The sequence below is a fragment of the Labeo rohita genome, chromosome 5, assembly GCF_022985175.1.
Source record: "Labeo rohita strain BAU-BD-2019 chromosome 5, IGBB_LRoh.1.0, whole genome shotgun sequence".
Taxonomy (NCBI): Eukaryota; Metazoa; Chordata; class Actinopteri; order Cypriniformes; family Cyprinidae; genus Labeo; species Labeo rohita.
Window position 1 is genome coordinate 33,764,939 of NC_066873.1, and position 204,230 is coordinate 33,969,168.

The window sequence follows — 204,230 nt, forward strand, 5'->3', positions numbered from 1 at the left end:
TGGGCAGACCTGATTGTGTCAAGCTATTAAGAGAGATTAGTCCTCACACAAAAGACAGTAAATTGCCATTGTCTAAGAACTAACACATTAGCATCAGGTCAACAAAGCCTGTCTCCTGAGGGTGTGACAGGCTTGGTTTATTGAATATGACTGAGTCATTAACCTTAACTAGGTGCTAAAGAATTGCATACATCTCAGAGACTGAGACCAGGAGTAACGTGTGTGTGTGTGTGTGTGTGTGTGTGCATGCACGCATGTGCGTGTGTGCAAGCTCCAGATGGTAAATGTGTTTCTGAAAAACAAAATAACCGGTAATGTGACACCATTTGGTGGTAGGATTACAGAAACTGCGAAGGGAGACTAGAGAGACAATAAGAAACAGTGGAAGTGAGAGAAAAAGAGACAGTTGGAAGGAGAGAAAGTGAGAGGAACTGAAAGAGAGACTGAAAGGAATAGACAGGAAATTGGAGCTAGTTTGAAGTTATCATTCACACTTAAAATCCTAAAAAATAAAACTTGGTGCTCAAGAAACATTTGTATGCATTTTTGTAGGAATTTAAGTAATGGCTGCTGAAAATTCAGCTTTGCTATCACAGAAATAAAATTATATTTTGATCAGATAAATGTACCTTTTTAAGCATAAGATTCTAAGTAACTAATGTATTCTTTATTTGATACATTCTAAATGTATTTATGCTACTTTTCATGACATTTATGATACATTTAGGTACTTTTGTAGGCTACCTGTTAGTCAAAATCAGACAAACATATCTGTACTTTCTAGCTGAGCCCTGTTGACATGCCTGAACCTGGTAGTGCTCACACTGAAAGTGCAGGAATGAGATACATGAAATGATACTGCTCAGATGGAGCTGAGTTAAGTGTTAGACAGCATTCAAAACTGTGTAAAGATGCATCTGCAGATTTTATCATTATCCTGAAGGGTTTGATTCATGTCTGTTTTGTTTATCTGATTCTCTAGGTTGAGATTCCTAAAAGCACATTAGCTTCTCTAGCACCCGAAAGCCTATCCTTCAGGAATGTAGTTTTAACAAACTCCTGGGCCGCATCCAAAATAGCATACTCTCTAAGGTACTTATTTTGAATAAGTACCTACTTTACAACCTTTAAAAATGTTTGTTTTTAACATAAGAGTGGGTGCAGCCATTTGTAACTGTGTGAATATGCACATTAGCTTCCACTTACTTTAGCTGTGCAAAAACAGTTCATTTTGCAGCAAAATTGTATTTGTTGTCATATAATTTTATAATATATTACTGTAATCATAAACACTCCGGTTTGTAGCACAAACAGTTTTACTGTTTACTACGCTTTGTTATTCTAGTGGCTAATGAAACTTATTTACAAAAAACAGATTTACAGAAAAAATTGCAAATACGGTGGATACACTATGAAAATGTTTATATAATCCAGACATACTATCTGTTATGTTGATGTTTTCATGTGACCTACAGTTAAGGGTCAAAAGTTTACATATACCTTGCAGAATCTGCAAAATGTTTCACATAAAGATTTGAACCCTTTCCAACAATGACTATGATTTTGAGATCCATCTCTCTATGCAACTATTACAGAAGGTTTTAAATGCTCACTGACGTTTCAGAAGGAAACACGTGGCATTAAGAGCCAGGGTGAAAACTTTTGGAATTTGAAGATCAGGGTAAATTTAACTTACTTTGTCTTCTGGGAAACATGTAAGTATCTTCTGTCGAGTCTGAAGAGCAGTTCTAAATTAAGAAAAATACAATATTTAGGCAAAATAAGAAAAATGTACACATCTTCATTAATTTCAAAAGTTTACACCCCTGGCTCTTAATGCATCTTTTTTCCATTTGGAGTCTCGGTGAGTGTTTGAACCTTTTGTAATAGTCACATATGAGTCCCTCAGTTGTCCGTCAATGTGAAAAGATGAATTTCAAAATCATACAGTCATTGTTGGAAAGGGTTCAAATACACAAAAATGCTGAAAAACCAAAGAATTTGTGGGACCTGAAGTTTTTTTCTGAAGAACAGTGGGCAGTTTAACTGTTTAGGACAAACTAGGGACTCATGAACAACTATCACTAAACAACAACAAAACACAGCCGTGGATCATTCAGGTAACAACACAGTATTAAGAATCAAGTGCATGTAAATTTTTGAACAGGGTCATTTTTATACATTTAAGTATTATTTTCTCTCATGGACTATATGTAAACATCTTTTATGTGGAATGTCATATTCAGGTCAGTCCTAAAAAAAAAATCATGCATTTTGTATGATCCTTCTTATTTCGATTCTGCAAGGTGTATGTATGACCTCAACTGTACATCATCAAGTATGTCACCTCAATGTGATTCGCAGCACCTATTCTGTGGCCTCATGGGATAGTAAATCTCACCAGAAACAGAATAATGTGAATGCAGCCATGCTTCTCTTTTCACATACTAAATACTATGCCTACTAAATAGTAGGGAATTATGCAAATTTAGATGAAGTAACAACTGTATTTCTTGAGTAAACTCTGCCTCGATTTGAATAAAACTCACCTTCGCTCTTAATTGCAGTCGACAATTGTTGTCTCACATTCTACAGCATGTGTATTTTGTGCTTTTGTGTTTACAGGACATTGGCAGGTATTTGAGAGGGAATTTGGCTTAAGCCGAGTGAGCTGTATGTTAATGTTCTTCATTAGTGTGCTGTTATCAGATAACTGAGCCTAAGGGTCGGGAGGTCGTTATGGTGACAATGGGTCAAGCGATGGGGGTCCTCCCCAGTAATTAGGCAAATCTGCTTGGGCCACCCTGCAGGAGCAACCCCCCGTGCTGCATGTGTCTGGGTGCAGGTAAGTCTTAATGAAGTTTCCAGATACGTTTAGGCTTGTCTAGAACAAGGGTTTTCAATCTTCTAGATGCCACAGATACCCAAAAAATGACCATTCTTGTGTGATGGACAGCTATCTTAAAATTTCAAAGGCAGATATACATTTTAATGTTATAAAGACCCAATTAATACTACGAAAAGATAATATTATAAATATTTGTAAAATATTATTAGGAAAACATTTCATTTCTATTATGTTACATTGTGTTTTTTGTTCACTATTACTATACTAAAAGATACCAAAATCATTTTATTTATATATATTTAATCCTATTTATTTATTTAAAACAATGTATTTTTAAAATAATGTATTTATTTATTTATTTTAACATTTTTACACCCACTTTCAGCCCTCTGGGGTCCCCAGTTTGAAAACCTCTGGTCTAGAGTCAACTTTAATCAATGAACAAAATGCCAACTTTAATGTCTGCCTTGTATTTTCACGTTTTATGTATAGGCTACTTGTATTTTAAATGTAGAGAGGAAAGTTAGGTATACTTTTATTCTAACTTTTACCTTTAACATTGTGTTACTAAGGAAATTTGTATTATTTATTTTGAATTGATATGCTATTGTTGATATATGGACCGTAGTGGGTTAAATTATAACAGCATCCATCAGCGAAGAACTGCTGAAGACCCAAACAACAAGTGGGCGACTGAAATCACATGGCGCTTCGAATTATCGCGATATCTTCTCCCGTCAGCTGACATGATTGTAGTCCTCCTCATGTCAGGGAGGAACGCAGCGATAATACGAGTTCCTGAAACAAACATGATAACCGCTAAACACATAAACCTCGAAATTTTAACGCGAACAGTTGAATGATAAACCACATAAACCACTGAAAATATGGAGCACATTATAACGCCAAAGGTAAGTTAGAATCAACAGGTGTGCTCGTGTAAAGTTGGCAGCTCTCGTGTTTTTATGTCTCGTGTCAGACTCAATACTCTAAACTCTTGATAACTTAGATGTAAAAACATACCGAAGGAAGCGTTTAAATGGGTTCGTCAACAGAACACAGAGTTGTTAGGTTTTACTTAGTCTGCTGTTGAGTCCTTCCAGTGCATTTTAATGTTGGTTACGAAATGTAACATGTAATATGTGAATGAACTTGAAGGAGTGTTCAGTTCTCACTTCATTACTGCATGTGGAGGAGTATTTCTTCCAAAATTTAGATGTAACCTGAACCTGCAGGTTAGGAAAATCATCTATCATCTATCATTATCTTTGCCTTTCAGATGTCACAAACCCCTAAATATGGTCCTTGTGCAAAGGGACCCCATCCTAAAATATAGAAGACGTCTATATAGTTTCTTATATGGTTTATAAAGACCCATTTTAAACAGTGAACATATATATATATATATATATATATATATATATATATATATATATATATATATATATTTTTTTTTTTTTTTACTCATTTTACTACTGTGTACAGTAGTACTGTATTTATTTATTTGTTGGTTGGTTTTACTTTCTTTACTTAAATATAATATGTTACATTTTTATTATTTATTTAATGTTTTATTTTAATTTACTTTTTTTTTTGGTTCTGTAAAGTTTTCCACATACCCCAAATTTGAAGTTTTTATTGGATGCAAATTTGAAAATACCTGAGCTAAAATATGACAAGGGCTGTAACACATTATATTTGCATTATGCCTGTTTTAGATGATCTTATTTAACACACTTGATTAACATTATATTAGAAGAGACTCCCAACACCTGAACTAGACAGAGGGGCTTTAAAAATGTGCAGTTCTGGGACGCTTTTGTTGCATAACATTATATGATCATATGATCGTTGTAAACAGTATAAAAGGATGAATGCTGCAGCTTTTGGTCTTTTTGGATGGGCATGAAGGGGCCAGCTCGAAGGATGTCACATGTTGAATCAGCAGTACTACAGGAAGTCTCTATATTAGGAGCTGACACCTTTGGTTATATCTACTCTGGCTGTTAATAGAGAATTATAGATTTGAATCATGATCAAAATCCGATACAATCTAAGTTGGAGCTACTGTGGCTTACCTTGAGTTTCATGTCATGCAAGAACGATTTCATCTTCATTTTATAGAGAACGTTAGCTTGCTTTTGCTGTCCTAAGGACCTGAAGGGATTGTTGTAATCATTTACTGAAAAGATTAGCTCTCATCTAGTATATCAAGTATAACGAGCAGAATACATTAAACTTTGACTCGAGAGAAAATATTACTTAGTGCTGAATTGGCATCTTGTGGTGTTTCATTGCTTGTTACTCAGTAACCAAAATGACAAGAGATGGAGGAACAGGATGTGCTGACAGTAGTCTTAAGAGGTTCTGTAGGATTTCCTCTCTATTGTGTTAAACACAGGCTGGATGATGGGTTCTGTTCCCTGAGGGGCACATCCAAAACCATGACTTGATTATGTCATTAACCCCTGTGGTTGCTGGCTATTTCTGCACTAATGCTTTTTACTTATTTATTTTTTTGCAGGTGGAGTATGTGAAACTACTGAACAGGTATCCTGAAAAGACATCAGTCCTGGGCACTCTTTACTTGACCGCTACTCATCTTATCTATGTGGAGCAAACCAATGACACACGCAACGAAACATGGGTAATGTAGGCTATTGGGAGCAGAATATGTAATGGTCTTTCACTTATCTGTTTTGTTTGGATTTTTTTTTTTTAGAAATGCACATTTAGATAAGTCTGATAACAGTGGATGTATCAATCTCATGTGTTTGAAGGTGCTGCATCATCACATCACGTCGGTAGAGAAGCTTCCATTAAGTGCATCCGGTTGTCCGCTGCTGATCCGCTGTAAAACCTTCCAGCTGCTTCATCTGCTGTTCCAAAGAGAGAGAGATTGTCAGGATGTCTATCAGTCACTTCTGCGCCTGTCTCAACCAGGTGCACACCATACGCACACAGAGGATTTATGATTATGTTTAGGATTTAGGAGATTTCATTTTTGTTTGCATTAGATTACCAACAGAAAAAACAATGTTTGAGTATGAAAGGCAGAAAAACACATGTACATGATAGTATTAATTCAGTATTATTTATATACTGTTACAGTGCTATGTATTGTCAGTTTTTGTTTTAATTTTAGTTTTGGTGATTTTATTTAGGTGCTTTAGATTTATATTTCTATTTAGCTGTAATTCATTTTTATTTCAGTTATTTTGTTTTAGTAATTCTTGTATTCAAGTTAAATTTTATTTCAGTTAATTGCCAAAGGAACATGTATGATTTATCTAATCTAATATTTATACTTTATTTAATTTCAAGGTTATTTCAGTGACCTAAAATTATTTCTAATTAAAAATATAAACGCTGGTATGATTATTGAACAAAGTGACAGTGCAGTATTGGGCAAGCAACACTTTGGTTTCCTTTTTTATTCCAGTTTATTCTTATTGGATGTTTAGTCCAGTAATCTTCCAGATTATGTTTATTTGTCTTGCAGACTGACTCGACCGCACACCTGTTTGCTCTCAGTCTTACTGTGCTTTTGTATCATTTCAGTCAAAGAGGAGGAGCTGTATGCCTTTCTCTATAATCCACATCAAAACGAGGAAGAAAGGAGACAGGGTTGGGAATTTATCAATGTGGCAAATGACTTCAGCAGGATGGGTCTCTCTAATGAATACTGGGAAATCAGCGACCTCAACAAGAACTATGAGGTAGCATCTTCCTGTTACTCGACAACCTAGTATTCGTGCTTCCTGTTTAGGACCATTTCACAATAACCAGCCTAGCTGTTTTTAATCAGCTGCTGACCACAATGATTAATATATTTTAGGTACAAATATTTTGAACCGAACACTTTCAGAAGTTTAGGGTAAATTATGTTTTTATTTAAAGAAATTAATAATTGCATTTAGCAAGACTGCAATAATTTGATTAAAAGTGACAGTAAATGCATTTATATTATTACAAAAAATTGTACTGTATTTAAAAAAAAACCTTCCCTTTTATCAAAGAATCCTGAAAAAATGTTTCCACAAAAATATTAAGCAGCACAACTGTTTTCAACATTGATAATAAGAAATGTTTCTTGAGCAAAACATCAGCATATTAGAATAATAAAATATATTGAAATAGAAAACTTTACTTGTAACAATCAGTAAACAATCAAAAAACTTTAATTGTAACAATCATTAAAATTACTGCATAAAAGTAGCTAATTGCCTTAGTTACTTTTTATGAAAAGTAATTCATTATGTTACTTTGGGTTAGTTTTTGTCACTTGAGCTGGGCTTGCTTATTTATTTTTAATAACAAAAAACAAAAAAACTATATATTTGGCAACTGTAAAGACCCTTTCACATCAAAAATGAAATGAGTAAGCCTTAGGCTGAAAGAAGCACCTCTGCCTCCCCACCTCACTCCCAATTTCTCTCAACACAGGGACAGGAGAAGTATTAGTGCATAAATGGGAAAGCTTGCGTTACTCATTTAAAAAAAAGTAACCCAGATGTTTTCTTGTAAATTTAAAAGTAATGCATTACTTTGAATAAAGTAATCTTATTACGTAGCTCATGTTACTTTTGTTGTGTTAAACTCAATAATGCTAAATATATATCACAGTATTACTGTTCTACTGTATCATGTACTTACTCATGTAATAATCTGATGAACGTTTATAATTAAACTTTATTTAATTAATGGTTTATACATTGTTACAATTATAATTCACATTTTTATATATTTTTTTTCTGTCTCATGGATCTTTCAATGTATCCCTCTGTCTCTCATTCACACAGATCTGTAGCACTTATCCATCTGTCCTAGGACTCCCTAAAAATGCCAGTGTTGCTACGGTAACAGGCAGTGCCAAGTTTAGGAGCCGAGGACGATTGCCTGCTCTGTCTTACTATCACAAAGACAGTAAGGTATAAAAGCACATGCACGTCATAAATACACATAATGGCTCTGTTCCACAACCAAGTGAGGACTCTACCTAGACAGCATCTTAAGGCATCATAAGCAAAACTAATAACATGTAGGATGTTTCAAACAGTAGACATAATAATTATACTGCCTTTGTGACCCTGGACCACAAAACCAATCATAAGGGTCAGTTGTTTGAAATTGAGATTCATACATCATCTGAAATCTGAATAAATAAGCTTTCCATTGATGTATGGTTTGTTAGGATAGGATATTTGGCCGAGATACAATTATTTGAAAATTCTGGAATCTGAGGGTGCAAAAATTGGCTTTAAAGTTGTCCAAATGAAGTTCTTAGCAATGCATATTACTATTCAAAAATTAAGTTATGATATATTTAAGGTAGAAAATGTACAAAATATCTTCATGGAACATGATCTTTAATTAATATCGTAATGATTTTTGGCTTAAAAGAAAAATATTGACCCATAAAATGCATTTTTGGCTATTGCTACAAATAAATCTTTGCTACTAAAGACTGGTTTTGTGGTCCAGGGCCACATTTGGTCAGATTCTAAAGCAGCACTGTATGTACTCTTCACATATAACAGAATTCCAAAATAGAATTCGAATCCGAATTAGCTTTATTCATCAGGTGTGCGCAAACACACAAGAAATTTGTTGTGGTTTTTTAAGGTGCTCCTGGTACATACATGCATACATGCATACATGCATTAAAATAAATAATATTGTGTATGAATCTGGAACAGAAGATTTATGTACAGATTTGTGCATTATTTACACAGCAAAAAAAAGTCAAAATATTCAAAGATAGCCAGCAGAGTTGAGAGAAAAGCTAATTACCATATTTTGTTCCGGACAGGAAAATATTGAATAAAAGTAGTCAAATTTAAAACTAGATGAAACCTAGATAATATGCAGCAAAATGGCTTACTAGTTTCGTTTAGTCATACTATTAATTGTATTTTTACATTTTGTACAGTTTGGGGACATACAAATGCACCAGTTGGTTTAAACATGAATGGCAAAACGTTGTGCCACTAACAACATCATTATCTTTTCATTACATTTTGTGTTACTGTCTTGCAGGCTGCGATCTGTCGCTGCAGTCAACCTTTGTCGGGTTTGACCTCTCGCTGTGTGGAAGACGAGCAGATGCTTCAGGCCATCAGCCAAGCGAACCCCAACTGCCCTTTCATATATGTAGTGGACACACGGCCTAAGGTGTGACCTTTAACCTTAACCTTTCTATATACATAAGAGGGCAGGTCCAGAATGGATCTTGTAAATGTTTATCTTTAAACTTTCAATCCCAGCTGCTCTGGTGTAAATGTAAGTGACACATAAGAGAATGTGTAATCTTTCACCCTCTGACCCCAACTACTCATCTATTTTATGCAGTGCAGTAATAATTAATGAATCTAACTAGTTAGCCCTTAAATTCTAGTGTTTTCAGAGTGAGGTTATACAATGCATTTTATTTTTGTATCTATTGCAAATATTGAGTATGCTGTTCTATTTACTGTTGCCTATCTCATGTTTCACCAGTATAACTGGAGAAACAATTCATTCCTTTCCCTATTATTTAGGAGACCATAAACCTTGACCTGACCCTCTGTGTGCAGCTAGGTGTGCATACATTTGTACATGTCTTTGTCTTTGTCTTTGTCAGTTGAACGCAATGGCGAACCGCGCAGCTGGTAAAGGCTATGAGAATGAGGACAACTACTCCAATATAAGGTTCCAGTTTCAAGGAATTGAAAACATCCACGTCATGAGAAACAGCCTACAAAAATTGCTGGAGGGTGAGAGAATGCACTTTTCTATTAGTACTGGTATATGCATGAGCTGATTAGGTTGTACCTTTTAAATCAGTAGTAGATAAAATTATGCTTGGTTGTACCTTTGTTCTTTTAGTGTGCACTATGAAGTCCCCTTCTATGAGTGACTATCTGACAGGTCTGGAGAATTCAGGCTGGCTGAGGCACATCAAATCTGTGATGGATGCAGGCGTGTTCCTCGCCAAGGTACCGACCTCCATAATATTACTGCATAGAGAGACACCAAAACAAGTATTTCAAGAATGTCAAAAATTATAAACTCAGTATTTTTGTTTGTGTTCTAGGCTGTCAGTGAAGAGAGGGCGAGTGTGTTAGTACATTGTTCTGATGGTTGGGACAGAACGGCTCAGGTGTGCTCTTTGGCTTGTATACTGCTGGACCCTTACTACAGAACCATTAAAGGCCTCATGGTAATGACCCAGTAACCTATAACTTCTCCCTCAACACAGGATGCATGTGAACTTAAAGTGCACACTTATATTTATATCACACTGTTGGGCAGGTCATGGCTTCTCCTCATGTCGTTCCAAACCCTTAAGACCTTTGTTTGTCTTCAGAACACAAATTAAGATAATTTTGATGAAATCCAAGAGCTTTCTGACTCTGCATAGACGGCAACGCAACTACCACATTGAAGGTCCTGAAAGGTAGTAAGGACATCAAAAAATATCTGCGGTTCAACCTGAATTTTATAAAGTTACAAGAATACTTTTTGTGCCATGGTACTCTGGTGAATGGCGGCGGGGAAATAACAAGGAAGAGAATAATGGTTGAATAAAGTTGTTATTTTTTTATAGTCGTTGCTCTCGCATTTCAACAAAAATACCTTAAAGGTGCAGTGTGTAATTTTTAGTGGCATCTAGCAGTGAGGATTCGAATTTCAACCAACGGCTAAGTCCCCCGCTCACCCCGCCCTTTCGAAACGCATACAGAAGCTACGGAACACAACTTTCTTTCCGAACACGGCATTGGGATGCGGTGGCTTGCGGGAGGGGAAAGGGAGGAGGGGGTGCGAAGGGATCACGATGCCGGTAGAACAACGTACTGACGAAACACGCTCTGTAGAAGTTTGTCCGTTTAGGGCTACTATAGAAACATGGCGGCACTAAATGGCGACTTCCATGTAAGGGGACCCGCGGTGTATGTAGATGTAAATTGCTCGTTCTAAGGTTATAAAATCATAACGGCTTATGTAAGGTCTTTACACACCTCTGAAAACAGTTTTGTATGTTATATTGCATTTCTGCCAATAAATTCTCCTAAATATTACACACTGCACCTTTAATTTGTGTCATTTTTGGGTGAACTATCCCTTTATTATATTTTCCCTTATTTTTTTTATGCAATTTATGTAATGGCAAAGCTGAATTTTCAGCATCCATTACAGTGTTCAGTGTCATGATGATTCTTCAGAAATCATTGTAATATGCTGATTTGGTGCTATAAAGGAGAAGTTCACTTCCAGAACAAAAATGTACAAATAATTTACTCACCCCCTTGTCATCCAAGATGTTCATATCTTTCTTTATTCAGTCATGAATTATGGTTTTTGAGGAAAACATTTCAGGATTTCTCTCCATATAGTGGACTTCAATGGTGCACCTGAGTTTGAAGTTTCAGTGCAGCTTCTAAGGGCTCTAAATGATCTCAGCCAAGGAATAATGGTTTTATCTGGAGAAATGACCAGTCATTTTTGAAAATAAATTGACTATTTATGTACTTTTTAACCTCAAATGCTCGTCTTGTCTAGCTCTGCATGAACTCTGTGTATTCCAGTTCAGTAAAGTTAGGGTAGGCTGAAAAACATCTCAATTTCTCCTTCAACTTCAAAATTGTCCTACATCGCTGCAGAAGTACCGACCCAGTGTTTACAAAGTGAACATGCAAAGAAGATCAAACGCCCTTTACAAAAAAGGTAAAACAGTGATGTAGGACGATTTTGAAGTTGGAGAAAAAAATTAGATGGGAGTTTTCGACCTACCAAACTGTCAAAACGACCATTTAAGGTTAAGTGTTTAAGTGTAAAGTATTTAAATTGTAATTTTTTTTTTTTTTAGAAAATGACCAGTCGTTTTGCTAGATAAGACCCTTCTTCCTTGGCTGGGATCATTTAGAACCCTTTGAAGCTGCATTGCAACTGCATTTTGGAAGTTCAAACTCGCGCACCATATGAACTATATGAAGAGAAATCCTGAAATGTTTTCCTCAAAAAACATAATTTCTTTACGACTGAAGAAAAAAAGGCTGAGTAAATTTTTCTTCTGGAAGTGAACTACTACTTTAAGAACATTTCTTATTATTATCAGTGTTAAAAAATTGTGCTACTTAATATTTTTGTGGAAACTGATCATTCTTTTCAGGATTCTTTGAATAGAATGTTCAAACAAACAGCATTTATTTGATATAGAAAACTTATTTAACAATATATAAGTCTTTTCTGTCACTTTTGATCAATTTAATGCATTTATATTGCATTTTCTTTAACAGGTTTTAATAGAAAAGGAATGGATCTCTTTTGGTCATAAATTCAGTCACAGGTAAAAAAAAAAAAAAAAAAAAAAACAACTTTCACTTTTGTAATGTGTACGCTTCACAGCTTGTAATAACTGCAAATATATAAATATTAAATATCAATAGTATTAAAAAGGTTACATATTTGAATAATAATATTATTGTTTGAAATATTAAAATATAAACACAGTATTGCTAAAACATTACAGTTACTGTTTGTATACTATAAAATGGCTAACTTCATTAATAATAATCCTTTAATTGTACTCCATTATTGTCAATTCCAAGTCAGTTTTTGTGACGTGTTCATTTGTATACGTGTGCTATAGGTGTGGCCATCTGGACACTGACCCAAAAGAAGTGTCTCCGGTCTTCACCCAGTTCCTGGAATGCGTGTGGCAGCTGTCAGAACAATTCCCCTCCGTGTTTGAGTTTAATGAACGTTACCTAATAGAAATACACAATCAAGTCTATGCTTGCCAGTATGGAAACTTCATCGGCAACTGCCAGAAAGAGAGGCTGGAAATGAGGTGAGGAAATAATGCACATACACACAAACATGTATTTATCATAAAAATGGTGCAGTCGGCATTAAATGTGTATGCTTCAAAATGAAAAGCAAATATTCTTTATTAAAAGTGAAATCAAACATACATGCTTGATTCCAAGCCTTGAATGTTTTTAAAACTTACTGTTCCATGTGGGATTTTCATAGGTTGCATGAAAAGACGTTTTCATTGTGGCCACATCTTCTGAAGAACCAGGAACTGTATCGAAACCCCTTGTACCGGCGTTCAGTACAGTGCACCGTTCTCAGACCCAGCACTTTACCCCTGCACTTCAAGTAAGGGATAGTTCACTCTGAAAATAAAATTCTGTCATTAATTACTCACCCTCATGTTGTTCCAAACCTGCAAGACCTTTGTTCATCTTCAGAACACAAATTAAGATATTTTTGAAGAAATCCGAAAGCTTTCTGACCCTCCATAGACCGCATAGACCATAATAGCTTTGCCTGATGTTTATTGAATAGTTTTTTGGAACACATTTGTATTTGTGTATGTGTTTCCAAGGTTCTGGTGTGGGATGTATAACCACTATGACAGAGGCATGCACCCAAAACAATCTGTTTTAGACCAGCTGCTGTCCCTGACACAGAAGCAGGTAGAAGGAGAGAGAACCATGACTGAATTACAGCGAGTAAGTGGGTTTGTGGGAGCTGTAGTTTTTATAAGGGTGGCGAGGTGTTTGATTGACATGACGTTGTCTCTCTCTTCCCCATTTACAGCAGCTGGCTGTTGCAGACGGAGTTCTCTCTGATCCGTCTGGACCAATCAACACACCTGTGGAACAGGACAGTCCCTCTGCTCCTGTCGTCCAATCAAATGGAAGCTGCGCTCCTTTGATTAATGGAGACGCAGAGGAGGTGGGTCCAGGAGTTAAAAAGTGCAACGAGAAAGAAGAGGCGGAGCCAGCAGCCCCCGAACACGATCTGACCTCCTCTAAGGACAAAACTGTTTCTGTGGAAACAGAACATTCCAAAGAGGAGGTACAAGAATCCTCTTGAGTCTCCATAGTAACAGAACGGACATTTTGACTGAGACCCCCAAGAACAAATGTGCGGATTATTGAAAAGATTACAGTACTGTTACCACAACTGAAGCTGTGTAATACAAAAAAAACTAAATGTTCTGCCACACACTAGTCTGTGATATTGTTGTTTATTAGATTTTTTGAGCACTGGGTGGCCGTGTTATATCTGTTCTATATGTTTTTGTCTTCAGTGTTTGTTGGCCTTCAGACCATGAGGATTGAAGCCGTTCTGATCAATTTTGCCCTTTTTTTGTACAGTAGACTGTTTTTAATGTCTTTCTTTTAGTAACACCTTCTGTGCCATATGTTGTACATTTCAAAAAAAAACTCAAACTGATTTATTCAGACACATCAGCTGATGTGAAATTCAGGTTGATAAAGGGAACACATTGTTAAAAATGGATCAATTCATGATTAGTTTTTTCCATTAAGGGCTTAGTATTATTTTTGTGGTGAAACACAATACAGTGTGAACATGTGAACAACACGCATACTGCTGAAACACTGCTGATTGATTGCAATAGGATGCCACATTGCTCTAATGGCAAAAAAATAATTTGATGCACATAAAATATTTGAGGAATTTTATATCCTTTCAGACAAGTCTTTTGAGTTGCATATAGTTTCGCAAAGCAATATTGTTTTTAATAATGTCTACCGGATGTTTATTGCTAATGGATGTGGAAAAGTTTTGACAGCTTCTTGAACCCTGGCTGCTATGGAGCTCCAGACAAGTTTTTATTGTTATGTGAAATGCAACCGATGTTTAAAAAATGCTTCCTTTATTAAGAAGCATTTGTTTACATTATTATTTTTTGATTCAATCAGAAAATAAAAAATTCTATTGATTAAATTTACAGCAATAGCCAAAAGGGAATTTTGAGGAGGGATACCACTGAAAATGGTCACATTACATATTGTTTTTTTTTAACTGAGAAGAGTTTTGCTCTGTGTAATAATCATGTCAGCTCATTTTATACACGCTTATTTTGATCATTGCACTGTTTTGTACCTCTTTTGTACACCATTAAATTTGGATGGATGTTTTCTTTAAATAAATATAGATTGTAGTAAAAAAGTGAGTTATGTCATCTTTAACTTCATCTGCATTAGCTTAAATGACAACTAGCAAGCATACACAGTCAGTTAGCCGGCTAAAAAACAAGATAAACCTCATAAATACAAGTAGAACTAGATTTGTAAAAGGTTTTATGTGCGAATAAACTCAACTGAGAGTAATACTGATCCCATTCAGAAGAAAAATTATTCCCCAGTTCTAGGGAAAAAAAGTGAGTTGTGTTATGCGATTGTACCATTTCCATTATGTTTGTGGACAACGTCAAACCAAAAATTATTCAGACACCATATATAATTTTTTATATTTTTTTTACTAGTGGGTGCAGGACATTTTAGTTCATTTATGTAAGTGAGGATACCAAAATAAAGTAAATTATGACCCTGGACCAGTCATAAGGGTCAATTTTTTGAACCTGAGATTTATACATCATCTGAAAGCTGAATAAATAAGCTTCCCAGTGATTCAAAAGTGAATATTTTGCTGAGATGCAACTATTTGAAAATCTGAAACCTGAGGGTGCAGAAAAAAAAAAATATTGAGAAAATGGCTGTTGTCCAAATGTGGTTCTTAGCAATGCATAATTAAGTTTTGAGATATTTACTGTAAGAAATTTACAAAATATCTGCACAGACCATGATCAAATATCCTAATGATTTTTGTTATAAAAGAAAAATCTATCATTTTGACCCATACAATGTATTTTTGCCTACTGCTACAAATATACCAGTGCTACTTAAGACTGGTTTTGTGGTCAAGGTTCACATATTATACCCCAAAAAAAATTTCATACAGTAGAAAACTGATAAATTTGGGACCAAAAATTTTATTTCACACTTTGATTTATCCATGTTTTGTTACATACCTTTCTATCAAAGTTATCTAACTTTATCAAAATTGAATTGTTCTTACACAGTTTAACTCTTGAGTTTCTAAACTGTAGCATAAGCTAGCATAAACTCTGATAATGTGAGAAACTTTGAAGGTGTCTGAATAAATTTCGGTTTGACTGCAATCCATTTGTGATTATCAAGATTAATTTGTTTTGACACAGTTTTTAAAACTCCGAGTTCTTGCCATATTTTATAACCATTTCCTAAACTATACCGTATAAACTGTGATAATGTGAAAAATGCTTAAAGTGTCTGAATACATTTTGGTTTGACTGTATATATCTATGGCTAAACCCCCTCATGCAAAACAGGTATGACTGAACCCCAGTGGCGGTGTGTGCGGGCACAGCGCCCCCTCTGGCCGCCCACCGAGCAGCTTCCGCTGTTTACGGCTCGTCAGTGTTTGGCATATTATTAGCTCGGTGAGTGTCCTTGAGACGAAAACACACTTAAAATATCTACTAAATGCTCATGTTGTGTGTGTAGTAGTAGTAGTTTATACCTTAATGATGCGTGTTTGTTTGACAGCGGGTCAGAGAGAGCGAGTCAAACTCGCGTTATTTACAATTACTGGAGTTAAATCCATCGAGCTCCTACAGACGGGGAATTAATTTCCTTCTGGATGGGATCAGTATTACTCATAGCTGAATGTATTCGCATATAAAAGTATTTAAACATCTAGTTCTGCTTGTGTTTATAAGGTTTGCCGTTTGCTAGCCGGCTAACTGACCGTGTATGTTGCTAGTAACGTTAGTGGTTAAAGCTAATGGAGATAACGTAAATAAAGTTCATCATGACAAAGCGTTCCAATGTTTTAAAGCTTGCCTAAACGCTGTCAAAGATATTAGTGTAATATAATCATAATTTACTCAATAATATCTCAATATAAAGGTTTGTTGTTATGCAAAAGTAACTGAAAGTGCAACACTTCAAGTAATTATTAAGTGAATGCTGTTCAGACGGCATTTTTGGGCATTGTCCCACTAATTTGCATGCAGGGGCACTCATATGCATAAACTTTTTTTTTTTTTCTCTGCAGTTCTCTATGCTCCAGCTGCGGCCAGTGGAGGAGGATGAATCAGCTGTTGAGAATCTGGAGCTGAATCGAGCCGTGGCTGACAATGACCATATCCTGCTGGCCGAGCTACTGTCACAAGAACGCTACAGGAAGTGCATTAATCAGCAGAGCGGTTGGGGGATCCCAGGTACCCCGTTACGCATGGCTGCATCCAAAGGTACGTGCGTCACCCTTCCATGCACTCTCTGAGTTTGTTGTCCACCACGACCACAACGCAGCAGTTTTTTTCCCTGTAGGTCACCTGAGGTGCCTGCAGTTGCTCCTAGCCCATGGGGCAGAGGTAGACCCCCTTGATGTTAAAGCCCAAACCCCTCTTTTCACCGCTGTGTGCGGGCGTTACTTGAGCTGTGTGCTCGCGCTGCTCCGTGCCGGAGCTAATCCGAATGGAAGTCACCTGAACAACAGCTCACCCGTTCTCACCGCCGCTCGAGAGGGCGACCCGGAGATCCTCCGCCAGCTGCTACAGCACGGGGCGGAGGTCAATGCCAGGTCAAAGGTGACGCTGTGGGCCTCAGGGGTTGCTGTGTGCAGCGGGCCGCTTTACCTGTCAGCCATATATGGACACCTGGATTGTTTCAAAATCTTGCTGTTATATGGGGCAGATCCGAACTATAACAGTCCGGAAGAGAAGGTGATCGGCAGGGCCACGCAGCAGAAGACGGTCCTAGAATTGTGTTTGAGACACGGCTGTGGAGTCGAATACATTCAGCTGCTCATTGACTTTGGGGCAAACGTCTACCTGCCGACCCTCATTATAGAGAAGAGCACCAAACAGAATGAAGCTGTTGAGCTGTTGCTGAAAGAGCGAGGTAAGAGAAGCAGTATTGTAGCTTTTTTTTTTTTTTTTTTTGATTGGTCTTGATGGGGAAAAAAAATGAAAAAGGTGATTTTTATTTTTATTTTTTTTGTTCCTCACAATTCAGAGAAAAATTCCAAAGTCAAAATTGCAAAGTATAAGCTCAGAATTGTGACACATAAACCCAGAAATCCAAAATATAAACTCACAGTTCTGATGAAAAAAGGTATCTTTTTTTTTTTTCTCACATTGTGAGTTAATATTTTACAAATCTGACTTTATACCTTGCAATTTTGAGAGCATGTCTCACAATCCAAAATTGTGAGGAAAAAGTCAGGATTTAGAGACATTTTTTTAGGGATGCATAATATTATCGGAACAATATTGTAATCGACCGATTAAAGATGTAAACTTAAACTTAAATGTAAACATTGGCATCGGCATCGGTACTGTTGGCCTACTTGTAATAAAATTAAAGTAAAATACACAAATAACATAAGATACTTGTGTTTCTGAATAAATAAAGCAATAATTGAGAAAAAACACAAGTCTGTTTTGATTTAAAGGTCAGAAGCTATAGCTTTCTGTAAATATCTAACTTGTAAATATAATAAATGTATACAGATTTATTTGTTAATGTCATTTAAAAAAAAAAAAAATCAGCAATTTTACAGCTCTTTTGCTTTAGACCATCTATTTATATCAAATCCACAAATAAAATGTTAAGGTTTCAACTGCATTTGCCTGAAAAGAAAAAAAACACAACAGAGATTGATGTTATTATAGTTATTTTCAAAGCGTTCAATGTAGTTTTATTTAAAAAAAAAAAAAAAAAAATGTTTAAAAGTTTTCGCTCATAACTAACCAACATGAAAAAAAAAAAATTGTTAATAATTGTTTGCACATGAGAGATTTAGTGTTGTTTCAAACAAAAAGAAATATATATTGGTATTGGTATCGGCATTAGCTATTGGCAATTTTTTTTTTTAATATCGGCAAAAATTTAATATCACGCATCCCTAATATTTTTATTTTGTTGTGGAAACAAGCTATTTTTTTTTAAATAAAAAAAAAAATCTGAAAATAAAATAATAAAATATAAATATACAATGAAAAAATAAATGTTAAACATAAACAAAAAGTAGAAATTTTGCCTTGGCAACTAACTGAAATAAGTATATTTAAGTACTAAAATTACTTAAACTGAAATGAAAATGAATTAAAGCTGAATAAAAAAAAAAAATAAAAAACCCCAGAAACTAATAAAATGACAAAAGCACAAAATTACTCAACTAATTACTTAACTAAAATTAAATATTATGAATATTGAATAATGAATATTATATTAGTATATGTGACCCTTACCCACAAAACCAGTTCTTTCTTTGAGATTTAATTGAGATTTATACATCATTTATACAGCTTTCCATTGATGTATGGTTTGTTAAGACAATATTTGGCCAAGATACAACTATTTGAAAATCTGAGGGTGCAAAAAAAAATCTAAATATAGAGAAAATCGCCTTTATAGTTGTCCAAATGAAGTCCTTAGCAATGCATATTACTCATCAAAAATTAAGTATATATATATACGGTAGAAAATTTACTAAATATCTTCGTGAAACATGATCTTTACTCAATATCCTAATGATTTTTGGCCTAAAAGGAAAAATCAATAATTTTAACTCATACAGTGTACTTTTGGCTATTGCTACAAATATACACTTGCTACTTAAGGTCCAGGGTCACATATAAATAATAATAAATTAATACTGATTGTCATGAAATTGTTAAATGACCTTTTTTATTCTGCCTTTTTCACAGGGTCTCCAAAGACTCTTGCATCCCAGTGTAGATTGGCCATTCGCAAACACCTGATACAGGTGAACAAGATTCATTGTTTGGACTCTCTGGAGATTCCACCCAGGCTCATCGACTATCTCAAACACAAGCCTATGAACAGTGCACTGGTTTACTGACAAAACAGAGTACACTCCACTGTGCCTTTACTAAAGGACAGACTCATCCATTCACACCCAGACGGGACAGGTAGACCGTACAGACAGAAGATCAAGACTAATGATGTGGATTTAGTCGTATGCACTCGCACAGATGGACTGATAGATACACTGCTAACAACCCTCGTTTACATATATAAAGTGTGTTAAATGTGAACATCCTCATAAATTAATTTTCTTTAATGTCCTTCAAATTAGACAGTGTGATATTACCAGAAGTGTTGTTGTAAATGCTCTTGAACTATGCATTGTCATACAGTCTGTTCTGCCTTTTCAAGATCATCTGGAGTTTATTTTTTCTCATACTAAATTGAGCAGTGATTTTTACTGAAGCATTAGTGTTTTGTTAATCAGTAACAGCTTGATGAAGGATGTAAAAATGTTGGTAACTAGCTTATAAATCTTAATATGATGTATAAAATCCATTGTGATGTACTTGTAGCAATGAATCCCTTGTTTAGAGCAGATGGACTCTTCCAACAGATGCCGTATAACTTCCATTGTGCAGGTAGCATGTAATGGAGGTCATTCTGTTTCTGTCAGGTTAAAGACTTCAAAAGAACATCAGTTCCAGAACGTGTCCTCAGAGAGATTTATAGCACAGGTATTAAAGAATCTTGCTTGAGAATGTGCTAAATGGGATATGCAGTACAGGTGTATTTTAAAAACATAATTATACATCTGGCCTGTTAATGTGTTCATAAAATTGAACTGCTGAACATCAGAATGTTTATTTGTGTTGTTTCTTCTATATTTACATTTATGGGGTAATTTGTGGTGAGTTTCCGTAGAGAGATTTTTTTCCCACTTCATAAAATAGGATTATTGCACTGATGTGGGAAAACTCAAAGTGTTAACATTTACCTGAAAGGAGCTGAGACACAAAACCTTACTGAATACAGACTAGACCAGTGTCATTTTAGTGTTTTTATATGCTGTTATAGTATGAATTCATATTTTGAATATTTTAGCATTTATTTTCAGTTTTAATTTTAACTTTTTAGTTTTGTTTTTATTTCAGTTTTGGTATGTTTTTCCATGTAATTTATTTAAATAAAGTTTTAGTTTTAACAATAACACTGTTTAAACTTAAACTTTTTGATACCAAGGATCCCCCACCCATGCCTTTCTTAGCTGAAAATACATTGTATGGGTCAAAATTATTTATTTTTTATTTATGCCAAAAATCATTAGGATATTAAGTAAAGATCATGTTCCATTAAGATATTTTGTAAATTTCTTACTGTAAATATATCAAAACGTAATTTTTGATTAGTAATATGCATTGCTAAGAACTTCATTTGGACAACTTTAAATGCAATTTTTTTTTGGCATTTTTATACCTTTATTTAGACAGGACAGTGTAGGCAAGACAGGAAGCTAAGTGGGAGAGAGAAAAGGGGGCAGGATCGTGAAAGGTCAGTGAGTTGTGATTCGAACTCGGGACGCCCGCAGCGCAAGTGCGCTATTTGTCAGCGCGCTAACCACGAGTCTATTGGCGCCGACAATATTTAGATTTTTGTACCCTGGTTTTTGTAAGAACGGGCACGGCCATTTGTAACTTTTATGGGTCAGACTTCCAGTCTCATCCGCCTCTAGTTATGTTTAGTTGTACAAAATAGCTCATTTTGCTGCTTGGATATTGCAAACTTATTTTAATGCATTATCTTGATTATGAAAACACTGGTTTGTAGTGCAAACCGTGTTTACTGCAGTGGAAGTCTCACCCATAGGCTTACTTCTGTGTTAAAGGAAAAGCGGATATTGTTCTAATTTTCTCAACAAATACAGTTCAAGTAGTTTTATTTCAGTGGCAAAGACTAACTTAAGTTAACACATTAAATTTGACAAACCCTAAACACATTTAGAGAAACTGTATTTTTTCCCCTCACTAATTTGCAGATATTATTATTACTTTTACTTTTACTACTCTCCTTTTTTCCCCTACGACTGGCTTTTTATAGTGCATGCCAGGACAGTACATTTAGGTAGACATACGGTTGCACTACACTTCCCAAAATGCACAGAGCACGGAAACGCCGCCAGCCGCTCCAGCAGCGCTCAATGAACAAAGTGAATCACAGCGGTGAGCTCCTGCAGCGCTACGCGAGGACAGAGCACATCACTGCACGCCCGGGCGGAAAAGATGGAAAAATAAGGCGAGTATCGCTAATGTTTCAATCTCTGTGTATTATTCCCTCTTTGACTGTGAATGCACGTGAGTGTACAAGCAGAAACAGCTGTTTGCGTGTGAAGGTTATCTGTATTTCAGTGAAGCGGTTGCGAGCTGGTTAGCGTCTGGGCTAGCGCGTTCATTCGCAGTGATGGTGTCCAGCTGGGGACACTGTGTGCAGTCGTTTGATAGCTGAAGTTCTTTTTGGTGCTAATATCATTTGCAGTGCAATAATTATTGAGATTGGTCTAAGGGGTGTAGTTCTTTGGACTGTATGCTATCTGTATGTGTTTCTCCTTTGTTAATGATGTACATACAGTGAGTGTTCAGGCCCGTTGGCTGCAGTCAGCTTTTGTTTTGATTGTAGGTTGAACCCAGCATAACTTCACTCACGTTATGTGTTGCATTACAAGACTCATTAAGGTTGCAACCCTTTAATTTCATCCATTTCGTTTTCGTATTGTTGTAGCTTGTAGGTTAGCCTGTCTTAACGCATTTTATTCGAATTATTTCCACCTAAATGAGCAAAATGTAATTTACTCATCTCCTAGCCCGTGACGAACTGCATGATAGTACATTTTATTCTTGTTGTAACCACTGGGGAAACAACAGTGCAAATAATGTTTAATTGCTCTAAAGTAACACATAAGATATGATATGTGATCCTGGACCACAAAAGCAGTCATGAGGGTGTGTTTTTTTTTTTTTTTTTTTTTTTTTTTTTAAATTGAGATTTATACATTGTCTGAAAGCTAAATAAATAAGCTTTCCATTGATGTATGGTTTGTTGGAATATAACAATAATTGGCCATGATACAACTTTTGAAAATCTGGAATCTGAGGGTGCAAAAACCTACATATTGAGAAAATTGTCTTTAAAGTTGTCAAAATGAAGTTCTTAGCAATGGTTTTTACTAATCAAAAAGTTTTGATATATTTACAGTAGGGAATTTACACAAAATCTTCATGGAACATTATCTTTACTTAATAATAACCTAATGTTTTTTGGCATAAAAGAAAAGTCGATAATTTTGACCCGTACAATGTATTGTTTGCTATTGCTACAAATATACCCAGGCTACTTATGATTAGTTTTGTGGTCCAGGGACACACATATGGTGTTGTTTTACAAATATAATTGTGGGGGGGACAGCGAGAGGGGGGCAGGATCAGGAAAGGTCCTCGAGCCAGGATTCGAACTCGGGACGCCCGTAGTGCAACGGCACTGTAAGTCGGCGCACTTGCACACTAGGCTATCCGTACCAATGTGTTTTATCACTTGTCCAGCCCCATTGAAACACACCTGAACAAGCTAATTAAAGTCTTACTAGTCATACTAGAAACTTGCAGGCAAATGTGTTGAGGCAATTTGGAACTCAGGGCTGCATGTGAAAACCTAGGCAGCTGACTTGTTGCCTCGCTGCCTTATCCGGCAATGGTTTCGCAGGTAGGGGTTGGGCACGAAGGCACCTCGTGAAACTGATTTCGGACATCCTCCTGAGGCAGCATAACAATTTAATGATCTACAACAACATAGAATGAGCTTTGGTCATGCTTAAGTGAATATTTAATTACAATAATACTAATGTCTTGTTATAAATAATATCATAAGTGCAAAAAGTTGGCCAAAAATATACATTAACACACTGACCACCAAATGCAACTTTCAGATGCCATCTTTATTTTTTTGCTCAACCATCATGGAATGGAACGCACAGGATTGTGGGATAACAAAGGAAAGGCAGCGAAGGATACATCTATGTTGCCTCCAAAAATCAGATGAAGGTATCTCAGTAGGCTGGAAGTGAAGCTATCATTGTATTCAAATGTGCCTTGATACCTTTTGACCTTAAAATTTGTCCACCGAAGGCAGCATTTTCCAGTTTTCGAATGCAGCCCGGGACTGAGTTTGGACACCCATGTAATAGACCCTTTAAATATTTTTATTTACCAAATATAGTAGTTAATTTTGAAATTGGTTTGGTTTTACTTGTTTCTTTGTATGGAGCTTTGACGCAGACTTAATCTTTCACAGGGACAATTTTTGATTAAACCAGTTTGGCAGTGCCTGTTTAGAAAATGTTTCCAATATAAAAATGCTTACATCAAACCAAGACAGCCTGCATTTTCGCTCGAATTCGACAATACTAAAACAGTTCAGCAACTTAAACTAAATTTTGGTAACAAGTGTTACTGGCTTAAATCAGCTGGAACGTTCTAATATGCTTTGAGCAGCAAGACTGAGTGCGTTAAAGCATGGTAACTGTTTTATGACAAGAAAACACAAAACTGCATATTGTCTTCAGTTTCTGAGCTCTTTTCCTTGCCTGTATATAGTATGCATTGTCAATAACATGTATGAATGAATTTCTCAGTAGGTATGTTAAACCATATCCCAATAAGGAATGTTTGCTGTAACTTCACAGCTCAGAAGTCAGAGTTTTATTTTTGCACCCAGGACGAACCCAGAAAGAGCTGTGCAAATGGGCATCTCAAACATAGATGTACAGATACAACTTTCAGTGACTGAATAAATTATTATAAATGTTTCTTAATAAATATTTACCTAGTCCTGTTTTTTCTTATTTTGACTGTTTCTAATGATGTGTCTTAATTTCTGTTTCTCTCACAGGTATAACATGTCTGATAAACACAGTCCCTATCCATTCCAGCCTGCCTCTCAGGGTGGAGTAATTACTACAGACATGCTCCATTAGCCACAGTCATCTGTGTCACCATGGAGACCGCCACAGGAAGTGAGGTTGTTGGTGCAATAGGGGGTCCACAGTCAGACTCCGTTTCCCATGACACCACTCAACCTCAGTCCCCCCCGTCTGTGAAAACACGGAAGACGGCCTTCAGGTTTTTTGGTGGTCGGAAGAGCATCTGTGTTCTGCCTAGCTTTTTCGGTGGCCGTGGCAGAAGTCAAAGAAAGGGGTCATCAAAAACAGGTGTTACGAAGAGCCAAACATATGATGGGGTGAGCAGAGCATGCTGGGAAGATTTGGGCAGAGGAAGCAGTGAAGCGGCCTCAGGGGACTTTGAGTTTTGCACCTCCAGTGACCCTCAGAAATCACAGGAGGGTCATGGGAAGTCTCAGTCTCTACCACGACAGCGCAGAGGTCTCCGAGGTCTTTTCAGCAGCATTAGGAGACACAGGAAAAACAAAAATGTTGAACTAGAAAAACGCGAGGCACTTGAAATGTCTTCAAACTTCCATGCCGAAACAGTGCCTGGTGCCCTGTCGAGCGTCAGTGACCGTAGCGATAACAATGGCGACAGTCAGGGCGATGAGTTGGTGCCAGATGTGCCTAATCAAACCGCAGGCAGTGAATGTGAACTGCCATTGGCTGCCACTGAATGTACGAAAGATGTAACGCTAGTGCCTGAGAAAAGGAGGAGCAGAGTGGAGGTGGATAAGTGGAAGAGAGCAAAAGAAGAAGAGAACAAGGGAGAGGAGAAGCAAAACGCGAGACGGGAAGGACTGACGACATATCATCAACCCTTGAGTGCCGAGTCAGAACTAGACCGTTTGGCTGAGCAGAATGTGGGTGTTCCCGACGGGGAGCCTCCTGCTGTATCCTGCTCTTCTGAAAACTTAGTCTTCGGTGATGTTTCATCACTGAAAAGCTTTGATTCGCTGACAGGTTGCGGAGATATCATCGCAGACCAAGATGATGTCAGTGTCGCCGAGAGCTCAGTGTCCGCTGAGAGAGGCAGCCGAAATGCAGGAAAGCGAAGCTCGTGTTTTGTCACGTATCAAGGTGGAGGGGAAGAGATGGCCACGCCCGATGAGATAGACGCAGATTACTTGCAGAGCTTGTGGGAATCTGAAACTAGTAATGAAGTCTGCTACGTCCCCTCAGACGGAGGCTCGGATAGCCCTTCTCTCACTCCCGATCAGCAAATCAGCTCCATCCGTGCCACCTCCACCAGCAGCCCATTGGGAATTACAGAAACGGCCCTCACTCCCGTTGACCTCCTAAGCCCGCAGAGCGATCGGCAAGAGTCGGTTCCCAACAGTGATGAGGGATACTATGACTCCACTACACCAGGTATGGAAGAGGAGAGTAGAGAACGTCCACACCAGGAAAGGCTTCCACGGGACAGTTATAGTGGTGATGCCCTTTATGAACTTTTTGAGCCTGACGATCGTCTACTCAGCCCTGCTCTTCCTCCCAAGGATGGCCACCCATTTGTTGGTGCAGCCCTGCAGGGTGATAAGAGTCAAGCAAACCCTCTGTATGCCTTGGCATCCTCTGCCTTAGAGACAGGAACCATGGAGACGGAGGAGGAGCGTCTGAGCAAGATCCAGCATGCCCTTCTGTGCTGTGAGCTCCAGAATCTCAGAAGCCCATCCAAAGATCAGCATCTGTTCCATGCCGACTGCTTCTACGAGGATTCGAGCCTTCCCGCAGGCAACGGTAAAATGGTTTTGGAAGAAGTTATCAGTCAGTGCTATCCCCAGTCACCACCGAGATCCCAAGCTTTAAAAGAGCCAGTGCCTCTCAGCAGGGGGCAGGTCCAGGGGACGCCATTGTTTGGACCCCATGCCGATTCTGGGTTTAGTCTGCAAGTCACAGAGACAACCAGGCGCCAGCCTCAATCTGAGGATCAGAGCCTGATACTACCCACCAGAGCCTGCAGCCAATCCCAAGAAGAGCTGATGGTCTGTTTCTCCCAAGCGCTTGTAGATTTCACAAAGAACACCCGGCTTTACCGCAACTCAACTGAGAGTCTTGATGGCTCAGAGTCAAGTTCTCCTTTCGGGCCGAGTTTGAGTGCCCTGCCCGCCATTGTCACATTTGATGTGGTCGACATGGAGAATGAGGGTGAATGTGAGCAGCAGACTGAGCTTGTTGAAGAGGAGGAAGAGTTAGCGTCTCCTTACGAACCCTTCGAGGATGATGGGTGTTATCTTCAGCAAGATGCCTTTGCTGAGTGTGACCAACGTACTTTCGATGCCTACGAACAAAGTCTATTGCTGAGTAACGCTTGGGGCATTGCGAGCCTTCCTCGCCACCTTAGCTTGGGTCGACCTTGTCCTCCTGTCCCCGCCCCATTAGCACTAAACCGTCGCAGTCGCTCTCTTGACACGGACAGTCTGGAGTTTCAGACAAGTGAGATTTACACATCCATCACCACTTATGACTCAAAGGGGGCTGCGTTTTCGCAGCGTAGGACTGCTGATTGTAGCGATATAGCATTACCGCGACAACCCTGCAGGGTTACCGTTGATAGTTGGAGGCGGGACTATGGGCGGGGTTTTGACTCCTCCAGCTCTTCTCAGCAAGAACCGAAGATGCCACATGTGGGCCAATCAACTGTAAGACCTTCACACCTCCCCCTAAAGAACAACTGCCGCAATCGTAACCTCCTCAGTGCCGCTAGAGCCGACGGTGACGGGGAGATTTTATTGGGCGGAGGTGATGCGCTCTATCCCTGTAGTTACCCCCCTACAGGCGTGCAGTGGAAGAATCGACCTGTCGGGGTCACTCAGGGTGTGCCCCATCTTCGCTCTGAGCAGTTGGCGGACCATCGAGAAATTCCAATGAAGAACCGGAGGGGGGAACTCGAGGGTGGCTTCACTCCTGCACCACCCTAATTATAAACAACGTGTTTCTCTCAATAATACAAATAGACAAGTCTCGTCACCAAAGACGATGCTGGATGTTTACTGACACTCTTGAATTGTATCACACTTACACACACTGTAGTTGCTGTTACTGCCGGATAAGCTATTGTATTCTTTTGTGACGTACTGTGTAGTTTTTTGAGCTATGTTTTAGTTTCTGTGAGTTTAAGAGGACGTGTATTTGTACCTGTATTTGTTACAGCATTACTCAGCAGGTGCTGTCTATATATATAGATGCCATATTGCTTCGCATTTATGTAGCCAGGTGTTGCTATTGAAATTGATCCATTTTGTTTGGATGTTTTGAATATGTTTTAAGTACATACAAGACCACAATGCTATAAATGACTTATTTTAGCATAAGAATGAAAACCTTCATTAGCACATTGAAACCAATATCATCTTAGAACTTTGTTCTTACTTTTTTAATAGAACACTTTTTTTGAATTTGAAAATATGCTGTGTGTTTCAAGGTTTTAATGTTTACATCTTGGAACGTTTTAAACGTCTTGTTTAGCTAGTCACACATTTGTTTTATATGGTAATTTTTGGCATAGCACACGCTACATTCATAGTACAAATGCCTAAATCAGTGGCATTTTGGCCAACATCCCTTATACACTTCTGTACATTGTTTACTGAAGACTTACGGATCCGAGAGTAGAATCTGGTTTATTTCCTTTTTTGCTGCTAAACAGTATGTGATTGTTTGGGATTACATAATGTATTGTATTAACTGTATGGGTATCTGCATATTTGAGTATTCTCTGCATACATTCAAGTCAGATCTGGCCTGAAGTCTTCAGTAAATATAGTTGATAATCAAAGGGTACTATCTTGAATCATTTGTGACAGAATGTCAGTAAAGCCTTTAATGACGTTATGTGATTGTTCTGTGCTGTTGTACTACAGTCACGATCATCTACCCTCATCAGAATGCCAAAGTCAGCTTAATGCACTTACCATTTTTAACCAGTGCTTATGTTCAGCTCTTAAGAATGAATCAGCCTTTGTGTTTCCCTGCAGATGAATCTAGTGCTGTTCTATAATTAATGTTTTGTTCATTTTTCATGCATTTGGTACATTTGTGAGATAGAAAATGATTGTCCATACCCCATTTTTTTTTAGTCAGAAAACCAAAATCATTTTTTCTGTTTTGTATTTTAATACACAAGGATGTACATACACAGACTAAGAATGTTAGAACATCTTCATAAAACTTGACATTCATTAGCCTCAATGTTGTCATTTTCAAAAGGTTTAAACATGTCCACCACATTACACCCTTGACACAATCTCTCTCCACACAGGAATCAAAAATGACTGGAAATAAACCCTTGAGACATCACTACAAGTTTGTGAATGTTTTTAGTACCATCCGAAGTGCTGTAGTTTGCTATAGCAGTTGATTTGTTAGTAGTATAGCTTTATATCCTTATTTGCCTTGTTGCATGCAGTATCAGTAAACTCTCAAATAGTTTTGAGCATGCTTAAATGGAGGGAAATACATATTTGGGTTTTCTTTTTTGTACTAGTGTTGGAATCAAATCTGGTAAATTGAACTCTTTTTGACCTATTAAGACTAATATCAGTTGTAATTACAAAAATGAGGAATGGAAAGTTATAACTTTACCCAATCTGTGTGAGAACTCATCATGTGTGTAATTTGCTTGTGTAGAGAAACAGTAATTGGGCAAATGTATTGCACTTATAGGTGAAACAGCATTGGTGCCTTATTTTCTGAGATATTAACCATCGCCTGATTAGCAGTGCTGATGCTGTATTTGATTGACAGGTGGTCTCTGTTCTAAAGTCAAGGAGGCTCCAGTTGTCATGGAAACTGGTTGAAGCTGTCGTGCACGTCTTACCGTTATGAGCTGAGGGAAACAAAATAAATGTAGGCAATTCGTGACTGACAGCAATTGATGTGTCATATTGTCTTTCCCAGCCTCCCCTCTCACTTTTCTGTTTTTTCTATACGTGTCAGTATGTGCATTATAAATACAAGAGAATGAATCAGCGATCACTTGAGCATCACAGCAAGTTTTGGCTCCCTCTACTGGTTAGGTTGTGTCTAACCGGTATGTTTTGAATCTAAAGGAAACACTTTGTGCTGATGTCATAGTAAATAGTTTTAATAATTATTTGACACTATCAAACATCTACTTTTTTCCTTCCGTCCGCCTCATAACGGAAAGATGCTTTACATTAACATTCTCTGGTGTTTCTAGTCAACGCACAGCTTGAGCCTGCGCACATATTTAAAAAGTTTCAGTTTAATTTATTCAGTCGATCTTTTATCCAATTTTAACATGGATTTCTATGGAGAACCGAACACAAAGCATCCTAACGGAAGTTAGAATCCATAATGGCGGCGCTCATCATTTCCACTCATGAAAAAGGTAAATAAAGAGCGCTTAATTATATCTAAACAATCTGAATGTTAAATTAATCTTAAATTTATCCGTCTGCGGGCCTTGCTATGTATACATCATCAAAAGTTAGTGTATTTGCACACTGTGTTCAAAACCTCTCAACCAAGTTTGTTAATGTCTTCCATTTTACCCTGTCACTCAGTTTATTCTGTACAAAATTGACCAGATTAACGCATTTACATTTATTTAGTATTTGCTTTTACACAAAGCGACTTAGATTCATGAAAGAACCTTTATAAAAATCTTAATATTTAAAAACTGTTAAAAGATATTTTATTAAAAGGTTTGCACTTACATCATGATTTGGTCATTTACCCAGATGCACGGCCATATTGGCGATACTCGGATATAAACAACAGCATGGATTAGACGGTTAATGTACTACTGAATATGTTGCTTTGCTAATTTATGCTTATAAATTACGCTTACGCTTATGTCTAAACCTCAGAAAAAATGTGTGGAGGCTGCTAAATCACATAGAGAAGGACTTAATAAGAAGAAAGGGGTGCAATATTTTGACAAGCTAAAATTAATAGGTGGTAAAGATACATGCTAGCAGTATTAATTAAGATATTAGCCTAATATTTCACCTACCTGACCAGAAATGATAAGAACAAACACAAATGTTGTCAAGATTCTTGCCCTGGAAATCCTGGTTCAGTTTGGCCAAACACAAACACCTTTGGTTCCAATTTTTTTGCACTCTTCTCCTTGATTTGTTATAAATTTTGGCAGTCTATAATGCTTCAAATGTTTTTCCTGGTTTGACCGATTAGTGCAGCCCAAAACATGACAATAACTGATTATTTTCAGCAGCAATAATCAGCCAAATATGCGAGTTTCGTTCATTTCAGTGGCACTGTATACGTTCCGTGCCGCCAATATGGCCGACTGATGACGTGTGTTGTGAAAACTCTATACGTAACAGTCTTCCAAACAAGATGTAATATATTTCGTGTGCTAGTCCACCACTCCTTTAGGGGGCACTCTCACCATAACACACAGCTAAAACAACAGGACTTCACTGATATTGTGTGTAATTCTGGTGATTAAAGAACGTACAAGCTTAACCATGCAGGTGAGTAACAGTGCACAACTTGCTGATGTAGATTTATGGAAACAACACCATTTGAAGCACACAAATTAACTATAGATGAGCTTGTCTGTTTACTTCCTCTGTGCTGACCTCAGCCAATCAGCATGCAGCATTCCATCGCATCACTGCAGGATGCACACCCAGGGTTGCTATGCAACGGCAATATTTTATTACGAAGGGTAAAACCACATTATTCAGAGTTTGTTTATTGCTCTCTCTGCACTTTGAAATGGTTTTCTCGACTCTGCTGAGAGGGGAACGACTGTCATGTTGACATTATCATCTGTTTGTCTGAATCGAAACAGATGGCTGGTTTACTGAACTCGTGTTACAAGTGCACACATTGTAAGGTTGTTTAAAGAAAGGTGTATTCCACAAGATCCACACTAGTTTTGGCCTACAACCAGAACCGTACAGTGGCCAGATTTCAGTATGACCTATTTCTACGTGGTTTGTGTGAGCATGTTGATGATTCCTCCATTGGCACGGAGCTGTGTGATGAGTCTCTTTCTCAGGAGAAAGTATATTACATAAGCCTTCAGTCTCTTTCTCTCACTCCCTTAACAACCTTGGCATTCATCCCAGATGTCATACACACACATGGGAGTATTGGAGAGTTTGTATAGACAAGCTTGTACTGGTGTTATTTTTGCGCGATTAATAACAAGGTTTTGGACATGGTGCCAGTATCATGTTTTTGGACAATAGTACTATTATGGTAACACCATGGTATTGTTTGAAGTACTTTGGAGCCATGTGAATAAGCAGTGTATGATTATGGAGATCATTTAGTACTATTACATAAATCAAAGTGCCATTGTACTACTGATGTACCATTTGTGTACTGCTTTATTTTTTTTATATCTAATATTTAATGTTTTTTCCCACTTTATATTAGGTGGCCTTAACTACTAATTACAAAGTAAATATTGTGTTCATATTGTATTGCACAACACTTTTGCTGCAATTGAGGTGGGATACGAGTAAGTTTAGGGACAGGTTTGGTGGTATGGGTATGTGTAATTTGTGTGTGATGGGTTATAAATGTAATTACAGATGTAATTTCATTCAGGCATTTTTAAAATATACGAACAATGTACAAACGTATGTACACAATAAGCGCATTGTATCAAATGATTAAACATTGTATCAATAGTTATTTAAACATAACTACATAGTAGCTAAGGCCACCTAATATTAAGTGGAACCCATTTTAATAGTAATTTAATAGTCATTTTTAGATTTTAGGTTTAAGCTAAAATTTTACTACTTTTTTAAAACAACTTGGAGAACCAAGTAAATAAGCAGTGTATAAATATGGAAATCATTTTACTACAGAATCTCATTTGTCTACTAATTTGCACTATGTTTGAAAAGTAATTTGAGTTTTAAACAGTAAATTGTTGCTAATTGTTAAATATTTGGTTTAAGATAAAATTTGTATCATATTTTTAGACAACATGTGAATAAACAGTGTATGGATATGGTGCAGTTGTACAGCAGAAGTTCATTTTGTGTAGTGTTTAATAGTAATTTAATAGTATTTTTAGATTTTCGATTTAAGCTATCATTTTAACAGTATTTTTAGAAATTTTTTTAGAAAAGAATCCTGTAAATAAGCGATGCACGAATATGGAGATCATTTAGTGCCATTATACATTACATCAAAGTACCTGTATTTTAAAATTTTGTATTTTAAATTTAAAATTAATTCTGGATTCTTAATAGCAATTTTAATAGTATTTTTTAGATTATATATATATATTTTAGTATTTTTAGAAATATAAAAGAAGTAAAAATCACTAATTATTCATACCTGTGTAAATGTCATTAGCCTGGAGCTCAAGACTTCAAAACCTCCTTTTATCTACAGATATAGAGCAGGACGTCACTTATATATTCCACATAATAATAGCAAGTATAGCACCATGTTTTATTTATGAAACTTTGAGCTCTCTTCTCAGCTGATTTATTCATGACACACACATATGCCACAAAAACACTATTCTAAATAGTGCCTTGGGAACGAGGTAAAGCTTATGAGGACTATATGTGTGTGTGTATATATACATATATATATATAAAAGATGCCTAAAGGTTAAAACTGCATGAGCTGGAGAGGACATATTGTCTCCAAAAGCTTTTATATACACGTACACACCCACTCCCTCACTCTTATACACACACATATGCCCCAAAACATTGAGTCCATTAGTGACATCCCAACTCACACACTGTCCTGCCATGGTTTAAAGCTATGAATACACTGTTACGTATGCAAGAGCTACATCACAGAAAACCTCGGGACACACAGAGGGAAGTCTGGGGGGAGGGGGATCTTGTGATCCCCAGAATGCTTGTTACATCATCTCTCCTGCTTCATTACATAATGTAACGAAAATATATATATGTGAAAGTCAGCTAAACAGCACCACTGGATTGGTGTTTGTTGTGTCTTTTTGTCGTTTTCTGTCTCAGGAGAGAAATGAGATTAGTTCTTTCTTGCAGGGTTCATTTCCCTTCTAATTATTTTAAAAACGGTGATGGAGACAGTGATTGAATAGTTGTTTTGGCATTTCAAATTCTACAACAAGGAATTTACATGGAAAGTTTACACAGTGTGTGAAGTAACAAACATCATCTGAGCCTGTACTAAACAGACACTTTTATGCATAATGACTGTATTTAAGGCATATACTTATATCAGTGTGTGACTGATTCCTGGGAATCAAACCCATGTATGACCTTATTGTTAGTTTATTAATGCTTATATAATTACGCAACCTTTATGACCTCATATTGACAGACTACATGGAATATTAAAAAAAGCATTTTAGTTAACTATAATTATTTAAAAACTTAAAAATGAAATGTTGCAAACATAATTTAGTAAAGTTATAATTTATGTTAAGCAACATAAGACTGCACAGTCATCTAATAACTAAACTATCTACCACTACTGTTCAAAAGTTTGGGGTCAGTAAGATTTTTTTTTGAAGAAATTAACACTTAATCAGCAAGGGTGCATTAATTTGATCAAAAATGACAGTAAAGGCTTTGAAAACTCTATTAATCAGTGTTCCCTGAAAAAATTGATCACATTTTCCTCAGTTAAGCGTCACAACAGTATGTAACATTAATAATAGGAAGTGTTTCTTGAGGACCAAATCAGCATATTAAAATTATTTATAGGGAATAATGTGACACCGAAGACTGCTGAAAATAATTCAGCTTTGCCAACACATGAATAAATTACATTTGAAAATACACTGAAAGTCAACAGTTTTTGGACAGTAAGATTTATTTTAATTTTAATTTAATTTTATTTATTTCTTATTTTAGGGAAAGAAATTATAGAAATGAATACTTTTATTAAGTAAGGATGCTTTAAATTGACGCTGACATTTATAATGTTACAAAAGATTTCTATTTCAGATAAATGCTGTGCTTCTGAACTTTCTGTTCATCAGAGAAATCTGAAAAATTCTACTCTGCTGTTTTCAACATAATAATAATGAATAAATGTTTTTTGAGCAGCAAATCAGAATATTAGAATGATTTCTGAAGGATCATGTGACTGGAGTAATGATGCTAAAAATTCAGCGTTGAAATCCCAGGAATAAATTCATTTTAAAATATATTCAAACAGAAAAGCGTTATTTTAAATAGTAAAAATATTTCTAAACTTTACTGTTTATGCTGTACTTTCGATCAGATAAATGCAGACTTGGTGAGTAGAAGAGACTTCTTTAAAAACATTAAAAATCTTAATGTCAAAAAAAATGTTTTACTGGTAGTGTATGTAAAATAGATACTTTAAACTTTAATAATATTTCACAATATTTCTGTTTAACTGCAGTTTTGTAAGCTAGGTGAGCATGAGAGACCTGACCCCGAACTTTTAAACAGTCACTCCTGTGTATATTCATGGCCATCAAGATCATCCTATAGAAATGAATCGTTAATTCAAACATCACATTAGCTTCTCGTCTCTTCTCATGTCTGTGTACGTGTCTGTTGTCTATGTGATTTCAAACACACACTGTATATAATTATGCCTGATGGCAGAGGGTAATCTGCTACAGCACATCTCCTCTCACCCATGAGATCAATGTTTTCAGTATCATATTACATTAAGCCTCCCTATGATGGTTAAATAATAATAAACTATTTAAAAATGAATGGTGTCCCTTTAAAAAAATATCAAATGATGGAAATCAGAGAAAGCAGTACAGGACTGTACTTGTCTGCATGTTGCATAATTAAACACATCTGAAGTGCTGAGATTCATATTCAAAAAAACACCTGCATGTTGAATGTATTCTGATTTGGCCAAAAATAAACATAGCTCTATTCAGTCATATTCCATTGAAGTGTTTGTTAACAACAAATTAGTTTACTTTAAAAAAGCATGGAAACTGATCTAACAAAAAATAAATCATAGGGGTGAAATATGATAACTTGATTAAAACGGTAACACTTTACAATAAGGTTCCATTAGTTAATGGAATGAACAATACATTTATTACAGTATTTATTAATCTTTAATGTTAATGTTAGTTAATGAAAATACAGTCTGTCCTTGTTAGTCAATGTTAATTCAGTGCATTAACTAATGCACAATCTGTGATTGTATTTGTAATAATGCATTAGTAAAAGTTGAAATTAAAAGATAAGTTCAATTCCAGAACAAAAATTTACAGATAATGTACTCACCCCCTTGCCATCCAAGGTGTTCATGTCTTTCTTTCTTCAGTCGTAAAGAAATTATGTTTTTTGAGGAAAACAGTTTAGAATTTCTCTCCATATAGTGGACTTTTATGGTGCCCCCAAATTTGAACTTCCAAAATGCAGTTTAAATGCAGCTTCAAAGGGCTGTAAACGAAGAATAAGGGTCTTATCTATAGAAACGATCGGCTACTTTCTTTAAAAAAATTACAGTTTATATACTTTTTAAGCCCAAACGCTTGTCTTATCTAGCTCTGTGTGAGCTGTTTTTTTTTTTTTTTCGGTCATGACAGTTAGGGTACGTCTAAAAACTCCCGCCTCGTTTTTCCTCCAAATTCAAAATCGTCTTACATCGCTGTTTTTACCTTTTTTTTTCTAAAGGGTGTTTGATCTTCTTTTGCATGTTCACTTTGTAAACTCTGGGTAGGTACTTCTGCAGCGATGTAGGACGATTTCGAAGTTGGAGGAGAACATGAAATGGGAGTTTTTAGACATACCCTAACTGTAATGACAGAAAAAATGGCCGAGTTCACACAGAGCTGGACAAGACAAGCATTTGAGGTTAAAAAGTATATAAATTGTAGTTAAAAAATAAAAAAAAACTGGATAAGACCGTTTTTCCTCATCTGGGATCATTTAGAGCCCTTTGAAGCTGCATTTAAACTGTATTTTGGAAGTTCAAATTTGGGGACAACATAGAAGCCCACTATATGGAGAGAAATTCTAAACTGTTTTCCTCAAAAAACATAATTTTTTTACGACTAAAGAAAGAAAGACATGAACACCTTGGATGACAAGGGAGTGAGTACATTATCTAAAAAAAAATTTCTGGAATTGAGCTAACCCTGTGAACTAAGATTAATAAATGCTGTAGAAGTATTGTTCATTCTTAGTTTGTGTTAACTAAAGTATTCAGCGTTAACTATTGAACCTTATTGTAAAGTGTTACTGTTAAAGCTGGTATATCAAATATTAAGCTAAAGTTAAGTCATCAAATTTAAGTTGAGAGTTAGTAGTTTTTACAGTAGTTAGGATTGTTTTGCATGTGATGTTTTGAGATGGGAAGATCATATTGGAAGCTTTTTAGCGCTCGCTCTATCTTACGCATGTCCCTGGACACATTGCAGGGGTTGTATGTTTTGTCAGGCTGTGTTAAATAGATATATAGATGCTGCCTGCTTGCCTCTCTGAATGATGTAAAACAGCATGTAGTTTTGTCCCTGTTTTTTCTTTGTTTTTGCTTATTGGACATTTTCTTTTCTGCACTGAGATGATGATGATGTGAGTTCCCAAAAGCCAGTAGTTCAGCATTATTTTGTATCCTTTTTTCCTTTTGATTATGTAATGTTTGTAGCCTCCTCAATAGCAGAGTGAAGCACCCCTTCTTTTGACTGATGGTTGGCTCCTGAGTGTGTGTGTGTGTGTGTGTGTGTATGTATGTGTATATGTGTGTGCAGTGTGCACAAGCACCGCCCATACTTCAGCTCTATTCATAGAGAGAGAGAGAGAGAGAGAGAGAGAGAGAGAGACGCAGACTCCCACCTCGCCGTGAGAACAGAACAGTCTCTAACCGGACGTGCGTTTCTCTTCCATACACCGCGCGTTGCTCACGGGGCGCGGATACAGGGTTGCAGCTGGCGTCGGGGGCTCGAACCTGCGGAAAGGACACGGATCCAGGACCGGGACTGACCCTGAGGATGATGAAGGTGAGGCTGACTGTGATGCTCCCGTGAGCGCCATTCCTCTGGCTTACCGACGGATACGGAAAAAAGGAGGTTGGGGGGAGAGGAGGTGGTGGTGGTGGCGAGGGGGGTCTTTTTTGCGATGGTGGATATACGCGAGCTGAATAGAGGTCGCGAAAACGCGAGGTGACATCGTGAAGTATCCTTCGTTTTATTCACCTGGGAGGCTGCGAGTTAATGGACGCTCCCCCTCACGCCGCTATCCGTCCGCCCGCGCGGAGAGACTCGTACCGTTCCACTGCTATGGAAACGGGAGAGATGGAGCAAACGCGCTACAGAGGGGGATACCCAGCACCTCAGCGCCGCCTCGGGCATGTCAATGACGTTGGTATATTTTGCGCTCTCCTAAATGTGTCACGGTGTCCGTTAGAAGCTGCTCACCTTTAATTCAAACGCGACGTAGCACTATGTGCGTGCGCAAAACCCGTTCGGTTTTCTGCGTCCGTCGCTTCGTCGCGGTTAATTGTGAGTCCGCGTTTTCTCGTTTATTGATTATGAGCGACCGGCATTCTGTAGTCAAGTGCACGCAAGCACGCGTGCGTCGGCTTCGTTTATTTTTACAGACATGTTCGCTGGTGCGCAGTTTATCGGTGTCAACGCGAATTTCGCGGTCGAGGGCGAAGCTTGCGAGCTAGGCCGGCGATGACGCGGCTCTGGCCTCCGTCAAACGTTTGAGAGGATAAAAGCCGTGAGGGGTTGCGACGGAGGCCAACGTTTCGTTTGGGATGTCGGTACTACTGAGGTGTGTCCGTGAGCTGATCACAATGATCACAGGTGCCTGACGTCCATGTCCTGTTGCCTCTCACATCTTTAATTTCCTATGCACCATCCTACATCATCTTTGTTAAATAGTTTGGGTCTATTGTAGAGACGCCACTTATAATCTATTGACCTATAATCACACTACACTTATTAGCTATTGAGGGAGCTGGAAGAGAATTTGTTTGTGCAGGGATGTATTGTGCGATCAAACAATGTATCCAGGCAATTGCACCTGAATGGTCATATATTGAGGCCATGCCTTATTGCACACCCCATTCATCCAAGGTTCAGGCTATAAACACAAGATAAGTTGACATTAAACTGGTGAGGTTCCTTTGCATGGTTTGTTTGAATCAGATTTCACATGCTTATTGTGCAGGTGGATGCTAAACTGTAGAATTTCATGTTTTTTTGGCCTTTTTCATGCTTTTTAACAGACAGGACAGTAGAAATGACAGGAAAGTGGGGGGTGGTGAGTGAGTTGGGAACGGGATCAGCAAAGGACCACAAGTCGGGACTCAAACTCGGGTTGCCAGAAGCACTGTATGTCAGTGCTCTAACCGCTAGGATATCTGCACTGACTAGAATTTAGTTTTAAAGCCTTTAACTCAGTGTTTTTGCAGAACAGTTTGTCCCTAAACTGTGTAAAATACACTAATGTGTAAAAAAACACATGGACATTTTAGATTTTGTTCATAGATTTTTTTGATAAACAAATATACTTGTTTAAAATGATGATGCCAACGTTCTAAACTGCAGACCATAATGTCAACAAATGAAGACTCAGTTTTTTGTTTTTAATTTTCAAAAATCGTCTTTTTTTTTAATGATGTTATCATGTTTTCATTGTTTTATTGTTACCTATATATTTTTTTAGTTATTTCTACTTAAAAAATATGATTTTTGAAAATTAAAAACTGAGTTATCTGTTTTTGCAAATGAACTCTTCAAATATAGAAGTACATGAAACGCAGACTAACAATTCATAACTGATTCTGTTTGTCTGTGTTCATGTGTATCGCCACAAACGTGGCTTGCACTGCAATCTTTGTTGGTCAAGTGAAAGTTGGAAAGTGTTACATCCCCCCTTTTCTAGTCAGACAGGATTCTTTTGTTTTTAAATGTAGATGAAACTTTTGTGTGGATGTTATACATAAAATGAAACAAGAGACCCAGCTTCAGGTGACACCAGTTTTGTCTTTTAACATAATTTCAGTGCAAATTATAAATCAGATGTGTACAATTTCTATGCAGAGATTTGCTCTTTTTTCACCTCAGGACAGTGATGCTCATGTACGCCAAAGATTTCACCATTTCTAATTGTCTAAACTGATGGTGTTCCAACATGCGTATCCTTAACCTGACCCCTTCTAGAGGACAGACAGTCGTTTGGCCATTCTCATTAAAGATGATTACGGAATCACTGCCATCAGCTAAAACATGAATCAGCTGAATCATTCCCTTGAACTCATGTTGCTCAAACCATCAGTCTTAGTGTTTCGCGTGTTCACGCTGCAAGCACATATTTGCAGACTGGGGTTTTGTTGTGCGTTGGAGCATAATGGTTCGGATGCATCCCACTGAAGTGCTGAAACCGTTGACTCACTGTCTCTACGGAGAAACAATATTGCTCCCGAAAACTTCACTGGCGGCGTGCTGCATCAAACTCCTTCTGTTGGACACTCAAAACCACAATTCGTTCTCTATACATACTGTATACACTCCTAGAAAAAAGGTACAAAGGCTGTGATTGCTTCTTTTAGTGGTAAATAAGGTACAAAAGGTATACCTTTTGACAGTTTTTCTAACTTTTTTTCTGACCTGTTTTAATTTGAAAACAGACTTTAATGAGTGAAAACAAGGTTTTGAATCAATAGTGCTATAAATGCTTTATTACAGAGGTGCTCAACCCCATTCCTGGAGATCTGCCTTCTTGCAGAGTTCAGCTCCAACCCGGATCAAACACACCTGAACCAACTAATTAGGATCTGAAGGAGCACTTGATAAGTGTTTGATCAGGGTTGGAACTAAACTCTGCAGGAAGGTAGATCTCCAGGAATAGGGTTGGGCACCTCTGCTTTATTAGCTGCAGCTTTTCCTTTAAAGCAAAGTAAACATTGCATAGACCATAGCTGTAACTGCCACGCGATGTGAAGCCACTGACACAACATATTAAGCAATACGTTTATGTTCTGTCATATAATATTAGAAACACCAGACAGGAAATTTTAGCATATTGTCACATGTAAAGCGTTTGTACGCACACATTGCAATTATGCATTGAGACATCAGTTAGCACCGGTGTGGGATGTTGAATGCTGACTGTCATTCTGCATTGCCAGGGTACGGTAGGATGTTTCCCGTTTGCATTAGCATGCAGTCCTTCTTTCTTAACAGGTTTGATGCACCTGTTAACAGTGATGGGAAGTCTGGGACTTGGACTTGAATGTTGCAAATGACATCATATAGTTTGCGTTATATATGCACTAGAGACAGATCCTCTGCCTTCTTTTAGTGCGAAGTGTATATGCGCATGTTGGCGTGTTCGTTAAAACAGAAGCTTACGGATTCACTTTACATCCTACTCTCGAGACGCCAGCAGCCTTTAATCCTGTCCTCTGTAGCCATCTTAAAATGCGCTAGATTCAGCTCGGAAACTCTTACGTAAAAGGTGATTGCAGAACAACCGATGTATGGAGGTTTTCTAGATAGTATGGTGCTTGTGACCTCACGGTGCACGTTTTAGGGGTGCGTTTTGGCCTCTCAAATCAGCGGGTTGAGGTTTCAGGACCGCTCCACCGAGCTGGTGTACGACATTCACATGGAGAGGCATGTGCATCCAAAAATATGACTACGTAAGTGCGGGAAAGAGCGGGAAAACCAAGAGAATGGCCAGATTTAGAAACATCTGCACTGGGAGCGTAGGCTGGGAATCCACCCACCCACACACACACATGCACACACACAGCTTCATGTGAGCTGTATCACACACACGTATCTTTTGCATCTTTCATGGCTGAAAGGCTTTTGTGCATTTTCTCTGCTTGTGTTTGTTTTAGGATCCGTGTGGGCAGGCAATGCTGCATGAGTTTAAAGCGTTTATAATCTAAATTTAGACCTCAAGAAAAGTGCAAAATGTTTTATCTGGATGATTCATATCAACGTGGAGGGAATAACAGGCTTAAGCAGCATCATACGGCTAAGCGGCTCAGACTCGAGTAGTTCCTTAAAACATTCGGTTCATAATGTGACTTCGCTGTCTGCACATTTCATTTCTTTTATTATCTCTCCCCGCAAGATATGATGAGAATTAATGGCTATATGAGTTTGTTTGTGTGTGTGTGTATGCAGTTATAAGAGCTTAATCCGTAGCGTAGCAGTCTATTTTAATGCAATCTCTCTCTCTTCTGCTCTTTTCCCCTCTCTCTCCACGTGCTTTCTCCAGTTCTCTCTCCTAGACTCGGAGCCCACTGTACTCCGATTACATAATCGTCCTCCCCAGTCAGGTGTGTGTGCGTGTGTGTCTATGGTGAGGCAGCATCCTCTGGTCTCTTAGATGTTCCGTTTTCCTTTTTTCCCCTCTCAATGGAGAAGGATGCCGTGCTATAGTCCTCTGAATTATAGGGCTGTTCTGTCTGTAGTGCAGAAATAATGATACTGAATGAACGAGGCACTTTATTTTCTGTTTAGACACCCAGAGCCCTTTATTTCGTCGAAGGGAACTCAGGTGGCGGCACCTGGATGGAGCGATGGCAGTCACTGAGAACTGAAGTGCTGACCTACGCCAGCTGTTCTGCTGGAGGGGTGGAGATATTCGATTATTATAATGTTGTTGGAGGGTCTAATGGGTCATTTGGACCAGCTGTTGAGGTAGACACCCTGTTGACGGTTTTTAGCCCCTGCTATGCCATTTGTCCAAAGAACCGCAGATTTCTCAGAGCAGAGGGCATTGACATCTGTGCTAGTGAGCTAGTGAGGGGTCATTTACTTGTGAATTACTGAATTATGAGGTTGATGATTGGCTAGCTATCTCTGGTTTTACTCGTCCCCACTCCAGGCAGGATTCAAAATGGCTTTTCTGATGTGGGATGTGGGAATGCTTACAAGGAGGAAAGCTAAAGGCCCCAGCCTCTAGCATCAGTCGCTAGAGATCACGGGAGCGAGGTTTACCTCCACAGCACTTACTAGCTGGCCTCCGTTACACATCCATCCACCCCTCACTGTTTGATATCCTTAATGCCGCTCTGTCTATTGTTAAAAATGAAAATTCTGTCATTAATTACCCTCATTTCATTCCAAACCCGTAAGACCTTTGTTCATCTTGGGACACAAATTAAGATAATTTTGATGAAATCCAAGAGCTTTCTGACCCTGCATAGACAGCAATGCAACTGACATGTTCAAGACCCAGAAAGGTAGTAGGGACATTGTTAAAATAGTCCATGTGACATCAGTGGTTCAACCGTAATATTATGAAGCTACGATAAAACTTTTTGTGCGCAAAGAAAACAAAAATAATGACTTTATTCACAGAAGAGAAGAAATTATTGAATAAAGTTGTCAATAAACTTCAAGCTCCAAAATCTAAGGGTGCAAAAAAAAAAAAAAAAATCTAAATATTGAGAAAATCACCTTTAAAGTTGTCCAAATGAAGTTCTTAGCAATGCATATTACTAATCAAAAAATATTTGATATATTTACAGTAGGTAATTTACAAAATATCTTCTTAGAACATGACTTAATATCTAAATGATTTTTTGGCATAAAAGAGAAATCTGCTATTTTGAACCAATACAATGTATTGTTGGCTATTGCTACAAATATACCCGTGCTACTCATGACTGGTTTTGTGGTCCAGGGTCACATTTTTTGTTTTCTTTGCACTAGGGCTAGACGATATGGCAAAAAAATTAAATCTTGATTTTTTCAAAACGTTTGAGATTTACGATTTTTAAGCCAACTTTTTATTTATTAACCCTCTAGTTAAAGAAAATTCTATTCCAAGTGCACCACACATGAAGTTGTCAACATGATGTAAATGTTGAACAAATCACTTGTTAAATATATTTGCAGAAAAGATGCATGAGCTACTACATCTTGTACAAATTTGTCTTATATATGTTAAGAAATAATACAAGAAAAATGCTTCAATCTCAAAAAATCTCAAAAAATCTCAAAATCAAGGTAATTTAAATTCAAAACGACTGAAGTTAGAATCCAAGTAGACTATTATTAACTATAAATGTTCTGTAAAAACAATAAACAGCAGCTTTTGAGCCTGTCACCATGATGCAAACATTAAATATCAAACATACAGTAGTAGTTCTTCACAGGTTTTTTTTTAAAATGTTTGCACTGCTTTTCCATTGTTTTTCTATGTAAACATGGAAGCGTTTGACTGTTGCACTCTCTCGCAGCGTCTCATGCATGAAACAACATTCTAAAAATGTGGTGCTTAAGTAAAAAAAAGTTCACTCCCATCTTCCTGCATGTTTTTCCTATTCCACTGCCCGCGTTGCATCTTTGTCAACACAAAAGTGCATTCTGTGTGTATGGCGCCTATAGCGATATTAGCACGTCACACATGAGCGGTTAATCACGTGCGCTGACATGCAATTCTACCCTTTGGTAATATTTCTATTAAAAAAATCTTAATTTCTCGATTTCCAAAAAATAAAAGCGTGGCAAAACATTACATTCGAATTAATCGATAAAATCGGAATAATCGCTCAGCCCCACTTTGCACACAAAAAGTATTCTCATAGCTTCATAACAGTTTGGTTGAACCACTGATGTTCTATCGTTCTGTCAATATGACTAAAAACTCTTTCAAAATTTTTTAAACAAAGCTACATTCAAAGTTTGTCTGGACAAAATTGTCATTTCAGTCAAAAAATACAGTGAAATTAAAGATACAATATGTAACATTTCTATTGTTCAAAATGTACAAGCTTTATAATGAGCAAGTACATAAGTCTATTTTTTCAAACCGTGTTTTTGTCTTATCCTTAATCACTACGGTACGCCTGTAGTAAGTGTTTATATTCAAACTATTTTAGATCTGTCGGGACGGCAACGACTGCAGAGTAACTCAGTATCTATGTGACTCATCATATCCCTAAAAAAACGAAAGAAGTAGCTCCAACTACAATATTGTCCTGCAAGATGCATACAGTTTTGTTTATTAACCGCAAACCAAAAGTTACATAGAGTACCTTTACATTCATTTTAATGAGTTGCAGTTCTGATTCCACCTTATATCATGATTCAAAATCAGAAATTGTAATTGTAATTGCATTTTTAGTTCACTTTTGAACTCTGAGGCATGTTAGATTTATCTAAAGCCAGAAGCTAGAGAAAACAGAATGGTCTAAAACAGCAATTTAAGATCAGCTCTTGTCAGCTGTCAGTTTAAGAGAAAGCTCAGTGGTTTGGGTCAAAAGTTTAACCGATGCCCATTCAATTAACCTGTAATCCATAATCAATTTAATATGTGTGAGGCTGTTGACTGAAGTATAGCAGTTTTGTAGATGTGTGCACAAAGGCATTCACACAGAGAAAGAGCGACTGAGCAAGACATTGAGAAAGAAGAATGTTCCTGAGTACAGTTCATTCATGCAGGAATAAAGGCAGGAGGAATGAAGAGACGACAGATAACACACACACACAAAGTCATGGCCCTCTAATGCTAGTGTTACTGTACTGCTGTATTCTCAGTGTTTATGAACAGATTGCCTGGGTCTGGCTCTTATAGACACAATTTCATCCCGCTAAATTCATCACCATCCAATCTGATAATCTCAGGGGCTGTTACATCATGTTATCGTGTGTGCGGTGTAATATTTCAGTGTGTGGTTGATAGCCTACAGCTCTGATACACGCAGTGCCACATAATAATATCTCACATGAGATTAAGCTGCAGATGAATTGGGATGTTTAAGGGTTGTACATGATCCTCATCAGCTGTTCTCTTTTTCTGTTCTAGTGTGATCTGATGCTAGCTGGGACAGGAACACAGCTTTTCCACTGCAGTTTTTCTGACTGATTTGCATAATCCTACTGCCTACTGTTCCCTTTAGAGAGAGAAAAAAAAGCACGTTGCAACGTTATTGAGACTGCACACAGAGACGTTTCTTAACTTCTTATACATCTTAATATTTTGTTTTAACTTCATAAATCAAACACATTCATTCATTTCCTGATTTTAGTGATGAATCGGTTGAACTGAAGTATGAATGATTCACTGACTCGTTAAACGTTGAACTTAATCGTTAATCTTTTTCCTAATGAGCCAAGAACTGATGAGTGAGATCCCAGTAAAAACATTTGGAGAGAATTGAGGAAATATGTTATGACTTTACTGTATGACAGTTGGTAAATAGTAATTTATTAAAACATTTTAAAATTCAGTTAAGAGTTTTATATCAACTTAACTATCATGGATTGTGTAACTGAATATTACAATTCCTTTATGTTGTTTTATGAGTTGAATCATAAAACAAACAACAATAAATATACTAAAGGTGACATATAAACATGTGACTTTTTCCGTGTTTAAAGGGGTCATCGGATGCAAGATAATATCCCCTTTTTCAGATCGAGCCATTCTCAGATGCCTGTCGGTGTGGCGTCACACCCACAGAGGCCGCTCCCACAATAGTTGATTGACAGGAGCGTCTTACCTCAGACCAGCTGTCACAGTCCGTCCTCCATTATTTCGATGCCGGAGCAGGGATTTAAGTTAGACAAAAATATCTCCGATTGAGCAATTGAGGTGTTGTGTTGCTGGATGTAATAATGAACATAGTGGTCGTCATTTACTCCCGACATCTGAGCCGCTGAAGATGCAGTGGATTACGTTTGTTTGTGAAGGGAATGCGCCTCCTGATCTATATAAATGCGTCTATGTTCGCGCAAATCATTCGTGATCCAGCTTCAGTTACAGGAGAAGTGAGTATAAGGGTTTTTTTTATGAACCTCTGCAATCACCTTTCCTAATAATGTGCTCGTTAGCACAATCTCTCCGAGCAGCTCGTCACTCCACAGAGAGAAGAAAGGGGCGGGGTGAGCAGAGCTCATTTGCATTTAAAGGAACAATCCCTCAGAATGGGGTAATTTTTGCAGAGCTCATTTTGACAAGGTAAAAAGGGTGTTGTTTTACACAACCATTGAGAATTTTTGACCAAGGTATATTATAGACGTTTAATTAAGACCCTAAAGAATCATATCAACTTGTGTAAAATGGGCATCCGATGACCCCTTTAAGTGCTATAAATGGATCTCTGGTGCATCTAACAACCCAGAAAATGTGAAAAAGAACAACCCAGTAACTTTGTTTTGGTAAGCCTTTCTATGCAAGCATGTGAAAACACAAGCCACTCAGATATCGCTCCTCCGGTGACGTTAGAAGTAGATCTTATTATAATATTACCACCCCTTAATCGGCACATTTCCACCCACTGCGTCATCATTTTGTTTTTGCAAGCGACAGCGGTGTACCAGTTATAACGCCATGATAAAAGTGCGAGCAAAGCATGCTAACTGTTCTGTCTTTGGCTGCACAGATGAGCACTGAACACTATTTAGAGTCCCAGCCTTAGAGGAGACGAGAGCAGTGGATTTATTGATTTATTTACTGTATATAACACTGCTGCCACACAGATCTACTATAAACATGTGATTTCTTTCCCAGTTGTTTACCTTCAGAGACATAACTGACTTTTTGTAACTCGTGTGTTTTTTAACATAAACTTGAGTGTATTTGAGAGTTTAAGTGCAATAAGACATGAAGGAGAACTCAGTTTAGTACTCACGTGACGTGGAACAGCTGCTTTGGATGTGTGCGTTCAGAAACCCATATATCAGAAAGTTTAAACTAATATGGTTTAAAATGTATGATTTCAATGCCATAGACATGATAATCAAAACCATAATTGTAACATTATAAATGTCTTTATCATTTCTTTTGATCAATTTAAGGCATCCTAGCTAAATAAAAGTACCCCTGAAGGATCATCCGACACTGAAGACTGGCGTAATTATGCTGAAAATTTAGCTTTGATCACAGAAATAAATTACAAAATATATTAATTAAATAAAATGCTTATTCAATTTTACAATGTATTCAAATAGAAAGCACTTATTTTAAATAATAAAAATATTTCACAATATTACAGTTTTCTTACTGTTCAAAAACATTCGACTGGTACTGTTCATTTTAGACACACTTTCACCAATAATTTAGTCAGTTTTTGCTTTGCTAATTGAAATAGTTTCAAACAAACAACAGAATTAACAACAGCAAAGTCTCAGTTAGAACACAATAATGGCGTTTCATTGCTGAATGAATTGGTTGAGTGAATCATTCAATGATTCACTTACATAAACAAACTGTTGTTTCTTTCCAGCATGAATCAGAGCATTTGAACAAATGGGTTTAATGAATAATTGAGTGATTTATACATGGGGTTTGAGCCTACATTGAGGACAGCAAGCCAAGTTTATTTACCATTAACCATCAAGACTGAATGGGCAGGTGAACTCATGAAATAGTCTTTGAAAGATCCCGATCACTAATGCAAGACTTTAACCCAGTAATGGTTAAAATTTCAGATCTGTGCACAAAGCTGCCAAGCATGTAATGCAGATAGAGTCACCGTAACCAATTAGAAACACATACGAGACACAAGTAATGCATTTACACATACACAGATACATATCGCCTCTGGAGAAGATTCTGTGCAGTGGATAAAAGGAATATTGATGGTGGAACGATAATTCAACCCTTAAAGGCTGTGTGTATCTGTATATAATCACCCACATGCGTGTGTGTGTGTGTTTATGTTGGGTAATTCAGTGCCCTCTACGCCTGAACAACAGTAATGGAGTTTAGATATCAGATCAGCGGAGAACTCTCGCATTTACCCACAGTATGTTGTGACACCGAGATAACAACTGCCATGATGTGTATCAAATGCAGTTGCTTTATACAAATCAAACAGATTTTACTCTTTCTGCTGACAACATAACATTTTTTTCTCTTTAAATGTGCAAAAGAGAATTTTTTACAGCCTGGCTGCCTCTGAGACTGAGAGAGAGGAAAAGAGCCTGGAGTTGTGGGGGTGAAATCTTGGAGCTGATTATGTATGAGTGTTTCTGTGTAGAGAATTACCCAGCCATCATCTCAAGTCGCTGTCATGGGCTTGTATATGTGAAAGTCAGCAGGAAGCAGTACTATACTGCATTTCATCTTTACTCGAGCATGGAAGCTATGGTTACTCGAGCACAGCTTCTCTATAGCTCTGTGACCTTGTGCGTTGCCACTTCCTTCCTTTATGAACACAAAAGAAACGTGAGATCCAGTGCATTTCAGATCTGATTTGGAGCCAGTTTAAAGAGACTTTGGTGACAATCGCATTCTGTATGTTTCGTTAAATTAACAGTCAGTATCTAGTTGTCTGTCATTATTACACTCAAAACAATGCTGGGTTAAATAAAACCCAGCACTGGGTGAAATATGGAAAAACCCAGCGAGTGGGTTGTTTTGACCCAGTAGTTGGCTTAAATGTTTAACCCAGCCTTCTGGGTAGTTTTATTAAACTCAACTATTGCTTAAAAATGACTACAGTTGTGCTCATAAGTTTACATACCCTTGCAGTACATATGCAAAATGCACAGCAGCACAACTGTTTTTCAACATTGATAATCACAAGATCAGCCTAATAGAATAATTTCTGAAGGATCATGTGACACTGAAGACTGCCAAAATTTCAGCTTTGCCATTAAAATTGGATTTTAAAATATATCCAAAACTATAAAACATATTTCATAATATTTGAAGAGTGTAAAACCCCCTAAAAGCCATCTCGGTCAAAAATGAGATAATGATACTGAGTGAATGCTCTCGACACATATTATACGTCCATCAAATACTTTTACTTCAAACTCACTAAAATCCCAGCCTTAGCCCAATAAGAATTACTGGTACTTAGGTAGAAACCTATACATCGGAGCCTGATAAAAATGCATTTTTTAAAAAAAGACGTCATATGGATTTAGAGGCTTTTGCATCTGAACTCTACATTTATTTATTTATTCATTTATTTTTGCTGTTGATACTAATAAGGCCATCAACTTTCAGCAGAAAATAGGGGTATTGGGTCTATCGTAGCAACCTCATCTCCACATTTAGTTTCAAAACTGAGCCAAAGCAGTTGAAAAAAACAGGGCAAACCCAAATGGGATGCAGCGTTATATATCTCAACACCCCTGTCAGTTTTGTTTCCAGAGAGCTGAGTGTGGAGTGGAAGCCAGCATGTGACTGTTTGATGCTAATCCAAAATGTTTCTGATGTTATGTAACTGTTGTCCTCCTGTAGCTTATCCTGCATCTCCTCCATCTATCTTTCCGTAGCTGGTCAGCGGGGGCTCTGTAGTGAATGCCGAGGCAGTATGGGACCATGTGACCATGGCTGACCGGGAGCTGGCCTTTAAGGCTGGCGATGTCATCAAGGTGTTGGACGCCTCGAATAAGGACTGGTGGTGGGGTCAAATTGACGAGGAGGAGGGCTGGTTTCCCGCCAGCTTCGTCAGGGTGAGCCCATCTCCGACTTTCCTAACACTTTACGATCTGATGGCCACCTGTCAGAACCACATCTGTTTAACACATCCATATCCAATATCGTTTCTAACTGAATAGAAGTCAGATAAAGCTGTTTCAAAGAGATGCAACACACAGGCCTGTCGAGAAATAACCAGTATAACACATTTTGAGGTAAAGATTAAAGACATGCAGTCACACCTCAGTCAGAAGAGGTCACATTCTTCCCTTTAACCTCCATCTTGAAGCCAAACTCTTGTTTGTGTTGCTGTTGTTGTTTCTCTAAGGTGGAGTCCCACCCCCCTCAAACCAAACAGCTTTTTTATATCAGCCCTGTCGCTGCATCACGCCTCACAAACGCCACGGCTAAGGTGCGTTTTTTTCAAAACCACTGCTTACCGTTTGACCGTTGAATGCATCCCATCGCTTTCTGCTCACATGCTGTCGCTGTGTTCCAACGTTTCGTTTCCGCCACAGTCGTTGCGCTTCGCTTCCATGGCAACTTATCTTCATGCCGGTGACAGTCTGGGTCTGTCAGAAAATACTGAAATGGGAAAAGGATTTTGTTAATGTAATGCTGACTCAATTATGACATTTCACGATGACTACTATCAATATTTCCCTCTTTTCTGACAGTGTTTGGTGACATCTTGTTTTTTTTTCTTTTTTACTGTGACTTGAACAGATGTTGGTTTTAATTTGAGCCTCTCTAACTGTTAAAGATCTATTTTTAATCACATATATATATAAAGAGAGCTACAGAGAAAGAAAACTCAAAAATAGATTTTTAAACAAACCCTTTTCGCTGAAGGACTGATACAGTTGTGTTGTGATTAAAGGAGAAGTTCAATTCCAGAATAAAAATTTACAGATAGTTTACTCACCCCCTTGTCGTCCAAGGTGGTCATGCCTTTCTTTCTTCAGTCGATAAGAAATTATGTTTTTTGAGGAGAACATTTCAGGATTCTCTCCATATAGTGGACTTCAATAGTGCCCCCAAGTTTGAACTTCCAAAATGCAGTTTAAATGCAGCTTCAAAGGGCTCTAATCTGTCCCAGCCGAGGACGACGGGTGTTATCTAACAAAACAATCTATATTTTTCTAAACAAATTGACAACTTACATTTTTTTTAACCTCAAACGCTTGTCTATTCTCTTCGATTTGCATGCAAACTCTGTGTAATCCGGGTCAGTACAGTTAGGGTATGTTGAAAAACTCCCATCTCATTTTCTTCTTCAACTTTAAAATCATGCTACATCGCTGCAGATGTACCGACCCAGTGAACATGCAAAGAAGATCAAATGCCCTTTACAAAGAAAGGCAATGTAGGACGATTTTGAAGTTGTAGGAGAAAATGAGATGGGAGTTTTTTAACCTACCCTAACTGTATTGACCCGGATTACACAGAGTTCGCCTCCGCATCGCAGACAACAGACAAGATGTGTGTTTGAGGTTAAAAAGTATGTAAATTGTCAATTTGTTTAGAAAATGACCGATCATAGCCTTGTGGTTTAATGCGTTGACATATAGTGCAACTGCGCTCACGGTGACCCAAGTTCAATTCCCGTCTCGAGGTCCTTTGCTGATCCCACTCCCCTCTCTCCTTCCTGTCATCTCTCTACTGTCCTATCACAATAAAAAGCCCCCCAAAAATAAGAAAAGGACAGATCGTTTCGCTAGACTAGACACTTCTTGCTCGGCTAGGATCGTTTAGAGCCCTTTGAAACTGCATTTAAATTGCATTTTGTTACTTCAAACTTGGGGGCACCATTGAAGTCCACGATATGGAGATAATTCCTGAAATGTTTTCTTCAAAAAACTATTTTTTTACAACTGAAGAGGGAAGACATGAACATCTCGGATGACAAGGGGGTGAGTAAATTATCTGTAAATTTTTGTTCTGGAAGCGAACTTCTCCTTTAATCACAACACCAACTGTATCAGTCCCTTCAGCGATTCTTCCAGCATCTCTCCTCCACCTCTAAACAAGTCTTCAAATTGTGTCAGCGGTCTCAGTGGGGTCCCATTTCAAAAAATTCCTCCAACTCTACCTTTTCTCTCTCTCAACAGTGGGCTCACTGTTTGTTTTGTTTTATGCATGAACCCCTCCAAACTCTAGTAAAACAGAGAGAAGTCTGTTGTATTTTCAGTGCTAGTTTGTCACTGATCATATAAAACTCAGATCCAATATCATGAGTTAAGTGCATTGAAATGTTCTGAATAAAACTAAAGCAGGCGTTATGAACATGTTGCACAGTAAAACTGAAATATTAATGGTGTGCGAGCACAGTCAGGCTTGATAATATGCATATAGATGCAGATTCGCCGCTAGCTATCCGGGGGGGTGATGTCCCTGCATATAACTAAAGATTAACCCTCTATTACACAACATTCCCTTTGGGTAACAAACTTGTTCTCTTCATACTTCAAGCACATGATGGCAGTAAAATTGAAATAAATGTGATTTTTCCATTGCATTTTTATTAATTAACTTACTTGACTTATGAAACGTGACTTGACTTATATAACTTATATGCGTTATCATGTTATGTTTTATTTCAATGTTATCTTTTTTAGTATTATTTCATATTGTAAATTATTACATGTTATATAGAATGTATACAATACCATTAATTTGAAGTTTGTAATTTTTTTTTGGAATTATTACTTTTATTCAGCAAGGAGGATGCATTAAATTAACCAGATGTGACAGTAAAGACATTTATAATGTGACAAACAAATATATACTGTGTTCAAATAAATACTGTTGTTTTGAACTTTCTATTCATCGAAGTGTAATGGTTTCCACAAAAACATAAAGCAGAAAAACTCTTTTCAGTATTGATAATAATAAGTAAGGTTTCTTGAGGACCAAATCAGAATATTAGAATGATTTCTGAAAGATCATGTGACACTGAAGACTGGAGTAATGATGCTGAAATTTCAGCTTTGCCATCACAGGAATAAATTACATTTTGAAGTACACTACCAGTCGAAAGTTTTTTTAATGTTTTTAAATAAGTCTCTTCTGCTTACCAAGCCTGCCATTATTTGATCCAAAGTACAGCAAAAACAGTACAATTTTGAAATATTTTTACTATTTCAAATAACCATTGTCTATTTGAATATATTTTAAAATGTAATTTATTTCTGCGATTCTGAAGCTGATTTTTTAGCATCATTACTGCAGTCACATGATCCTTCAGAAATCATTTTTAATATTCTGATTTGCTGAAAACATTTATTATTATTATTATGTTGAAAACAGCTGAGTATAATTTTTTCAGCTTTCTTTGATTAATAGAAAGTTCAGAAGAACGACATTAATCTGAAATAGGAATCTTTTGTAACATTATAAATGTCCTTATCACTTTTGAACAGTTTAAAGCATCCTTGCTAAATAAAAGGATTAATTTATATAAATATATATATATATTTTCTGATAAATGCTGATCTTTGGATCTTTCTATTCATCAAAGAGTCCTGAAAAATTGTTTTAAATATTGATAATAATTAATAATAATAATAATAATAATAATAACAATAAATGTTTCTTGAACAGCAAATCAGCATATTAGAATGATTTCTGAAGGATCAAGTGGCACTGACAGCTGGAGTAATGATGCTGAAAATGTATATAATTATTCATATATTCAAATAAAAAGTAGTTATTTCAAATAGTAAAAATATTTCACAATATTACTGTTTTTGCTGTTTTCTTTAGATCAAATAAATACAGGCTTGGTGAGCAGAAGATAATTCTTACTTAATTCTTAAGAGAATTTTTACTGACGTCAAACATTTATTCAGTAGTGTATATGGATAATTATATTTACGCTAAATATATTTACATTTATATTATACTTATTCATAGTTATTTATTTAGATTTAATATTTATAAATTTTTATATAATGCCATTTAAATACATTTTTTAGAATCCTTATGAGCTTAGAAGTAAATTGTTTTAAATTTTAGAATGTTTTATTTTTTGAATATTTTGACATCATCGAATTTCTTTCCATTGCATCACAGTGTTGCCTCCATACAACATACCTAAATAAGACACCCAAAATATTGTCCATTAAAATGTGCTTTTGATTTTAAAAACAGGAATTTTAGTGCCATTTTGTGCAAATCAGTTTTTAATGCATGCAATAGAGTGTAAAATAATGCTATCATGTTGTTATAGAGATAAATCACCCAAAAATGAAAATTCTGTCATTATTCACCCTTATGTCGTTCCAAACCCGCAAGACCTTCGTTCATCTTCAGAACACAAATTAAGATATTTTTAGATATTTTTTATTTTAATTAAGATATTTGAATTTTTATGAAATATAAAAGCTTTATGACCCTGCCTAGTCAGTAACGGAATTGCTGCAGTCAAGGCCAAGAAAAGGTAGTAAGGTCATCGTTAAAACGGTCCATGTGACATCAGAGGTTCAACAATAAATTTATGAAGCTACGAAAATGCATATGACGCAGGAGCTGGCGTTCTGGCGTAGAACCTGGATGCGCTGTGCCTTGTTTGCAAGTAGAGGAATGAACATGCATGTGTTGTGGTACCCCCATGAACGCGCACCAAAATCTGACAGGGAAGAGAAGAAATTGTTGAATAAAGTTTTTTTCCTCTTTGGGTACAGAAATAATTCTCGTAGCTTCATAACATTAAATTTGAACCACTGATGTCACATAAACTATTTTAACGATGTCCTTACTACCTTTCTGGGCCTTGAACATGTCAGTTGCGTTGCTGTCTATGCAGGGTCAGAAAGTTTTTTTCATCAAAAATTTCTTAATTTGTGTTCTGAAGATGAACAGTGTTTGGAACGACACGAGGGTGAGTGAACTAACCCTTTAATTATGCATCTGGATTGTAAGTCCACAGCAGTTGTGGCCAGAAGCTCAAACAAACCTTGTGAGATCCATTGCTTTGCTTTCTTTAAGAAATCCCAAGCTTAGCACTGAAATATGAACATAAACCCTTTTAGTGGGGATCATGGGTGAAAGGATAAAAGGAGGTGTAGGATAGAGATGTGCTTATGAAAGAGGAGTGTGTTGGTAAAGGTGGAGCGCTCTTTAATGGGACTTTTATGTAACTTGGTCTTAACTTTGGCTACATACGTCCAGCTTCCTAAGTGCATTTCTCAGTTCCCCTTTTTGCTTTCTTCCTATCTGTCTCTTCCCTCTCTTTTCTAACAGTCATCTATCCCCCCCTTCCTCCCCTAACACACACTCACGCAGATGGCAGGTTGTGTAAGCCACTCTCTCGGGCATGACAGGTGTGAGAAAATCTCTCCGTTGTACAGAGAATATCACCTGTGTCCACACAGACAGATACATTTTTAATACAAACACAGACAGACACACAGACACACACACTATATCAATCTGTACAGCACGGTCTTTATTCTGACCCTTTGGGCATCTCTTATGCAACACTGAGAAAGGACAAGGAGAAACAGACAGGAAGAGAATGAGTGTGAGAGAGATGGAAGCCGTAGAGTCTGAAAGCATTATGTCACACCAGTTGGTGGCGCTGGCCTGCAGGTTTGGTGTCTCTCTCCTGCTGAGACCTGGAGCTCTCGTGTCATCAGAAATCATTGCTCACTGTTTACTCACAGTCCACACGCACAACACAAACTGTGCCCGCATACGAGAATCAGCAGCGTACGCTGGAGCTAATAGCGTTTTTAATAATGAAATGTTACATATAGAAAAACAAACACAGCTTAAATGTGATCTGTGCTTTTTATTATTATAAAATGCTGTCTTTTATCCCAGTTGCAGTGTGTAATTTCTGCACCATTAGCAGCACAAAATGCAGTTCCTATAATAATGACTGTTTGCAGTTATGTGGCACTTACTATAATTTTTCTTTTTTTGAACAGTCTGACATATGAGCTTCTTGCTCAGTCAATAATGTCAATTGTTGGCAGGACTACTTGTTTTTTTAATTATTATATTTCCAATCATGTTTGGCACAGCTAGTAACACAAAAGCTACACACTTTAACTTGTAATTTGGAGTTTAACACAACAACATTCAAATATTCCACATTATTACTATTGAAATTGGCAATGTATGTTCAGTCCCATGTGGAGCTTAATGTTAGAATATGAACTTGCTAAAATTAAAACTAATTAAAACTAATTAAAAATTATATATATATATATATATATGTATATATATATATATATTTATATTTATATTTATATATTTATATATATATATATATATTTATTTTTATAGTAATTTATATTTAACAATAATAATGTTTTTTTTTCATTATCCAGTGGCAATGCATGCATTTTGTCACACATTTTTACACATTTATTTACTGAAGTTCCCTGTGAAGTTCTGGATCACCAAAACTTGATGTTAATATATAGAGTATTTGAAAATGAATTAATTTTAAGAAGAAAAAAGAATCTAAAACAACATTCATTTTAAATAATTATAATTACAAATAATTAAAAATGTAAAATTGTAATTTAAAAATAATTATTTTTTTTCCAGTGGCAAAAAACAAAACAAAACATGACAACATTCAAACATTAATATAAAGAGTATTTGAAAATGAATTAATTTTAAAAAGAAAAAAGAATCTAAAACAACATTAACAACATAACATAACATAACATAAAAATAATGATTTTTTTACACATTTTGTCACACATTTTTACACATTTATTTACTGAAGTCACATGTGACATTCTGGATCAACAAAGCTTGATGTTATATATAATATAACATATATATATAATATATGGAATATATAGAATATTTGAAAATAATGATTTTAAAAAGAAAAAATAATCTAAAACAATATTCATTTTAAATAATTATAATTAAAACTAATAAAAAAAAAAAAAATATATATATATATATATATATATATATATATAATTTTTTTTTCCAGTGGCAAAGTTTAATATTACAACATTCAAATATTTTACATTATTGTTATTCAAATGGAAATATATGCATTTTGTCACGCATTTTTACACATTTATTTACTGAAGTCCCTTGTAAAAATCATCAAAGCTTCATGTTAATATATAGAAAATTTGAAAATGAATTAGTTTTAAAAAGAAAAATAATAATAAAAAATTCAATTATTAAATTATAATTGAAAAATAATGAAAAATTAATTACCTCTAGATACATTCTTTTGCAGTGGCAGAGCCCTTTTTTAATTTCGTTGGAGTAATTTAATTTCATAAATCATTTTTGACTGATTCCTTTTGCATTTTGTGATTTGTGACTCAGATTACACTGGTCATGCTTTGTGTTTGTCTTTATATCTCAAGCAATTCAGACTGAACTTGGGTAAAGTTACTGTACAGTGTGATTTACTTTGCAAACCGATGCAGTAAATTTAGTAGCAGTGCAGCAAACTGAAACCAAAAAAATCCAATTTGAGCTTGTGGTCCTTCACGAATGAACCCTGTTTGCAAACAAATAAATTTAGGTAACATTTAATTGTAAACGTAGTTCAGATCCTTTAATGGCACATCTAAGTGTGAATGTAATCATTCTAAGTACCCTACAAAAAGAGACTGATAAATATTGCATTATCGTCACTTACAAGGGTTAGTTTTTGGTCTTTGGTGTAAGATGCTGACACCTTTACACTGTATCCTCTGTTCTGCTGTGTCTTGTGTTTCTCTTCACTGTTCAGTGAGGTTGAGTCATGAAGCATAAAATGAGACGTCACTTTTCATTAGAGGACAGGAGAGAAGAACAGACCAAAAAAAAAAAACCCTAGATTGCTCTGGGAGGAGAGGGTGAGAGAGAAAGAGAGGGAGGCTAAAATAGATTGGACACTGAGAGGAAGGAAAGAGAAGATTGAAGTTTGTATGTGTGTGTGTGTGCGTGCAGGTGTGCGTGTGCATCATCTGCGTCATCAGTGTTCTTCTGATTCCTCCGTTTCTTGAAACAGACAACCGTAGCAACACACGCGTTGTGTAGCCGGGCAGTAGGATCACTAAACTAAGCCTTTCGCTTGATGAGGATGAGGACGGACAGCTAGCAAGGCTAATGCACTGGAAAGTTGCGCTGAGGCAGAGATTTTTAGGTATACAAGTATAATTTGAGATTTTAATGAGATCTTAATCCGAGAAACATCCTTCCAAGAGATTAGGCATCGTATTCCATGACTCGGTGTAGAAACAGAGCATGTGAGACAGAAAGAGAGAGAGAGAAACAGAGGGCGAGGGAGTTATGCAGGACATGGTTTCAGGGTGAACAGAATCTGTGACAGGCTTGTGTATTTATGAAAATCTATTTTTAATTTGGTCTTTTTTGTATTTTTCCAGTGTTTGTGACACGAGATCAGGTCAGCAGTGTTTGTGTGTGCGTATGTGTGGGTCAGATTTTGCTATCGTTGTGCTATCCCAGTGTCCCTACAAGGATAACAAAACCTGAAATCACCTGCACTGTGGCGACCAGCCAACAGTTTCCATGAAGAATACGTCTTAAAGGAGAAGTTCACTTCCAGAACAAAAATTTGTAGATAATTTACCACTGTAAAAAATGACAGTGAATTTAATGATAAAGAACTGTAAAAATGCTACAGTAAAAACCTGTTAAATGTTTAATGGTAAAAGTCCATAAAATTTACAGTAAATAACTGTATATTGACATTCCCAGAATTCCCTGTGTTACATTTTTTTTTTAAATTTGATGTAACACTGTGCACCTTCTATATATGTTAATATTTAAAAGCTGTTTGTGATGAGCTTTTGTTCATCATGTGACTTTCTCATCATCAGCTGCTTTTGGCGGTTATCGGTGTATTACAAAGGTACAAAACAGATTTCAGTACTTCAGTACATTACATTATATCAGTTAAAGGAGAAGTCCACTTCCAGAACAGCAATTTACAAATAATTTACTCACCCCCTTGTCATCCACGATGTTCATGTCTTTCTTTCTTCAGTCGTAAAGAAATTATGTTTTTTGAGGAAAACATTTCAGCATTTTTCTCCATATAATGGACTGATATGGTGCCCCGATTTTAGCATCCAAAATGCAGTTTAAATGTGGCTTCAAACGATCCCAAATTCGGTTGTAAATGATCCCAGCCGAGGAAGAAGGGTTAAAAATTGGGGCACCGTATCAGTCCATTATATGGAGAAAAATGCTGAAATGTTTTCCTCAATAAACATAATTTCTTTACAACTGAAAAAAGAAAGACATGAACATCTTGGATGACAAGGGGGTGAGTAAATTATTTGTAAATTGTTGTTCTGGAAGTGGACTTCTCCTTTAATGAAATAACGGTATTTACCTGAAACCACTGCTACTGTATTTTTTACGGTAAAATACCGGCAACCACAGCTGCTGTTTTTTTAATCAATTTTACAGATTTTTTTTACAGTGTACTCACCACTTTGTCATCCAAGATGTTTGTGTCTTTCTTTCTTCGGTCGTAAAGAAATTATATTTCTTGAGGAAAGCATCCAGGATTTCTCTCCATATAGTGGACTTCTATGGTGCCCATGAGTTTGAACTTCCAAAATGCAGTTTTAATGCAGCTTCAGAAGGGGTCTAAATGATCTCAGCCAAGGAAGAAGGGTCTTATCTAGCAAACAATCGGTTATTTTCTAAAAAAATGTATGATTAATATACTTTTAACCTCAAATTCACATCCTGTCTAGCTCTGCGATGCGCATGCGTAGTCTGTGTAATCCGGGTCAATACAGTTAGGGTATAACGAAAAACTCCCACCTCATTTTCTCCTCCAACTTCAAAATCATCCTACATTGCTGTTTTACCTTTTTTGTATAGGGTGTTTGACCCTCCTTTGCATGTTTACTTTGTAAACACTGGGTTGGTACTTCTGCAGTGATGTAGGATGATTTTGAAGTTGGAGGAGAAAATGAAATGGGAGTTTTTTAACATACCCTAACTGTATTGACCCGGTTTACACAGAGTGCGCAGGTGAATCGCAGAGACAAGACAAACATTCAAGTTCAAAAAGTATAGAAGTTGTGCATTTTCTTAGAAAATAACTGATCGTTACGCTATATAAGATCCTTCTTCCTCGGCTGGGATCGGTTTGGCTGACTTTGCAGCCCTTTGAAGCTGCATTGAAACTGGAAGTTCAAACTCGGGGCACCATTGAAGTCCATTATATGGAGAAAAATCCTGATTTTTTTTCCTCAAAAAACATAATTTCTTTACGACTGAAGAAAGAAAGACACAAACATTTTGGATGACAAGGGGGTGTGTAAATTATCTGTAAATTTTTGTTCTGGAAGTGAACTTCTTCTTTAAAGGGACAGTTCAGCTGAAATGAAACTTCTGTCATTTACTTATTCTCGTGTCATTCCAAACATGTATGTTGTTTTTACTATAAAAATATTGGAAAACCCTTCTATAGTAATGTTCATTTTTCAGAGTTGAATCAGTTGATCCACTTCACAAAATAGGTCGGAATGATTCATTCGCTAAAAAGACTGATCTGGTTCTCTTTGACTCAGTGATTTGGCCACAAAGCGGTTAACAGCTCACTTGAGAGACCGATTATCAGTGAGTAATAATGTAAATGTCAATCTGTTTGTTACATTAGCTATTGTATGACTTTAGAAAACTTGTATCAAAGTCATATGCTAATTGTATAATACTTTTATGATTTTTAAAGCTTGAATGCTCAAGTCACCATTCATTGTACATTCAACCAATATTTTTGTGACCAATACTTTCTTCAAAACTTCACCTTTAGTCTTCCACAAAAGAAAGTAATCCAGGTTTGTAACAACCTGAAAGTGAGTAAATGAGGACTGAATTTTAATTTTTGTGTGGAATATCCTCAAAAAAAGGGATTAAAGTAATGTTCACAATTATTTTTGTGATATATTGTGTATATTGCTTTTATTAGGCTACTGATATGACTGTCTACCAGTCAAAAGTTTTTGAACAGTAAGGTTCTTTTTTTTTTTTTTTAAAGAAGTGTCTTCTGCTTACCAAGCCTGCATTTATTTGATCGAAAGTACAGCAAAAACAGTAAAAATGTGAAATATTTTTACTATTTAAAATAATTGCATTCTTTTTGAAAATATTTTAAAATGTAATTTATTCCTGTGATTTCAAATCTGAATTTTCAGCATCATTACTCCAATCTTCAGTGTCACGTCCTTAAGAAATCATTCTAATATGCTGATTTGCTGTTTAATAAACATTTATTAATATTATTATTATAAATATTTAAAACAGTTGAGTACATTTTTTTCAGGATTCTTTGATAAACAGAAAGATCCAGTGATCAGCATTATATATTTATATATATGATTTATAGAATGATTTCTCAAGGATCATTTGACCGGAGTAATGATGCTAAAAATGCAGCTTTGAAATCACAAGAATAAATTAGATTTTAAAATATATTCAAATAGAAAAGTTATTTTAAATAGTAAAAAAAATTGTACTTTGGATCAAATAAATGCAGGCTTGGTGAGCAGAAGAGACTTTTTTAAAAAACATTAAAAATCTTACTGTTCAAAAACTTTTGACTGGTAGTGTAAGTGTACTTGATTATTATTTTTTTAAAGGGACAGTTCATCTAAAAATTAAAATTCTGTTATTATTTACTTATATTGTTCCAAACCGTATTTCACAGAAGACAATAAGTCATATAGGTTTGGATCATCATGAGGGTAAATTATATGAGTAAATTACAACAAAATTATCACTGTTATGTCAAATATTGCTTTAATTCTTACTAAAAAAATAACCATGGATTTCTTATAGAACTTTAAATACTACAAATACCATAGTTGGCAACTATGGTTGGCACAGCAAAACCATGGTTAATTTGTGGTTATTATGTTTTAACTATCATCATGTTTTTTAACTTGCCTTATGAAAATTTAAATATGGTTTTACTACAACTTACAATTTTCATAAGGCAAGTTATACCTTTAGTACACATTCAAAATCTAAAAAGTTTTCTGTGTTTTAAGAGTAGAGTATATAATTATAACTAGCTCTCTATGCAAAATGTATGCATATTCATAGTTTTTTTTATTGTGCTTGTGTGAGAAAGAGTTTGTGAGTGTGCTCGCATGTGTGTTCACATCAGTTGGCTCACCTGGGAAAGCAAATGATAGGTTACATAATCAGGGCAAATAAAATCACATCAGATTCTTTCAACCAAACACACATACACACACATATACTGTGTTCCCAACTGTGCGTATCTGTATCTCCCTCCTTCTCTTCCCTTCTCCTGGCTTATGTGTGTGTATCTTGGCAGCTGTGTAACAGGTCCAAATGCAGATTCATTTACGTGCTTGTGAAAACAGATTTTGTAAGTGTTTACTGCAATGCCTCTAATGTGGTAAAATGCAATTGGGACTGGTGCCACCAGAGGGCACACTCTGACTCTTTTTATTTCACGTCAATATAACGTTAACCCCTGAAGCTTTAAAAGCCCTATCTAGACCTTTTATGAATGCAATCACGCAGGCCGTTAACTTCGGATGCTCTGAGCCGGATGCTAATCGAATGTGAGCACAATTATCGTGATTACTTTAATTGATAATAACAGGGCTTGAAGATCAAGTCACGTCTCTCTTAATGTGTGTGTTCTAGTTATGGGTAAATCAGGAGGAAAACACCGTGGTTGAGGCTGCCGAAAGCTCAAGCGAGGTGCAGAACGGTCATGCGGAGGCCAGTCCGAACCCCAGTACCGACTGCCTGTGTCTGGGCCAGCCCACTCAGAACCGGGACCAGATGAGGGCCAATGTCATCAACGAGATCATGAGCACAGAAAGACATTACATCAAACACCTGAAAGACATCTGTGAGGTAAAAAAAAAAAAACTCATACCAGCTCTTTCAAAGCTTAGAAGACTTCCAGTTCACTTCCAGATTAAAACTGATAATTTACTCACCCCTGTGTCAGTCAAGATATTCATGTCTTTATTCTTCAGTCGAAGAGAAATGAAGGTTTTTGAGGAAAACATTCCAGGATTTTTCTCCATATAGTGGACCTCAATGGGAGCCAATGGGTTGAAGGTCCAAATTGCAGTTTGTCAAAGGGCTCTACACAATCCCAGCTGAGAAATAAGGGTCTTATCTAGCAAAACAACTGGTCTTTTTAGATTAATAGATATATACATATACATATATATATAAAACATATATACTTTTTAACCACAAATGATCATCTTGCACTACCTTGTCCTCACGCATTACATAATCAGAAGGCGAAGGCGCCTTTACAAAAAATGCACTTTACAAAGTTGGAGAAGAAAATGAGATGGAGTTTTTCACCCTACCCTACCTTTCTGAACAGGAGTACCAGACAAAGAACTAACTGCGCCTGACTTTTCCAACGTGTTTATATAATGCGTAAAGATGTGCATTTGCATCGCAGATCTAGTGCAAGATGACCATTTGTGTTTAAAAAGTATATACAATTTTTTTTTTTTTTTTTTTAAGAAAATGACAGATAAGATACGACTAGATAATCTACACAAGACCCTTATTCCTCATCTGGGATCGTGTAGAGCCCTTTGAAGCTGCATTAAAACTGCAATTTGGAACAAAAACAGTGAATCTTTGTTTTGGAAGTGGACTTCTCCTTTAAGAAAGAAAGACATGAATATCTTGGATGACATTGAGGTGATCAGGAAATGTTTATTCTGGAAGTAAGCCAGTCCTTTAATTGAGTTCTCTTTTAAGTATCATCTGTCTCAGATGTTTCTCCTAAAATTTACGAGGAGAAATATACATAAACTCAACTGAGACAAATGTTAACACAGTAAAAGTATAGAACTATGAACTACTATGAAGCGTGAAATATGATGTTTATGTAGATAGCATGGCTCAGATAAAAATTAGAAATGTTTCTTGAGCACCAAATCAGTATATTAGAATGATTTCAGATGGATCATGTGACACTAAAGACTGGAGTAATGACTGCTGAAAATTCAGCTTTGCCATCACAGGAATAAATTACATGTTAAAATGTATTTAAACAAAAAACAGTTAATAAATGCAGCCTTGATGAGCAAAAGTTTCAAAAAAATTTTTTAAGACTTGTTTCAAAAACATTATAAAAATCTAAAAAACAAACCCCGATAGCACACATACATCACGGAGACACCTATTTGACAGCTGCATTTACATGCAGACGTATTTTTTAGATTGTTTGCGCATCTGCAAAACGTCTATAGGACGTTTCCTATCAGATGTCAAATAGATGTCTATTAGATGTCTTTAAGATGTTTATGATTTAGAATGTATGTAAAACTGACATCTTACAAATGTCTGTCAGATGTTTGTACACAGCAGATGCTTTCCAGATCAAGTGATTTTTAACAGATATCTTGCAGACGTACGTGTCCTATCTGAGAAATATTGAATGGTAGTGTAAATTTGTGTATGTTTTTGCATTTTAGGGGTATCTCCGTCAGTGTAAAAAGAGAAGAGACATGTTTAACGACGATCAGCTGAAAGTGATCTTTGGAAATATCGAAGACATTTACAGATTCCAGTTGAGCTTTGTCAGAGACCTGGAGAAACAGTTTAACACGGAAGAACCTCATCTCAGCGAGATCGGACCTTGCTTTTTGGAACACGTCTGTATTGAAACATAGAAAATCACATATATGTATGCAGTGAGTCATGGGGATAGTGATTTTTAATGTTTATATATATATTTTTACAGCAAGATGGATTCTGGATCTACTCGGAATACTGCAACAACCATGTTGACGCCTGCATGGAACTCACACGTCTCATGCGAGACGCACGATACCAGCACTTCTTTGAAGCTTGCCGATTGGTTCAGCAGATGATCGACATCGCCATCGACGGCTACCTGCTCACACCAGTCCAGAAAATCTGCAAATACCCTCTACAGCTGGCAGAGTTACTGAAATACACAGTACAAGAACACAGGTACACAGAGATGCGCTAACTCCAGGTGCATCGTGCAGATAGTGGCAGTTGGGTCCACAAAATATATGGCTGTGTAAATGACAATTTTAAACTGACATATCTGGTTTCCACTTATCATTTTGACATCCCTCGTTTTCGCTCTTCTCTTTCACTCATTCTTTTCCCTTTCTCTCCCAGTGATTATCGGTACGTGGCTGCTGCGCTAGCTGTAATGAGAAATGTCACTCAGCAAATCAACGAACGCAAACGAAGGCTTGAGAACATTGACAAAATCGCCCAATGGCAGGCCTCTGTACTGGATTGGGAGGTGTGTGGCTAAAGCTTTTCGGACAGACTTAATTAGTGGGATATAAAAGAGAGCAAAGCAATAGTTGAACATGAAAATATATAGTTGATTCTTAATAATGTGTTGTTACTTGAATGATCCACAGCTGTGTGTGTTTTTTGTTTGTTTGTTTAGTGATAGTTGTTCATGAGTCCCTTGTTTGTTCTGAACAGTTAAACGGCACGCTGTTCTTCAGAAAAAGGTCCCACAAATTCTTTGGTTTTTCAGCATTTTTGTGTATTTGAACCCCTTCCAACAATGACTGTATGATTTTGAGATCCATCTTTTCACGCTGAGGACAACTGAGGGACTCATATGCAACTATTACTGAAGGTTCAACCGCTCACTGATGCTCCAGAATGAAAAATGATGCATTAAGAGCCGGGGGTGTAAACTTTTAAACAGAATGAAGTTGTGTACATTTTTCTTATTTTGTCTGAATATCATTTTTTTTATTCAGTACTGCCCTTCAGAAGCTACAAAATATACTTACATGTTTCCCAGAAGACAAAATAAGTTAAATGTACCCTGATCTTTAAATTAAAAAACGTTTTCACCCCGCGGTTTCCTTCTGGAGCATCGGTAAGCGTCTGAACCTTCTTTAATAATTGCATATGAGTCCCTCATACAGTTATAAATCATACAGTTGATAAATTCAACTATAATTTTTTCTTGTGGACTATATGTAAACATCTTTTATGCAAGTTTGCATAAAAAGGCATTTTATGCAAACTTTTGACCTCAATTGTGTGTGTATATATGCATATATATATATATACACACACACACACACAAATATATATAGTTTGGTATAATTAATTTTGGAAAAATCTAAAAAAAAAAAAAAGCAGCATTGATTTCGAAAAGGAAATCTTTTGTAACATTTTTAAATATCTTTACTGTCACTTTTGATCTGTTTAATGGATCCTTGCTAAATGAAAGTGTCAATAATTATTAGAATTATTATTATTTTTAAAAATCATTATCCCAAATTTTCAGTTTCCACAAAAATATTAAGCAACAAAAACTGTTTTCAACATTAATAATAATGTTTCTTGAGCACCTGATCAGCATATTACAATGATTTCTGAAGAATCTTGTGACAACAAAGACTAGAATTATTGCTGCTGAAAATGACATAAATAGAAATGACATATTAAAATATATTTACAATATATAGATATTGTAATAAGAATTTCACAATATTTCTGTTTTACTATATTTTAGACAAAATAAATGCTGCCTTGGTGAGCATAAGAGATATTCACTGAATTTTGAGCAGTAGTGTATTTAATATTTACTCACTCTAATGTTATTTTCCTTTCTCAAAAGGAGAATTTTCTATACAAATTCCAATGAAAGATGCATGTTGTATTGATGTATTTGAGAACTTCATATAGGGACGTGAACACATCAGAGCCTCAGTGGTGTCAGATGTAATGATTAATTTGTTATTGTGTGTGTGTGTGTGTGTGTGTGTGTGTGTGCAGGGTGAGGATATTCTGGACAGGAGCTCAGAGCTTGTGTACACTGGGGAGATGTCCTGGATATATCAACCATACGGGCGCAGCCAAACCAGAATCTTCTTCCTATTCGATCATCAGATGGTCCTCTGCAAGAAGGTGAGAAAGAGAAAGGAAGATGGCAAGAATAACACAGTAAAAAAGATAATACACTTGATAGATAGATAGATAGATAGATAGATAGATAGATGTTTTTCATTCTTAAAGAATAGGGATCTTTGAAGGAAGTTAGCAGGCAGCTGATGATATTCTCAGCACATTACACTCCGTAACTTTCACTTTGAGAGCAAAGATGCAGAACCGAACCAGACAGGCATGCAGAAGCAAATAACTGATTAAATTATGGTAGTGCAGCACAACTGAGGGTTTGTGATTTGGATTCGAGCTGGAGGTAGAAGCCTTTTCTGTTTTAACTGTCCTCCAAATACCCTTAAGCTCAAAGCACATGGCCCATTTTTAGTCTCTAAAACAGCTCTCTTCAGCACCATCTGAGATACACAGACAATTCAGCAACACAAAAACAGGGAAATCAGCACCTGTTTCTCACAAGACTAATATGGCATTACCCAGGCCAGCCATTTATTAGCTAATCAGTCAAATCAACACAGCATTTTGTAAAAACAGCAAGAAGTCTTTCTGTTTATATCCATTTACTAATTATTTAAAAAGTATTTTAAAGGAGAAGTCCACTTCCAGAACAAAAATTTACAGATCATGTACTTACCCCCTTGTTATCCAAGATGTTCATGTCTTTCTTTCTTCAGTCGTAAAGAAATTAATTTTTTGAGGAAAACGTTTCTGCATTTTTCTCCATATAATGGACTGCTATGGTGCCCCGAATTTGAACTTTCAAAATTTCAGTTTGAATGTGGCTTCAAACGATCCCAAATGCGGTTGTAAACGATCCCAGCAGAGAAAGAAGGGTCTTATCTAGGCGAAACGATCGGTTATTTTGCTAAAAATAAACATGCTAAACAGACTGGAGTGTTCTCTACAACTAAAAAGTCACTAAATCACTATAATCTCAGAATCTCTCTAAAAAATAGGTAACATATATCATATAATTTCCCATATATGTGAACCTGGACCACAAAACCAATCGTAAGTAGCACAGGTGTATTTGTAGCAATAGCCAATAATACATTGTGTGAGTCAAAATGATCGATTTTTCTTTTATGCCAAAAATCATTAGGATGTTAAGTAAAGATCGTGTTCCATAAAGATATTTTGTACATTTCCTACTGTAAATATATCAAAACTTCGTTTTTGATAAGTAATATGCATTGCTAAGAACTTAATTTGAACAACTTTAAAGGTGATTTTTGTTTAGATTTTTGTTCAGATTCCAAATTTCCAAATAGTTGTATCTCGGCCAAATATTGTCTTATCCTAACAAACCATACATCAATAGAATCTCAATTTCGAAAAACTGACCCTTATGACTGGTTTTGTGGTCCAGGGTCACATTTATTGTTTCACTAGTATGCATCGTGTGTATATCGTTTTATCAGGACCCATTCAGAGTTGCTGTCACATTGAATACAACCTCTTGGTGTAACAAGTACCTTGATGTGTGTGGGGAGGAAGGGAGGGGAGGACAAGAATGATGCATTTGATGTTTCATGCTGGAACAGAATAATCAATCAATCCAGTTTCATTCTATCAGTAATCTGTCTGAATTACAGACATACCCATAAAGTCTCTCCGCCTTCCACAGGATCTCATTCGGCGTGATATTCTCTACTATAAGGGTCGGATTGACATGGATCGATACGAGGTCATTGATGCAATCGATGGCAGAGATGATGATTTTAACGTTAGCGTGAAGAACGCCTTCAAACTGGCCAACAGAGACACAGACGAGATCCATCTGTTCCTGCCCAAAAAGCTGGAGGAAAAAATCCGCTGGCTTCGGGCGTTTCAAGAGGAAAGAAAGATGGTTCAGGAAGATGAGAAGATTGGTAAGAATTTTCACACTATTGACAATTGACAACAGTTGAACTGTATGCTTTAAATTTTTACATCGAACACAAAATAAGTATTTTGAAGAATATTTAGGCCAGTCTTTTTGAGACTATGGCCATACAAGTTCATAGTCACCACTCTCATAGTGATTTAAACTTTGTTCAGTCCGTCAAAGCTATGAAACCTTTACGCTGAATATTGTCTTTTTTGTCCCTTAGGGTTTGAAATCTCAGAGTATCAGAAGAGGCAAGCCGCCTTAACTGTTAGGAGAGTCACCAAACAGAAAGGTATGAAATCTTGAAGCCTGTTGTTTAAGTGTGTTCCTCATGGAATTTAGATGTTCTTAGATGTTGTTGTGTCTCACATCTTGGTTTTACGACTGCTGCTTTAGGCAGGAAAATATTTTTGCACAACACAATTTCCATGCTAATGGCCAATAAATTAAACTGTGTTTTATTGTATTGCTGTTACCATGGTGAAAAAGTGCCTGCTGAGAAAATATAAGTTAATTGACACAAATTGGAATTGCAGTAAATTGTTGTTTTGCCTTGCAGTAAATTATAATTAATGCAGTAAGAAGTGCATTACTAATAAGTGATGTTAAACACAGAAAAATGTTGAGTTTTGAAAATTCTGATAATTTACTCACCCCCATGTCATCTAAGATATTCATGTCTTTCTTTCTTCAAAAAGAAATGAAGGTTTTTGTGTAAAACACTCCAGGATTTTTCTCCATATAATGGACTTCAATGGGACCCAACGAGTTAAAGGTTCAAATTGCAGTTTCAGTGCAGCTTCAAAAGGCTCTACACAATCCTAGCTGAGGAATAAGGGTCTTATTTAGTGAAACTAAAAAAAATAAACATTTATATTAGGGATGCACGATATTATCGGACTGATATCGGAATCGGCCGATAATGACTTCAAATGTAAATATCGGCATCGGCCCGATATGAAACATTATGCCGATATGTTTTGCCGATAAGATGAATATGTTAACTCACATGTGCTAAGGGTGTGCTAGGGATTAGATCATGTCAGCAGTGTGGCTCATTCTTGAAGCAAAGTTTTGACTGAATGAGGAGTAGATTCACTGTTTTGGATCGCTGCATTTAAACTGAGAATACACATATAGAATGATGCATAGCAATAGCACGTGCAGTGGCAGCAGCGGCTATAGGAGAAAACGCGCCGTTGTTCCATTTGGGATAATTTACTGTTGCCTGTTTCATATCCAGTCACTAGATCGCTAAATGCACATTTTAAATGGTTTTATGGTGCTCTTTGTTGTATTTTGAAACCCAATGGCTGTGTTTGCACATGACATGATCTGCATTTAAAATAAAAAGTAATTACGGCGCGCGGTCAGTGAATTCTCTTTCTTCGGCGGCGCGACGGCAAAACACACTGTTGCTCATATGAAACATTTTTCGTGAATATGACACAAGTGAGGTACAAAGCATTCTTTATAAGTTAAATAATTGGTTAGCAGGCAAATGTTAGTAGCGACCATACTTTTGGATTCATGCCGTTCGAGCCAATACATTTAAAGCCATAAGCGGCTGTGTGTCCTGTTTTCCCGGTTGGTCACGAATTGCCACAAACTTAATAATATTTATGGTTTCTTTTCTTCACAAATCATCACCGTCTCACCCTTTAATTTCGCAGGTTTGTTTTCTTGTCATTTACTTTTAATCCATGTTGTCGGATCATTTATGCGGGTAAACTGCGTGTGGGAAATAAAAGATTTCGTGGCAATAAATTAAGAATTCGTTAATACGACTTTTTAATTCGTTCCCTTATTTTACAAATTAATAAATTAATAAAACGTAGGAACGAATTAACAAGTTGTAGGAAATAATTATGTTCGTGTCCCGCAGCCCTGTCAGAGCGAAGTGCACCATATAAAATAATTAGAAATTATAATTAAACATGACTTAGTGACTACATTTCTATTACTTTCTTTCCATGTTGAATGCCTTTGTATTGCAGGGCTCTAGACTGATCAAAACTGTCACATTTTTTTTTTTTTTTAAATGTGCAAGTTAAAATTTGACATGGTCGCACTGCTCCATACAGCGCGGGTTACAGAGTTACAAAGCCGTGGCATATTCAGGATTTCACTGATCACGCGAAGAGTAGTTTTCGTTGTGAGCGCTTCGGGTGTAGAGCCTGGTTTGTATTTGTAGTGTCAGCACGAGCCAGGCGGTGACGGCAAAAAGGACGCGACTATTCTGGAAAGATTGCGGACGGAGGATTTGGTTTTCGAGTAGGGTAAAAGACCGCTTGTTAAACCAGAGAAGGTAAACATGTTGGTATTCTTGTGCAAAAAAGGTGTACTGTTTTGCCAGTTGGTCACGAATTGCGACATAACTTAATATTTTTATTTTCCCAAATCCTCACCGTCTCACCCTTTAATTTCTTAGGTTTATTTTCTTGTCATTCACTTTTAATCCATGTTTTCGTATCTCTTACTGTGATAAATTGCGGGTGGGAAATAAAATATTTTGTGGGAATAAATTAACAATTCGTTAATACTACATATTAATTCGTTCCCTCATTTTACAAATTAATAAATTAATAAATCATAGGAACGAATTAAGAAATTGTAGCAATGAATTATGTCCTGTTCATGTCCCGCAAAGCACCCTCACAGTCACCCAGTTTAGTTCTACTTTTCTGTTTTCGTTTTGAAATGTTGTATTCAGATTGCAAAATCGAAAGTGAAAGCATCCGAAGTTCGGCTTATAACATAGCAAAAGTGAACTTAATTTACAAAATTCAGATCATAAATAATGCTAGTCTACTGATGAAAAAGAAGGGATTGCATGTAAACCACTCATTACTATTTATTTAATCCTAACAAATAAGTTATTGTTAAAAACTAACTTTCCAAATAAAATGATATATATCGGTATCGGTATCGGTATCGGCCAAAATGAGATGAAAAAATATCGGCATATCGGATATCGGCAAAAATCCAATATCGTGCATCTCTAATTTATATACATTTTAACCACAAATGCTCGTCTTGCACTAGCTCAACTTCATGCATTACGTAGTCACATTGGAAAGGTAACCTTCGACTCGCTGACTCCCATCGAGGTCCACTATATGGAGAAAAATCCAGGGATGTGATTTTTCCCATGTGACCTATGTGATTTATGTAGATCTGAGGTTTTTCTTTTTTTCCGATGGCAAATGGCCTTAACTACATAAACTGCGAAACTACGTCTACGTCTATTGGACATTTCCTCTCAGATGTCAAATAGATGTCTATTAGATGTCTTTAAAATGTTTATGATTTAGAATGTACGTAAAACTGACATCTGAAAGACGTCTGTCAGACATTTATACACGCAGATGCTTTCCAGATCAAGAGATCGTTAACAGACATCTTGCAGGTGTACGTGTGCTATCTGGGTGTGCTGATTTGATTATTATAAATGTTAAAAACAGTTTTGCTGCTTAATATATTTTGTGGAAATAATGATACCACAATGAATCTTGTATAAGATTTTAAAAAAGAGAGAGAAATTAATAATTTTATTCATCATGCATAAAAGTGATAAAAAGTAAAGATATTTAAAATTATTTATATTTAGTAAAAAAATTAGCAAATTTAATTAACATATTTGATACATGCAAATAAATGCCGTTCATTAAACTTTCTATTTATCACCATTTCCACACAAAATATGAAGCAGCAAAATTGTTTTCAACATTGATAATAATCAGAAATGTTTCTTGAGAGTCAAATAAATTGTAATGATGTCTAAAAGATCGTGTGACACTGACATCTGGAGTAATGCTGAAGAAAATTCTGCTTTGCATCACAGGAATAACATTACATTTTATAATATATTATAATTATAATATTATAATATATTATAATTAATTTGTACTAATATTTCACAGTATTGCTGTTTTTTTACTTTATTTTGGTCAAATAAATTCAGCCTTGATGAGCAGAAGATAATTAATCAAAAATCATTCAAAATCATTAATAATTGTAATGTTTCCAAACTTTTGGCAGCTACTTTAATAATAATAACTATTCTATTAACACTTTTTCATAATATATTATATTATTATCATGATTATTAAATGCTGCTTTTTATTTTTTACAGGACAATAGTATGTATTATTACAATATAAGATATATCTTTTAATGTGCTAAAATATATATTTTTAATAACGAGTGCTGGGGGCGTGGCTTGTGGGCGTGGTCAGAATGTCCTGCTTTTTTGTCGCTAGCTGATTACATGCCTAAAAATCTTGGAATGTTTTCCTCAAAAACCTTCATTTCTTTTTTGACTGAAGAAAAAAGACATGAACGTCATGGATGACATGGGGGTGAGGAATTTTTTATTATGGAAATGAACTAATCTTTGTGTATTCCTGTGTGTCTGTCTTCTCAGGTGTTGGCCGGTCGGGTCCCCCAGCGTACCCACCTCCATTGGACCCCATGAACCCCGGGCAGTACCTTCTCCCAGACGGCTACGGGCAGGCGGACGGATACGAATACGAGCCCAAACGCAGCACATCTCCCTTCTGGCAGAACTTCAGTCGGTTAGCTCCCTTTAAAAAATAGAACACACATCCACCAGGGGTCGGATACACCAGCCTCTGTATACTTGGAAAAGCACTATTCTACTTAAGATACATCTGCGGGACTTGAGGAGGACGGACACACACACAAACTACAGGAGAGAGGACGGACCTCGCTTTACTGGGGTTTACCAGGCGTATTTCTTTTACTGGGGTTACGGGGACACCTTGCTGGGCTGGCTGCACTGAATACTGCACACGACATGTTGTAATTCACAGAAAAGAAAAAATATCACGCAAACACGCACACACAAAAAATACATTTTATCCCTCAGCACTCTCTTTTTAGAGAGGTTTTAAATTCCGAAATATGGAAAATCATTTACGGTTTCTTCTTCTCTATACAAATCGAAAAAGCGAATTTTCACCGTTTGAAGCACTAAATCGCCGTAATGACTTTTGCTCTCTAGCGCCGCCCTGGTGTTCCTCCGTGCACTGTGACTATTCGGGGCATTCTCTCTCACCCAATCTCTCTTTTTCTCTCTCGATCTCATACTCCACATTATCACGTGTTTTTCCAACAGTCTGGTCAAAGCTGAAGATTTTTGTTTTCCTGGACAATTTCTCCTTGGATGGAACCTGCTGCACTCTTTAGTTCGTTTTGCATGAAATTCAGTTCATTGCAGGTATTTTTATTTGTGTAATTCTATTCGTACGGGTCTCAAAGAACAGTGGATCACGATCTGCAAATTTGTCACGCGAGTTGCTTACACCGATCACGGTCTACTGCAACTTTGACATTCAGAGAAATCTACAATCAATCAAGCCTAAAAGTCATTTTGGTTTGCCGCAGTCTTTAGGAACCCTGATTAAACCACAGACCAGAGAAACCCGAAGGAGGAACTGTTTCGCCCTGAACAGTGGACCTCTGTAGCGTGTTTACGTCAGAGCCTTGTTTATCCTAAGGTCTCGGTCTTGGCTTCACCATTGTTTCCTCTCTCCCATCATAAGTGCAATCCGTCAGAAGACCGGAGAACCTACAAAAAAAAGAGTAATAATGCCACTTCTGAGCCCTGTCTTCATTTTATGGGGAATGATACCTGGACCAGGACGACTTCAATCCTGCTGATCAACCTCGTAATGACGTGCCAATTCATCTCTAACATGCCAAAATAGTCTGGTTGCCAAATTTTCCTCTAACAGGTGCATTGGCATGTGCGAATGCCAACCCCATGAGCTGGTACCCCGCCATGTGACTTCTCAGGCGAAAATTAAGTCAGTGAAATTTGGTTATCGCTGCTAGGATTAGCATGACATAGCGTTTCAGTTATTTTTTTCTTTTTTTTTTGGGTTGTTTTTGGTTCTCTCTCTCTATATATACAATATATATATATATTTATTTTTTCCCAAATTAAAGGGACTTGTGCAAAATTTAATTTATGGTATATTCGCGTTTTGTCTGATAACTTTCAAAGGATAGTATTTAGTCCAATCACAATATTTAAAGTATTGCTATAAAACATTATTTATTCTATTAAAGTGTGATTTTCTTTTTTTCCATCTGGATCCTCTTTCTATATTTTAGAGCTTCTGCTGGAGTGTTAAAGACCCTTTTAGGGCATAAAAAAATGCAAGAGGACAGTATGGAAGAAATATGTCACACATGTGTACTAAGTGCCACATGAAACTATTATTATGTTACAAAGGAAAATATCAGTTTAATATTTTTGATTCGGTGATCTGATTGAAATAACATGATATCATTATTTCATAATAAACTTCATTATGGAGAAAACAGAGTTGAAATTAGTATGTTTCCTCTGGTCTCGTTTTATTATTCATTTTATCATCTGTTTGCTAAACACAGTGATGCTGGTTTCATTCTGAACATTTTTAGAGGGTAATTCAAATTAACTACAACAAAAATGGGAAAAGAAGGTTTCAAATATATAACGCATATACACTACCATGACCAAAAACAAATTTTTATATCAGTATGAAATATTTCAACATTTCAACAGGATCATGTGACACTGAAGACTGGAGTAATGGATGCTAAAAATCAGCTTTGACATCACAGGAATTAGAGATTACATTTTAAAATATATCCAAATAGAACATTCAGTTAAGGTCAAAAGTTTACATACACCTTGCAGAATCTGCAAAATGTTAATTATTTTACCAAAATAAGAGGAATCATACAAAATGCATGTAGGTTTTTTTATTTAGTACTGACCTGAATAAGATATTTCACAAAAAAAGACGTTTACATAGTCCACAAGAGAAAATAATAGTTGAATTTATAAAAATGAACCAGTTCAAAAGTTTACATACACTTGATTCTTAATACTGTGTTGTTACCTGAGTGATCCACAGCTGTTTTCATTCTTTGGTTTTTCAGCATTTTTGTGTATTTGAACCCTTTCCAACAATGACTGTATGATTTTGAGATTCATCTTTTCACACTGAGGACAACTGAGGGACTCAGATGCAACTGTTAAAGAAGGTTCAAACACTCACTGATGCTACAGAAGGAAAAGAATGCATTAAGAGCCAGGGGTGAAAACTTTTGAACATAATGAAGATGTGTACGTTTTTCTTATTTTGCCTATATATCATATTTTTTTTTCATTTAGTATTCCCCTTCAGATGCTACAGAAGATACTTGCATGTTTCCCAGAAGACTTTTTTTTTCTCAGAAGTTAAATTTACCTTGATCTTCAAACTCAAAAAGTTTCACCTCCTGGCTCTTAATGCATTATGTTTCCTTCCGGAGCATCAGTGAGTGTTTGAACCTTCTTTAATAGTTGCATATGAGTCCCTCAGTTGTCCTCAGTGTAAAAAGATGGATGTGAAAACCATACAGTCAGTGTTGGAAAGGGTTCAAATACACAGAAATGTTAAAAAAACAAAGAATTTGTGGCACTTGAAAGATTTTTCTGTTTGAACGAGGTCATTTTTATATCAACTATTACTTTCTCTTGTAGACTATATGTAAATGTATTTTATGTGAAATATCTTATTCAGGTCAGTACTAAATAAAAAAATAACATGCATTTTGTATGATCCCTCTTATTTTGGTCAAATAATTAAAATTTTGCAGATTCTGCAAGGTGTATGTAAACTTTTGACCTCTAAACTTTTGATTACAATATTTGTGTTTACAGAACTTTTTTCCAAAAAATTGTGTAGGTACTAATTTAATATGTATCTTCTATATTTAAAATAAACAGAAAAAAGTATAGTCTGAGTTTTTTTTTTTTGTTTTTGTTTTCAGTTTATTGAGCTGAATTGTTTTAAAGTGATTTTATTGTGTTCAATATGCATCACAATAATTTACCTGCTGATGGATAAACATCCATTGATTCACACAGGTTAGTAAGGTCTCTAAATTTCAGCAAAACACACAAACACACACATTCTCTCTCTGTCTCTCAATCACTCACTCTTTCTCTCTCTCACTCATGTATTACATTTCTTCATAAGACATAAAGCATACACTGAAGAATATCAGGATTGGCAGGAAACTGTTGATGTCACAGTGATAGTTTCCCATGAGATTTTTTGTGCTCTTGTCAGTACAGCAAAATCTGACCACCATAAAAGAACAGTGTCATAAGCACAGCATGACATGGCACTAAAATTCTACAACCCAAGACAGAAATACATTCTTAATGCCTCATAATCGTGATTCGGCCAAGGTCGATGGGGAAAATACATTCTGTAAATGTTGACAGACCTTCTTAACCCTGTCAGGGCAATAATTTGACAGTAGTCTAACATGTTCAACATTCAATAATCAATTTCCCTTCTTCAAAACCTTCAGTTCCTTCATTGTTTTGTTCCAGCATCCAATCACAGTGTGTGGTTCGAGTGGTTTACAGTGGTCTGACTCTCATGAAACACATTGTAGTATGCCAAGTCCATTTTAAACAGGTGTTTCTAAACCAGTGCAAGAAAAACATTCATTGGCGTATTCGTTTTCTGTGATACTTCAGTGATTGTACAAGTAATAAATATGTGATATATTCATAATATTCACTTAAAGGGTTACTCCACCCCAAAATGAAAATTTTGTCATTAATCATTTACCCCCATGTCGTTCCAAACCAGTAAAAGCTTCGTTCGTCTTCGGAACACAATTTACGATATTTTGGATGAAAAATATCTGTCCCATTGACTGCCAGGTAAATACAACTCTCAAGACCCAAAAAAGTATCAAAGGCATCATCAAAATAGTCCATCTGCCATCCGTTGTTCAATCTGAATTTTATGAAGCGACAAGAATATTTTTAGTGTGTAAAGAAAATAAAAAAAATTGACTTTATTCAACAATTCGTCTCATCTGGATCACCTGTACGCAAACAGCGTACGCTGTTCCCTGTCAGCGTTTGTTTACGCTTTGACTCGAACGAAAACAGCATATCCGTACAGGGGATACTCTTCAAAATGGCGCTACGGTGACGCGGAGGAGACGAATTGTTGAATAAAAGTAGTTATTTTTGTTGTCTTTGCAAAGACATTAATGGCAAAAATTTCATTTTGGGGTGGAGTAACTCTTTAAAGACTTTGTGACACCTTTGAAAACATTTTTTCAGCATTCACAAACAGGCAGTGTGGCATCTGAGTTTCAAACATCAGCGATGTAAAACAGTGTGCTGTTATTCAGGGAATTATTTCAAAATAACATCCCAGGGAGTGCAACAAAAAAGTCACTCAGTACTTTTTCCAAATAAGTGAATGATCAAGAATTCATGTTAATTTTATAAATAATTTCTGTTATAAAAAGTTGTTAATTTGTGCTCTAGTAGACGAATTCCTATTCTGTACACGTTCAAGCTTTGGTGACAAATGCTTTCAGATGAGATTCATGCTGTTAGCATTGTTTGGATTTCATTACACATTTAGTTTAGAACAAATTTCAATAGAGCTTTTCAGTCACGATGTGAATTTGTAAATTAAGTGGTTAACGTTATATGAATAGAATTGCTATTAAACTACAGTTCAAAAGTTTGGGGTCAGTAAGATTTTTTTTTTAAAAGAAATGAATGCTTTCATTCAGCAAAGATATATTAAATTACTCAAAAGTAAAGACATTTATAATGTTTCAAATAAATGCTGTTTTCCATTCAAGAAACCTTGAAAATACTGATTTCTAAAGGATCATGTCACACATTTTAAAATATATTTAGACAGAAAACATTTACTTTAAACTGTAATAATATTTTACAATATTTGCTCTGTATTTTAATTGCATTTCTTGTAAAACATACAATTTCAACCCCAAACTTTCGAAAAGTAGTTTATGTAGCTAACAAGTTAGCACAAGCTGGGTAGAACCTTCATTATTCACATGAACTCACATCCTTCTGGAATATTTTGTACTTATTTAATATTTACTTATTATTATTCACATTTGAGGCATGACTGTGCATAATTTATGCTGTAGATCAAATGAGTGTCATATTTTACTTTACTCATAAACTGAAAAACATAATTCTAAAAAAATTGTCTGAAATGCTAATTCTCTTCCTGGTGTGTAAGCTACAAAACAAAGCTTTATTCTTGAATCAATGTATTGGAGGTCTTTTATTCTGGAATAATTTCCTGAATAATCTGCCATTTTATTTCTGAAGGCTTCCTATCCAGCTCTGTACTGGCTCCTTTCACAGCAGTGTAAAAAAACCCCAACATGTACCTGAAATTGTAGGAGATGAAAACAAGTCAAGTTTTGAACCATGTAATAATTTAAATGGATTATTATTTTTTTTCTCTCCCAGAAGGCTTTAGGCTTTTGACTGACGGACATCCTTCCACTCCATCTTGGTGCTTTGTAAAGCCTGTGTCTTCTTCTCGTCTACCTGCACGTAATCCACCCTGTACTCATCTGCCAGCAGCGGTTTCTGAAAACACCAATAACACAATACCAATCAAAACACTCATCAGCATGGCTGAAATGTATCAATCCGGCAGGCAGATTTATGCCATGTCATGTTTAGAGCTGAGGGGTTGCAAAGCAACAGTAACCGGGACAGGAAATGCTAAGTCACTGTTATCACCGCCTGAAAGATACATTTTATAAAGCCACAAAAAAGATTACTACAAGAGATAGCAGTACCCACTAAAACCCCACAGACACCCAGCAAATGTTTCAGTTATAAACACCCATAAATGATTCCATTATGAATGCTCATTAAATTATTCCATTATGAACGAACAGTAAATCATCTTTTTTTTAATGGAATTATTGTTTTTTTTCCTTTTTTTAGTATTTCTTCAGATGCATGTAAGACATTTGGTTCTTAAACACTACAGGTCTACTACTGACCTTCTGGACAGGTGAGGGGGAGGCAGAATTGAAGTCAAGTGACAAGTAATCCAGCTGAGACCGGTTCATCCACGGGGCAGAATCGCAAGCTGGGAACAACATCTGCCGAGACTCCTGAACAAAGGAAAACACGTATGAATATAACCATAATACATATAGTACTGACACACATTTTATCTTTTATTATAACAGTAATATTATCATTTTATCCATACATTTATAAATAAATACATGAGTTTATTTATATATATCTGTGTTAAGATATAAGCGTTCAGGATCCTAGGATTTATTTATTTATTTGTATATTTTTCTTAAGTCTCTTAAGTTAACCAAGACTGCATTTGCAGTACAACAGCATTGTGAATATTGTGAAATATTATTATTATTTAAAATAACAGTTTTCTATTTTAATATATTTAAAAATGTAATTTATTTCTGTGATGGCAAAGATGAATTTTCAGCAGCCAGTCATTCAGATATGCTGATTTGGTGCTCATGAAACATTATTATTATCATTGTTGAAAACTGCTGCTTAATATTTTTGTGGATTCTTTGATTAATAAAAGTACAAAATAATAGTATTTATTTAAAATAGAAATCTTTTGTAACACTATATGTCCCGAGTGACACTTTTGATCAATTTAATACATCCTTCCTGAATAAAAGTATTATTTTTTTCAAATGATAGTTATTATATGGAATTAATGCATAAACTGCCAGTCAACCAAGATTTTTAATGTTTTCTCTCTGCTCATTTTCTCTCTGCTCATCAAGCCTGCATTTATTTGATCCAAAGTGCTGCAAAAACAGTACAATTTTGAACTATTTTTTTACTATTTAAAGTAACTATTTTCTATTTTAATATATTTTGAAATGTAATTTATTCCTGTGATTTCAAAGCTGAATTTTTAGCATCATTACTCCAGTCGCATGATCCTGCAGAAATCATTCTAATATTCTGATTTGCTGCTCAAAAAACATTTATTATTATGTTGAAAACAGCTGAGTAGAATTTTTTTTCAGGTTTCTTTGATGAATAAAATGTTCAGAAGAACAGCATTTAGATCTTTGGATCTTTCTATTCATCAAAGAATCCTGAAAAAATTTACTCAACTGTTTTAAATACTGAAAATATAATAATAATAATAATAGTAATAATATATGTTTCTTGAACAGCAAATTGGCATATTAGAATGATTTCTGAAAGATCATGTGATACTGAAGATTGTAGTAATAATGCTGAAATTTTAGCTTTGATCACAGAAATAAATGACATTTTAAAATATATTCAAATACAACAGTTATTTTAAACAAAAATATTTCATTTATTATTAAATATATTTTTATGAATAATTTACACTGTCTGCTAAACTCTCCAGTTTGCCTAACTTTCTACTATTTCTGTTGATTTACTGTTGTTTTCTTGTCTTGTTTAAACATTCTTTTGTTTCATTTTCTCCCTCTGTTGCCCTCTTGCTCTTTCTAATTTCAAGGAGAAACAGAGCAATAAATTATTAATGAGAGAGGATGGGTTAAACAGGAAATCACGTTACCATTGGCGTGATGCTCCCTTCCTGTTCGGAGTTGTTGAAGCCCCATCCCCGCCGCCTGTCCAAAGGAACACACTGAAGTGATGTGCTAGAGACAAAACAAACGGACACAAAACACATCAACATTTAAATACAGCTATAGGAATACAAAACAATATCTTACAATTACCAAATAACATAAACATCACAAACATGAAAATGAAAAGACAGTTGTGCAGATGGGGGGTCGCAAAGACAGGAAATAGAGATTAGGTGACATGAGGAAGAGCAGTGTTAAGACAAACACAATGTCTTTGTTGAAGATATAGGACACAGAAGTGGTTGAGAAGAAGAACAGAGAATCAGTTTTGGGTCAGTTTGATCTCTAACTATGAGTTTGTCAAAATTCTCACCTGGGTTCTGTCATGGTGCGTGTGAGAGGAACGTGAAGAGGACATTCAGAAATTGTGGACAGACCCCGTAGGTCTAAAGGTGGCGGTCGAGCTGTGGAAGCAAGCACAATGCAGAAAACTCAAACACTCCTTATCTTTTTCTCTCATGCACACAACCACACGCAAACAAACACTTTCACTTTTAATGAGGCATTTCCTTTGTGCAAAGGTGCATGACCTGTAGGAACTCTGCGCCTCCACTCAAGACACAATGCTGTCTGAGGTTCCTGTTTTGTGTCTCTGACAGTATCGTGCACTTCCTCTTTTGTGCTTTTGTCTTGGCAAATGATCAGTTTAAAAAGAATGTAAATTTAAATGTCACGAAGAATCTCTTAAAGAAGTATGCGCCTATTCAGAATGAAATATGCCTTGGAATGCCTGAGAAGTGACGTACTTATATCATATGAGAGACTTTTGCAATATGTCACATGAGCAAAAGGGCTGTTTTCTGCATGGAATTTATACAACAGTTCAGAAAACAAGACGTTCTTGTGTTATTTTAGACAAAATATTGTCAGTGTTCTGTTTTTCTCAATTTCACCAATAAAAACCATTTCAAACAAAACCACAGCAGAACTCTTCGACCTTTCTAAAGTAAACCACCTTCATTACCCAGATAGCACATGTGTACGTCAGGACGATGTCTGTTAAAGATAACTTAATTCCTGAAAGCATCTGCTGTGTACAAACATCTGACAGACGTCTGTAAGATGTCAGTTTTACATACATTTTAAATCATAAACATCTTAAAGACATCTAATGGACATCTATTTGACATCTGAGAGGAAACGTCCTATAGATGTACTGCAGATGAGCAAACACTCTAAAAAATACGTCTTGCAGATGTAAATGCAGATGTTAAATAGATGTCGAGATGTATGTGTGCTAACCCTGATATAGGACATTTCCTATCAGATGTCAAATGGACGTCTAATAGATGTCTTTAAGATGTTTAAGATGTCTTTTAGAAAGTCTGTAAAACTGACATCTTACAGATGTCTGTCAGATGTTTGTACACAGCAGATGCTTTCCAGATCAAGTGCTCTTTAACAGACATCTTGCAGATGTATGCGCACTATCTAGGATCAGGGTAATGTATCGAGTGAGCCAATGATACAGTAAGACAATCACTCGATTTGTCTCTGAATGAATCAGTCATTTGAATGAATCAGTCATTTGAATGAATCGGTTAAATGAATGACTGAATTACTAAGACAGTGGGTTTCCATCCAAAGTTGTGAATTTAACTTATGCCCAAAATTAGCTTGCCTTCTAGTGGCTTTGGTAAGTTCCCATCTCATAGTGCAAACTCATTACTCATTTTTTGATGCGCATGGAGGAATTTATTCGCAAAATGCATTTTCACCTCCCATTGTTTACCTTAGCAAAACTATCTCAAGCGAGTGTAAATTATTTTCGAAATTTGACGTTTCCATCACTCATTTCTAATGCCATAGGGCTACTTCAAAATGCCCCTGCTGAAAAAAACCCAGCTGGACGGCTGGTCTTAGATGGTTTAAAATGGAAGTAGCTGATTTTAGCTGGTCTCCCAGCCTTACCAGCTAAGACCAGCCTGACAAGTTAAGGAAGTAGCCAAAACTCCTCTAAAACCAGCCTGCTGACCAGCTATGAACAACTAAGACCAGGCTGGATGACTAGTTAAAACACACTTTTTTTAGGAGGGTGTGTGTAAAAACAGGGTGATGGAAACATGTACTGACTTGCTGCCACCAACTGGTGGATCTACACTCTTACAAATAAAGGTGCTTCACGAAGCCATAGAAGAACCTTTTTTTGTTTAAATGGTTCCATGAAGAACCATTAACATCTGAAGAACCTTTCTGTACCAAACGGTACTTTGTGATGAAAAAAGGTTCTTCAGATTATAAAAAGGTAAGAAAGAGATGGTTCTTTAAAGAACCTTTGACTGAATGGTTCTTTGTTGAACCAAAAATGGTTCTTCTATAGCAGGGGTGGCAAACGTTGGTCCTGGAGAGCCGCAGCCCTGCAGGGCTCAGCTCCAACCCTTATTAAAACTCACCTGCCTGTTGCTTTCTAGTAACCCTTCAGACCTTGATTAGCTTGTTCAGGTGCGTTTGATTAGGGTTGAAGCTAAATTATGCAGGGCTGTGGCTCTCCAGGACCGACGTTTGCCACCCCTGTTCTATAGCATCCCTGCTGAAAAAAAACCCCAGATAAAACCAACCTAAGCTGGTTGGCTGGTTTTAAGATGGTCATCCAGCCTGGTTTTAGAAGGGTTTTGGCCAGTTCCTTAGGTGGCCAGGGTGGGAGACCAGCTGGAACAACCAGCTAAAACCAGCCTGACCAGCCTAGCTGGAAGACCAGCTAAAACCAGCTTAAACCAGTTTTAAACCGGTTTGTTTTGTCTCTGTTTTTTAACAGGTTAGCTGGTTGTTCCAGCTGGTCTCTCAGCCTGACCAGTCTGACCAGTTAAGGAACTAGCCAAAACCCCTCTAAAATCAGCCTTCTGACCAGCTAAAACCAGCCAATCAGGGTGCGCATAAAAACAGGGTGATGGAAGCACCAACTGGCGGATCTAGTTTCATATTTAGAGTGTAATTTTAAAAATCATTTGATTTCAATTTATTAAAAAAAAAAAAAAAAAAAACGCACATTATGCCCATATAAAATTTTTATTATTTCTGTTACTCTATTTCATGTTACCTCTGAGCAGTCTGTGAAAATATACCTTAAAGTCCAGATGCGGCTTAGGACTAAAACTATAATTTATAACAGAAAAACTGTGTTATGGCCACACCGTAGCCTTAAATGTTAATGGGTAATAAATTATATTTTGAATCAAAATAGTTCTTTCTAAGGCTACATTCTGTAATCGAATCAATTTTCAAATTTCTCAGCCCAGATGTCTGCCGGTTACACGTAAAAACATGAATTTTACGAGCGAGTCATTGAGTCAGAATCAACTAATTCGTTCAAACACGCTGATTCATTTAGCAACGAAACAACGAATGAGCTCCCTCAAGAAGCTAATCGTAAAAACAAAATGATTCATTCAAGAACGGCGCTACTGTGTCATTCCTGGAGACGCTCAACGATCGAAGGTGAGGTAACATTACAACTGCTGATTTTTTTTTCCAAAGGCGAAGATATTATAATCCACGCGATGGGATCTTCGCGCGAGTGTCTGCAAAGCACGTACTAACATAAAACGTTAAACTAAATGATTTGATTTTCTTTTTAATTTACACCGTCCCTGTCAAATCATGTTAAAATACGACATTTAATTTTCTCTACAATTTAGAGGCAAGACAGCCAACAAGCGTTAGTAAAACATCTCCTGAATTTAGAGCTTAAAAAAGAATTGTGGTTTTTATGTGACACATAGATCATAATCATAAGCTCTGCTGCATCTCATCTTCCTCATATTCATTTTCAACATGCGTCATACTTCTGTACCTCTTTGCATGAGATCGTAATTTCCATGTTTCTGTTTTTGTTTTCTGACGTAGCTAACAACTCTTTCTTCCTAACAGCATTTGTTACTAGCACAGCTCACCACCTGCTCTTTTGTGCAAATACTGCTTTCTTGTTTTGTGCAAATACTGCTCTCTTGTTAAAAAAACAAACAAACAAACAACTGAAATAGCATGGTTCCTAAAACTATGGCATCACATCCTGTCTTTGAGCTGGACATTAGTCATTGGCACAGTATATTCAACGTGTTAAAATGCAATGGAAATAGATGTATCTCAAAGAGCCAAATGTGAATTAGATTAGCTTTGTAGCATAACCCAGTAACATTTACCCCGTCTTCTTGGTTTAAGGTTTCGGTTGACTGGAGGAGGCTCAAGGTCGGGAGGCGAAGGCAGCTCTGATTTGCCGTTGGTGAGTAGGGAGACGGGCAGGGTGGAGGGGCTCATGGGTATGTAGCCGTCTGAAGTCACATCAGAGCAATTGATCGGTGGGGAGGCCATGGGCACATATGAATCCTCAGAGTGGTTTTCAGTATTCAGATTTATTGGCTAGAAATAGAGATGAAGAGAGAAACACGCTATGGCACATCTGGTTTCTGGCAGCGAATATTCAAATTGATGCGTATTTACAGTGTCTGTTTAACTTTCTCCAGGCTCATTTGACTATTTCATATTTGAATATTTCTTTACCAGGTTGAGGCTTAGTCGTTTGTTCCAGTTTCTTCCAGCATTGTCAAACTCTCCTGAAAACATGAAAGTACAATATTAAAATATATAGCACATATTATGTAATTTTTTTAGTGAGAAGAAAGGGGGGATATTTGCTGAATTAAAACCAATACTTATTTCTTACTAAGTTTAGGGTGCTGATTCCAAAAATAGTGCCTGATTTGCTTTAGTATGTCACACTTTCTCACAAAATGTGACCCTGGACCACAAAACCAGTCTTAGGTAGCACGGGTATATTTGTAGCAGTAGCCAAAAATACATTGTATGGGTCACAATGATATTTTGTAAATTTCCTACCATAAATATATCAATTATATTAATGTTTGATTAGTAATATGCATTGCTAAGAACTTTAAATGCAATTTTCTCAATATTTTTTGCACCCTCAGATTCCAGATTTTCGAATAGTTGTATCTCGGCCGAATATTGTCCTATCCTAATAAGCCATACATCAATGGAAAGCTTATTTCCGCTCCACAAATATTATGGTATTTGTAGCATTTTTGCTTTGTACAACCATTTTTTAAGGTCAAGAAGTTTTATATTATCTCCTAATCACCTGCAAAATCCCCAAAAAGGTATTATTCACCTTCCTCTGAATCAGGTCACAAATATTTGTTAAATTTTCAGCTGTTTTTACAATTATGACATTATTTTATGCCCGATACTGATTTTAAGGTAAGAATAATGGCCACTGACAGACGTCCCAGGTGTTTTCCGCTATACTCTATCTGTGGGACTTTTACTGCATCAAACGGCGACAAAAAATTACAGATTTTTTTGAAAAAATAATTTATTTATAAACTTAGGTTTATGTAAAGATCTTTGACATTAACTGGTGTATCTGAACTTATTTGAATACTTCTTTTTGTAAAGACAGAAACCAAAAAAATAGGTCTGTTTTTTGCAAATCTAGGCTGTGTAATATTTTTTGTGTGTATTCTCACCTCTCCTAAAGTGGTCTATTCCTGAAAGTGACGTCCTGCGAGGTAGGAGAGCAGGTTGCGTCTGATTACGGCCGGTATCATCAATACTGTGGTGATCGGACAGGTGTGTTGGTTTGGGTGGGAGGGGAGGAGGCGTCTGTGGGTCTGATGTTCCGTAGAAGGGTCTGTCGAATCTGAAAATGTCTGGTGGACGGCGTAGAGAGATGGGAGATGAGAGGCAGGACGAAAGGGAGGAGGACAGAGACAGCGGGCCACAGGGGGCGCTAAACGGGGGCTCGGACACCCCACCCAAAAGGAAAGGGGAAGGGGAGGAGTCAATGCGTGGGGTGGGGCTAAACACATCTTCTGTGTACTCAGACGAGCTCTGCTCAAAGGAGCGTTCGGAGTTGGAGATGCTGTCACACCTAGGGAGGGACAAAGACACAGATATAAGCATATACGCACAAAAACAATACTGACTGATGTCAACTAAATAATGTTATTCAGAATAAGTTCAAACTCTTCTATGGAAAAGAAATGTTCAGAGAAAGCAAATGGAAAATGTGTGGCGTGATGTGTCATAATGAAACAATTTTTTTAACACAGGCTTCCTCTGCCAAATGAGTGCTGAATGATTTAGAAATCAAATATTTGCATAGCAAATGTAAAATTTGCTTTCTTATGAAACTTCTTAGGAAGACAAAAAATGAAAATAAACAAGTGAAATGTCACATATTAAAAATTAAAAAAAATAAACATTTGTTTAAGTCTCTGAGACACAAGCCAACATGAAATAAAAATGTACACTACCAGTCAAAAGTTTTTGAACAGTAAGATTTTTAATGTTTTTCAAAGAAGTCTCTACTGCTCACCAAGCCTGTATTTTTTTTTTATCCAAAATACAGCAAAAGCAGTAATATTGTGAAATACAGGGGTCCCTAATACAGGTTTTTTGAGCAGCAAATCAGAATATTAGAATGATTTCTGAAGGATCATGTGACGTGTAATGATGCTAAAATTTCAGCTTCAAAATCACAGGAATAAATTACATTTTAAAATATATTCAAATAGAAAACAGTTATTTTAAATAGTAAAAATATTTTACAATTTTACTGTTTTTGTTGTATTTGGATCAAATAAATGCAGGCTTGGTGAGCAGAAGAGACTTATTAAAAAACATTAAAAATCTTACTGTTCAAAAGCTTTTGACTGGTAATGTACCCTTTTTAGAATTTTCCTGGTCTTATTGTGAATTATTATTTTTGCCTCTTCTATTCTTATAAAGAAAATAAATTATGCATTTATAATTAGAAACAATAATAATCATTTCTAATTCCAATTCATGTAATAAATTCATCAAATGTAATTCAATTCAGTTTGAAAACAAATTTCCAGGAACATGTACAGTACCGTTTAAAAATGTGTATAAATTTATATATATAAAAATATATGTATTCTTATTGACCCCAAATTTTTTAACGGTAGTGTATATGTTCCTGGAAATTTGTGTTATTATTCTGTTTTATATAAATATATATACATATATATAAATTTAAATATATATATTCAGGAAGGATGAATTGATCAAAAAAGAAAGTAGAATAAATTAAAAGAATTTTTTTTTTTTTTGACGTTTTTATGCCTTTATTTAGATAGGACAGGGTAGTTGGACAGGAAGCGAAGTGGGAGAGAGTGAAGGGGGTGGGATCGGGAAAGGTCCACAAGCTGGGATTCGAACTCGGGATGCACTTTAAAATATATTAAAATAAAAAACAGTTTTTTAAAAACTGTAATAATATTTCACAGTATTACTGTTTTTACTGTGTTTGATTAAATAAATGCAGTTGAATTTATGCAAAATTTGACCAACCCCAAATGATGCCTCAGTATTCAACACAGAACTGCATTACAGAAATCATTGTGCGTTTTTATAAAACCATTAAGTCCCTGGTTTGCATGCAGATACCTGAAGATTTTATTTGAATCTAATCACATTGCGTTATGCTGCAGTGACCAAGATCAAAAGATTTCACTGAAGCGAAAAGCGTGAGAGATATACTATTCTCATTTATTCTCTCAGTCACCTTTATTAAATCAGATTAAAAGAAAAGCCGATAGTCTGGCGCTACATGGAATGAATCTCATTTCCGTATTGAGATTAACATATAATTATTATTTCTGCAACGTGTGATCATAAGAAACGGGGTGGGCCTTGCCTGACGATGCTCTTTGTGCCGGTTTCACATTGAGAGAGGAAGAGGTAGTCAAGTGGAGGGCTGATCTCTGATTCGCTGGGCCTGTCTAGGATATCGTGGTTTTCGACGGTAACTGTGTCCTGATTGGCCACAAGAGAAACATGAGGAGAGAGTGCTGGAGAGGGCTGCTGGGAAGAGGGAGTGCGATTAAGACTGTCCATTGATTCTGTCAAAAAGAAAAAGAGAGAAAGAAAGAGAGAGAGAGAGAGATTTGCTTTATACATTATCAATACGTTTCATTTTACATGTCAAAAAAGTGCAGTAACCACACTTATTCAATTTCTGAAGTACCTTTGCTTTTATTCCAGAAGGTGGCAGGCCAAATCAACCCCTTCCAGCCCCCCACGCACCACAACCCACCCACACACACATCTCTCTCTTTCTCTTCCTGTTTAGACTCAACAGTGTGTTAGTAGTGGGCAGACATTTCTAAACCACTTAGTCCCACAGATGAACACGTGATGCTCACGCCTGTTTCACGCACTGGAAGCACATGACGCATTTGGGGTGTAAACATTTCTCTTTTTAATAGTAAGCAAAAATATTTTTGGAAGATGGAACTTAGTTGAAATAAAGCAGAAAAAGGACACTGTGGAAAATTTTGTGCCGTTTCCTTGACCATATCTATGTTTGCTTGTGAGAAAGAGATTTGAGTGACACATCTCTCATTTTGGGAATTACTGTTGAGCAGATTAATTAAATAGGCAATTTTAAATAATCCAGATCGTTTTAATTGTGCATAAACAGAGGTGTCCAGTGGTGATTCAGAGTTTGGACGTCTGATATAACACTCAACCTGCTGGTGCTTGAAAGGCATTGTGAGTAATGCTGAGGTAATGTTGTGGGTAAACAGTCGTAGATAACTGACTTCAGATCACTTTGCAGCTAGCGTGCTAATCTGAGGGGGATTGTGTGGGCTCATGTAAACATTGCTTCTTTGGCAAAGCCAACTATTGGGTATCCAACATTTGAATAACCGACAATGACTCACAACTTTTCTGCCAGAGGAGAAATCTGAGAGGCACCAGGCGTGGGGTTGTACTCATTTTTGTGATCCTTTATTTACTGTAAACATCTAAAGGATTTTACCCAAATGTATAAGCCCATAACGATTTTAAATAGTATTTGTGTAGTAGGTTTAAGATTTTTTTGAACCACTTCTTTTATAAAGCTGCAGTGAGACACTGATAATTATGTGGAGCTGTTTTTACACCTGCAGTCCAACGTTGCTATGGTAAAGGGATTCAAGAGAACAGAGCAGTAGTTAGCAGTTGTCATGGTGATGAGGTCAAAGGGACAGTAGAGTTACAATAAGTAGTTGTCATGATGACAGGTCAGAGTGAGAGTAGAGATACAGTTAGCGGTTGTCATGGCGATGGGTCAGTGAGAGTAGAGATACAGTGAGCGGTTGTCATGGTGATGGGTCAGTGAGAGTAGAGATACAGTGAGCGGTTGTCATGGTGATGGGTCAGTGAGAGCAGAGATACAGCGAGCGGATGTCATGGTGATGGGTCAGTGAGAGCAGAGATGCAGCGAGCGGTTGTCATGGTGATGGGTCAGTGTCAGTACAGATACAGTGGGCGGTTGTCATGGTGATGGGTCAGTGAGAGTACAGATACAGTGAAAGATTGTCATGGTGATGGGTCAGTGAGAGCAGAGATACAGCGAGCGGATGTCATGGTGATGGGTCAAAGGGACAGTGAAGATACAGTTAGAAGGCATTGAGAAGTTGTTATAGTAGGGGGGAGAGTACATATACCGTAAGTGGCTGTCATGTTGACAGGTCAGAGCGACGGAAGAGATATAACAGTGTTCTTTAACCCGTGGCCCTGGCAGAAATCAACATCTGAGTTTACAAAAGTTGGCATAAGCTCTGGTGTAACGGGACCCCACACTGCTTTTATCCAGCGTGTGTTCTGATCATCTTGACACCTGGCCTGAAGCAGGATCTGAAACTGCGGCTCTCCAGGTGTGACTACAATCTCTGATGTGTTCTCCTCTCACCCTGCTGTCCGTCTGCCTGACTGCAGAAGAGTCTGTCTGTAAATAAAGAGCTGAGATCCTGTTCACAGCTGGACTCCTGCTGGGGTTTGTAATGAGGTTAGTGGCTAAGCAGCGACTGAGACTCTGTGTCTCCAAAATTACACTCGCTATTTCAACATTACGTCTAATAGTCACCTCTGGCCTCCATCTGAGACATAAACAACATGCCAAAAGATGATGAATTAAGCCTTTTCATCTGTGCATGTGTGTGGAGAAAAGGGCACAGACGTGGCTGTTGTTCTGTATATACTGGCTTTATCTTTCACAATCGGCCTTTGCCAGTTTAGGGGCGTGTACAACCGTCCAGCGTGTTGTGTATTAAACAGTAACCATGTGCATGTGTGTCTGAAACCCTCCCGACTGCTGTATCACTCATCTTTTTGTTATCTTTCCAAGTAATGTGTAACTTGTGGTTTCTCTCACTCTCTGAGTTTGGTATATCACATTAGCCACGCTAACTGCTAACATTTTCCCACATGTCTTGACAAAAACACATTTTCTCGCTATAATGGCAGTCATATGCGCTGTGGATACAGATCGTGACACTGGCTGTGTGCTTGGTTAAATATATGGGATGCTACGTACTTGTGAGCTGTCTGTTATGACAGACGTGTGTGTGTCTGAACGCTCCTCTGTGACGCAGCTGTTGCTCTGCAGACTATTCGAAAGAGAGGAAGAGAGATGGAGGAATGGAACAGAATATTAAAATAAGACCTCGCCTAGATTACAGCGTCATTCTCTCACGGATTCTGTCTGCATCTCTCAGTCTCTGCATCTCTCTCTGGAGAAACGTCTTGTGGTTAATTATTTCCCTGGCTAGGTTTATTCATTTTAAAATTGCAGTTAGAGGAATGTGAATCTTTAGGTTAACGCAGGGATCTGATGTGGTAAAAGGGGTGATCGCAGGCAGTTTTTAGGGTTTTTCCTGTTATAGCACTTTCCTTTCTCATAAACCTACGCACATACACAGTATGTTTTTATTAACGTTATGTCTGCTGCAGAGGAAGGTTAAGTAATTTTAGTTTTAAGAATTACGTTAGACTGTACCTTATAATATATACATTATGTATTTTTCTGTATTCCAGTTTGCCACACCTGATCCTGTCCCATCATCTGTCACTTGCTGTGGTACTAATAATTATTATTTATTTATGAAATGCATATGTAGAATATATGTTCAAATGTTTGGGACCAGTAAGATGAAAAAAAAAAAAAGAAATTGATGCTTTTATTTAGAATCAATGCATTCAATTGATCAAAAGTGAGAGTAAAGACTTTTTGTTTTCCAATAGTTTTTATTTCAAAGAAATTATGTTCTTTTGAATTGTATTTTTATCAGAGGATTCCGAGAAAAATGTATCACAGTTTCCACAAAAATTTTAAGCAGTATACTATAAACACATAAACACTGATAATAATAAGAAATGTTTCCTAAACACTAAATCAGCATGTCAGAATGATTTCTGAAAGATCATGTGACACTGAAGCTTTCACATCACAGAAATACATTACATTTTAAAGTATCATATTTAATAAAATACAGTTATTTTAAATTGTAATAATATTTCACAATATTGTTTTTGCTGTATTTTGATGAAATAAACGTACCCTTGGTTAAAATAAATTATTTAATTTATTAACAAGATAATAATTTATTCATTTATTCATTTATTTATTTATTATAATTGACCTGACAGTCTGCATTCAATCTCTCATTCTCAAAATATGATTTCAAAACAAGCCATTGTGCTATAGTGTAGTGTTTTGCATTGACGTTCTCATAATCCCACGCACATACACGGTATGTGAGGCATGTTTACTACAGAGAAAGGTTAAATAATATTAGTTTTTAAGAATTTTAATTTTGAGGTGCTTTAGTTTTTCATATTCAAGATTGTTAGTGCCACATCTGATCCTGTCCCATCACCTGGCAACTGCTGAGGTGCAAATAATAATTATTTATTTTAGAAAATCCATATATAGAATACTGTTCAAATGTTTGGACTCTAAAATAAAATAAATTGATGCTCAGAAGTGACAGTAAAGACTTTTTATTTTACCAACATTTTTATTTCAAAGAAATGCTATGCTTTTGAATTTTATATTTATCAAAGGATCCCGAGAAAAATGCATCATAGTTTCCACAAAAATATTAAGCAGTATACTATAAACATATAAACACTGATAGTGATAATAAATGTTTTTTGAACACAAGCATATTAGAATGATTTCTGAAGGATCATGTGACACTAAAGACTGGTGTAATGATGCTGAAAATTCAGCTTTCACATCACAGGAATATATTACATTTTAAAATATAATAAAATAAAAACGTTATTTTAAATTGTAACAATATTTTACAATATTACTGCTTTTGCATCAAATAAATGCAGCCTTGGTTGTTTATTTTTTAAAAATTGACAGGACAGTCTGCATTCATCATTTCAATCATTTTCACAAATTATTTCAAAGCAAGCTCTTGTGCTAATGTTAATGTGTAGTGTTTTGCATTGACAAAAAGGGGAGCCATTCTATTGCACGTTGCTTTAAATGCTAATGAGCTCTGCTCACCCCGCCCCTCTCTTCTGTGGGGTGACCAGCCGGTCTGCTTACATTAGCCACATTTAGCTGCTAAACTTGCTAACTAGCACATTATTAAGAAAAGCCGTTTTGCAAAGATGCATAAAAACCCTACTCACTTCTGTTGTAGGTGAAGCTGCATCACTAATGATTTGCGCAAACATAGAACTGCCCCATGAATGTTGTATCTTATGCTCAAATAGCATTTTAAAAGCTTATTTTTCAAGCTAGACCAGCCAATGTGCATATTACTGCGCATAGGCCAGTCCAGCCTCAGGTCAGCAATGGGCGAGACTATTCCGCCATACTGCGTGTTGCAGTTTCTTCAATTCATAAGTACAGGAGTGAACTGTCTTTGTATTTCTATAGTCTTACAGCTCAGTCAGGGCGGGTCTAAGGTAAGACGGTCGTGTCACTCAATTATCGTGGGAGCCTGAGAATGGATTGATTTGAAAAAGGGGATATTTCTTATAAAGATTACAAAAATACCACTGGGTGGATTTTTTATCATAATAGGGTGTTTGTGTACACACACTGCCAACACACATTTATGTTCAAACAACATGTAAAAGGGAGTTTTGCATCCGATGACCCCTTTAATCCGAAGCTGCAGTTTATCAACTGTTGAGCGTGTCATCAACTAGTCCAAGACTTAAAAACAAAATCACAGTTTTATAATAAACCTCCTCACCTGAATGTCTGTTCAGTCCTCCAAACGTACAAATCTGTCCTATGCTCTGTACCCAGATGTTCATCTCTTCTGCTGTTTTGGCCAGCAGGTAAAAGATGCGCGTGGCAGTTTTGACCACAAACAGGTGCTGATTCTGATACTGCCGTTTAGTGGGTCGCACCTCTGCCTCGATGGTGACCTCGCACTCCTGGAGGTCGATGGTTCTGATTGGTTTCCGAGAGCTCTTGCTACGGTAATATTCCAAAACGTCAGGATTCCCGCTCATCCGACCCCTCCGCAAAACAAACCATCGCTTTCGCCATGACTGAGAGAGAAAGGGACAGAGAGCGAGAGAGAGACGGGAACAGAATTAGATTAGCATTGTTCTGCTGAACACACTCACACAGGTTAGCAATCAAGTCAAGTCTCCTTTGATGTGGAGATCTTGTCTTGTTTTTAGACTGCAAGCAATCACTCTTGCTGAAAGCAGCATTTGATTTATATCTTAAAACATGTTGGTTTTGATTGGTGTTATTTTGAATAATTCATCTGTGCACGTTAGTCCAAAGAAAATAAATATTTGTCTTTATGAACTTAATTCAAAATCTGTTTTGTTAAGTAAAACGATTAAAATTGCTATTATTCATTGAAATAAAGCTGAAAATGAAAATTAGAAATGTTGCCGTGGCATTAGCAAATGAAAGCTTAATAGAAATATTAAAAAAAATAAATAAATTGAAAGTCAGAAAGAAAACTGAATATAGAAAAATAACATATAATTCAACATAATGTTAACGAATATGTAAACGGGCAGGATTGGATAATTATTACAAATTATATATAATTACAAAAGAATATATAATTACAAATTAGACTATTTTTCACAGCATGCGGTATTGGTGTTCAGCCAATTTTATTGCGCAAGTATAGTCTACACACAGTAATAAAAACAGCTTGAATTATTTTAAAAGTGAAAATGAAATTCAAAGAGCATTAATGTCTGTTTGTTTTTTTTGTTTTTGTTTTTTTGAAAATTTGTAAGTAAATTGTGTTGTGAAAATGTTATAAATAAATCATTAAAAGAAGAGCATTATATAAAATTGCAATAAGAGTAAACATTAATCATTAAAAGAGTTCATTCAGTTCAGAAGTGGTCTTAGAATGGGTCTAGATAAATACATTTGTGGTGTTTGTATGAGTTTCATTTATCTAATTTCCCTTATTTATACTCGATATAAAATTTCACACCGGTGTCGCCCCTTACTGAGGCTAGTGTTAATGCGAGAAACTTACAGATAAACTTCTTTCTAAACTGGGCAGGGTGTGGTCTGCAGTCAGAGATGACTTACAAACTAACTTCTCAAGAAACACACACAGATTAATCTCTCAGAGCAGAAATGGGTTGCACATATGGTTAAAAGAAGTAAATAATCAACACTTAAACACCATGTCAATCAGTATAAATCTCCTGGCTTTACCAGTAACTAGAAATCCAGTTTGTGCACTGTAATCGGTTCCAAAAACATGGTTATTAGATGTATTAAGCTGTTATTCCATTAGGTTATTATGTCATCATGAGGTAATTAGGTTAATATTAGCTTATGAGGTAAATGCATATACTTAGGTTATTAGGTCATTATGCCTGATTATGATACAGTGTATTACGTTTTATTTAAAAAAAAAATTCAGTTCTGTTTTATTAAGTCCAAGCAGTACCTGCCTCAGGTGAAATCTTGAAATCTTTCTTTCAGAGAATTCTTCTACACATGTGACTTTCCATTTTCAATGATGTAACAGAAACTACCACGGAAATACTTTTCTCAGGAAAGATGGGAAGAATGATAAGGAAAAAAGAGAAAATGGTAGTTCCTTTGCAGTCCCTCAGTTTTCTCAGTTATCTTTTTCTTATAAGAACATATATATAAGTATATATATTATCTTTGATAAACTGATTTTACAGAAATGTTCAGTTTAATGCCAGTGTCAAACATGTTATTAAATGGTGTGAAATAATCAGTCTGAACTTTTGAGCACAATTTAGGAATTAATTTATGACAGTAAGGTGAGCTACAGTTAGAAAGTCAAACTGACCAACAGATGTGGCACCAAAAACCCACCTAAAACCAAAACCAAACAAGTTTTGGAAACAAACACCATCAGTCATTGCCAGTTGGGCTGGATCCTTATTCCCATTCTTAAGAATGTTATTCCAGTGAAAGAAGAGAAAGTTCAGCATTTTTGTGTGGCCTTAAAGGGATAGTTTACCCAAAAAAGAAAATTCTTTCATTAATTGCTCACCCTCATATATATATATATATATATATATATATATATTTTTTTTTTGATAATTGCAAAAGACGGTGACTTGGAAGAGAAGAATTGTTGAATAAAATGGTTATTTTTGTTTTTTTCCACTCAAAAAGTATTCTTGTAGCTTCACAACCAGTGGTGGATAGTAACAAAGTATTTGCACATTTCTTTCATTTATCAAGTACATTTTTCAAGTTTCTGTACTTTACTGGAGCAGTTTTATTTTTAGTAACTTTCACTTTCACTTCACTATATTCCAAAGCATAAGATCGTACTTTTTACTTAACTCCTTTTCATAAAACATATCGTTACTCCTTATAATATATCACGTGATCTGAGATGCAGAAACGGTGTCTGCCTCATGAAGAAACTGATTCTTTTCAATGAACCTGTTAAATCAATTCGCAAACCGCACCGCATGATTCATTCACGAATTGGAATGATACGATTGCAGCTGTTATTCTAGAGTCGACAACTCGTTGATTCAAATGATCCGTTTAAAGCGAGTCTCCAGTCAACTGAATTCACAAGTAAGAACCGGGAGATCTTGTGAGCGCACGCGACTGATGCTGTGAAAAGTAAGTTACTAATGTCAAATTTTAAGATTAATTATTGTAACTGTCAAAACTGGGTCTGTTGTTTGTGAATGAAAATCTGCTGTAAAGTGTGATCTGTTTAAGCCCACTGAAATGCTTGAATTCAGACACATCAACATCAGTTTTAGGTCAAAAAACAAAAAATTAAAATAACACAGATTAAATAAAATAACTCATGCACGTTCATATTCCCTGCTGCTGTAACATTAGCAGTTTATTAAAATGCTACGCATTTAGCCCTACATGACGTCTGTCAAGTATAATTTTTTATATTGCTTGGAACAACTAGCCGAGTAAACAGATATGAATGAATTCAAAACCATACTGAAAATAAGTAAATATCGTTAGCTGATGCTAACTGTCTTGCTAACAAGCTTGCTGGTGCTAAGTTGAGGTAATTTTTAGATATGTCCAAAATATTTTTATTCAACCACCTAGATAGATTACATCTGAGGGAAAAAGAAAGGATGTGATGTTCAGAACATGGTAACTACAGTAATTATTAAAGTAGGAAGTGATGTCCTCTGGGGGCATTTGGCCAGGGGTGTTTTTACACCACAGAAAGTTTGAGAGGAAAAAACATTAAAATATAAGTATATTTTCCTTTAAAATGTTCTTGCTAACTTCAGGCCTTATTCTCGTGTCATGTATATCTGTGACATTCTGCAAAACAACAAGCTTTAAAACACTTTTTTTCTTACTGGTGAAAATTAGATGGTACCTGAAGGAAATCAAATCTGATTTCCTACAGGTACATGGCAGTGTAAGCTTCACAGTTAACATTACTACATCACTCTCATCAAAATAGTCCATATCAACAACAAAAATGTTTTTTTTTTTTTTTTTTTTTTTTTTACTCCATATAAAAATAATACATTTTGGGAAAATCCCAGGTATTTTGAGCAGTGGGATTATAAAAAATATGTGCTAATATAAAGTAGCCTATATAAAATTGCAAAATAAATATATCAGTACTTTCCTACTTAAGTAGATAAAACATCGGGTACTTTCACTCGAGTAAAAATGAAAAAGGAGCACTTTTACTTTTACTGGAGTAATATTTTATTATACGTATCTGTACTTTTACTCAAGTACTTGACTTGTGTACTTCGTCCACCACTGTTCATAACATTACGGTTGAAATAACAATAATATGGTTTAGTAATTATGATGTCACATGGACTGTTTTACAGATGTCCTTACCGTTGTTGGGCATGTTACTTTTAAAAAGTAATTACTTATAGTTACTAGTTACTTCTCAAAAACACTGAGTTAGTAACTAAGTTTCGTCATTTTAAAAGTAACTAATTATTAATTAACTATTGTGTTACTTTAAAAAAAGTTAAAGTATGTCAAATAAACCTGGATGCCCCCAATATTAAATATGGTAAATGATGTTGTTCTGGGCATGCTCAGAACGGCAGGGTCAGGCCATGGCCTTGATTTACCTCTGTTGCAAACAAAGACCTTCTCTCTATTCTTTCTTTTGCACACGTATTTTAGACAAAGAGAAGAACTAGAGCTACGTGCTACGTATACATATATATATATATATATATATATATATATATATATATATATATATATATATCGCTTAATGGCATAGTTTTTTTTAAATGCCTGACACGTAGCATCAGTCAGTCAAGCATTATAATATGATATTATGATAATTTACCATTAAACTTAAGTAATTGGAAGTTTAGTAATTAAAATAACCATGTTTGAATGCATATTTGTCATGTTGACTGAACTAGTGGTGGTGCTTATGATATGTAATTTAGTTTTTCTATAAAAAAGGGAAAAAAATAAAAACAATACTGATAAGATAACAAAACTACTATGATTATTCTACTAATAACAATATAAAACACACCAAGGATTAATGAGCTGTTTGGTTCATGAATATTAATCACGTTGTCTACATTCGGTCAAACTGATTTGCTGATTTGCGCATTAGTTCCACCTACTACCGGAGAAACCGGCAGTTCTTAAAAGCTGAAGAATTCCAAAGGAACTCCGTTATTTTGACGGGAAAATACAGCAAGGAATATTGTTTACATGTAGCGCGCCATTTTTTCATGGTATATAAGACTCTCTCGCTCTGTATCTTTCTTTGCATGTGTGTAAGACAAAGCGACGGCTAGTCGTGTGCCTTCACACTAGGGTTTATGTGGTAGGGTTTACCCATACCACCAAACCTGTCACTAACCTTACCTGTATCACACCTCAATAGCAGCAAAAGTGTTTTGCAATACAATATGAACAAATTTTTAGATGTAAGTACATATTAGTTAAGGCCACCTAATATAAAGTAGGACTGAATTTTCATTTTTGGGTGAACTATCCCTTTAAGGTTGCACACATGCTTTTAACATAACAGCCTTGATCCTGCATTTTCTGGAACCATCAGCAGCTTGTTCTGTTTTGCTTCTGTCTGGCATCACTCAGTTCTCTGTTATGTCAGGCTAAAGCGTCTTTGTTCACTTAGTTGCTGTTTTCTTTCTGTAACCAAGATTTCACCACAGCAGTCAGCTGTTACACAACACCTGACGGTAAAGATGTCTCACACAGGCCTCTTAAGAATCTAAATAATCTAATTAACACCAGCAGGGGAGTGTCATTAAGATCTCTTGAGAAACAAAACCAGTTTTCTGAGCGTTTCTCTATTTATGTTTAATTCATTTTAAAAAATAAGCTTCTTTCTTACAGTGATATTAAAAAAAGGCCACAGTCTCACACTTGTATCATCAGGAAAACCCTGACTTCCTCCCTTGAGGTCTTTTTTTATGTCCAGTATGATCTAAACAAATGCATGATGGGTAAGAAAGCCGCAGAGCTGCAGGATTTCTATCCCTCTAGCGTCACAAGACAAACTCTCTTCCTCTATCCAGATCCAGACTAAGTGCTGACATGAGTCCTGAGAGCCAGATTAAGCAAGAAGAGGCCAGAAAAGACTTCTCCATTTACTTGGGTTTTACTGCCCAACTTTTTATCCAAAGTGACATTTAGTACACTTACAGTACATCCAGAAGTGTCATGCCTGTTAAAATACAGGGGGCTTGGGCACCTCAGATTTTTGAGACAAGAAGATTTCGAATGCAACATCAAAAAAGAAAGAAATTATTTAGTGGGTCTGATGGGAGTCACAGCTTCTATAGATCATTTGCTTTAATCTGAAAATCAAATTGGTCCAAACATAACTTTTTACTATGGAACACTAAAGGAGTTATTTAAAAAAATGTCAAAGATGTTCTTTTCTATAAAGCAGAATGACAAAAATATACAGTGATCACTGGCTGGCAAGTTCAGTGGCTGTTGTTCAAAAGGAGTTTTGCTCTATTTAAAAAAAGAGATAACAATAAAATAATAACCTCTCAATTTAAATTTATGACAATTATATTGAAATATTGTTTGCATTCTATTCCATCAGATTTTTAAAATTCAAAAAAATATTTATTTGACATTTTCTTTATACATTATAAATCTTTATGTAAAAAAAATGTGTCCCACATTTTCATGTCACTACCAAAAAGTGTATGTTTTAGTCCATTGACTGAGACTGATTTTAACTACACCCCTACATTTATCATTTTAAAAGCTTAATTAAATTTGGGAGTTATTCCGTTACATTTAGTTTTTATATGTGTACCATTGTTCAGAACTGTGCTAGCTAACCATTTGCTGATTAACATCTTTGAGCTAGGTTCAAAAGTACTAGATTTCAAATTGTCACTACTGAAAGAGTCGCTACCGAAACATTTGATGGAGTTTCGGTAGTGACATTGGTTTTTTTATTTTTTTATTTTTTTGGGTGTTATCCCATAAAATGGTCACGACCAAAACATGACATCATTGTTTCAGTAGTGACTAAAAGGTAGCACATAACCTTTTATTTGGGGGAAATAAAGAAAATGTTAGTACATTTTTAGTATTTTAATATGTTTTAGTTATGTATTAGTTATTTAGTTTTTTAGTATGTGGGTTAAAATTCTGTAATGTGATGTGGTCACTACCAAAACATTACTGTCACTAACGAAAATGTCCAGTCACAACTGAAACATAGGATGTTTTGTCAAATTATAAATAAAGTATACTGAATTATCAACTAAGATGTTATGATAGTTTTTGGTTTAATGTATATTCAAACTAATGAATCCTTAACTTTGAAATCAGTATGATCAACTTTTTGACATTTTACAAAGAAAACTTGGATTCAAAATACAACAAATCTCACTTGAAATATAGTTGAAATTGTAATGGTTATTGACTTTGAAAACTTTTTAATAAAATAGAAAAAATATATTTACAAGGATGTAAGCAAAATCTTAATAGGTCAATATAACCCTTCTTAGTAAATTGAATATTTTTGTGTTTCGGTAGTGACAAATTTGGGGAGAAGACAAATATTACAAAACTCCCTGAAAATACAACATGAGAATTAACGGCACAATTACTAGAAATGTGTGCCTTGGATATTATACAAACTTTTTGGGATTTTTTGTTCAAGATGTTTCCAGGTCTGACTTTACACCAATTCTGTAGAATGGCCCATATACTGTAACTGTTTTTGTGTCACTCTGAAAAAATTTGACACTTCAGGTCACATAAAAAAATGGACTTTACAGTAAAGGGGGGGGAATGACCACAAACACTTCCTTTAAAAGTAATCACACCTCATTAATGTTGCACACAACGCATACACAGAAGAATTACAGTAAATATAGAACAGTTTTTGTTTCAATGCTGCTGACAAGGCAAAAGTCTCCATCCTTATAGTCTTTATGATACAGAAAGCTGACAAAGGGTGAAGTGGGTATATATTACTCTGAAACCTAAGCAATTTCTCAGTTATTAAACATTTTAAAAAAGAAAACAATTTGATTACTGCTGTGCTGTCAGAAACTGAAATCGAAAACAGCCTTGAATGTATATGGAAAGTTACAAAGCATAAACCACCAGGCGCTGATAAAAATATGGTTACCTTGAACAATTCTTTCATCTTGAGTCACTAATGTGAGAATGTGTATGTGGATTTTACTGAACCACATACGTTACCCTTCCAGTGTCTGAACTGTTTTTCTACAGAATTTGTCAGAGACCACACGTTGTTCTGGGCATGCTCAGAACGGCAGGGTCAGGCCATGGCCTTGATTTACCTCTGTCGCAAACAAAGACCTTCTCTCTATTCTTTCTTTTGGAATGGTTATATTTTCTTCCCCTTATGTACGCGTGTTTTAGTCAAAGAGAGGAACTAGAGCTACGTTTTCCCAGAACCCTTCACAGAAGGGAAGTCTGAAACTGGCCTAAACGTTTGTCTGCGACATTTGCATGTGTGTGTTTTTAGGTATGTTTATTCGAACAGGGAAATGGAGTTGGTGTGACTTTCTCTACAGTGGTTTGCAGCATGTATCTGTGGTTTGATCTATGTAGTTCATTTTAGATGGAGATGTTAAGTAAATGTGAATCTAAACTAACATTAAACAACATGCTTTGTTTTTTTCCTGAGGTTAACAACGAAGAGTAAATGTTTTCCCTTAATGTTTTGCGCAAATAAGAAACGGTAGTCTTGATGAAGTCTTTGTATTTAAGTATAAGCTGTTTTCTTTGAATTCACGAGACTTTCGAATGACCTTTAAGTAAATAGCTAGAAGAATAACAGTGCAGTGTACAGTCAAACTATTTGGGTTTCAAACCAGTGTGTTTATGATTATAATAATATTAATAGTATGATAACAGAAACTAGTATGAAGTATAAACTAGCATACAGACTCACATTCAAGCTATAAATGGCCACAACTGCTCTTACATACACAGAAACATAGCTAAAAGTAAATTTATCACTAGCTATGTCTGTATAATGCATCATTACACCAGAAGGTGTCAACAAGTCACTGTTTTAGTTGAATCATTGAATCATTCATTAAACAGATTTGTTCAAAAACATGAACGAAATAAGTGACTGCCTTTATAAGCGAGTCACTGAATCATTCACTCACATGATTTTTTCAAAATCATTGATTCGTGCAGGAAGGAAACACCACCTGCTCTGTGTTGCTGTGAGACATGTAGCAGTTCTGCTGCTTTGCTTGGAACTATTTATGTTGTCAGAGCAAAAACAATTGGGAAAGCATATTGTGTCTTTGTAAGTTACTCAATACTAACTTGTTTATTGAAATGTTTGGGGACGGAAAGAAAAGAATTGTGATAATGTGACGATTAAGGTTATGATTTCATTGAATAAATATGAGCGCTGCACGCGACGCGGGTGTTTTTACATGAATCTCTGAAGGAAAAAGACTGTCTTCTGAAGCGTTTCGATGGCATTTTCATTTCATCTATCTTATAATGTCTGACAAAGTAGCATTAATGACTGCAGCACTGCTTTGTGTACAGCCATTACAGGGGAAACCACTATATTTCTACTGTTTCAAAAGCCCCACCTAGTGGCAGAGAATGAATTTGCATTTTAAAATAGCCTCCAGGGAATATCAATGTTTTTACACAGCAAACAGGTAGAGTTTGCCTTCTAAATGCCTTCTAAAAATCGAAACAAGTAAGACAATAATATTTATGTTTTAAATAGATATACAAATGTATACGTTTGAAAAGGACTTCACGATTTTAATTGTCGATTATTCCCTTGAAATTGTAATTGCGATTATTAATTACGATTATCACAATTTACATTAAATGATGTTTTGAATAGCTTTATACCTTTGTTTGAAGCAACTGCATGGTACATTTTTATATATAGTTTCTTCTTTAAATATAAAAATAGTAAAAATGTAAAATTTAAAACAATGAGAAAAATACACACAGTCTCTCACCCCCACACACACCCACATCTTAAAGCAGAATAATGTAAGTGGATTTTTTTATTTTTTTGGTAATTGTGCCTTTGAACGATTACATAGTTGTGGTATCTGTAATTGTAATCACGATTATAAATTAGATTAATTGTGCAGCCCTACGTTTGACTCATCCCTTTTCTTAAAAACGGTTCAAACCCTGCAATGCGATGTTTATCATTTTATAACACTTCTAGTTTTTGTGCAAACCTGTATCTGAACTCTAATTCATGTAATTTTACAGTTTGATATGTTACCATAGACATTGCTCCACCCTACTCATATGATATTTTTGTTTGTGCAGCTCTCAAAAACTGTCATAAAAATCCTTAATTTTTAAAAAAGTTTTAAAAATTCTGCAGTTACTCTGTAAATAGTAAAATAAAATTCCTCGATAATTGTTGATTTTTGTGTTTTGAAAATATTTTTGACATTTCAACTATAAAATATATATATAAGTATAAATATTCTGTGTTAAAAAAAACATTTTTTAATTTGGGCTAGTTAAATTAATTTCGGACTACCAATTACACTCTAACAAAAGTCCATTAAATGTGTATGAAGGAATTTTCTGTAATGATTTTTCACAGGTGTTTTACCTGTATTTCAAATGACTTTTTTTTTACATAACTTTTTTAATGGTTAAAGAAAATTCTTTGTTTTTCTAAAGATCTTTATCTTACTGTGCACCTCAGAATTATGTGGTATTATACAGTTATTATAATTAATATACAATTATAAGACTAAAATGTTAATTCTTAGTTATATAAAGGTTATTAAGATTATTATTTCTCAATTAAAGTGTATAAATATGTATAATTATCGTGCATGCAATTTTATAACATCATATAGACTAAAATACTATATGGAATATTTTTTAAATAAAACAAATGTTAAAATGTTATATTTAAGCTCAAGGATGATTAAAAATGGAGAAACATTTCAAAGAAATAGTGACCTGTCACAGCTCCCTAAATAATATTTTTCAACTTAAAATTATGAAAAATGTTCACAGATATGCTATTTGTGGCTTACCTATACTGAAGCTGACAATTTACAATTTATGTTCATTTTTAAAAAAGCATTTTGTGTCTAAATCTGTGCATGTGTATACGTGTCTACATCTCCAATTCTCAAAAAAATAAAAACCAACAAAAGAAGAATAAAAGAGAGAGGGTGAGAGAATGCATTGAAAGAAAGAAAGAAAAAAAGAAAAAGAGATGACATACTGGTAGCACGCAAGAAAAACTTCTTCCCATTTTACTATCAGATGAAGCCACAAAACCAGAGAAAGAGAGAGAGCGAGAGAGGAAGATTGAGCGAGTGAGCAAGAGAAAGTGTTCGCTTGCAATTCGTGCAATGCCTAAAACTATTTACTATGACACGCACATAAGCACAAACACAGACTACAGGCGCACTTGTTTATACATGTGCACTCACTATTTGTCAGTCACCGGGTTACACCTCCTAACTAATAGCAGTCGAGCCACTTTTGCCTGTGTGGTCTCTGATAGCACAGCTAATTTCTGAATGCAGGGTCATTTTCAACTGCCTGGCACCCTACACTTCCCATGTTTTGCAACACACCCAAATTTCACAGAAACAGAGCGAAACAGAGAGAGAGCGGGGTGAGAGAGAATGTGTTTGCGGTGTCAGACTGACACTTTGAACACACATCTTATGACTGGTGGTCCTCCCTTCCTCTTCTCAACCAAACAACTGAGACCTCCACTTCCAAGGAGAGGACTAAATCAACAATTTCTCTGAATGGCTAACCAAGTTATAATTAGAATAAACAGTATTCTGCAGTGTGTACATCAACGTTTGAATAACGTTGTGCACCTGCTTTTGAAAAAGCGGTTTTATGATTGCGAATTACATGTATTAACAAGCAAAATATGAACTCAGTGATGTATTTAGCCAAACTAGAAACATAGGAAGCTTAAAAGATTAGTAAATGGGTAGTGACAGCAGTGCACTTAAGTTTGGCGTGCTAATTTTCATCTAAAACTTTGTTTTTTGGAGTAATCCTTGTATACATTCACTAAAAAAATGCTGGGTTAAAAACAACCCAGCACTGGGTGAAATATAAACAAACCTAGCGATTGGGTTGTTTTGACCCTGTTTTGACTTCTAGGTAGTTTCATTTAACTCAACTATTGCTTAATAATGACTATATTTCTTGCTTAAAATGATCCCAAAATAGGTCCCAAAATAGATCCCAAAACATTTTTAAAATTGCTTATTGAGTACCAATAAGCAAATTATGTTCATCTTTTGATTAGTGCTGATGCCTCTGTTAATTGTGTCTTATTTTTGATTTACAACCTATTTTTACAACGTTTTTGAAGTTAATATAGTGATTTTTAAACAATAGTTGAGTCAAAACAAACCACTGGTTTTGTCCATAATTCATCCATCGCTGGGTTGGTTTTAACCCAGCATTTTTTAGAGTGTAGTTCATATTTTCTCCAATTAAGAGACTACATGCAAAACTATATGTGCTTTTGTCATACCAAAGGGCTATTCAAGTAAACTACAAAAAAGCTAAAAGGTGATTAAAAATGGTAAACAGCTTAAAAGAAACGGTGATCACAGCACCTTAAATATCTCCTGTATTTATTCATATACATTTTAAACTTTTTTTAACCTAAATGTTCATATCTAAGTTATTAGGGTCATTATAGTTAACTAAAACTAAAACCGTAAGTAAAGCATGTAAATAACTTAAATATATAAAACTTAAAACTGAAATAGAAAAGAATAAAAATTATATAGACATTAAGAAAAACTAAAATTAAATAAAACAGTATTACTAAACCTTTAACTAAAAATAAAATGAAAACAAAAATCAAAATATTAATAAAATAAAATAAAGCTATATTTTCATGATGCTGTGATAACTATAACTGTAAAGTTTTAACAGCCATTCTAATTCTATTAGAAAAGGGAAGTCCACATCACAGTTAAGGCTTGTTCACACCACGGACTATAACTATATGTGATCCTGGACCACAAAAGTGATCACGGTCACAGGTTTGTTAGGATAGGACAATATTTGGCCAAAATCTAAATTCTGGGGGTGCAAAAAAATCGAAATACTGAGAAAATCGCCTTTAAAGTTGTCCAAAATGAAGATGTTAATCAATCAAAAATGAAGTTTTGATATACTTAAGGTAGGAAATGTACAAAATCTCTTAATGTAACATGATCTTTACTTAATATCCTAATGATTTTTGGCATAAAAGAAAAATAGATCATTTTGACCCATGTAATGCATTGTTGGCTATTGCTACAAATATTCCTGTGCTACTTAAGACTGGTTTTGTGGTCCAGGGTCACATATGATAACTATATTACTGTCCACACTAGCAAACGATAAAGTAAAGTTGATTAAAAGTGCATTCTGCAGTTGTACATCATGTCGGAGCTGTCAAAGTGTATCCTTTATCAGGTTAAAAAACGCTCTGAAGGAGATTCCAGTGATGTAGTTCCACAGTGTTGTATTGTTATTGTTACTGTGGTGTGGACTTCCCTATTCCCACAAAACTAGAGCGAAAATTAAAACTTCACAGTTGTAGCCAGGTTAAACGTATCATCCTGTGAACAGGACTTCATAATGACAGAGAGGAACAATAGCACTATCATACATTTTGTCGGGTTGAAATCAGAATACAGCCAACGTTAATGAGCTTAATGCTTTGAAGATGACATAAACGACTCTTATAATAAATAGAGTCTGGACAGCTAATATAGTTATAGTTATAGTTATTTCTGGTGTTAACAGATGTGTATACTGTTAATAGGAATTACTGTCTGTGACATACTGCTCATCCTGTATGTGTTTATAGGTCAACACATTAAACAACAGCATTTAACACAGTGAAAAGAGAACACAGGCTGTTTCAGTTTTAAACTCTTCCAGTTTTACTTTAATAGTTCCTGTTTTAAACTGTTTCCTGTTTACATGTATAGCAATGACATTATCAATACAAGTAGCATTTGTTCAGACGCAGGTGAAATGTACGTTATATAGCTTCTGTTTTGACAGATCACAGCTGAGCACAGTAAAACACTCGCACAATTGAGTACAGTAAACATAAACAGACTGCAGATACATGCTAAGAAACGAGGAAGGAAGATCAAACGCAGGGAGTGCAAAGGACAACAAAATATGTGCTCTGCATATTTCTGGAATAGACAAATAACGAACAGACTGCAGTTACATGACAAAGCACAAAGCTCTGTCACTTAGATACTAAAATGAACTGCAAGAAGCATTGAATCTGAAATGCATTCCATGACAGAGTAACTTATGGAGGAGATACAGCACAGGTAAACTACTTTGTCACAAAGCACAGCACTGAATTTGACACAGACAAGAAGCAATGCAAAGCAGCACAGCCACGTGCATGAAGGCACACAAACGCTGCACAAACACAGCTGAGAATTAGCATGTGTAAAGCATCACATAACAGCGATCTAAAGTCCACAAGCAGCAGAAATTAAAATGCAGCCAGGCAGAGCCTTCGGCACAGCACAGTTAAATAGTATAAAACACTGACAGTGATGGAAAGCACAAGTAAGCAAGAGTTACAAGGCACTTAGTATGTATTAAAATGCATAGAGAAACACAGCTGTGATCTAAAAACACAGACAACGTGAACTAACAGTGGATCATTATACTGCAGTACCCGCTTCTAATGCAGAATACATCACACTAGCACACGCAAGCATAGACACAGGACTTTTACTCACAAATCTTTTTAGCTTCTTCTCCGGAGGGGATTTTATGAGCCATCCTGTGCACACCACATCGCCTGCGCTCATAGCTGCTGCGTCTGTCTGTGTGTGTGTGTGTGTGTCCGTTGCCGATTGCAGACTGAGAGGAAGGCAGAGAGAATCCTGTGTTCAACCCCCCCAAACACGGAGAGGAGGAACTCGCAGCATCGACCAGGGACGGAGTGAGAGAGAAAGAGCGAGAGCGAGAGAGAGAGGAGGAACAAACAGAGGGTGGGAGGAGAGAGCGTGTGTGTTTTTGTATTTGTATGTGATATTTGAGAGGACATGTATGTACAAGCGAACCGTCTGCATGTGTGTGTGTGTGTATTCTGGGTGGAGGAAGAAAAAGATGTTCCTCCCTCCAGTGTCTTGTAACAAACCGGCACATGACCTTGTGTGTGTGTGTATGTGAGAAAACCCAAGGTCAGTTTGGAAAATGCTGTGAGGGGAATTTTAACTGGTTTACTAGGCCATCTGTTCTTGGAGCCTTGGAGAAAGAAAAAGGGAGGGAGGGAGATGGAAAATTAAAAAAATGGTGAATTATTTCAAAGTTTTGATTATTTTAACATTGATTTGTTATGCATGCCACTGTAATCTGTCCTACAAATATTTTTCAGGTGAAACCATTATTTTTTCCATATCTGCACAGTATGGGAAGTAGCAGGTTGGGCCACATGAGGAAATGCTGTGGTTTCTGGCTGCCATCTAGTGACTAATATCTAAATCAAAATAATACTTTTTTGGCATAAAAAATATTACCATCTTTTATGCTTGTGTATACACAATCAACTTAACATCTTAACATCTTAACATCATCATAGCACAAATCATAAAGAAATATATATAATAACTTTTGAAAAATTAATAAAGTTGTAATTACTATATACAGCAGTGGTTCTCAACCAGAGGGCCGGGGCCAAATAAGGGGTCTCAGCACACTTAAGGGGGCCTTAGAAGATGGCATAAAATGAAGATAAAAAGAAATGAAAAATTAAGAAGAAAAATAAGCCAATAAGCCTGGATATATGAAAATATATTTTATTTCCCCCCCCTCAAATAGTTTTTTTTTTTTCCTCCTTACAAGAACCAAGCTTTCATAATGTTTTAAAAATATATGAAACTGTATACTACTTATATTTTAGAGCTGTCAAATGATTGCGATTAATCGCATCCAAAATAAAAGTTTGTTTACACACTATGTGTGTTTACGTTGTATATATATTATGTATATATAAATGCAAACACATACGTGAATATATTTGAAAAAAAAAAAAAAAAAAAATATATATATATATATATATATATATATAAATATTTTATATATAAGTCTGAAATATTGTTCTTTAATATATACATGCATGTGTGTGTGTATTTATACATACATAATAAATATACACAGTACACACAGATATAGTATGTAAACAAACTTTTATTTTGGATGCGAGTAATCGTTTGACAGCCCTAATAAATATATTTAATATATAAACATAACATTTTTCTCAAATATATACATGCATGTGTGTGTGTATTTATATACATAATAAATATACACAATACACATGCAAATATTATGTACACAAAAACTTTTATTTTGGATGCAATTAATCGCGATTAAAAAAAAGTATCTAATTATTAAATACAATTAGAAGTGTTTTTTTTAAAGGTTAAATATACTTTTATTTTATTCAGGGTTTTTGGTTAACTGTATTATAACCAGTTAGGGTCAGACCCGAAACATCATAATAATCATTAATTATAATAATAGTTTATGGAAACTACATACAAAATGTATTGTCTCCGTTTTTTATTAAACAGATAATATCAATAACAATCTGGTCACCTTACAATATTATGCCATTTTGTTTAAACTGAGACATTATTTAAAACCAAAACAACGTGATATATTTGATCTTTCTGCTTTGTGTCTCAGTGGTTGCTGTTTGACAGTTGCCCATTTTTGAGCATTCGATAATATCGCGAGATCTAGAGTACAGCTTTGAAAGAAGCTAGGGATTACTCTGTCCTCGCGAGATTTGGTATGAAGCTCTGAAAGGGGCGTGTGCGCGCGCCGTGACTGTACGGTCCTGTCATGACGCATACACCAAAATTATGCTTTATAACTTACTGTCTGGTCACCAATAACTCATGAAAAGCTTCGTACATTGAGCAACATGTCGGACGAAGAGCTACCGTCTACTTCTCGGGAGGCGCACACGGAGGCGGAAGAGGTAAAGAGAAAGAAGTACAGAATGTGTTTGCAGACGGACATGAAAAGCAGGATGCAGAAGTTTCCAGTTCATCTGCGTTTGGGGGGAACGGAACATGGCGGGAAGGCGGAGTTCAGTTCACATCTGCAGAGCTTTAGATGTTTATTACTCAGTGTTTCAGAGCATGTTTTGCGGCTTTGACAGATTTGCATGCGTTCCGTCTGCGGTCGGAGCAGAGTTGCGCCACTCTTCGTGTAGCCACAGACGGAACGCATGCAAATCTGTCTGAACAACATCAACAACAACATGCAGACATGCGAAAGTAAACACTCACATACACACTGTTGCTGTGAGCTGAAATCACTCTGATGCCATTCTGGATTAATTTCAGCTCAGATAAGCCTGGGTCAGTGAGAGTACTGATCTTTTGTCACTGTAAGCAGTTCAAGACTGAGGTTCAACTTTTAGCTGTCAAACAGAGTCGTTTTAATAAGAGATTTAAACACTTTCTTTTACCTGACTTCGGTCACTATTCTGCAATTGCAGCGTTTACGTAAATCGCATGTTATCAGTGTATATATCAGTGTATGACTGTTACTTGTTGTCATACTGTAGTGGTTTTGATGAAAGATTTGTAACACACCCCCTAGAAAAAAGTGGTAACCATAGCTTATGCTAAAATGCAGTAACTAGTACAGATACTGTTACTAGAATAAAATTGTGGTAACCCAGATGCCACCACTGGCATATTCTACTAATGCTAATAATAATAATATAACAAATGATCTCAGTAATAATAATTATAGCAACTACCATGACAACCTGTTGTAACGCATGGTTGCTGTAACTTGTTACTGTGACTTTATGCTGAAGTTACAGGTGAATTAAGGCTGCAGCTTTGATTAACTGGATGAAAATAGCCAATCTATATTTGTATTTTTTTTTTTTTTTTTAAAAAATAAAACAATCAGCAGGTTATAAAAGTAAGTGTAGTAAATGGGTCTGTCTGTGAAAAAAAAAAAAATATATATAAAATTAATAAAATTAATATAATTGATAATAATATATTATGTAATTTAATATAATATAATTTATATTTTAATATAATTGTAATAAAGATAAACACATTTATTCCTCTGGAAAAAGTAACACATTACTGTTCTTAAGTGGTTTTTCATGAGAGGCTGATATTTAGATAAATTAATATTAATTGAACCAAATAATTTTTGCAGCATGTTTGATGTGTATATATTTACCATTAATTATGCTTGTGTATGTATATATATATATATATATATATATATATATATACACACATATATATATATATATACACACATATATATATACATAAACGTATGCACTTTACATTTATTTCTCTGGATATAGTAATACATTATTGTTTTTAAGTGGTGTTTTTTTGAAAAAAAAAAAAAAAACAATCTGCAGGTTATTGAAGTAAATTATAGTAAATGCGTCTATATGTGAAAGGTTTAAATTTGTCCCCGTTGTATTATAAATCAAAAACACCTGTTTACGTACAGCTGTAAAGCAGAATTTCTTAAAAAAAAAAAACCCAAAAAAAACAATTATATATATATATGTATATGTATATGTATATGCATTTTACATTTATTTCTCTGGATATAGTAACACATTATTGTTCTTAAGTGGTGTTTTTAAAAAAAAAAAAAAAAAAAAAAAAAAAAAAAATCTGCAGGTTATTGAAGTAAATTATAGTAAATGCGTCTATATGTGAAAGGTTTAAATTTGTCCCCGTTGTATTATAAATCAAAAACACCTGTTTACGTACAGCTGTAAAGCAGAATTTCTTAAAAAAAAAAAAAAAAAAACAATTATCTATATATATATATATATATATATATATATATATATATATATATATATATGTATATGTATATGCATTTTACATTTATTTCTCTGGATATAGTAACACATTATTGTTCTTAAGTGGTGTTTTTTGAAAAAAAAAACAAAAACAAAACAATCTGCAGGTTATTAAAGTAAATTATAGTGAATGCGTCTATATGTGAAAGGTTTAAATTTGTCCCCGTTATATTATAAATCAAAAACACCTGTTTACATACAGCTGTAAAGCAGAATTTCTTCAAAAATATATATATATATATATATACATAAACCATTAAATGTTTCTGTACTAAAATTATATTGATATTTATCTAATAGTCCTGATAATTAATCGTGCATTATAATCTCTCCAATCACAAGCACAATAACAGGACAAATCTTTCCATAATTTAGAAACATAAACAGTGACCATTATTTAACAATTTATACACTCTTTGATTATGAAAAATGTAAATATTAACCTGTCATTCATTCTTGCTTGTTTTTAGATCTTTCATTAACTTGATTTTTACTCATAAAAGTTTTTCTTCATCTGTTGTCTTCCCACAAATGGGTTTGGTGACACTGAAGTGATACTGAAAGTTGATGGGTTTGAATTGTTACCTCTTGATTAGTCATAGATTGGAGGTCAGATCGTATGTATCTATGTTAATTGAATGAAATAGAAGGACTGCCACTGTTTGTAAATGTATTATACATTTATATCCATTAATTTTTTTTTTTTAGCTAAATTTAAAGTCCATCAACAAATACAGCAAAACTATAATCCTTTTCCAAAGAGCTCAGTCTGTTGTATATGCATATGTGCAGGTGTCTATTCATTGCAGACTGTAGAAGTAGTTTAACAGATTCGCTTGCTGTCAAGATGAGGACAAAATAGAAATATTTGTTTAAATTACTAACACAGATAAAGATATACCATAAAATGAAATTTATTATTTGTGGAGGAGAACATGTCTAACACATTAAACAGCACACGCATCTGTCACAGCACCTGACACTGAATAGTTGTTACAATATATATTGTCTGTATGTACTGGTATCTAATATGTCTTTGATTTGTTTCTAGGAAGACCCACCATTTCTCCTCGACCCTCCTCCTAAAGCAGCTGTGAAGGAGAGCTTGGTTGACCCTGAGTATGAAGAAAAAAGAGTGAGTTTTCATTACACTTTTAATGCACACTGTTAATGTAGTGCCGACAGGTTTTTAAAGGGGTCATGTATTTTTTTTTAATTATTTTAATATGTTCCTAGAGGCTTACTAATAATGCTAATAAAGTTTTTTTGCACCACAAAAAAACAAATAAATATGTGAAACAAATATTATTTTCAAACCCTCATTCTGACCCTGAAACATCCTGTTTTTAAGGGGTAGGTCCTTTAACAAATTTTAACAAATGTTTCTTCGTCAACGTAAAACTGTGCCTTGATTACAAAACAACATGCTCTGAAGTCTGCACAATCCTCAGACACAATCTGGGATACCATTAAAAATAATCTGCAAATAAACAAATTTGATTTCTCATGTCATGAGCTCTTTAAGTACATTGAGGTGTTTGTCAGTGTTAACCACAGGTGAGAATGAGGTTTGTAGAACCAACCCTCAAGACCAAACAGAGACGAAGGTGAAACCAGCCAGATGAAGGAATGTACTAGATTTTTAGGTCACAACTGGCAGAATACAAATAATGTAAAATCAATCTTTTTTTTTTATATCTCATACAATTAAATGTGGAAAAAATCATGAAAATCATAATTTACTCAAACATCTTTGTCTCTCCCTTGGCTGTAGAAAACAGACCGTGCAAACAGATTCGAGTTCCTGCTGAAGCAGACTGAGCTGTTCGCTCATTTCATTCAGCCTGCCAGTCAAAAATCCCCCACCTCACCTCTGAAGGTGAAGGTGGGGAGACCTCGAATCAAACAGGATGAGAAACAGAACCTGCTGTCTGTCGGAGAGTGAGTCAGACACACATACACAGACATGCATGCTCACACATTCAGATGCATGAGGTTAGCAATTATTTCCAAAGCTCTTGGTCAGGCATGTGTCGTCATGGTGATTTGGTTTGATTCATTTCTGGCCCTTGTTCGTGTGTTTCAGTAACCGCCATCGTCGAACAGAGCAGGAGGAGGATGAGGAACTCTTATCTGAGAGCAGGAAGGCAGCTAATGTTCTTGTTCGTTTTGAGGAGTCACCATCATGTATGAATCAATGTTTTTAATTAACAGTCAGTCTGTTTCTGTTCATTAATAAGTCTCACACTGTTTTAAATATTAATTACTATTTGGGTACTTTAATATATTGGTTATTTAAAAACAAAAAGACTGTAATTATTAGCTCAACCCGTGTCATTCCACACCCATATGCTGGTATTTTTTCCATGGAATACAGAAATACAGATACAGATCTCGAAGAGCCTTTTATATTGTTAAAGTTATTTGATATGACGTTTAGTTACTAGACAAACAAGAATTACTGTTGCTAGGTGTTGCATTAAAACAAACAAACAAAAAAATGTTAATGATGACATGATTTTGGCCTGTTCCCTGCATAAAGCAAGAATGTAGCACACAAGTAGATTTAATTTTATTTTTTTCTTTTTTTTTTTTTTTTTTTTTTTTTTTTTTTTTTACAGTACATGCGCTTAACTTTACTTACAATGTAAGGGATTTACCTGGGTTATGTTAGGATTAGGGTTAGGATTAGGGTTAGTAACCAGTTATTACCTAGTTATTGTAATTACTAAAATAAGCACATAGTATATATATTTGGGAATAGGACTGTAATATAAAGTACTACCCACAAGTCATATGGGCTACTTCTATGGTACTTTCATATGGTCTTTCTATGATAAAGATTCTTCAAAAAATTGTATTCCATTGGAAAAATAACAGCATACAGGTATAAAACCACTTGAGAGTGAGTAAAGTTCTTAACTAGCAGTGGTTCTTAACCAGGGGGACTGGTTATATGGGATAGCCATTAATACGATCTGGAAAAGTCATATAAATGAATAAAATATTATTTGTAACAAACTTTCATTTTTCTAGTTATGACAAGCTCAAACATGTTTTATCAGGTAGAAACTGAATAAAAATAGTCTTTAAAATTTTTACCCTGAGTCCTTGTTGCAAGCAGCTGGGGACCGTGGAGTCAAAAATATTGAGAACCACTGCTTTAAAAGTGAAGTGTGAAATTTCTCCAACACTAACAACCCCAAATAAAATAGCGAAAATAATGGTTGTTTCCAAGCACAAAGCCCACAGAGGCCTTGCATCATTATTATTTTTCTTATTTTCTTTGGAATTTTATGGCATGTTTTCTTACTTTATGGCCTCTTTGCACTTTTCGATGTTTGGAAACAACGGTTCTTTTTTGCAGTTTTGAAATTACACACTGCACCTTTAATAACACACACGATGACAAATTCACCAAAAAACTGTGATGACAAGCTTTTCAGTACAACAGACACCTGTAATGATGTATAACATTTTTAACATTTAAAGGGATAGTTCACCCCAAAGTTGAAATTACCCTATTATTTACTCACCCTCAAGCCATCCTAGGTGTATATGACTTTCTTCTTTCAGACAAGTACAGTCAGGGTAACGTAAAAATTTCCTGGCTCTTCCAAGCTTTGAATGAAAGCAGTGAATGGCTGTTGAGCATTTGAAGTCCAATAAAGTGCATCCATCCATTATAAAAAGTACTCCACATGGCTCCGAGGGGTAATAAAGGCCTTCTGTAGGAAAACAATGTGTTTTTGTAAGAAAGATATGCATATTTAAAACTTTATAAACTGTAATCTTTAGCTTCCACTAACTGTTGTATGTGCGTTCACAAGAGAGTAGCGTTCCAGCGGATGATGTGGGACGTAGGTGTAGTGTAAGCTCTGGTGAGAATATGCTAGTATGCTATGCTAGTCTCCTCTTGGCTTATTTTGAAATGCTGTGACATTTTTATTTACAACTTCTCGTTTTGTACTTCTAATTCATGACAGGTGTTTTTTTTTCCTGCATCTTGCATCATCCGTTGGAGTGTCGCTGTCTCGTGTATATGTGACATTGACGACAGTTAGCGGAGGCTAGAGATTACAGTTCATGAAGCTTTAAATATGAATATTTTTCTTACAAAAACACATGATTTGCTTCAGAAGGCCTTTGGTGAGCACTATTTATGGCATTATAAAGCTTGGAAGAGCCAGGACATTTTTTAATATAACTGATTGTATTTGTCTGAGTAAAAATAAAAGTCATATACACCTAGGATAACTTGAGGGTGAGTAAATCAAGCGGTAATTTTAATTTTTAATTAAGCACCTCTTCCAGTACTATATTCCTTGAGATGATGTATTATAGTTCACTCACCTGTGATTAGATATAATGCTCACTGATTATTAATTTTTGATTCATTGACAGATGTTAAGAATGGAGCTTTGAGAGATTATCAAATCCGAGGCCTAAACTGGATGATTTCTCTGTATGAGAACGGCATCAATGGCATCCTGGCTGATGAGATGGTAAAAACCCAAATCTGTCTCTTTGTAATGTTTTAAAATAAAGCTCAACACATTGAAATGCAGCATGTTTCTAGTGGGAGGTCTACTTAAGAGCAACTATGTGATTTAGTTTTTAGTTGAACGCCTACATTTTCAGAAATAGTCTGAAAATGCGTCATTGTGGAACCACACAGATTCATGACAATGAAAATACGGCTCCGGCATCTTTCAGTAAGACTGTGATTTTTCTGGGTCTGTCTGTTGATGTCATAGACTGTGACTCACTGGATTTCTGTGTTCTGATTGGTTCAGGGTCTGGGTAAGACCCTGCAGACAATCGCGTTGCTAGGCTACCTGAAGCACTACAGGAACATTCCTGGCCCCCACATGGTCCTAGTGCCCAAATCTACTCTGCATAACTGGATGAATGAATTCAAGCGCTGGGTGCCCACCCTGAAGGCCGTCTGTCTCATTGGGGATAAAGATGAAAGAGTAAGGCTGCTCAAGTCCGGTTTTTCTTATGCTTTAATTTGTTCTTTTCCCTTTCTACCCACTTACATCCTGCCAGCAGGTTCTTCAAAATGCTTGTGTAATAATTAATCAGTTCTAATGAGTAAGTGCATGGTTTTAGGCAGCGTTCATACGTGACGTGATGATGCCCGGCGAATGGGACGTGTGCGTGACATCATACGAGATGGTGATTCGGGAGAAGTCTGTCTTTAAGAAGTTTAACTGGCGCTATCTGGTTATCGACGAGGCCCATCGCATCAAAAACGAAAAATCTAAGGTATTTGAGTCCAGATAAACAACTGATGAGAACCAATTAATGCAAGAGTGACTAAAAAGCAGAGCAATATGTCTCATAACACTTCTGAGATGATTTAATGATCTGATGCAGAGAAAAAAGACTTCAGAGTCATCTTTCTTCTCTTTTTCTTTCTTGCTGTCTGTGTCTCTTTTATCTCCGGCTCACAGTTGTCAGAGATTGTGCGTGAGTTTAAGACGACCAATCGTCTGTTGTTGACTGGTACCCCACTGCAGAATAATCTACATGAGCTCTGGTCGCTTTTGAACTTTCTGCTGCCTGATGTGTTCAACTCTGCCAGTGTGAGTCATACTTTTTTAAATATCGCAGCCTGTTTTATCTCCTCCCACAGGTTATGTTGCTGTATCCGTCACAGTTGTGTTAGAAGTTTGTATACAAATGTGTTGTGTGTTTAAAGAAGTCTTCACTTTAGATTATAAAACAAAGTTTAAAATCAGATCAGTAAAGAGACTGTGAAAAAATGGCTTCAGAGCCAAAGTTCAGGCCAGTAATATATATTTTTTAAGAAATAAATACTTTTATTCAGCAAGGATGCTGTAAATTGATCAAAAGTGACAGTAAAGATGCACAATATTGGATTTTTGGATATTTTTCAACTCATTTTGCCAGATGGCTGATAGCCAATGCTGATACCGATATATTTCGTTTTGTTTGGAAACAACACCAAGTTTCTCCTTTGCAAAAATTATTAGCAAATTCTTTTTCATTTTGGTTAGTTTTTAACAAGAACTTATTTGTTAGAATAATAAAACGGTAGTGAAGTTCTTTTATAATGACAGTACATTGAAACTATAAATAAACTATATATCAATATTATATTATGACTTCAGTTACTGCTTTATTTAATGAGAAACACAGTCTGAATGTTATTTGTGTATTTTAATTTCATTTTATTTGAAGTAGGCCAACAGCGCCCCCTATGGAATTAAAACTCCTTACTGAACGTGCAATGTAGGACCTGGGGGAGGCTGTTGCTGCTGCCACCGCGCATGCTATTACTGTTTACTCTATTACATATACTTACTATCACACCGAACATGTCATTCTGTATTTGCATTCTTATATTAAATGCAGTTTAAATGCCTCTTATCAGCAAGACACATTGGCATAATTTGGCCGATGCCGATATTTATGATATAAATTCTGATATCGTTCTGATAATATTGTGCATTTCTAGTTTTCACACAAATAATAAGCCCCGCCAATATTTATGATATCAGTTCTGATATTGGTCCGATAATATTGTGCATTTCTAGTTTTCACACAGATATTAAGCCCCACCACTCTTTTCAACTATGATGATAATAAGACACTTTTCTTAAGGACCAAATCAGCATATCAGAATGATTTCTGATTAATCATGTGGCTCTAAAAAAAACTGGAGAAATGCCAGAAAAATTAAAAATTATATTTTAAGATGTATTAAATGAAAAAAAAAAAAAAAAATTAAGTTAGTGTATATAACAGATCATAGTCTAAGAGGCACAGCTATGATTGTAACTTGATCGCAACAGGTCCCAAGAGAAAAATAGATGAATAAACATAGAAATTAATTTCTTAATGAAAACATAAAAATGCAAAAAATGCTTTTGTCAAGGTTAGGTTTAGAGGTAGAGGACAACATTTTTTACTAGCTCACCATAAAGACAGTAAACGTCAATTCAGTCCTAACTGTTAAAAAAATATCTGTGTGTGTTTCTAAAATTTCAGGATTTTGATTCGTGGTTTGACACAAATAACTGTCTGGGTGACCAGAAGCTGGTTGAAAGACTTCATGCAGTGAGTCTATTGATATATCAGTGTTTTTTTTAGTATTGTTCAGCACTGAAGTACTTTTTGTTGTTGTTGTTGTTGCTGATGATTGGGACACTCAGGCTATTGAGTGCTTGTTTTCAGGTTCTGCGTCCATTCCTGCTGCGTCGTATCAAAGCGGAGGTGGAGAAGAGTCTTCCTCCTAAGAAAGAGGTGAAGATTTACCTGGGGCTCAGTAAAATGCAGAGAGAATGGTAAGTTCACATACACAATTTCCTTAAAAACAAAAATGAATTAAAGGGATAAAACATAAAGCTCCCTTTCAGATACTAGATCACAGTCGTATAGTACTTAACCACATTTAAAGTCAAGTGTAAGTTTACCAGATGCATTGTAATGCATCACTGAAGCAACATTCAGTGGGCAGGAACAGCTTCTAACCGCATCCGACAAAGATGTAAATGCTCATTTGCTTTTGTTATTTGCATAAGATTAAAGGTGACATCGGATGCCCACAAGTTGGTTTTAATTCTTTAGGGTCTTTATGTTCTGTCTGCAACATACTTTGGTTTAAATTCCTAATTGTTCATGTAAAACAACACCCTTTTTACCTTGTCAAAAACAGCTCTGTTCAAGGGCTGCACGATAAATCACATGTGATTTCATGCGCGTCTCTTCAGTAAAGCCGTCAGCAGGGCTTGAAATTCCAACCGTTTTGGTCGCATATGCTCCCAAAATTTAATCTGCGCGGCCTCAAAATATATTTGGAAGCATTTGTGCAAGAAATTGTTGTGGTGCGACTTGTTTTCATTTCTTTACAAAACCTTCGCTAGCCTAACTACTGCCCAGACTGCTGTGAGCTGATACAGTGACAGTTTCGCCATTTTCTCCAACATTACATAACTAATTAAACTCGATCTGTACATTCTTAACTTTATTGCAGAATTTAGATATTAGCCGTCGATCACTCCCTGTCACTGACACTGCGCACCGCTGAAACTCGGAACTGGACGTTTTTTTTCTCACTCTCAACCAACCTCTGTTCCTGATTTGTACAAACTACATTGCAATTAGGGGTGTGTGATATGACAATTTTTGATTGTGGACAAATAAAATGTCTCCACAATCTGCTTTTGAAGAAATATACTACAATTAGTGCTACAGCACACATTCTATCAGACGCAATTCTGGCGCCTCCGTCTCAATATACTGTACAACGTGGCATACATTCACATCAAATGATAACTCAGCTTCAGAGTTTCACTCACGCAGGGGCGTAATTTCCACTGGGGACACAATTTTTTAAAATCCCCCCACTTTCAAATTGTTTTGTTAAATTAATGTCTTGTATTGTAGAATGCACGCTCAGCACCGCCAAAAGTTTAGCGCCATCGTTAAAACGAAACTGAAAGTAAAACGCGTGCACGCATTCAAAAGGAATTTTAATACCCCACGTTTAGAGAGCGACTCCCCAATGTGCGCAAATTAGGCTACATAACATATCTAGGCTGTAGGCTATAGGTTGTGTAGTTGTATTTAATGCAACCTTAATATTCATTTTGTGCTCCTAAATTTTTTTTGGTGCTCCTAACTTTTTGAAGTTGGGAGCACCAGTGCTACCAAGTAAAAAAGTTAATTTCGATCCCTGCGTCAGTAAATCTCCATCATGTGCTTTCAGATGGCGCCATAGTTTGCTGACAAGCTACGCAATATCATGTTCATAATCAAATGAGATTAATTTGCAATTGTGAACAGGATGTTGCGTAGCTTGTCAGTGATCCACGGCTCTGTGTATTAAGTGCCGCTCCATCTGAAAGCATGTGATGGAGATTTACTACTAATCAGCTTTACTGACGAGATGCACATGACAATCGCGTGCAATTTATTGTGCAGCCCTACTCTGTTCACAGTGACCTGTTTTGTTGCATGTCCCTTTAAATGATAATGAGGTACTGCTCACTCCACCCCTCTCTTTTGGTTTTTGCGTATTTGGTGATGCGTTACCATCAAAAATAAAACGAGTCCTTAGTCGCTTTGACGTCAAAATAAAATGAAGACTCTTATATTCACTTAATCATCCAACTAAAAAAAACCCCGCATTGCTTACGAGACGTCGCTACAGCTGCTCAAACACTGAAAAAATTGCAAACAGCATACAACTGGCTGAGAACGATTGGGGGCATGGCATAAGCTGTATGACATCATACTGCTCAGAAAATCAAAATGGCTTGATAATTGAGACTTTTAGGTTTTTTTGGGAATTAGGAAGAAGTGAATAGATTTTTAGAATTGTAGGGTGGTTGGGTGCACACACTGCTATGATGATTTATATGCAAATTCCACATAAAAGCAAATTTTGCATCTGATATCCCCTTTAGGACTGTAAATATTAACAGATTGTGATGCAAAGTATCTAAAACTTTGATGGACGGAGTCCACAATTTTCATCATTCTCATTTTTTCCATCAGTAAAATATTGAGTCATTAATCTTTAATGTGACACTGATATCACAAGACCTTGTGTGGTAAAAACCCTTTTAGTTTTACCAAGGGTTATGTCTTTTTATTCTGTTCTCATCATGTAAAAAAGACAAAAAAGAGGCTGGGATCTTGTGTTGGGGTCAGTCAGTTTAACGATCAATATCATTTGAATTATTCTGCAGAACTAGAATGGGATCTCTTATTTATTTCTGCAAATCATCTCTCACATCTCTCTTCATTTTTCACAGGGGCGCTTTAAAATGCCATATGGTTTGATAAACACTTTGGGTGATTATTTATAGTGTTGTGTGTGCTGCGTACTAGTGAAATCAAAATATACTGTAAACAAAAACACTGTTGCTTATCAGCCAGATTTTTAATCATTTTAACTCATCTCATCAGTGGGTTGTCTGAATGACTTCAGTATAAGACATCCCTGTATAATTAGACTAGTTTATGGTAATAACTGCTTACTAGACGTGTTTCTTACGAGGATGCTTATCTCAGTCATGACAGATAATTATAAAAGATAAATAACTAAAGCAGAGACCTAAGGATTATGCTTTTTTTTACTGCAAGCAATTTATCCAACAGTAACCTTGAAATGTATTGAAGGCAGTGGATTTGTTTGTACAGCGCTGCTTTGATTGATGTGGTTGTCGTGCTTTATACTGTAGATGAATTTAGTGATGTAACTTCTCAAAGAGGGTTAACTGTTAAATGTCAGCATGCTGAAATCCTCTCTGAGAAGCCACAGTTTTAAATCTGTTAATGTACCATTGGTAAAAATCTAAAAAACATCTTGATTAACTCACTAGTCAACCATTTAGTCAGCTGTTGGGAGACTTATCAACCATCCTGCCCAGTTGCTATTATAGAGAAGTACTTGGCAATGAAAACTACTCAACAAGCACTAGATCCAAAAATCAATTAAAAAACAATTAGCAGTTATTATCATGTTGGAATAATAAGAAATCACACACTAACACAGTGTTTATTTCTTTAATTAAACCAGGTACACACGTATCCTGATGAAGGATATTGACATCCTGAACTCTGCCGGAAAGATGGATAAAATGCGGCTTTTGAATATTCTGATGCAGCTGCGGAAATGCTGCAACCATCCGTACCTGTTTGACGGGGCGGAGCCTGGTCCCCCGTACACCACAGACACACACTTAGCCACCAACAGCGGCAAGATGGTTGTACTGGATAAACTCCTGCCTAAAGTGCAAGAGCAAGGTAAGCAGTGTGTGTGTTTACTAACTTTTAATTGGCAGATATTTTGTCATGTTTTTGGTTAGAATGCAGATGATTTTTTTTCATGTGCTTGTGTGTGCAGGATCCAGAGTGTTAATATTCAGCCAGATGACACGTATGTTGGATATTCTGGAAGATTATTGCATGTGGAGAGGGTTCGAGTACTGCAGATTGGATGGGAATACACCTCATGAGGCCAGAGAGGTACACAAATTCACACTTACCCACACACATACATACATACATACATACATTAAAGGGATAGTTCAGCCAAAAATGAAAATTCTGTCATTAATTACTCACCCTCACATCGTTCCAAACCTGTAAGATTTTTGTTCATCTTCAGAACACAAATTAAGATATTTTTGATGAAATCCGAGAGCTTTCTGACCCTGCAAACAGCATTGCAGCTGATATGTTCAAGGCCCAGAAGGGTAGTAAGGACATTGTTAAAATAGTCCATGTGACATCAGTGGTTCGACCAAAATGTTATGGTGATGTTACTAGAAAACCTTTTGTGCACAAAGAAAACCAAAATAACTTTGATGCACATTCACGAGTGTATCATGATGCATGCGTGTGGTGCTACTGATGCAAGAGCCAGCGGTCAGTTAAGACACACATTTTGAGTTTTGTCAGTAGCAAAAAAATAAAAAATAAATGGATGAATAAATGAATAGTAATATTACTGCAATATATTTATTTGCTTGTTTAACATTTATAATAGAATAAAAAAAAAAGTTTAAGAATTATTATTATTGTATAGTCATATTGAATGAACTCCACAAAAGCTATATAGACGATATAGTTTTTTCCCTTTCTATAGTAGAATGTTGTCTTTAACCTGTAATTTTTTATTTTTTTTGTAACCTTTTTTTAGGGCTGTCAGTCGATTATTATTTTTTTTAATCTAATTAATTATATGATGTTTTGATTAATTAATCTAATTAATTGCAAAATAAATTTGACTGTGAAATACCCACAAACGATTATTTAAAGCTATTTTTCTTTTAAATGAGAAAGTACTAAGTAGGCATTACAGATTGTAGCTTTAAAAATAAATATTTTGTTTGATTCAACAAAATTTATTACACATAAACATTAAGGCAACAACGGCCTAATGTAAACTATGGAACATAAGATAATTTGAAAAACATCTCAGTATTTTTTGTTCATACAATGAAAGTCATTTGTAACCAAAACAGCTTTGTTACCAACAGTCTTCAAAATACCTTCTTTTATGTTCAACAAAAGAAAGGTTTGAAACAACATGAGGCTGAGTAAACGATGACAGTATTTTTTTGTAATTATCCATTTAATGATTTAATTGTTATTATTATTATATATATATTTTTTGTGAAATAATACTCTAAATAAGAAACTAAATCTGCCAGCAGGTGGCGGTAAATGTCTTTATCAGTCATTCACTCACTCGGTTCGTACAAACGGAATGAAGTAAATGGCTCTCTTTATGAATGGGCCTTTGAATCATTGGTTCACATGATTCGATCAAAACGCAGATTCATTCAGAACTAAACACTGCTGTGTTGCTCGGAGACAACAATTCAGCTATGGCTTCAAAATTAATATGTTCTCTGCAAAATTAAGCAAAAATGCATAATATTGTGTTTAAAATACAACACAATATCAACTTCTTATTTACGGAACTGTTGTATAAAATCACATTTAAACATGATATTCGGGACAAAATCGGCACTCGTATCGCTTATCGTGTGATATAAATATGACACAAAACACATAGAAGCATTTTTGCACAAATACCTTGTATTTTAGGGCATAGGTGCATTAATGGAGTTGTTGCCCTGCATCATATTTGTCAACAGTCAACTATATGAAATGTAAGATGATGTACAGTTCAGGGGGTGGAGCCAGTGCGTTAACTGCGTTAAAATATTTTAATTGCGTTTTTTTTTTTTTTTTTAATTAAGTTAACACATTAAACTGAGAGCACTACTTTTTTATTTAGTTGATAGTTGATAAACCTGCAAAAGATTTGCTTTTCCATCTACCAAAATATTTCTTTCTCAAAAGAGCTAAAGGTATTGTTTATGGTCTGGTAAGAGAAACCAGAACTACTCTTGTTAAAGGAGAACTCCACTTCCAGAACAACAATTTACAAATAATGTACTCACCCCCTTGTCATCCAAGATGTTCATGTCTTTCTGTCTTCAGTCGTAAAGAAATTATGGTTTTTGATGAAAACATTTCAGGATTGTTCTTCATATAATGGAGTTCAAATGTGCCCCTGATTTTGAACTTCCAAAATGGAGTTTATTCTACATTTAACCATAATTTCTTTACGACTGAAGACAGAAAGACATGAACATCTTGGATGACAAGGGGGTGAGTAAATTATTTGTAAATTGTTGTTCTGGAAGTGGAGTTCTCCTTTAAATCACCATTCCCCTCTCTAAATACCAAGAGGTATAAAGGAATGATTCATCAGGAGGAAGAAAGGAAATCAACAGGCTTTACAAAATTATGAGATGCGTACAGATACTTCATGTGGAATCTCAGCAGAGTTTATATAAAGACACTGATTAACCAACCTGGTAGTCATGGAAACCGTTGATCAGTTTCTGGGGTGAATTTAAACTCTGTGGTTACACAGGGATGTTAGTCACACTCATAAGCTAAGAATGTTCTTGCAATTACTAGAAATTAAAAGTGTTAGTTTCTTCTTGTATTATTTTGTTTTCATATTTGCCTGTTTTTAATAATTTTAGTGAACTTCATTTAAATATCGTGTAGAAAAAGAATGTATTTAATTCCATTCATTATGTCTATGTAAATATGTTGTATATGTAAATTGCATTATGTATATGTATATCGGCCACTGACCACCCTGATCGACTGCTAATAAGTAGACCATATGAATTATAGTTAAGTGGTTCAAATACATAATTTCTGTCTCTCTCTAAATTGCTGTCCTTGTCTTTTCCTGTCCTTCTGTCTCTGTTGTTGTGCATTAGCAAGCCATAGAAGCTTTTAATGCCCCGAACAGCAGTAAATTTATCTTCATGTTGAGCACACGGGCAGGTGGGCTGGGGATTAATTTGGCTACAGCTGATGTAGTGATTCTCTACGACTCAGACTGGAACCCACAGGTGGACCTGCAGGCCATGGTGAGCAACACAGCACACACACAAAACTACAAAACCAAGATCACTAAACTTTATGATCGTCAGCCTCAGAGAGATGCTAGCTTTCTTTATGACGCTCGTTTTAAATGGTTGTTGTTGTGCTGTCTAACGTATTTTAGGACCGTGCTCACCGTATCGGACAGAGGAAACCAGTAAAAGTGTTCAGGTTGATCACAGACAACACAGTGGAGGAGAGAATTGTGGAGAGAGCAGAGATGAAACTACGCCTTGACTCCATAGTCATCCAGCAGGGTATGAACACGCTAGAAATAAAACAGTTCCTGCAAAGTAAAAAAGGCGATTCCTCACGGTTCAGTTCTCATGTCTAATGACACCTCTAAAAATATAAATATTAAACTATGAATTTTAAGGCGTCCATGTTCCAGAAGTAATTACAGTAATTCTCGCTCTCTGAATGGCTGTACTGACAGAGAGGAAATGGATTTAACAGTCAATTAAACAAAAAAACTCAAACTTTGTATTGCAAATGTGTAATTATAAGTAATTTGGATTACTTAAAGTAAACAAAACCCTAAAGATGGTTTGCAAATTGTAGATGCTAATAGATTTCTCACTGGAGCAGTGTTTGAGCTTGGATGATGTTGAAACCTCATGGTATTTACTAGTGGTCATTGTGTCACAATAATAGACACATAAGGCCCTTTTTTAATGATCTAAACCAGGGATGGGCAACTTTGGTCCTGGAGGGCCAATGCCCTACAGAGTTTAGCTCCAACTCTAATCAAACACACCTGTCTGTAGCTTTCTAGTGATCTTGAAGACATTGATTAGCTTGTTCAGGTGTGTTTGATTAGGGTTGGAGCTAAACTCTGCGGGACAGTGGCCCTCCAGGACTCTGATCTAAACGCATAGACTGATGCTCATGGCACAGGTGCAGTTAGGGCGTGTCCGAATTTTTTTTGGTAGTTTAATGACGGTCCAAAAGGGTTTTACCTATTCTCTTAAAGGAGAAGTCCACTTCCAGAACAAAAATGTACAGATAATGTACTCACCCCCTTGTCATCCAAGATGTTCATGTCTTTCTATCTTCAGTCGTAAAGAAATTATGTTTTTTGAGGAAAACATTTCAGGATTTTTCTCCATATAATGGACTGGTATGGTGCCCCGAGTTTGAACTTCCAAAATGCAGTTTAAATGTGGCTTTAAACGATCCCAAATGTGGTTGTAAACGCCAAAAAAGAAGGGTCTTATCTAGCAAAACGATTGGTTATTTTCATTTTAAAAAATACTTTTAAATACTTCTTAATCACGAACGCTTGTCTTGTCTTACTCTGCCTGAACTCAGAGTATTCTGGTTCAAGACAGTTACGGTATTTTGAAAAACTCGAATCATATTTTTTCCCTCAACTTCAAAAATCATTTCAAAATCATTCTACATTGCTGCAGAAGTACCGACTCAGTCTTTGCAAAGTGAACATGCAAAGAAGATCAAACACCCTTAACAAAAAAGGTAAAACAGATTCTGAAGTTAAGGGAGAACATGAGATGGGAGTTTTTCAACATACCCTAACTGTCATGAACCGGAAAAGAGGTGAGTGTTGAAATGTTTTCGTCAAAAAACAAAATTTCTTTACGACTGAAGAAAGAAAGACATGAACATCTTTGATGACAACAGGATAAGTACATTATCTGTAAATTTTTGTTCTGAAAGTGGACTTCTCCTTTAATGAGTCATAGGTGTGTTTTGGGCATAACATATTACAAACGCGCCCTTTAAATAAATAAAAAAAACTGCGACACTTGACTTTAGATCAGGTTTTAGTTGGTCAGTGGCGCAATCGTTTTCAGTTGCTTCAAAATAGCAACACGCCAACAATGGGCCTGAACACAATTAATTTCCAGACAGCACACCCATAGGTGAACAGATGGGCGCAAGTGCATTTGCAACTTAAACAACATGGCGCTGAATGTGAAAATGGTAACTGTGTCTGGCTGAAACAATCAAAAAACACTTGCGTTACGCCTAGCGACGCATTGCGCCAGGTGTATGCTAGGGCCCAGTGTGTCTTTGACAGTGATAATGGTACTATTCATATACACTCCTGTTCAAAAGTTTTTACTTGGAATTTAAAAATGAAATTTAACTGAAAAAAATTAAAATTACCCCATCATTTACTTACCCTCAAGCCATCCTGGGTGTATTTGACTTTCTTCTTTCAGACAAATACAGTCGGAATTGTATTGAAAATGCTGTGGCTCTTCCAAGCTTTATAATGGTGGTGAATGGGTTAAAAAAAGGGTTAAAAAGGCCTTCTGATACAAATTTACGTATTTTTTGTAAGAAAAATATCCATATTTAAAACTTCATGAACCTTAATCTCTGGCTTCCGCTAACTGTTGTACACACATTCACTAGAGAGTGGCGTTCCAGTGTGGGATGTGGGTGAGAATATGCTAGTGTCACATGAACCATGTTTTGTTTACAGTGAAAGAAAGCCGGTCTTATATTGAAATCCTCTGTCATTTTTCTTTACAAATCCTCATTTTGTACTTCTAATTCATGACCGGTGTTTTGTTTTGCTCTCTCCACATTCTGTGTTCCTATGTCATATGTCAAACGCTGAAATGCCACTCTCTCGTGAACACGCTTACAACAGTTAGCGGAAGCTAAAATATTGATATTTTTTCTTACAAAAATGCATCGATTCACTTCAGGAGGCCTTTATTAACACCCCAGAGTCACTTGGAGTACTTTTTGTGATGGATGGATGCACTTTATTTTGCCTCAAAATCTCAACACTCATTCACTGCCATTAGAAAGCTTGGAAGAGCCAGGACATTTTTAAATATAACTCCAGTTGTATTCGTCTGAAAGTAGAAAGTCATATAAACCTAGGATGGCTTGAGGGTGAGTAAATAATGGGGTAATTTTCATATTTGGGTGAACCATCGCTTTAACAACTAATTGCAGTGTTCAAAATAGTTCAGTAGTGTATTTGCCTAACCAATATAGGTACAAACTGAACTGTGGAAAAAAAGGAGGTTAAGTAGTTATGTGCTGTTATTTGTGCTCTTACAGGACGGCTGATTGACCAGCAGAATAAACTTGGAAAGGACGAAATGCTACAAATGATTCGACATGGAGCAACACACGTGTTTGCCTCTAAAGACAGTGAACTAACAGATGAGGACATTGACAGCATTTTGGAAAGAGGCGCCAAGAAGGTGAATGGACACAAACAAATTAGACTCTATAAAGTTGGTTAAATTTACTGGTAAATTTCATAATAGCTTCAGGTCCAAATTCCGAAAGCTTTCATATTCAAGCTTGGATGAATAAAACCCATCAGATTTCCTTCACATTATGAGAATTTTCCACTCTTACACTCCGGTTGATTCTATATAACCCTGTTGAACTCTCTTTGATGGCTGTTTTCCCTCTCAGACGGCGGAGATGAACGAACGCTTGAAGAAACTCGGCGAGAGCTCGCTGAGGAACTTCACCATGGACACGGGTGGCACTGAGACCAGCCTTTACAACTTTGAGGGAGAAGATTACAGAGAGAAACAAAAAGTTAGTATCCGTGTGGAGGTTTACCGAGTGGGAATCGATTCATACTCGCATATAATGCGGCTCCGAGGTGCATCTGAGTCTATCAGTGTGCTTTTGGCAGCTACTTAAGCTTTGCGCTTTTATGTCACCGACTGTGAGAGTTTATGTGAAGCTGAAAGTGTATGTGTATGCTAAAGTATTCTGTGTGTTGTGCAGCTAAGTTTGATCGAATGGATCGAGCCTCCTAAGAGAGAAAGGAAGGCCAATTATGCTGTAGATGCTTACTTCAGAGAAGCACTGCGAGTCAGCGAACCAAGAGCCCCGAAGGTAACACACGTGCAAGGTTTAGACACTCTGAAATGATTTTTTTTGTCAGTGCTACTCATGACTGCATACTCTAATGCAAGTACAGTGTACACAACCCTACAACACAATAAATAATGCACTCAGATCACTGTTTTTATGAGGCTGACAGCTGCACTGGAGTCAGTGAGTTGAAGTAAATGTAGAAGTAACTCAACTGAAGGGCGCTGTATCATCATGTATTGGAGGGACGTAATGGATAAAGAGTGGAAAACACAAAGGTTGCAGGTTCAAACGCTGACTCAGAAAATGACCTCATGAACTGGATGCTCTCGTTCTGTCTGTCCTGTCACTGCGCTGCCCTTGAGAGAGACACTTAACTCTAGATTGCTCCTGCGGGACATTTTGTTTGAATAGTGCACTGTAAGTCATAAAAAACATCAATAAGGATAAAAGCGGCTGATAAAGAAGTAGTAAATGCAGTGTTCTGCTTCCTGTTGTATGGGAAAATTACACCTTTCATGCAGCTTCTTAATATCTATAGTAGTTTTAATCAAAAGTTGTGTATATTTCGTAAATTATTACAGTTAACTTGTGTTTCTGATAAATTTATAAATATATATATAAAACTACCATCTTTTATTATAAACAGGGGTGCACATAAGTGGTATGCAGGTCTGCATACGTGACCAAAATAAGAAATGAGCTTTATAAATAAGCTCAGAGCATGCATTTGCGTGCAGACATGGTTGACAGCTGTTAATGCACAATTACCATTTTAGATCGACAAATTGTAATACTGTAAAAGATTTCTATTTGAACTGACAGCATAATTCTGTTCGCTGACGTTTTCAATGCACAATGCAAAAATTTGACATTTCATTCACTGACGCATACTTGCCGGCAACCCGCCAAAATGATGAAAATTCATATAAAAAAGTAAATATTTTATTTTTATGTTTACTATAAAATAACTGTATTTTTATTTACTACTCCTTTTTATTTTAAATTATAATAGTATTACCACACTTTATAACTTTGTTGATTTTACTTAAAAAAAAAAAAAAAAAAAAACCTAAATTAATAAAGCCCAATTATATTATTATCACTATTGTTAATAAATTTTTTTTGAGTTATATTTAATGGGTCACACTACGTGCAATGTACAATATATTTAGATTTTCTGCACCTAAATTCACTATTTATGACACTATTCTATTTTATTTCTATTCTGGTCAGTACTGTTATTGTTAACTTAAACTGAAAGTATTTAAAATCATCTTCGTTCACTAAAATAAATCTGAAATAAAATATAAATGTTATACAAAAAGCTTTAAAAATAGAACTGTTTCTTTGGCAGCTAACTGAAGTAAAATCGTTTTAAGTTGTAGTACTAAAATTGCTTAAAATAAAGATAAATTATAGCTAAATATAATCACAAAATGACAAAAGCACAACAAAACTACTAAACTTATACTAAAATTAAAAAGAAAATTGAAAATGTAAAAATAGAAGCAAATTTAAAATATAAGTAAATATTATAATAGCATATAAATAGTACTAAAACTGCACTTATTCTGGATCAGACGGTGCAACAATCATCAATAGTATTTGATCTAGATTCTAGAATGCTGGGAAAAATAACTGAAAAACCAACAACCATTGGAAATTGTGTTTTGTTTGTATTTGCTAGGGCAGCATAAACTGGAAAGAAAAAAAAAAAGATTTCTAGTAAATTTGATGGGAGATGATCGTTTATAAAGTGATAACCCTGTCAGCAAAATACTTACAGCAGGGAGCCAGTAAACCTCAATTTTAATGAATATCATTAAATTAAATTGAAAACCAAATGAGTGTTTTGATTAAAGTGAAGTGTTCACTAGATAAAGATGCATCTGCCAGGAGCATAACAAATGTTTTGTCATTATACAGTGCACATCAAGAATCACACAGATGTTTGTATGAAAATATCTACACAACAAGTGTATGTGAACAGATCATAAAAAGTGTTTGTGTGTGTGTGCGTGGATGTGATCCAGGCTCCTCGGCCTCCAAAGCAGCCCAACATCCAAGACTTTCAGTTCTTCCCACCACGTCTCTTTGAGCTGCTGGAAATGGAGATTCTTTATTACAGGAAAACCATCGGATACAAGGTGAGCACCTTTTGTACGTCATGTTTGAATTCAGTATTTGTGTACGATCTTCTCAAGTGCTTGCTTTTGAAGCATCTGATATAAAGTGGTAAAGTGCGACTGTGTATGTGTTTATTGTAGGTTCCACGTAATCCAGAAATCCCAAATTCAGCACAGGTGCAGAAGGAGGAACAAGCTAAGATAGACGAGGCAGAACCCCTATCACCTGAAGAGACAGAGGAAAAAGAGAAACTACTTACACAAGTACACATAAGTATCCTCTCTATCACTCTCTCACACATTCATACACACTTACATGCACTGAGTACAGAGCACAGTGCTACAGCAGAATGCGTTTGTTTTTCCCAGGGCTTCACAAACTGGAACAAGCGTGATTTCAATCAGTTTATTAAAGCTAATGAGAAGTACGGTCGTGATGACATTGACAACATCGCCAGGGAGGTGGAAGGCAAGACGCCTGAAGAAGTCATGGAGTACTCTGGTACAGTACGCACCAGTGCAACTATACAGAAGCCTAACATCTAAACAAATTATACACTAGAAATGCGCAGTCTACATATTTTCAAAATTCACTAGTTGGTGAGTTGTTTGAACTAAATGGCCTTAAAGGGATAATTCACCCAAAAATGAACATTCTGTCATCAATTATTCACCCTCATGTCGTTCCAAACCCATAAGACCTTCGTTTTATCTTTGCAACACGAATGAATGTATTTTTGATGAAATCCGAGAGCTTCTGACGACAACGCAACTGACATGTTCAAGGCCCAGAAAGGTAGTATGGACATCGTTAAAACAGTCCATGTGACATCAGTGGTTCAGCTGTAATTAAATGGAACTATAAGAATACTTTTTGTGTGCAAAGAAAACAAAAATAACGACTTTATTCTTCTCTTCCGAGTGCCACACATTTACATGAGTACCACGATGCATGCTTTTTAAGGAACTCTGTATAATTTAGCCGGTTTTGATCAAATTAAAAATAAAAAAGGAAGAAAAATATAATATAGTATATATTAAAATATGGGAAATGACGACGGCAATAACAAATTTTAGTTTTTTTTATATTTATTTATTTTAGTAGTAATAAAATATTACTATAAATTTTTTCTCATCATATTAATTTCATTAATTTCAATACGTAATTTATAATGCAAACTCAGCATACTAATTAAAGCATTTTAGAAAAAATATGGAAGCATTTAAGGAAGAAGAGGGAAGAAAATCAAAGCATGTGGTCAACCATCGTGAGCCATACAAATTGTACACTATAGATATTGATAAAAAAATTAACCTTCCCATTACGAGGTGATATTTTGACAGGGGAATTTTGTTTTTACCTTTGTAATGGCATTTTTCTCACTTTTTAGTAACAGTATGTCATCTTTTATGTCAGTTTTAAAAAAATATACATTTTATAAGCTTTTTAAAATTTCGAATTAAAACAACAGAATAAGAACAAGTAGAATAAGAATAAGTTACCAATCAAATGAAACCAGTTTTAACAAAATTAATTTGTACTACAGACATGGCACAGAAGTATTTGATGTATTTTCATGTTTAATGAGGCTCAGAGGTGGCATGAGTGCAATCAAATTCATAAAGTCATGTTGAGATTAATGTTTTAAATGTAATATTTTGAATATGGAAATATTGAATGATTTAAATTATTGAAAAAGTACTTAAAAATTAAGTTAATCTGCCAGTAGGTGGCAGAAAGTCACCGATTTAATTACTGAATCATTCATTCATTTGATTTTTTTCGAACGGCTGATTCATTTAGGAATAAAGCAAGTGACTGTCTTTATAAATAGGAAATTGAATCATTGACTCACTAGATTTGTTTAAAAACGAACGTTCATTCATAAACGAAACACAGCTGTGTTTGAATGGAGATGTACAGCGGCTTCCTTTTTTCAAACTATTTTTGATAACGAAATAGAGCAAATTCAGGCAAGAGTGTAGGAGTCAGACAGTGCAAGTCAGTTAATATTAACTTCTTGTGTATTTAACTGTTGTATTAAATTAATATCTCATTTACAAACTCCCTTAAACTGTCACTCATCTTAGTTCATCGTGATCTCACAAAGTTCCATTAAATTCAACAAAGCTCTTTACACTGCAAAATGAATGTCTTATTTACACTCTTTCTACACTTTGTTTATAAACGGATTGGTGAGATATGTCTGTGATACATTGCTAAAACACGTAGAAACCTTTGAAGCCTCCCTCAGCGCAAACACAAATATGCTGATTGGGTCAGTCGCACTGGTGCTCCTTAATAGTTTTTCACAGTCGCGCGCAGTAGTTTTCAGTATTGACTGAAATGGTCGCACTGTAGAGCCCTGCATAAAATACATAAGTAGCTACCTGAACAACACAAAAAATATTTCACTACTGTAATAAGTACACACGACTTACACGTTGTTTGTCATTATAATAGCTGTGTTTTGGGAACGCTGTAATGAGCTGCAGGATATTGAGAAGATCATGGCTCAGATAGAGCGAGGAGAAGCTCGCATCCAGAGACGCATCAGCATCAAAAAAGCCCTGGACGCCAAGGTCAGCGTTTCAGAAACTTGCCATGGAATTCAATTATGTTGTTGACAAGCCAGTTTTTCTTTAATGGCTGCTGAATTATGATTGTGTGGTAGCCTTAGTATTCCTTGCTTTTGATGATTTGCAACCTCAATATTAGACAGTAAAGTCACAGCCTTATCAGGCGAAGCAAGAAACTTTCAGAGAAAAAAGGAATTTTTGATGCAATAATAATTAGTAAATATTACTTGTTTGATGACGTGTGTTTGGTGTACTTGTAGATAGCGCGCTACAAGGCTCCATTCCACCAGCTCCGCATCCAGTACGGCACAAACAAAGGAAAGAACTACACAGAGGTGGGTGCAATGGAAAGAGAGTTAGTGCATGTGTGTAGTGTTTACTAAGAACTTAAAATGTAGAAACTTTTCTTGGTATTTGTGCCTTTAGGAGGAAGACAGGTTTCTGATTTGCATGTTGCATAAGATGGGCTTTGATAAAGAATATGTCTATGAAGAACTTCGACAGTGTGTACGCAACGCTCCACAGTTCAGATTCGACTGGTTCATCAAGTCCAGGACTGCCATGGTGAGAACTTGTTTGTGTTAGAGCTGTTATAAAAAAAAGTGTTAAAAAATGACAAATATGTGATAAGCCTAAAACCACAACATTCTTAGATATTATTGTGGCAGACTAGTAAAAAATTGAATAGACTTGAAAAACAGACAGTTGTCAGTTGTAAAGCCTTCTTTTTGAGGCATCATCACATGAAAAAAAGATTCATAAAGAGTCTAAATGGCACTGTAATTTAATATGACAGTTACAGTCAGCTCAGATTAGATGTGAAAGGGAAGTCTTATATGGATATATTTATGTGGTTGCGCATGTATATAGGTTGACTTAGCTGTACTTTGGGGACAGCATTGTCCCCGAAAGTGAACTGAATTTCACAAAGCCTCCATTTAGGAAGGTCCTCAATTGACTCTTCGCAAAGACCCGCACCCCTTCATTACTGTTGCTATGTCCGACAAGTGTGCAATATTGACAATGACTAGGCCATTTTTAGGGGGCTGTAGCTTTTTTGTTACTTTATTACTGAGACAGGACAGTGGAGAGATGACAGGAAAGTATTGGGTAGAGCGAGGGGAGCGGGAGCGGTATAGGACCTTGAGACGGGACTCAAACTCAGGTCGCCGTGAGCGCAGTTGCGCTGTATATGTCGGCGCACTAAGGCCATCGGCACCGGCGTGAAACATTTTTTAAAAATGTATTTATATATTTATTGATTTTTATTATTATACCCTCATTGGGGGCTGAGCCCCCCCTAAAATGAAAATCCTAGAATCGCCCCTGAACACTGACAAAAAATGTCTTGAAATTTTCTGAGATTTTATCGATAGTGATTATTAGACAATATTTTGCTGAGTGTGTTATTGTGCTGATATCTTAAGGACTACCGTGGATAGCTGACTTCTAACGTTTTTGATATTTTTGATATTCTATGTGGTCAGTTCACAGCATTGATAAAAATGATTATTTTCTAATAAGTTAAAATAGATTTTTACCTTTTATGGGCATTTTTACCTTTATAAAGCCATTTTTTCTAAAAGTATGCATCATCTTTTGAGTCAAATTCTTACATTTAATCAGTCATTTATAATAATACATTTAGGCTGTTACCAAACAAGTAAAATCAGCATCAACAAAATACATCTTTGCAGAAGTTGCATCAGAAGTGGCCTTTTAACTTTTTTAGGTTTCGAAATCATATTAAAGCTGGGTTTAAGCCCCTTCCAAAACTGCTTTTATTTTGTCCATAGCTTGAATGTAACCAAAGTTATGGCTATCTTAAGTTGGCTGATAGCGAAGATTTTTAGGAATGGAATTTTGAGAAAAACGGGGGTAAAGTGAAACGGCTTTCACTTTCACTTAGCGGGTTTAAAGAGAGCTGTCTGTCAAGTCAGGAGCACTATACTGCATCATTACACAAACAGACTAACAACTGTTTTCCGTTGTTTATCATGGGCATAGTCTCTGAACTTTTGACCACCCCTTTTATGTTTAGATAGCACAAATAATGCAGCCTACCTTGTAGTGAAAGCGAGCGCAGCACAACTGTTCGCGCACTATGCATTTAACAGACTCATCAGACTCCATCTTCTCTTTAGTAACTTTATCATCCAATCCTTCATCTCTGGATGAAATAGTCTATAATAACATCGCTTTGGGCACTGACATCACCAAGATTGAGCAGATTGAGATGAGAAAAATCGGTTAAGAGAGCAGCTGCGGTACTTCAGACTGTGTTGCGCTCCGCCATCTTGTGATATATAAAAAATAAATAAATATTTATTAAAAAAAAACTTTGCGTGCCGTAGTTTACACAGGACTGGTGGAGAATGTGAATTGATACACCTTTATTAAATATGTTACGTGGTTTATTTTGATAGGTTAACTGTTTTTGTGGTGTTAAGGGAAAGCATCTCGACAGCGCGTTCATAACATAAGAGAAAGACAGTAATTTCTGCTTGCTGCAATAAATCGCTATTTTTCTGCACTAAAGTGAATTTCGCAGAGATATTTTCAGAGATGATAGACAAGATGTTATCAAATAATTTAATGAAAACCTAATTTTGACAAAAAATTGACATTTGACCTATTTTTCAATTTTCTTGTAAACGTCCCAGCGCAACATCTGACGAGTTTTCCCAGATCGCATCACATTTACACGTTAATGCAGCTTAGAGAAACACGGAATGCTTAAACCTGCAGTTACAAATGCATAAATAATGTTTTGATATTTTAATCATAAAATGTTGAATACTTTGCAATTAAAACTACCAGTAGGTGGCAGTATGTCACTGTTAATAAGGAAGTCATTGTGATTGAACTGAATTATTTAAACGGTCGATTCATGTTGCTCAGAGACGCAAAACAGTGCTGTTGCTGTGTTTGGAATGATTTTTTGTCAGCAAAATAGAGCAAAAACAGGCAATATGGTGTCTAAAACAAAAGTCTCTTAATATTAACTTCTTGTTTACTGAACTGTTGTATAAAATCAATCACATTCACATTTGTAACCATGCTGATTTTGTAAGAAAAAAATAGCACACTTCATGTGATATTGATTAACTGTAAGAAATGATATAAATATATACATTTTCTGCCCCCATATTTTGAGTTTTGTGATCATTTTAAATGCATTTTAACAGACTGAATCAAGCAGTGAAACTCTACATGCACTAAGTTAGTCTAACCCAGGGGTCACCAGACCCCGTCCTGGAGGGCCGGTGTCCCTGCAGAGTTTAGCTCCAACCCTAATCAAACACACCTGAACCATCGAATCAAGATCTTACTAGGTATACTTGAAACCTCCAGGCATGTGTGTTGAGGAAAGTTGGAGGTAAACTCTGCAGGACACCGGCCCTCCAGGAACAAGTTTGGTGACCCCTGCTCTAACCAAACTTCATCACATAGTCACGTATGCGTGCATTCTGTAGGTGTGTTTTGTTTGGTTTTTGCCACTTCTCATGCCACACGTGTACTTACTCAGTAAAAAAGACATTGCGGAGCAAAGCGTAAACTGAAAACGCGTCGACAGACAAAACAGAGTTTTTGTTTCATGCCAAACAATAAAAACCATTTTGTGGCTCTTTAATGTGTTGTGACAGATCATTCTTTTCTACTAGTTATAGCACAAAATAAACATAATTGAACATTTCTGTGGAAAGTCATCAATACAGACCATTTTTCAAGTTCACGTCCATCTGACCAACGGTAATCTACTCTCCGGTCTGGTTTGTTTGTTGGACAAAAATGGCAGATTTAGCATTACGATTGGTCAGGTCACCTATCAATCAAACTCCCTGCGAAGAGTCAATTGGAAAAAAAGTTCATACATTCTTAAAACTGCAAAAAAAGAATACATTTATGGTTTGGGTTAAGACTAACCTGTAGTGTTTATCTAGAAACATAAAAAAACTATAAAACGTTCTCATTCAGAGACAGGTTGAGCAAACCTGTATGCGTGTTTCACACACAAATGCAAAACTTTGTTTTTTAATCACATTATATCCAGGGATGTTTTTCGGGTCATATTTGTGTGTGTGTTTGTGAAAGCGAGTGGGTGCGATGCTTGTGTGATGCCTGAAAGGAATTGTAAAAGTCGATGAGATGTGATGTATAACTCTTGTGCTGAGATGATGAAAGAGTTTCCTTCCGTGTGTTTTGTCTGGTTTGCTAGGAGCTGCAGCGTCGCTGTAACACGCTCATTTCTCTCATTGAGAAAGAGAACATGGAGATAGAGGAGAAAGAGCGCGCCGAGAAAAAGAGAAGAACACCCAAAGGACAATCAGTAATACGTCCTGTCTTCTTTCTTTTCGCTCCATCTGTTGTTGTGCTCCGTGCTTCACGTCCCCAGAGACTTTCCCTCTAGTTCAGAATCACGCTTGAACAACTGAACAAGAACAACATGCAAATGATCAAAATTCCCCTCAGATTTACTGTCCGCAGTAAAGTATAGTAAATCCCACTGCCGATTGCAAACCTGCCTGTCTATCTATCTATATATCTATCTGTCTATCAGAGCATGTGCATGGCGAGTTGTAAAATTTTGCCTGGAGCGAGGAGCATTTGTTTTTCTTTTTTCTGCCTGTTCTCTCTTGCTTCAGTACCATTCCATCACATGTTAACTGCCTATAATGTCAGCAAGATTTACAATGTGTTATCTGTCTATCAATCTATCTATCTATCTGTGTCTGTCTGTCTGTCCTAAAAACATGCTGTTTGTTTCATCTTGTTGCAGGCTCACAAGCGTAAAGCCGAAGTGTCGTCTGACAGGAAAGAAAAGAAATCTCGTACCTGACTCCTGTGCCCGCAGCTCTTTGCTCCCCGTTACGAAGCACTACAATAATCAGACGTCTCTCGTCAAGCATTTTGCCGTTGTTTTTATCTGTTATAACTGTGACTCAACACCAGTTTCTTAAAATAATCGTGTAAGTTTGAGCAAAACAAGCTTTTTAGGGACATCTAAATACTTCCATACCATACTGAATTTCGTCCCTCGGGCTGCATACGTGTTGGCAGCTACATGACGTTTTGCTAAAGCTTGTTTTTATTAAACATTTTTTCAAAATGTTCCTTGTTCATATCAACGTTGGCATTTATTTAGCATGCTAAATAGGGGCTCCAAAGCCTGTTCTGATCTTGTTTGTGTGTTTTATAAATGAAAATCTTTTTGCCTGAGACTCTGTTATCGTACGTTTAAGGTCTCCGTGATATGCACCTTAATCCATGTGATCTGTAGCTTTGCACATCCAGTCTTCTTAAGCTCTTTTATACATTCATGTGCCATTTTAATGTTGCATCTAAGCTATTTTACACATTCTTGTTTGGAATCTGGACTCTTGATCTTTATATGTACAAGTTCAGTATTATTAAAAAACTAAATTGGTTGGTTTTGTTTATCTTATTTATATGGTTATAATGTGTAAGAGAAACTGTGCCACATTAATGTTACAAATTTTGTATAACAGAGCTAAAAATCTTGTGTCCTAACCAGGCATGACATGACAGAACATGCAATAAAAGCTTCTCTTCTACACTGAAAACGATTTATAGTGACAGAAGTAGCCAAAAACCCTTTGAAACCAGGCTTAGTGACCTGAAGAGTTTTTCATATTAGCGTTTTTTCACTGGTATATTATGAAAATAAAGATTTATTAAAAAATGGCAATCAAGAAGTCATATGTGACCCTGAACCACAAATTCAGTCTTAAGCAGCACGATTATATGGGTAGCAATAGCCAAAAATACATTGTATGGGTCAGATTGATTGATTTTTCCTTGATGCCAAAAACCATTAGAATATTAAGTAAAGATCATGTTCCATAAAGATATTTTGTACATTTCCTACTGTAAATACATCAAAACTTAATTTTTGATTAGTTATATGCATTGCTAAAAAAATTCATTTGGACAACTTTAAATGTGATTTTCTCAATATTTTTTATTTTTTATTTTTGCACCCTCAGATTCCAGATTTTCGGCCAAATATTGTCCTGTCCGAACAAACCATGCATCAATGGAAACCATATTTATTCAGCTTTCAGTATTAATCTCCATTTAAAAAAAACACCTTACGACTGGTAAAACATTGTCAGTGTCAGTATCCACATTATTTTTCAACGCGAACGTAAGCAGTTTTCTGTGAATGTGCAAGACTTCCGGTTCATTAGACACTGTAGGGATAACAAAGAACAATAAATGCTAAAACTGTTTGCACTACAAACCACTTTGTTAATAATAAAGAAAATACATTCAAATAATATGGTAAGACACAATTTTGCAATATCAAACAGCAAAACCTATTTTGTACAGCTAAGAATAGCTGAAAACGGACGAGACCGGAAGCTTCGCACATTAAATTTACTAATGGCTGCGCCCGCTCTTAGGGAAAAATAAGGTAAATTGATATTACAATAAATAAAAATAACAATAAAAAATGCCATGGCTCCAAAACTAACAAAAAATAAGTAAAAATAGCTAATAAATCAGTTTGATTTACTTGAAATAAAGTAGCACACATTCACTCAGCACTCAACATTAACTCCAGAATAATTTAGGGCTTCTTTGTTCCCTCTCGTTGCAGGTGTGAGGTGACAGTGGCTGTAGTACCGCTTACCTCGCCACATGGGTGCGCTGTTGTACTTTCTCTCATCCGGTAACGTTACATTCTCTCCGCTCGGCTGTTTAATGTGTACCGAGCGCCCTCACAGTTTCTGTCACACACTCAGACAACGTGAGTACAGAAGCCGGTTGTCTTAAAGGCACGACGAAACACCTGAACGAGCAGAGACGAGCTGCTGGCCGGTATCTAACTCAGGTCTCACTCTGAGCACATCATTGGTTCCGGTGACATCCGTTACCATACCGTACTGATGACATCTTATTTAAGCGCGCAGGCAGACGACAAGACAAGAAACCTGTACTATCAGGTGAGAGCTTTGGTTCAACAGCACTAAACAAAGTCTCTCTATTTCTTCCTGCCACTTTCTCTATCGCTGCCTCTTCACTCCTTGATATAAAAATGGGGGGTTTCAAATTGAATTTGCAGCTAGGGTGTGTGTCTCAATCGTACCTATAGGCTTTATGCAAGGCACACACACTCACTCACACACAGTCATTAGTACCCAAATGACCTGCTGTGACAGAACTGCAGTCACACTCTTGCATTCTGCTTCCTGCTCACTGGCCCAGAAATCCAATCTCCCCCATCATCCATCTCCGTGTGTGCGCGCCTAGCAGTGTGTGTGTGTCTTGAATGCAGGTGTTAATGTGTTTTGTGCCTTATCTCACTCAACCAAACACACTACATAAAACATATGCAGCTCAGAAAGAGCGAGAAAGAAGGGGTACACTGCAATAGTCACTCTTCTGTTTCACTGGGGACAGGAACAGGTAAAATTGTGAGTACAAACACTATGTCTTCATTTTCAAAAGACGATGTGAGAGTTACAAAATGAGATGTGCTGTGAAGTTTAACAGAGGTGGTTTACCACAAAATGTTTCCCTTGTAATGAATTCTCACAGCACCTTACTCTTCAGAGCTGTCTCTCTTTACTAACTGCTGTTAATTAGGCATTGAGCTACAGTTTATTAAACAGTGAGTTTAAATGTTTTTCAAACCAAGTTTGACATCACTGATGTCAAATTATATCATTGGTTCCTGTACTCATTCACAACAGCACAAGTTCAAATATGCTTGACCTCTTAAGGAAATATTTCTCTATAGACTTTAGTCCATATTATTCATATTATTAGGAGTGAAATTGAGAATGTGAGGGATAGAAGTACAGCGCGTTCATTGGATTGTACGGTTGTTTAACTGCATAACGATTGTTCAGCTGATGAAAAGTCTTTTTGAAAGTAGACGAAAACTCCTTAAAGCAGTTGTGGAAGTTGTGAGCACGATCTAGGAACTTTATGCACTGCCTGGCATTGTAAAGACTGTAAATCCATCCCTCACAGACTTCATCTATGTTAAATTCAATATGGCGTCTAACCTGATTAATGTCTATAGTGACGCCATTCCAGTCTTGTTCCGTGTTTTAAATGTCACTGCAGTATTCAATTTGTGTCCGAGGATTACATTGTACTTTAGCTAAAAACTAAAAAGTTAAAATGTTCCAATGAAATGAATAAAAAGTCTGTCAGCATGTACTCCTTACATTTACTTTTCGTTTTCAGTTTTGCATTGAATAAACTGACAAAAGCATTATAAAGTTAGCCATTTTGCATTACCATTTTATTCAAGCTCTTCTGAAGTTAAATAATAGCTTAGCGTTAACTATAAATTTGATATCAACATCAGAGATGTCAAAAAAGGTATATATTTGATATATAATAGCTAAAAACTATCATTTAAAATGTTCTGATGAAATAAATAAAAAGTCTGTCGTCATGTGCTCATTACATTTTCATTTTCAGTTTTGCCTTGGACACAAATAGATTTTTTTCCCCATTATTTGTAAACTGACAAAAAAACTATAAAGTTAAGTCAGTTTTATATTGCCATTATATTCAAGCTCTTCTGAATTCAGATAATATCATAGTATTAAATACAAATTTGACATCAACATCAGAACATCAGAGATTCCAAAAAAGGTAGATTTTATATATATATTGTCAATTTGTAGATAAATGTAATAAATCCTTGCTGCGCAAAAGTATATGAGTATATTAAAAAAGCTGAGACAGTAAAACTTTTATAATGTTACAAAACAAACCTACTTCAAATAAATGCTGTACTTTTTTGAAACTTTATACTGAGGAAAGAATCTTGAAAAATGCATAACAGTTTTTACAAAATATTAAACAGCACTAGTTAAACATGGATAATAATAATAAATGTTTTTAAACATCAAATTGGCACATTATAACGTTTTGTGAAGGATCATTTGACACTGAAAAACTGGAGTAATGGCTGCTGAATAATATGTTAGGTTTGTTTAAATAAATACATAAATATGCATTATATAAATATATTTAATGGCAAAGAGCAATATGAACAAGTTAATGTCTGATTCAGAATTGTAATTTTTTGGTAAATTATTCCTTTAAAGGTTAGACTCTATATTAAGTTAACACAAATGAAAATGATTTACGGTTTTTACAATGGAAAACACTGGATAAAGGTCTTAGATCATGTAAGTTTTTAAACTCACAACTTTCAGAACTTTTTTTTTTTTTTTTTTAGAAAGACCTTTGGTCAGCTGAATATTCGGCATGTCGTTAAACGAAAGTACAATCCATTGAACGCACTGTACTTCTATCCCTCACAGCGTCAATTTCATTCTTGTCATAAATTAAATATGGTGCTATTCTGTCTAAGGTCTATTACCAGTAAAACTAGTATGGACAAACATTTATAGATTTCTCTAAATATGAGAGGACATATTCTCCACTCAAGTTCATTTCTACCCCCTTAGTTGTAATTACATCTTTGCAGCAAATACCACAAGAGTGTCATTCTTAAACCACAACCTGGCTGCATTCATGCTTACAGCCACTAGGGAGAGTTGTTCAGGTTCCTGCACCCCACCTAGCTTTTTTGCAAACAATTATTATGCACTGAAAAAATCTATTTCAGCCACTGATGTTGCATTTATAGCTTTTATTAAAATAAGTTTTAACTGCAATACACTTAATGTGAAAGGACCTTGAAACACTAGTGTTAACAGCTTGTGCTAATTGGCTTGGAGTAATTTGTTTATCCAGCTGTACAAATGAGACACGGGGGTGCCACAGGGACACCGCGTCTCTCCGAGTAGAACGAAAGGACCAGACGCAGATTTCGGAGTTTGTTGCCATGGATGCAGCTTACACCGTGTGAGCGACAGTGTTCGGAGTTGTTTGAATGATGCTTGTAATGAATCGGTTTCTTTAATTCACCTTCTATGAAGCATCTGCTGGGAATCATTTGCTGTGAATTACTTCTGTGCACTTCTCTTTAGAATCATTTGTTCGACATATTCTTTGTAGGCTTGTCTGTTCCTGCATGGATGATCAATAAATCAACAGCCTCACAGACAGAATGCAAAAAAGAAAAAGAAAGAGAGAAGACCGGCATCTCAAGACAAGATAAGGCCTTAAACCAGTGAAATTCTGGTAAGATTTGCTTACTCTACATTATATTTACACTGCAAAAGAATTCAAACAACAAATATAGCATGATCTGTTCAATCTGTTCAATGACCGTCTGTTGCATACAGCATACAGAAATTGCAAGTGAATTCATTTCAGATAAACTTGCTTAAACAAAACTGTGATTGACAGATTGATTTTTAATGTCAGATGTCAAATGATCTCTTGCTAACTAGTTGGGCAGTTCTTGGTCACACACAGCTGCAGCGAGGACTAGACTTTATGCCGCGGGCCAAAAGTCTGGCAACACTTGTATTTACACTGGAATAGGATTGAATCAATATAAAATTTTGGATTTAGAAAGATTAAGCCTCCGGTACCTAGATATCAATACTAAATCAATGCCCATGGAGGTTTTCAAACTTTTTAATGCCATGGACCCCTAAATATTATGTTCCCCCTTGATAGCACTTCATAAAATATAAAAGAAGCTATATAATTTAATGTATACAGACAAAATTGAATTTGTAAACAATAGAATGTATGTCATTCCTGACTAGTTCTTTAAAATGAGTTATGTATATGTAATTCTTACATAGCTTATTCTGTTACAAAATGCTTGACTGGATTTGTCAAATAGACATAAGAAAAGCCTTGAAGACTTTGTAATTTTCCGGTATTGTCTTAATTATGATTTATGAACCAATCATACTCTATTATTATATTTAGCTATTCCATAGTCCTCCATCATGGATTTTATCTTCATCATATTCTGTCTTCTATACAGTGACTAATGCATTTGGACCATCAGATTTTCACACAGCAGGGATAAACTGCTCTTTATCTCTGTGTTTGGAAGCTCATTTAGTCTTATTAAAGTTCAGAGCTTGTTCTCTGTAGCCCTTTGTAGGAAAAACGAGCTGCGGCTGTCAGACGCACAGTCCCTCAGCGCATGCCAAGCGCCTGTGCTCGCGTCGCTGCAGTTAAGTACGCGATCCGCTGAGGGAAAAAGGGCATTTTCAACACTGACATTTACGTGGATTAATAATAAATATCTCATTAAATGAAAAACATCTCTTCAGTGGCCTTGTGTTGACAAATTAATCTTTTGTCAACATTTTCCACGCTTCACATCACACTGTGTGAACTGCCGAACTGTGCTGTATTAACAGGTACCGAAATTTATGGAACGATATCATACCATGTTAATTTTACCACATTCATTTTATTTTTCACATAATAGTGGGTATGTCTGTTTATACCATAAAGGCAACACCGGATGGCCATTTTTCACAAGTTGGTATGATTCTTTAGGATCTGCAAATTACTTTGGTTAAAATTCCTCAGTGGTTGTGTAAAACAACACTCTTTTTACTTTGTCAAAAACAGGTCTGTTCACAGTGACCCGTTTCAGTGCATGTCTCTTTAAATGATAATGAGCTACTGCTCACCCCGCCCCTTTCTTCCATTTTTTTTTTGTGTATTCGGTGGTGCATTACCATCAAAAACGAATCCACTGCATCCTCAGTGGCTCTGATGTCGGGAGAAAATGAAGACTTGTATGTTCACTTTTATATCCAACTACAAATCATCTGCATCACCTCTGCTCAGATGCAGAGAAAATGTCAAAGAGTGTACAACTGGCTGAGGGTGAAAATATGCTAATACAGGACAGTCCCTCAGCGGTTATGGGCGGGGCCTGAGCAGTGTGACATCATACTGCTCAGAAAATCAAAACGACTTGATGATCAAGACTGTTTACGTTTTTAGGAGTTAAAAAAAGGAATGAAAGGATTTTTTTTTATCGTTTAGGGTGGTTGTGTCCACACAATGCCAAGACACATTTCTATGCGAACACCATCTAAAAGTGAATTTTGTATCCGATGCCTTCTTTTAAATGTGGGAGGCATTTCCATTTATTTTAGCTGTACGAAAATAGTTAGGGATGCACTGAAATAAAAATTCTGGGCTGAAACTGAAAATTCAGGATGAACTGAAAACGGAAACCGAAAATCGAAAAAAAACCCGACTTGTATTAAAATATTTAAAAACATTTTTTGTATAATTGATTGTATTAATAATAGTTTTTGATTTCATGAAATGTAATAAATCTGAATTTAAAAACAAACCAATAAAATAATCACACCTTAAATTATTTAGTGAAAGAATTGCAACAAATTGGACGAAATATTTTAGAACAAACTTAAATATATTATTCGTTCATTAAATATATTAGAATCTCATCAAACATGTTTTTAAGCAATGCTGTTTAACTGTACTCTGCGTACTGAATTGCACCGTACCCACTCTTGAAATGTCGTAATCAGAAACGTTAAAGTATTTCTATACCTCTGACATGATTGCTCTTTCAGGGTAGTGCCATGATAATGGCTAGAGCAAGAGTGAAATCTGGGCATGGGGGGATGTGCAAGGTGCATATATTTTCGGTTTGTATTTTCTGCCTTTTTTTCACCCAAAAATGATAATGCAGTTTTTTGGCAAAAAATTATTAGTAGCTGAAAATTAGGTGCAAAGATGCCAAAAAAAGGCTGTGTATCGCGCAGCCTACACTGGAAGTAATTTTATCACATGGTTGAGTGCTGAATGTCGATTCTCATGTGAGACATGCGCATATTTACATACTTTTTTAAAAAGAAGAAATACATTCAGAATGATAATCAAAAAACACCTTTGCGACACAAAAGACAAATAACTAAACAATCTTATAAGAGAGGACTAGAGAGACCAAAATAACACTGTTTTCATAAATGCCACTTTTCATTCCCACTACAGACATGGGCGGGGACCCTCTTACAGTTTTTTTTTTTTTCCTTTCTCTTTCATTGTTTTCCCCATCCTCAGCAAAACTTGGTATTGTGTGAGTGTGGTCTTTTCTAGCCTCAGCCTCAATAATGGAAACGGCACGGTTCTCTTTCCACCCACATGCAGCAGTGCGTTCACTGGCTACCCGTGTCCACCAGTCTGAGAGCGTCCATGTGCTTTTTCTGATAATGTTTAGGCTGAACAGCTGGTCCTAGATCAGAGCGCCACATCACACCGCAGGACATTTCATCAGGAGAGACCACAAAGAATGGAAGTCAGAAAATCAAAGGCTTGTCAGCTTTTAGAGGACAATGTCATTTCTTTCCTATAAAAACATTGCGGCCCCCCGTCGCACGGATGTGAGACTGAGAAACAAAGTGAAATCTGTAAACAGCACAAGTCGATAAGGGGGCTCTGGGCTGACCTGATCATGTGTGACCCCCTGTCGGGCGCATCAGTGGTTCCCATGGTGACCGAGTGTCTGCGAGTTGACTTCTACTTCCACAGTCGATGGCTCTCTCTCTCTCGCTCTCTGTAATGTCATACCTTAAATGGGGATGACTAATTACTAGAGTTAATTATTTTAACGTGTGTTTGCATGCATATGAGGTATTTGCCTTACTTGGAGTTTAAGTGATTGCATTTTTTGTGAGTGTGTGACAAAGATAGAGTGTGTGTGTGTCAGTGTATATGCTTGCCCATGCAGACTTGGCTAATCCCTGATCGTGAGATGGCAGGGAATATGCTGGAATTCTTAAGGCTGCCTTCGTTCCATGTCAATAAATAATGCCAAAACACTCTCTTGCGCACACACGCACACACACACACACACACACACACAGTTTGTAAAATCAGTTCCCCATTTACATTCTGTTTCCAGTATGAACAAAATGTCATTTTCTGTTCATAAATGTCCCATGTCTCCATCACTCATAAACATGCAGGAACATTCTCTTGATATTCGGCGGCAGACAAAGCCACTGCTTTTAGCCAGAATGGAAATATATGTTAATGTGTGCATGCAATTAGGTGAAAAAGAGATAAAAAGAGAGCGAGAGAGAGAGAGTGAGTAAGTCTGAAAATATGGATCGCTTAATGTGTATGCATTGCAATTAGAAGAGAGGGAACGAAGGGGACAGAGAGCAAGAGAGAGGAAGTTCTGAAACCTCGCTCCCTCCTTCTCTCATTAACATTATTTCGTGCATAAAATCTCCATGTGAACAAAAGGGATGAACAGAAAGCAGTGGCAGAAGCGGTGGACGTCGCAAAGCGTGAAATTTCCAGTAAATCCCATAAAGCATTTATTTAGCTCTTCCTCCCCTCGGAATACATTACATCTTGTCGTTGTTTCAGCCGGACTTTTTGCAGTTCCTGTATCATCTGGCCTTCCCAAGAAAGGGACCCGAAATGTTCCAGCTATATCGCATTACACATGCTTTGAAGTCCCTTGATTGGACACTGGTAAATGTTAAAATTGATTTCGCTTTGCTGGTGTTCAGATCCCTTAATGTGTTTGCAGCTCAACCCATATCTAATAAGCTGGTGAAGTTTGTAACAAACAGGTCTCTGTGGTCTTCTAAACCTGTTCTAACAGTCAGAGCTAACATTTATGAGGATGCACAGTCCCCAACTATGGAACAGCCTGCAGAAGACATCAGGCTCTCTGAGGAGTTGTTCACAGAGGATGCCATCTTGCGCTCAAAAACAGATGTAGGGCAGTAAAATCAAAGTAAAAAAGCAGGTGTAACAATGTATTTTTAAAACGTTAAACTGTTTTTTGAAGTTAATGAAGCCATTCCCGTGGCTTAAAATGCTGCAATAGGAGAAAGACACAAATCACATCACAAACCAGTGGTGTGCAGTGGTATTCTGAAATTACCCTGGACCACAAAACCAGTCTTAAGTAGCACAGGTATATTTGTAGCAATGGCCAAAAATACATTGTATGTGTCAAAATGATCGATTTTTCTTTTATGCCAAAAATCATTAGGATATTAAGTAAAGATCATGTTCTAGTAAAAAAAAAAAAAAAAAAAAATTGTATTTCCTACCGTAAATATATCAAAAATAATTTTTCATTAGTAATATGCATTGCTAAGAACTTAATTTGGACAACTTTACAGGTGATTTTCTCAATATTTTGATTTTGATTGATCACCCTCAGTTTCTACATAGTAAAATAGTTGTGTCTTGGCCAAATATTGTCCTATCCTAACAAACCATACATCAATGGAAAGCTTATTTATTCCGCTTTCAGATGTTGTATACATCTCAGTTTAAAAAAATTGACCCTTATGTCTGGTTTTGTGGTCCATGGTCACATTTGATGTAAATGTCCCAGTAACATTTTCTTGGTTAAATTAACATTACTTACACTATCAGGGAAAAAAAAGCACTTTTTTATATATATATATATATATTCACATTAACAATGTAATCAATATTTTATTTATTAAAGCCAAGTATGAATCTCACCAAGCATTTTGCATTTATTCCAAAATAATAACTCAAGGCAGTAATAATTTAAACAATATAGTTTATTTGTAAACTTATGTTCAGCTATAAACCTCTAACTATTGAATTTTTGGTCATCAAAGCTTGGTAAATATTGGTCACAGACACTGAGATTTACTTTAGATTTCATCAAGCTTATTACTCACTAAAAACTCCTACAGATCATGTTTTCGGACCATTTTAAGTCTTATTTTGCAGTATTTTGGCTGCTTGTCTACAGAGTGATGGATGCTAGTTCCAGTGGATGCTGATGTGCTGGTCTCCTCACCAAGCTTCTTAACCCCGCTTAATCAGTGTCACAGAGCTACCGCCTACCCTTATGTCAGTGCCGCCCCATCCTTTTGGTCACCGCCTTGTAGTCAGGCTCCTGATTGAAGCAGGTGTGAGAGGAGGGGCACAGTAAAGGTGTACTGCTGGCAGCATGCTCTGATTCAGGGCACCCAAGTCTGCTTTTAGAAGTGCAGAACTCTGTGCCCTGATATTGTGGGTGTAAATTGCAACTGCTGGGCTCTGCTCCCATCCACACCAACCAGCCTGTGATGACAACACACCCCCTTTCAGTTTCTGCAAAACAATCCCTTTGGACACACTATTTCACCCATTTTTCACATTGATGTTGACTTAAAATAAACCACCTCTCCGAGGCTCAACACCACATCAACAATATCTGTTTTTGTTTGTCTCTGTACATCAGAATTTCAACTTAACAAGCAAACATGCTGGCGAAGGCAGATTATTATTGTTTTTGTTTTAGTTTCAGTAAGATTAATTTTAAATAATTAATTACATTTAATTATAATTAATAATTTTAATTATTGATATAATCATCTGACAAGAAATATGACCAGAAAAATGCATTAAACAGGCTAAAAACAGTTTAATAGAATTTATGAATGTAATGAATTATTGACAAAACATGATCAAATTAATCTGATAAAATTTACATGACAACAATGAACACTATAATACCCAATATTATAATACCCAGTATACCAAATAACATGAACTAATAACATAATGCATTATAAACAATGTTTGACAACATTAATGCACTGTGAACTAACATGAACTAACAATGAACAACTGTATTTTTATTAACTACACTCTAAAAAATGCTGGGTTAAAAACAACCCAACTTAGGTTATTTGGCAACCCATCTTTGGGTAAATATTGGATGGAACACATGCTGGGTTATTTTGACTCAACTGGTTGGGTTAAATGTTTTTACTAAACACGCTGGGTTATTTTATTTAATTCAATTTTTGTTTAAAAATTGTTATAGTGCTGGTTTAAAATGGACTAAAACTTATAAAAACAAACAGAATAACTAGAGGCAACAGCAATAATCAAAAGATTAGCATTTATTATTAAGCAAGAACATATCAACACATCAAATACAAGACAAATTGAATTTATTTGGGTGAATACAGCTTAGTTTACAATATAACATACATTTAAACTTGTTTAACAAGCATTTTAGACATAAAAAATGTAACATTTAAAAGTAGAATTTTAATTTTAGTGTATTCAGCCGTTCTCTGTAATCACTTTTTACCGAAATAGCGCTAATTCTCATGCTAGTGTGTCGCCAAAATCTGAGCCGGTGAAGGGCTGCTGTTCGCCAGGGTAAAAGCTCCAGGTTTCACTCGTAGCTAAAAGATGCCATCACTGACTCTAAAAACTGCCCATAAACAAACAGTACTGACATTAGAAAACATATTTTAAGATTAAACTCAGTACATTAAAGGAGATGTCTTTCTGTCTTCAGTTTCAGGATTTTTCTTCACATAATGGACTTCAATTGTGCCCCCCGATTTTGAACTTCCAAAATGTAGTTTAAATGCAGCTTCAAAGGGCTCTAAACAATCCCAGCTGAGAAAGAAGGGTCTTATCTAGCGAAACGATCTGTCATTTTTTTTGGAAAATAAAAATATGTATACTTTTTTAAGCACAAAAGCTTGTTTAGCACAGGTTCTGGCATGCGCGTTCACGACGTACTATTGAATCAGGTCGAAAGGTCAGGCCGAACATAGGCAGAACCACAGACTCAGTGTTTACAAAGCGAACGCGCAAAGACTAAGAAAGTGCAAGTAAGTCAAACGCTTTTTACAAACAATAAGGTACAACGTGTCGGACAATTCTGAAGTTGTAGGAGAAAATAAGATGGAGTTTTTTGCCATACTCTACCATTTTTAGCTGGAGTACACAGACTTGAACTTAGACATGATTCATAGTAGTGATGGGAAGTTCGGATCATTTTACAGACTCTGACCTTTAAGTCTCGTTCAGCAAAATGAACAAATCTTTTTTCGAGTCATTTCATTAATTTTAGCAAAATCAGCATCACGTGACAGCCCCATAAGATGAACGAACGACTTGAAAAACCCGAAGACTCAAAACAGGTGAACTAATTAACTGCTCTCTCTGGTAGAGGACTCAGAAAGCCCGTGCTCTGACTGTAACTCAGCAGCTGGGTTGTTTCGTCAGAGACAGGCTCAACCAAGCAGTTGAGTAGAAAAAATAACCCAGCATTAAAAATGACCCAGTTACAGAAAAACTACCCAGCACCTGGGTAGTAAAAAATATTAACAAAATGACCCAACAAGTTGAACCCAGCATTTGGGTTAACGTATAACATGAAAAAATATTAATAAATGCTGTAATAAAGGTATTGGTTGTTCATGTTAGTTTATGCATTAACTAATGTTAACAAATGACACCTTATTGTAAAGTATTACCATTAATATTGTAATATAAAGGGCATTTTCATCAAAAGACAGAAACTTTAACACAACTGACCAGCACCAAACTACCAGTAAAAGGAATAAACTAGTCTGGGAAACTAGTGAATGATTTATGCCAGTCTAAGTTGTTCTTTCCACTTGTTTGACTTATTTTATGTTTCATTTGATACATAACAGATTTACTTGTGTATTTATTTATTATGTATTTACCAGCATATCATACTACGCTGTTTTCACAAAAGGTGTTACATAAAGTCTGAACTGAATTTGTAGCCCCTCAATCTTTGAGCCTGGCGGACAGCAGCAACAAACTTATCAGGAAAAAAATACCCAGCCTTGATGCTTTTCCCTTTCGTCTCATCTGAGTAAAGATTAATCTGATCTACAGAGCTCACATCTTCCTCACACGCTTTCGACCAGTGTCACACAGCCAAGCTGGGCTCATCGTCATTTCTCATCCCTTCATCTGCAGCCTCTGACGTTCCATCAGCCAGCCCCTCTGCTGACACGAGTCCCTGCACACACACACACACACACACAGTCCCAGCTCTGGAGTCATGTCGGGTTACTTGCCTGCTCCTGCTGTGGTCTTTTCCTCTCTCTGTATTTTCAGTTGCTTTATGCTCAGGGAATTTAAATGTCACTCATTTCTGATTGGTTGTGTATGTGGGAAGTGATACAGGCTGTTTGCAGTCTAAAATCCTCACATTCAAAGCGCTAGAGTTTCAGAGCTGACATACACTACATTTGAGATCTCCCCTATGAGCAGCACAAAAAGAAACCTTTACGGGTTTATTAGGGAGGGTCAAAGTTTGTACGCCTGTCTGTTTTCAGAAAGAACACGATTCGGAGCAGCAGTTTCAGATCCTGACAGTCTTTTCCCAAATGCCTTCATGATGGCTTCATTTTCAATAAATGGCAGGACGTCTGAGATGTTGACCTTGCTTTTCTATACTTATTCTAGTTGACCAGCATTTCATCTTTCACAAATATATTCATCAGATTATTTTTCAGCGTTTGAATAGTGGACAAGTGTCGTCATGATTTTCACACCCACACCCTGCATTCACCATAGAGGAAGATACAATGAACACCAAACCAGTAGAGGTCTTGGCTGGAGCTGTGGCACTGCAGGTGTATGTGCTCTTTCATATAAAGAAGTTGAAAAACTGTTCATTCACACTGCCAGAGCTGCCCTGTGTTCTGTGCTTGCATTCATAAAAGCCTATGGTAAAAAAGGAGCACATTAAAAACTTTTCTTTTTCTTAATATATTTCTAAATTAAATAACGTGTGAACTAATATTTTTAGTCTTCCCTTCCTTTGACAGTGAAGCTTAGACAAAACCTGCAAGAGGTTACTTTGAAGTAAATGAAAAACCAATAATAACCAGAAAAATATAAAGTTTTTTTTTTTCATGACGCAAGGCTTTTAATTATAAATTAGCCGAAATACATCAGGATCCTGACATAATTCATCAGCAGTAGATCATAAGCAATCTAATGGCGTAAATGCACAACATTCATTGATTTTGAGCTACTCTGAATCCATGAGTAATTTGATGCATGCAGCGCTCATACTTAATTAAATCATAGAATTTTTAAGTTTAATAATCAGGCTGTATCGTGATTACTGTTTTTCCATCTCCATATTTAAGACCTTTTATACGGGTCATCGGATGCCCATTTTCCACAAGTTGATATGATTCTTTAGGGTCTTAAAGAAAAGTCTATAACATACTTTGGTTAAAATTCTCAATAGTAGTGTAAAACAACACCCTTTTTACCTTGTCAAAATCAGTTCTGTTTACAGCAAGCCGTTAAGGTGCATGTCTCTTTAAATGCTAATGAGCTCTACTGACCCCGCCCCTCTTTTTTCGTGGGGTTACGAGCTGATCTCTGAGGCTGTAAACTTTAGCTGCATTTAGCCACGAAACTCGCTAACTAGCACATTATTAGGAAAGGCAATTTCCAAAGATTTAAAAAAAAAAAACCCTTAAAAGAAACACCTCAGTCGCTTAGGAGCCATTCTTGTTTACACCTGTCAGGCACCGAAGGGGGTCGGACTGTTCATAGCTCACTCAGGGAGGGACTAAGGTAAAATGGCACTGTCAATCAACTATCATGGGAAGTGCCTGTGGCAGAACAATGAAATTCTACCAAGGGTCTTAGAACAGCCTGATATGAGAAAGTGGTTATTATTATTATTATTAAAATAATGTGTTAACGATTACAAAAGGGGTTACATCTGAATATTTTCATACACACACAAAGTGCTTGAAGTACTTGAATTTGACTTTTTGAAATTAAAGGCCTGGGAAACCCTTGAAAATAGCAATATTCCTGAAAAGGTACTTGAAAAAGTTCTTGATTTATTGAACTGAAGAATATCCATGAAATAAGCGTTTAATTTTGTCAATTTTAAGCACATATCTTTTCACGCAAACTTCACGCAGTTCAGAAAACATACCTCTTCCGCTTATTTCAGTTAATATCAGAAAACAATCGAGCTAAGCCAGTTGTAGTACTGACAGTGTCGTGAAACATGGCTGAAAATACGAAAAGAGGAACCGACGAATCAAGTCAATTGAGTCATTTACGTTGGAACTGCTCCGATTGATTCAAACTCGTGATTTTCTCATTCAAGTGATTCACTAGCAAAAAAGAGCCATTCATTTTCGAATTTCGAGATCACTTGTAATGATTTTAAAAAGCATAGTGATGGGCCAAATTGCGTTTAGAAACTCAGAATCAGTTAAACCATTGTGTCGCAAAATGATTTACTATTTTGAAGTGCTCCAGTCGGAAACAAATGATAGCAAATGGGTTTGTGAATCATTTAGCGAATTGTATGATTCAAATCAAAGGATTTGTGATACGCAATTTAAAGGGGATCGCAAATCATTTGTTTCAGATCGGAACAGGATTGTGAATCATTAGTGAATTGAATGATTCAAATGAAATGATTTGCGATACGCAATTTGATCGTGGATCGCAAATCAATTGATTCAAATTGGGACTTCGGTTCGTGAATCATTTAGAGTGATTCTGCAAATCTTTTTTTCTGTTTTTTTTTTTTCTTTTCTTAAACAGTAGAAAACAGACCATTGATGCAGTACAGTTATAAAAACAAAACAAAAAAGAAAGAAAGAAAGTATATACAAATACAGATATTTCAAAAAAATAACAGTGGTTGGACGATAGTAAAAGTGTAGTATACTTTGTAATACTTTAGTAGTAATACTTTGCATCTGCTTCACTTTATTTTTGCCATTTTTTATTAGTATGTTTTTATTTATCTATTTCTGTTTTTTTTAGAATTTGAAATGAAAGACATTGTTAGAAAATTGAGATCTTTGATTGAAGTCCTTGAAAATCAAAAAAGTAGTGCTTGAAAAGTCCTTAATAGTCCTGGAATTTAATTTTACATGATCTGTACGAACCCTGACACATGCTCATTCAGTAACTGTTTTATTTTCTATTTGTGTTTATGTATATGCATTATTTTTTAAGATGAACTTTTTTTAGGCATTGTTAGATGCCAGTTTTTCCTGTCATAGCTATGCAAAGATTTGATTTCAAAAGCCGTATCATAGCTGTTGAATTATATCTTATGATTTAAAATCTGTTTTTAACCTCAGAACAATCTCAAAGTAAAAAAAGGTGTTAAAGTCTGATTTTGTGGTGGCTGCACTGTAATATTAAATTATTATAATCATAATACAAGTGATGAAGGATTTTGAAAGTCTGACAGTAATCAGTGTTGAGTGCTATTGTAATGTTAACCCTGCCTGCTTTAAATGTTTGAAAATGATTAACAGTTTAGAAAAATGTCGAAAAAAATGTAATTGAAATAGTTACAATACTTATCACATTTCAAATAGGGGAACTTGTAATTTGTAACCTATTACATTTCCAAATTAACCTTCCCAACGCTGGATGTCGATGACGAGTTTTAATTTTTTTCATGACGTCATGTTAATATAACATTAAATACATTAAAAAGTAGTAAAGAATGAGGTTAGCGCATGTATAAAGGTTCAAATCTGACCAACATCATGCCTCAGTTTCATTCTCCACTTTTCTCTCTAAACTGGTCTGCACTATAAAAGCACAAGCCCTTTTTTATAAGAAAATAAAAAATGAAATCCCTTAGCTATTTCCCTTTGCAGTGTAAAACTGCTTCCAAATAGTCTTTTCGTGCGGTTTCCACACCTCATCCTTCTCTCTCTCTCTCTTTCTGTCACCACAACTTTGATACTGTTGCCCCTAGAGCTCAAAGGCGTTGTGACGGTCCTTTAATCTGACTTTTGAGGTAAGAGTGGAGCCTAGAAACTGAGTAGAGCTGAGGAAAACATGCATATTGGCAATTAAACCAGCTTTATGCGAAAGGGGAGTGGTGGCCGGAATGGCAGAGTTAAAATACAGATACTCTAATGAAATATTACACCAGTAAAAGACCTCAATAAAAGTACAATGATCAATTAGCCAGCACTCAATAAAAAATAAAATAAAATAGTGAATGCGGACATTAAATATGCATGATTGCAAATATTTCATTTTATTAACAAACCTACACTATAAAAAGTTTCAACTTTCAGAATTATTATTCAGACAATTGATTTTATACAATGAGCATAAATGGATAATACATCCTCAAATTAAATGCTAAAAATAATAATACTTTAAAATCAGAATTTATTCATTCTCGTGTCATTCCAAACCTGTATGACTTACTTTCTTTTGTGGAGCTAAAAAAGACGATATGTTGTGATATGTCAGATTCAGTTCCCTTTGACATCCGCTGTCCATGTCCCAGCATTCTTCAATTTTTTTTCTTTTGTCTTCTGAACTGACAGAATTTTCATTTTTGGTTTAACTATTTTTCTATTTTTTTTTAAACTATTTTTTCTAGCAGCTTTCTAATGAACAAGATTCAGAAAAAGATTAGAGTATCCACTTTTGTGCCATCAATCAGGTTTTCTGCACACTCAAGCTTTTAGGACCATCTTGGCCAATTTTGAGTCAGACAAGACTCTGCCCTCAGTGAGCGAGGGCAAATTCAGGGGCAAGTTAAAAAGAACATCATTTATTCAAAACTTTTCTTTACTATCACTTTTTTTCTACCTCAAACTTTGAACAGTATTGTATATTGTTTCAAAACATTTCTATTAATATTAAATGAATGCTGTTCTTTTTTAACTTTTTATTCATCAGAGAATCCTGAAAAGAAGTATCACAGGTTTCCAAAAAAAAAATAAATAAATAAAAAATAAAAAATTAAACTGTTTCCAACAATAATAATAAATTAGCATATTAGAATGATTTTTGAAGGATTGTTTGACACTGAAATGCATCACAGGAATAAATTATATTTTAAAGTATATTAAAAATAGAAAAACACTATTTTAAATTGCAATAACATTTCACAATATTACTGTTTTTCAATGTTTTTAATCAAATAAACAGTCTTGATGAGCAGAAAAGAACTTCTTTTAAAAACATTTAAAATCTTACCGATCCCAAAATTTTGAATGGCAGTTAAATATCCCCTATAAATAATAAACAAACTCCGTTAAATATATATTGAATTATTTCCGTATGAAGCTTCATGGAAGATTAACAGGCGGAAGACGACACCATGTAACCGGCAAAATACTTAGTTTTAACAGAGCGTGCACACACACACACACACACACACACACACACACACACACAGGGGCACATACACACACAGCTCATTGAGTTGGAAGAGAGAATAGATTAACTCTCCCCACTCTCAGAGTTTAGTTAGAGTTGAACATTCTTCGGTATCGACTTAGAGATTAGCTCACCTCCACCCTTCCACCTCCCCATGGGGCGTTACCATGGAGATACAAATGTGGGAAAGAGGCTGTAGCTATCCCACAATTCCACACGTCTCTACGGGGCAAGAGATCAAACCGAAAGACTCTCTCTCTCTCTCGCTCGCTCTGACTTTCCTTTGTTAACCCTTAGAAGGCTCCCTGCTGCGGCCGGATCTTTTAAAACTCAGTACTAAAGATTTACAAAGTGTCTCTCTGTAGGAGAACATTGAGACCAGCAGGAGTTGTAATCATACAACCGCCCAAACAATTCATTATCAAACCCCAGAGTCTAACCCTGAACCAACCACTGATTTTACCAAACCTGTGCACACGTCAGGTTCCAAGAAAAAAGCTCTTTTACTTTTCTAATGACTGAATTTCATGGTGCGTTGCAGCGATTCCTCACCTAAACTTTCATTTCAGGAGGATTTGGCTGAAGGTGAATTTGTAGGTGAGTCTGAAGGGTATGCATTATGGATTTGGCTTTTTTCCTTCTGCTGTTTGGTTGGTGGCAGTCTGGTAAATTCGGTACTGTGTCGATGGACGAAATCTCATTGGGTGGCTGTTAGTTAGATTATGTCTGTTGTCTGGTAATGCTAAATGTGATTTAACAGTAAACTGCAGCAGGGGTCACAGCAAAGCCCAGAGCTGAACTCTCATGTGACTTGACGAGAAAGCCATTGCCCTGTGGGAGTCACAAGACAGTAATAAGAAGAAAAGACAGACCACTCGTGGCAAAACTACAAAGTCTCATTTTATTCCAAAACACGAATGTCTGGTTTTCATAGTGTGATTTAAACTAAAGAAGTAAAATGTTTGATTTATGATTGTTGATTTGACATGTTATTGAGAAGTAATCTTGAAAAACAGTTGCCTAGATTTCTGTTTTCCCCCATTCAATTAGATCTGTACCTGCATGCCTATTGCCTAGATGAAAAATAGCTGCCTGGGGGGCATTGCCAAGATGGCCGCTCGGCGAACTGATTTACCTTAAAGGGACTCCAGCCAGTCGATCATTTTTATACCCTCCAATTGATTTTGATGAAATCACAGCCCTGCATAATGCATAAGGACATTCTCTGTACAAAATCTAGCAGTCGTCAATTAGCGGACCGCAGCACAGATCCAGTCTGAGTGGTTGTGTTTCACTTTTCTCTGCAACAAAGCCTTAATGTAAATACATGCCTCTATACAAACTGAAAAAACATACCTATATGTACGAATCACTGCAGTTTCTTAATGTAATGAACACTAGAGGCAGTAAAACTCTGACAACTTTTATTCCTTTTCACACAAAGTATGATTTACAGGTATAGAGTTCTGATTAATAAAGCCTATTTTTCACAATATTACTTGCAGAATGTTATGTTATGACTTCAAAACAATTTTAATATCCTGTGCGATTTGAAAACCGATACTTTTGAATGTTGACGTCACATATACAGCTTCATATGCATGAGTTTTCTAATTCACTGCTAATTCAAAGGTCGCACTTGAGAGATGAAGAGCTCCGGTACGAACCCTGTGAAACTATGGTTTGACAAAACAGCTCAAATCAACATATGAAAGTTAAATAGTACGGCTGCATCAACAAACAAACAATATCACTTTTGCATTTGTTAACACTATCAGGTAGGTTAAGGGTTGGGTTTGGTGTAGGGGATATTTCACAATACACGAAAGAGCATTTACCTTTAGCGACACTACCCGACACTAAAAACGTGCTATAGTCATGTATTGATGTTGCCTCTCTCTGGACATTTCACTTAGAAACTGCCCTGAAACGTGCAGTAAGTAGTGCAGTACGTAATTACGGTGTTGCAGAAATGTACATAGAGGTACGTATTTTAAAGAGCCTGGGTTGTTTTTTTGCCTTTCAAACATGGTCCAGTTGAACAAATTGTTTGCATCTTATATGAAAATGAAGTGCAGTTGTTAAAATAACATGACGTCAAAGAAAATAAGAAAAAGCTTATTATTCTGCTTCAAGTGTTAAACTGACAATGTCTCATTTGCTCATTAGCTAAAAGTGACAAAAAATGAGCCGGTGTTTGTAGCTGTGAGTCAGCGTTCTCAATCCTAAACATCATCAAATCAAGTTCATTCAGAGTTCAGAAACACCATCAGATATGTCTGAGAATTCCATTTGTTCACAATATGCGTAGGATAAGAAATGGCTTGTATTTCTCCGTTAGTGAATTAAAATGGAACAAGAAAAATACACGTTTCTTTTTTTCACTTTTAAAGTCTGTGTATAGGCAATTCAGAGAATTGTTTCTAATCACACCTGAAATGTCTGAAATGTATTGCTGAAACATGTTACAAAGACTATGAACTATGTGGTACAGAATAGTGGAGTTAGACCATAGAAATAGTTTTTCCCCAATTTTGTGTTCAGGGTTTTTGGGCGGGGTTAAAATCATGTCTTGATGATGCAATGGAGCCACTGAGCATGGCCCCTCCCCTAATACTATAAGAAGTGTGTTCAATTAAAGCAGTGCTGCTTAGACTGATCGCTGTAGGACATCTATGTACCGCAAAAGCTATAGAGAGCAGACAGCTCCTTATGCTTCAAAATCGCTCTCGTGGTACTTTGATGTCATACACTGAATGTTCTGTGTGAGTCAAACACCTAATAACTAGAGCGCATTACTAGAAAACGATGCCTTAAGAGCCGGGGTTGTAAACTTTTGAACAGAATGAAGATGTGTACATTTTTCTTATTTTGACTAAATATCAGTTGTTTTTTCATTTAGTACTGCCCTTCAGAAGCTACATGTTTCCTAGAAGCCAAAATAAGTTCAGTTTACCCTGATCTTCAAATTCAAAACTTTTTCCACCCCCTGTTCTTAATGCATCATGTTTTCTTCTGAAGCATCAGTGAGCGTTTGAACCTTCTGCAGTAGTTGCATATGAGTCCCTCAGTTGTCCTCGGTGTGAAAAGATGGACCTCAAATCATACAATCATTGTTGGAAAGGGTTTAAATACACAAAAATGCTAAAATGCTAAAAAAAACTAAATATTTGTTGGACGTGAAGGATTTTTTGAAGAACATCAGGCAGTTTCATTCACAACACAGTATTAAGAATCAATCATATGTAAACTTTTGAACAGGGTCATTTTTTACAAATTAAACTATTATTTTCTCTTGTGGACTATATGTAAATGTTATGTGACATATTTTATTCAGGTCAGTATAACATGCATTTTGTATGACCTCTTATTTTGGTAAAATAATTAATATTCAGATTCTGCAAGGTGTATGTAAACTTTTGACCTCAACTGTAAATGCATATTACCTGGTTGCGATAATTTGCAAAACAGCTGGGTCTCCTTATTTAAAATAAGCTGCCAGGGGGAGCATCCATTGAGGTTGTAGCGGGATTTGACAGTTAAGAGAAGCGCCAGCTTTCCCGTGAGTGGGCATGGTTTCAGCGCCGACAGCATTTGAGAGCAGAGAATACTGCTTATTTCTTCAAGATTTTAATACCTTGTTTTATATACTTGCCATTTTGTATCATTCACATTTGGCTGGGTGGTTAATAACACATTTTTCTGTGGTGTGACAAACTCAGAACACATATTTAATAATGCTTTACACTGACTTTAAATGTATTTTGTAAAATAACATTGTAAAACACTGAGGCATAAATGTGTGTGTATAAATTAGGTTCAGCTAATTTGGGTTAATTGGGACATTTTGTCTTTTAGTATTTTAAAATGTCAGTGATTTGGGCTCCAAACGATCATATAAATGTTCTTCCTAATTTAAAAACAATAGTATTAAAATGCCCATTACATTTTCAACATTTAATTTGTGAACTCTGAATGTTTGCTTTTTAGCCAGGTCTTTATGGCCAACTTAATTTGCAGACCCTGATTGTCTTAATGGTACTAAACACAATATTAAGTTGTTTAGTGTTTTTCAGTCTTAAAATGTCGGACTTATACACATACTGGACCTCAAAAGAAAGTAAAAGAGCTCCACAATAAGAGATTCAGCTTTCACCTAAGGGAGCATTTTTTTTAGTACCATTGACATTTAATACTTGCTTGTTGTTTCTACATTTCTTTACGTTCAATCAATAATAAATGCAAAGCAACAACTGCCCTTTTATATTAGTCAATCACTCATCCCTCTTTTAGTGTGTGTAAGAACAGTATATTTGCTCACTTGCACTTCTCTTTCACGAACACACACACACACACACACACACACACACATACATATATATATATATATATAGGGCCAGCAGTGGAGAATTTTGATCATGTGGTCCCACTGATGCAACACTGACTCAATGGAAGCTAATGATAGCTTTTAACATGTTTTTCATGTCTCTGTCAGTCAATATCTTTCCTACAACCATCTACATTGGGAGTTAAGCAGGTTTCAGTGAGGTTAGGGGATAGAAAATTTCATTAGCTGATTAAAAACAATAAAATCTAATCAAAATTCCCCACAATAATAGAAATAACAGAAGATGTTTATTTAGCAACAAATTTGTCCCTAGAAATTAACTAAATCTGTGGTCTTTGGTTTGGCTAAACCAAATAAACATATTATTATTAGTAGTAGTAGTATAATTTATTTTATTATTATTATGCAAAGTGTTTAGTTTTTTGGATCAGGTTTGGTTTTGGGTATTGTGTGTATATATACTGCAGACATTATAATTAGCTTTACATAAAAAAGCAATAGATTAAAGACTTTATTTCCTCACATAGACAGCTAAGCGAGTCTGTGTGTGCATCCTTGTAATCCCTTCATTTTGCTCAGATCTTGAATTCTGCCCTGCAATTACAATGAATCAGCATTTAATAAATGCTGCTTAAAACATCTACCTTTCATATTCGTCTCTCTCTCTCTCTCTCTCTCTCTCTCTGCATATGTTGAATATGGTGTTGGAGGAGGTGGCTATGTGTGAGAGAAAGCATAAAAAAAGAGAGCTGCATCAAGAAAGTGATAATGTCTATTCTCACTCCCTCGCCTCATCTTATCCCCCTTTTTATTTCTCTTTCTTTCCTATCTCACATCCATCTCTGCACTGCTGGTCTATACATCAGTAAAGCTGAGATCCAGACTCCCACCCTCCCTCTTTCTGCTCTTTTAGCCCAGCTCCCTCACTCCCCACTGGGCTTGAGTTGTCAGAAATCCCCCTCTCTCCCCTGGATCTCCACTAAGCCTGGTTCTTACTTGCTCGCTCACTCTAAGATCTGTCCTCTGGGAGAGCTGTACACCCTGCATGCTGGGGGAAAACTGTGCACGCACACACACGCGCACACACGCACAATGGCAAATGCATGGATATAAATGAAAACCACAAACACACACCTATACACACACATGCATGAACAGACTTACTCAAACTCACACACACATACTTGCTCAATCTCACACAGAATGAAATCTGCATGTTCTTTCGGCGGGGGTGAATAGCCTTAGTCAGTGATGCTTAGTTTTTCCATTTTCTTGCTGTCACATGCACTGAATACAAACAAAATCTTTGCCATTTGAACCCATAGCGCAGACATTAAAAGACCATCTTCTGTAGGTTACCACTATAAATGCTTCTCATAAATAAAATGCGCTGTCTGTCCACATGGTCCAAAGCATTTAAATATTAAGTAGAAGTGAGTGCAGCTGGATTTGAAACTGAAACACAAGAACAGGACATTTTTGAGATCATAAAACATAAAAAGGATCTGTCTGTCTGTCTATTTATCTGTCTGTCTATCTATCTATCTATCTATCTATCTATCTATCTATCTATCTATCTGTCTATCTGTCTGTCTATCTATCTATCTATCTATCTATCTATCTATCTATCTATCTATCTATCTATCTATCTATCTATCTATCTATCTATCTATCTATCTATCTATCTATCTATCTATCATTTTAATGTCAATGGAAATACACTTGCTGATTGCTTGGTGTTTTTGTGGGTTGTGTCTGCATTAAGAACTTGCGAATGACGTTAAATTTGTAATTTTAAGCCCGGCAGGGGATCTTCATCACGGCTGGCTGCATAAACAATTGAACGCCTCCGAAGCTCAAACCGAGAAGAATGTGAAGAAATTGTAATCAGGAACTGTTGAGTTATTACTATGCACCCACCTGTGGCACGTGTTTCGTCCTTCTGACGACTCTGGTAAAAGTTACCGTTTTTATCCACCCAAACTAAGGGGTGAGGGAGAGGAGGGCACCGAGGTTCATGTTTCATATGTGTTCATCATTACAGACAAAAAGAAAAACCTTGCTCATCTGCACATCCTTTTTATTAGACAGTAGGGTAAGAGCTTCCACCAGTTAAATAGATAGTCATTTATTCACCCTCATGTCATTCCAAACCTGCTTGCCATTATTCTTTCTGTAGAACACAAAACCTGTTATTTTGAAGAATGTTGGTAACCAAACAGTCTTCTTTTATTATGTTCTACAGAAAAAAGTAAGTCAGACAGATTGGGAATGACATCAGGGTGAGTAAATAATGACAGAACTCTTATCCTTAAAAATCCGTGTTTACCACTAATATGGAGAAAGTTGTGTCATTGCACTACATTTTCAAGTCATATTTTCATGTTTCATAGACATTTTTTTTTTTTGGAAGCATAAATGAAGTTCACTTCCAGAACAAAAATTTTCAGATAATGTACTCACCCCCTTCTCATCCAAGCTGTTCATGCCTTTCTTTCTTCAGTCATAAAGAAATTCAGTTTTTTGTTGAAAACATTTCAGGATTTCTCTCCATTTAGGTGACCACAAGTTTGAACTTCCAAAAGGCAGTTTTAGTGCATCTTCAAATGGCTCTAAATAATCCCAGCCGAGGAAGAAGGGTCTTATCTAGCGAAACAATCAGTCATTTTCTAAAAACAATGACAATTTATATACTTTTTAACCTCAAATGCTGGTCTTGTCTACCTCTGCGTGGACTCTTGTGTATTCCGGTTCAAGACCGTTAGGGTAGGTCGAAAAACTCCTTCAAAGTCGTCCTACATCGCTGTTTTACCTTTTTTTGTAAAGGGTGTTTGATCTTCTTTGCATGTTCACACTGTTAACCCTGGGAATATGGAGAGAAATCCTGAAATGTTTTCCTCAAAAAACATAATTTCTTATCAACTGAAGAACGAAAGACATGAACATCTTGGATGACAACGGGGTGAGTAAATGATCCGTAAATTGAAGTGAACTTCTCCTTTGATATAACGTAAATTATGTGTCTTACTGAAATATGTAGTAGAAAAGCCATGAAAGATGTTATTTAAAAAAATCCACATCGTTATATACATATTTTGGACTATGGGGGGCGCCATTATTTTGATAACGCAGAACGGTTGTACTCAGTGAGCTACTTGGACTGAGCTATGCTATTTCTACCGCAACACAACTCGGAATACAAAATACTGATACGATGACCACAGCTACAGAAAGAGCTTGTAGGTGGTGATGGATATAAGTGTAGGCTTAAACCAAATGATGTACCATCGATTTTCCCCACGAAGAGTCTAAACGCCCTGGATATCAAGTGAAAACTGTGCTGAGAAACTCCTTCAGTGGCTGTGGCGTCATGACAAGCGTCGGCATCTTTACATCATTCGTAAGCTCTTTCAGTTGCTGTGGTACACTAAAAGGAAAGCAGACTTACATCTCTTCTCTTGTTGCCCTTTGACTGGAAATTACAACCAAAGCTGCAAAATGCAGCATCGTATTTGTATTTTATAATCCAAGTTGTGTATTCCAAGTTGTGTTGTGGTAAAATTAGCAACAGATAGCATCAACAAGAGAAGCGATGTAAGTCTTCACTGCTTCTCTGTGTTTAGACTCTTTGTGGGGAACATCGACGATATAGCATTTGGTTTAATCTTACTCTTATATCCATCGCCACCTGTGATCTCTTTCAGTAGCTGCGGTCATCGTATCTGTATTTTATATTCTAAGTAGTTTATTCCGAGTTTAGTTGTGGTAGAAATAGCGTAGCTCGGTGCCAGTAGCTCACTGAGTGCAACCATTTGACGATACTGAAATAATGGCGATCCCATAGTCCAAAATATGTATAAAACGATGTGGAATTTTTAAATAACGTAAATCTTTCATGGGTTTTCTACTACATATTTCAGTAAGAGACATCATTTACGTTATATTAAGCCACACAAGTCTTAATACCCAGGGTTCCCTTTAAGCCTCTTATAAAAAAGTTTAGTTGAAAATGTAATTGGCTACAACTATAACAGGTCACTTGTTCTTATGAAGAAACGCCTCGTAAGTCACTAAAACCTAGACTTTGACAAAAAGCAGTGTTTAATTATCACCACCTCTCAAGAATGAATGCAACCTGATTATAAATTACAAAATAAATAAATAAATAAAAATGAAAAAAGCTACTGATGAATTTAAAGCTTAAAAATTTCAGGATATTGGTTTTAGTTAAATGTAATGTGCTTTAAAGCTCTACACAGTCAGGACAAATTGTGATTAAAGAGTCTACTTTACAAAGTTTGTATATCAAACTACTTTAATGAGAAAATCCCCTCTGTCTGATTGATTTAATTTGTCTAATTTTAATCTAAGAACTTTTAAATGGTGGAATTAAAGTTTGAGTAAAAGTTTACATGATACCAGTACTCTACCTGTATAATTTCTCTGTATTTTTGTACACCTCATGTTTCCTTATAATTCCCTCCCTCATATACAATATTAGCTTCACCTCTTTTCTCATTTAAGAACAATGTAAATACTGGTGCATCTTACAGTACCTCACTCTCCTCTATAATAATGTACAATATATTAATTGATTGAAATGAGAAAATCTGAACCAAAATCTAAACTCTAACTTTTACCATAATGTGCCGTCTGAAAACCTGGAAACAACTGAAGGACATTTCAGTGTCGTTCATGACTTGAGAGTTTCAGAGAGGTTTGGCTGTGTTTGCTGCTGTTGGCTTTCTCCCTCAGCTGATGGATTTTCCCACAGGGAATTATAGCTGCTTAAACACACACACACAGGTCTCATTAACTTACAAATGTCTTAAGAGTTTCTTGTAGAATCAATTCATACCTGCAAACTCAGGGTTTTTCTTCAGAAACAGATCAGTTGCCTTGAACACAAAAAACAGGTCATGCATCTGAGAGCCCAATAACTTTGCCTTTTTTCTTTGTACTTTTTTTTAACAGTGTCAAAAATGCACCGTCATGATCCACGGCATTGCTATGTGGCTTTTATGTCATAACTCGGGTTAATCCCTCATTGGTTTTTTTTTTTTTTTTTTTTATCAGCTGTTTCATCAGTCACCAAATAAAATTTCTAAATTTGATTACTTGGAACATTTGTAGCACAAAATGTTTTAGGACATGTATGTAGGGTTGGGTATCATTCAAAATTTTTTGATATTGATACTGATACCAATACCTTGACTTCGATACCAGTTCCTGAATGATACTTTTTTCGCCACTGCACAAAGGAACAAAAATGTAACCAACACAATAAATCACTGCAAATAGTTTTAATAAAGTTTGCAGTTATGTACTGTGGATGGAGATCTTTTCTGAAACACAGTGGAAACGCCAGTATGGATTTAGGCACATCAAGCATGCTGCATGCTTATTGGTTCTAAGTGAACGTATCGAAATTTGTTACCTAAACGACAAGACATTTTTCAATAGTTGATGGTATCGAGGCAATTTGGTTAGTGCCTAAAAATATCAAACTTGATGCTCAGCCCTAGTTGTATGTCAGGCCCCAACTGAAGCTAGTTTCTCCATTTTTGTCACCTGATGGAGTCAGAGTTCCTTGCCACTGTCGGCTTACTCAGCTGGATTTTAAAAGACACTTCAGTAATATGATCAGTATTTAACATTGACATGGCTACCAAACTGAATTAAATCAACACAATTGAATAATGACACTATTGTCTTCAACAGAGCTGATTGTATAGTTGCTAAATTAATCTTGGTTATAATTGATGAACCAGTGTTAATTTTGACAGCTAATTTTGATTTAGTCATAGTCTTTTGACTAAAATGCCATTTAGATTTAGTCATATTTTAGTCATCCAAATTGCCTTAGTTTTAGCTGACTAAATATAAGATTTTAAAGTCTAAAGTCCAATGGGTTTAGTTACAGTGTAATGCATTTGTTGAGCATTTCTGTAAAATTATATAGGTTTGATATTAAGATTTTATCATGATAGACAAATTTAACTGTTGTGACATGCAACCTGCCTTTGTATGAAATGAAATAAAACCACTTCTCATTAAGAAACAAGAACATGATCTTCTTTTCAATGAAATACCAATGGTTATATTGGCTAGTAATGCCTTCTTTATAACAACTTGTTTCCCATATTCTTCATTCTTTCAAGCAGACATATTTATTTATATAAATGTATTTAGATTAATCTTTATTAAGCTGCTGTCCCTTTCAAACCGATTGCACGGATGCAATGTACTGATACATGTCCGATATTCTCCCAACTGTTCACGTTCTTAAGACATAATCGAGTGTGTTTACATGAATACTCATTAAAATGGACAATTCGACATCATTTTGTGTGTATTTCTCCATTTATGGGACTTGAAAGAGTACTTGTGCGCTGTGCGAGAGGCGCTTTCTGAGTGTGTGCTCAGAAAACTGGACCGAATTGAGTTCTCTTCTACGTCACCAAATTTGTCCATATGTCTGCTTTTCTCTTATCCCAGATATTGACTTTTTTTTTTTTTTTACGTTTTATGAGACATGCAGCAAGTGCATGTTAGCTTATGTCCTGCCGGATAGATCAAACGTAGGCATCTAACCTCCTAACCATGCAGCAGATTTGTTCTGAATGAATCTTTTCCCAAATCGTTCCTCCCTAACATTTTCGTCCCGTGTTTATTTGTTGACGAAAATGTCAGTAGATTTTCGTCATAGTTTTTGTCATTCAAAACGAGTTTTATTTCATTATAATCTCATTTTGGTCTGTGAAAAATATGTTGACACAAATGATGATGAAAATTATTCGTCAACGAAATTAACATTGTGATGAACAACTACGTTATTTAAAGGAGAAGTTCACTTCCAGAACAAAAATGTACAGATAATGTACTCACCCCCTTGTCATCCAAGATGTTCATGTCTTTCTTTCTTCAGTCATAAAGAAATAGTTTTTTTGAGGAAAACATTGGAGGATTTCTCTCCATATACACAGAGTTCGTGCAGAGCTAGAACGTTCTCCTCAAAAAAACAGAATCTAAAACATTTTTCTCAAAAAACATAAGTTCTTTACGACTGAAGAAAGAAAGACATGAACATCTTGGATGACTAGCGGGTGAGTACATTGTCTTTAAATTTACTCCTTTAACTAAACTGAACTGAAACTGAACTGAATTGATCAGAATAATGACACTACTGTCTTGTAAAGCCTTGTAGAGTCTTTTCTCCTATTATATCTCACTGTAAAGATGATCAGGTGGATCAAACTTTTTTTATTTGCCTCATTATATCAAGGATGTTTTCATTTGTGTTTCTTTCAGTCTTCCTTGAGATAGAAAGGATCCAGTATGAGGCTCATGCACTCCACTCTCACATGGAGTGCGCTGCATAAAAGAAGAGTGACGTGCGATGACCTTGCCAATTCAGTCACCTTTCACAATTCCTCATTCTTTATGCTGCTTTTAAGTTTTGGTAAAGTTGGTCAAGTTTGCACCATTGATTCTGTTATTTTCCTGTTTAATTCAGTTTGAAACCATTTATACTGAAAGTTTAAAGTTCAATCCATGCAGTGGTTTTAATGAATCTGTAAAAATAATATCCCCTTTTTCAAATCGAGCCATTCTCAGATGCCTGAGTATAAGGTTTTTTTTATGAATCTCTGCAATCATCTTTCCTAATATTGTGCTAGTTAGCAAGTTTCGCGGATAAACACGTTAAATGCGGCTAAAGTAAACAATCTCTCAGAGCAGCTTCTCAAGTCCAAGTTTCACAGTTATGGTTGGGGTTTTGTGCAATCTAGTCTAATATCTGGTGTAAAGTATGAAGACTTATGTAAAACAATTTACAAAGAAACTTAACCACTGATGCTTTCTTTCTATTATGTGGCCGTACTCAAGTGATTTTAATTAGAGGGGTAAGGATGCTTGTAAAGAACTCCGAACGTCGGAGCAGGTTGCGGCTTGTATACCGAGGTCTGGCTGAATGCCTCAGAAAGCAGAAAGCCACAACACAGCATCAATGTATCCGATCAAGTGAGGAAAACTACGTACAAACCCAATAATCTCTGTCCTGCTTTCTCTCAGCGACCCCCCCCCCCCAACATCCCCCCCCACGTCTAAGGGGGAGACAGAACGAGAGAGGTTGAGGCAGAGAGGGATGGTTTCCCTGAAGGCTGGTTTATAAGAGGGAATCCAGAGTAGAGAGGAGACATGGCTAATTTACCACAGAAACACCACTGACACCTTGATGAATGAGCCTCTATATACCTGAACTTGGTGTGTGTGGGGCGTTCACAATATAACTGCGCGACGCACACCCGAGTGTGAAGGGAGGGGTCGAGCCCCCCAATTCACCCTGCTGCTGCTGTTGCCGGGGGCAACTGGGGCCAAAGACGGGAGGAGCGGAGGTAAAAGGGGGGCAATAAAAATTGAAAAGCAGGATAAAGAATGAGGGGTTGGGGAAAGGTGACTGAATCGGAGAGAAAGAGAGCGAGGAGGGAGACGGAAGGCGTCTTGTTGTACGCATGTCACTCTTGTATGCGGCACACTCCACCCAAAAGACTGATCGCGTGAGCCTCATTCTAGATCATTTCTATCTAAACAGAGACTGAAAGAAACACTAATGAAAACATCCTTGATACAATGCAGCAAATCATGAAAATAATTAAATGCATTCCACTTCGAGCCACCTGATCATCTCTACAGCGAGATATAATAGGAGCTCAAACTGTACAGAGAGAGAACACGACATCCTGTTCCTCTCCTGTTGGTAGGCAATAATCATATCACCATGACAACGCAGCGAAAAAAAAAAAAAAAAACGAGAAGAACGGGTCTGTGATGATTCTGACGGACCCTTTGGCAAGATTAAAAAAAGCAGGTCGGAAGATATCGCAGCAACACTCCAAATCTAAACAACTGTAGGAAGATTCACAATGACCTTTAGACGATAAGAGGTTTGCTGTTGGGAAGTGTCAGGATGTATCATGAAGCTCAGCGAAATGTTACAGTACGTGTATGTGTGTGCGCCTCTGTCTGTAGTTGTCATATACTGTAATGTCTCAACGCCTGAAATGCTGATATGCTGTGACCAGCAAATGCTGTCTTACAGTCTAAGATTATGTGTGTGTGTTTGTATGTGGTGCACGTTTTGTATGTTGTTGTCATGTGTAGTAATGTTTTAAAGCTTATACTGCATATATACTGTGACAGGTACACTAAATGTTGTCTTGGAGTTGAAGAGTGTGTGTGTGTTTAGGCTGATGTACTCTATGACAACTAACACACTGCAAAAAAAGTATTTTTGCCTTGTTTTCTGGCAAAACATCATTAGAACAAGATTAATTTACCTGAGAAGCAAAAAGATTATAAATATTTTCAGCAAAAATGGAAAATGTAGTTAGATTCATACTTGTAAAAGTTTAAGACGCAAACTTTACAAACACACAGAAAAGTTCCAGTGGTGTAAATTAGAAAACATGATTAATCAAAAGTTTTGAGTGAGTTCTGAGAGAAGTCTCCTATGCTCACCATTGCTTCATTTATTTACTTAAAAATACAGTAAAAGAGCAATATTGTGAAATATTATTACAGTTTAAAATATCTGTTTTGTATTTTTAAAAGGTAATATATTTTAAAATGTGATATATTCCTTGTGATGGCAAGGCTACTTTTTTGCAGCCATTACCCTTTAGTGTTAAATCACATGACCCCTAAGAAATAATGCTGAAACCTTTTTATTCATATTTTGTGAAAACCATCATTTTTTCAGGATTCTTTGATGAATAGAAATGTCAAAAGAACATTTATTTTTAAAAGACATCTTTTGTAACATTTTAGGTCAGTTGAATGTCACTTTTCAGTTTAATCAATTTAATGCATCCTTGCTGAATAAATTAAATATTTTTGTAATTTTACTGACCCCAAACTTAAAAACGGTATAGTGCATTTCCACAATTTTGCTTCGCAAGTAAATTCATGTCATTACACAGCTTTCTGGAATACTATACTACATGCTACAGACAAACAGTAGATTGAAGTTACTTAAGGAGACAATATGTTTATATGACAATCATCCAATGATATATTTAAAAATTTAATTTTATTATTTTTTATCACCTGAAGTATTAAACTTGAACAGGTAGACGTATTATACACAACAGAAACATTGTAATGTACATAACAGAGTAGAAAACAGAACATATTAAAAGGATTGAATCAGTGAATTGTTTTTTGTATGAACTGATTCACTACAGTTAATTAGACCTATCAAAAGAGTTGGGTAGATTACTTACAAATTGTAGTCCATTACTCTTTACAGATTACATATTTACTAATTTTAGTATTCTGACAACGTTTTAGATTATTTCAAGATTCACTTATTTTTGGATTCACTATTTTTCTGATTTACTTTCATAATTCAGTTTTAATTCAATTTGATAGTCATGTTAATGTTAAATATTGATTATATTACTGAATATTAAGTGTCTTTTAAAACCCAACTGAGCAAGCCAAAGGCGACAGTGGCAAGGAACTCCGACTCCATCAGGTGACAGAAATGGAGAAACTAGCATCAGTCAGGGCCTGACATACAACTAGGGCAGAGTATCGATTTCGATACTTTTTAGGCACTGACAAAATTGAAAAATATCTTAAAGGGGTCATCGGATGCCCATTTTCCACAAGTTGGTATGATTCTTTAGGGTCTTAATGAAAAGTCTATAATATTTTTTGGTTAAAAATTCTCAATGGTTTTGTAAAGCAACACCCTTTTTACATTCAGGGAGGGATTGTTCCTTTAAATGCAAATGAGCTCTGTTTGCCCCGCCCCTCTCTACACTCTGTGGAGTAATGAGCTGCTCTTAGAGATTGTTTACTTTAGCCGCATTTAACGTGTTTATCCGCAAAACTTGCTAACTAGCACGTTATTAGGAAAGGTGATTGCAGAGATTCATAAAAAAAAACCTTATACTCAGGCATCTGAGAATGGCTCGATTTGAAAAAGGGGATATTATTTTTACAGATTCATTAAAAACCACTGCATGGATTTTTATCATTGTAGGGTAGATGTGTACATGCACTGCCAGCACACATTAATGTTCAAACAACATGTAAAAGTGAACTTTTCATCCGATGACCCCTTTAACAAATTTTGATACCGAAGGGGTTAACCTCACCATTGTCAGTGAGCCAATAAGCATGCAGCATGCTTGATGTGCCTAAATCAAGTGTTGGTGATTGGCTCTGGTGAGGCATCAAGGAAAAACACTAGTTTACATTAACTTGTTTTAAACTTACCATAAAACATACCATACTGATATAAAAAAAAAAAAAAACGAAGATAAAGAAAATATATTCCAATTTGTGATATCAACATCATAAAATCTATTAAACATTACAGTACAGTAAATCAGGGCTTCCCAAACTGTTCTTAATGTAAGACCTTTAGTGGGATGGTGAGATGGTAAAATTAGGGAGAGAATTAGGGAGAATCATTCAATTAAGAATGATTTACTGCCGTTGTGTGAATATGTAAACATGTAATCCATAAAAAGTAACCGTAATCTGATTATGAGCATTATAAATGTAATATACTCTAATTACGAGTACTTGATTTTTGGAATCTGATTACAAAATCCACATTACATGTTATCAGTTACTACCCAGCTCTGCCTACTAATACATTTAGGTGAGTGTGTTTGATTATTCCCTCAGCTCAGACAAACAGTGATGTAATGATGGAAACACTAACTCATTACTGGAAAAACTACACTTTGAAAACAGCTAAAAACTGCATGCTACTGAAATGATAAGTTTGTACCATTGCTATTTTTAGTTAGTGTTATTCCTGTTGATTTATGTCAGTGCAGTGTAAACTAGCCTTTTCAGAAGATGGTGTCTGTGCTGTTGCTGTAATCTATATTTAAATCTTAAATTACAGATACACTGTGACCTGTAAACACTGTGTTAAAACCTAGGTGTGTGTGTGCACTCTCCGTCTCCTGGGGATCCAGTGACAGACACCATCTCCAAAAGCCCTTGCTTCGTCTCTATTACTGATCCAAACCGACAGCTGTCAATCATCAGCAGAAATAAACCAGCAGGTCGGGGGGAAGGCGCACGATCTGTGTTGTTTTGTTTTGAAGGCTAATTCTGTGTGACAAACTCTTTCTTTTCGCCTAACCCACAGAGCCCACTTTCAAGTCGGAAATGAGAGTATTTTTGTAATGCGAGCAGACTGAAACACGTTTAGTGGTTATGCAGCACAAAGGCATCAAATTGGCAGAGCGTAAGAGAGAGAACCCGATGTACCTACCGGGCACTGCCATCCCGATAGTTAGGATAACAATTTCAGCATATGTACCTGTGCATGTCATTTAGTCATTATGTTATGCATCATAATGTCTCCATCAACTGAAGAGCTTATTAACGGGACTGGTTGGTCCTGATGTGTCCTGTCCCCGAAGATCTGAGCAGATTATCGCTACTATTCTACCATAATCTGATCTGAACAGCTGCCTCGGGGCAGAGACCTGAAAACACACCAGACAGTTAAGAGAGAGGGAAAAAAAAGAGAGCAACGGAGAGTTGGAGAGTGAGATAGAGAGATGGGAGGGTAAATTGGAGAGGCGAGATCAAAAACTATAAGAGAAAAGCTCTAGTGGGGCCCTTTGCATGCAGTGACAGTACAGACGGCAGTAGGGTGCCCTGGGGGCTGCTGTGATCGCGAACCTCTATCAGTAAATTACACTCTGAGGTCATGAATAAAATGTCTATAAAACTAAAGGGGTTCTGGATTTCGTTGAACTTCGTTCTGCCACAGCCTCTGACAGCAGTCAGCGCAACTGCACTTAAACTCTGCCAAGACTGATTTCACCCTTCAACTGTGCTTTCATTTGCCTTGAAGCTTTCACCTTTTCCTGCAAAACGTGTCTTATTATTTCCCGAGCAAAGCCCTAACGACGGCTCGGAGACACGACACCTCCAAATCACATAAACACACCCCCGTAGTGTCTTTCATACGGTCTCGCGCACGGGTATAAACGCGCGCCGACAAACAGACACAAAAACTCTGTCTTCTTTTGAACGTAAGCCATTGGCTACGCTGCTAGAACGTAGGACTTGCCAAAAAATGCTCTGCATAATTTATTAGGAGATTGTTAGATCTTTGTCCATATTGATGTTATATTCATAGCGTGAGCTTTGAAAAAGTCTCGACATAACCACCCTGATTCAAAACAAAAGGTTCAAACTTCTCTGAAGAAGCCGTACAGAAAGCAGAGCCTCACTGAATCAAGAGAAATGTGTCTTTCAGGGTTCAGAATCTCTGTATTCAAAGCAAAATCAATCACTCCTGTGGATCAAAGCTTTATCGTACACCTGAATTTAATTTGTTTTGGCACATACACACAAAGACAGCTGTGTATACGTGCCTGTCATTTAGAAGACACTTTTATCAAGAGGACCGTCCCCCTGAAGCAACCTAGTCACTTGCTCAAGGGCACTGGCACATTTTCTGTTATCTATTTATCTATCCATTAAACCATCCATCCATCCATCTTATACTAAATACAACAAAAGCTTCCTAATTTACATGACTATGTCAAAACATAGTACATAGTACAGTGAGTCAAATGTGTAAGTCATTTTTTTAAATTATATGTTAATTAATGTGAACCACCTGATTCAATAGAACCATTTACATTTTTCAACACTAGATATGAAAAAACCCTATCTTTTATATATTTCTTGCCTATCCATCTATTTATGAATTCATCCATTTACTAAACAAATCAAAAATGTATGAATTTACATGAACTGGGTTGAAATAGTGTATTGAATTAAGTGAGTTGTTTATCTGTTCATTTACATAAAGCTTCTGAAAGAATTGATTCACTAGAATGAATCAGACTTTCCATACTTTGTCGAGCATATTATACTGTATATACTGTAATACATGAAACGTACCATATGTCATTCATTCATCCTTCTTATACTAAATACAACAAAAGATTCCCAATATACATAATAATAATGACAGGTACGGGGAGTTAAATCTCTGAATCTGTTCATGTATGTGAACCACCTGAAATGATTCACCAGAATGAATCTGACTTTTCAGCACAATCATATATATATATATATATATATATATATTTATATATATAAATATATATATATATATATATTTATATATATATATATATATATATATATTTATATATATATACAACAAAAACATGCTATTTTACACGACTAGGGCAAAACATAGTACATAATATTGGGAGTCAAATGTGTGAATCATTTTTTAATATGTTAATTTATGTGAACCACCTGATTCAATAGAGTTATTTACAATTTTCAACAGTACATGCTGTATGAGAGCACCCTATCTATCATCCATTTCCAATCCATCCATCCATTCATCCATGAATTTACATGAATTGAGGTAAAATAGTGTATTGAAGTAAGTTTATCTGTTAATTTATGTGAACCTTCTGAAAGAATTTATTTATTAGAATAAATCAGACTTTCCATACTTTTGTCTGTCATATTATATAATACACCATGCGTATCTTACATCTGTCTGACACTAAATATAACAAAAGCATCCTAATTTACATAATAATACTAATAATGATCGTACAGGGAGTCCAATTTCTGAATTATTTCATTTATGTGAACCACCTGAACATACTGATTCATTTTAATGAATCTGACTTTTCAACACTACATATTTGAGAGCCTTATCTATCATATTTTTCCTGTTTATCCATCCATCCATGCATTTATGCGTTTACTTAACCCATTTAAAAATGTACCAATTTACCTGAAATGGGCTGAAATAGTGTTTTAAATCAAGTGAACTGTTTGTCTGTTCATTCATGTGAACCTTCTAAAAGAACTGATTCACTATAATGAATCAGACTTTTCAGCACTACATATTTGAGAGCCGTATATATATCATATATATACAACAAAAACATGCTAATTTACATGACTAAGTCAAAATAGTACATAATACAGGGAGTCAAATGTGTGAATCATTTTTTTAATACGTTAATTTATGTGAACCACCTGATTCAATAGACTATTTAAAATTGTCAACACTGTCTATCTATCTATCTATCTATCTATCTATCTATCTATCTATCTATCCATCTATCTATCTACAGTATCTATCTATCTATCTATCTATCTACAGTATCTATCTATCTATCTATCTATCTACAGTATCTATCTATCTATCTATCTATCTACAGTATCTATCTATCTATCTGTCTATCTATCTATCTATCTATCATCTATTCCTTCTCTGTTCCTAAAACCATAAGCATCACTTTCTTTGCAATGGATTCAAAAGCTGAGTGTTAGAGATCTTCATTCTTGATTTTCAGCTTTAATCAGAATGCTTTTGAAAGGCAACAGCAGGAAATCAACAACCCCATTTTCTCAATGGTACGCTTACAAAGACAGGGCTGGACTGTGCGATGGAATGGTTGCTTTTAAAAAAGAGAAAGCATTCTCTTCTCAAACCAAATAAAAAATTGTCACAACATTGTTATGAATCCATGTGGTGCTGTAATTGCATGTATAACAGGTTACACAGGTGCACCACCTGCCTGACAGACTGCAGAGAACAATGTGAGGTGCATCTAAAAAACAAGAAAACAAAAGATGTCTAGTGGGGATGAGGATGCTGTCCTGGCACGACACCCATTCTTTATACAGCTGCCCAGACATGACAAAAGCAGCAAAAAATGAAGGTCTGATGCAAGCTGGGAGCTCTGTGCCATACAAAGCTAAAATCCTCAGTCCAAATAAGTCTTTAATTTCCGATTTGAGCTTCAATGAAGTGTTGTCAGCCAATGCAACACAGCTCTTACTTGTCTAATGTCCAAGATCGTTACTACTGAAGCATTAGTTCACCCCAAAAATTAAAATTCTTTAATCTTTTCCTTGCCTCCATATCATTACAAACCTGCTTGACCAGTCTTATTTCAATACAGTAAAACTCAGGGAGGTCAAAAGCTGTTTTGGAAGAGTTAAAAACTGTACAGTTTGTCTGTGTGTGTGTGTGTGTGAACTACATAATGGAGGTCAGCTGTGGCATTGTGTTTACAGGCAGAAAGCTCAGTTCACAACAAACCACAAACACTGTGGTTTCCCCTGTAACATACTTCTCCACTACAGCTGTATAATAGAAATGACCACTAGAGGGCGACTTAGAGGGTGATAATGGAACACCCTTGCAATTTGCAACCTTGTATGTGCACCTCCCACTGTGCAGCCAGTGTCCCAGTTTCTAAACCACGGACAGCAGCCCCTTGAATTTAGCAGTTTTGTGTTCAGAACCATACAGACCTTTCTATTACTACATGTCCTTCTGTTCAGCACCACGGACAGCTCTCCACTGTTCTCCCTCTCTTATTGACTAAGAGCCTCTTACTCTGACCATGAGAATAAGTGAATTGAGCTCTGGAGAGAAATCTGGTCTATCTCCAGGGTTACACAACATCCACTCAGGCCCCAAACAACATTCTGTGGGGGCAAGAGACACTGTGACCTTCTCTTAACCAATTTCTTCAATGAATTTGTGTGGTATATTTGGAGCCTCTTGTTTTCTCATTCAATAAAGTATTTTGCCGATTTGCTGTGTGTGTGTGCCTGTGGTTTAGTCTCTGTTGTGGGAAGGAGCACCATCAGCTGGTCTTTGGAAAGCCAGCATTAGTAGAATAAACTCATCCCCTCAAATGGACTCAGGAATAAGTTCCATCAGATTCCCATAAATCCTCCCGAAGGGGTTGTGGCGCGAAGTGTAAATAGAGCCAACGTTCACGTGATGGGACTGTTTTCCGACCAAATGACCACTGTGTGGACCCTAGATTGTTTTGGCTCTGTTAAGAGTTGACAGGAGAAATGTTCATATAGTTTTTGCCTTCTTGAACAAGACAAAATATAGGATGGGACTTAAATTTGTCCATTGAGAATTGATTGGATCATTGGATCATTTTTGTTTGCTAATTGCTGCGATCTCATGAGAGTGACAGGTTGCTAGATTGGAGGGATTATTGTCTCGAAGTTATTGTTTTTGATTAAAGATTATGAGAGCACATGGATTTTAAAAAAAAAGTGACGTGCACGGATAAATCTTTTATAACAAACACTGCTATATTCCATAATAAATAAGAAATAATAAAGTTTGAGTTCATGCCTTGACTTTAGGAGACAGAATGAAAGAGCTACAAAGGACTGGCTTGCTTTTTACCTCCCTTAATCCCACATCTTTCATTTGACTCTTTTCCAAACAAAGATTTGCCAATGAGTCTCTATGGGCTATACAAATCAGAGTTTCCAATGAAGCTTCACAAATGAGAGTTTTAAGGAAACCTGAATCAGTGAGCGAATGAGTCATTCCTTTAAAACATTTAATACAGTTTAAGTGCCTGAGAACGCTTCTGAAAGACTGGCATGCCCTTTTATAGATCACAGACACATTTACTATTCACATTAAAAGGATAGTTCACCCAAAAGGAACTTTTTTTTTTGTCATTTTCTCACCCAGTTGTTACAAACCTGTGTGCTTTTCTTTCTTCTTCAGAAAACAAAATAAGATAATTGGTTTTGGTTACCATTGATTTCTATTGTTCTATTGTATGGACAAAACACTAAGACATTTTCCAAATGATCTAATTTTTGGGTCAACTCTAACACACATACAGAGCTCAGAAGCTACTAACATAACATAAGTGACCCAAACAAATATATCTAAGTTGGTCCCATTTATTGCTCAAAAACAACTGAGAGCAACTGTACCATGTTCTAGGATTATCTTTTCATTCCATTATCTTTGCACAGCTGACATTGCTGGTAATATGCTGTTGATGATATGCATTTTGATGAGTTTAAGAAGTATTCACATAGCACAAACAGTAAAGCCCGACACTAGCGATGTCAAGGTTTGATTGCCAGAAAATGCATGAACTGACAAAATGTTTACCTTGAATGCTGTGTAAGTCACTTTAGATAAAAGCACTTGCCAAATGCATAAATCTAAATGTAAAAATCATTCAAACCAGACCCTTTTTCTCACATCTCTGTCTAACATGCTCTGTGCTTTAAAAAATACTGACATTGCTGCAGGCTTAAAAACTCCTCAATCATTATTAAACACGTATGTGCTTTTGTGCATTAGTGCAAGAAATACATGCAAGCTTGTGATGGGGAGGGATGCATAAAAGATAAGAAAGAACTCTGTGTTCTTCAGTGGTTCGACTGTCTGAATAAAGCTGTATGTGAAGATGTTACACCGTTCACTCATGTTTACATGTGACTCGCACACGTGTGTGTGGGGACGGCTGGTTTGAAGATTAGATCAGTAGATTCGCTTTTCCTGACAAACGCACTCTGACGGGCATACAAACAGGTTTGTGTCTGTCAGTAAACAAATCATCTGTGCTATTCAACACATGCATCCACACATACACACGCATCTACACACACCACCAGGGATTAAGAGATGGCAGAAATACTTAAATAGAACTGACAGGGGGCAAATGATTTTGACCCCTACCAAACACACACAGATCTGAAACATTCATATGATCACACAGACAAACACACATATATATGCACACACACACACACACAACAAAACACATACTTTGCCTCAGGCAAATGACTTGTACGACAATAATTTTAAAGGATAAAGGTTCAAAGCGAGACAAGGCTGTTACAGGCTTTGATGTGCATGCTTTGACATATCTGCTCTAAAAACACAAAAAAACAATGCAACTGCTATTCGTTTTCCAGCCTCAAAGGAGCATTTTTCTGTACTTCAGATCTGAAGAGCACTTCACATTGCTTTTCCACTTTGTTTATATAATGCTCACTCAATTAAACTTTAATTAACTCACCAAAACCACCATTCATTGACCTTTCATTACTGCCCCCTGCCCACTTCTCCTCTTCCCTCTCCCTTCATGCTGTTTTGTTTCTTTATGTGCCTAAATGTTCCCTCAGTTTCAGTTCTGCATCCTCCAGCCGGTAGGGTTAGTGGAGCTGGCACCAGGGACTGGACACATGGGGCGAGAAAGAAAGAGTTAGTGCTCAGCGGTCTTCTGGACCACTCAATACAAAATGTTCATCCAATCAGAGACCCCGCTTTCCCATTCAGGCTTTAGTTGAACATTTCAGTTGAACACAGTAGCAGAAATATATATATATATATATATATATATATATATATATATATAAAACCCAAACTCCCCACCTCCACATCACATGTGATTACTATGTTTACCAAACATACACACAAAAACACAAACCATTTCAATATTTTTATGTGAAAATGATTTAAAAAAAAAACTAAACTAAAAAAACTACAAAAATGTCCTCAAGTCGGGATTTGAACTCGGGACGCCCATGAGGCATTGGTGCACTGCCCTCAAGTCTATCGGCGCTGACAAAGTTATTGTTTTTAATTAAAGATTATGAGAGGACATTTATTTATTTATTTACAATATTATATGCATGGATAAATCAATTATAATACTATAGAATTTCTTAAATTATGGAAAAACAATAAAATGATCAATATTCAAGTATGTCAAAGAGTGATATAAACAAACTGTTTTAGTATTTTTGTGTGAAAATGATAAAAAAAACAAAAGAAAAAAAAACAAAAACAAAACAAAAACACAGATTGCAATTTTTAAAATCTGAAACATTAGGCAACATACACTTGCTGACTTTATAAATGGTTACTGAGAAAAAACTCAAAATCATTCACCAAACGACTAATGACTTTTTAAGTCGTTCCAAAAAAAAAAAAACCTAGGGCGGGACTTGATTTTGTCCACTTGGAATTGATTGGATCATTGGATCATTTTTATTTGCTAACTGCTGCAATCATACAGATTCTGAGGGAACATGGGTTTTTAAAAAAATAAGATGTTCACGGATTAATCATTTATAATAATATGGACTTAAATCTTAAATATCTTAAAATATGATGAAAAAACTGTATTTAAAACTGTCAAAGAGTGACATAAATAAACTATTTCAATATTTTTTAGTGGAAATTAAAAAAAAAAAAAAAAAAAATTCAAGATTGCATCTTAAGTCTGGAATACACTACAGAATTTTTTAAATCTTAAGACACCTAAAACATTAGGCAAAATACACTTGCTAACTTTATAAATGGTCACAGAGGAAAAAAATGGACATAAAATAAATAAACAACTGACTTTTCAAGTTGCTTCAAAAAAAAAAAAAAAAAAAATTCCAAAACAAAACCAAAAAAAAAAAAAAAAAAAAAAAAAAAAAGTAGGGCGGGACTTGATTTTGTCCATTTAGAATTGATTGGATCATTTTCATTTGCTACTTGCTGCGATCTCATGAGAGTGACAGGTTGCTAGACAGAAAGGATTATTGTCTTGAAGTTATTGTTTTTGATTAAAGATTATGAGGGCACACTGATTTTTTTAAAAAAAATGAAGTGCATAGATGCATAATTTATAATAAAATATGAAATACATTAAATGCTCAACATTTAAGTATTTAAAACTATGTCAAAGAGTGATATAGACAAACCATTTCAATATTTTTGTGTGAAAATGATCAAATAAACAAAACAAAACAAAACAAACAAACAAACAAACAAAAACGGATCGCATCTTAAGTCTGGAATACACTACACAATTCTTAAAATCTGAAACACCTAAAACATTAGGCAACATACACTTGCTGACTTTGTAAATCGTTGCAGAGAAAAAAACTGGACATCAAATAAATAAAAAAATGACCAATCGTTCCAAAAAACAAAATTCCAAAACAAAACAAACAAACAAAAAAAAAGTATGGCAGGACTTTATTTTGTCTATTTGAAAACTTAGTTGTATCATTGAATCATTTTCATTTGCCAGTTGCTGTGAATTCATGAAAGTGACAGATTGCTAGAAGGGAAAGATTATAATCTTAAAGTTATGGTTTTTGATTATGAGGGCACATGGATTTTTAAAAATATATGAAGTGCATGGATAAATCATTTATAATAATATAGACTTTTAATAAAATATGAAAATACATTAAAATGGTCAAGATTTAAATACTTTTCAAAGAGTGATAGACAAACCATTTTAATATTTTTGTGTAAAAAATGATCAAATAAAAACAAACAAACAAAAACCAGATTGCATCTTAAGTCTGAAATACACTACACAATTTTTAAAATCTGAAACACCTACAACATTAGGCAACATACACTTGACGACTTTGTAAATGGTTACAGAGAAAAAACTGGACATCAAATAAATAAACGACTGACTTTTCAAGTTGTTCCAAAAAAAAAAAAAAAAAAAAATCCAAAACAAGAAAATGTAGGGCCGGACTTGATTTTGTCTATTGAGAACTGATTATATCATTGAATCATTTTAATTGCTGTGATCTCATGAAAATGACAGGTTGCTAGACAGAAAATATTATTGTCTTGAAGTTATTGCTTTTGATTTAAAGATTATGAGGGCATGGATTTATATATATATATATATATATTAGGGCTGCAACGATTAATCGAACGATGTGTGAGGCGCGTTTAGTCAATGAAGCCGGTACGTTGATTAGTAGTAAAGCTCCATCACGTGCGTTCAGCTGGAGCAGCAAGTAATACACAGAGCCGTAAAGCACTGACAAGCTACGCCAAAATCGCGCTCAAAATCGAATTCGATTTTGCGGCCGATTTGGCGTGGCTTGTCAGTGTTTTACGGCTCTGTGTATTACTTGCTCTGTGTACTGAACGCACGTGATGGAGCTTTACTACTAATCAACGTACCGGCTTCATTGACTAAACGCGCCTTACGACATCGTTCGATTAATCGTTGCAGCCCTAATATACATATATATATATATATTTAATATATTTATAACAATATAGACATTTATGTAAAACAATATAGACCTTTATGTAAAAAATGATTATATAAAAACAAACAAAAACCGGACTGCATCTTAAATCTGAAATACACTCCACAATTTTTAAAATCTGAAACACGTATGTTAGGCAACATACACTTGATGACTTTGTAAATGGTTACCAAGAAAAAAATCATACACTAAAGCCTGGAATACACTACATGATTTTTGCCCCGATTTTCTGCCGATTTACAGTCTGGAGAAGTTGACGCTAGTTGCTGAAAGTCAGACCCAGTCTGCAGATTTGAGTTGACAGAATCCATAAAAAGTCATGTAGTGTATGATGGTCACAGACTCAGATTTTTTTAGATTCAGACTTTGATTCCATCCAGTCAGAGGATATCACACATTTGATATTTTCAGATGATTTGTCACCATTTACAAAATTGCCTAGTGTTCAGATTTTAAATGCCGTGTAGTGTATGGCTTAAACAACGAACATTTTTAAAAGTCGTTCCAAAAACAAAACAAGAGAAAAGAAAAAATAAACAAAAAACCTTATGCCTTATTGCTAGGAGACCCATAAATCAAAACAACATGTTCTAAAATTGGTTTGAAATATCAAACGTTTTTGATATTCTCCTACTGGATGGAATCTTAGTCTGTTAAAAAAAAAAAAAAAAAAAAAAGCCTTTGAATATCACTCTAACTGTTCAAAACCATGCAGTCTTGTTTTGACTTAAGACAACTAGTATCGACTCATCCAGACTGCAAATTGGGGCAAAAATCTATGTAAAAGTTGTGTAGTGTATTCCAGCACTTAACATGTTTTGCCCTTAATCTAGCGCCTTTCCAAAAGTTTTTCAAAAGTTCTGCTTCGTTACCCAGGAGACAGCAGTGTCAGTGAAAAGCATGCTTGAGATGAAACACGACATGCAATGTGTGAAGAAAACAAAATGAAAACAACAAAAAAATGAATATCATTTCCTTAACAGAATGTTTTCATTGTGCATCATTTTCTAAAAATATTACTTAATTATATTTAGAAAACTTTTTTTGTAGATTTGTAGCATTACTCTTATTTTCACCACAGTCATTCCCATCCCAAAAACCACAGGTTAAAAGCACAGTGTGTAGAATATTTTGTAAGAGAGCTCGTATTTTGAAAGTGCACAGTGCCTGTAGCAAAAGAAACTCTCAGTCGTGGCTTTGAAAGATGACACGTGTTGAATAATGAATGTGTTATTTTTGAAACTCATCTTCAGCTTTTCTCTCCAGGTGACACAAAGTGGGTCTAATGTTACAAAGCCAAGGTTTAATCCCTGAATTAAAGCTTAATCCATTCTCACACCGGCAGTTTACCTTCCATCAAGAGAGAGAGGGAGAGAAATGATGAAAGTATTATGACAGATTTCTCTGTGTGCTGAACAATTGCATCAGGGTTTGTGAATGTTGGTCAAATGACACATCACACCGCCTTAACAAAAGTCACACTCTCACACCCACTTAAGAAGGTTCAGTTGTACCCATCAGTAGCATATCATTTTAAGTTGGTTCATCAGTGTGTGTGATGGTGGCTGTAGAAGATGGCACCAGCAGAGATCCGTTTGTCAGATTAAGGCTAGACCTGAGTTAAACTTCATGCTAATGGTGATTCTGGCTCCGGAGTTTGAGAGCGGTCTTCAGAGACAGCGGCATTCTGTCTGTTGCAGTTGAGCTTTGAGTTAAAATACGACGTACACCGAACACACACACATTCACGCAGAGGAAACTTTCTTCCATAAACTTCCACAGAGCCAAACTTCGGCCATCTGTCGATCATAACAAATCCTAATTATTTAACTCTTCCACTCAAATCTGCTCTCTCTCTCTCTCCCTCCATCTGCTGGGTGAGAAACTGATGTCTATAGACAACCGGTGATCAAACATGTCCTTTTATTGCATGTCTCAATTCAGTTCAGATGACGTGCTCGTCATTGCTTCCACATTTATTTTTATAACTTTATTTTCTGTAAATGTGCCATGGCTCAATTCGGGATTTTATCACCCGTCTGTAAAAAAAGTAATGTAAAATGATGAGACTAATTTGCTGAAAGTTGTTCAACACATGTTCAGGAAGAATCGTGCCACCTTATTCATATGCAGGTAGAAAAACAATATTTAAGGACTCTATGTATCGCTTTGTATCGCGAGCAACATGATTAGATTGTAATGTGAGGCAGCTGTTAGCAAGCTCTGTGTATTTTCAGCTATATGTCTCAATAATTGTCAAAAAACGTTATTTGTGTGCTATATTGTAAATTGTTTTTATTCTAAAGCGTGTGCTAGAAACAAACATCTGCTAAGTGCAGCAGAACTTATAAACTATTATAAGTAGTGTAAAAAGACTGTGGGGGAGAGCAGAAATAATAGTAATTTTTTGCTCATTTATTCAGAATATAATTAGTTTAAAGATTTAAAATTTGAGCTCATTTTAGCAGTCATCACCCATGACGATTAAATGAATAACTTAATCAAGTAGCATACAATTAATCTGGAAGTTCACAAAAGGCCAGTGTTACATTCATAACACTTATGCTGTATAATCATAATGGAGGGTTTGTGATGAATGTAACAAATGAAAAGGTTTTAGAATGTGAATATTTGTGCATATGCTAATGCAATATGAGACACACCCTAAAACACATTCAAAGATTGTGAAGCACATTTACACAATACATGTAAAAACCAAGAACCCCTCAAAAGATACTTTTTAAATATATAAGAACTTTTTTTTCAAATCTACCAACATCTCAACTTTGATATTAACAGTTAATACCTGTCGGTTCTACCAGAGCATCTATTAAAACCAACATTTCCAACCTGGTCTCATGACAAAAATGTACCTGGGGAAATATTTTCACAAGACATGAAATAAGTACCAATAAGTACATATCGCTGCAGTTTCCAAAAGAAATAAACACTAGAGCTGGTTAAACAGTGAGCACTTTTAATCATTTTTGTACACGGTTATGATTACAGCTCCATGTATTGCACTTTCCGGTGTTCGGACACCTATCAGATTATGCTACCAACACTGTATTTTTAATACTGTAAAGGTAGGTTTAGGGTTGGGGTAGGTGTACACAACAGGGTAGCACAAATGGACACAACATCAGATGTAACAAGCTTGCTTGATAGCTCAAGCGCACGGAGTTGGACTTAGGATGAGGAATCCTTGGGTATGAAATAGATATGTATACAGTAGATGCCCCATTTGACTGCTCCAGGCACGTAGATGCGTCAGCCATTTTGGAATGGTCAACTTTACGTCATTCACCAGACTATAGGTTCGCAGATCAGCGGCTGTGCAGGGTTGTGGCATTTCCAGTATTCAGTGATTACTATGGTGAATGACGTCAAGTTGACTATTAGAATATGTGACCCTGGACCGCAAAACCAGTCTTAAGTCGCCGGGGTATGTTTGTAGCAATAGCCAAAAATACATTGTATGGGTCAAAATTGTTGATTTTTCTTTTATGCCAAAAATCATAAAAAATCAAGTAAAAATCATGTTTCATGAAGATATTTTGTAAAATTCCTACTGTAAATACATCAAAACTTTTGATTAGTTATATGCATTAGTGAGAGCATCATTTGGACAATTTTAAAGGTGATTTTTCTCAATATTTGGATTTTTTTGCACCCTCAAATTCCATATTTTCAAATAGTTGTATCTCGGCCAAATATTGTCCTATCCTAACAAACCATACATCAGTGGAAAGCTTATTTATATATGATGTATAAAGCTCAATTTTGAAAAATGGACCCATATGACTGGTTTTGTGGTCAAGGGTCACATATGGCAGACGGCTTATGTATAGCAGCCAATAGAAATGGTCGCCAATGAGGCATCTATGTATATATGAAGAGTTCAGATGCAAAACCAGCTAAATCCGTAGACGTCTTTCTTTAACAAATGCATTTTTATCAGGCTCAGATGTATAGGTTTCTATGTAAGTACCGCTACTTCTGATTGGGCTGAAGCTGGTATTTTAGCTAGTTTGAAAAAGTATTTGATGGATGTATAATATGTGTCAAGAGCAGTGTCCCAGTATCATTATCTCATTTTTGACCGAGATGGCTTTTAGCTGGTTTTGCATCTGAACCCTTCATATATCTATGGGGTACGAAGACTGTGAAAAACATGACTTACAATGAAAGAGCAGAAAAATGACAGATCGAAAAACAAGCTAAAACAACATTGTGTTTTTACACCACATTCACTTTTGTTCATACTATTGGGTAGATTTAGGTGTAGTGCAGATGGTACATTATTTTAAAACGTCAAATAAATTACATTTTCTATCTATTACCGTATTGGTCTGAATATAAGACGACACTGATTATAAGAGGACCCCCCCTTTTTTAAGATGTAACTTTTGGAAAAAGGCTTTTTGAAAACCAAATCTTGAAAAAAAATTTTCATATTGCATATTTTCTCTATTAAATTCCTGGTAAATACTGGTAAAATGTACCAACAATTATAAAAATACACACTTTTTGATATACTGTTAAAATAATAGGTAGCCCATCTGAATTATATAACGTTTAGGCTATCCATCTAATAGTAGCCTACCAAAATTTCATTAACAGTAGAAGTTAATTTTATTGCAGTTTTATTGTTTTAAAATCACTCACAGGGGAAGTTTGGTCCCATCAGGCTAACACAAAAGTCACAACTCATGCTGCTGTAAGCTTTTCTTTTTCTTTTGTTTTCACCAGAGTTGCCAGGTTTTTACAACAAAACCCGCCCAATTGCTATACAAAACTAGCCCAGTCGCATTTCAAGCAGGGGGTCCCCCGTTAAATATTGCATTCTGGGTGATAAAATTCTGAGGTTACTGGGGTCCATTCAACCCGCGGACATCAAAAACAACCCGCAGCAACAGTGGTAATGTAGCCAGGTTTCGCAGGAAAACAGCAGACTTGGCAACACTGATTTTTTACATTACAACACACATTACATTACAACACACATTACATTATGTATTTCTTGGCACACTTGTTTTACGCATTTTTGGCACCACGTATTGTTGTAGGTTTATTACTGACATGTCAAAGCCTAGACCCTGAATATAAGACGATGTATAGAAGATGTATTCCCAAGAAAAAAAAAAAAACATTGTCTTATATTTGGGCCAGTGCGGTTGATTGTGTTTTATTAACATCTACACCTATCCCAACCCTAAACCTACCCCTTACAATAATGCAAAAACAGTCATTACTGTTCAGTACATCTGTATACAATCTAGCCTTTACCATAAAACATACCATATGTACACTCATCTGTTCTGGGAAAAAAAAAATATAACACTCAGCGCCACTCAGTGGACATTTCTGTTGGAAACTGTAGTGATTTATACTTATTGGAACATACATTTGTATGGGATTGCTTATGAGGCATTGTTGACGGCTGCTGGAGTGCAGAGAAAATGTAGGACAGTGTGCAAATGAAGACAACTTAAGGGGAAAAACTGGTAGTGTAGGACTGTCAGTCAGCGGCCGTGGGCGGGGCCTAAACAATGTGACATCACACTGCTTTGAGAATCAAAACCGCATGCCTAATTATTAAAAAATAATGAGTGGGTGGATTTTTAACGTTTTAGGGTAGTTGTGTTCACACACTGCCAACACACATTTATGTCCAAGCTATGTAAAAGTGGATTTTGCATAATAGGTTCCCTTTAAATGGGTCTTTGATTCACTGTAAAGTGCAGAAACAACACAGTCTGCGTAGCTTAGAAAGTAGTCTTATCAATAAATAAACAGCAAGATCAGTGTTACTATTCCCTCTCCTATAAGGAGACAGGAGCCATGCTGAAAACATTTCAGCCCAACAAGTGGGATCAGATTGAAAAGCTCCAGTGATGTGTGATATACAAGAGGTCTGCGCACAGCAACTTTCAAGGCCTTCGAAAAGTAGGCTTGAGACTATGTCCCCTGAAAGAGGTGAAAAAAATTGGCTAGGTCGCAAGAGATCTGATGTGGTGTGGAAAGCGACTTTATGATTTTCCATATTTCATTTACGAACCCAACAGAAGATAAAACAAATCCATGTTTTGAGAGCCTGTTTATATCACAGAGGCGCACATGCACGCACACACTCGCATTCTCTCTCACTTCCTCTCAGCAGCTCATCGCCGGGGCTTTGATTTCCCGCTGTTACTGTGGCATTTGTTTCCATGGTTACCAAAAACACTCAAACTGAGATACAGACAGTCTTTCGGAAAAAGCAAACAGTTGTCACTAACCAACTGCGCACACTCGCGCACACACTCAGCCTCGAGCATAAATGTGTTTGTTCAATTTTTCGAGAAAGGTGCGTGCATATTAATTAAGTTCTTTTCAGTCTTTTGTCAGTCGTTTCATCTGTATGAGTTGTTTTGAAATATTTGGTTCTAGTTTTAGTTTTTTAGTTGGCATTTCAGGTAAAACATTTTCTGCTGCAACTATTTGACAATATAAATATTGACTTCTCAACCCTGTTAAGGAGTAGTTAACTCAAAAATAAAAAATCGTTTACTCACCCTGTTTTTTTTTTTAAAAACACATGATTTTCAGTTATTTTTTAACGTCTCAGAACGCAAATTTTTTGTGTGGCAAACAAAAATTCTCATGACTTCACCAATTCACCCTTCGCAAAGACCCGCCCCCCCTTCATTACAGGTGCTATGTCTGACAAGCCATGGCGTTCTCACGCCACACATCGTGTTCTTGCGCAGTGAAAAATACATTGAGGAGCAAAACTGACAACACGCCGAAAGACAAAACAAAGCAGGTTACTTTGGTTATGTAACAAAGTTTCAGCTTTGAAATTGGTCACTTTTCAAGAGATACAAACAATAAATGCTGGTTTGTGGCTCTTTAGTATGTCCTGACAGATTGCTGTAGTGCCTCAGTTCAAGTGGCACATGAAGCGATCATCTCTTCCTGTGTAGTAGTTATAGCATGAAATAAACATAAATGAACATTAGAAAGTATCTTGTTTCAACCGTGGAAAGGCGTCAGTCAGGGTTGTGCAGGTTTTCACAACAAAACCCGACCAATTACTACTCAAAACTAGCCCAAAACTCGGTCCCCTTGAAAAAAATCATGTTCCTTGGGGGGTAATATACACATTTTTTTTGTGGGATTCCCCCTATAATTTTTTTTTTAATTCCAGGGGCTAAATATCACGTTATTGGGGTCACTTCAACCTCAGACTTGGCAACACTGATGTCAGTACACACCATTTCTTAAGTTTAGGTCCACCGATGTTCTACTCTCCTGTCTGGTTTGTTTATTGGACAAAAATAGCAGATTCTGCGTTATGATTGGTCAAAGCGCACTGTCAATCAAACTCCAAATCTGTGCCATATACAGAGGGATTAGAGTGAGCAGGTCTTCGTGCTATGGCTATGAATCATCATTATTGTTCTCATTCTCACTGATTTGTTGGCATGCAAGTAAAGTGTGGAAAGCTGGCTAGATTTCGATAATCGAAAATCACACTGTCAGTCGAGTTGTATTGATTAACTTGACTGAATTAAACAGCATTACTGAATTAAAGTCGTAACTGCAAGTTTTCATATTTTCTCAAACAAAGCAAATTTTGCGTATGTAACGTTTTTTTGGCAAAAAATATGTTGATAGTTGACAATTATTTGTAAACATGCTTGAGCAAACTACTCAAAATGTGAAAAAAAGCTAAAATTTCTTAGGATTTTTATTGTTTTATGTGGAGTCCGTTTCCGACCAAAATAAAAAGGTGATTGTGACTTTTTATCTGACAATTCTGACTTTTTTTCTCACAATTGCGAGTTTACATCTCATAATTCTACCTTTTTTTCCTCAGAATTGAGATATAAACTCACAATTCTGAGAAATAAAGTTTATAACATGCAGTTGCAAGTTTTTATCTCACCATTCTGACAATTGTGAGATGTAAACTTGCAATTGTGAGAAAAAAAGTTTAAAAGTTTTTTTTAATTTATTTATTTTTTTAATTCAGTGGTGGAAACGGGCTTCCATAGTTTCAATCACTTTCCCCAAGCTTGACAAATCTTGCATTTGACGTGTATCAGTATGTGCGCACACATCTGTATGTCTCTTGGTACATCTGTATGTCTCTTGGTACATCTGTATTCTTTGTTCTGGAAGTTTAAAGGAGAAGTCCACTTCCAGAACAAAGATTTACAGATAATGTACTCACCCCCTTGTCATCCAAGATGTTCATGTCTTTCTTTCTTCAGTCATACATAAATTGTTTTTTGAGAAGGGTCTTATCTAGCGTAACGATCGGTTATTTTTTGATAAAAATAATACAATTTATATACTTTTTAATGTCAAACGCTCGTCTTGTCTTTGCCTGGACTGTGTTTTTTCCGGTTCATGACAGTTAGAGTATGTCGAAAAACTCCCATCTCATGTTCTCCCTCAACTTCAAAATCGTCCTATATCGCTGTTTTACCTTTTATGTTAAGGATGTTTGATCTTCTTTGCATGTTCACTTTGCAAAGACTGGGTCGGTACTTCTGCAGCGATGTAGGATGATTTTGAAATGATTTATGAAGTTGAGGGAGAAAATATGATTGGTGTTTTTTGACATACCCTGTCTGTCTTGAGTCAGAATACACAGAGTTCAGGCAGAGCAACACAAGATGAGCGTCTGAGATTAAAAAGTATTTAAATTGTATTTTTTTAAATGAAAATAACCAATTGTTTTGCCTCAGCTGGGATCGTTTACAAATGCATTTGGGATCGTTTGAAGCCGCATTTAAACTGCATTTTGGAAGTATGGAGATAAATACTGAAAATGCTGTGTTCCTCAAAAAACATAATTTCTTTACGACTGAAGAAAGAAAGACATGAACATCTTGGATGACAAGGGTGAGTGCATTATCTGTAAATGCTTTTTTAAAATCTTGACAGCCCCTGGTCCCCATCTACTTTCATTATAGAAAGCAGCATGAAAATTTTTCTCAATCAACACAGGTTTGGAACAACGTGATGAAAATATCATTTTTAGAGGTGCTATTGTTACAGCTCTTATTGGACAATTGATATTTACTCACATATGCACTTATGTACTTATTTACTCAGGTAACTCCAAAGATCCTCTTAATGACACACTCATTGATTTGTGTCTCAGCCCACCGTATTCTTTTCACCAGCTGCCCCCAGTCATCGCCATGGGAACGGCATGCCGGTAACGGCCTACACTGTTTCTCTCAATGTACGTGCAAACGTATAGGGTATTTGCCATTGACCTGTGACTCACATCAGGTCCATACACTGATACGAGTCCCTGATGTCTGCAGCATTCAGCCTAGCTTTTCTTAAAACAGTCTTGCGACTTCTAAGAGTTTTCAAGGTTCTGTATATGAATCCATGTACTTTTTCTTGTGTGAAGAGCCTCTATGTCCTGATTACACGCTTTTTACAAAGCATGCATTTTATTACAGACACAGGTTCGGACTGAGTGTTTATGAACTTTTAGATTCTTTGCAATTGTTTAATTGAGTTCTTGCATAATTTGAATATATTTTAATCAACTCCCTCATTTAATGCTGCAATTAACAATGAATGAAGCTTAATGATGTATAATCACTATTTTAGTAAATGAATACTAATTTAGCAGCTCTGCTACCTGGGGATCGTGTGAATGATTGTGTTCGCGTGCATGTACCGGTATGTGTGAGAATAATATGAAGTCGTCCCCTGTGGTGTCCAAACAGACTCTGCTTTGATGAGCATCTGGAATGAAATCAAGGAATTCTATTATACAATGCATACGAATGGTATAAATAGCATCAAAACATTATATTTGCTTTAATGCCATTTGAAGTTTACGGTGCAGGTCACAAATACCAATGACGTATGGTGACCAATCAGAAAACCATTTGTTTTTGTTTTTTTTTCAGCTTGAAAGGTTTTTTTTTTTGATTAATGATTCAGATTAATTGAATAATTGCTGTGCATTTCCAACCACAATGAGTCAGTGATGTGCTATTCACTCACAGACTGAGCCAAACGTGATGATTTACACTCCACCCTCACTTTTCTCTCTCACGCTGCAGTATATATTACTCTTTCGTCGCATCTCATCTCGCACAGCTTTCTAAAGCGGGATGCAGTGGAATATTGTTTTGATATTTTCATATCTTTCTATTTAATTCACATGGTTGCTATCTCAGCTGCTACATTTTCTCCTGTTGCTTCATTTTTGCCTCATCCCATAAAAACACTGTATATGTTTTAACACGATTTGAAGTTCTCCTGTTTTGCCTGCCGGGTGTTTAACTCTTCAGAGAGAACAACAACTGCCTACTTTCATCATCCTAGGGACAAAATCATGCAAGCGTGTTTTCCCGTTCAAAAACGTTGCTCTTTTAGTGATGGTTTTTCCTACTGTAGGTGTGAGTAGGTGGAATGTTTGAACCCTGAACATTAAATAGCTTCAACAAACATCCTGAACAACAACTCTAAAAATACACGACAGAACAGCAGTGCATCATTCATATGCATAAAACAGCAGGTGTTTACTGTAGTTTCTCTTGTATAGATTAGGATTGAATGTCAGTAACCTTTTAGTCTTTCTAAGATCTGATTTAACCTGGTTTGAACTCTTTATTACTATAAACCTGTTAAAAAAAATAAATAAATAAATAAAAAGGCAATTGTGACTTTTCACACAAAAAAAACGGTGTAGGATTCACTTCAAAACTCTTTTCACTCAAGTTGGTAACACTTTACAATAAGGTGTCATTTGTTAGCATTAGTTAATGTGTTTATTTTTCTTTGTTAATGTTAGTTAATAAAAATATAGTTGTTTGTTATTTGTCAATGTTACACTACCAGTTAAAAGTTTTTGAGAAAAAAAAAAAAAAGTAAAAAATTCTCTGCATTTATTTGATCCAAAATACAGCAAAAGCAGTAATATTGTGAAATATTTTTACTATTTAAAACAACTGCTTTCTATTTGAATATATTTAAAAATGTAATTTATTCCTGTGATCAAAGCTAAATTTTCAGCATCTTTACTTCAGCCTTCAGTGTCACATGATCCTTCAGAAATCATTCTAATATGCCGATTTGCTGTTCAAGAAACATTTTTATTATTATTATTATTATCAATATTTAAAAAACAGTTGAGTACATTTTCTCAGGATTCTCTCATGAATAGAAAGATCCAAACATCAGCATTTATCTGAAAAAAAAAAACCTTTATTAACACGATACACTATACTATTCAAACGCTTGAAGTCAGGATAATTTTATTTATTTATTTATTTATTGGAAAGAAATGATAGAAATTAATACTTTTATTTAGCAAGAATGCTTTAAATTAATCAAAAGTGATAAAGACATTTTTAATGTAAAAAAAAATTCTACTGTTTTCAACATACTACTACTACTACTACTACTAATAGTAGTAGTAATAATAATAAATGTTTTTGAGCAATAAATCAGAATATTAGAATGATTTCTGATGGATCATATGACTGGAGTAATGATGCTAAAAATTCCGCTTTAAAATCACAGAAATAAATTACATTTTCAAATATTTTCAAATAGATAACAGTTATTTTAAATAGTTAAAGTATTTCAAAGTTCGTAATGAATTACAAGGAAACAGCAAATAACAATGAACATTAAACATGAGATTTTGAAGTAAAAAGACTTAATAGTATTTTCTTGTAAAAACTACTTTAACAGTCTTTCTTTACAACTTAAGACTGTATTTCTTACTGACTTTATCTTAAAATGACTGTAATTCACACCAAAATATGATGGTTACCATAAATCATGTCAAATTTAAATGGAATTTTCTTCAAACAGCAAAAAATATGGTTAATTCAAACAGCAGTAAGGTAAGGAAAGTCAAGGTTATTTATATAAAACATTTCATATACAATGGTAGTTGAAAGTGCTTGACACAAAACAATATTTAAAAAAATAAATAAATAATTGTAGTCAAATGCCATTTTGCCAGGAGCTATGGTTACCACGGTAAATGATCTATGAAAACATATTTCCATTAACTGACGTGAATATATACCAGAACATCTCCTGCTGTAGCATTGGACTCCTTTGAATGCTTTTTTGTTTGTTTTGGCAAGAGTTTCTGCATTCGCTTTGGACAGCCTCAAGGTTCTGTTTGTGTTGTTTGGAATGAAAAGCTTTCAAAAGGTTGATGATTCTGTACTGACAAACCCAAACCTGCTTATAAACACACACACACACACACACCCATCCAAACACATTGATATTAGCTTTAATTACTGCGTGGGTTTGTTTGTTTATCACGGTAACCACTTCAACAAATATTGAAGGAATCAACAAGTCAAGATAATGGGCTAATTTACAAAATGGTGTGCCATGCGTGTGTGTGTGTGTGTGTGTGTGTGTGTGTGTGTGTGTGTGTGGAGAGAGAAAGAGAGGGGACAATCACATGATGCGGGGTGCCTGGCTCCAGCGTATTAATTATCTGATTTCTCTGGTTATAATAGCACTGATTGAGAGACCCATTTGGACTAAAATACTCCTCCCGCCCTCTTACTCCATCTCCTCTCTGTTTTATCTCTCTTATATGCTCATCTGCCTTTTGTTTTGCCTTACGCAGCCAGCAAATGTACCTGGAAAGCTCCTATGCTCTAGTTGGGCACTTGTTATTGTGATCTGCCATTCAAATGAACATGCAGACAAGTGAACAAAAAGAAATAAACAATAAACGACGGCAAAATAAACCAGTTTTGTTATTGTTACACTGCCATTCAAAAGTTTGGGATCAGTAGAATTTTGAATGTTTTAAAGAAGACTTTACTACTCATCAAGGCTCCACTTATTTGATTAAATATACAGAAAAACTGTAATATTGTGAAATATTATTGCAATTTAATATTGTGGTTTTTCTATGTTAATATATTTTAAAATAGAATTTATTTCTGTGATGCAAAGCTGAGTTTTCAGCATCATTACTCCAGTCTACAGCATCACATGATCCTTCAGAAATCATTCTAATATGCTGATTATTATCAGTGTTGAAAACAGTGGTGCTGCATAATATATATATATATATATATATATATATATATATTTGGAACCTGTGATACTTTTTTTTATGATTCTCTAATGAATAAAATGTTAAAAAGAACAGCATTTATTTAAAATAGAATTCTTTTCAACAATAGACAAAGTTTGGGGTCAGTACATTTTTTCTTTCTTTCTTTCTTTGAAAGAATTTAATAATTTTATTCAGCAAGGATTTGTTAAACTGATAAAAAGTGATAGTAAAGGCTTATATTGTTAGAAAAGATGCTGGTCTTTTTAACTTTTTATTCATCAAAGAATCCTGAAAAAAGTATCACAGGTTCCAAAAAAATATTAAATAGCACAACTAATAAATCAGCGTATTAGAATGATTTCTGAAGAATCGTGTGACACTGAAGACTGAGTAATGGCTGATGAAAATTCAGCTTTGCGTCACGGAAATAAATTATATTTTAAAATATATTAAAATAGAACACTGTTATTTAAAATAGCCATAATATTTCATAATATTCCTTTTTTTTTTGTATTTTTGATTAAATAAATGGAACTTTTGATGAGCATAAGAGACTTCTTTAAAAACATTAAAAATCTTATTGATCCCAAACTTTTGGCAGTGTAATTAAAATTATTTAAAAAGCTGAATTAAAAAAATATAGTATATAAATAATGCTTAAAATACACTGAGTTTCTAGTAAATTTCACAAACAATTCCAAACATGTCATTGTGAAGTAGAAAAATTTGAATTTTGAAACTTGAAATTTACGTAAATAACAATGAAATTTACCTGCATCACTTCTACACAATTTATTTATGCATAATTTAGTTTTCATTAAGGGAGAAAAAAGAAGAATGAGTCATTAGCTTAGCATTCATTTCTGACCCTGTCTGTTTGAAGTGTCTCTTATTTTGTCCGTCTTTTCCCCACTTGCTCAGTCCCTCTCCGTTTGTCTTTGCTCACACACACGTACACGTTTTCTCTGCCCTTTTGTTTACGGCCACGTGTTTGTCCACTCGTTCACAGGAACATGCATCCAAACATGCAAATGCAAACAGGTCTGTGTTTCGTGTTATGATTTCTCTCCGAGCAGATGGTCTCAGAGCCGTCTGTACGATCTGTCCTAACAGTCTGTTCTTACCGCGAAGCCCCTCAATTCTTTCTCTCTCACATACACACCCATTTGGGTTATCAAATGTTGTTTGGTTTGTGTGATTACGGTTGGTAAGCGGCAGGCTGTTGTGTAATTTTGTCTAATGTCACAGCGCTGTGGGATGACAGTGGAATTCTGTCTTTCTCGCAGGGTGAGAAACACAAGCTAAATATTTCAGCTGTCATATTTACACTCTGTCAAAGACGCTGAAGTTTTTTTTTTGTTGTTGGAGCCATCCACAAATTTACAAGCTTCAGAAATTAAATTGAGTGAATATCAACACTTCCAACCAGCTTACTGTTATAGTAAGTCACAGAATACACCCGCTCACGAATAGGGCCGTATGTTGTGTAGGTTGAGGTGTGATTAAAGTCCGGGAGACGCAGCATGAAATTCCACCCTTTACCGCGGGGAGAAAAACACATGAGACCTATCCACGGAAACAAATCTTCTCACATGAAGAAAGCACCCAAATCTACAGCTAAAAAACAGATAATGTGCTAAACAAGACTCATGAAAGGTTGCAGTTCTATTCTGATCTAAAAATTCTAAGTCATCATTTACTCACCCTCATGTTGTTCCAAACCTGTGTAAGTTTCTTTATTCTGCAAAACACAAAAGTATGTCATTTTGAAAATGCCTCAGTGTTTTTTGTGCATAAATTGAAAGTGGTGTCCGTTTAAATAGGGCTGCACAATTAGAGGAAAACTCTAATTTAGATATTTCCAATAAAATTGCAATTTAAATGGGATTTTAAAAAAATCCTCGTTTGATATGATACATTTTTGTGATTATATATCAATATGGCTAAATAATAATAATAATAATAATAATAATAAATATTATTATTATTATTATTACTAAGTAAAAATTATTATATTTTATTACTAAATAACTATTGTAATATTGCATTGTAAAATAAAAAAATGTAAAAGAATGATAATTTTACTGTGTGTGTGTGTAAACCAGTCAAAAGTTTTTGAACAGTAAGAGTTTTTTTAAAGAATTCTCTTCTGCTCACCAAGCCTGCATTTATTTGATCCAAAGTTCAGCAAAAGCAGTAATATTGTGAAATATTTTTACTATTTAAAATAACTGCTTTCTATTTGAATATATTTTAAAATGTCATTTATTCCTGTGATCAAAGCTTAATTTTCAGCATCATTACTCCAGTCTTCAGTGTCACATGATCCCTTAGAAATCATTCTAATATGCTGATTTGCTGTTCAAGAAACATTTATAGTATTATTATTAATATTTAAAACATTCAAGTATTTTTTTCAGGATACTATGATATTCGGTTTTTATTTGAAATAAAAACCTTTTGTAATATTATACACTATGTCATTCAAAAGCTTTTTTTCAGCATTTTTTTTTTTTAGAAAGAAATTATAGAAATTAATACTTTTATTTAGTAAGGATGCTTTAAATTGGTAAAAAAAAATATGCTAAAGACATTTCTAATATAACAAAAGATTTCTATTTCAGAAAAATGCTGTTCTTCTGAACTTTCTATTCATCAAAGAAACCTGAAAAAAATTCCAGTTAATAATAATAATAATAAATATTTTTATTGAGCAGCGAACCAAAATATTACAACGATTTCTGAAGGATCATGTGAATGGAGTAATGATACTGAAAATTCAGCTTTGAAATCACAAAAATAAATTACATTTTAACATTTTTAAAATATTTAAAAATAGTGAAAATATTTAAAATTGTACTGTTTTTGCTGTATTTTGTGTCAAATAAATGCAGGCTTGGTGAGCAAAAGAGACTTAAAAAAACTTTTGACTGGTAGTGTACACACACACACACACACACACACACATATTAACATAAATTTAATATGTTACAGATTACAAGTTACCCTGTTTAAAATGTAAGAAGTAGTGTAACTATTCAATTACTTTATTAAAGTAATGTAACTGAATGTAACTTTTTTTCAGCCTTTGCAATTTAATATCGTAGTTTCAGTTCTATTTGAATCAACTGTGCAGTCTTGCAACAAAGTAATAATGATTTGTAACATCATAAAGTTGAGGAATCACAGACTGTTCATTTGTGGGTAAACTATCCCTGAAGAAATGTTGCCATTTATGATCATGTGAATAAATCACCAAAAATGACAATTCAGACATCATTTACTCCTCCACATGTTGTTCCAAACTTGTTAGACTTTCTTTCTTCCATGGAAAACAAAAGAAGATTATGCATAATGTCCAAATAGACAGTAAACACAGAAAGTACAAGAAAGAACAATAAAAACAGATAGGCCTACAGTATATTCTAAAACTTCTGAAGCTATTTAATAGTCACGTACGAGACAGACTGATATTTACTTCAAGTTATTCCCCAAATATGCACAATAAAAATCAAAGAAAAAAAGAAAACAAATAAAACAAATAAGATAAAAGGAAAAGAAAAGAAGTGTTTTAAAATCCCCCAAGCAAAATATACAGAATAAAATGTGAAGTTTCTTTTATGTTTCACAGGATAAAGAAACCCATTCGGGATAATAAAACAATAAACGAGTAAATAATCTGAGCGTTTTCATTTTTGGGGGAACTATCCCTTTAAGTCTCATTGTCAGTTATGTAAAAGTAACAATAAATCTGGTCACAAATCTGTCCTCATCTAATTTGTCATGGCTACACAAACAAGCGATACTTTGCAGCCAAATCTAGTTTGCGGCCATACTGATGCAGCAACTAAATCAACATTGATTCAGCAAAATCAATTACAGATCCTATTCAGTCTTGATGGTATAAGCTTTCAACTCCAATCTTTTCTACAGCGCAGTGCTGTTGTGTTCATGACCACCTGTGTCGGCAGCCGTCTGATGATTGTTATTTCCTGTTGCCAGGTGATGTCGACCGCCCGTTGTGTATCCTGACCTTTACGCTGGAAGCAGGATTTCTGGAGCCTATGTGAAATATATCTGTATATATAAGGCAGCAAATTTGTGAATGTTGAAAAACAATGCACGCACCTTTGACTATTGCAACCAAACCCTGCCTTTATTCTTTTGATAGCAGTAAAATTGGTACAGCTTTCCTAGAGCCATTTTTATGGTTTCTCGGTGCTCGGTTCCTGCCCTTGTGACCTGCCGGAATATCGTGACTTGACAATATATGTGGTTCCTTGTAAGAAGCCGTCTGCAACAAAATAAATGGAAATGGAAATGCGCAGACTTGCAGCAGAAGACTTCCATCAGAATTCATCATCAGCATTCTGCTCCTCCTGAATGAGTCTCTTTCTCTCTCTCTCTCTCTTCTGTTTTCTAAATCTTTTGTGTTTCCTATTGTGTTGCTAGAGAAAATTCAAGGGTAGATTAACATGTTTGCACACACACACACAAAGGTTAAAGATGTGATAAAATTATGTGTCGACTCTCACTGCCCACACTGACAGTATTATATTTAACTTCATTGGCACACAACAACATAAAGAGATAGTTCACCCAAAACCGAAAATTCTGTCATTAATTACTCACCCTCATGTCGTTCCAAACCCGCAAGACCTTCGTTTGTCTTTGGAACACAAATGAGGATAATATTGATGAAATCCAAGAGCTTTTCAACCCTGCATAGACAGCAACTCAACTGAAGTGTTCCTAGACCCAGAAACGTAGTAAAGACATCGGTAAAACAGTAAAATTAAGGTTAAACCACTGATGTCACATGGACTGTTTTAATGATGTCCTTACTACCTGGGCCTGTGAACGTTTGAGTTGCATTGCTGTTTATGCAAAGTCGGAAAGCATTTCGATTTCATCAGAAATATCTCCCTTTGTGTTCTGAAGATGAACAAAGGTCTTACAGGTTTGAAACGACATTAGGGTGAGTAATTAATGACAGAACTTTTATTTTTGGGTGAACTATCCCTTTAGAAAAGTAAGAACATTTCAATCAAATCATTCAGTTGAATGAATTAGAATTTAAATTGAATTGCCTTTGCCTAACAAAATTGAATTGGTGTTTACTGAACTTGAATTTTAAGAAATTCAACACAGTCACTAAACAGAGGAATTATATTAAATACATGAATCAGATACATTAATTATAATTCAGTTTAACTTATGTTTTTTTACTGATACGTAATACGTTTTTTATTTTAAATTTGAATGTCCAACTGTATATACACTGCCCTCCAAAAGTTTGGAAACACCCTAGAAAAGTGGAGTTTTGGACAATATTGGCATGAATCCTTTTTAATTTAAGATAATTTCGCACTGATAAGGGACAAGACAAACTACGAAAGCATATTTTTTTACATAAACAGTTTATACATAGAAAAAACTAAAATTTTTGATTCATCAAAATATCCACCATTAGCCGCTATTTACAGCTCTGCATAATCTGGGCATAAATTCATTGTGTTCTAAACTTAATTGGCAATCAATTGTTGAAGCTATTATGGTGTGCTGACCCAAAAATCTTTTAAAAACCTGGGCCAAGTTTAAACCAATAGCCAGGCATCACAGCTGGCAAAGTATATTGCCATTATTATGTAATCAAAATGAAAATTATTATTGCTGGTCTTCAATTATAATGTCAAGTTACTTTAATCTGTTTGCACCAAAAAATAAGGATTTATGCTGATATCATCCAAAACCACACTTTGCCAGGGGTGTTTCCAAACTTTTGGAGGGCAGTGTAAATATTATTGGTTTATATTGGTATGATTTAAAA

The 204,230-nt window shown here is 35.8% G+C and overlaps 6 protein-coding genes and 1 long non-coding RNA gene across 11 annotated transcripts; 6 read left to right on the forward strand and 1 right to left on the reverse strand.

Moving 5' to 3' along the window:
* Positions 1 to 3,601: 3,601 nt before the first annotated feature.
* On the forward strand, positions 3,602 to 14,815 carry mtmr8 (myotubularin related protein 8). Its single transcript, XM_051110873.1, has 14 exons — positions 3,602 to 3,759; positions 5,373 to 5,495; positions 5,629 to 5,791; positions 6,410 to 6,567; positions 7,651 to 7,779; positions 8,888 to 9,022; positions 9,471 to 9,603; positions 9,716 to 9,825; positions 9,924 to 10,049; positions 12,127 to 12,176; positions 12,480 to 12,680; positions 12,866 to 12,994; positions 13,224 to 13,350; positions 13,439 to 14,815. Exons 1-14 carry the CDS (start codon positions 3,736 to 3,738, stop codon positions 13,715 to 13,717), a joined length of 1,887 nt encoding a protein of 628 aa, XP_050966830.1. The 5' UTR covers positions 3,602 to 3,735; the 3' UTR covers positions 13,718 to 14,815.
* A 1,219-nt stretch (positions 14,816 to 16,034) lies between these two features.
* On the forward strand, positions 16,035 to 20,331 carry asb12a (ankyrin repeat and SOCS box-containing 12a). The gene is made up of 4 exons (XM_051111241.1): positions 16,035 to 16,133; positions 16,751 to 16,946; positions 17,026 to 17,598; positions 19,410 to 20,331. The coding sequence occupies exons 2-4, from the start codon at positions 16,757 to 16,759 to the stop codon at positions 19,562 to 19,564; spliced, it is 918 nt and encodes a 305-aa protein (XP_050967198.1). The 5' UTR covers positions 16,035 to 16,133; positions 16,751 to 16,756; the 3' UTR covers positions 19,565 to 20,331.
* Positions 20,332 to 21,634: 1,303 nt separating this feature from the next.
* On the forward strand, positions 21,635 to 28,759 carry amer1 (APC membrane recruitment protein 1). The gene is made up of 2 exons (XM_051110906.1): positions 21,635 to 21,762; positions 24,409 to 28,759. The coding sequence occupies exon 2, from the start codon at positions 24,514 to 24,516 to the stop codon at positions 27,379 to 27,381; it is 2,868 nt and encodes a 955-aa protein (XP_050966863.1). The 5' UTR covers positions 21,635 to 21,762; positions 24,409 to 24,513; the 3' UTR covers positions 27,382 to 28,759.
* Positions 28,760 to 37,205: 8,446 nt separating this feature from the next.
* arhgef9a (Cdc42 guanine nucleotide exchange factor (GEF) 9a) lies at positions 37,206 to 75,208 on the forward strand. 3 transcript variants are annotated; one of them, XM_051109248.1, is made up of 11 exons: positions 37,206 to 37,376; positions 49,587 to 49,766; positions 50,060 to 50,143; positions 62,374 to 62,589; positions 64,188 to 64,367; positions 64,457 to 64,689; positions 64,867 to 64,996; positions 66,505 to 66,636; positions 68,255 to 68,498; positions 68,721 to 68,789; positions 72,924 to 75,208. In XM_051109248.1, the coding sequence occupies exons 1-11, from the start codon at positions 37,368 to 37,370 to the stop codon at positions 73,094 to 73,096; spliced, it is 1,650 nt and encodes a 549-aa protein (XP_050965205.1). In that variant the 5' UTR covers positions 37,206 to 37,367; the 3' UTR covers positions 73,097 to 75,208. The 3 variants fall into 3 exon arrangements, with proteins under 3 accessions (XP_050965205.1, XP_050965206.1, XP_050965207.1); XM_051109249.1 differs by lacking the exon at positions 50,060 to 50,143 and having other exon boundaries at positions 72,924 to 75,207; XM_051109250.1 differs by lacking the exons at positions 37,206 to 37,376; positions 49,587 to 49,766 and adding an exon at positions 49,896 to 49,946.
* A 1,136-nt stretch (positions 75,209 to 76,344) lies between these two features.
* Positions 76,345 to 108,728, reverse strand: gab3 (GRB2 associated binding protein 3). Of its 2 annotated transcripts, none has more exons than XM_051109247.1 (10): positions 108,533 to 108,728; positions 94,042 to 94,268; positions 88,689 to 88,893; positions 86,494 to 86,897; positions 85,508 to 85,560; positions 85,150 to 85,366; positions 81,324 to 81,414; positions 80,935 to 81,019; positions 79,382 to 79,495; positions 76,345 to 78,956 (listed from the first exon to the last, which is right to left on the reverse strand). In XM_051109247.1, exons 2-10 carry the CDS (start codon positions 94,103 to 94,105, stop codon positions 78,840 to 78,842), a joined length of 1,350 nt encoding a protein of 449 aa, XP_050965204.1. In that variant the 5' UTR covers positions 94,106 to 94,268; positions 108,533 to 108,728; the 3' UTR covers positions 76,345 to 78,839. The 2 variants fall into 2 exon arrangements, with proteins under 2 accessions (XP_050965204.1, XP_050965203.1); XM_051109246.1 differs by having other exon boundaries at positions 94,042 to 94,345; positions 108,533 to 108,674.
* A 1,876-nt stretch (positions 108,729 to 110,604) lies between these two features.
* Positions 110,605 to 140,595, forward strand: smarca1 (SWI/SNF related, matrix associated, actin dependent regulator of chromatin, subfamily a, member 1). Of its 2 annotated transcripts, none has more exons than XM_051110882.1 (25): positions 110,605 to 110,784; positions 113,723 to 113,806; positions 114,446 to 114,612; positions 114,758 to 114,858; positions 117,076 to 117,176; positions 117,468 to 117,647; positions 117,787 to 117,942; positions 118,131 to 118,262; positions 119,692 to 119,760; positions 119,878 to 119,987; positions 123,230 to 123,456; positions 123,557 to 123,678; positions 126,468 to 126,620; positions 126,758 to 126,890; positions 129,679 to 129,824; positions 130,045 to 130,173; positions 130,369 to 130,479; positions 132,495 to 132,608; positions 132,729 to 132,851; positions 132,957 to 133,089; positions 135,052 to 135,170; positions 135,428 to 135,502; positions 135,594 to 135,731; positions 139,387 to 139,497; positions 139,948 to 140,595. In XM_051110882.1, exons 1-25 carry the CDS (start codon positions 110,728 to 110,730, stop codon positions 140,005 to 140,007), a joined length of 3,051 nt encoding a protein of 1,016 aa, XP_050966839.1. In that variant the 5' UTR covers positions 110,605 to 110,727; the 3' UTR covers positions 140,008 to 140,595. The 2 variants fall into 2 exon arrangements, with proteins under 2 accessions (XP_050966839.1, XP_050966840.1); XM_051110883.1 differs by lacking the exon at positions 110,605 to 110,784 and adding an exon at positions 114,217 to 114,343.
* Positions 140,596 to 141,846: 1,251 nt separating this feature from the next.
* LOC127165923 (uncharacterized) lies at positions 141,847 to 203,009 on the forward strand. Its single transcript, XR_007827837.1, has 3 exons — positions 141,847 to 142,138; positions 145,185 to 145,310; positions 202,403 to 203,009. It is a non-coding gene; the product is annotated as an uncharacterized LOC127165923 (long non-coding RNA).
* Positions 203,010 to 204,230: the final 1,221 nt, after the last annotated feature.

Coding starts and splice junctions, on each gene's coding strand:
- mtmr8 (XM_051110873.1), top strand. CDS start 3,736: ATGGAGCACATTATAACGCCAAAG. Junction 5,792..6,409: donor TCTGCGCCTGTCTCAACCAG/GTGCACACCATA, acceptor GTATCATTTCAG/TCAAAGAGGAGGAGCTGTAT. Junction 9,826..9,923: donor CAGGCGTGTTCCTCGCCAAG/GTACCGACCTCC, acceptor TTTGTGTTCTAG/GCTGTCAGTGAAGAGAGGGC.
- asb12a (XM_051111241.1), top strand. CDS start 16,757: ATGCTCCAGCTGCGGCCAGTGGAGGAGGATGAATCAGCTGTTGAGAAT. Junction 16,947..17,025: donor ACGCATGGCTGCATCCAAAG/GTACGTGCGTCA, acceptor TTTTCCCTGTAG/GTCACCTGAGGTGCCTGCAG. Junction 17,599..19,409: donor GCTGTTGCTGAAAGAGCGAG/GTAAGAGAAGCA, acceptor CCTTTTTCACAG/GGTCTCCAAAGACTCTTGCA.
- amer1 (XM_051110906.1), top strand. CDS start 24,514: ATGGAGACCGCCACAGGAAGTGAGGTTGTTGGTGCAATAGGGGGTCCA.
- arhgef9a (XM_051109248.1), top strand. Junction 49,767..50,059: donor TTCCCGCCAGCTTCGTCAGG/GTGAGCCCATCT, acceptor TGTTTCTCTAAG/GTGGAGTCCCACCCCCCTCA. Junction 50,144..62,373: donor TCACAAACGCCACGGCTAAG/GTGCGTTTTTTT, acceptor TGTGTGTTCTAG/TTATGGGTAAATCAGGAGGA.
- gab3 (XM_051109246.1), bottom strand. CDS start 108,604: ATGAGCGCAGGCGATGTGGTGTGCACAGGATGGCTCATAAAATCCCCT. Junction 85,367..85,507: donor AACGACTAAGCCTCAACCTG/GTAAAGAAATAT, acceptor CTCTATTTCTAG/CCAATAAATCTGAATACTGA. Junction 81,020..81,323: donor CGCACCATGACAGAACCCAG/GTGAGAATTTTG, acceptor TTTTGTCTCTAG/CACATCACTTCAGTGTGTTC.
- smarca1 (XM_051110882.1), top strand. CDS start 110,728: ATGTCGGACGAAGAGCTACCGTCTACTTCTCGGGAGGCGCACACGGAG. Junction 110,785..113,722: donor CGCACACGGAGGCGGAAGAG/GTAAAGAGAAAG, acceptor ATTTGTTTCTAG/GAAGACCCACCATTTCTCCT. Junction 123,679..126,467: donor CACCTCATGAGGCCAGAGAG/GTACACAAATTC, acceptor GTTGTGCATTAG/CAAGCCATAGAAGCTTTTAA.